Consider the following 288,358-nt stretch of genomic DNA (forward strand, 5'->3'; position numbering starts at 1 on the left):
AAGGAAGTTTGTGGCTCCCCTCAGATCCCAGAACTTTGCAGCTCCGAAATGTGAGAAAAAAGTGTTTCTTGGCCAAATTTTCAGGTTTGCAAAGGATTCTGGGATACAGAACCCAGTGGGAGCCCCAGAAGTCACTCCATGCTGGACTCCCCTCATATCTAATTTTCAAAAATGTACAGGCTTGGTAGGTTTTCCTAGGTGCCGGCTGAGCTACAGCCCAAAATCCACAGCTGGGCATTTTGCAAAAAACTTGTGAGTTTTCAATGGAAAAATGTGATGTGTCCATGTTGGATTTTGGGGCGTTTTCTGTTGCGGACACTAAGCCTATCCACACAAGTGAAGTACATTGGCAATAACACTTGCAGAAGAACATTTTTGCCTTACATTTCACTAATAAGGGATAACTGGACCTGGTATAAGGTAAGACGGTGTTTTAGGAAGAAGTCATTTTGAGAAATGCCCTGTAATTCCCATGCTAGTATTAGGACGCCCAAATTCAGAGATGTGCAAATAACCACTGCGTCTAATCTACTTATCTTGTCCCCATTTTGGAAATACATAGGTTTCCCTGATATCTATTTTTCACGCTTTGTAAGTTACCAAATGAATTGCTGTATACCCGGTATACAATGAAAACCCATTGCAAGGTGCAGCTCATTTATTGGCTCTGGGTACCTTAGGTTCTTGATGAACCTACAAAACCTCTATATACCTGTAACCAGAAGGGTCCAGCAGCTGTAACTGTATATTGCTTTTAAAAATCTACTTTAGTTGGAAAATGTTACAGAAGAAAATGTAGACAGAAATGGCTGTTTTCTCAGCTCAATTTTAATATTTTTTTACATTTCAACTATTACTTTCTGTAGGAAAATCTTGAAGGATCTACACAAATGACCCCTTGCTTGATTCAGAATTGTATCTACTTTTCAGAAATGTTTAGCTGTCCAGGATCCACCATTGGTTTCACAGTCATTTCTGTCACTAACTGGAAGGAGGCTGAAAGCACAAAAAATAGTGAAAATGGGATATGTCCAAGTAAAATGCCGAAACTGTGTTGAAAAATTTGTTTTTCTGATTCAAGTCTGACTGTTCTTGAAAGCTGGGAAGATGGTGATTTTACCACCACGAACCCTTTTTTTGATGCCATTTGCAAAGGGAAAAAAGATGCTTTCTTCTGCAGCACCGTTTTCGCATTTTTCAAAAAAACAAATTTAAGCTGTATTTTGGCTAATTTCTTGGTCTCCTTGAGGGGAACCCACAAACTCTGGGTACCTTTACAATCCCCAGAATGTTGGAAAAAAGGACCTACATTTGTTGTGGATAGCTTATGTGAACAAAAAGCTATTGGGGCCTAAGTGTGAACTACCCCAAATAGCCAAAAAAGAGCTCATCACAGGAACAGGGGCCCAGCAGCTAAGGGATTAAACCATAAAATTAACCTTGCCACCCAAAAGTCCATACCCACCCTAAACCCTAAAATTACCCTTAGCAGCCTAAACCCTAAAAAACACCTTGCCACTCAAAAACCCATACCCACCCTATACCCTAAAATTATCCTTGCCACTCAAAAACCCATACTCACCTTAAAATTACCCTTCCCACTCAAAAACCCACACCCAGCCTAAACCCTAAAATTACCCTTGCCACCTAAAAACATGTACCCACCCTAGACCCTAAAATGACCATTTCCACCCAAAAACCCATACCCACCCTAAACCCTAAATTTGTCCCCTTGCCATCTAAAAACCCACACCCACACTAAGCTATATAAATTCTGCTGCCACCCAAAAATCAATACCTATTCTAAAACCTAAAATTACCCTTGCCACCCAAAAACCCATACCAACCCTAAACCCTAAAAAAACACCATGCAAAAACCCATAACCACCCTAAAAATTACTTTCCCCATACATATATATATATATATACACACACACACACAGACCCCATTAATACTTACCTGTAAAATCTATACAACTAATATGCCTTTACCATTCATTCCTTTACAATGAAATTCATTGTAATGGCATGGTGGTAATGGCATGCTTGGTAATGTTGCATGCGTGGTAATGGCATGTGAGTTAAGTTTTCATTGTAAAGGCTGTTTCCCGTACACCACTAACCATAATTTCTATGACAAAATGAACCCCCTCATTTTGTTCCTTTCTAATTTAAATGGTTTAAGTTTTACCAGCTTGACTCCATCAAGATAGCTTCCGGGGTGACACTTTTCTTCTCATAAGTAAAGCTGTTAGCACTCAAGTTGTTCTTCAAAACACTCTGGGAGGCTGCAGTAGAACACAAGGAAAACAACTGACAACCTGGTCCTTTTGAAGTACATGTTTTACTGAGAATGTCAGACTTCATTTTCATATGGTTGAGAAAGATTGTGTGAATTTACAGAAAATGTGCTCTTGTTTTAGCTTGTGGAGCACCTCCCATCACCTCAATGAGAAAATCATGAGAAAACAGTTTTCTCTCAAACATGATTTATGAAATACTAGCAGGGTAAATCACCATAGAACACACCACAATTCCTAAAATTAGTTTGGTAGCATCAACAAACGATTTATATTGCAACTAAAATTTATTATCACCCTTTAAACGCTCTTCTTTTCTGACCCTCAAAACCTGCCATTCACTACATACATTTCAATGGGTGCTATCATGTATATTGGTACCAAGATGACTTCCAGCACTTTGTGGTTAAAGTGCTGACAGCCATTAAGATCTCACCATGAGATCTGTGCTCAGGCCCCACCCAGATACACAAATTTGGATTTGCTTTAATTTCTCCTAAACTACTGAACAGATTTACACCAAATAAAAAAAGCACAATCTAGCTTTCTGCCAAATTAGATGTAATTCTGCCCAGTGGTTTGGGCTGTAGTCATCTTCTAATCTCCTATAGGAATTAACATGTGAGACACTTTTTTTTACTCCCCCCTTTTCTTGGCCCCTGCTTGACAGATCACCCTGAAACCTTCCATGCGCAACAAGAATCACAGGCACACTTTCTGGAACATTTCGTGAAGATTGGTTAAACAACGCCAAAGATATAGGCAAGTCAGATAAAAAAATAAATATATATATATATATATATATATATATATATATATATATATATATATATATATATACACACACATATATATATATACATATATATATATTTCTGCACAGCCATGTTGCTCACAACGGGCCCGTTACCCTTGGGGGGTGGAGCGTTAACCGGCAGAGCTAACCAGTACATAATATCCCAATTTGACAGTGTTAGAAAAACTCTCACTGAGATGGAAAGGATAAAAGGTTTTACTTAAAAAATAACGTGTTTTCGCCGACTGCGCGGCCTTGATCACACGACCTGTGCACTTCATGCGTAGTATCCTACATACTTAGTAAACAAAAAAGGACAAAAAATACACCCTGTGCAAAATGCCGCCATATCAGAATGAAAAAAATACATAAACTAGAACATGTTAACCCACTAAACTCTCAAAACAATCCTCATCTCAAATGTTTTTTAATTCATTAAGGCATGTTATCAACAGACATAGGACCACTTTTGTACGCTGTCGCTCCACACTTGTAAATCTATAATTATCTCCCCAAATAAAACTGTAACCTTAATTCACTTACATTGCTAGGATGTGACTGTTCACGCAATAGTGAGAGTAAACATTACTTTGAAGAGTGTGCAACCTGCAAAGTTGCTCACCTCATTGTATTTCATCACTCATAATTCCATATTTACATTTATATATTTTTATGTTTTATCTTTTAATTTCTGGTTGTTACTAAAAATGTCATGGATCAATCAAGCCCAAGTGGGCTGGTCCTGTGCAATGTAATCTAGGTAAGTTTCTAAATTGAACAACAAACCTACTTGCATTTATGCATTTTATCTTCTAGGTTTTTAGTTGTTTCTAAAGATCTTGTTTCTCAATCAAGCCCAAGTGGGCCAGTCCGATACACTGTAATTCCTATAGATTACTATATTAGACAGTATGCACAAGTAGATCTCATGCCTTTCTCTAAATCCCTAAAATATAATACAGTTAATACCTTACTGGGTTACCATATACTGTAAAGATCTTATTGGTGACTCACCCATAAACCACAAAACAGGACACCAAATTGCTTATCTGATAACAAATATTAAATTATAACACAAGAAAAAAGGGATGGGAAGGGAAGAAGAAGTGCCCACAGAAACCCAGGACCATCTCCCTACCCCTTAAAACGAATGAAAGGAATAGAGAGAGAAAAAAAAGACAAGAGACTCATATTAGTCAAAGGCTATCCTCATGATTCTATTCAGCAAAGGATTTCCTGGGTAGGCATAATATTTCCTGAGTATGCAGATATACTCAATCTTATACTGGTCTTAATGTACATACCTTTATATATGTTCTAAATCAAATCTTCCCAGACTTCTATACAATATATTGTGGAATATGAGTCAGAAACTTTCACCAAAAGAGTCCTGAGCAGTCTAGCAAATTGACTAGTGTTTAAAAGGTTATCTGTTGTATCAGTGTAAACCTGATCAACATATCAAGGTACTCTGTTCCCAATACATTTCTGTTCCTATTGATGTAAATCGATACTCAGTTCCTCTCGGGCTTAAGGTCTCTAAGTCAACAATCAATTCAGACTCCCTTTGTCTCAACAATAAGATCCGATTTGCTCCTTTAGGATTGTACCCGATTTGTTCTACTGCAGAGAAGGATAATCTGTTATAATCACTACCATGTTTTTCTTTGAAATGCCTAGCCACAGGGTATTTGCTATCCCCATGATCTATGACTCTTAAATGTTCATGTATTCTCTTCCCCACGGTACAGATTGTGCTGCCCACATACGTCAAAAAACAAGGACATGTGAGAATATATATCACATATTGTGAACTACATGTAAGAAACTGTTGGATTTTCTGTTTCTTATCACCTACCACGCTGTACTCACTTGTCTTTGAACTGTTCTTACATGCTTTACACCTTCCACAAGAGAAGAAGCCCTTCAGTTCATGTTCTCCATTGCCTTTAGTCAATGTAATGTCATTATGAACCAAGAAGTCTCTAACTGTTCTGGCTTTTCTATATGTGATCTTAGGCCTCTCATCCACCTCATTTCCAATAATTGGATCACTTCTAAGAATTCCCCAGTGTTTCTTTAATGTCTACCTGATCTAATTCAAATTACCATTGAATGTCAAAATTACTCTTTTGGTAGTATTGGGGGCAAGTATTTTATTCTCATAGAGAACAGTCCCCCTGTTCATAAGGGTAACTATTTTTACTGCCTTATTCAGAACCCACATAGGGTAACCTTTTTTTTTAACCTTACAAGTTATGTTCTTTTGCTCCTCCTTAAAGGTTATCTCCATACTACAGTTCTCTTTTGCTCTAAGGAGTTCCTCAAATGGGATACTCCACTTCAAACTTTCTGGAGGCCACTACAAGCATGTAACATACTGTTACCAGCTGTGGGTTTTCTAAAGAGACGAGTATGGAGCATATCCGCTCTTACCTCAACCAGAACATTTAGATATTCAATCTGAGTTTTGCTCAACGAGTGTGTGAACACTAGGTTCCAAGTATTATCGTTCAAAAGGGCAACAAATTCACTTGCACTTTCTTCTGTGCCATTCCAAATAATGAACAAATCATTGATGTACCTGAGCCACAGGACTACCTGTTCTATAAATTTCACCATGGTCGTATTGGTAAACACCTGCTCCTCCCACCAGCCCAGGAAAAGATTTGAAAATCTGGGGGCAAAGCAGGTGCCCTTCGCTGTCCCTTATATATCGATACAGATCCCCATTAAAAAAGGAAGATGTTATTCTCCAAGCAATGCCTAATCATTTCAATAATCATATCAGTATGATCTAATAATCTAATCGGTCTTGTTTTCAGAAAATATTTACATGCTGCTATTCCTAGCTCGTGATCAATGATGGTATATAATGAGTTCACATCTAATGTCATGAGACAAAAATTAGATTCCCAAGGGATACCATTTATCTTTTGCAAAAAGTCTTTGGTATCTCCCACATGTAAGGGTAAGCTCTGTACATAGTCCCTTAGAATCTCATTGATGTATTTAGATAAATTCTCAGTGGTACTGTCTCTAGACTATGCTATAGGTGTTCCTGCTAGATTTACAGGGTCCTTATGTAATTTGGGAAGCAGGTAAAGAACCGGTATCTTAAGATATTTGTTCCTCAAGAAACAATACACGTCCCAAACAAGTATGCCTTTGTCTTTCCATATTGTTAGTTTGTCCCAGAGAGAGACAATACTCTCAACATATCTCAATTTATTTACTTTTTCATAAAACATATTATCATTCAGCTGTCTTAATGCTTCTTTGACATACATCTCCCTAATGAGGATTACAACGTTTCCCCCTTTAGTCGAAGGGCGAATGATGATCCCATCATCCTGAGCCAAAGAATCAATAGCCTTTAAGTGTTCCCTTGTCAAATTAGTTTGACATTGTTTGTAACATCTCTCTTTCAATTTTTTAAAATCCTATATATATATATATATATATATATATATATATATATATATATATATATATATATATAGGTAACTATAACTCGCGCCCCCGCAATGCACTGATTTTTCATGAATAATTTTACAACAAATGTTGCAGTGATATTATCAATGATGTTCTAAAAGATGTCATGATTGCTGTAATATCTGGGGTAATTAGCAGAGCATGATGAGGGCGCAAGTTGCAGTTACCTTAGGGCACAAGTTTTTATCATGCATATGCCTTTACCATTCATGCCTTCAGAACGGCATGCATGGTATAGTCATATGCGTGGTAAAGGTTTTATGGTAAGGGTCATGCGTGGTTATGACAGCATAGAAATGGCTGTTTACCCAGGATAAGTAGAATGACCAACATAGTTATGAGAAAAAGGTTAGAACAGGAGGTTTGAGGTTCTTTTCTTAAGTAAAGGGAAACTTGTTGAGCTCAGAGATGGGAATGTCATCATTTGTGTATTCCATGCGATAAACAGTGCACTCGCGACTAACCCAATGTGGTAGCTCAGTACACTAGCCCATTCACTTAAGGCCAGTAACCCAACTCCTAAGAACCAACCAAGCCTGTTATAATTAAGAGCAGGATAAAAGGAGTACAATTGAGCGGAGCAACATTACCACCATTTACTGTGCTAGAAGGCACAAAAATCTGCCACAAAGTGATATATAAACATTTTTTACTATCGATTTCTTGAAACATGGATAGGGTAGATTATTTTCAGATGATCACAATGGAGAGGAGATAACGTTACTGTAGACATTTAAAAAACCCAACTTGGCACAGCTTATAAATAAGTTTCTAATCTATGCCTCAGCCAGCAGCCAATGGGTGGCTTACGATTTATGATGTGTATGTCAACTTTTGTCCTAAGATTGCAAGGCAACTAGCTACATTTTGAATAGCTTCTATGTTACCGATTTCTTTTGTGGATATGACAAATATAGTAAAATATAGTCATTTTACTACTGCCTTTTACATGGAATATGCTCCCCTCGTAGCCCCACATCTCCTGGTAATGAACCATGAATCTCTAAACACAAGTTTGCTTCCACCCTTGTTGTAGGAAGCGGTTATCATCACACTCCTTAAACCAGACAAACCAGCTGATCGTTGCTATAACATAACATAAAAGTGGATACTAAAATCTATGCCAGGGTCAGTGGTCTTGCTACAGGAGACCCACCTGCTTGGCACTAAGTGCCCAATGCTGGCGCGAGGAGGATATGACAAGGTTTACCACTCGGGATTCTCAAGGGGCTCCAGGGTGGTGGCTATTCTACTCCACCGCTCGCTACCCATGGTGGTTACCGCCACGCGGTCCGACCAGCAGGGAAGATTCGTGGTGGTGACCGGATCACTTCACAGGTTGCCGTTTAACCTTGTGTGTGCCTATGCTCCCCCTACCGGGTTTGACAATCTCTTACTTACACTCTGCCAGGTGCTGGCGGGCCTTCTCCAGGGATCTACGCTAATAGGAGGAGATTTTAACTCCATCCTGGATCCCAGGCTCAACGTCTCAGGGAGTATATCCATCAGCCGTTTTGGTCGGGTGTCGAGCTTGAGTAGATGGGCTGAGAGTCTTGGCCTATGCAAGGTTTGGAGAGCCTGGCACCCCAGGATGCGACAATATACACAAACATCAGCCGCCCACCAGTCGCAGGCTAGAATTGACCTCATGTTTATGCCTGCACTAGATATCTCTAACGTCACCGGAGATGCTACCCCGTGGGTTTTTCAGACCACTCACCATTGCGGATCCGATTGGGTGGCGCAGACCCTACTCGGTGTCCGATGTGGCGCCTAAACGCGTGGTACCTACAGGATGCCAACTCCACCCTTGAGGCCAGAGACCATCTCACCCAATACTTTGAACAAAACCTAGGATCGGTGCGGTCTCCGGGCATAGTCTGGGCTGCATGTAAGGCTACTCTCAGGGGGTATGCCAAACATCTTCTTCGCATACGGGAACGGGCTCGCAACTCATGAGTGTCAGAGCTGGAGGCCAGGGCTTTGCGCCTTGAGGGCCATGGCGCGGTCGCCGCATCAGACTTCCATCTGAGACAACTCACCATGGTCAGAGAGGAGATTAGACATGTAGTGCTGGAATCCGCAAAACATGCTTGGAGAGCGTCGGCAGCCCGACTGTACGGCTGGGGATACAAGAACGGAAAACTCCTACACTGGCTGGCCACGTGACCACTAGCTGACAGAGTTATCTCTGAGATCACTGATGAGTCAGGAACACTTGCTAGGACACCCAGCGACATCGCACAGAGCTTTGCCTCCTACTATACACGGTTATATGCGGAGCGTCCTCGGCCACTAGCTGAAAGGGAGTCTCCTCTCCTAAACGACATTGTCCTTCCTAGGGTCTCGCAGGCGACCAGAGAAGGCCTGGACGAGGCCATAACCCTCGCAGAGATCACAGAGGTGATAGCCAACCTGTCTTCGGGTAAGACGCCTGGCCCAGACGGCTTCCCGGCAGAACTCTATGGCAGATGTGGTGATATCCTGGGCCCCCACCTGCTTAATATGTATGAAGAAGCAGAAAGAAAAGGCTGTTTCCCTTCTGGGATCGACCAAGCCACAATCGTGGTGATCCCCAAGACCCACCCTCCGTCGCGCAACTGCTCGGCGTATCGACCCATCTCTCTCCTAAACACCGAGATTAAGGTGCTATCGACTATTCTTGCCTCTAGGTTAAAGGAGGCACTCCCCTCGCTGGTACACCCTGACCAATGCGGATTTATGCCCTCGCGCAGCACCAGACATTGCATTAGGTGGCTGCACGTTGCCCTGGCACACAGAGGGGTTCTGACCAGGTCGCCTCTGGCTCTTCTCTTGCTTGACTTTGAGAAAGCCTTCGATACCGTGAACTGGTCCTAACTGGAGCAGATCCTGTTAAGTAACGGAATCGGGCCTAGATTCCGTGGCCTTGTGAGGCTACTCTATTCCAACCCGGCCGCTCGAATCCAAGTAAACGGCGTGGTCTCTGACCCGTTCCCCATCCGTCGGGGCACCCGTCATGGATGCCCACTGTCCCCGTTGCTTTTCGCACTCGCGATAGAACCTTTGGCGAAATTACTGTGAGAAGACACCCTGATTGTGGGCTGGTCATGGCCTGTGGGCCCAGAGGACTGTGTGGCACTATACGCGGACGACATTTCTCTAATCTGGTCATAAGTGGTCCACGAATTTTACAAATCCTAGATCATTTCTCATAGGCCTCGGGCCTGACCCAGAACCCTGGCAAATCCTTATTGGTTCCCCTGCATCCCTCCAGAGAATGTATTGATTGGCAACAAAACATCCCAACTCAACCCAACAGCTTTAAGTACCTAGGTGAGCACATAGCCCTGCTACCTGAACTGGCATGGGAACTAAATGTTGCTCCACTTACTAGGAAAACCAAGGATGACCTCCAAAAATGGAGGAACCTACCCCTCAATCTGCTTCGTAGAATAGCGCTTTGCAAAATGATGATTCTTCCCAGGCTCCTCTACCTACTGCAGAATTTCCCATACCCAGTTCTCCGGAAATGGTTCAGGGAGATGAACAAGGTGGCGCGTCAGTTTTTATGGCACGGCACTCGTCCCAGACTGGCCCTTATTACTTGCCAGAGATGTTTACGACGGGGGGTTGGGAATGTCCAATATCTACTTCTATCACCTCGCAATGCACCTGCTCGTGATTAATGACTGGCTGGGAGGAGGCTGGACAGAACCTGCATTCAGACTGGAGCTCCAAACAATGGGCTACCCCGGGGTCTTCAATGCACTATATTGTGGCCCGGTTCCCCAAGACTCCCCGGATGTGACTAAGGTGGTCCTGGTGGGTTGGCGCGCGACCCAGAATGTGTCGGGTTGGTGGGGCCGCCTCACCCTGCAGACCCCACTATGGCAGGGGAGACAGCTGGCAGAGGTCTCAGAACTGGAGGGATTCCAGAGATAGGATAGCATTGGGATCTCCACACTTGGCGACGTTTGGGGGAGTCACACATGCGATCCTTCGAAGAGCTCCAGATACTCTATTCACTAAATAGGACCCAATTTCATAAGTATCTACAGTTTTGTCACGCCCTGCTATTACATATCCGAACAGGAGAAAATATTCCAGAATACAGTCCCATGGAGGTGAAGGTACGGATGGGGAACCTGGGCAGAGGGGGAGTCTCTCAAATCTACCGATCTCGGAAGTGGGAGGAATGGGTGGGCCCTATGGAAGAAGAGGACTGGAGGGAGGCATTAATGGCGCCCCGGACCCTAACCATGGCATCCCGATTTCGACTGCTACAGACCTTCTACTTGCATACAGCATATCTTACCCCCAAAAGGCTCTTTAAGGCAGGCCTCCGGCCCACGGCTGACTGCCCCCAATGTTCATGCCCGGCGCTGATTTTTTCCACATGGTTTGGGCTTGCCCAGACATAACGACTTATTGGAGGGCGGTCATCGGGAGGTCTCGAAAGTCCTACATACTGAGGTGGAGGCAGCTCCTTTGCCACTCTTGCTGGGGACCATGGGGGAGGTGGGGCTGGGAAGAGCGAACCGTGTCTTCCTGGGAGTGGCCTGCCTGGTGGCCAAGATAGATATTATGGTGGATTGGAAAGCCGGAGTGGCACCGGCATTGGCTAAGTGGAGACGTGGTGTAGACTGGTGTGCACAGCGCAAAAAACTTGTATATGAAGCTAGGGGGTGCCCAAATAAATACAATAAAGTGTGGGGGAGATGAGAGGCTGCGTGGAGCACTTAGCTTCTCTGGGACGTCCAGGCTCGATGGGTGGTGTCGATGGGTGGTATCGCCTCCATTTGCGGCCTCAAGAGGGTTCGCCCCTCTACTCCTTACCTCCTTCTTCCTCTTTTATTGAGTTGTGTTCACGCTGCATATTATTAATTTCATGTATCCATTGTCTTTGGAGCCCATAGGGGCTAAGCTTGGACCGTCTCATGGTACCAACTGGTGCCATATTATTTGTTTTTTCTTTGTATTGTCATTCGTAAAATCAATAAAAGTTCTTTATAAAAACAAAATCTATGCCAAGGTGCTTGCCAATCGCCTACTACCCCTCCTACTCACAATAGTGCAGCCTGATCAATAGTTCTTTGTCCCAGGTAGGGCCACATTTCACATTATCATGCACTTCTAAGCTCTTAAATTTCAGTAACAGCAGCCCTTCTCAACGCAACTAAAGAGTTTGACTCCTTTGAATGGGCTTACCTCTTCCCTCTGCTAGCATGGAACAGCCTCAACACACACTTCATTAAACAAATACGACTTCTCTATACGTTACCCCGTGCCCGAGTGTGACTAAATGGACTCCCCTCTGACCCCTTCCCAGCGGGCTGAGGTACACGGCAGGGATGCCTGCTATCGCCGTTACTCTTTGCTATTGTGATGGAGCCCCTGGCTGCCAGACCGCATCAAGGTCTTTCAAACAGGGGTATAATGTTCACAACAAATGGCTTAGTGGTCTCAATGTATGCTGATGACGTCACCTTGTATGCATGCAACCCTCAGGAGAACCTGGTCCCACTAACACAGGAAGTGGTAACATTTCGAGGCTATTCAGGTATACAGGTCAACTGGTCAAAATCCATAATATTTCCTCTCACTGATAGCACACACCCATTTCCCACTGAATAGCCCATGAAATGGGCGAATGAACTGGTTAGATACCTAGGAATATGGCTGACTTGAGACCCAGAGCCAATATGGCAAGCAAATTATGGCTGTTCCATTTCTTGGTTAGAGGACAGAATACTGATATGGTCCAAAATGCCCCTTTCCTTGGCCGGTCGCATCGCAATCACAAAAACGATCATTCTCCCCAAGTTCCTTTACCTCTTCCTAAATATCACCCTCCCTCTCACAGCCCAACTCCTCAAGACACTCAAGTCTAATTTGGTGTCCTTGGTGTGGGCGGGGAGCAACCACAGATCTCTTGCAAACTTACCTTACCACTTGCGCAAGGTGGTTTGGGAGTCCCAGATATAGCAATTTACGTCTTCTGTGCTCAAGCCCAATTCTTACACTTCTGGCTCTACCCAACACCATTGCAGCCCCACATAGCTGTAGAGGCTGACTGCGCAGCATCCTGCCCTCTTTTGACAGCCCTATACTTGCCCTACAGAGCTCCATGTGCGGAAATCAACACAGTAAAGTGTGTGAGCTGGGTGTGGGAGGGGTTAAGAAGAAGGGTGGTTCTTTCATTGCTATATGCACCATCTATCCCTTTTGCCAACAAAGCTATGATGCCACCGCTCTTAGACAACGGTGCAAGTGCTCACACATGCAAATACAACCTTAATCTATTCTCGTATCTCTATCCTAATGGCCAATTCCTCCCACCGCTTGATGGCCCTCCGCACACACCACCTACTTTCCTAGACACATTGTTATATTACCAGATTCACACCACATGCTGTGCCTTAAATGACACCTTTCCATCCCCTCCACTGCCTCTCCCGACATTGGAGCACATACTTATCTCCCCATCGCCACACAAACTGATAACTCACCTCTACAACACCACAGAGAACTGGTCACCAGCTGCTTTGCCGTCCATGTTGGTATTGGGAGAATACTGATTAGTCCCTTACAGCCGCACAGTCATCTTTCTGCTACAGTCAACTAGAGCAACTATCCCCCAATTATAGACTCCCTTTTATCCAATTTAATTTCCTACACTGCCTCTACCGCACCCCTCTCCAGCTCTTCAAAATGGGTCTGGTTTCTGATCCCAGATGCTTGTCTTGTAATTCCACACCAGCTTCTTTTATTCACCGTCCCTTGCTTTGTCCAAGGGTGGCATCTTTTTGGACAGAAGTCTCCCAAACTATTCACACGATAACTGGTCATTCTCCCCCCTTCACCCCTCTGGTGGGCCTGCTGAGCTATATTAAAGATGTACTCAACACATATCATTGTCTTACTGCCATGCTTCTCTTCCTGACTAAACACAGAGTTGCCATACACTGGGGAAGGAAACCCGTTCCCTCCACCAGAACATGGTTGTGCGATGTGGCGTATTGTCAGGAACAATTGACCAACTTCTGGGAATTCATGCCTCAGTGCTCCTGCCCTAACAATAGTTGGGGACCCTTTATTACCTTTCTTCACATCAGAAATTCCGATTTACCTCCAGCAGCTGGCATTGCAGCGGAAGCCGGCCCAGAGTGAAGGGTCCTCTTGTTGTATAGCCATTTTAGTGCTGCTTCTAGGCACGTTATTTCAGCAACTAGGTCTGCCGCTTGTGCCTTTAAGCACAGTTACATTTATTCTGCTTCGTTTTATTATTTCAGCACCGGCCACATTCGTGGTGCTGTTTTATTTCCTTTATCTAGTTGTTCTTTCGCCTAGGAAAGCATTGCGTTTCTTAGCAAGACATTCTTCTCACTTTGTGCTTTCCTCAAAGCTGCAGAGAGATAGAGTTGCTGGAAAAGTGGTACACTGCATCTCCAGCATTCATGGAAACATAGACATCCTTATGTGAGGACATTTTTTGCCAGAACATTAGTTGTTTTATTATAAAAACACTTCTCTGTCCCATTCACGTTAGAGGGAGGTTCCAGCCAGATGACCAGAACCGCATGCTGATTGACTTTGCTACAACTGCTTGCCGAGACTACTGGTTCCCTGGCCTACATGGGGATGGAGTCTCTCTAGACAACAGAAATCCTTGCTCAGGTATGATGTCTTCACAGGGGAAAACATGAAGGGCGGATTAGGGCTTATCACGCTGCGCTCTAACATAGCTTAGATAGGAACCACAAATATTACGCATAGTGACAGTCTGGTGGGACTTTTCTTGTCACCATTTTGCTTCTAGTGTGTTTTATCATCCTAATTGTTGCAGTTCTTGCCATTTTATCTAAGACACAGTTGTTTCAATAAATCTTATTGAACCATTCTCTGCCTTTGTCTTTCCATATGTGAGACTAATGTAACAGAGAAAAAGATTGGATCTGATACACCACGATTTCCTTGAGAAGTCATTCTTATCATGAGCCCAGTTGCCACAATCATCCCTGTCCTCGGACAGAGATGAGGCGCTGCTAGTTGGCTGGAAAAGGATTAGGCCGACAGTTGTCACATGGTGTGGGACTGGACTCAGTTCCTCATAATTTAGGTGATGCAGCCGTCTAAATCCAGCAGCCTCATGAGGATAATGAGAGCCCTCGCAACACTCTATCTCCCCCATGTCTATGTTGTCCGGTGGCTCACCCTGCGACCTTGGTCAACCACCCGTCTTCATTTCAATGACCATTCAGTTACTCCAACATATCCTTTATGCAAGGGTTATTGTAAGTGTTTTTTTGTAATCCTAGCCCCATACAATGTCTGATGGTCTTGGACTAATCTCAGTGTCTATGCTAATCGAGTTCCACAGTGTGCTCTATAGAACTTACAAGCTCAATTAGTTAACTTTGTGGCGATTTGTTGTTGTTGTTGATGCATTACTTGTACTGACAAATGCTAATAAAAATGTTTTTTAAAAAGAAGACAGGCCAACAAACTTTTCGGCTTCCTGACTCCACAAAAGCTTTGTTACTCTTCAGCCGATTCTATTTATTACTGGTCTCTCTATCTCTCTGGATATTGTATTGTACTGTTTGATTGTATCATAAAAAGATTTTTTTTTTTTTTTTTTAAGTTACTCCAAAGAACATTTAAGTGGGAAGAAAATTTCCACTCACTTGCTACTATTTTGGAAGAGCATTGTAGTACCCTAGCGAAACCTTTGAGGATCAGATGCCTCTCGCAGATTCTGGACAGCTGTCCTTTGCAAACCCAGTAATCAGGCATTTCTGGAACATCGGACATGTGAAAATAACTGCAAGGTTTTAGATACTTGCTTCAAACCCCAAAAGATCAGATTTATGCAAATACATGGACTGATTTAATTTGTGTTTCCTATCCATATAATGTTAGGGGGTTTCGCGATTCATAGCCTCTGAAGACCTCCAAACTCACCAAAAAAGGAAGCCTAAAATTCTACTAGTATTACAAACAGACAAGGAGAATAGTCTTCAGAAGGACTTTTACTTCAAAAATTGAATAATTAATTCAAAGTAAAAACATGGCCTAATAAATTATATTCCACCTAAATCAAGGTTGTAAAAGTAAAGTACAAGATTGTGGCACAAACCAACATCTCATTAAGTTTGGAGCGGTGTCTTGTTGAAATGATTTTCATGATTTAAAATATCGCACTAATCTTATCTAGAAGTCTACAGAGCACACAATAAGTACCAGCAGACCGCAGAGGCAACCCCTTTTAAAATACATATTTTCCTAGTTGTGCTTAGTCCATTAGAGTTATGGTGTCACTGTGGTATGGTGCTACTGGCGGCTGCTTCTGTGAGGCACCCGTTTCACATGGTGCTTGGGTCTGGACTGATTTCCTGGGGTTTCCAGAGGCCTTCTTGTGGTCGTGCCGGAGGCTGCGGATGGTACTGTTTATAGCAGCAACACATGCTTTCCAGTCAAACCCAGATTCATGTAGATGAAATGAAGGGTAGTTCTCTTGTAGAAAATCTATAAATGGAAAAAGGTAAATGGATGACAAAGCAATATTGAACGCCTGCATAAAATTTACATTACACTGTGCTCTTGTGCTATGTATGGTTCTAACGCTAGACATTAGGAATTCATCATAATGTTTGTAAACACTGAAAGATACTCTGTCATCTTTCTAGCAGTTAGGTGTAGTAGGATGGCCTGGTTTGTAGTGGGTACCTATGGTACTTACACATTATACCAGGTCCAGTTATCCCTTATTAGTGAAATGTAGGCAGTGCCTAGAAGCCAGGCTCTCTAGAGGTAGCTGGAACTAAGCAGCCAAGACTTATCTAGGAGACATGCAAAGCTTATGCATTACCACTGCAGTCACACAGTACTCACACACATGAAAGAAAAAACTCAGTGTTACAAAAATAAACGTACTTTATTTTGGTGACACAAATGCCATAGAGACTATGATCCCTTAGGAGGTAAGTAATACACAAATTATATACACTAGTATACAAAAACTGGTGTAAAAACAGTGCAAATAGTAAAAATCACAAAAGTTAGACTATATACTAAGAAAGTGGAATGCCAATGTCCGTTTCCCACCTAGGCAAGTGTAGTGTGTAGAGGGTCTCTGGGAGTACTACAAAACACCAAAAAAGGAACTTTCCCAGAACACACAGAAACATGAGAAAGAAGATTATGCAAGAACCAGGAGAGACTGCAAGACACCAACAGTGGATTCCTGGACCTGAAGACCTGTGGAAGAAGGGGACCAAGTCCAGGAAGCACAAAAGAGTCCAGGGAGAACACGAGCCCCTGCTAACTCGGATGAAGGTGCAAAAGAAGAACCACTGGTGAAGAACAGTCAGTACTGCACCCAAGAAGATGGATGCATGTTCCTGGTTGGTGCAGATGCTGTCCCACACCGGATGGAGGATTGCAGTCTGATTTGCGTCGCTGGAGTCCGCCAACAAGCCTTAACACACGCAATGCTCGTGGTTAGCGGAAAAAGGCGCTGCCCGGGACAGGAGGGACCTGGTGGACTCTACCCAGGAGGAAGAGTCAGTGGGGGCTCTCAGCAAACTCAGAGAGCCCACTGAAGGCCAGGCAGCATGCACAGGAGTCCCAGAGCACGGGGACTAAGAAGGTGCAGAAGGAGACCCACACAGCATTACGACAAAGGCTCCCACGCTACTGGAGAACCACTCAGGAAGATGTGCATCGCAGGATAGAGCGCTGGGGGACAGAGCGGCACAGTGCATGAAGAACTTCGTAGAAGGATGCCAACAAGCCTTGGCAACTGCAAAAAACGTGGTGCATGGAGGTACTGTCTTGAGTGGGGAGGCAAGCTCTTATCTCCACCAAAGTTGGACAGTAGGACGTCAGGACCATCGGGACCACTTCAGTCCACCACTCGTAATGCAGGATCCATGCAACTCATCAGGTTAGGGGACCAACGCCGCTGGTCGTCGATGCAGTGAGGTGCCTGCTGAAGCAGGGGAGTGACTCCTTCACTCCAATGGAGATTCCGTCGCTCTTCTAGCGAAGGCTGAAGACAGGCTGTCCTCTGAGAATGCACGACCAGGAAACAGTTGCAGTTGCTGGCAGGAGCTGCAGATACAATGTTGCAGAAGTCATTTTAGTTTCTTTGTTGCAGTTCGTAGAGTTCCTGGAGGATCCAGATGCAGTTTCTTCGGTAAGAAGGTGAAGTGGAGGATGCAGATGATTCCTCCTGGAGTCTTGCAATCTGAATCTGAAGAACCACCCAAGAGAGAGACCCTAAATAGTCCTGAAAGGGGGACTGGTCAGCTAAACAGGTAGAGAAGGTTCTGACGTCACCTGCTAGCACTGGCCACTCAGATGCTCCCAAAGTTCCCTGCCAACTTGGAATCCAAGATGGCAAAACCCATGGATCCTCTGGAGGAGCTCTGAGCACCACTCCTGGGGTGGTGATGGACAGGGGAGTAGTCACTCCCCTTTCCTGTGTCCAGGTTCGCGCCAGCGCAGGGACTGGGGGGTCCCTGAACCGGTGTAGACTGGATTATGCAAGAAGGGCACCAAATGTGCCCTTCAAAGCATTTCCAGTGGCTTGGGGAGGCTACCCCTCCCAAGCCTCTAACACATATTTCCAAAGGGAGAGGGTGTAACACCCCTCTGCCAAAGGAAAGCCTTTGTTCTGCCTTCCTGGGCTCGAGCTTTTCAAGCAACAGGAGGGCAGAAACATGTATGAGAGGTGGCAGCAGCTGGGGCTGCCTGGAAAACCTCAGAAGGCTGGAATGGCAATACTGGGGGGTCCTCTAAGCAGCCCCCAGAGTGCATGGAATTATACAACCAATGCTTGCGAAAGCCTTGGGGTATGATTCCAACATGTTTGATACCAAACATGCCTATGCTCGGAGTTACCATTATGTAGCTGGACATAGGTAGTGACCTACGTCTAGTACACACGTAAAATGGCATCCCCGCACTCACGAAGTCTGGGAAAATGGCCCTGGAGATCATTGGGGTACCTCTGCTAGTGCAGGGGTACCCTCACACACAGGGACCTTGCACCCTGCCCGCAGGGCTGGAGAGCCTGCCATAGGGGTAACTTATAAGTGACCTTGTGCAGTGTAAATGGCAGTGAAAGGGTGCTTGCACCTTTTTTACGCAGGCTGCAATGGCAGTCCTGCAGAAGCCTTTGCATGGGCTCCTTATAGGGGGAAAAGGATATGCTGCAGCCCATAGAGATCCCCTGGAACCCCAATTCCTTGGGACCCTAAGTACTATATGCTAGGGCAGTGGTTCCCAATCTGTGCGCCGTGGCTCCCTGGTGCGCCGTCAAAACTAGCCAGGGGCGCCGCACACAGTTTGGGAACCACTCGGAGGTGCTTAGAATCGGTAGCTTTGTAAATAGAACACCCTGCATTAATTACTGTGACCAGCGGAGGGCACCAAAGTACCATTAATAATATCCCTATGACAAAAGAACAAAAATAGTTTCCAATAAATAATTTTCAGAAACCTGAACGAGAGAATAAAGAAGACAAACTGTAAATAGTGTATGAACAGGTGAATAGAGACAGACATGAGACTCCAGAGCACCCAGCCTCTGTGACAAATCTGAATGTGGGAACAATGAAACCAGAGTTCATTTCTCTGGCGCTGACAAAGCAAGACGGATACCAGAAAGACATAATGTATGAAGGTGTCTGAGAAGAAAAGAGAATATCCAAGAAAAACTGAAAAATAATAACTGACCCATTCTAGCACAGGAAGGAGATGTCAGAAGCAGCCGCCAGATGGGTTACATCCTTTCACCAGTTTTGTCAAAGGAGGAGATGTGGCCTAGCAGTTAGAGCTGTTGACTTTAGAACTGGGGAACCAGGCTGGAGTCCTGGCGTCAGCTACCATCCTTTGATTCTGTGCAAATTACTTAATGTCATCAGTGCCTATTTAAAAATAAAGCCTGACCCTATGTAGTGTCATCTGGTGCTCTTCTAAAGCTCTCTAATGCCCTCATCAGTTTCATCCCAATTATTTTCCAGGCTAAAAATGGTAGTACTCCAGAGACTGGGATTACGTTCCCCCACCCGCCAAAAAAAAGTAATATAATGGGGAGCCGTGGCCAACACGGCCAATAGGTCAAAGGAGCCGAGGATCGAAAAAGTTTGGGAACCACTGTGCTAGGGACTTATAAGGGGGCACCAGTATGCCAACTGTGGGTGAAATACTGGGTTACCAGTATGCAACAACCATAATTTAAGGGAGAGAGCATAACTACTGGGGTCCTGATTAGCAGGATCCCAGTAGACACAGTCAAACACACTGACAAACAGGCCAAAAGTGGGGGTAACCAAGCTAGAAAGAGGCTACTTTCCTATATTAGGAACTCCGAGTCAACTAGAGGACCAGACACTCTGCTTACCTAATGCTAACATAAGTGGCTGGATTCGGTGTATGCACAGCCATCCTACTGAATGTGCACTCTTTCGTACACGCATGTTATTTGCACTGATTCCTTTAGTAGCTTAGAATGAAAGAGAACTTCTGATCGAGTGGATTTTTGACAGTGTGATGTCGTAGGTTGGTTCCTACAATTCAACTTAGCAAATTTCCCGATAGTCTATGTTTTTTATATGTGAATTCACAACAGCCTGGTACTTGAAAATCAGTTCACTGGTGCTGATTCTCAGCGTGATTGCCTCTGCCCACCAGTGCTAAACTTGTAAAAAACAAAAAAATTAAAAAGTAGAAGTAAAAATATTTTAGGTACCCACCGCTGGTGATGCTAAATGTCTGTTTTGCAGAAAACAAAAGCTCCCTAGTCTTGATGTACCTTCACCCTACACTCTGTCTCTATCTCATTCTAATACGTTATTTTGATTTCCTATTTTCTCTGTTTGTCAAAAGTTTCCTGCGTTTCTCTTCCATTTTGTTTATTTGTTTTCTGCCTTTTTCCGTTTTACTCTGGCTACAGTCTGGTGTTGAAAAAATAAGTGTTGGTCCTCAAAATGAGTGCTGTGACCTCCATCTGCACAAATTAAGCACTTCTCCCAGCTGAACATTCCATGAGTATATTTGCATATGAAAGTTCAAATGTTGAAACAACTGTGACCGTGCCATGTAATTATTTTGGTGTAATTAAATACTTTGAGATTACTTTGATACTAATCTCAGGAGATGAATTTCTAAGTAATTAATTTACTGTTTTTAATTTTAAAATGTTTGTAATTTATTTTTCATGGTTACATGTGGTCTAAATGTTGCTTTGTTCTTGTAGATGGCCATGTTCTTCACCTTTTTTGTATTTGTTCTGTTTATCTTATTTTTTTAAATCTCTCTCTTTATATGTATATTGACAAACAAAGGTTACAGGGATGTTATAGTTAGGTTCGGATTTTACACACACAAAACCACAGAAATTCAGCAGCTATAGTCATACTTATCTCAAGGAACTATGACTCGTGCCCTAAGGTAACTGTAACCCGCTCCCCATGCAGTTTTCGCATTAGTAATTTTATTGCAAATGTTGCAGTGATATTATCAATGATGTCATGAGTGATATAATATGTGGGGTAATTAGCAGAGCATGGCAAGAGCTCAAATTATTGTTATCTTAGGGCGCAGGTTATTGTTTCTTGAAATGGGTATAACTTCTGAATTTCTATGGTTTTGTGTGTGTAAAGTCTGAACCAAACTATGATGTCCTTGTAACCTTTTGTGTTTTGTATTGAATTTCAAAGGTTTTGTTTTAAATTCTCTTTCCTATCACATCCCTGTAACCTTTGTTTTTTTCAGTGATTTCTTTTAGTTTTTTTTTTTTTTACGTAAAGTTATATTTAATTACCATACAATAATCCAACCACTGCCGTGCACGGCCTTGGACCATGCGTGGTGGGGATGGTCGCAGCCAACTACCTGCAAGCAAGCCAACCTCACACTGCACACAGCCTCTGCCTGTTCATGGTGGTGTGATTGTTGCGGACCCTGGGTGTGGGAGTGGCTGTATGGATTTGTGACTGGGTGTGGTAGTGGCTTTGTGGGTCTGTGAGTGGGTGTGTGAATAGATGTGTGAGTGGGTCCATTTTTTTATTTTTTATTGGGGTCTGGATCCCCAAATTCACATGAGAGCGGGGTCCGCGGTGAGTGCCACTGAGTATCTGCTGATCCTCTTTTACCCCCAAAAAATGTTTTGGAGCAATTTCTTGACCATAAGTGGTCCTCAGGAACCCCTCTATCAGTCCCATGGGGTCAGGATACCTCCATCCTGACCCCTTATATTAGATTTTATTTTGATTCCTCCCTGGGAACTGTATCCCGAATCAAAAAATGGTGGCTGCAACTTTCCTGTCAGGGTGCAGCCAGCCAATCAAGGCATTGCTACTGGCACATGGATCTGTGTCTTTAGATATACATAAATATTTTGTCTTTAATAACTCCAAAATTACTGAACTGATTCAGACCAAATAAAAAAAGATCTTTCTGGACCAGGATCTCACTTTCTGCCAAATTTGGTGTAATTCTGTCCAGTGGTTTGGGCTGTATTCGAGTCTAAAATCCCTATGGGAAATTGCATGGGGAAAATGCATTTTGGGACCCCCCTTTTCCTGGCCTTGTTTTGATGAATCACCCAAAAATCCTTTCAGACAGAAGCTAAAGTGAGCAGCAAACTAGTTTTAAAAATGTGAAAATTTGTCAAATTGCACCAAACGTATTAATTAGCAAAACAAGAAATGTTGTTACTATGAAAACTAGGTCCTAACTATAAAATCAAGTTATCTGCCTCAGCTCCTTCCTGGAAAGTTTCAAGGTCATTTGTCAAGTGGGGGGTGATAAAAAGGGACACAGCTACAACTAAAACAGCTGAAAAAAATTACACCAGATTTGGCAGAAAGCAAGATCTTGGTCTAGAAAGTGTGCTTTTTGTGGTATGGTGCAATTTCGTTCAGTAGTTTGAGAGATTAAAGTTAAAAAACATATATAGATTTTTCATGTCACACAGATCCATTGAGTCAACGGACTTAAGATAAGATCTGATTGGCTGACACCACATAAAAAAAGATGTGATGCCAGACATTTTAGGACTCAGTACCTTGTCCTAAAAAAAATAAAAAAAATAAATTAAAAAAAAATATAGAAGAACAGGGTAGGGATCCCCTGCCTCCCTAGGCCTGGTGTGTCAAAAAATAAACACTCCTGGGGTGGGCAGGGTCACGGGGAGTCAGGGTGGCACACCCTCTTTTATTGGGGAGGGTGTCAAAGCCTCTCCTCCCCAAGACTTCCTGTGGACCCCATCCCTTATAGTGATAATTCAAGGGAAGGGGTTGCAAAGCCTCCCTCCCAGAGCCTCCTTGAGGCCCCGGGGACCCCATCCTCGAGGACCTACAAGTAATGAAAGGGGAGGAACCGAGCCACCCGCCCCCCCCCACCTCGAACCATATTACAGACTCCATCCCTCGGGGCATGCTCATTTATGGTGTTCTGTGGACCTCATCCCCTAGACAGCCTGAAATGAATGTGCCTCTATGTGCGGGAGCAGAAAGCTGCTGCCGCTAGGTGGGAGCACAAACATTGGAAAACACAGAATTTCTCCCATGGGGTAGGAGGAATGCCAGCTCCTGCCACACCTGGGATGAGTGCAGGCGGGGGAGCCAGCAGGGTTGGGGTACTGGGGCTCCCCGCACAGCCCACACCCTTCAAAATGCTGTGTGGTGCCCCAGGTGGGCACCCCATTATCTAAAAAGATAAAGAAAAAAATATTGGCAGCTCCTGGGTTGCCCTGAGGGAGCTGGCAGAGCAGCAGCAGCCCTGGGGCTCCCTCCATGCCTCCACCCAACAAACATGAAATCCGTGGGAGTCCCTACCTACCTGTCACCAATAAAAAAAGTGAAAAATAAATGAGCAGCCAGAGCTGGTTATTTTTTATTGACTGCTCCACACCAGGCACACCAAAATAAAGTCCTTTGTGGGCTTATTTACATATATCCTAATTCTCGTTGAGTCCCCAATAAAGGCAAGGGCACCACTAGCATGCTTGTTTATTACGGGGGCATCAGAGTGCAGCAGCCCACTCAAATACTTTAAAAAAATAACCCTATGTTTCCTGGGGTCTATAGAATTTTACCCCAGGAAATTTATTGATAGTTTTAAACATTTCCCACAGGTGAGGCTTTTGCTCTTCAGCTTTGGACTGCAGAGACCCCTTGTGTTTGGGTTTATGGCTGCATTATGTGACCCGTGAAGTGTAAAAATAGACTGACATGTTACATTTTTTTTAAACTATAAATATTTTATTAAAAAGACAAAACCAACAGGCGTGCCTTTAGTATATTGATGGTAACTTACATGAACAAAAACCGCAGAAATTCACTTTAAAAAATAAAGATTAACGTGACATTATAGTTAAGTGGAATTGAAAAAAACGAAACCACTGAAATTCAACAGTTATGGTTATCTCAAGTAACACATGTCCTAAAGTAACTAAAACTCACTCCTTTGCCAAGCACTGTTAATTATCTCACATACTACATCACTCATGACTTGTTTTATGATATAATCGATAACACCACTGACATTGATAACACAATGTACGTGGAGTGAGTTAATTACATTAGGACATAAGTTACTTATTTAAGATAACTTTAACAGGTGAATTTCAGTGGTTTTGTTTAAATTTCACTTATAATATCCATTTAACCTTTGTTTTTTCAGTGAATGTATATAGATGTGTGTGTGCGCACATGCACACAAATGTAGGGGCATACACATAAATATATACATTAAGTTAATTGCACCCTTAACCATCTTTACTTCCCTTTTATCCCGATGATTTTGCTTATGATTATTTTTTACATTACAAAGCTTTTGGAACACAATTCTTGCAGTCCAATGTCTTTTTATCTGAAAAAAACACAACACTGTTGTGATTCCGCAAACCTCTTAAAAACCTACATTTTCACACATACATTTGAGTTATTAAATTTGATGACCTGCTCTATAGCGTGTTAAGGCTGTAGGAACAATGGGCCAGATGTACCAAAGGATTTTACCCATTCTGTGTCTATGGGAAAAAGCTTTCGTACATATGGCCCCAAGTGTCAAAACTTGCTGCAGGTGTGCAAGAATGCCATATTATTTTCAGAGCTTATTTCCAGAGTGGTACGTTAGTTGGTATTAGTCAAACTAACAACACACAGAAGTGAAACTCTCCGCTCTCTGAACGCTACAGGACTAAGTGTAATGATTTGAGTGCAGGCCTTCCAGCGTAGCATACATCAGGCGTGGAAGGAAATAAAGTGTTAACATTTGCTAGACTTCTGTGAGCTTCTGCAACAAAGGCATTGCTAGTGTTCTGGAGTGATCATACAAGGAGCTGTGCAGGAGTTCCCCATCCCTGTCCATTGGGAATGATTGGAGGATAAGCATTGAAGGGAACTACGGATTTGGGGGGTGAGGTCAGAAGGACTGATTGTTGAGGGGTATGCTGAAGAACTGCTATTCTATAGCAGACTCTGTCTTTCTGCGATATTTGTGGCACATCTATAGCTTGGCATAGAACTAGTTATGGAATTCTAATAACAATTTAGCCAGCATAGTAATCATGTGGTTGATAACATATGCAAATGTTAGGTACGAACTAGATTAAGCTAAGAGAGAAAGTAGGTTTGTGAGATGTAAAATGTTCGATGGGGTGGTAATATTCAACTTATTACATGTTATGAGTGCTGTGATTACCGTAATATTTAACATCATTCTGTCAGGTACAATTTATGTACAAATAGTGCATGATATTATTCTAAAATACCAATAACTACTATACTGTCTGCTTTTTCTAGGAGGTAGGGTGGGGATCAGTATCTATATACAAACTTCCCCTGAAGAAGAGAGTTACTCTGACAATGTTGTCTGGCATCCAACACGCCGAATGAACTTAAATCATAGTATTGAGAAGTGAGAGACAGTTGCATTTTCTCCAAAGAGGGAATTTATTTCTTAGATTATTCATCAGTCTGAGGGCTGAGTTCACAAGGTGAAGCCACATTCGGACTGGGACAGAAAACAGGCCCGGGCACCAAAAATAACGATGGCCCTTGTTCGTAAATTAGAGAGCTAAAAATGTGGCCAATGTTTGCAAACTAGGGCTTTTTTTTAACTTGTGTTTTGCAATGTATGGAAGAGTGCATGGATCTAAGCTTGCTGTAGGATTTTTTAAAATTATTATCAGGTTAATCAATAGTAAAAAATGGCCCAACAGACCATTAAACAGACCCACAAACAACCCAAAAACTGCCCACACACTGACCAGTCAATCAGGTACTGCCTGATTGCCCGAAAGAACAGTCTGACCCTGGATGAAGCTAACTTCTTCCGTGACGTCACATACTCTATCTACTCTCCATCAGCTTGAAAGCTCTTCCTTAAGTGATTGCGTGCCAATATCTTGCCTACTTTTGGTAAATTATGAATGCTTTTTTTTTTTTTTTTTAAACAGATGTCAAACTCATTTAAACTCCTCGAATCCTCCTGACTCAATGTTTGCAAAGTCTCTAACATCGCTTGACCTTCCGCCCCTAGTTTAAAATGGAGAAGGGCAACTTTCCTTTCAGTTCCCAAATAGGCACCACACATTCCGTTTTAGTAGCGCTTCACCAGGAACATTCAAGTAAAGGGTTGACACTGTTAAGTAATGCAATTCAGTCTCCAAAGTGTAAAGCTCAAAAGTAAGGCGCAGCACCCCAATCACCACCAATCTATCACACACAATTCCCTGACACATAAATAGAATATGTAAATGTGGCGTGAGTGTCTCAGGGTTGAAGAGCGTTCAGGTACTAACAGCATACAATGTTAAAAGAAATGTAAATAGATATCTAAACATATAATTCAAGTGCAAGTCAATATGATGTGACAAGACAGGAGGCGTTTTATCAGTATAGAAAAAACACGGTATGGAAAAAAGTGTGCCTGACAGTGATGTTTTTTGTGCACTAGATCACTCTGCACAAGCTTTGTTTTCAGGTATGTCCGTCACTGTTTGCACAACTCCTAATATTTAGGGCCAGATGTAAGAAAAAAGCAATTTGCGACTTGCAAATTGCGAGTCCCTGCGACTCTCAATTTGCAAGTCGCAAATTGCTATGCAGTACGGTGTCTCAGACACCGACTGCAACTCGCAATGGGGTCGCGATGACCCACCTCATGAATATTCATGAGATGGGTCGCAAATTGCGGCCCCATTGCGAGTATAGGCACTCGCTAACATGGAGGCCTGCTGACGTCAGCAGACCTCCATGTTAGCGACCTGCTTTTAAACAAAGCAGCTTTTAAATAAAGCAGTTTTTTTTTTTTTTAAGTGTAGCCCGTTTTCCCTAAGGGAAAACGAGCTGCACTTTAAAAAAAAAACGAAACCTTTAGTTTCGGGTTTTTTTCAGGGCAGGGAGTGGTCCCTTGGACCACTCCCTGCCCTGAAAAAATATTTTGGGCTCCAGTCACAAACTGGAAGGGGTCCCATGGGGACCCCTTCCAATTTGCGATTGGGTTACCATCCACTTGAAGTGGATGGTAACTGCGATGCCATTTGCGACCGCATATGCGGTCGCAAATGGTATTGCATCCCAATGCGACTCGCAAATAGGAAGGGAACACCCCTTCCTATTTGCAAGTCTGAAATGCATTTTGCGAGTCGGTAACGACTCGCAAAATGCATTTCTGCATTGGGATACGCGTTTTGCGACTCGCAAACGGCAAATTTTGCCGTTTGCGAGTCGCAAAACGTTTGCTACATCTGGCCCTTAGTCCTTGACAAGCACAATTCTAAGATATGCCTTTAATCAATCAATTCCCCAAGCCAGACAAAAGGAGGTACTAGTCTAAATCTTTAGTAGACACTGAAATCGACACTGTAGCATCAAACAATTAATGTATATGCCCTAACAGGAAAGTTGTTGGTTGAAAACTCAATATTTATTGCAATATCCAACATGCGATACTGAACTCCTAGGAATCTCCTATATTACGTGTCATTCACTTCCTGTCACAGTGACATAAGTTAAACACAATTTCTTACCTGACCTGGCTTTCCTTGTTCTAGCCAACACCTGTCTGATGTGGACTGTACAGCAACAGGCAAATAAGAGCTCAATTTTGAGTACACTGTAGTATATATAAAGTTTGAGAAGAACGGAGGATAAAGGACAAGCCTCCCCTGGGCGAAGTACTTATTGTACCCTAAGGTATTGAACTCATGACGAGATGTGTGAGAGAGATCAGAAGAGATAATAAAGAGTAGTAGTAAATTAATGTGGTGGGATCAGGAATAGAAGGCAAATGTAAACAAGCAAAAAGCAATGGTGCCTTCAAGGGATGCTGTTACTGAAGAGGTTGGATAAGTACTACACCCAAGAGTAAAATCTGTCGTGCTGTAAAGCTAGCGTGTGACCTGGCATCCTTGGCATGGTTTTCCCTTGACGTTTTGCCTTTAGACCTTCCGTTTCTGCCGACTTCTTTTTTGCTGGCCTTAGGACTCTGCACACCTTACCACTGTTAAACAGAGCTAAAGTGCTTGTGCTCTTTCTCTAAAACATGGTAACACTGGCATATGCCCAATTGACATATTTATTTTACTTGTAAGTCCCTAGTAAAGCGGCACTACATATGCCAAGGGTCCGTAAATTAAATGCTACTAGTGGGCCTGCAGCACTGGTTGTGCCACCCACTTAAGTAGCACTTTAAAAATGTAACAGACCTGCCACTGCAGAGCCTGTGTGTGCAGTTTAAGCTGCCATTACGACCAGGCAAAAAAACCTTTTGCCAGGCCCAAATCTTCCTTTTTAATACATATAAGTCATCCGTTGCATAGGCCCTGGACAACCCAGAGGGCAGGGTGCAATGTATCTAAAACACAGAACATGTACTTTCAAGTTTACATGTCCTGCTAGTGAAAAACTCTTAAATTTGTTTTTCACCACTGCGAGGTGCATCTCTCCCACGGGATAACATTGGAGTCCCCTTATTACATTTCATAAGTTTAATTTCCAAATGGGAAGATATTTATTCAGAGCATGTTGGGTGTTTCTGGGATAACAGCTTAAAATCCTAACATATGGTAGAATCAGACTTGAACTTTTAATTCTAAAAATTCAATTTTTAAATTTGCCATTTTCTTGCCTTAGCCGTTTAGTGCCTGCAGCCTGTCTCTGGTTCACATGACTTGGTGTAGCTGACAGTTGGGCTTTGTGTATTCCTCCTAGCCCGACACATACAATGGAGAGCTTAGGTGTGACTGGATGGGCCAACACTAGCAGAATGGGTGGGAGGAGATGGGCCCAGCCCCACTTACAATTGAATATGTGTCTTGTCTCCACACAAAGGGCTGCATACTCCCTGTAGCTATTCTAAAGGCAAGGCCAGGGAGGCAGGGCATGTGTTCACTTCAAGGGCATGCCCCTAGAAGATTCTCCCCACTTCAAAGACACAACTTTGTAGAAAAGAACGACCTCATACACCAACTCTCTAGTCCACTTCTCGATTTGTGGATATTCTGCCAGGAAGAAGGATGCTGTGCTGCTACAAGGACTGCCACTCTGCTGGACTGCTGCTCTAAATAAATTGTTGTCCTGCTGTGCTGACCTGCTGCCCTCTGGTTTTGGACCCTTGGTATGTCACCACACTCTTAAAAACAAGCTTTTGGGCTCTTCACAATGACAAACTGGCCCATTAACACACAGAGACTGTTGTTTGCACCAAAATTCAGCATGAGCAGCTGTCAACCCGTCTCTACACACAGCCAGCATCGATCGCCCATGGACGGACCACCAATGCAAACTCCAGCCTGCCTGTATGCAACACCTGGCATGCTTGCTGCGCCATGCCAACCACTGCCCTCAATGCTCTCCTTGCTTCCTGCGATCCTCTCCAACATGAACGGAAGTCTTGACCACAACACTTGAGAAGATAAAACTTCAGCGGACTGTATCTGACCTGTGTTCATTTGCAATCCGCCTGAACTTTTGTCTTTGACCTGGCCCAGCGTGACCAGAAGCCTCGGTTGGCACATTATGCTTTTAGGCAGTACTTTTCACATTATTCTTTAAAAATTAATTACTCCGGTTCTACTGATTTTTATTGTTTTGGTCTGGCTTTATTTATTACATTTTGCTTTATTTTTCTAACCTGGTGTGGTATAGTTTTGTGAGGTGTTTCACTGTTATACTGTTTGAAGTGTTGCACAAATAACTTTACACATTGCTTCTAGGTTGAACCAGACTGCATTGTACCAAGCTAACAGGAGTTTGAGCAGAAGTTAATTTACGGTTTGCTTGTGCCTTGCCCTGACAGGGATTGTGGCTGCTGCTTGATCAGGGCTCACACCCCAGTCAATCAGTAACCCAAATTCTAACAATGTGCAATAAATGTGGCAGGAAAGGGCACCATACTAAGGGGGTCATTCTGACCCGGGCGGGCGGCGGTTGCCGCCCGCCTGGCGGGAACCGCCAAATGGCCGCCCCGCGGTCAAATGACTGCGGGGGCCATTCTGACTTTCCCGCTGGGCCGGCGGGCGCCCGCCGGCCCAGCGGGAAAGGGCCTGCAACACAGAAGCCGGCTCCGAATGGAGCCGGCGGTGTTGCAGGTGTGCGACGGGTGCAGTAGCACCCGTCGCGATTTTCACTGTCTGCTATGCAGACAGTGAAAATCATGCTGGGGCCCCTGCTATGCCCATGCCAGTGGCATGGGCAGTGCAGGGGCCCCCAGGGGCCCCACGACACCCGTTCCCGCCATCCTGTTCCTGGCGGTAAAAACCGCCAGAAACAGGCTGGCGGGAAGGGGGTCGGAATCCCCATGGCCGCGCTGCTTGCATCGCCGCCATGGAGGTTCAGCCCAGCCAGGGGAAATCCGGCGGGAAACCGCCGGATCCCCTTTTCTGACCACGGCTTTACCGCCGCGGTCAGAATGGGCAATGAAGCACCGCCAGCCTCTTGGTGGTGCCTCCGTTGCCCGCAGCCCTGGCGGTCTTGGACCGCCAGGGTCGGAATGAGGGCCTAAGTGTTGTAGGAGTGTACAGGAGGAGAGGAAATGGTGAAATGTGTGAGATTTGGTAAGGAGCTTTTTTTTGCATTTAGGACAGAGTTAGAAAGGAAATCTAATAGATAAGGTGCTGCATGAAGACACAGTGAATATGAGATGATGTTTGACTCATCTTTCAAGGTTGAACATAATATCTTTGATGTTTTGTTTGATCGTAAGCACAAGTTGAGTATGATAGATATATTTCTAGGGGGTAGGAAGGCCAAGAGACTAAAATGAAAGTTCTTCATTGCTTCCATGCAGTTTTAAGGAAGATTTCTCCTAAGCAAATTATTTGTTGTGTAAAGGCAATTGAACTCTCGGATGTCCACACCAGAAGGAGTTGGGAGTATTTTTTGACCCAAATGCTGAACCACATTTGGTAAATTAGAGCAGTATGGACCTTGAAGCAACATTTAAAAACAAGTCTGAATGTCTAAAGTGGTACATATATAAAATATTAATCAAAGATGGCATTGGACCTGTTGTCTTGAGAGTGAGAACATTGCCAAGAGAGATGTATGAAGAAGTTAAGAAAGAAGTGAAATGATTGTGTGGTAAAGGTGTGACTGAGCCGGTGTGACTGAGCCTGTAGAGAATAGGGAGGGTTTCGAACTATTGTTGTAGTCAAAAAGGCAAGTGGTGGGATACACTTTTGTATTGACTTAAAAGTCCCTAACAGAATGGTGGTGGTTCTTAATTTTTTCACTCCCGTATATTCAGGAAATCGTGCTCATGATCTCAGGATCGAAGACTTTCAGTACGTTTAATCTTCTGTCAGCATAACACTAGATTCACTTGCATTGGAAGAGCTAAGTGCATTCAGAACACCAATCGGGGCATTTAAAGTTGTCAGGATGCTACTAGGTCTAGTATTGGTGACAACGAAGTTCTAAAGGGCAGTGGTTTTGATGATGAGTGATCTACCAGGGGTCAGGGTATTTTAGGACAAAGCTCTAATATATGGTGAGATGTGGGCAGAACACAGCAAGTGAGTTAATGCCATTATAGGACAGTTTAAGAAACATGGTTTCACTCTCAGAGCAATTAAAAGCTGGTTAGACAAAAAATAATTTGATTACTTTGGACACCGGATAACAGAAAACCAAAGGAAGATTAGTGCCCACTGTAGAAAGTCATCCAACACCTAACAACAGAGTTGCTGTCTCTTACGACAGTCAAATCATATTGGTTAGCCAAAGATGCACTTGAAGAGGAAGGGGATTTATTGTTCAGAGGAACCAGGTTAATACCTCCTGAAGCACTGAGATTGAGTCTCTCCAATTTGGCCCTTGAGAGACATTAAAGTGTGGCCAAATCCAAAGAAAGATTACACTTGGATTTTGGTGGCTGGGGTTGGATCTTGATATGAAAAGAATTATCAGGGAATGTGGCAGATATACTAGGACTGAAAACAATCTTAAGCCTTCAGTGCTTCCCATGCTAAATGCTGTTCCACCTGATCAACCCTGGAAAGAGATCGCATTGGACATTGTAGGGCTCTTATGAATGGGGAAGATCTATTTCCTATTTAGCAGTATGGATCAATCTATTTCCATGGTCACCTGAGGTCACATGGATGAGTGAGATTTCTTCACGCAGGGTCATAATATTTTTGGAGGATGTTTTTAGGCAAGAGGGTTTCCTGAAGAGTAATTGTAAGGGCAATGGACACACCTGTGCCCTAGAGAGGTAGAAACCTTCCTTGGAAAAAATGGCATTAAGCAGAAGAATTGTGCTTTGTTTCGCCCACAGTCTGAGAGGGTACTGGAAACATTTAATAGAACCCTTAAGGAAGGATTTCAGTTGGCTATAGCGAATAGTGTTGATTTGAAGGAGGAGGCAAAAGAAACAGTTCTAAACTGCAGAAGTCCCCTCATGCCACTACAGGAAGATAATTTGAGCTGTTCAAGGGAAGAAGACTGAATAACATACTCATGGCAGAATGGAGGCTGTGGAACAACGGTTGGGTGCATTTTTCAGTAGAAGGTGAGTTAAGAGAGAAAAAGAAAGAAAGGCAACAGAAGAGGAAGAGTCAGGAGACATGCTATGAGGCAGTGCAGTGTGAAGGTGCCCGATTGAGTGTACATGAAAGCACCAGTAAGGTGTGCTGCTTGGCCTAAGTTCAGCAAATCAATTACATTGGTCAAATTAACAATGGAGTTAAAACTAGTCACAGAACAATATGGAAGATGAGCCACATTTGTGTGTGTGAGGGATGGAATGAAGGGAGTGCAACACTGCTGTGCAAGTCTTGATGTTGGGTGTGGCAAGTAGATACCAGACATGGTTTTCTGTGGTTCAGAAAGAATGGCATCTTGAAAAAGATGTTAAAAGGAGACCGGGTTATCTGGAAGACTATGCTTCTTATTTACTTGCGTTTTTAAATTCTTCTGCTTTAACTTTATTGCTGTGCACATTCACCCATTTTGTATTTAGAGTTGCATTCTTTTGCATCTGCCTGCTTCCAATTCATATAAGAAGTAAGATACGTCACCTCTTGTTTGCAGTTTTTCTCTGTGATATTCTACCATTCTAACTCAGAATGTTTTCATTTGAATGTTTGTGGAATAGCCACACGGACAGCTATTGCTCTGATGGTGGTTTAGGTGTTTCAATAAAGCTCATCTCTCTCCACACCCTTGTGGACCTCTGGAGGCTTACTTACATCTTTACAGCACCAAAACCTGTACTGGTGGATTATTGCTGCACCATTTTTAACTGGCTCCTTGTAATAGGACCAATGGTTAGTAATTTGTACAAGGACATCATTCTTGATAATGGTACATTTCTAATAATCAAAACACTCATATTAATAGAAATCTGTTGTTCAAACTTGTCATATGTCACGTACCTCTGAGGGCATTGATCTTGTTGCAGTCCAGTGGTGCCATTCCTCGTTCTTTATTTCCATACACATTGCTTTTTACAAGCACATCTTCAGGGAAGAGAGCCCGGATGAGGAAACGGGCCGACAGCTCTGGCCGAGGTTTTCCTTTGGCCACATAAATGACTGAAAAGGGGAGCTGAACATTCCTCAGGGAACTTCCCAGAAACTCTAAAGAAAACAATAAACCGAAAAATATGTATGATTTATAGGCACAAGAAATACTTTTGAGACTCACCTATTCAACAATTTCAACATAGTAGTTAAAATGCAGTGGATCTGAAGTGGAAAATAGAAATGAATTCAAATAGTGAGTAAGGTGCATGTGAAATGGTTCATGCTCCTTGACTCACTTGGATGCACCAATGACATTATTGCTTTTTGTTTGCTTTCAGCAATTGAAGTTCTGATACAATGCTCATACTTCTGTTGAAGACTTGGAAATATAAATATTTCCTTACAGAGGTACTTATCCTAATGAAGTCAAACAAACCAGGATATTATCAATGCTAAAACAAGCATTGGCAAAGCCAAAAGGTCTGGCGTTGGCTGCCAACCTTTTGGCAATTCTTGTTTTGTCATGTGTTTTGCAAAATGTTATTATTCAGAAGCTTCTGGGTTTCATCAGCCTAAAAAAAAATGCTAAAGGAAAAATGTTTTCATATCAGAATAGCACAGTAGCATGGTACTTTCCGGCATTAAAGTGAACGACTTTGTGTGTGGTTGTGCTCCTTGTGAAAAGGGCAGCATGACATAACTCAAAATGAAGACAGCCTCTGAGAAATATGGCAAGAAAGAAGGAAGGCAGGAAAGAAGGAAACAAAGAAAGGAGGAAAGAACACAGGAAGAAGGCAGGAAGGAAGGCAGGAAAGCAGGTAACAAAGAAAGGAGGAAGGAACACAGGAAGAAGGCAAACAGGAAGGAAGGCAGGAAAGAAAGAAAGCAGGAAAGAAGAAACAAAGACAAGAAAGACATCAAGAAAGTGAGGAAAGAAAGAAGGAAAGAAACAAAGATTGAAAATACCTAAAGTAAGAAGGCATGAAGGTAAGAAACAGGCAAGAAACAAAAACAAAAAAGAAACAAAGAAAGCAAAAAGAATGAACAGAAGATGGATGGAAGACAAACAACGGAAGAAGGAAACAAGGGAAAAATAAATCAGGAAAAAATAAGGAAAAAGAAAGAAAGCCGGCAACAAGACAAGAAATAAAGTGAAAATGAAGAAAGAGACAGGGGTGCAAAGACAGAGCGCATTTGTGAGCTTGTGTGAACCGTTGTTTGCAATACTATTCTCTTTCAAAAGGCTTTGTTCTCCACAACATTTTCAGACTAGTGAAGTAGCAGCAGTCAGATAAATAAAGGCCACTTTGAAAGGAATTTACAACAGCATTAGCAGGAGTCAGTTACTGATAAAGCTTGAACGTGCCTAACTTTCACATAAAAAGTGTCCTGCTATCACATTAGGTGAAACACAAAGGCAACATTATAGTAAAAATAAAAATGCTGGCAGTGAAGGGAACGGTGTTGCATGCAGATGTACTTATTATGAAAGCAAAATGCAGTCAGTTATAGTGAACTTAGCCATTTGTTTAAGTAGGCCGACCCACTGCCCCATTCTGTATGTTGTATTGCGCGGAATCAAAATGGGAATGAGACAACAGGCCAAAGGAAGAAGGTGACTGAAAGTCCCTTTAAGTAAGTGCATTATAAATATAATTTTGGTAAAATCTTAAATTCTTGGATTATGTCAGATGTAAAAAAGTTATTTAGGAAGCACATGTTAAACTATAGGCTTATTCTGTAGTAAAAACTCTGCTCTCTCTCAAACACAGTCAGTTCTCAAGGGCACACCAAGACTGTCACTGTGGACACGAGGCAGAGGTAAACCATTGGTTAAGTATACTGACTCTTTTGGACATTAAGCACAGCAGACAAGGTACCCTTTTAAATTTGTTGGTGCATTTAAATGGCATATGGGGGAGGCATGAGGCAAAGTTAGGTCTTTTCTCTAAGGAAAGTTTGAGGAGGTAAATCTTAGAGACTGTATCATCATGTGCACAGTTACTGGGACGTAGCTGCTATAAATAACTTGTGCCTGTGGTGTTGGGCACTGGCACTCATTTTTAGGGGCTGCAACTTTCTTCATTATGAGACTCTGACCAAAGGCAAAGATAGGAAGGAAACAAAGGGACGACCCGGGAAGTGAAATATAGAGAAACAATGACAAAGAGAGAAACTAGGAATTAAAAAGAAACTGCAACAGTGAGAAGGAGAAACAGGAAGTGTAGGACTGTGGAAGGAAGATGCATGGGGTGGAATCAAGACTAGGCAGCCCTGGTATTGGGAAACCAAGGCGTGGAAAAGCCTTGGGCTCACATGCATATTTTTGGTTTTCACAAATTAAGCACTTACCAGCTAAACCTGGACCATAGTATGTTGTATTAGTTTTGTCAGTGACAAGAACGCACCAGTGAAATGCAGTGACTTCATCTGATGTCATGACGAAAAATAAATAAAAGGGGTATAGTCTGTTGTCACACATTGGCCCTCATTACGAGTCTGGCGGTCTAGACCTCCAGAGTTGCAGTGGCGGGCCCATCGCCGATGGGCCGGTGATGAAGACAGCCAGATTACGAGTGTGGGGGTTTGGCCTGTGTCAAACCGCCATTTATCAGTTCCCACTGCCAGTGGGGGCGGACCGCTGGGCCACAGATAAGCATGTCTGACCCCACGGTCCACCAAAGACCGCTGGAGGTATCACGAGTCCCCTTGCCACCAAGGATTTCTACAGGTGACAGAAATTTGCATTCCTGTCGCTGGTAGATAACTCCCCCCCTGCAATCCCAACACCACCCCAACCCACCCTTCTTTGATACCAGAATCCCCCTCCACACCCCCTTTCATGCCAGATCCCCGCCTTCCATACCAGCCCCGATCACTCCACCCCCTTCCATACCAGACCCTCTCCCCCGCATACACGCACACATACACACCCCGCATAAACTTATTAACAAACCCTGACATACACGCATTCATTCACATGCATCCATACATGCATTCACATTGACATTCCAGGACACACTCACTTCAACAATCATTCATACACCCATACACACATGCATGTACACAAGCTTGCACACAGGTTTACAAACACGCATACAGAGACCCATACACACACTCATACACACAGGCATACACACTTACATTCACACATGCAGACAACACCCACTCACACACAACACTCCCCACCCTCCCACCCTCTCCCCAGTCGAACGATTGACTTACCTTGTCCGGAGAAGAGATTGTCTGGCAGGGAACGGGCACTTCCACTGTCGGCAGCGCCCAGCCATCAGGACACTGCCAGGTCGTATTACAGGTCGTAATATGGCTGGTGGAGTCCTTTTGGTGGGGCAGGGCCGGTGAAAAAAACGCCCCTGCACCTCCAAATGCCAGCGTGACTACTGGTGGATGTCCACTCAAATTGTGGCGGAAATCCCTCAGTACTCGTAATAAGAACTGGCGGTCTTCCGCCCCCCCGCGGTCTATGTAAAAGACCGCCGAAGTTGTAATGAGGGCCAATGTGTTTGTGTATGTTCGCTCATTAGGTTTAGAGTTGAATTCAAAATGCACATAATTTTAAACATGTCTCAACATAAGATCAAGGCTAGCAATGCTAAAACAAAAAATAAATTATATTCTGAGTTCATCATTCCAGCTCAACATCTTGTAAACACGTGTTTAGTGCTTACCCCAAACTAACTTGAACTATTCATTATATACCTGATGGAAGAAACGGCTTTATCCTTATCTACTGTACTAGAATATCCTCCCCATCACTGATTAAAGTTGAGTTTTACTAAATTCTTTCAGCACTTGCAATGGCATATGCGTCATGATGTGTTTCATTTTTGCTTAAATTTACTTTTCAAAGGTGGCGACCCAAATGTAGGAGTGAGGTTGAAATGAACAAAGAAAAAGCAAGCCGAGTGTGACAGGGAGGGACAGGAAGGGGCAGGGTAGGCAACAGATCAGCTTTGGTGGAAGAATCAACACCAACATTGAAAGTTCAAGGGTGCGGGTGGATAGGAAGGGGGAAGTAGCACACAGGGAGGAAAGAGGAAGAAAACACAAGGAATGCTGAATTAAGCAGTAGAAGAATACAAGTCTTTCAATTGCATCCTGACCCAAAGACTGATGAGCATTGGTATTGTTCACAACAGATTCTCAACATAAAAAAGCAGTAGGCAAGACTTAAAAAGGGTTTCGTTTTTTCTGCAGCGCTCATTTTTTATTTGGCCTAGATTGACAACAGAGCTGTCTATAGACTTATTGTTGACATTTTTTAAAACATACAGAGTGGACTTTGGCTGTGCCCAGAGGAGTATTCCTCTCTCACCTCAGGAAATACATTAGTGTGTCATTTCACATCCTACAGAGTGCTCACACTGAAATACTTGCGGGACTATTTTATATCTCAAACGCACACTGAACCATGGCACATTAAAATATTTGCCTCATAGATGCATCATGTATAGAAAGCCATTTTTTGTTATTTTTTTGCAACACAGTAAAGTTTTTTAATAATATTTTAGGATTCAAAATTCTTTGCCAGTGCTTGTTTCTCATACGCTTTTGTCAGCACTAACTCTCCAGTACAGGCAGGACTGGTTACAGACTATAAAATAGTCCCTCGTGTGTTCCATAGGAGGCGGTAGGGCATACGAGTACAACCAAAAAAAAAGGTGACAAAAATACTACTGCTGTCCAACCTGAGATGTTATTGACAATGTCACAAGCCAAAGTATAAGAAGATTCGAAGTCAAAAGACGCCCATTGTTAAAGGAGGCTGACACAAAAGTAGGTTCAGAATACAATACGTCTACCATGAATGGTGCAAACTCTAAACACATCAGACCTACAAACATGAGTCATTGTCACAAATTGCTATACTGTGCCAATCTCTTGTCGTTATACTAGTAGAACCATTCAGTGAATGTGGCAACATAGATCTCAGAACCTCAGCTGACAACAAACATTCTAGAATGTCTTCTGTAGGCACCTGTTGAGAGATGTAGGACTGGAGAAAGATAATAAGTGGCCCTGCTATGTATGTACTGCCCAGCTGATGTTACTCTAGTTTTAGACATTTCTTTTTAAATTTTTAAAATTCAACTTTCCTCAACTATGCATTTTGATCTCCTGCATTGCAGTTTTGAAATCAAGTACATCCATCTTTTGAAAGAGGTCCAAAAAGAGCACAGTTTAGTGATGGACACATACTTGTAGGAGACACAGCAGCCAAAGCTAATCCTGTTTTTTTGTTGTCATAAATGCATGCAGTGTCAAGAAACACAAGCCTAAGACTACAGGATCGGTGTTTGACGTTCCAGGGCTGGGCTTTCCATAAGGCAAAGTAGGCTGCAGACTTAAGGCACCAACAAACGGTACACCAAATTACTGCAACAAGGCCGGAAACAAATTGTCTTTGGTGTATAAGGAGCTTTCGGGGTGGCAAAATGCTGGTTATTTGAAGTTGTTTATTGGAAAGGCACACACAACCACTCAGGTCACCTTAAATTGGAGATAGCAGAAATGTTGGGAAAGGGGAGCTAGGAAAGATAAACGGTGGGGACAAGATGTTGGGAATCAGGAAGGAGCTTTGTTTATGGAGTGGTCTTCAGCAGTAACACTGTAGATTCTCAGGAGTTGGGACAATTCCATGTTGGTTATTGGTCATAGAATTCTGATGATAAAGTACAAAGTCAGTACTGGATGAGGAGGAGGAAGGGACAGAAGGAGTTAGAATGGAGATGTGAGGGATGACAGTGAGATGAATTTGAGAATTGCAGCGTGAAATTAGGAATGAAGGCATACTATTGAAGAGATGTTCGGGCCAGCCAGGGAAAGCTCCTGTTTGGAAGAAGTCTCTCATCACAGTGTAGACAGTCACACCTGTCCTGCAGCCAAAAAGGACATTTCCCACAAGACAGAGGGGACATAGCACCAGAACGTGTGCTAAATATGGTCTGATAAAAATACAGGGCCCTACATACTGTTTACAAGAATATTGCCAGATTGGGGATAATAGTAAATATACAACCAATGGAAAAACAGTTTTGCAAATGACATTGAGGACATGATATTTGTGTGAGACAATATTTTTGTCAATGATACTCCGACATAACGCCAAAGAGGGACATGGAAGACTGGCTGCTGTTAGCTAACTAATTTCTCAAGTCACCTGTGCAACTTGTAAGACAAAGACATCCAGATTAGAGGAAGAACATTCAAAAGTATGCTAAAGGCTCCTTCCTGTCACCAACCTAACCTAGTGGGGCGTCGGCTGAAATGTGAGAATTAGATGACCTCACCCTGCGTTGCTGATCTCATACTTTTGGTGCAGGCCCTGTGCATACAGCCCGTAGAGGTCTGCCCTATTTTGTTCACAGACAAATCATTGTTATGCATGGCTTAATCATGGCACAGCACTGATGATCTTTGGTTTACATGTTTTAGTTCAGGGAGTTGACTGGGGTAGAGAACAATTATATCTTCAAATATAATTTAAGGATCAGTGAAAACCGTTACCAAATGTATATGTGGTCATCAATGAAATCACAGAAACATCCGAATATTCGGAACTTCTGAAATCTCATTACATGCAACATATGCCAATGTAGTTCTTTACATTCATGGAACAGAATATCAGGATAGGAGTTTCAGTTTAAAAGTTTGCTGAAGGTAGTTCTTGCAGATCTTTTTTGGGAGAGCCTGAGGATGGAATGGTTTCTTACCTGTAACTCTACTTCTTTGTCAGGGGACTCTCCATTGAAATCATAAGCACTGAATAGAAATGTCCACGTGCAGTGATACTGGAGCAGTTCTTTCAAAGTCACATCAACTCTGCCTTACTTTAGAAAGGCCAGGAAACATATGTGACAGACATATTACACTTCTGCAGCCTTGAAAACAGGCTATATTACCAATGTCTATTGAATTATTTTAAAAAATAGGAAAAAAGGGTCACACTCTTAAAAATCTCTTAAGCAGAAATGAAAGTGATTTTTAATCACTTCACAATTTTTCTTCATTAGTTTTGATCCTTCACAAACTGTTTTTACTTCTTTTTAAAGTAAGATAAGGGGTAATACAGAGAAATGTAGCCTGTATAGGCTGCAGCACTGAAACAATGTAAATAGGACACTGCGCCTTTAAGGGCCTTCTGACCTCTAGTGTCCCATCATTACCTGTAGGTGGCAGTTTACTCAGTTCTTTTTGATGAGCGAATCTCTTCCGTCGGATTTGCTTATGATTTCAATGGAGATTACCCTGAGATAGAACTAGGATTACAAGTAGGAAGCCCTTCTCTCACAGGAGATCTCAACTGATAATCAGAAGCATGGAATAGATTTTCAAAGCTTACTCCTCAAAGATTCTGCGAAGGAACAGATAAAAAAGTGGAAAAGTAAAATTAGGAAAACAAATTCTTTAGAGATACTTGTCCCACCTGGGCATCAGCCTTAGCGCCCGAATCAAGACAATAGTGTCTCGTAAAGGTGTGAACTGATGTCCCAAGATGCAGCTTTGCAAATCTCAGCAATTTGGATGTTCCTAAGCAAAGCAGCAGGTGTTGATTTGCACCTAGTGGAGTGGACCCAAGGTTTGCCAGATAGGGTTTTGTTTGCTTTTTGATAACAAAGGATTATGTAGGAGACAATCCATATCCAGTCTGTGGAGGACCATAGTTGACAACAAGCTGTTCTGATTTTCCTAAAGATTTTGAGGTATCTAGACAAAACCCTTCTAACATCAAGAGTGTGGAGAGATCTCTCTGCAAGAGAAGAGTTGTTTTGAAAAAAATGTAAATAAGGTAATAGTCTGATTGACATGGAAATCCAAGACTACCTAATGGAGGAATTTAGGATGGGTCCTCATCACTACCCTGTTGCTATGGAACATTGCGTAAGGTAGCTCTGCAAGCTGAAGTAATGGCTGCCAAAAAGGAGGCCTTCCAAGAAAGGTGCTGGAAATATGCCTTATGAATGGGTTCAAAGGGAGGCAAGAGATGACGATGCTTAACTCCCATGGAGGATATATCTTCTTAATGCCTTTCTAGAAAATGTTTGACAACAGTCATCATGAAAAAGGATGTTTGTGAGGGACATTTTCAAAAAGCTGTGATTGCCGCAAGATGTACTATAATTGAGGAGAAACTCAGTTTGCTTTAGAGTGATGAAGAAGATGAGGAAGAATAGCCTCTTCCTGACAAGTAAGAGGATTGACACCGTTCTGAGAACACCAGATGGGGAATCTCTTTCATTTGAAGAAATAGGAGTCCTAGCAGGTGGTCTCTTGGCTTCACTTAGCACATCCATACATTCCTGAGGAAGGTTTAGGTGGCCGTAATGTACAAGTTCAGGAGCCATGCATCAAAGTTCAGAGAGTGAAGGCTGGGATGTTGAATATGTCCTCCGAACTTCTGAAGAAGATCTTTCTGCACAGCAACATCTTGTATGGACACTGTGAGAGGTGAAGGAGATCCATCTTCCACCACTGTTGAGGCTACTCCAGAGCAATTAGTATCATTCTGGCTTTCGAGTGTGAGAGCTTGACGATCATGGTCAGGAGTAGGAGAATAAGAGGAAAGGTGTAAAGAAATTTGCCTGTCCAGTTGATCCATAGGACTTTCCCCTGTGTCAGTTGGTAGAACCTCGTGGCAAAGCCTGGGCATTTTATTTCTCTCATCTACGAAATGATCTATTTGGGGAAAACCACAATCTGAGAATGTGTCGTGAAGTACAGCGTTGTTTAAAACTCACTCTTGATTTTCTTCAATGACTCTACTGAGTGTTCCCTGAGCATTCTGGGTTACCGGAAGAAGAACATCTATAATGTTGAGATCCCTGGAGATGAGATGACTTCCAGATTGCTTGAGCTTCCAGAAACAGAGGTCTGGAGCTCATCCCTCCCGACTTGTTCAGATAATGCATGGTTGTTGTATTGTCCACCTGAACAAGGTAAGAGTCTTCTCCGACCAATAGGAGGAAACCTGCCCGAACAAGGTGAGCGTCTTTTCTGACCAATAGGAGGAAAGTCTTCAGGGCTGAATGCACTGCCATCAATTCCAGAAGGTTGATGTGGTAAGACTGTTCCTTCGGACAGTAGAACTTGAGTTATGCATTTTTAAAAGAATAAAGATAAAATAGAGCTTAGAGGCAATGCTTACTTGGGATACCTGGTTGTGCAGAACTGGGACAAAGTCAGGAGTTCAGGCAGAACGTGATGGGGCACAGGCTGGCAACAGGGACCCAGTAAGGCTCGCTGAACAAAATTACCTTAATCCTGGTTGCGTCAGTGAGGATGCAGGATGCAGAGGAGGCGATGCGCTTGTGTCGATCCCTGCAGCACAGGAGATGAGTCGATTTTCCCAACACAGCAGCAGAGGTACTCCGTTGCAGTGGATTTGAAGGGGATGTGTTGGAGTCGATCCCCACAGCAAAGGAGTTGTGTTGATTGTCTCTTCGCAGCAGCGGGGATGCAGTGACTCCTAGGTGCAACTGTTCCGAAGGCGATGTGCAGGTTCTGCCCTTGCAGCAGTGGTTATGCATCGGAGTTGATCCTCGCAGTAGAGGCGATGCGCCGGTTTCGATCCATGCAAAAGGAGCGATGCACTGATTCTGTCCCACACAACCAGTGGGATGCACTGGTTCTGGCTGGAGCAGCACTTTAGACCCACTTCCAAGGGCCCAAAACTGGACTGGCACTACTTGGCAGAGGAAGAATCACAGATGGCAGAGTAGAGGTGCTGCAGGAGGAAAGCCGGAAGCCTTTTGTGTCCCTGAGACTTCAGAAGAACAGGAGACAAGTCCTTCTCACTATCAAAAAAGGAGGGCAGCAGGCAGGAGTCCAGCAGAGTGGCCATCCTTTCAGCAGCACAACAGTCCTTCTTCCTGGCAGAGCATCCACAGGTCCAGAAGTGTACTGAGCCGGTAGGGTCAGAAGTCCAGTTCTTATACCCAGTGGTGCCTTTGAAGTGGGGGAGACTTTAAGAGATGACTTTGAAGTGCATGCAGTCCCTTTCCTTCCTGCCCTGGCTCCATACATACTACAAGGGGTATGCAGTCTTTTATGTGGGGACAGGACTCAGCCTATCAGCAAAATGCAGGTGGAAGTGTCAGCCTCTCCCTTCCATCCTGCCCAGGAAGGTCCATCATGCTGTGGATAGCACATTAGTCACACTTAAGCTCGCTTTGTGTGTGGCTATCTAGAAGGGATGCACAAGCCAGCTGTCATCCCACCCAAGAAGAGTATTGAAGACAGGCAGAAGGCACCAAATGGTTGGAGTAAAAAAATGCCTTTCTAAAACTGTAATTTTCAGACTTACAATTTAAAATCCGACTTCATCTTGAGTTGTATTTTTAAATGGTGATTCCAGAGACACGAAAAATCAGGGGTCCCCTCTCTTCCCAATTGGAAATTACACTTATAAAATGAAATAAGGTAATCCCAATGTTATCCTATGGGAGAAACAGGCCTTGCAGTAGTGAAAAACTAATTTAAGAGTTTTTTGCTACGAGGACATGTGAAACTTGAAAGTACATGTCCTACTTTTAAATACGGGTATTCTTCCCTTAGGCTGTCTATGGCCTACCTTAGGGGCGATATATATGTATCAAAAAGTAAGGTCTGGGCCTGGCAAGAGGGTTAACTTGCCAGTTTCAATCCTGTGATTCTCAGCCAAGAACAGCGCCAAGACCCAGGCCATGACAAGAGCCATGCACTGCTAGAGTGTAGAAATCGGCTGCAACACTGATAACTTGGTTTGACACCATCATGCCTTCATCAACAATCTCTTGGAAATCATAATGCTTATCTTTGGGAAGACTGTCCATGAATTGCAGAATGGAATCCCAAAGAGTCCTGTCATAGCATCTGAGGAGAGCATTCACACTAGCAGCTTTCATGGAAACTGCAGAGGTTTTGCAGACTTTTCTCGAGGTTCTGAAACAATGAGAGTCTGGAATTTGATCTGTGCAAAGAAAGGATGGATCTTTATCGGTAGTCTGTATTTCTGTTGCAAGCATGAGGAAGCAGTCTACACTGTAGCCAGAGTAAGAAAAAGTTCCATCGCTGGTTCTAAAAAGCCTGGAATCAAAGAGAGTTGTGATCTAGCTGCAAACCTTTGACGAAGAATCTCAAAAGATGTGGTAGTAGTCTGTAAATGAATATTCAATTTGTTAGCTCTCCTGATGAGTAATTTCTAGAAGGTGTTAACATCATCTATTGGTGATATTCTCGGTGGACGAGTGTAAGCAAACAGGTGTTTATGCAGATTTCCCCCCACTTTTTGCCCCAATTTGGAATATTAGCTACTGGATTTTCGACTCAGGGTGCACTGAAGCCATCTTTGAAGGGAAAATGGTGATAACACTTGCGAGCAGGCTACCTTTTCTTCCTGTAGCTAAACTGGAGACAGAGAGGGAAACTAAGTGCCAGAACCGGTTTTCCTGAAGGCATATAGGGGGTTATTCTAACTTTGGAGGAGTGTTAATCCGTCCCAAAAGTGACGGTAAAGTGACGGATATACCACCAGCCGTATTACGAGTTCCATAGGATATAATGGACTCGTAATACGGCTGGTGGTAAATCCGTCACTTTTCCGTCACTTTTGGGACGGATTAACACCTCCTCCAAAGTTAGAATAACCCCCATAGTCCTTAGTTAGCCACAGCTCTAGGATGGGCTACCAAGCTTCTGATGACCAAGAAAGTGCTGTGCCATCTTGAAAGGGGAAAGTATGCTGCACTCTGGGATAGTCAGATGCCACACATTACAGGAACTTCGTCATCCAAGAGGAGGGAACATACTAGAATATTGGCTATTGACAGCAGGGTTCTCTCGGGGCTCTTTCCTGGCATAATATGGCACCCCTGGCACCCTGCCCTCAGTACACTGTGGATTTTGGAGAGAGGACCACAGGAGGACCATTCTGTTGGTTTTGAAAGCACACAAAGACAGACTGGACCGTCAGAAGAACTGCATTTTCTGCACTTAAGGCAAATAAAGTTTGGATTGTGGCCTTGGCTCCTGGCTCAGGGAAATGTTGATTCCCAGCCCTAGATCAATGCAATGACTCCAAAGGTCAGTCACTGTTCCCTGGGAATAGCATCAGGCACATTGAAGCAAGAATAGCCCTAATTGCCAAGTTGGTAGCTACCACAAAAGGTTGGTGCTACCCATTGCCGGGGACTTCAAGAGACTTACTTGAGATAGCCGAAAGTTGCACCTGTGTCTGCTGGACCCGTGGGTGTTTTCTGATCTCGGATTCATCACCCAAGAAGGACACTAGCCAACAAAGATTTGTAGCCTGACCGGTGTGCCGCGAGAATCAAAGGTCTGCCACAGATGCCCTTCTACCATTGCAAAGAGGACTTTGAGGGACCCCAAGTTCAGTGGCCAAAATCGCCCCACCTTACCCGTAGACCGAAGTATCACTCGGAGCATACCCCCATCAACCGCACAGCATCAGGAGCATCTTTGAGCATCTTTTTCTCTTGCATCTCCATCATCAGGACCACTTCATTGCAATCTATGGCAGTCATTTTCTAAAGACTGGATCAGGAATGGAAAAGGATCTGGTGGCCAGGTAACTGTACAAAGTATCTTTACTGGCCTGCTAAACCTCTATGGTGTTGGAATTGGCCGCTCACCTTGGGTTGGAGAAACTCTTTGAAACTTTTCAAAAGTTTACAAACTTTTTCTTGACCAGTGCTTGTTTGCGGTTGATATAAAAAGTTATTTATTGTTCACAAAATTCATATCTCCGGAACCCCCAGTGTACTTGAAGAGCAAGAAGTCTCAAAATTAATAAAAGTATGCTCCCTTTTTATAAATTGGTGTTGTGTTTCTTTCTTGTTGTGTGACATTCCTACTTCAATGTTTGGTGCTTTATGATAAGTTTCTTTGCCAAGCCTTACTGCTCACAGCCACAGCTACCCATGGTTGTGTTTAAGGTTGAGTACACAAACCTGACTGGACCCAAGACGGTATTTGTGAGCGTACCACACGATTAGGCCTCACAACCATATCATAGTGTACACCCAAATCCTCACAAGGAGAATCCGTTAAGGGAGGTGATTACAATCCTGAAGATGATGGACCCTAAATGATGCAGACGTTGGGATCTTGATGTTGACCTAGACCTATAGGAGTGAGGTCTGGAGTGACGGAGCAAGATCTAGGTTGACTTGGTGTTTGTGTCACAGGTTCAGTATGCAGTAGAATTGGCAATAGAGGTACCCCTGAAATCACTGGTTCACGATGAGTAGGAGGAGAAGGATGGGGAAAGCACTGTGGAGGTGGAGTGGATTCTGTTGTAATTAGAGGTAGTTTGGTGAATCCAGAATGGTCACTGAAAAGGTGGGCGTTGATGGGGAGTAGGCCCAAGAGTACTCCCGATCAGACTCTGAAAGAAGTCTGCATGCTTACAGCTGTGAAAGCCACGTTGCTGTCTTGGTCAGAGTAGTTGCATGATGTCTCAACGTTGAGCCATGTCCTGAAGTCAATGATCTCGATGCTGCATAGTGTCTCGATGGTGCTATCCTCCTCTATGTCATAAGTGTTCTAAATTTTGAAGTAATTCAATACACTTTGGCGATATAACCTGTTTTAAGGCTGCAAAAATGTAACATGTCTGTGGCATATGTTTCCTGGCCTTTGCAACGTAAGAGGAAGTAGACTTGACTTTGAAAGAACTGCTCCGGGATACCTGCAAGTGGGCAGGATTATTCAGTGCTTATGATTATCAATGGAGATTCCCTGCGAACGAACTTTGTTTTCTGTGATAGTGGAGTCCTTTGCAATATTCAAATAGGCCTGTGGAAATGCTGTGCATGAGGGATGTTTGATAGGTGTTCCAAGGGCTGGAATCTAATTACTGTTTGGATTCATGTAGTATTTTTCTACACTTCTGTTCTCAAAATCTTAGGGTGGTTGCTAGCAAAACCCATTGTAACATTCAAGTCCTATTTAATTAGTTTATTCATATCAACAAAAGAAACTCTGTAAACCTGAGGACGTATACTGCTGTTGGGGGGTGTGTGAATGGAGCACTGTAACAGGATAGGACACCTCAATGAATAAAGAAGAGGAAACTGGAGTTGTGGCCATGAAGGTGTGTGCCTGCTCTATGACACCTGTATGTGACCACAGGATATACCACACAGATTAAAGGTGTGTTCCAGTTGAATCCGGTGCAAAGAGGCTGCTTGGACTGGCCAACCTGATTCAGTTTCAGGGGAAAACAGGCACACATGTTCCTGAATGCATATTCCATCATTTATGTTTTAAATATCAGATGCTCTAGGAGATGATATTAAAGGTGCATTTGTTAATTGAAAAGGAGATCGATGAAGGAAGGAGATCTCGGCTCAAACATACTAAAGCATAACCTGCCTACCTGAGGAGTTTCTGGAGACAGAGTTATTTTAGAGTGTAGTGGATGCTAGATATCGGCCAAAAAACTGTCAGATGTTATGTCTGCACTATTTATAGCGAATATCTGGCTATAAAGTCTGAATAGGGCAAATGGGATATGCACTTATTTTTGACCCCTAGAATCTGCTAAGTGTCAGACTGCCATGAGCATCTTTGCAAGAAACATCTTTGAGTTGCACTAATCTTATAACGCCTAAAGTGGCCACCTTTACTGTGCATAGGAAAGCAGCAACCACGTAATGTTACTATTACGATTTGGAATCAAGGATTTGGAATGATCTACTGGCCTTTTTCTATATTTTGTTAGACAAAACCGTTTTAACACTTTATTGTTCCTGCAGCATCGCTTTCTTAAGGTTAGAAGAATGATAATTAAAACATCTGCTACCTGTTGTCGCATCTAGAGGCAATACATTTACCATACAACTTATATCAAAGTGTTAAGCACAGTACACAAAGTGATGATGATGTTAATAAACTTAGGGCCTGAGTTAAAGTTTGGCAGATGGGGTTACTCTGTCACAAACGTGACGCATATCCCATCCACCGTATATGATTCCATTATATCCTATAGACACTGTAATACAGTGGACAAGATATCCGTCACGTTTGTGACAGAGTAACCTGTCCGCCAAACTCTAAATCAGGCCCTTAATTTGATTTGGAATGTTATCAGTTTTCCTTCAGGATAATTACAAAATAATGATTAAAATTATTACATTTGCTACTACTACATGATCAGCTACTAACATACCCATTGGTTCTGGAGACTGAGGTTTACTTGGTGATGGATTTGATAACCCTTCTTGTGCCACATTATTTAATGGTGGGTTGGGAAGTTTCACTTCTGCTGAACTTGTTGCTGTTTGGGAGACTGGGGAAACAACATCATCATCATCATCTTCACTGTTGTCCGAGTCAACACAAATTGAAGATTGAGGCTCATCCGCACTGCTTTTCACCCCTTCATTTGAGCCCTACCAATAAAAAACATAGTCAAGTATTTCTTTTGACAGCCACACAGAAGCACCATGGTATCCAGATTCCCTGGCCCAGTACGTGTTTGATAATGAAGTACCACATTCAGAATCCCTAAGCAACCTTAAAATCATATTAAATGTTTTAAAGATGTTATATTCAAAATTGAAATTACAGCTCTGATTGCCCCTCAACTTTATCATCTGTACATGGATATCTGCATGCAACTAACTTAAGCTTTCCTTTCTAGACCAGACAAAGATGAGTAGTCTTTTGGAGCAGCTCAGAAGATACCCAGTGAAAACATCAGAGACAGATGAGTTACTGGTGGCTGAGTGGGAACACTGGCTTTTGTGGTATGTACCAGTGCATTCCTTTTGAGTGTTCAACAGAATGCTATTTTAATAAAGGTATTACCAGCAGTGGCCACTGACACAGTTCTGGAGGTCTATGAGAATAAGTATCTTGAAAGGGATGCTAATATACAGTTTGGGGGCAAAATATTATCTGTTCATGACTAAAAGCTTATAACACATTTCCTTCTACGTTGTGGACGGAGCTCTGGAACGGTGTACCTTCCAATAGATGAGTACCAAACTTTAAAGATATGTTACAAAAGCTTTGCCCTTAGCAACTGCATTCATTTGACAATAAGGGCTGGACTTTTATCTAGTCCAGTGGTTCTTAACCTGAGACCTGCGGAAAACGAGGGGTCCACAACGCCTTCTCAGAGGATCTACGACTGTTTAGAATATTAAATATTTTAACAAATTAATAAAGAATGTAGCCATAAAAAAGCAACATATAAAAGTGAAAATCTTAAACCGCTATGTAAATGTGAAGGAATCTGAAATTGGAGACTACACCTTAATTGGTGTCCTTATCTTTACCTGAGGAAGCAGTTCAAGTACATTCAAAAGTATTTAGTATGGATTGGGGACTTCAAATAAAGCTCTGATATATGTTGACAAAAAGAGAGCATGCATTAAGAGCAAAAACAACAAAGCAATATGCTAGAGTCCAGCTTATGGCTTCGTTTTTCAGAAATAAAACCACATACTGAAAGCTCCAGCTTTCACATTAAATTTAATGAATACTGAAGGTCAACATTTCAAAGTCATAACTGGCTGCCCCCTACAGCGGTGGGCAACATTCTGTTGAAGAAACAGTGTTTTATTTAGTGAAGAACATTTACAATATCACATTAATTCTGCTATGCTGTTCATGTGATGTGAGTATACTGATCAGGGGAAATGCCTTATACATTCAATGACCACTGTCCTAAAAGAAATTGACACACAGAGTCTGGAAATAATTATCTAACTCAGACATCCTCTTCCATCCAAAGATTCCTTTTAGCCTTTGCTGTTCATAAGAGGCAAAAATACTTAAGATATATTGCTTACAGAGAATCTTGGTGTCTAATCTTAGGAAAGAGGTGATGTGTCTTCTTACAAAGGAAACTTTAAACAAATGATCTCAGGACAAAAGGCAGTTAACTTGCTAAGTCTCTGTGGTTACAACCGGGGGTTATGCTATTTAGGATAAAATACACCTTGGATTTAAACATTTCAAATTGTCTTGGTAGAACAAATAAACATAGAGAGAAAGAAGCCAAGATCCCAATGAACAGTTGAACAGTAGCTAAAAGAGATGTCCTTCATTTTCCTTTAAACAGTACATTTAAACAGGGTACTTGTGGGTGAGCTAACCTTCGGGATTTCATTTCGCACCTGCTGGATGTCAGGGATTACCTTTAAAAAACAGTATGTTTCTCCCTCTGCCATCAGGGGGAAAAAGCCCATTTTGACAAAATGCATAGGGGCATGAACATACCTTAAGCAGCTGCTCAAATGCGTTGAACTATACATCCAGGGCCTAGGGGGGTGACAGTGTCAAGGTTTCGTCCTCCACTTGGGTACCTTTTAGACAAACCTGGCTACATAAATTGAAAAGGACTTTGCTTCTCTCAAACCTCTTCAGATACAGACCAATGCTGAGTTTGGGCATCTTAGCCCGCCTGTCTTTCAATGCATTAACCTGCAACACACTGTTTGTTTCGACATATTACTTCATGTCAATATTATCACTGTACCACCATGTACTGTTATGGTTATTGTATACTTAACCTTATTAAACATTCAATAACACTTTTTTGTAGAATAGAACAGTGTGAACTGCTGAACAACTGTCACCAATTAACAAAGGACACTTGATGGTTGACATTCTATGATACATGTAGTGTTTTCCCCAGTCTAGGTACTCGTATATGAATACGGTACGCACGGAGGTTGACCTTGCACGTCTTCATTCTTCTGCATGCAAGTGAAAACTCAACATTCTATACATGAAATCTATTCACCACACCCTAGCACTTACGTCATAGTTATATGGAGCTCATCAGGAACCATCGCTAACTCAACAAGACACTAACATACAGAAGGAAGATTTACACTTGTATGTGTACCATAAACGTTCATCTTTTACCTATATGCAGAGGAGTGTGTGGTTAACTTTAACCCACTTGGACAAAATCTTAAGAGACTTTAGAAACATAGAATACCCTGTCCTAAATGGACTTCAAGTGAGCAAAGGGAGAGGGAACCTTGCAAGAATTTCAACTCTAATCTTGAGGTAAACACTGAGAGGATGTCAACTTTAGCGTTCCTCTGCCCTTGTCCTGGGATTCCTCACCGGGGTCAGTGGCCATGACAGGTTGGGGTAACTAGAGTCACCTGCAAATGGCGAGGGACAACAGTTAGACACACACTAACCTGTAGGGATAACCCCAGACCCAGACAACCATTCCCACTGTCTTGCTTCCAGGTGCTCACCTAATAGCCACACACAGTGCCTCTGGAGTTGACCCATCACATAAGGGATGCTGCTATTCCGCAGGATGTAGGCGTCATGCATTGAGCCAGGGAACTTGGCATTAACATGGGAGTTGTAATGGTCTGCCAAACATACCATCTGTACATTCATCGAATGATAACTCTTCCGCTTTCTGTACACCTGTTCACTCCTGCGGGGCGTACCAAAGCCACATGGGTCCCATCAATGGCACCTATGATGTTGGGGATATGTCCCAGGGCATAGAAATCACCTTTCACTGTAGGCAAATCCTCAACCTGAGGGAAAACGATGTAGCGCCGCATGTGTTTCAGCAGGGTAGACAACACTCTGGACAACACGTTGGAAAACATAGGCTGGGACATCCCTGATACAATGGCAATAGTTGTTTGAAATGACCCACTTGCAAGGAAATGGAGCACTGACAGCACCTGCACTTGAGGGGGGATTCCTGTGGGATGGCGGATAGCTGACATCAGGTCTGGCTCCAGCTGGGTACACAGTTCCTGGATTGTGGCACGGTCAAGCTTGTATGTGATGATCACATGTCTTTCCTCCATTGTCGACAGGTCCACCAGCGGTCGGTACACCGGAAGATGCCGCCATCTCCTTACATGTCCCAACGGACGGTGCCTATGAAGAACAACAGCGAGCACAGAGTCAACCAACTCAGAGGTACGTACCCACAGCTTACACAGAACACGAATCATAATCCAAAAAGTGGCCTGTATGTGTGTTGAATCTAGGCCTAGGTATGTGTGACACAGTTAAAAATGAAGCCATGTGGGCCCCTGAAATGGCGGCTGCCTGACCTGTAAAGTGGGACAATGGGATGTGAGGTAACTGCGCTGGTGTTGTACACCGTCGCAGTAGGCGGTCAAAGACCACGGCGCATTGCTGCATTGGTTAACATTGGACCCTATGGGTCCCAGGAGCCAATGACGATGTACGCCGGCGGTGATGGTACGCACCGCAGCGGACGTGACCGCCATTTTCTATCACTTCAATCACTCGATACCTGATCTTCGACAGGAGAGGACCTACACTGCAAGTGCTGCTGTGACCTCGGTCTGGAAGAGACAATGGCTCGAGTGTCTGGGGAAAGGGCCCCTGCCTTCACATCGGAGGAGTTGGAGAAACTTGTGGACGGGGTCCTCCCCCAGTACACGCTACTCTACAGTCCTCCAGACAAACAGGTAAGTACACTGGGAGCATGCTGTATGGGCTATGCCGGTGTGGAGTGGGGTGGATGTAAGAAGGGGGGGGGGAGATTGAGGTGTGCATGAAACGACGGTGAGTGCATGTGCCACATGGCAAAGGTAGGGATGGGGGCCAATGACTGTGACGGTGCAGTTGGTAATAAGTTTCTCTTCCCCCTGTACAATTCATGTAGGTCAGCGCCCACCAGACAAAAGATATTTGGCGTGCCATCGCCAAGGACGTCCGGACCCTGGGGGGGGGGGGGTCTACCACAGACGGAGCACCCACTTTTCCGGCAAAAGATGGGAGGAGATTCGCCGCTGGAGCAAGAAGACGGCGGAGGCTCAGCTGGGGATGGCCTCCCAACGTGGGAGGGGTGCCCGTCGCACCATGACCCCCCTTATGTTCAGGATCCTGGCGGTGGCGTACCCGGAGTTGGAAGGGCGCTTGAGGGCATCACAGCAGCCACAAGGGGGTGAGTACACTCATACTGCTGATTTTGCACGCAGTGGAGGGGTCTGGGTGGGGGAGGTGGGCTGTGGGTTTTCCTAGGCCAGGGCGAGTTTAGTAGGCAAGGTCCCTCCGTAAGGCAGGCCATGTGGCACCCCACCCCACCTCTGTAGAGTGCCAAGTACACCTAGTCATGCCCCTGTGTCATCCATGTGTGCAGATGTCGTGCATAGCCTAGTAGGCCATTTCCCAGGGATTGAACAGCGGAGCCCAAGAGCACCGCGTAGTGCAGGGGGCTTCTGTGTCTGTTGTGTCCGCCAACGGTAGCGGTAATGCATGCACTCAACATGTCTTTCTTCTGTCGTCCCCCCCTTTTTGTGGTCTCCCTGTTCTTGTGTGCATTAGCATCATCAGGCGGAGGAGCAGTGGCACCGGAGCACGAGGGGACTGCATCCCACATGGCCATGGAGGGCCACACTACAGACTCGGACTTCACCAGTGGGACGGAGGGCAACATCTGTGCCCACCCATCTACAGGTACAGCCGCCAACCCCCCTACCAGCACTGCCCTCCCAGCAGCCCCTCAGCCTTTGCCCCGTGCCCGCTCACCGGGGAGGGTGGGCATCACCTTCGCCCCAGGCACCTCAAGTCCTGCCCCAGTCACCCCTGCTGCCCTCAGTGAGGAGGCCATTGACCTCCTCAGGTCCCTCACTGTTGGGCAGTCTACCATTTTGAATGCCATCCAGGGTGTAGAAAGGCAGTTGCAACAAACAAATGCATTCCTGGAGGGCATTCATTCTGGCCAGGCGGCCCTTCAGCAAGCTTTTCAGACTCTGGCCTCAGCACTGATGGCAGCCATTGTCCCTGTCTCTAGCCTCCCCCTCCAACTTCCTCCACCCAGACCCAATCTCCTCTACCTCAGCCTATCCCAAGCACACCTTCAGACCAGCATGCACACACCTCAACACACAAGGGAAGCTCTGGCAAACATAAGCACCACACATCCCACAAGCACTCACGCAAGCATCACACACATGCAGACACACCAACATCCACTGCCTCCACTGTGTCCCCCTCCTCCTCGTCTCCCTCCTCCCTCCCAGTCTCGTCTCCACTCACACTTGCATGCACTACATCTACAGCCACTACTGCCATCACCAGCACACCCACCACCACACCCCGCTCACGTGCAGTCACCACCCCCACTACCATTCACATGTCCCCTGTGTCCTCTCCCAGTGTGTCTGTGACGCCACCTCCCAAGATACACAAACGCAGGCACACACCCACCCAACAGCCATCCATCTCACGACAGCCTCCAGCCCATGCACCTTCACCCAAAGTCAGCAAACGAACACCTCCTACAACCACAACCTCTTCCTCCACTCCCAAACCCCCTCCAGCTACCCGTCCCAGTGTCTCCCAAAAACTTTTCCTGTCCAACCTTGACCTCTTTCCCACACCTCCCCCACCCCATCCGTCTCCTAGGTCCCTAACTAGCACCTCAGCCACAACATCTCCGGGACCAGTGGTGCCTGTAGTCACCGGAATCTGGAGTGCACCGGCCACCATGGCAGCCAGGGTGGCACGGAGCTACAGCACGGACAGTCCCCCACCTGTCAAGCATCAAAAGTTGCCCAGTGCCCGGCGGGAGAGGGGGAAGACTCCAGCCACCAAAGCCGCTCCCAGGGGTCCCGGTGGAAGTGTGGAGTCAGCTGCGACACCTTCCAAGGTGGGGAAGGGCCACAAGAAACCAGGAAAGTCTGGAAAGAGCAGCACGGCGGAGGAGACCGCCATCATCCCCGCTGCCCAGGAGGCCACCGCCATCATCCCCGCTGCCCAGGAGGGCACCGCCATCATCCTCGCTGGGACAGAGAGGACCGCCAGCACAAGCCCCGCTGGGACAGAGAGGACCGCCAGCAGAAGCCCCGCTGGGACAGAGAGGACCGCCAGCAGCTGAGTCACTGCAAAGGAGCCCGCTGCCTCAAGCACAGCTGAACAGGGCATCGCCGCTCCAAGCACCGCTGAACAGGGCACCGCCGCTCCAAGCACCGCTGGCCCATGAGCGCCAAGGGCACTGACGCTACTGAGTCCGTCCCGAGCAGGATGAAGAACTCTGGGCACAGAGCCCCCTCCAGAACCAGTGGAGAAAGGCATCCACTACCTCTGTCCTTAGCAGGATGAAGCACTCTGGGCACCATGCCCCCTCCAGAACCAGTGGAGTGATACATCCATTTGAGAGACTGTGGCTTTGCACTCCCCAGGATGGAACAGTGGGCAACCCACCCACTGTAGAGACTTGAGAGACTGTGGCTTTGCACTCCCCAGGATTGAACAGTGGGCAATCCACCCACTGTAGAGAGTTGAGAGACTGTGGCTTTGCACTCCCCAGGATTGAACAGTGGGCAACCCACCCACTGTACAGACTTGAGAGACTGTGGCTTTGCACTCCCCAGGATGGAACAGTGGGCAACCCACCCACTGTAGAGACTTGAGAGACTGTGGCTTTGCAAACCCCAGGATGGAACAGTGGGCAACCCACCCACTGTAGAGACTTGAGAGACTGTGGCTTTGCACTCCCCAGGATGGAACAGTGGGCAACCCACCCACTGTAGAGACTTGAGAGACTGTGGCTTTGCACTCCCCAGGATGGAACAGTGGGCAACCCACCTACTGTAGAGAGTTGAGAGACTGCGGCTTTGCACTCCCCAGGATGGAACAGTGGGCAACCCACCCACTGTAGAGACTTGAGAGACTGTGGCTTTGCACTCCCCAGGATGGAACAGTGGGCAACCCACCCACTGTAGAGACTTGAGACTGTGGCTCTGCACTCCCCAGGACTGAACAGTGGGCAATCCACCCACTGTATAGACTTGAGAGACTGTGGCTTTGCACACCCAGGATTGAACAGTGGGCATGTGGCCCCCTCGTGGATTTGGCGTTGTGCACTCAACCGGCTGATGTGCCCCCCCTTTCCCTCCCCCAGTGGTGCCTGTTTTCTTGCTCTCTGATGCCCCTGCAGTGTTCTCTCTGTCATGGTTGGGGATCTTGTGTGGGCCTCGCCCATACCGTGTGGGCCCAGTGTTCCACGGATTTCATTGGAGCACTACCTGGACTACTAAGCTTGGTGTATATTTTGTTTATGGTGTATATATATATTTTTTTGACTACTTGATTTTAATATATTACAATGGTTACACTCATTTCCTTTTGTCTTTGCATTCTTCCGGGGGGGGGGGGGGTTTGGTGGTTGGGGGGTGTAACTATAATGTATAAATATGTATTGGTGTGTGCTGTAGTGGGTGAGGGTGGGGGTGTTGCATGTGTGTGTCCCTGTTTTTTCCCTCCCCCCACCCTATGTCATAGGTGCAGTACTCACCGTGGTCTTCGCCGCCGGCGTTCGTGCTCCTGGTAGAGGAGCAAGAAGATGAGGGCTGGCAGGATGTGCAGCTCTGGTTCCATGGCGTCCGTATTCCTCGTGGGGTGTGCAGAAGTGAGCGTTTTCCCTTCGAAGTCCTGTTTCTGCCGTGTTTTTATACGCTGTGAATCCGCCCCGGAAAAGGTGGCGGATTGGTAGGTTGTGATACTGTGGGCAGTACTTTGTCTTCCGTCTGTCTGTTGGCGGTGACCGCCAAGCTGTTTGTCTGTACCGCCGTGGCAGTCGGAGTGTTAAAGTGGCTGTCTTTGTTGGCGGTTTCCGCCACGGTCCTGATTCCAATTTTTTTACCGCCGGCCTGTTGGCGGTCTTACCGCCGCTTTAACACCGACCGCCAGGGTTGTAATGACCACCTGTATGTTGTAATTATATCAGCATGTTCTGGTGATATATAGCGAGGGTCTGACCTACTCGTTTGGAAACCCCCAGAGGAGGTGACAAAACATTGATGACACCCATTGGTATCTATTGGCCACAATAACCACCCTCCTGGACGTGTCAGTGAAGTGTTAAATGTACCATTCTGGACCCATTCATTAAGCTCACTAAAAGTTGCATTTGTGTACTTTTGCCAGTTATTAAATTTTGCAGGGGCAGGTATGCTGGGCATGTTTAAGTCTCTGATTGTAGCTAAGCCTAAACAACTGGTCTGTTGTACAGTTTCATTTAAAAAAATCGTTTGAACAGGGATGAGACATGCTCTAAACAATGTTTCTCTACCCTTAGTTTGCCAATTTTTTGTTCCTCAAACACTTTTCAAATCAACATTTTTTTTACCAATATTCATAACCTTCAATTGATAACCGGGAAACAAAGGAGTCCGAATATATAAATTTTGTGTTGGTCAAAAACATTTGTTTATCCCTAGTTGGAGTTATCTTAAAATAATATGACTCAGCATTTTTTTGATGATGCCAAGAAAAATATTTAAATTTCTCAAAATAGGTTTTTGAACTCCCTTGTGGGGGAGTTGGGCAATGTTCCCATTGCGTATTATCAAATATCGTTTTTGGACCGCTCGCTTTATGTATGAAGTGGTGCCCATAATAATTATAGCAAAACATGCCACCATAATTGGTAAACATCCTCATTTTCATAGACAGTATAATATTGCAATTCTGTCACCATTGAGTCAACTGTTTTCACATCCCAATCATCTGATACAATGCCTGGTATGACTATATCATTCATGGATAACTTTAGCACATACGGTATTCAAATTATTTCCGTGGGACCGTATATATATCAAACATTACTTTATCCCACACAATCCCATCTGGAATTGGCACTGCAGAAATGTTCATAAAGGACAAGTCTCTTCGAACCTTATGTGATGAAAAATGTGGTTTCAATACCTCCTCCACCTGTTCAACCGCTGATCTATCGGGAAGAAAATGCCCATGTATTAACAGAAAAGAGGTAATAACAAACCCAATCCAAAGAAAAAAGGACAGGACAGTCAATGCAAGCCACAGATAGTTCCATGGAAAAATAAAATATGTATCTTTAAGCCAATGCATCAGCTTACGTGGACCTGACAGGTCAGCAGTCGAAGAGGCAAACGAGTCCGATAGACCATCGTTGTTATCGGCAAAGTAACCAGAGGCAGTTCGTGCAAAAGGCGTTGCCGTTGTCAATGGAGGAGTCGGTGTTTCCCCTGGTGGTACACTATAAACAGCACCATCCGTCACGTTCGTAGTCATGGTGACTTGATCAAATGTTTCTAAGGTGCTTGTTGTTAGTGGAACTAATGCGAAATCATCATCCACCTTCCCCAAGCTCGAAGAGGCAACAGCGTTGGTGTAGACAACTTGAAGCGGAACTTCTTCTCCAGTAGTGAGAGGGATTCGGGAACTACTGGATGTTCCTCTTGGTCGGCTGTGTAGAATCGGCCACATGTTGTAACTTGACATTGTCAATAGAAACCAAGCGATTTTCTTTGGCACCTGGCAACGGGGGTAGAATAACAGTCCTGGTTCCGTGTACCCCCAACACAGGGACTGGTGCACGATAAGAAGGGCCACATTCTTTTTTTACTGCAACCTTTTCACGCACAAGATCCCCAACCCTGGGAATCCAGCCGGTAGGTGTTACTGGCACATCCTTAATTCCTGTGGAGGCAGCACTTTTAGAAGAGTTATCTTCACGGAACTGCTGTAATTACTGTAAAACAGTGACACAATCATTTAAGTCAAAAGGTGTTTCCGCCACCTCCAACCAGGACCATCAAGATCCGGAACAAACATTTGTGTTCAGAACAGGCACTCATATGAAGTACGACCCCCAGGGACCTTCTAGGCAGGTTATTTAGTGCTCTCTGAACTCCATACAGGTGGGTTAGCCAACTACGAATCGTACCCATGACTCTGGCTGTTAAGGATTGCTTTAAATCACGGTTTAATCGCTCCACAACAGAATTTTCCTCAGGATAAAATGGAGACGAGTACTGGAGCTGGACCACCAATGAAGCCATGGTGTCCCTGAATGCCCTTGAGGCAAAAGCAGGGCCCTGGTCCGAATGGAACGCCGCAACTGCATATGTACCGACAAAGACTCGCAAAAAATCTTTAATAACAGTCCGAGCGTCAGCCAAGCGTTGTGGCCACACCCACACAAATATGGAGTAAGAATAAACAGCGACTAGTATATATTTGTATGCACTATCCGGTATTAATGGACCACAATGTTCCAGGTACACACATTGTAATGGTCTGTTTGAGATTAAGAGGGGTGTCTGCGGCGGGCGCTTAGCTGTGGAAACTTTAATTTGTTGACAGATGTCACAACAAAGGACATACTGCTTAGACTCTTTATAGAGACCAGGCCACCAATAACGGGCCTGCAAGTGTGAAATTGTAGCAGCCACGCCAGCATGTGCAGATGCCACCCCCTCATGCGCTGCTTTAATCAATTGTGGTCTTACATCTTTATTGTGGATGTCGCTAATGTCCACACCTGGAATTTTAACTTCAGCGTTCAGCATACTGCCCATCAAGTATTGATATTTATTAGAAAATCCTTTAGGATAAGGCGTACCATCAAGCGTATCTTTTATGGCAGCCGTAATGTCTGTGTCTGGTTTGGAACTCGAACGAGTCACTGCAGCTACAGTGGCAACTGCCACTGCCGACTTTGCGGCTTCATCAGCCAAAGTGTATTCCAACGCGCTGGTGTCCAAGTGTATGCACAACATGGACTTTGGGTAGCGTCTCTTTCAGGTCTGCTACCTTCCCCCACAGTAGTCTGTGTTTTATGGTGTTGCGTTTCGAATCTCTGAACCCATTCAAGCGCCAGTAATGCAGGTATTCATTATAAGACTGGACGCAATAATAAGAATCACAAACAATTAGTGTGAACTGTGTCGGATCTGTATGTTCTAGTGCCATTAGTAGAGCTTTTAGCTCAGCCAATTGTGCTGTACAATCCCCTAAGGTCTGTGTATAGGTATGTTGGGGACAGAATTTCTCCCCCTCCATATAACTGCTCACAACCGCACATGCAGCAGAATATTGATGTTTTGTTCCAATCGCTGGTTGCGCAGAGCCATCGGTGTACATGACTACTTGATATCGCTCAATCGCAATGTGTCAGCAGAAACTGGATATTCAACTTCATATTGTAAAAATTCCTGAGTTTGTAACTTTGGGTCAAAAATTTAATCTACACCAGTGGCTGTTAAAGAAGTAGCCCATTGTATCCATTGTGGATGAAGTGCTTTTGTGTTCGGGACGCTAGCCTTAGTAACAGCCTCAAGGGCCGGAATAGGAGAAACGACAATAATGCGTTTTCCTTGGGCAAGAGGTCTCTCTTTAATAACAGCCATCTGTACAGCAGTGAGAATTTTCTCAGTGGGAGCAAAGCGTTGTTCAGCAGCGGAATACAAATGTGATTTGTATGCAATCAGGACTGTCTCACCTTCATTAAATGTGACATAAGTAAACCCAATGGCCCCAGCCATCACCCTGATGACCAAATGCGTCTTATTGTCCTGTGTGTGTAAATGTTTTGCTGCTAGCATATCTGCCTGTAACTCTCAAAGAGTATGTGTATGTTCAATAGTCCAGAATTTGCTCGAAAAGTCAGGACGTATCAATTCATATCAAGGAATGTATGTTCTGCCAAAATTTAGAAAGCCCAACAATGATTGGAGTTTTTTAATTGTATTTGGTGGTTGCAATTGTGCACATTTTTCAAAAAATTGTGGCGCTAGACTCTTCACTTCATTCAACAGCTCATATCCCAGGAACAGGACGCTGAGGAAGGCAATTTTTGATTTTTTGAAGTTAAATTTGTAGCCGATTTCGGCAAACCCTACAACAATGCGGGCTACCCGTCTTAAATGTTGCAGTAATTCGTCATCCGTGAGATATATATCATCCACATATGACAATGCTTCAGGGTCCAACTTGTGTAAAATAGCAGTCACATGAGCTGAAAACAGTCCTGGGCTGTTCTTATACCCCTGAGGCAAACAACAGAACTTTTCCTGGGAGCTTAGTGCGCTAAAGCTTGTTAAGTCTCTGCTTTCAGGCGCTATATTCTGGCAGAAGAATCCATTCGAGATATCCAAAGTTGTTTTATATTTTTTCTGCACACTGTTGCTCATTAGTGCAGTGCTATGCAACTTTTGTATAGCATGTACGTGTATGACCGTTTAAATGTCTGTAGTCTAAGACTATTCTATATGAATGGTCCGGTTTAGCTACAGGGAATAAGGGATTATTCATCGGCGAGACACAGGGTTCAATTACCCCCTGGTATTCTAATTGTGTAAGTATTTCTCTCACCGGTGCCCTTGCTTCATGTTTTATGGGATACTGCAGTTGTGGCTGCGGTTCACCTTTAATGGGAATTACATGGTATGGAGAATCCCTGTCCCACCCAACGTGATTTCTATACAACACAGGTGCTTGTGCGAGAGCCCATTCAATAGAATAGGACTCAGCGAGTTCCTAAGGAACAAGGGGCGAAAAGGAAAGTTTAATAACCTCCTCCCCAGCAGGGCAGGTGCGGACAAAATCAGGCGGCCAATCTTGTTCGGCCAGCAAAATGTCATATATCTCAACTACACGATCCCAGAAGATTGCGTGTATGGTGTGTTCAATGTCTCCTTCCAATTGCAGAGTTACTCTATACACCCTATCGGGTTTGGGGGCACGCATGTCTGCGGTTTCTACTTGTATGAAGTCATCAGTTGTTTTCATCTCCAGATGCTCTAGAAGATTCCGGCGAACTATTGTGACCTCTGCCACGCTGTCTAGCAATGCTAGAGCCCAGTTCTTGTTCTTCAAGAGAACCCTCTTCCTGAGTGGCATGTCTAACTGAGACTGCAGCCACTTTTTTCTTCTTAAACTGTTGTTTTTGTTGTACTGGTTTCTTTTCCTTCTTAACAGAAACTTCCGAAGAGCGTTGTGATTCCTGTCTCGGTTTCACGTACTCTGTTCTCCGCTCTGATCGCCCACCTCTCTCATTTCTCTTTTCTGATGAGTCCTGAAAGGAACGAGATTGGCGTGTATCAGTATATTGATATCTATCAGGCGTTTTGATATTCTCTCTATTTATAAGATTATACCTATTCTGTGGGGTCTCCGTGCGTGGAGATTCGCCCCTTTCTTTTTTTGTTGTTTGTTGTTTTTTCTCCCAGCGCTTCTTATTACCCTCAGGTTGTTGCTTAGTATTCTCTTTATTAATTTTACCCTGAAATTGAGGTTTTTGTGGTCTAGCCCCTAGGCTACCTCGACTGATACTGGAATATGTTTCCGCTATTACTTTAGGCAGTTCCCGCTTCTGATCTTGTTGCGGAACGTCACAAAGACGCATGCGCACTGCAAGTGCAACTGCTTCCCCTTTAAGATTACTTAGGATAATTGAAGAAACCGTGGCAAAGTTGCCCATCAGTTGCATTCCTAAATCTAAGGCCGGGGCAGCCCCGTATTCATCTTGAATTTGTTTAAGCACTTCCGGTAGGTTGGCTAGTGTCGGTGTACCGTGTGCCGTTGTATAGAGCACGGCAAATACCGTGCCCCATGTATTACAGTGTTCCACTGTAGGAACCATCCCAAAGGTTAAGCACATAGTTAATATTCTATGTTTATCCTGAGGTCCCGTATGGGGAAATACCGCCTCCAGCGTATTAATTTTTTGTGCCAGCCAAAATGGAGTCTCCTCTCGTTTTGCTGGGACCTTACCCATAATAGAGTGCACAGTCACCGGATTTATACCTGGTGTTACTGCATGTGGTTGTGCTGGAGCAGCACGCGCTGGGTTTGTATTTAGTGTCTGCATCACAAACTGTACTAATCGTCTATACATTGCTGCTAATTCAGTATATAAGCGTCGAACCTCAGCCACCGCCATGTTCGCAACCGCAGGATGAGGTGTATATGTGGCCAATAAAGGCCAGGTAGGACCTTCATTACTTAGTGGGCCTAACCTTACTGGTAATATTGTATGGGGTAGGGCGCCATCAAGCCAATTATTATGTTTTTGATAAGATAGAGGTATCTCTAAGTATGGGTACTCCCTGTACTGCCCAGGCGCGTTCGCAACTGGCTATGTATGAAATGTATTTGTGTTCCCATCAACTGCTGGAAATGTGACCCAAGAATAGAACAGTTCTGTTTGATATATGGTGCGTGAGCGTCCACCACTAATGTGACTGGACCTCCCTGTGCTGTAAGTCCATGTGCCGATTAATGTGGTGTAAGTGGTTGTCTCATATCAAGAGCTATTTGTACTGCCTGGGGATTAGCCATTATAAAAGCACTAAGGGTTCAGAGAAGGCACACCAAGACGGGGTCTCTTTTCCTTTTAAGGTTCAAGCTTGAACAACCACCCGCTGTAAAATAGGTTACCTATACGGCGGTGGTGGAAATCCTCAGTACCACGGACGTCTCCGTATACGGAACTGAGGAGTCATTATATTATATGAGACCGAGATATACCGGTGGACCCGAAAATTAGAGCCTGACCAAACGTTGGCAGCGCCATGTCGCGTAGGCTCTCATTATCCTAATTAGACTACTGGATTTTGAGTGGCAAGATCGTTCACAGTGTGGGGGGCTAAGTCTGACCCACAGTGAAGGACCCTTGTCACTCTAAATCCGGGTTTTGCTCCGGCTAACTGGCAGTGCCTCATCTCTCCCAAAGGGAAGAGACAATTGGGCAGCCGAGCGCATGACAGCTAAGCACTTCCCAGGGAAGTCATGGTCACTCAGGTCCCAACCGGTTCTCTCATTCACAGTACGGTCTCACATAGAAATGACAAAGGCAGTTTAAGTTTTAAAGATTGGTTTAATAAAACAACTGCCTTTCAGATAACAAAGCGTGAGCTGCAATAACCAGAACTACACAACACAGTAGGGTTAAAATAGTAACGATGAGAGTGAAGCACAAGAATAAAGCTATCATAGTGCCGCTAGGTTATGTTCTCTCTAAGTTTTATTTCGAGCACAGCATGTGAAGCTCTAAGCCTGCCTTTCAGGTTCCCCCGGGAGGACATCAACCCTCATACCTGAGCAAAGGCCTGTAATCTGCATTAGCATCTGCAACAGGGCAGTCAGCATCTAGTTGTAGGTTCCTGGCCAGAATCTCCCTCTGACGTGTACTAGGACTAGAAAGTGTTTTTATAACTACCATGCAGATGTTCTAAGAAAATGTCCCTACGTAAGGATGTGTATCTTCTACGAATACTGGAGACTAAACTTCTACCACGTTTACCAACAATGTACCAGACTGTAGCCTTGACTGAAGCACAGGGCGATCAAGAATGCATTATTTCAGAACACAGTGCTGAACTAAGCTAAACAGTGTGATAGAAGGAAATTAAAACAAGACCGTAAAACTGGTTATTTGTAAAATAACAGTGCGAAGCTGAATAAAATGTATCTAGGGTAAAGTGCACAGCGGCCTAGTATGTTAACCTAACGTGTATGAAGCTATATTAAAAATGGCTACATTACACATGTACTGGATGATCTACTCAGTGTATGACAGGGTTTTGTTATGAATCTTTTTATTGATTTTCATTTAGATAACATTCACATATTTTTTAAAGCAGAGCAGTGTGAGGTTTCAGTCCTGAGGTTGCATACAAATTGGCTCCATGGCCTTGTGCTATTAGAACCATTCAGGGTTAACAATAAATGTGAAGACAACTTGGGGGGGAGGTCAGGCCGATGGAGGGAGCAGAAGGGAAGAGCCCCTGCTATGTTAGTGTGTTCTACGGTGTCTGATAGTGAGAGACTGCTAGCCAGGTACGTTCCCCTGTCAAATATGTGTTCTGTTTGGAGAGATATTGATTGGTGCTGGATGATGGGTGGATTTATTGGAGATGTTCCACCCATAGGCTTTGCACCTGGTGAGCCTGGGGGATCTACCATCAGTTCTCGTCCCAGTCCCCAAACAGGGTTCAAGTTCTGTGAGAGGGAGTGGTAGAGCTCATTCTGTGCATTCAGTCTAAAAATTGCAAAGCTCTGAGACGTTGGGGCAAGAAGCATTGGAATTCTAATCTTGCCAAATAGTATAGGAGTTGTTGCCATGTTTATGTGAATTTCTTGTCTCAGTATGTTAAGGAGTGGGGGATCTTTTCAATAGCGAGAACTTGCCACATTTTATAGAACCAGACGGCTATCTGCAGTATCTCCTTCCTTTTCCAGTGGAGGGCTAGGTGTTGTTTTCCCCCCCACACTGTCATGAATGAGTGCCCTATCTGGGCTGGTTATTCTCTTTAGCACAGAAAGGAGTACCCCTAGGAGACTTGTGTCTGGTTGTGCAATAAATGCTTCCTTGCCCTGTCCTCATCTCCAGCAGGTGGCAGAGGTTGCAGGGAACATTTTGTGCAAATGGGTTGGTGTAAAGTACCTTTGGAACATGATTTTAGATTTTATAAACTGATTCTCTCTGAGGTATATTCTGCTATAGTCTGTTTCAATAATTAGTCCCTATCTCCACTTGGCGAACTGTTTCCCAGCATGTTTGATTGGGGTGTGAGGTTTCAAGTTTTGAAGCCTGTATGGCCTTGTAGGTCCAGAAAACTAGCCCTTTCATGTGCAAATATGTATGAACCAAGGTTTCAAAGAGTATCGGTTTACATGTGCAATCCTGAATGTTATTGAGGTGTAGGGCCCAGTGTCAGAGTTGGCAGTGCTGGAGTCTAAGATTTTCTGAGATATGGTACTCTTGTTTGCACTGTTCAAGCAACCTGATGGAACATGCGTCAAGGCTCAGAGTGGAAAGGACAAAGGCAATTGCCTGTTTGGGACTGGTTGAGCCTAGGGCCAGAAATGAAGCAACTACCTTACACCCTCGACATCCTCCAGCATCCAAATACAATATCAGCAAAGGCATTCAATTCATACACCACAAAGAAACCTCATATAGATTTCAATGTTTCAACAATGCCCACAAAACCCCACATATCGCACCTATACACATATCCACCACAACTACAACATTGACACCTTCATTCTCACACCAAACACAGCTCTATCCATTACCACATCCACACATCGTTCACACAACACAAAGCCACATTCTACATAACTTTCATCCATCCAGACATCAACTCCCAGTTCATACAAAACACCAGCACTATCCTCTATTTGCTCCTACCAGGCACCCCCTTTTATCATGACAGCACCCACCCCTAACCCATACTCCTACCACCCTAAACATATGCAAACAAAATAAACAACATGCCACTCTTAACCCCTTCGCTGCCAGGCCTTTTCCCCCTCCTGTGCCGAGCCTTTTTGTTGGCTATTTGGGGCAGTTCGCGCTTAGGCCCTCATAACTTTTTTGTTCACATAAGCTACCCACGCCAAATTTGCGTCCTTTTTTTCCCAACATCCTAGGGATTCTAGAGGTAGCCAGACTTTGTGGGTTCCCCTGAAGGAGACCAAGAAATTAGCCAAAATACAGTGATTTTTTTTTTTTTTAAATGAGAAAAAAGGGCTGCAGAAGGCAGCTTGTGGTTGTTTCCCTGAAAATGGCACCAACAAAGGATTTGCGGTGGCAAGATCACCATCTTCCCAGCTTTCAGGAACAGGCAGACTTGAATTGGAAAACCCAATTTTTCAATGCAATTTTGACATTTTACTGGGACATACCCCATTTTTACTATTTTTTGTGCTTTTCAGCCTCCTTCCAGTTAGTGACCAAAATGGGTGAGAAACCAATGCTGGATCCCAGAAAGCTAAACTTTTCTAAAAAGTAGACAAAATTCCGAATTCAGCAAGGGGTCATTTGTGTAGATCATACAAGTGTTTCCTACAGACAATAACAGCTGAAATAAAACAATATTGAAATTGAGGTGAAAAAAACAGCCATTTTTCTCCATGTTTTACTCTGTAACTTTTTCCTGCGATGTCAGATTTTTGAAAGCAATATACCGTTACGTCAGCTGGACACTTCTGGTTGCGGGGATATATAGGGCTTGTAGGTTCATCAAGAACTCTAGGTACCAAGAGCCAATAAATGAGCTGCACCTTGCAATGGGTTTTTATTCTATACCGGGTAAACAGCAATTCATTTGCTGAAATATAAAAAGTGAAAAATAGGTATCAAGAAAATCTTTGTATTTCCAAAATGGCCACAAGATAAGGTGTTGAGAAGCAGTGGTTATTTGCACATCTCTGAATTCCGGGGTGCCCATACTAGCATGTGAATTACAGGGCATTTCTCAAATAGATGTCTTTTTTACACACTGCCTTACATTTGGAAGGAACAAATGTAGAGAAAGACAAGGGGCAATAACACTTGTTTTGCTATTCTGTGTTCTCCCAAGTCTCCCGATAAAAATAGTACCTCACTTGTGTGGGTAGGCCTAGCGCCCACGAAAGGAAATGGCTCAAAACACAACATGGACACATCAAATTTTTTCACAGAAAACAGAGGTGTTTTTTACAAAGTGCCTACCTGTGGATTTTGGCCTCTAGCTCAGCCGGCACCTGGTAAAACCTAGCAAACCAGTTTTTTAAAACTAGACACCTAGGGGAATCCAAGATGGGGTGACTTGTGGGGATCTGACCAGGTTTTGTTACTCAGAATCCTTTGCAAACCTCAAAATTTGGCCAAAAAAACACTTTTTTGCAAAGTGCCTACCTGTGGATTTTGGCCTCTAGATCAGCCGGCCCCAAGGGGGGGCAGAAATGGCCTAAAATAAATTTGCCCCCCCAGCCCCCCTGGGGAGCGACGCTTGCCTACGGGGTCGCTCCCCCGGCGTGACATTGGCGCAATAAAAAAAGATCCCCGGTGCCTAGTTAAACTTAAAAAAAACCTCCCTGGTGTCTAGTGGTTTCTGTCCCCCTTGGAGGCAGATTGGCCTCATAAAAATAGGCCAAACTGCCCCCAAGGGGGGCAGAAATGGCCTAAATATAATTTGCCCCCTATGGGAGCGACCCTTGCCTAAGGGGTCGCTCCCCACCTCAAAAATATAAAAATAAAAAAAATACTCCCTGGTGCCTAGTGGTTTCTGCCCCTCCCCCCCCGAGGGCAGAAAAGGCCTTTAAAAAAAAAAATGCCCCTCTGGGAACAACCCTTGCCCAAGGGGTCGCTCCCTTATGACAATTTCATTTTTTAAAACCAACATCCCTGGTGTCTAGTGGGCATTTTGACAGCCAGATTGCTTTCAATCCGGCTGCCAAAACGCTGAGAGAGACTTCAAAGGGAAGGAAATAACTTTCCTTCCCTTTGAAGCCTCTCTCGGCCTCCCCCAGCTGAGCTTCCAGCGCGATGGGAGGAGGCCTTGTGACAATCTGTCACAGGAGGGGGTGGGGGGGCTCTGGGGTGGAAGGGGAAGGTCTTCCCCTTCCATTCCTGCCTTAGGGGGGTGGGGAGGAACCCCACAGCGCTCCCTCTGCACTCTGTGCCCAGGACGTAATGGTTACGTCCTGGGCACAGCAGCACTGTGCCTCAGGACCTAACCATTACGTCCTGGGCACAGAAGGGGCTAACAGCTTTGCATCCCTCTGTCTATTACACAACAAGGCTACTCTACAAAAAAGAACTAATCTCATCAGGTCACTCTCAGCCACCAAGCACACCACCAACACACACATACCCAAAAAAATGCCTCCTGAGCCTGCTGGACGAGGAACACAATATAGAAAAACAACACAATATAGAAAAACAACACTATTGTGACCCTCATATAGTTATCACAACTAATAACGCACCAGCTACAAGCTCAAAATATACTGCTCACCCTGACACCACCACAAAAACACATTTTCTAAATTGCCTGCTCATAAATGCTCGATCACTCTAAAAAAACAAGCACCACATCTATGACCTGCTCACTGACACACAACCTGACATAGTAAGCATAACAGAAACATGGTTGGGGGTTGACAGGGCCCCATTGTTGTATGAAGCAATTTCTCCAAGCTATCACACCATCACACAAAACTGTATAGGCAAAAGAGGAGGTGGACTAGCTATTATATTCAAACAAGCAACAAATCTCAGCAGAACAGAAAAAGTTTCCATACAAGGTTGTGAGGGCCTCATCACCAGATGCAACTAGACACCAAGCTCCTCCTGTAACGTTCTCTTCCTTTACAGACCTCAACATTCCCAGACACATTTCTAGATGCAGTTTCAAAACTTATAACGTTATACTCCAACCTCTGCATTCTTAGAGACCTCAACATTTGGTTTGACAAACCCAATATTCCACATCCAAAAACTATCACCATTATTCACACTATTCACATTGAACCTACATCAGATTGTACACAATCCCACACACATCGTTGGACACATCCTATATGTCATTTTTGCAAACCCAGAACTAGTTACTGTTCAAAGCATCACGCCAGTCACGTGGTCAGACCACCATTTGGTAACTTTCCAACATAAAACACCACAAAGCAACACACCTAAGACCACCTTACATACTTCCATCTATTGACCATGGAACAAACTCAATTTTGAAGCCTTAGAAAGACAACTAACAGCAAACACAGATTTAGACACAATAAACTCTGTTCCAAAATGTTATGAGTGGCTACAGGAAGCTTTCGATATCCTAACACCACTCAAAACAACTAAACAGGACAAAAGAAGACCAACACCTTGGAGAAATACAGAACTAAACAAGATAAAACAACAAATCAGAAGACTGCAACAAACCTGCTCAAAACAAACAACATTCAAGACAAACTTAACAGAATATACACATCATCAATCAAAAAACCTAAAAAAAAAAAAAGGTACTTACTCAGACAGAATTCAAAATGCTAAATCTGCCAATAAAGAATTATATAAAATTCTCAACAAATTTCGAAAAACCTAAATGCATTGACGCAACTCATCCCGCTACTCAAGAATTCACTGAAACTGGCAAATCATTACACAACCAAGGTAGACACACTGGACTTCTATTTAAAACAAAGGAAAACCACCTGCACCAATCCGTTTTCTAAAATCCCCTCCAAGAGTAAGCTAATCCAGCATCTGCACTCCTTCAAACTAATATCACAAAGTTAATTTATGGATTTGGTGAAAGCAAACAGGCCTTCCGGCAGCTCTTCCAGCCCTTGTCCAGCACACAACTTCAAGAACATTCTCTTATCTACTTCTGCTGCCACACCTTTAACTTTGGGAACCTTTCCTGAAGATCTTAAAAAGGCATACCTATGCCCGTTATTAAAGAAAACAAACCTGGACCCCAACAAGTACAGACTGATTACAAATTGACCTTTCCTGGGCAAACTGATAGAGCAGTATTCACCCACATGTGTCAATTCATTGAAGATAACTCCATACTTTCAGACTACCAAAACTGGATTCCACCTAGGAAGAGGCACTGAATCTGCACTCATCGCAATCAAGGATGATCTTAAAAACACAGTCAACTGCAATGGATTTGCTGCACTACTTCTCTTGGACCTCTCAGCTGCCTTTGACACTGTTGGCCTTGGCACCGTAATTCAAAGACTCCACAAAGGTGCCATAGAAGGAACTGCTCTCGAATGGATCACATCCCACCTTCAAAACAGAACAAATGTAATCTATTCAACCCTTCCTTGTCCAAACCCTACATCACAAAAGCAGGGATCCCTCAAGGATCAATCAACTCACCTATGCTTTTCAACATCTACATGATACAAATATGCAGATGACACACAAATACTCCTTAAAGTGGAATGCTCTAAGGACATTGCAAACTCACAAATCTTCAGTTGCCGCAGAATCGTTGATTTGTGGATGACTTGGAGCCATCTCAAACGGAATGTTTCCAAAACGGAAATAGTCACATTTGGCAACTGGAAAAATTATGACCCACTCTGCCACTGGCCTGATGATCTGGGATCACCTCAAGTATCTAAGGAAGTTAAAACCTTGGAATTACCATGGACTCCATGTTAACAATTAATGCCTAGGTGAATAAATTAGCACAATCAAGGTTCATCACCTTGAAAACTCTGCAACGCATCTTCCTCCACCTCGGATGTCCTCACAAGTTTCAGGCTACTATCTCCCTTGCACTATCTAAACTAGATTACGCCAATGGCCTGTACCATGGATCATCTCTATCTACTATGAAAAAACTACAATGCATTAAGAACTCGGCTGCCAGACTACTACTACATGTAAAGCCTCAAGCCCACATCTCCCCTGCCTTGAAGGGACTACATTGGTTATCGATTGCAAGACTATCCACCTTCAGGCTACTTTGTATCACCTACAAAGAAATACATGGAACAGGACCGCTTTTAATCAGGAATAAAATCATCAAATACATTCAACAAAGAAACCTCTGCTCAAGATTGGCACCCCGCCTTAAAACACCACCATACAAGAAAAAGACTATAGGTGGTACATCCCTATCTGTTCAAGCAGCAAAACTATGGAATTCATTACCCGCAAATATAAGATCCACGGATAACTATCTTGTCTTCAGAAGACTACTCAAGAGTTGGCTCTTTCCTTCATAACCACCATATCCAAACAGCAATGGACTGCATATATCTATGTTAGTAAACATGTATAATCTGAATATGTGTATATATATAGATATGTGTATTTATTTAAGAAATATGTAAAATTACTATTTCGTAATAATAAAATATGTACATACTCCTTAAGCCTGTTTAACAAATGTATATTTACTCACGGTTAAATGTATATATGTGTGTGTGTCTTTATATGTATGCATATATGTACATACAAGTATGTATACAATGTAGGAATATATGTCTATGTATAAAAATACATGTGTATACTATTCTATGTGTAACATGTTCATAGGTCATTGCATAGTTCCTAGATAAGTTGTTAGATTAGATACTTATTGCATCCCTATTTTCATTTTAACTATTACAGTGAGCAACTGTTTTCCTAACTATTTTATCAGCAAACATTTTTCTATGGAAAATTGAGAAAAGGCAAAATAATGCTAGAAAAGTATACAAATAAATTAACCTAAAATATTGCTAATCTTGAAACTCTGTTTATACGACACAAAATTAAATCTCAAAACGTGATATCCATTATGTTATTCCTTACACATATATTCCCTTACTATGTATTTACGTATATATTTATTACTTTAGTCCTACTGTACGAGAGGAAAAAAAAAAGTAAAAAAAAACATCTCTCTAGTAAGCTTTACTCTGTCTTCCTATCACCCTTTACCTCTATCAATCTATCCTCCATCCCCACTCTCTGACTCATCCTAAATTCATTCTACTACTATGATCTCCAAATAACCCTGCTTAAGCTCTTCCCTCCTCTACAGCATCTAGGATCACCTGAACCTCAGTTTATTACTATGATCTCCCAAACAACCCTACTATATTCTCCTACACTTATCTTACCTTTGACTCATCCAAAACCCATTCTACTACTATGATCTCTCTAACCCCTTTCTACAGACTCTTCTCTCCTCCATCTCTCCTTTACTCATCTCAAGCCTCATCCTATAACCCTTAACACTTCTGGTTTCTTCCCTTCTCTATCCCTCCATTATTCTATTCAAAGCTACTAACAAACTCAAATATCCTTCTAATCAAATTAACTCACACTAGTACTAATACAGTATTCATATTTTCCTATATTAATCCACCAGTAATCCTTTTGGGTTCCGGAGTAGCGTGCGACTTGCTGAAAAGCGCTTCGACACCACGTCAGGGGTAGTAAGCACTATATATTTATACAATTACAATGGTTCTGTCAGCAGGGCAAACAGGAAAGGGGAGAGTGGGCAACCCTGCCTCGTCCCCATAGCGAGCCGCAACAGGGAGGTACAGTGCTCATTAACTCGGATGACGGCTGTGGGAGTGGCGTATGCTTCATTATTTTGTTACTTGTTTTGGGACGAATCTGCATTTTTATAAAGATCATCTCCATCTGACTATCAAATATTTTTTCAGCATTAAGGGATGTCTGCAGGACCAGTATGTCCCTTTTGCGTATCTTCTCTACTAGGTGCATGAGGCATCTAATAATGTCAGCTCCTTGTCTATTGCAAAGGAAGCCCACTTGGTGTGAGTCGATTAGCCCTGGAAGTAGGTAAGCTAACCTCATTGCCAGGATTATTGTGTATAATTTGGTATGTGTGTTTAAGAGACCAACTGGGTGGTATCACATGCAAAGTGCTGAGTTTTTCCCCGGTTTTGGAATCAGTGTTATCACTGCCTCACACATGGTGGGCGGGAGGCTGCAGCAGTGTGGAAATGAATTGAACAATGGGGTCAAATGGGGCAATAGTAGTGGGAGGAAGGTTTTGTAGAAAGACAAGCTGAGGTCATCAGGGCATGGGGATTTTCAGTTTGGGAGTTGTTAAAGGGCTGTCTGACTTCCACCTCATCTATCTGGGCCTCACGGCCATTGTGGTGGCAACAGTCAACAGAGGGGCAGTCACAAGAATCCAGTTAGGCCTTTCTGTACTCCTGGCATTCCTGCCTTTGTTCATATAGAGACTGATAGAAGGTATGGAAGGCTGCTGTCTTTCCTCCCTCCTTCCTGTATTGGTGCTATCTGAGATGTGGATTAGCAGTATAAGCGACCTGTGCCTATGTAGTCAGATCTTGCGGGAAAGAAGGGGCTCTATTTTTTTGCCCCATCTTAAAGATTCTGGCCCATGGAGAAGAGTGCTCGTTCTGCATGACTGAACCTGTGCGTTTTTAGTTGACCCTGGAGCATAGCGAGTTTGCGTTGGTTAGCTTTCGCAGGGGACTTCTTATCCATGCGTTCTAGTGCCTTGATTTCTAATGTGAGTATGGTTTCAACCAGGCAAGCCTTTTTAGCCCTGTCTATCTCCAAGAAGTCAGTACTTCCCTTATAGTAGCTTTGAAGGCAACCCAGAGGGTGTGCAGTGACACCTCCAGTCTGCATTGTGTGGGAAGTAGTCTGTGATTGCTGTGCCTTATAGTTTACTCGTTAACCAGGCCTTGCAGAAGTCAGAGGTTGAGTCACCAGCGTGGTGGTCTCCGTTTGGAGGCAAAACCTCCCTCTAAGTGATGGTACATTTGCATTGTCTGATATGGAGATGTAGGAAATGGATACCGTCTCTAGGGCAGAAAGGAGCAATTGCGTCACCAGTAGGTAGTCTATAATTGAATAGGTGACAGGGAAGTGGGAGAAGAATAAGTAGTCTTTCGCATTTGGATGTAGGTGGTACCAGGCATCTATCAGCCCCAGTTCCAAGAGTTATTTTTTTAGCATGGCCATAGAACCCGTGCTCTGGTAGATATTAGGCAGAGTTAAGTCGCCTCCTGCTATGATATGCCCTGATGCAGTGTTAAGGCTGTGGGCCAGAAGTGTGTTTGGGGCATATATGTTTAGAAGTGTGATTTTGGTTCCGCCCGAGCGCAGGACAAACTGTATGCAACGGCCCTCCATGTCCCTAGTGATGGAGGAGTGTGTTTTGCAAATGATGGCGACTCCCACAGTTTTGGATTATGGTGAGGCCCAGGATTGGGGAGGGTATGCCGGGTGTAGCGTCTGCTTTTTGAATTTTTTAAAGGGGTGTGTTTCCCATAGAAAGAGGATGACTATATCTTGTTAAAGGATGTGGCGCCAGATCTAGCATCTCTTAACTGGTGAGTTTAAACCTCTAACATTGAGGGATAAGAGTTTTAGAGTAGGAGGGAATGTGACTGGTAGAGAGAGGCCCCCGAGTGTGTGGACTCATCTGTGGGTGCAGTTAAATTGGGTGGCATTGTGTTTTGCATTGCTGTGTGATGCCTTAAGAAAAAGATGGGCCCTTCGGTAGGAGGAGGAAGCAGGTGAAAGGGAATAAACAAGGGTTTTAAACAGTGAGGGGCCAACGAGGCCAGTTCAATAAGGGGGTCCCTTTACTGTGTGCGCATGATGGTGGGTTCTCACTCTAGGTGTGGTTCTTGATCATGTGGTACAGCGCATCAACTCTCCTTGCTAGGAGACAGGCCAAACAGTAGTTGTAGTTGAATGTAGCCAGTAAAGAGTGATGTAGCATCACCCCATGTCCCATTGGGCCTTGAACCTGGAAAAGTCTGACACTAGCCCTATTTCAGGAGGGTCATGGTTGCGGGTTTGGGCTAAATGCTATGGGAGCCCATCTGGTTGGACTCCCTTAGTCGTTGGGGACAGTTCCAGTTTCATTTTAAGGAGGTTGGAGATAATGTCTGCTTTAGCTTCCTCAGAGTTCTTGTCAGTATTTCATCGCTGTCTAGCGCTCCTTCACACTGCCTGGCATTCTAGTTGCAGACTTAGGGTCTGATTTAGATTTCAGCAGACAAGTTACTCTGTCACAATGGTGACGGATAGCCTGTCTGCCGAAATATAAGTCTCATTAAATCCTATGGAATGTATATTTCGGCTGACAGGCTATCTCTCATTGTTGTGACGGAGTAACACGTCCGCTAAAATCTAAACCAGGCCCTTAGACTTGGCTATGGCTGTTCATCCTGTGGACGCGCTTCCTCCCTTTCTGTGGGCAGTCCCAGAAGTGCTCTCACCTCTACCAAGGTCCTGATGACGCAGTGCTTCTTGCCCATTGGAACACTATGCTGAAGGGATAGCCTAATTGCTATTTGATCGGTTTGCTGGTGAGGTACTCTGGGACTGGACGAAAGTTCATGCAGTGTCACAGCATTGAGGTCGCTAAATCATGGAAGAGCTGAGAATGACCACGAAACTCCAGGTCTACCATGCCACTGGCCATAAACAGGATTTCCTCCTTCTGCTTGAAGGAGTGGATCCTTGTCAGGGGCTGGATCTTTTCTGATGGAGCTTGCTAAGACTATGGGGCTCTGTCCAGGCTAGGTGCAGGAAAATCCAGGTTCCCTCAGATTGCTTGGATAAGGTCCCTGGTGAAAGCCAAGGCATCCTTCCCTCCGCCCAGCTGGGATTCCCATGATTCATATCTTATGGAGTATGATGCAGTTTTCGAGATGTTCTGGTTTTGTCTGTAGATCCACTGCCTGTACCTGTTGCTTTTGGATCTGTAGCCACAGCAATTCCTGGTCTTCAGTTCTTGAATCTACTGTGTGTTCTAGGTCGTCAGCTTGTTGGTGCACTTCAGAGACCTCTTATTTCAGTTCCTGTATGCAGGATTTGAAATCAGAGCTTAGGAGACCAATGTCTGAGTGAATCTGCACCAGATAGTCCTGCGTGACAAGTGTTGTTGTGGGGACACGAAGTCTGTGAGAGAGTCTCCAGTTTTGTCTGTTCCTTCCTCCGTGCGGTTCCACATATGTACCACAGAACCGTCATTGTGGTGTTTGCCTTTGACCATTGTATTAGCGTTGCGCTATAGGCCTCAGCGGGGGGCTGTTGAAAGCGGGGGAGGGTTAGGTCAGGGCAGGAGACCCAGTGCATCCTTAAGTTTGCTCCCCTTGCTTGTCCCAGCCAGTGTAGGAGTTGCCAAAATATCACCACCTCTCTTCAGGGGGTTTCTTGTTATGCAGGGCCTACCACCAGGTGTGGGGGGAGGTGGAATGTCAGTCCCTCTTACTTTCACTGGGAGGGGGGTGGGGGGGGGGATTTCAGGTGTTGCCGTATTTATGGGAGCCTGGGCCTGCTGAATCTTCGCGACTATGCAGGGGAGTGGGTGAGAAACAGTCAAGAGGGTTTGACTGATGCTTGTGCAGCATTGTCACTGCTGTCCAGGGTCCAGCCCACGTCCCTACCTCTCACCTCGCGGTGGGGGAGGGGGCGTGTTGTGTCGCAGGACTTGCTCCTCCGCCTGTTGGAGGTCATTGGGGGTTCCCTGTTGTGCTCTCTCATGTTCTGCCTGATCAGGTCCTTCTCCACTTCCTGGCTGGGAGTGTGTTCTTTGGATGGGCGTGGGCTGCTCCTGTTGCCCTGTTCGAGCTCGTGCGGTTGAGGGCCATCTGCATGATTGGGCTCACCCGGGGTGTCTGACACGGTCTCTCTTGCCGCTGCCTTTGCCACTCAAACTGATCGCAGTGTTCTCCGTATGTTGGCTCACCAGACTGGTGTCGCTGTTTGGAGGCAGGCCTAGTCCAATCCCACAGCCCAGACCCACTGCGTTGTGCTGCTCCACTCAGGCTCGGGCTTTGGGGGGAAATCTTTGTTTTCAGCCCATCCCAGCGCCAGGCCAACCATGTTTTCAGATAGGTGGCTGGGGCACTGCTGTTTCTGTGTGCAAGCCTTTCTGAACCATATGCAGGCCTGACAATGCTGTTTGAGGACAGGCCCAGTCTCGTCCCGTGCTCTGGGCCAGCTGTGTCATTCTGCCCCGCTCAGTTTCTGGTGCCTGACGGCCCAAAGGGACGGGTTTTGTGGGTTCGCTCTGCTGGCTCACCTTCCTCCACCACATGACCATTGGTTTATGCTATTTGCAGATCTAAGATGTCAGACACAAAAGGTCTTCATCAGAGTGTGTGCCAAGAGTTTGGGCAGCAACTAGCCAGCAATCAGTCCAATGCTGCAGAAAGTATCTCTGCTGATCCTTGATCACCAGTACGTGCAATGAGCTCCAGCTTAGGGGTGTTGCTCACAGATTTTCTGCTGAGGTGGAGCAAAGTTCTAGAGATCCCCATCCAACTCCATGCTTAGCTTGGCCATGCCCCTGCATGACAGGGTTTTAATGAGGAACAAGCCACCCTCTCATTCCACAGTCATAAAACTTCATGTTAGAAAGAAGCACATTGTATGATAGCCTGGTAGACTGAAGCCTCATTTGGTGCAGAGAGCTTGAAGGGACACTGTTCAAGGGGTCTGTCACTGTATTGAGTCCTTAAAGTTTGTGTGGTGTGGTGCCATCCTCCTGTTGTTCCTCCTCCTTGTATCAGTGTGCCTTAGTGTAGATGGTGAACAAGGGGTATTGCCACCTGGAAAAGGTGATCCAAATGAGTTGGTCTTACTGCGCTTAAGGATAGTGTAGAAATGCAATGCAGGAGATAGTCCCGCCTCAAAGGAAACTGTCCTTTTGATTCCTTTTTGAGCTACTGTGTTGCCCTTTTCTTTTTTAACTCAAATGTTGCTCTAGGGTCTTTGCCACTCAGTTTCCAGTGTCTGGGTCAATGTAAATGTGTTTCTTGTGTGAATGTCAACTATTTCTAGCGTCATCAGCATGTTTAGGAATGAAAGATTAATTTTGAGGTCAACCAGAATCAACTCTGCTCCAGTTCAAGCCTTAATTCCTTCTAGGTTTGGTGTGCTTTTTGATCTGGATTTCAATGTTTGAGTCCAGTCTGTGTTTGATATCAATATGTCTTTTTGAGCTGATGTCCTCAATCATGACGCTTTCCTGCTCCCTCAGGTAAACAGTAGAAACACTGTTCTTGCTTTCTCCTGGTGCCTTTTGGGTGTGAGACCTCCACAAGTAATGCCTCCAAGGATGCTTGGACTGTCGGTTTCTTTGCTCCCTGTGTGGACAGGGGCTGAGTTGGAGTTGCTGTACCTCTATGCTCAGTTTTAGGAGTTGTATACATTTTACATCAGAGTCCTCTTTCTCCAACATGCATTAGTCTCATTCCTATAGGTCAATTACACACAACCCCCTTCCACAACCCAGCTTAGCATTGCTTTCAAATTCCTTGTAAGCTCCTGAAACCAAGTCACTCGGCTCACTCACCCCAATAGCAGCGTGGTGAGCACATCTATGATTATGATGTAGTCAAATTATCTTTTTAGACTTAACAAGCTGGCACACCAGACTGCCCTTTTCACCATGATCTACAGGAGGGCACTGAATACATAACTAAAACCAATTAAATAATATTATCTGTACATGAAATCGAGGGCTACATTTTAAAAGCATATTTTGATTCTCTCTCCTTCTTCAAGCCATTCTCATATGACCTGGCATACTAGTAAGTGACATGGCATGAAGGGTCAAGAGTGACAATTCGATTGGTGCTTTACATTCCCTTTCCTCGGTAACACCAGTGCTCTATTTTTTCTTTTTCGAGATGTGGTCTCATAGATAAAGACGGCCAAACGAAGCTGGAGGAAAACAACTTGCAATATTCAGACCAACCCTAGATGACCGAAGGGTCAACAGCATGTGGTCACCAACAATATATGCTACAAACAGGACTGCTAATCTTGTTAGACTCAATTTAACAGTGAGTACTTGGTCTTCTGTATTGCATTCTCCTGTCTGTACTCAATATATTAACAAGTATTGGCATAGAGAAGAGGTCTCGCCTCCGAGAGGTATTGGTTATGTCAATGTTTTTGGCCATGTTTACAGCAGAGTGGCTGTGAAAGTAAAAATAAAAAAACAAAAATAAAGCACTGTGATGTAAACAGCACTGGTGGGCAGCAACGCAGATTGATGGAGGTCCTCTGCGGGGACGCACAACGTGGAAAATGCAGGGTGTGGAAAAAGAGTGCCATGATGCAGTCATCGGTGACTACATCATATATTTTTTTTTATTTCAGGGTGGGAAGCAGCAAGGACAGCTGGGGGGGATAAACACAGACAAAGGGTGATGGTGGAAAAAAGAGCTATGATGAGGCCAGTGGTGTCTGGGTCATAGCCCTTTTTTTGTTGTGATGGGGAACAACATGGACAATGGGGGACAATATGCACAACAGAGAGAGGGCAGGTGAGGAGGGGAGTCCAACACAACATGGACAGTGAAGGAAGGGTAGGGGAGGACAACTCGGAAGACAGTGGGAAGGCATGTGGCACCAACATGGACAAAGGACTGGTTAACACAGTCAATGGAGAGAAGGCGGGTGTGGACAACATGGACAACAAAGTGATGGTGGTTGGGGTGTCAAGCAGAGGAACAACAAAGCGTTGGAGAGAGGGGCGGGACCAAGCACACAGACAATGGAGGGTGGGAGGGAGGTGCTGGGAGCAAGCATATGGACATCGTAGGTGCTGGGGCAAGCAGATGGACCACAGAGCGTAGGAGGAATATGAAGGGAGAGAAGTACCTGAGGCAGACAGCTGAAGAACAGGCACGCTCATAAAGTGCTTAAACATGAAGATAGTGCCTGAAAAAATTAGCAGTTGAAGGGAACAATTAAGGCATTCGTGCTCCTGAGAAGGGACAAAAACACAAAGAGGAAGGACGCTTATGGTAGCTGATCAATAAGAAGAAAGCCAATGAGTGACAATGAAGCCAACCAATGTAAGAAATGGGTGGTCTCTAAGCCCCCATTACAAAGCAAAATGTCTTAAAAGAGACAGCACATATGTTGTCTTATGAGAGACCTAAAAATAATGCAACATTATCAAATGGCAAGTTTTGGGCCATTTGTGCTTGCAAACGAATAACATTATCTAAAGAAACAATGAAAAACTATATGAAAATTGCAACAGCCAAAACTGAATGCTAAAATACAAAGTGAGGCCAGAATACAAATGAAATAAGGAGCTAAAAAAGTGGCTTGCCTCATTGTTTCACTTACCAAGTCACGTTTGGTTTCACAGCGTATGCTGCGTATCATGGCATTCACATTTGTAACACATGTTTTCCAGTCTCTTCCGTATTCGCCAAGGTCGTAGTTTGTAAATGTAGATGCAAGAAATTCTGCACACAAAACACAGTAGTTGAAGTAAACAATTCAAGGTACTTGTTCAAAAAGCCAAAATAATTCAAGGTTCTTGTTCAAAAACCCTGCCTTGAATAGGAACTTTGACTCTTAAAAATCGCGCCAACTGTGGAAGAAACTTGACATGCACATGCAAAAATCCTTCTCACAAACCCAACCCACACAAAGAACACAACTATCCTATGTACCAGTAGTAACTCTCTTGTTACATATCCCTTAGTGGACTATACTACAACATGTCCTGGCCACGCCTTTTCTTTCGGTACAGCACTTTCAACATACACATCAGCTTCTCTTACCTATGTCAACTACTAGAGCTACCTCTTCCTACACTCACTCTTCTCCTTTCTAAAGCTGTGTAATGACCAGCAAATGTTATTAGACTATTCAGATTTGTTTGTTCTATTAAACCATTTGTCTGCATGACTGTTTAAGAGACACATGTTTTATTGTATTGCAACGCCATATTCTGCTTATTGAAATCTTTGAAAAAAACACAACCCTAATAAAAATTCTTGAAAAAAACATTCACCCAATCATGCAGATACAAACTTCAAAAATGTAATTGAGGTTTCTATGATATTGTAACAAAGTATATCATTTTTATTTGGTTGCCTCAGATTATACACTCCACAGAGATTATAGAGGCGTTCTAACTTTTTGGAAGAAACAAACAGCTAACAAAAAAGCTGTCCACCTAACTACCATCTGCGGTACTGCTGTTCAAACTAGAGAGTTTAAAACCATCAAATGGGATATATCAATGTATAACTGTACTGGTATTATATAGCACAACCAAGTGGTAGAGACACTGAGCAATATAAATGCTGACAGATACAGGGTTATGTACCTCAGGTGGGATTTTATACAGTTTCAATTATACAACTACATTTCACATGTTTACAGCTGTATTACATTTCACGTATTTACATGCTTTAGCCACAAGAGTGACTGTCCATAATCACATAATTTTCATTAATGTCGAAGCTGGGATTACAGCCTAGGCCCCATGTTCTAAATTAGCCAATAGAACATACCTTCTCCCCAATACCTTTACCCGTAACCTTTTCCTGAACATCCTGCTTTAAGGAAAATATTTGAGCCACATTGGCCTCTTCAAGAGGACTGCAGCTGACATACTGTTAAGGCAAGCCAGAAATTAAACATTCCAGGAAAATCATCCAAGCCATAAGTTAAAAAAACTGGCAGAAATTGAAAAAAAAAAATCTGGCATCCTTTAATTTCGGACTGACTCTTTCCTGGTAAATTCTGAAAAGTATTCAAATATCCTCACTCTACAAGCACGTTCCAAATAAATAAGGTTTTATTGACAGCAGCATTAAAAAACTTGACCCCCCCCCCCCCTGCAAACTACATGGAGGGGTCTCTCTTCCTGACTCAGTAAGGAGCTCTCAGACTAGGGTGCTTGGCTAAGGGGACATCTAGAGCTTGGGGCTCCCCCGCACCGCAGGTGCTGCAGGGGGCCTATGTTTCACCACTGTTAAGTGCAACAATCGAAACAAAACCTAGCAAAACACGGCTGCTCATGTAAATTTCTGCAACCATTTAAGGTTTGCGGATGAAGGAACACTTAAGAACTTAAGGTCCGATTCACAAATCTTTTCCGACCACAGAAGAGCTTTTCTTAATGTACAAAAGCCCTTGTATGAATTGGAAAATTCTGTTGAACGTAAAAGCTTTTTTTGCAATCCTTTCTGAATTGTAAACAGGAAATGGTGTGAAAAGGTCCTCCCTCCTATTTTTGATTCAGAGAGGTATGTAGCAATGGTTTGTAACTGCAACTGCTATTGCAGTTGAGAGAGCGCAAGAGTGTGATTTACAATCACTCTTTCTGAGGGATCTTTTTAAGCTGACTGAGACCCCGAGGGAGTTCACAATATTAAACACTTCAAATTTTCATGACGCCTATTGGCCATGCAATGAGGACCAGGAATCGGTGGTTGAAATGAAATGGGTTTATTTCCAATCAATAACAATCTAATACACATGCATGTCATGAACATATTAAAAAGGATCACAGCTAGCAAGCTGAAATATCGCAGTGGATTCAGTCTCATTAAATTAAGATACAAAGTAATGACAATCACACCAATACAGAAACTGAGAATTAAAAATAGGTGTTCCATAAAGAAACCCCTGCTCTCCCTCCTAAACATGAAATGATTCTAAATTCATATAAACAGAGTTCTAAGTTAAAATGAAGATAGTTTGGATGAAATCTTAGGGCGCTATGGAAATGCGAGAAGGTGTCAGCAAAGTGTAGACTTCAGTAGGAGTCTCCCAGCAAAGGGAATAAGTGTTTAGCATAAAGCTTCACACTTGCAAGAATAAAGGAAGCAGAGAGGTCTATACCTCTCAAAGTCTAAATAAAATAAAATAAATCTGCCTTAATTTCTAACAGCGTGAGCATTAATTAAATCAAACAGAACCTTCAACATCAATCATATCTTTTACCTCCTCACCAAGACCCAATCAACTCCTTGTCAGTTGTGTGCAATAGCAACATCACCCGACTTTCTCATCCCACAGAACTCGGACAATTACTGCAACCTTGAACATCCCCCTTTCCCAATACACAATCAATAGGAAACTTCAGCTGCTCATCAGGTCTTCACATCTCTTGCTAAGATTCCTCTTCTCGGGCCTTACTATCAACAAAACTACTACATATAACAAAACTCATTTTCTCTAACTAATGAGACCTTGAAACACACCTGCAAAAAACATAACACCCTAACCAAGCAAAATACATTTTAAAATTAGGGCCTTTAGTCAGGCTAACTTTAACTGAACACTTAATTTGTATTTCGAGTACGTGATTATACATGCACACATATAACTTTTCAAAATAAACGCTAAAATGTGAATAAGGAATACATGTTTACTTCTGAAAATACAATGAAATATTTAAATATAAAACATGAATAATGAATACACGTAAACAATTAACGTGAACATTAGTGAACACATTTATAAAATGTCAGTGTTTCAGTGGTTACATTTCAATAATGCATTTGAGTGTTCACACTTTAATTTAACTAAGACACACAGTAAATATAATGTCAAATGTAAATTTATATTTGTGCAATAATAGTAAAAGCTAGAGTAAGTTGCACTGCTCCACACCAAAATGAGACAAGACACTATGCTTAAATTTTTTTCAAATCCTAATACTTGAGTTTAAGGGCAATGGCATCAATCCTAAAAGAGAGGTGATCAATTATAGATTTGTCTGTGATCTTTGTGAATTTGTTGGGCCTATGCTAGGTATATGTTAGCACTCTCAAAAGCACAGATGGTATTAGCACAGACCTTTATTTATTTTTTAAATGGGGCATTCAGAGATGCCACAGAGCTACCAACTTCGGTTTTAAATGTGATATGCTGTGCGTTTTGTCTACAGTAGGGAACGTTTTTCTTGGCAGTGGAGAAATGGTTCAAGAGATATATTAAATTAATGTAGAAGGTTAGTATAGGGTACCTGAAAGCATTTGTTTGATGATCTTTTAACATATTGCATTTGTAGCGTGGCAAAGTATTTTGAACTATTACCAAATCATCATCTTACCTGACCAATCATGGTTTTGAATTCCGTGAAGATTGTTGGTGCTGCTGCCAGTTGAGGACAGCACACCTCAGAAGCCCTGAGGTGTTGGTGGAGGAGTGGGCTGCATTCTATGTGCACTATATAGTGCATGTCAGGTACCGGCACAATGGGATGCGCCTAGGACATGCCGGGGCAAAGACCAGGCCAAGACCGGGCCCATCTTCATCCGGAAAAGGCTGGGTTGAACCCCCCACCCCATCTTTTTTCTGTGACTCCTAGGGACAACTCCTTCTTCTGGCAAGGGTAAGAGGAAAACTGTGGGTAGTTCTGCACCTGCAGTTATGGATACCACCGCTGACTCTTTTTTAGACCGTGCAGTAGGGGTGATTTAAAAAGAAATGGCCCTAACAGAGAGAAGATTATCTATTGAAGACAGTGCCTTGCTTGTTTGCACTCAGTACAATGGAGCATCAGGATCTTCTATCTCTGACAATATCGATGGTACTTGTTCACTTGCACAGTTGGAGAAAATCGACAGTGTTCATGTAGATTGTAATGACTCCTCTCTATCTAATGAATTGCCTGATAAAAAGAAAAAGGGTGGTGCTACTATGAGGAAAGAGGCTAGTTCCAAGCAGGATGCTGTGTCTGATGGGACTATCTCATATCACTTAAGTGAACTTTGTACTTGATTTGAGTCTATTTTAAGAGTGCAACTTAAGCCATTGTTAGATTGGTTAGACTCCATTGAATCTAGACTGGCAATATTGGCCAAGCATTAAGAAATGTTACTGAGCCCCTTGTAATTGCCTCTGGCACCAGGGCTTCTGGAAATTAACCTATAAATGTACCTACTGATCTTCAAGCAACAGTAAATGCTAATCTTAATTTATTAGCTCCTCCCTCTCACGTTAGTTTTTCTTGTCTTCCTCCCATTCAATCAGCCTTGTCCAACCGATTTGCTCTCACCACAAACATCACAAATGATCGGGTTGTTTCCCCTTAGACAGAGTCTCAAAGTAAGCATCACACTCAGAGGAAGGCCATACTGAATCTGCCTCCTTCAGCCTGTCCTTGTGTCTTAATTTTGACCAACATGCCTAGACTCAAACTGGTGCAAGAAGAATCAACTGATCAGTTGATTCACAAGGTACAGCATTGGTTAAGTAATTACATCCTTTATACACTTATGACAGCAAAGGGTTGACTGGATTGGATCATCTCCCAAAGAACTATCTGGTGATTGTATCATTGTGCACTTTAGAGATCCAAAAATTGTATGCAGTCTTTTAGCCCATCCTAACTTTTCCCTTTCTGGTGACTCGCAAATACTCCCTCTTCCATTGGGATACCTTTATAAACCCCCTTCTGTTATGTTGCCATACATTCCAGGACCATCTTCTGTCCATAACTGCAGCTTAAATATGGTACATTCCAGACCAAGATATGTTGGACTACATCTTAATAATAGATATGTGCCTTTGAGGACAGGGCCATCTTGGTTGTAAGCTTATGCATAGTTGGGTTGATTGAAATGCTTGTTCCATGGTGATTGCTTGTACAGAGGATTTTCTATAATAACTAGTGATGATGTTTCAGATAACTTACCTAAAAATAATTCCCTCTCGACTGCACGTGATTCATTCCCTGTTGTACAGGGGAATATCACAAATACCAAATCCAAGGGTCATTTTAATGATTTTAGCTTTTCGTATTGGAATATCGCCGGGATCCATAGTAAGCTGGTTCTGAAAGACTGGGTGGCTCTGATCAACCAGTTTGACTGTCATTATGCAAGAGTCCTGGGCCCTAACCCCAACTGTGTGCAATACTTGTTATTCCATACCTGCATCTACATCGCCTCGTCTTAAAAGGGGTTTTATCAATATGGATTACATTCGGGATCAAAGCTGAAGTAGTCCCTATGGATTGTAATTGCTCTGAGATTCAAGTGTCAGAATTGGTGGGATATCATTGTTTTAAGTTGTCTATTGTACATTTTTACAACAATGATTTTGCTAGCTCCAATAACAGGAACTTTTTATTATTATTTAGTATTGTTGATAAACCATTGTCCAAATTCAATTCTCAGAAGTCGGACTGTAATACTACAATTTGTGGCAATTTTAATGCGAAACTTGACTGTTTAACATTCTGACGGTTGTTTTTGTTTGTACCATTATAACAAGCGCTCTGTGATTGGTCTTCCTGATAGCAGTGGTGTAAATTTAGGTCGTTATACTCTGCCTGCGACCTTCGGGACCCACATCTCACAGAAGAGATTGTGAATGGACAATTTACTAAGTGTTCGTAACCTGTGGGTTCATACAATATATAGTTAAATGTGATGTTGCGCTCCAGTTTTAGTGACCATAATCCTTTGATAGTAAAGTTTACTCTCCCAATAGAAATAGTTAGGGGCCCAGCACAAGCAGAAGATCAACCAATGCCCAGACATGATGGACTCGGGCTTGTTTGGCATTTACACAACCCAATTACATTTTTGAACTGTTTAATTACATTAAACTTAAATTTCTTTTTAATATGTTTATCTGAGATTTTTGCGGGGAGATCTTATGTAATGAGCTCAAAGTCCTATGCAACTTAATACATGACTCACTGATTACACCAACTGCAAGATCGACTTTGCCACCCATTTGTTGGTTCGATAGTGCCTACTCTAATGTGAAAAGAACTTTGAGGAGAGCCTTGCTTACTACTTCCAGAAATTCCATTGTAGTAGTCCAAGTGAGGGCTATAAAGGGGACCTGGGGAAAAGGAAGCATGAAATCCAAAAGGATAACTGGGAGTGTCTGACTAACGCAGCCTCACTCAAGAATTCGTCTAAATTCTAGGAAAGTGGTCCGTGACCCCAGAAGTAAAAAAAATCGAAACTTCCCTAACAAGCAGTCATATTTCCGGAGAACAATGGGTAGCACATTTTAACAACATCTACTGTATAACCCCTATAGGTACTGATTCCGTTAATTTACCACACTTAAATAACTGTATAGACAAAATTCACTTTTCTGCGGATGACGTAACCATTGCACTTAACAACAGCTCACCTTGAAAGCTCTGGGGCCTTATGAAGTGCCCATTGCCATTTTTAACTTTAAAGTAGAACTCAGGGCTCCTCTACTCACCAAAGTGTTTATCAACCTTGATTTAAAAGACCTTGATTCCACATGGTCAAGTTCTATCATTGTCCCAATCTTTAAAAAAGTTAGTCGTATGGACCTCAAATGTTATAGACCCTTATCTTTAATCGATTCCACCATCAAAATAATGGGTAGAGTAATCTTTAATAGGCTGAGAGATTGGCGCAACGAAAATAATGTTTTAACTCCTTGTCAATATGGGTTAAGAGAAATACTCAGAACAATGGAACAGTGGAACAGTGTCTTAATCTTGAATTAATAATAGGTAACTATACTGGCTCCAAAAAGAATCCTTTGTACCTTTCCTTTATGGATTTATCCTCCGCTTTCAACAAGGTAAATCATAATAAAATATGAGGCATTCTATTGGAGCTGGGGATAGACAACACAATTTCCCTTATTTAGCCTATTTACATCAAAATCTGACTGCCATGGTCAGGTTTGGCTATATGGTGAGCTTTCCGACCCTTTTAGTTTGCATTATGGCATCAGGCAAGGCTGTGTTTTAGCCCCATTATTATTTAGTTTATACATTAACAAACTCAATTTTTTAAGCACTGCCCGTACTGTTGTACGCTGATGATGCCATATTTTTAGCCCGTATCCCCAACCATTTGAGGTGATTTGGCAAAGGCATTTTCAGAGTTTGTCAGACTTAGACCTCTCAACCAACTATAATAAGTCTCAAAACATGGCATGCCGGGCCAAACACTATTAGCTGTGTTGAAGTGCTAAAGAGAAAAGCTTTGAGAGTGTCCCTAGATTCTCTTATTTAGGTCTCGTTTTGGATTCCAATGGTTCCTGTGCAGAAAACCGAAGATATAGGAACACAAAATGTAAGCAGGCTTTTTGCTTCTTATTTAGTATCTGTAACGTAATGGGGGTAAACCATTTTCCTCACTTTTAGAAACATATACCAAGCAATATGTACCAGTTGACAGCTATGGTAGTGGAATATGGGGATTTGGTGAATGCCAAGCATTGCAGATAGTGGAGAACTGCTTCTGGAGGCGTTTCCTCTCACTCCCTGTCTCAACAGCCCACTATTTCTGTCATGAAGAATTGGCCCTGCCATATCTTGAGAATTCAATCAAGTTGGGGCCCCTTCTGTTGTGGATCTCAATATGGATTGATCCTAGGGAGTCTTTCAGGCACCATATAATTAATGACTGTGTTCGATGTAAACAGAGTTTGTGCATTCCCTGAATTAAATATGTTAAGAAGAATGTGGCTGCCTTGGCTAAAGCTTCCCTATTTGACAATCCCCTAACCATTTGTAAGTCTGACAAACATTCAGTGAAGTGTTTATGGAAAGTCATTCTGCTATTAGGGAAAGTTTGAAACTAAGCAAGCCATTTGTCAGGAATTTTATTCCTCTAAAAAATAATTCCGGCCCAGAATCGTATCTATTGTATGTGACCAACATTTCTAAAGAGTCTTTTTGTTAAAATTTGGAGCCAGCGCTATATATTTCATGCTATGTTTTCTGTGGGGATTTTATGGGAATCTTGATCGGAGGAAATGCATTTGTGATAATGGGTCCTTTCAAACTTTATTGCACTTTGTGGTATTTTGCAAATTATACAAACCTTTTAGAGTTCAATATTTATTACCTCTTTTTAAAGCTTACAATTTTGAACAATGTAGAGTTGCTCTTCGATTTCTACAATTGCTACCCAGCACTGAGGTATGTTTTAGAATGGGCAGTTTTCTTACAGCAGCTGTATGTTACTGTAGGAGTCTTAACTTTTACATTATGAAGCGTTTGTACTTCTAATGTTTACCGCTGATAAATATTTTGTTTGCTTTTTTTGTATACGTTTTCTATTCTATCTTTTATGATTGTCTCTGACATTCGACAAAAGAATTGAATTGAATTCTGTAATTTTGTTATAGTTGGCAAATAGAGTGGCTATTATGGCAATTCTGCAATTAACTATTCGTGCAATAAATTAATCTGAATCACTGGGTCAGAGCTCAAACACTCTAAAAATTGCTAACAGACCCACTGGTTGAGCAACTTTACAGAGCAACTCGACCAAAGATTGCAGATGTATATAAGCTCTGGGTGTACAGAACTGAAGCCGATCAAACCAGCTCGCTGTGCCACAGTGTAACCATTGAATCTAATAAATGTAAAATCTGCAATTAAATTAAAGCAATTACATTAATGCACGTGTGGTGGTGACAGATGTCTTTAGATGACCATCAATGAGCTGGAATACAAAGGCATTTTAATGTAACAAGAATGAGCTCTAGAATCACCCTCATACTCAGGTGTGGCAAATGGTAACTAGTATCTAGAAACAACTATAGTACAATGAATAAAAGAAAGAAAACACAAAGCAAATGGAAGAGTCTGCAAATACAAGTCATTCAGCCATCTACTATATGATGTCATTCCACTGGGCTTTCTGCAAAAGTCTCACTGAGAATATGCTAAAGAACCCTCAGAACCAAGATTTCTTTCATCACTGTCATGAAGGAGGCCAATGTTAGCTCTTGTTAGAGATAAACTGGAATGGGTTCTCATTATTTTACTTTTGAATTTCCTTTTTCTGAGCAGATGCTACTCCAGATAAAAAAATCCATATGTTGCATGCTTCAAATGGCCTTTGTCACGTATGCCACGGTTCTAAAAAAAACATTCTGTTTACATAATTTGGCATCAATGGTCACATTATTTGATGATAACAAAGGATGGCCTTTATGACTGTACCGCTGAAATGCACACCAACAAGTACAGGATTTGTGGGGTTAAATACATTTCCATTCCTTGAATTTTTAATCCTTCTTTGTCTTGAGTAAGAATGAATACTCCCGGTTAGTAAGCAAGGGGACAGCTGCTGTCAGCCAGTGACAGCAAGCCATAAAGGCACCTGCCTTTACTTGCTGAAGAGCGAGGCATCCTCTATAGTAGAAGATTCTTTGGGATCATGGGATTGAGTCTTTGTCAAAGAAGTAGGAATATAAGCAGCCCTTGATTTGGCAGAGGGCTGCAGACATCAGAACAGACTGACATGGAGCACTCCTGGTCGTGACCAGGATCAACCCTTTGGAAAGCTGGATGGGTATCCAGAGGCCTGGCAAGAATCAAACCTGAATGTGTTATATACAAAGTTAAAGGGAGCCTAGAGACTGGATTTTTCTAGCGTGGATAGAATTGTCCTTAGAGAAAGCATGTCTCCGTTCTGTCTAATGTACATCCTCTATGATTAGATTTGAAGGGGAGGACTGTCCAAACTGTGAAGAGGTGAAAAACGACTTATAAGCGAAGACATTTAAGTATCAATTTCACTGGTGTTTTTGGCACTGACCAGAGTTGGCTGTTTGGTGATAACTTTGACAGAGGAACGAGAAAGCCTGCCATCTTGTAGCCAAGCTAGCTGGTTGTCCAGGACCAGACTACTGTGCGCTCTGAAAATTCTCTTTTAATGCTTTTGATTGCCAGTAGTCAGTGATTGTGTTGTACGAGTTATCAGAGAACCACTACACCTTCTTATGTTTCCTGCAACTGGTGAATTTTTGAAGAGGAGCTATCCTGGTGTGAAGTCAGAACTACCCTGTGTGCAGGCTGTAGTATTAGGGATTAAGCAACAGCACTGTCTCTATCCGCTGGTACGGAAAGAAGTAGTTGTGCCCAGCTGCAATGTTCACTGATATAAGCAAGTCTGATGGATCTGAATAATCGAGTCAAAGCAGTCTGAGGACCTCATTACAGGGATTTGTCCAGACACTTATTGCCCCATCTCCATCTGTATCGACTGGGTCTAGTAAGACGTCATTCGGATCACAGGAAAAGTGATCTTTCAGACCACCTGGCTCTGACCATGAAAGAGCTAGCTAGACCTGCTTGGAACAGAACGGTCAGGTCTTTTGAGGTAGGAAGAGAATTATATAAGCCAGAATGAAGCCCTCCAAAAAGCAATGCATGGAAGTGATTACGTGATACTTCACCTAGAAACCAGCTTTTAGGTGAAAAACACTTTTTAGTGTTTTCAGTGTTGGGTTTCATACATTGGATTTGCACTTACTGCAAAAAGTTATCCGAGGATAGGTGGTGCACAATGAACAAATAAAGCCCATATGACCACCTTCCAAGCAAACTGTGAGGCAATGGTAAATCACACAGGTGACAAGTGGTTTGCTAGACAACCTAATTCTTACAGAAAACTTTACAAACTCCAAACAAACAGTGAAATTAAATAGTAATCTAGCAAGCAGATTGGGAGCCCCAATGAAAAAAAAGTCAATAGTAGAGCCAAAGCTTTTCAGAATGAAAAGCACTTTACAGCTTGTCAGGTCGAAAACTGGGAACTGCGTATGGAGAATAGGGGAACACAGCAATAAACACAGCCAAGTAACAGCAGCCTTTTATATCAAGATCAGTCAGAAGTATCAATGTCTTTTTTCATAAATGTTGTTTACCTCTCCTGGCAATATTTTCACTGTACTCCGACATGCAACGCTCTCCTTCTCTCTATATGATCAAACCATTCAACCCAGAGGTGAGGCAATGGTGAGAAAAGTAAAACTATGCGCAGCTTGTACTGCTCATGCAAGTCGTGCTGTTTTGGGAGACCACCTCCTTTCCAGGTGTAGTGCTGGACTTCATTGTGACAGCATAAGGCATTCAGGGTGATTTCGTTGTTTTTTTGTTCCACAGAACTCATTAGACTAACACAAACTTTTTTTTTAACATGGGTGGGACACTTTCCTTCAGCTGAGGACCATCCTTGCAATGTGATTTTACATGTGTTGCATCCTGTCAATGAGCGTCCTGTGTGGGTCTGTGTAGACCATAGTCCAAGTAATGCAGGTGAGCTGTGGCTTGAGATCTTATTAGCTCTACACAGTGCTTTGGTTGAAGAAGAGGCAGAACCCTGCAGAGGACCAGAAGTTGAAAGATGGTTTCCTGTACAATGTTCATTTGAGGAATGAATGATAGGTTTAAGTTATAAATCACTAATATTTCCTCATATTTCTAGCAAGGGTTGTGGCTGTTCTTGGTGCTAGAGGCCTTGGGAATAGTACTGTTTTTCACTCATGGGACAAGGTGAAAGCTTTCCTGATGCTCATCTGGTTCTTCGCTTCATTTTCCAAGTGCAGTCAGATCTGAATATCACCCACGCAGAGTGGAATTGTATACGGTGGTGTTCCAGTATCCCAGCAAGGGAGAAAAATAATAGGTAGAAAAGTAATTATAAGGATAACATGGTTATAAGGATAAAACCTGGGTCACCCTATAAATTATAAAGTGTTTTTCATGCCCCTCCCCCTTCAAATACTCTCAAACATTAATGCAAGAGGGTGATTGTGTCCTTTGCAACACCAAACAATGCAATTTAGCTTCGCTCTGTTCTCTCCAATCCCTTTCCAATGTCCCATTGGACATACTTCCAAAGATGGTGCACTTGATTTCAGCTCCAAACATTGCAGCTGGAAAAATAATCTTGGATGCAATTTTCAGGCCAATGCATTGTAGGGTTTGGGAATGTGATCATGAGCCATATAAACAGAAAGAAAAACTTTCAAGAAAAACAAACTGTAATATTCTCAATCCAAGGCAAGGTGGTAGGTGAATTTACAGAACGTAATCTACACCAACTCATGCTGCAAACAGGACTTTTTTAAAGGTGGTCTCAGTTGCATTTGGTTGTTAATGAAGCATCAGATCCAGTTGAAGCTGTATTTGTGATTTCAGTCCAATCTTTTAATCTTGGTTATGGTTCTGTGGTCTACTGTATCACATGCTGCAGATAAGGCATGAGGATAATGGAGCCTGATGGTCTTTGTCTTAAGATGGTAACAAGTTTCTCAGAAACATACACTAGAACAGGTTCCTTCTCTCAATTGTTTCCACACTGGTCCTGTAACGTCCCTATTTTGGATTTTACTTTGACTGTGGACACTAAAATTCAATCTGTAATTGACAGGTTTCTCCAGCAATGAAAATGACTACAGCCTATTTCAAATGTTCAGGTACTATCCTCATTACTATAGAGTATCCCATCACCTACATAACTGATCGAATATCATAAACCATGATCAATGATATTAGAAAGTGCATCCTAGAATCCAGAAGGCTGTACATTTATTATAATGCAATGTACAAATACAAATGTGGTACATCTATACTACATATTGCATAATATGGCTGGGAACAACTGTAAAACATTTGGGGGTGTTTTATGTGAGATTCTATTTAGCAACCGAACCACATATGCATGAGCATAGTCAATTATGTACTCATGCAATCACTTTTTATTTATTTTCATTCCACCAATAGGATCTTAGATGTCAAGTAAATCTCCAGCAATAATACGTGTGTATATATATATAAAGGGCCTTGGTTTGATATATATATATATATATATACACACATACACACAAACAAATTTTAATTAAATGCACACATTTTAACCAAGTTTACTAAATTTTGAACCAAATAAAAATGTCAGTGAGTGCAAGTATTTTGCTTTTAAATTGTTTAAAAATGATATTTATAAACTTAAATTTATTTAAACTAGCTTGTTTTATTTAACACATGTTTAATTGGATGTTAAAGTGCTGTACAATTTTACTCTACTATTTCCAGGTTATTAATACATATTTTAAATTACTTTTGCATTTATATTACACATTAGAATATTTCCTTTCCTATAGAATAAGTGCCAAAGCATTGCCTGATCTCTCAATTAATAGGTGAAAATGTATTAATGTTACATTTACACTTGTAAATTCTGTTGTAGGTGCCTCCATGGTGTTATAACATTAGCATTAGAGACATGTAAACCTGCACTTGGGAGTAAATCTCTGCTCGGAAATCAGGAATAGCGTAAAAGTAGGGGGTTACACCTAGCACAAGAATAAAAATACTTTTACTTTCATACAAAGATTTTGGTAACTGAAAGAAGCTGAAATTCCACTAAGAAAGTCCAGGGGAAATGAGGAATTACTGAGGGATCCAGACCTGGAATTACTGATTCCTCTGGTAAATGCTAAATTCCTAAAGGACCATCAGGTTCAAAATCATAATGGGCTGAATATTCCCTACCTCCGGAGTTACTGGTACCCTCAGTATCGGTAACTCTGGGAGCGGGGAAATATCGGTCTATTTTCCAGGCCACTCAAAACAAAAGCCTTGATGTCAAATAAAGCGAGAGCTGTACCCCTGGAATGGGAATAATATCTTGCTGCTCCACGGCTTCTTCTGGCATCTTTTCTTATGTGCTCTCGAGTTTTCTCTCCTAACATTCATCTAACTGCTAACTTCATTCCGCACACATTTGATCATGTAGAAACAATCATACCTCTTACAGCAGACACCTTGTTGGGATCAAGGGCTTTGCGTCCTCTAGTACAGGTGCCCATGGTGCTGCACAGTAATGTCTCCTTTGAGAAGAGCATTCGGACCAAATATCGTGCTGCATATTTGGGCTTTGTCTTCTGTCGTGCCTTCATCAAATAGTTTCCAAACACCTTGACATTTCTTTTAGGATCGCCAACAAATTCTTTTAAAGGGAAGAATGAGAAAAACAAATTCAAATCAGAGAGCAGACCACACACAGTTCTATCAGAATGGTATATATGTGGATTTAAGATTACTATTGTCACATTACATCGTTTAGATGTATACAAGCGTATTTTTATTATGCTTATATTTACAATGGCATGCAGCATAGTAGCTCTAATAATGTGGAAGCATTATTAAAAGCTTTTAAGCTATAAGCTTTTAAACAAAGTTTATAATATGCAGTCTTATAATATAGCTATCTGGACACAAACATTATCTCCAGAACAATTTGGGGGACTTCCTACTGATAAAACCACCATTCTCTAGCACTTGCCTCGTTGCTTAGTTTTTCACAGACATTGTTTCAACTGGAAAAACGAGTGAGGTCTTTCTCACATTGTTTTTATTTATGTGCAGATTTATATAGCGCAGAAAAGACAAAAATGTAGGACAGTTTGCTTTACATAGGACCAAAGTACAGAAAGCAACCACAATAATACAAAACACTGCATGAGCTGTCTGCTTGTGATGCTAGGAAAATATGAACTATAAACATAATAATTGAAAACAAAGTTCCAATATTTAATAGAGAGTATGAGACTAATATGAATTCATACCATACAAAACATCTGCTAAATATCAATCCAGAACAAGGTACTGTACAACTGTATTATCCATATCAGGTTCCCACACTGAATAAGACCAGTGGTACATCGATGTACCAGAGATCTGAGTGACACTGTGCCTAAAGACATTCCAGCTCACTTTTGAAGATTTTGAAAAAGGAGTTCAATACCTTAGCATCCTCTGAAAGAGGGATCGTTTTTCTGTTTGTTTCCTGAGGGATTGAGCTTCAAGTAGGAGGAATCTCATTTGTTTGAATACAACCTATGTACATCGAGGGGTACTCTAAAGTCCTAATATCGTCAGTGAGTTGGTGCTGTACAAATATTTGATTTCGATTTGACCTATATGTTTACAGTATGCAAGACTTAAAAACTGATTCACATCATACTGGAAGAAAGATTTGATCACAATCACTGATCTGAGGGCAGAGCGGTAGAACCAGGCCATTTTGCCACTGACATTTTCCTCGTAGGTTGTATGCTAGACTCCAACTCTTCTTTATCTTTATTTATTTTATCAGTGTCTTATACAGACTACAAAACAGCTTTTGGCTCTCAGAAAATGGGCCAGTCATCAGGCTTAGCACTACACATAACCCAGTGAGTGACTAACTTAATTCTGAGGATCTGGAAAGGAAATATGGGAAGGGAGATGTAATTAAAATTTGTGGACGAGATAGGGTGGCTTGTTGATTAACTCAAGAAGCTATAAGATACATGCAATTAAGATGTATACTGAAGAAGAATTAATGGAGAAATTCAAGGAAAGTATGTGGTTCTGAAACATCAACGTAAATTATTGTGCATACTAATAACAATGAAAAGATACGAAGGAAAATAGTCCAATTAACAACTATGGTCCTGAAAAGCATAACTTCTATGATAACGGAATAAAGCAAATAGCTCCGTCTTAGAGATTAATTCAACCAAAAATCTGATCATCGGTGCTCAGGAATTAAATTTGATTATCTGGAGCAAACTTATGGAGGAGAGAGTAAAAACTGAAAGCCTTGGTAGAATTGTACGAGAACTAAGATAAGGCAGAACAGTCAAATGGTCCTCAGCAGGAAGACAACCTGAGCCACAATGCATTGCTAATTTGTTTTAAGTCTCAAAATGAAATACTGGAATGGCGTACCACTAGTGAGGAGGTGGTGAAAACAATTACCTAAATGAAAAAGTTACTTAACTTCACTAACAATCTTTTCAGTAGATTTCTAGCTATCTGCATATTCCTAACCTTTTGAATATTACAGGCGTCAGACTGAATCCGGAATCTTCTTAATAGTTCTCCACACAGGTGAGGGTTGCTAACTTCACTTCGACGCTGGAAGGGATTCCATCATGACGATACTGGAGCCATAAACGTACCTACCAGCGCCACAACTTCAGGTCCATCCATTTTTTTCACAGGTATTCGAGGCGAAAGTGATGAGACAAGATCAGCTGTACAAGGTGCAGTATGAGCTCTAGAAATGGGACCTTATTAAGAAAGTTGACTTAGTAACAACCATGAAAATCCGGGGGGGGGGGGGGGGGGGGGAGAGTATCAAGGGGGTGGGGGGTAAGGGCGGTGAGGAATCTGTAGATAGAGCATCCACCAGACAGATCATTACCATAGGTAAATAATGCTTTTGTCTGATGAATACTTTTACCTGCAGTCTTCTCACCTTTTCAATAGTTTCCCCACGTAGTACCCAACCAGGAGGTAGGTTGAATCGTTGGTTAAACTTTAACATTTTGAAGCGTAGAGCATGTGGAGTGACCTTCCCTCTGCAGCTCTCAGTTCATCTAGCCAAATAGTAGTACTTTGCCAAGGTGCAGAGGGAATCCCAAAGTTACCGCATTGCAGATCTCTGCAATCTAAGAACCATCCTTTCGGGGATGAAAGATCGTGAAGGGGGACTTGTCACTCAGTGCCTGTAACTCACTGACAGGCCTCGCCAACGTAATAGCTACAAGAAAAATAGCCTTAACAGTTAGCAGTTGCAACTGGTAACTGCAACGGTTCCAGTGGAGAATAAATGTAAAAAGTAAGAACCAGATTATGATCTCACTGTGGCCTTATGAAAAGGCTAGGCAAGCAAAAGTTAGTGAGGCCTTTTACTGTCCCACCTGAGCAGCCTTGTTGGTCTAACAAAAGGGCGATACATGAAATGTCTGGTAAGTGGGCCTTTAGAGGATCTATAGAATTGCCTGTACAACATTATAAAAATACATTCCATATCCCAGAACAAACTGTTTTTGTGGAATGTCTGCAGGCACTTAAGATAACATTCAATACTACAAGAGGTACAGAAAAAGCATTCAGGTTACCCCACTCAATCTCCAAGCATGAAAGTAGAGCTTCTTGAAGTTGGGTGCAATAGCTGATTCTGCGTTGTGAGAGGAGGTATACCCTGTGAGAGAGACGGAGCGGGGCACAAGAAGAGCTGCATTAGGTTTACATCTTCTTGACCTGAATGGGACTATTAAGATGACTTGGCGCCTAGTCGAAGCAAATCTTCCTTACCCCATGAGAAATAAAGGGTTTGAGGGAAAACACATAGTGAAGAGGAAAGCTTCACTTCAAGTAAAGCACATCCCCAAGGCTCCCTGGAACGGATTACGGATGGCACAGAACACTGGGCAAAGAGCATTGTGAGTAGCTAAAAGGTCCACTTGAGGTTTGGCAATTCCAGACACTGCTGGTGGTGCCAGGAATGGCCTATCCTTGTTGCCTATCACACCCCATCACTGGCATGGGCAGTGCAGGGGCCCCCTGCCATGGCCCCATGGAGATTTTCACTGTCTGCATAGCAGACAGTGAAAAACGTGACGGATGCAACTGCACCTGTCGCACAGCCGCAACACTGCCGGCTCCATTTGGCGCCGACTCCCGTGTTGCGGCCGAGATCCCCGCTGGGCCGGGGGGTGGAAACCAGGTTTCCGCCCGCCGGCCCAGCAGTGATCTCCAAATAGACCCCGTGGGAGTGCGGCCGCCCGGCGGTTTCAACTTGGCGGTGGCAACTGAGGGCCATAATGTGCTGATCTGCCTGTGAAACAAAAATGCTTCCTGTATGACTGTAAAATCGGTGTTTTAGAATACATGTTCTGCAGATCAAAAGACAACATCCAACCTCCTCCGTCCAGAATAGACAACACCTGTGCTAGGGACTGAACTTTGAACTTGTCTTTTTACAGGAACCAGTTCATAACCCTGAGGTCTAGCACTGGATGAAGACCAACATCTTTCTTTGCTCTGACAAGAAGCCACAAGGGCTAGTTCTTGCAGTGGCTGGGGAGGATGAAGAGGAAGAGATGGGAGAATGAGGTCAGGGATGGCCTCTACCCTTACTTTCTTGGCAGCAAAAGAGTGGAACACCTTACTCCTTCATCTCAGATAGTCGCCATAACTGCCTCAGTTCAGGAAGAACCTCAAGACCTGGCTCTTCAACTGATCTCCGAGAACACATCCCTCAGTGCCTTGATCCCCTATGGGTGAGTAGTGCGCTTTAAAACATTTGATTGATTGATCCTACTTTCTTACTATTGGCAGTAGAATGGGTTAGCTTGCCGCTGTTGTTGGGAGCTTTGAGTTTGCTGCCTGGTTCTAAAGGAGAACTCTTTACAGAAGCCCCAAACCTCTGGCATTGCTGGTGATGCCACTGCCTCAGAGTCTGTGGGCCAGGCAATCTGGCGGTGGCCTTGCTTCCCTAAATCTTTCAAGACACAAATCTGCTTTTGCTCCTAAGAGGTGTGATCCCATCAAACGCGTAATCCATTAAGGTAAAAGGCACATCTTGTAAAAATCCTGAGTTTCTGAGCCATGCATGGGAGTGCAGGGATCTGGAAGTACCCATGGTCTTGACCACAGGATCTGCTATAGCCAAACCTGATTTAACTCCATGAAGTGGGGTTGAAGTTTGTCATGCAAGATTGGGATCACCAGTTGTGGCATGTACCACAGGGTGTAACTGCATTGTCCCATCAGGCAAGTCACATTAATTGATTTGAGGGACACAATGCCAGCTGACAAAGGACTATTTTCAGACCTGTCCCAGTTTCAAGGATTACCTTTACTGAGGGCATAGTGAGGAAGGCTACTGGCGATAATTTTGATGAGCATTAGGCCTGGATGACAAGGTTTTCTGGCAACGGATGACTGGAGAAAAATGCCCGGAGCTGGCCTATGTCTCCTGGTAATCACTTGATTGCAAAACAGGTGGGCTTCTCCCATACTGCAAGTAGGGGCTCCGTGAGAGCTTCATTAAAAGGTAGCAGACATTCCACTCTGGCAGCTGCTGAATACAACACTTTGGTGAGGAGGTTGCCTTGGTCTCTGCTTAAGGGTCGTTGTAGGTCAAGGGCCTCAACAGCCTTTATCATACCTGCATGGTTGGAGGAGACCCCTAGTGACAGAAGGCTGGGCAGGGAGTGGAGTTCCCACTCAGGCAAAGTATTGAGGCCACTTCAGTTCCTGAGTGTCAAGAAGTCTGGGTCAATGGTGCTAGACTGCCCATTGCCATCATTATCAGTGTCCTGACTTGGTTCTTCCAGTGGATCAGAATTTCCAAAGAAATAGCACCCTTCTTCCATGAGAACCTGTGCCTCTCTTCTGGATCTGTGTGGTAGAGCAGGCATTTCCATTAAAGGCAATCATCTAGGGCAGTGCCCTGTCCCTGTGAGGTCAATTGTGGTGCCTGTGGCGTTGAGTGTAGCGCTGGTAGCAGTGGCAAAGGCGGACCTGGCACTGAGGGTGACGCTGCTGGAATATGGAGAAGCATCTTTATTGGCCCTGGCACCGCACCGAAGTAGAAGCTGTCATAAGAGTTGGCACCAGGATTATGGGAGGTGAAGGAAAGAATGACACGATGGGAATGGAGCATATGCCATGGGCTTTGTGCCAAACACATACCCCATAGGACACATGAGGCCGAAGGAGCTGCAGAGGGAACCATAGCCCCGAGGAAGACATTGAACATGGTGCGTAAGAAGGAGGCAGGGTCCGTTCCCAGAGGCAGAAACGTTGGGGTAATGCTGAAAACAGTGGGGGTCTTGGTGACCGCCCCACAGATGTCAGTGTATCAGGGAAAGCGGTAGGGTTTGAAGTGGGTGCCAGATTCTTGGAAGTTGAACTACCTCTGTCTCTGAAGAAGAGTTCTGAGGAGTGAAAGGACAGGGGACATACCCTTTGAGGATCTACAGCATTCAGAATCATGCCACAGCTTCTTCTTGTGCTTGCACCTTAGATGACTTTGATGACTCCTGTGATTACTTTGGTGATTGCATCCTGGGCCTCGCCTTCCAGTTGTCTTGGCGATTGTCCAAAACCCGGGTCACAAAGAGCTCGGCTTACTGCTCCTTTATGGCCTTAACATTGTAATACGACTCCAGGCACCACGAGCAGATATCGTGTGGATCCATGATGGATATTTATTCATCACAGTACCTGCAGGGTTTGAAACCTGAATACTTAGATGGAGGTTCATATCTGTATGCACCTGTAAGAGAAATTGTTTTGAAAAATGACAAAACAGTGTGCGGAGGTTTCCTTAAGGAGAGTGAAGCTCTGCATTCACATTGATGGTACAGGAAAAAAGGAAATAATACCAGGGAGCATGTGGGGACGCTTTATGGTTCCAGTAACGTCACAATAGCATCAGGCATCGAACTGGAGCCAGCGCCTCATTACTGGTGTGGGCAGCTACTGAAAAGTTCCTGGATTCCATCTGACACCTGGGTTATTCAAAAGAGGAGAAGTCTGCAGACAACACTATCCATCAAAAAGTTTACAAAAATCATGGACCCGTTGGCTTGGAGGGGAGTGCCTGTACAACTTTTGCACTTGACTTATTGCAGCCTATATCTGTTTACAGTGAATTAATCAGTAGTTGGCTGGTAACAAACTCAATAGTAGAACCAGAAATAGCAATCATTCCAAAAACTGGCAAAGATGCCAGGCATTATGTCTCATATAAACCCATCGCACTAATAAATACAGACGAGGAAATCTTTAATACAATTCTGGCATCCATCTTATCACAACCAGAAAGCTCAATCTGCCCAAAGGTTTGTACAAATAGGCAAACAAATGATAATATCAGAAGGGTAGGGAGAAAGAAAAGTAGGAATCAAAACAACATCCAGCTATTTTGCTATCTGTTGATGCTGAGAAGCCTTTGACCAACTTATACTTTTGAGCAGCCCGGATAAGTACTTGAGAAACTTGGCTAAGTCACCAAATACAGAAAGGAAATGATGTGCAGATGTATACAACCTGTAGTTAGGAGTAGCATGAATGAGCTTTGCTTGAACACAGCATTGATCACTAGAAGAAGAAGACCCTGATATCTTCTCAGAAGAATCTCGAGCACCAGGAATTGTGGAAAAATGACACATTCAGGACATGCAGTTTAGAAGAAAGTAACAATAAAACACTGCTGACAAACAGGAGGCCTGCCTACAAGCTGAGCAGTGCAGTGTGTGCGGGGTTGGGGAATTATCAGGCCTGAAATTACTAGGAAGGAATTACTGATTCCAGCATGTAATTCTTTACCAGCACCATCCAGCTATGAGTTATACCAGCCGTAATTGGGAATAGGATGTGGAGCCGTTTTTTCCAGGTTAATATCCACAAGGTATTCCATTTCATGTGGAACAACAGCCTATTTTCCACTCCCGTATCCCACCTCCTTTGAGAAGGTGGTAAATCAGAGTGGGACAACCGCTGCAGGTTATGGGGAGGGGAGAAGGGAGTCCCGAGGGGAGAGAGGCTGCTGCAAGGCACGAGGGCACCTTTCCATGCTGCCCCCATGCCAGAGGAGATTGTGCATGCTGTAACAGTCCAACTGGCACTTGATTTTGATTGGCTGCCTTTTCCAACCTCGTGTTCCTGCACGTGGAACCTTTCATAATCAGGCAGAGTGGTATCCTACCTAGGGATCCTGCTCTGTCTAACTCAATCGGGCCCACACCAGCGGCCACACATCTGCAGCTCAAATCTAGGCCAGACTTATTTGCCAAATCTGACTACTTTAGACAGCTGACAGTTTTAAATATGGACATGAAAAATTGAGATATTAACCATTTCTCCGGTCCCTTTCCAAACCTTACTTGCTAAGGTCTCCTACCGACTATTAACTACGCAGATTTCAAAAGACGATCACATCCGGTCATCTCATGGTTTAGTGAGAGCAGAAGTTAGGAAAATAGATATGCTGTCAAGATAACTTTACATATTTTAAGTCCTACCAAAGTAGCTATTGCTAAGGACATGTTTGATAGGATGTGGTTTGCTAAATTTATATGTAAAGAACTGAAAGGCAAGGATGTATTTTCTGTTCTGTATGTCTGTACTTTGACGACATATATCTCTCCAACATACAGTTATTGTACTAATACAAAAGCTGTCTGCCCACATTTGAGAGAAAAAAAAATAAGATGTATGAAATATAGATGGACTCAGAAAGGAAACTAACCTCATGCATGGGTTAAACTGCTGGTGAACTTTGAACCAGTCGAAAATGGATTAGTTTGGGGAAGAACTAGCAAGGAGTCCATTGGAAAAGTATGTAGGCATGAATAGACCTATGTCAAATTCAAATGAATGCTCCTGAAAAAATGATCAGATGTGCTGGTTGAGATGTAGTGTGCAGAGCAAAGCAAAGTTAGAGGCACAGTAAAAAACGTAAAAATCTTCTGGAAGGGGGCTGGAGTTTCATTACTTACATTTTAGAAAATCCAATGCTTGAAGAACTGAGGGGCTTCCTGGGCTGCGACACCCACTGAAAAGATGGTATCACTTCATGATGATATAAGGACATTTATAATGTAAGGCAAACTTCATTAGATTACATGAAACAAGTCAAGGGCCTCCCTGAAAAGGACAAAGGGCCTGATACAGTTTGTCAGATGGTACTCCGTCAGGGTGGCAAGAACGTTATCTCAGCCATCTCCTCTGACAGACTACTGTTTGCCACATTTAGATGCCCGCTGGCCCAACGGCCATCTCTGTAAATTGAAAGGAACCACTATAACAGCAGTTCATTTCAATGTACAAAAGGTTTTGTGTATGTCTGCCTTCATCCAAAGCGGAAGTTTATTTTTGAAAAAAGAAAAAAAACACAAATGATCCTCTGGGAGAGTTCTCCTAGAGTGTGGGGGGGTCGTTATTTTTTTCTGTCTCAGGACAGGGAAAAAAGACATTACAGCATCCACTCTAAATAGGGTAAGTGATGTAATGCTCTTCCCCAGGCGGCCTCTACTCTGTCAGAGGGTGTTTTGATTCGACTGAGCCAATGGGAGTATTGAGGATTTGGTGGACACGATACCCATTGCTTTTTGAGATTAAGGGTCTGATTACGACCTTGGCGGATGGGATACTCAGTCACAATGTGATGGATGACCCGTCCGCCGTATTACAAGTTCCATTATATCCAAGGTTGTAATCAGGCCCTAAGTACCTAGTGCCCTAAACTGTAAATCAGGCCCTAAAGTTTCTTAACTTAGTCACATAAAAATGGAATAGCCAGATGGTTTTTGTAACACAATCTGTGAAAGCACCAACTATAGGGAGGAAAAGGGGGAAAAAATGTAGTTAGACAGTATTACCCGTGTTAGAAATGGAGTCTCTAGTTGTCAGTCAGTTTACACCCTGTCCAAGTAGGGCTCCCACTCTAGTCAGGGTAAGCGAGATACCCAGCTCAGATAACCCCTGCTCACCCTCTTGGTAGCTTGGCACAAGCAGTCAGGCTTATCTCAGAAACAGTGTGTAAAGCATTTGCACATAACACACAGTAATACAGTGAAAACACTACAAAGGGACACCAGTTTTAGAAAAACAGCCAGCATTTATCTGCGTAAAACCAGACTAAAATAAGGAAAATCCAACATACAGTAATAAAGATATAAATTTTGCAAGAATTACATAAAAATACAGTTCCTTGAAGTCGATAGCTCTGCCTGAGGCTATCACGGCATTGTGAATAACAAATCCATCAGTTCAGGCCGGCCGAGGCGTCGTGGGCTAGCTACGGTGTTAGGGAGACCCGCAAACAGTACCTTGGAAATGTAGGGAGTTGTGATCCTCGCAATGAGATCCAGAGTGCGGTGTGGCTGCAGCGGCAGGTGTTGGTTCCAGAGGTCGGTGCAGGGGTTGTCGGGCCCTTGAAGTCACATGTGCTGCAGACTGAACTCCGGACTGATGATGAAGTCAGGACCACTGGCTTTGATAGCATCGGGGCTGCGGTGCGAAGCGGGACCATGCAACATGCGGTGTATACAAGTCACGGTGAAGGCAACAGCTCTGTGGCGGTGTCTTGCGGCGTCGGTGAGACCAGGGTTGCAATGTGAAGCAGGGCAGTAAACATGTGGTGTCCCCAGGTCACGGTGCAGGCAGTGTCGTCGTTGTTGCTGGAGTCGATGGCGCTGGCATCGGTGACTGCGATGCGGGACGGCATGGTGCTTAGTCTACCTCACAAGCAATCTCCTCGGACCACTGTGCAGGCAGTGGCATTGGTGTCAATGTGTAGCGGCATTGTCAGGGATACCAAGGCTGCAGTGTGAGCAAGCCAATGCGGTGTGCCTGGCCCACAGGTCACAGTGCAAGCAGCGGCTTGGTGACGGCGTCAGGTGGCGTGGTCGGTGAGGCCAGGGTTGCGGTGTGAAATGGGCACAGCTCCGTGCGGCGTCAACACGTCACGTTGAAGGCAGCAGCATAGTTGACAGCGTTGTTGTGGCTTTTCTTCTGTTACAGCACAAACCAGACAGTTCCCAGTGCTCTAGGCAGATGAGCTTGAAGTCTTTGATATCCCTGAGACTTCCAACAGGAGACAAGCTCTACTTCAAGCCCTTGGAGAAACTTCACATGGAGGATACACAGCAAAGTCCAGTCTTTGTCCTGTTTAAGGTAGAAGCAACAACTGCAGGCCAACCCAGCAAAGCACACACAGCAAAGGGGCAGTACTCTTCCTCCAGCTCTTCAGCTCTTCTCCTTGGCCGAGGTTCCTCATTGGTCCACAACTTATACTCATTTCTGCCTCTGAAGTAGGCAAACTTCAAAGGAAAGTCTCTGCTGTTCACAAGATACTGCCTTGCCCAGGCCTGGCCCCATACGCACTCCAGGGGGTCAGAGACTGCATAGTGTGAGGACAGACACAGCCCTTTCAGGTGCAGGCTCCTCCCTCCTCACTCCAGCCTAGGAGACTCATCAGGATATGCAGGACACACTTCCCCTTCTTTGTGTTACTGTCTAGAGCAGGGTCTTCAAACGGGGGTGGCACCCCCCAGGGGGGCCTCAAGTGATCCCAGGGGAGGGGGGAGGAGGGCGCCAGGCTCTGGCCAAAAGAAGCATTTCACAGATAGCAGTGTTTTGTTTTAAGCAGAAACATGTTATTGCATTTTTTAAATGGCAACATTACTTAACTGCAATGTTTAAATAGATCTAGACATATTTAAACATTGTCATCTTTATAAAATATGTGAAAAATTCTGAAGGGGGGCCCAATGATTTTTAGTTTTCAACTGGGGGGGGGGGGGTGGCATTAAAAGATTTGGAGACTACTGGTCTAGACCAAATTCACAAACAGCACAACTGTCCGTCTGACCCAGACGTGGATTCCACAGGCAGGCAGAGGCACAGAATGGTTAAACAAGAAAATGCCCACTGTCTAAAAGTGACATTTTCAAACAGACAATCTAAAAACCAACTCTACCAAAATATTTATTTTTAAATTGTGAGTTCAGAAACCTCATACTCGAAATCTCTATCTGCTCCCAATGGGAAATTACACTTAAGAGGAGTTTAAATGCAATCCGATGTTAACCTATGGGAGGGATATGCCTTGCAATAGCGAAAACCAAATTTGGCAGTATTTCACTATCAGGACATGCAAAACACTTCAGTACATGTCCTACCTTTTAAATATATTGCACCCCGCTCATGGGCCTGCCGAGGGCCTACCATAGGGGTTACTCACGTGTGGTAAAAGGGAAGGTTTTGACCTGGCAAGTGGGTAGGTTGAATTGGCGGTGCAAACCTACACACACACAGACACTGCAGTGGCAGGTCCGAGACATGTTTAGAGGGCTACACTTGTGGGTGGCACAAATAGTGCTGCAGGCCCACTAGCAGCATTTGATTTACAGGCCCTGAACACACATAGTGCACTTTACTAGGGACTTACTAGTAAATCAAATATGGCAATCATGGATAAACCAATCACCAATACAATTTACACAGGGAGCACTTGCACTTTAGCACTGATATCTAGGGTAAAGTGCGCAGAGACAATAAACCAGCAAAAACAGATCTGAAAAAACAGGAGGAAGAAGACAAAAACTTTGGGGATAACCCAGCAAAAAGGGGCCATTTCCAACAACTCTTGTCAGTGGTACATGGAAGTAGATGCAGGATGGGGTGAGCCTGGCTTAATGGGGAGATGGTTTCCCTTACTATTATCAAAACACGGACTGTGGCTTTTTTAAATGTTCTGATTGTCTAACTACTTTGACACTGCCTGCAAAATTCAATAAAAAGATTGATGAGATATACATTCTATAACAATAATACTTAAATAGTAAAGCTTAAAACTACTATATTAAAAACAAAATACAACAATAAAAGTTATTACAAAAGTTACAACTATTATTATGAATTAAATCATGAAATGCCTGAAAGTGAATAACAAATAATTGGCCAATGCAAAAACTAGGTCATAAACATACCATAAGCACTTAAAGAAAAAGTTACTGTAATGCGGTTTCTGGTGAATACTCAACCTAACCCCATATTACTCACCTTGCGAATATTTCCTCAGGCATCAGACTGGATCCTGAAATGCAAAAGCATTACTCCAGTAGGATGTGTTGTGTGGCACAACATATTGAGAGCCGCATATAAGAGCCACCCAGGAGCTGAGGTCAGTTGCTTTTGAAGGCACAGAGCCCATCAGGAAATTGCTTTGACCAGTGTACAGATCTGTAGTTTGGGTCCTTTTTAGATGAAAGAGTCCACTACACAGAACTGAGAGGTTAGAGGGTCAGTGAGGAATCTGAGGTTAGAACATTCACTAGAAAGAGCATTACCAAAGGTAAGCAACTTGTTCTTCTGGTGGATACCTTCTAACTGCAGATTCCTCACCTTGCGAGTAGATACCAAAGCAATATCTTCCAAGGTTGTGGGTTTATAGAATGGCCCAGACCAAAAGGTCCTGCAGGACCGAACGGGTAAAATGCCCGTCCAGACAGACCTAACTATCAAGGCAATAGTACTTTGTGAGTCCACTGATGCCCCATTCGGTGGAATGGATTCTCTGCCATCTAAAACGGTCCCAAACTAGAGATTTACACACTAACCACAGAGTTGATTGTCCACCCAATGGTCTCTAGTACAATCAGTGTAGAAACTGAGGGCTCTCTCATAGTCCAAACAATTGAGTTTCTCTTCTTCTTACAAGAGCTGAGGTGGACCACAGACTTCTCGAAGGGTGATAGCATGCTTGACATGGAAGGGTGTCACCACTTTCAGCAGAAATGAAGCTCAAGATATCAACACCAGTTTGGTGAGAACAAATGTAGTGTGAGGCAGCTGGACCAAGAATGCCAGTAGCTCACTCATGCGACAAGCTGCCGTTACCACACCCAGAATGACAATTTTGGGGTTGGATGATATAGTGAATTAGAAAAGTGAGAACTAACTTCAAGACCCGCTGTGACATCACAAAGGGTCTTCACAAACCATAACTTCACCCTGTACAATTTTTTGTGTTGTTGGTACATCACAAAGGGCTTCACTCTAAACATGTGTTGTAAATGTTTAAGAAAACACCTTACAACAGGTGATTTAAATAAAAAAAAGTCTCATCAAGCAACCTTAAGAAGCCAAAAGTGCAGAAAATAGCCTTTGACAGTGCCTAATACAAGTCCTTGCTGGGCCAACAACAAAACAAACAATACCTCAGACAGCTTAGCTTGCAGTCGGTCAGTCTAATGGGTGCTACACCAAGTCAGAAACTTTTCAGCACATCTGTCGTACACTGATTTTGTAGACAGGGGCTTGGCTGTCAGATTAACATAACTGACTTTGGGAAGAAGATCAAATGAAATTAGCCGACGCTGCTCAGTCTTCATGCATTAAGGTACAGAATGCAGAGGCCCGGGCGCAGGACTCTTTCCTGTTGCTGTGACTGTAGGCTCTCCCCAAGTGGCAGCCTTAGTTGGAAAACAGATGTTCATGCCCAAAGGTTCTAGATGCTACAACCTCCTGGCCCAACCTGGAGCCAGTTGGATAACTTGGGCTGGACGGTCTTGGTCTTCTTCAGAACTCAAGCCAGGAGAGATGGAGGCAGAAAGGCATACAGGAGTCCCACGCTCCACTCTAGTCAGAATGTGTTTTAGATAGAGAGCCTTCTTGAACTCTACCACGCAAAAAAACTCACACTGCACGTTCTCTGTAATGGCAAAAAGACTGTGCCAGGATTTTCCTTATTGCTGGATAACACCCTGTGTCACCTCTGGGTTTAGTTGACATTTATGATCCGCTAGGAATGGATGGCTGTGGTCATCCACCCTGGTGTTTACAGATCCCAATCAGTGCATCACAATCCGGACAATTTCCTGGCGAGTCAGCCACATCCAAAGGCACAGAGCTTCCTTGCAAAATACCCAATAGCCCACTCAGCCCTGCTTCTTGCAGTACCACATAATGGTGGCACTGTCTGTACTTACCTGTACTAATCTTCCCTTGACAGGTGGTAGAAAGGCCTTCAATGCAAAGCAGATCACCCACAACACCAACAAACTCATGGGAAGTCATCTGATGTCATCTCTCCCGGAAGGCCTCCGCAGCCCAGTAGTGATGCACCAGTCACCAATGTCAATTCTGGATGGGGTAAAGCAAGAAGCCTACCAACTGACCCAATCACGGGTTGCATTGGGAACAGACTTGGGATCGGCTCTTCATGAGAGCAGGAGAGGGACAGAGGCCGAGTTGCACACTGAGGCCATTGCACCCTCTCCAGAGCTCGAAAGTGGGGACAAGGGTCTGATTACCTTTAGAACTTTTGTGCTTCTTCTTTGACTTAACCAAAGACATCGGAAATGACAATGATCTGCTGTGGGAACAACTTTGGAAGCGAGAACTGGATATTCCTTCTGACTTTGATTAGTTGTGATGTGGAATCTTCTGACATTTGGCAATGTAAAAGTTCGCCCTGCTTTCCCGTATGGACTTCAAGTTCATGTGGGCACTGTCATTGCAGGCCCTAATGTCGTATTCCGTACGCAGGCCCAGAGGCATTCCTCGTGGGGATATGTCAGACGTTTGTTTGTAATAGTCCCAACAATGTTTAAACCCTGTCGTTTTGGAAGGTGGCATATTTCCCTTCCAAACTAGTTAAAAAAAAAAAAAACCTTTGGTAAAAATGTAATCACAGGAGAAAATAGTAGAGCTAAAGGAGCAGACGTCAGCACACCAAGGTGGTGCTTACATGTGGCACCCGTAGTCACTTCAGGACCAGCACAACTTCAGTGTGAAGTCAAACAATGCCGCCTACCGGGGCACAGCAGTACCGCTTTTGAGTATCCAGCCTGATGGCTAGAGGAATATTCATATGTTTAGGAATCTGCGATTAGAAGCTTCCATCAGAAACTAAGGCTCTGATTTACATACTGGCAGAGAACAATGTCGCAAAGGTGACGGAATACTCTGTCTGCCAAACTCTTGGTCTGCCTTTTCATTTAAAGATGGACAGACTAAGTTTCCTGCTGGCAAAGCATCCACTGGCACCATCAATGGAAAACTTTATCTGATTGCCCAGCAGAGTGTAGACCAACTGAGGAAAAACATTACACTGCCCACCCCTGGCAATGATAGACGTGAGAACAACAATAACATTCCACCTTGGTAGAAAGCTCTAGGGGTGTGGAGGTCATTAGATTTTAGTTTTTCAGAAACAAACCCCCACGTTGGAAGTTTGTTTTTGAAAATCAAAAATATGTTAAAAGTTTGGTGAACTTTTTGTACATTGAAAGGAAGGTCCATGACAGCAGTTCCTTTGAATTTACAGAGATGACTGATAGACTGGCAGTCATCTTTAAACTTGGAAGATGGTAGTCCATCACGATGGTGGATGAAATGCCCTTTGCCACCCTGATATACAGCGTAACGTCCACCAAACTGTAAAGCAGGCCCTAAGTCGTTTGCAAACCTTAAGTATAGGCCTATGCCCGCCTTGAGCAACAGTTTAATACTAACCTTATGCCCAACCCAAAACCAAATGCTAAATCTAAAACTAACCCAGAACCTAAGATAAACCATAGCCCAAAACCTATCCCTAATGCTAACTGTAAGCCTATGCCTAACAAGAGACTTGAATTAGGTCTAATACTAAGCCTAACACAAACTGCAGGCCTAACATTAACTGCAGCCCTAATCTCTAAAAATAAGACTCATTCCAAGCCCACAGTCTAAGCTAAAGATTACCTTTGAATAAAATGGTGACAATTTTAGTGTAAAAAAGACTAAACATGTTCCTTTTCAAATTAAAGTACTACAACTTGAAAGTTTTGCAATTTATCTTAGGGTTTATGTATCATCTGTTATGTGCACACACCCCAAGATCATATCTGCATGTCACTCAACCACTTTGTGACCTTCAATATCAGATCAACTTTATTACAAACTTAAAGATGGACAATGTTGCAATAGACAGATAGTGCTGTGATTGAAAAGTTTGCATCTTTTGTGGAACATTGGACCAGGAAAGTCAGACTTGGCACACTCCTTTCTAAAGCTGCTAAAGAGGTCTAATTTTGAAAATAATGGATCACCAAGCCTGCTGGACATGTAACGGGAATCAGGCCCAAAAGGCATGGTGTTACAATTGATTTTACAAATAAGAGCTCTGAACTGTATAAAAAATGCCACATTTGCGGCATACTTGTGTTAACCAGGGCTTGACGCAGGCTTGTCTCTTCCAAGCTAGCATATGCTGAGCAGTGTTTTCTGTCAGCAGCAGAACAGCAATTCCAGCCTCTTTACGGTTGTCTGCTTCTTGCCATGCTGACGAACTCAGTGGCCTGGTGGCTTTGCAGTTAAATTAAGACAAAACAGATGTGGAGCAAATGTGTGAAACCCCTCAGTTAGATCTACAACACATTTTACTTCTTTCAATCGGACCCAATTCAAGATGGAGGTCAGGAGCATCTGTTCCCTGCTTTGCAACGCAAAGTCCTATTTGTCTGTTGGTTCATCATCACCTTCTGAGCTACCTTTTGTCTCTTTTTCTGCCTCGCCTTTTTAATACCTTTATTTCTATTATTCTTCGTAAGTACTCTTTGTGCATGCATTCCGTAAACCTTTTCCTTTAATCTTCTCATTGGCCCTGGTCCTGGATCTCAAAACGTCTTGGAAAATGATTCACTTGTTGCCTGCGCCTGGATGTTTTATTCTGTCTTAGGCTTTTTTCTCTCGTTCTGGAGACATCATTCTGCAGACACTTCTCACTCCATGATTTTTATCACAGTGTAGAACAAATCAGATTTTGAATGGTGCCATCCAGATTTCAGGCAGATCAGGCTGAAGATAAAAGAATGTCCAGGAAGTCCAGGCACTGACACACAATTTCATGCAGTTTAGCAAGAAAACCTACACCACCATCAATGTTGTTCCATAACACTGACTCTTGTCATCAAATATTACAGCTTAGCATACATGTATGCCTGACTCAGAATTAAATCTGATGGTCCTGGTGGAACTCAAGCGTAGCAGCAAGCCAGGACTTGCTCGGGCAAAAAATACAAGAACGACTACACCAGTAAAAATCTCCCTTGACGATTTCAAGACTGAGATTGTTCTCTTACACACAACTGACACAACCAGCCTCCCTACGTTGTGGCCAGTGTCCAGAGACATAGTAGTGATTTTGACTGTGACCCATGCATTACCTCTCATGGCAATCCTGTCATCAAGAGAGTCTTCAATCACCAAGTATCCTTTCCTTAATAATACTGCAGACCAGATGGTTCTGGCCCAAGCAGGAACATTATTATGATTTAAATGCTGTAATACCATCTAACCATTGCTCCAAGCAAAACTCAGAGGGGTAAGCATGAAAAATCATCTGGCTCCATCACACATAAACAGAGCACTGTAGACTTTGTACTGGCTCCTAATGGTGGACATGTCCAACTTCGGAATGTTGTGCATTGTTCAAAAGTCTCTATTTGAACGGGCCCCAGAAGACCTCTAGAAAATCCTCTCCTCATCCACCTACTAACAGATGTCTAAAAGAACTAGTGTTCATTGTACTTATTTGCCATCCATTTCAACAAATATAAGCGGTTCAGGGGGAAATCTTTCCACCTAGAAGGTTCCAACTCCTGGAAATACTTTATCTTCCACATCAGACGGTAAGAGGACATTCTGCGATTCCTCACAGAATGGAAAACTCACCTGTTTATGGGTACCTACAGACATGGGATACTTCAATGTTCACTTTAAAGGGTCATCATGGCATAGGAGTATAGCAGATGGGATAACCTGAACCTCCTCCCACGCACTCTATTCAGTGCCATCCTTTCCCACTATTCTCAGAAGCACCCAAACATAAGTGCAAAGTAATAAGGGAGAGATACAAAAACACTAACTACATAGGCAAATAAACATGGTCACATTAACCCAATAAATATAGCTAGGCATATAAACCCACTTAGCTATTTAATTGGATTATAACAGCATAAATGTTCAGGTGGATTTCTGAGTAGTAACAAAAAAGGGTAATACAAGGAACAGAGGTCAGTGCAAAAGTAAAACATACACAAATATAATTCAATTGAATTATGACTGTACTTAGGGCTAACAAGTACAATCAACTTTTTTTGAGGCAAAAAAATATGGATCATGGAATTTCAGTGGTGTAGAAAACAGAGATTCCTCAAGACCAACTACACAACGTAAATATCTCCCAATCTGCCCTGGCAGCCTTCTTCTACCACCTATTAAAAATGTTCACATAATAATTAAGGCACAATTAGAATGCGCAGACATACATATTTTCACAACAGACCTTGAGAAAAATATGTCTTCCAGTGAAAATATGCATACCACATTCTTGCTCCAACTCACCTAAGGAAGGATTGGCAGATTCAGAAGAGGAAGGGAGCTCCGGACTGATGGTCACACTTTCCGGGGGAGGAATAAAGTTAGTGATAACGGGTCCTTTATCTCTGAAGTTGGTTTCAGGAGTGGCCTGTTTCATTAAGAAAAAGATCAAGATACTTTACTGCAAAAAATACTCAACATGATCTAATATACAACATATTTAGGACAACCATTAAGATAGATTTTAGTACCTTTACGCAATCAACCGGAGCTCTCGAAGACACCACAGGTGTATCAACAACCAATGGTGAAATGCTAGTGGAGCTTTGGGACACTGTTTCCACAAGATTTGCTTGGATATTTGGGCCTGGTACCCTTTCATCCACTGAGAAGGGTGCATGTAGCGAGTGTGTGGAGACAATAGTGGGTAATGGTGGACTCTGTCTGTGGAGAGTTTGTTGAGGTTCCTGTTGAGGAGGCATTGGGTGAACAGGCTTCAATGTTGGGCTGGAAAGGAGATGATCCTTTTCCAGCCTAACCCTCACCATACGATTAGGCATTCCTTGTGGAGCTGAATAATCCTGCAAGTTGGACTGCCTATGAAAGGGCTTCTGCAATTTTAGTTTCACTTTGCCAGGAGGCAGATTGAAGGAACCTCTGTGGGAAAATCCAACTGGTCTCTGTAAAGGAGAGCACAAAAGGACAATTATAGTCAAAGTTGCAGTCATTTAATGTACCACCACAAAAGAAACAAACATTTTTGCAAGCCTGGAGTCAGGGTATGATTGTTTAGCAATTTAATTTGACAGTTACCACGGAAATATCAACAGAACATGTTGAACAATTATTCATTAGGGCTCATGACCTGACCATAAAATGACCTAAAGTTTCAGATGGAAAAAATTATCATAACCATGACTCTTAAAATGACAGTCTGTGGGTATCTCTACAGTGTATTAGCAGGGCCAGAAACAACTTATTGAGTGGGTTTCATAGAGGACTTTGCATGTGAGCAATGTCACCAGGAGTTGATCAGCATGAGCTTTTAGACTGATAGCAGAAGGGTTGTCAGAACTGCGGTGATAATGCAGGGAGAACCCATTCACTAAGCTATTGGAGATATCATAGACACAGCCCACTCTTACACCCTGTCTGTTTTCCATTTTCAACCTGTAGACAGATTCAATAGAAACCAAAAGTGAAAAGTGGAAGATAACAATATAAGGTTATCAGGCGCCTAAGCCTAAATAAAAGAGATTTAATATACATTACTGGTCAAACTCAGCATCAATGAGAAGAATTAGAGAGTAGTTTCAGCACAGTATGTGCCCAGTATCCCAAATGATGGCGCACACTCATGTCTCTGAGCGCACCATAACTGTAGATTGCGACCAGTGCTGCTTCAGCCCTACTCAGGCAAGCTCCGACACTGAAATAAGGTTGGACTCCAGTGCAGAGTGCAGCAGTGGATGACGCTTGACATTATCTATATTGTAGTTGATAGCCGCTTGGCTGCCACAAGAGGTTACAACAGTCATAAAAGTTGATCTGATGGACAAAGGTCATTGGTTCGAGGCTGATCAAGGTTGTGCACGCTGCATGTCTAATTTATGGCGAATCACACTAGTTAAGGAGATTTGTATGAGGGAAGAAACTTGGAAAATTGATTTCCTGATTCAGGTAGAAATACAAAGGCACTTTCAGTAAAAAGGAAGGGAAGTGTTTGATGACCTACTCTCTGTGTGTAAAATATCATTAGTGGCTTTGAGGCACAAAGGGCTTGAAGCTTGCTTATGCGACCCCATGACTGACAAAGAGATCTTCCATGCAGGATATTTCAGGTCAAAGAATGGCACTGGCATGAAACACGTGTGCATCTTCTAGTTGAGGTCCCAGGAGCTGGCAGGATATACCAGGGCCTCAAGATATCTTCATGGTCTTGTTGACCAAGGAGAATGATTCTGCAGGCTGACAATGGTAGGATCCTACTTTCGAAATGTTTGTCCTGCATGTATCCAGCAACTCCTGCCTCAGACAGCTGGTATGAAAACAACATTACATCACTGTCTGAGAATGTAAGCATGTTAATGTACTTCAGAAATGCCCATTAAAAACACCTTAGCCATTTGCTCTAACAGTGGGTTGTGCTGAAGGATTATCTATTAGCTAATAGGACCTCTAATGTCTCTGATGAATATTGCAAGTGTTGACAGGTCAAATCTTAGGGAACAATGAGCTCAAACTGAGCAATGGTAGGGAAGGGTGTAGCACTCTCCATTCTTTCATGGACTGGAACTTGCTAATCTGTGTGAGGTGGGCAAGATCACTCTGTCAGTGGAGTAGTACCAAGGCTAAGTCATATTGGAGCTATAAAGCTAACTACACGCATAGGTTCACCTTCGTCTTATTTCCAATATAATACTTATTTAGTGCACATACATCGAAGCACCTTGGAGCTAGGACTGAAGGATAACCTACTCCCTAAGACCTGGAACAATCTGCCATATGCCTGTGCATGTTTGAGCTGTGGTGTATTCACTTGGTCGTAACACTCTGGATAGGATTAGGGAATCCACTACGACTGACAGGAAAGCAGACCTGAGCTTGATTTTATAGTGTGCTCTGCAGATGAGAAAGAGAGTCTTCAGTAAAATCCTCTTTCCCAACAACATCCAGTTCAGTGCTTGCCTTGTCTGACAGACATGGTCAACCTTTCTCAAACCCAACACAACCCTCACTTCCACGTTCTAAAGGTGCTATAACGTGGTGTAGGAAGTTGGCTCTGTATGCACTATTTCAAAGTAAGAAATAGCATGTACAGAGTCCAAGGGTTCCCCTTAGAGGTAAGATAGTGGCAAAAAGAGATAATTCTAGTGCTCTATTTTGTGGTAGTGTGGTCGAGCAGTAGGCTTACCAGAGGGTAGTGTTAAGCATTTGTTGTACACACACAGGCAATAAATGAGGAACACACACTCAAAGACAATTCCAGGCCAATAGGTTTTTATATAGAAAAATATATTTTCTTAGTTTATTTTAAGAACCACAGGTTCAAGATTTACAATCAATACTTTAAATGACAGGTACTTCACTCAGGTATCATAGGAACTTTGAATCAGCAAAATAGCATGTACAGTTTTGGCAAAAATGGCAATAAGCTATTTTAAAACTAGACAGTGCAAATTTCAACAGTTCCTGGGGGAGGTAAGTATTTGTTAGTTTTGCAGGTAAGTAAACCACCTACAGGGTTCAAAGTTGGGTCCAAGGTAGCCCACTGTTGGGGGCTCAGGGCAACCCCAAAGTTACCACACCAGTAGCTCAGGGCCGGTCAGGTGCAGAGGTCAAAGTGGTGCCCAAAACGCATAGGCTTCAATGGAGAAGGGGGTGCCCCGGTTCCAGTCTGCCAGCAGGTAAGTACCAGCGACTTCGTAGGGCAGACCAGGGTTTTTTTTAGGGCACCGGGGCGGACAAAATTCAACACAAAAAGTACACCCTCAGCGGCACAGGGGTGGCCGGGTGCAGAGTGCAAACAGGCGTCGGGTTTGTAATAGGTTTCAATGGGAGACCTAGGGGTCCCTTCAGCGAAGCAGGCAGGCAAGGGGGGGGGCCTCCTCGGGGTAGCCACCACCTGGGCAAGGGAGAGGGCCACCTGGGGGTCGCTCCTGCACTGGAGGTCAGATCCTTCAGGTCCTGGGGGCTGCGGGTGCAGTGTCTTTACCAGGCGTCGGGTTCTTGGAAGCAGGCAGCCGCGGTCAGAGGGAGCCTCTGGATTCCCACTGCAGGCGTAGCTGGGGGGGGCTCGGGGGGGTCAACTCTGGCTACTCACAGGGTCGCAGTTGCCGGGGAGTCCTCCCTGTAGTGTTGTTTCTCCGCAGGTTGAGCCGGGGGCGTCGGGTGCAGAGTGGAAAGTCTCACGCTTCCGGCGGGAAACGTGGAGTCCTTTTAAAGTTGTTTCTTTGTTGCAAGTTTTGGTTTCTTTGGAACAGGGTCGCTGTCCTCAGGAGTTCTTGGTCATTTTAGATGCAGGGTAGTCCTCTGAGGCTGCAGAGCTCGCTGGACCCTGGGGAGCGCGTCGCTGTTGCAGTTTCTCTTGAAGTGGGGAGACAGGCCGGTAGGGCTGGGGCCAAAGCAGTTGGTGTCTCAGTCTTCTCTGCAGGGCTTCAGGTCAGCAGTCTTTCTTCGTCTTAGGTTGCAGGAATCTGTTTTCCTAGGTTCTGGGGGCCCCTAAATACTAAATTTAGGGGTGTGTTTAGGTCTGGGGGGTTAGTAGCCAATGGCTACTAGCCCTGAGGGTGGCTACACCCTCTTTGTGCCTCCTCCCTGAGGGGATGGGGGCACATCCCTAATCCTATTCTAAAAGTCAGAGTCACCTCAGCTCAGGACACCTTAGGGGTTGTCCTGACTGGCCAGTCATGACTCCTTGTTTTTCTCATTATCTCCTCCGGCTTTGCCACCAAAAGTGGGGCCATGGCCGGGGGGGCAGGCATCTCCACTAGCTGGAATGCCCTGTGGCGCTGTAACAAAGGGGGTGAGCCTTTGAGGCTCACCGCCAGGTGTTACAGTTCCTGCAGGGGGAGGTGAGAAGCACCTCCACCCAGTACAGGCTTTGTTACTAGCCACAGAGTGACAAAGGCACTCTCCCCATGTGGCTAGCAACATGTCTGGTGTGTGGCAGGCTGGCAAAACTAGTCAGCCTACACTGGAAGTCGGGTATGTTTTCAGGGGGCATCTCTAAGATGCCCTCTGGGGTGTATTTCACAATAAAATGTGCACTGGCATCAGTGTGCATTTATTGTGCTGAGAAGTTTGATACCAAACTTCCCAGTTTTCAGTGTAGCCATTATGGTGCTGTGGAGTTCGTGTAGGACAGACTCGGAGACCATATACTCTTATGGCTACCCTGCACTTACAATGTCTAAGGTTTTGCTTAGACACTGTAGGGGCATAGTGCTCATGCACCTATGCCCTCACCTATGGTATAGTGCACCCTGCCTTAAGGCTGTAAGGCCTGCTAGAGGGGTGACTTATCTATGCCATGGGCAGTGTGAGGTTGGCATGGCACCCTGAGGGGAGTGCCATGTCGACTTAGTCATTTTCTCCCCACCAGCACACACAAGCTGGCAAGCAGTGTGTCTGTGCTGAGTGAGGGGTCCCCAGGGTGGCATACGACATGCTGCCGCCCTTAGAGACCTTCCCTGGCATCAGGGCCTTTGGTACCAGTTACAAGGGACTTACCTGGAAGCCAGGGTGTGCCAATTGTGAAAACAAAGGTACAGTTTTAGGGAAAGAACACTGGTGCTGGGGCCTGGTTAGCAGGCCTCAGCACACTTTCAAATCATAACTTGGCATCAGCAAAGGCAAAAAGTCAGGGGGTAACCATGCCAAGGAGGCATTTCCTTACACAACACCCCCCCCCCCCCAAACGAAAGAGGATGAGACTAACCTTTCCCAAGAGAGTCTTCATTTTCTAAGTGGAAGAACCTGGAAAGGCCATCTGCATTGGCATGGGCAGTCCCAGGTCTGCGTTCCACTATAAAGTCCATTCCCTGTAGGGAGATGGACCACCTCAACAGTTTTGGATTTTCATCTTTCATTTGCATTAGCCATCTGAGAGGTCTGTGGTCAGTTTGAACTACAAAGTGAATACCAAAGAGGTATGGTCTCAGCTTCTTCAGGGACCAAACCACAGCAAAGGCCTCCCTCTCAATGGCACTCCAACGCTGCTCCCTGGGGAGTAACCTCCTGCTAATGAAAGCAACAGGCTAGTCAAGGCCATCATCATTTGTTTGGGACAAAACTGCCCCTATCCCATGTTCAGAGGCATCAGTCTGCACAATGAACTGCTTGGAGTAATCTGGAGCTTTTAGAACTGGTGCTGTGCACATAGCTTGTTTCAGGGCGTCAAAGGCCTTTTGGCATTCTACAGTCCAATTTATCTTCTTGGGCATTTTCTTGGAGGTAAGTTCTGTGAGGGGTGTCACTATTGATCCATATCCCTTCACAAACCTCCTGTAGTACCCAGTGAAGCCAAGGAATGCCCTGACTTGAGTCTGGGTTTTTGGAGCTACCCAGTCCAGAATAGTCTGGATCTTGGGTTGGAGTGGCTGAACTTGGCCTCCACCTACAAGGTGTCCCAAGTAAACCAGTTCCCTGCCCTATCTGACATTTGGATGCCTTGATAGAGAGGCCTGCTGCCTGCAGGGCCTTCAAAACCTTCTTCAGGTGGACCAGGTGATCCTGCCAGCTGGAGCTAAAGACAGCAATGTCGTCAAGATAAGCTGCACTAAAGGACTCCAGGCCAGCAAGGACTTGATTCACCAACCTTTGGAAGGTGGCAGGGGCATTCTTTAAACCAAAGGGCATAACAGTAAACTGATAGTGCCCATCAGGTGTGGAGAATGCTGTCTTTTCTTTTGCGTCTGGTGCCATTTTGATTTGCCAGTACCCTGCTGTCAAGTCAAAGGTACTTAAGTATCTGGCAGCACTTAGTCGGTCAATTAATTCATCTGCCCTTGGAATGGGATGGGCATCTGTCTTGGTGACAGAATTAAGTCCTCTGTAGTCCACAAAAAACCTCATCTCTCTCTTTCCATCTTTGGTGTGAGGTTTGGGGACTAAGAGCACTGGGCTAGCCCAGGGGCTGTCAGAGTGCTCAATGACTCCCAATTCCAGCATCTTGTGGACTTCCACCTTGATCCTTTCCTTAACTTGGTCAGGCTGTCTGAAAAATTTGTTTTTGACAGGCATGCTGTCTCCTGTGTCCACATCATGGGTACACAGGTGTGTCTGACCAGGGGTTAGGGAAAAGAGCTCAGCAAACTGTTGCAAGACTTTCTTACAGTCAGATTGCTGTTGGCCAGAGAGGGTGTCTGAATAGATCACTCCATCCACTGAGCCATCTTTAGGGTCTGTGGAGAGGAGATCAGGGAGAGGTTCACTCTCAGCTTCCTGGTCCTCATCTGTTACCATCAACAGATTCACATCTGCCCTGTCATGAAAGAGTTTGAGGCGGTTCACATGGATCACCCTTTTGGGGGTCCTGCTAGTGCCTAGGTCTACCAGGTAGGTGACCTGACTCCTTCTCTCTAGTACTGGGTAAGGGCCACTCCATCTGTCCTGAAGTGCCCTGGGAGCCACAGGCTTCATAACCCAGACTTTCTGCCCTGGCTGAAACTCAACCATAGCAGCCTTTTGGTCATACCACATCTTCTGGAGTTGTTGGCTGGCCTCAAGGTTTTTGCTTGCCTTTTCCATGTACTCTGCCATCCTGGAACGTAGGCCTAGTACATAGTCCTCTATATCTTGTTTAGGCTCATGAAGAGGTCTCTCCCAGCCTTCTTTTACAAGAGCTAGTGGTCCCCTGACAGGATGGCCAAACAGAAGTTCAAAGGGGGAAAACCCTACTCCCTTCTGAGGCACCTCTCTGTAGGCGAAAAGCAGATATGGCAAGAGGACATCCCATCTCCTTTTGAGCTTTTCAGGGAGCCCCATGATCATGCCTTTCAATGTCATTTTAAATCTTTCTACAAGACCATTGGTTTGTGGATGGTATGGTGTGGTGAATTTGAAAGTCACCCCACACTCATTCCACATATGCTTCAGGTATGCTGACATGAAGTTGGTACCCCTGTCAGACACCACCTCCTTAGGAAATCCCACTCTGGTAAAGATACCAATGAGTGCTTTAGCTACTGCAGGGTCAGTAGTGGACCTAAGGGGAATTGCTTCAGGGTACCTAGTGGCATGATCCACTACCACTAGGATATACTGGTTCCCTGAGGCTGTGGGAGGTTCAAGTGGACCCACTATGTCCACACCCACTCTTTCAAAGGGGACCCCCACCACTGGAAGTGGAATGAGGGGGGCCTTTGGGTGTCCACCGGTCTTACCACTGGCTTGACAGGTGGCACAGGAGCCACAAAACTGATTTACCTTCTGGGACATGTTGGGCCAATAGAAATGGTTAACTAACATTTCCCAAGTCTTGGTTTGTCCCAAATGCCCAGCAAGTGGAATATAATGAGCTAAGGTTAGAATGAACTCCCTAAACTCCTGAGGCACTACCACTCTCCTAGTGGCACCAGGTTTGGGATCTCTTGCCTCAGTGTAGAAGAGTCCATCTTCCCAATAGACTCTATGGGGGTCATTTTGACCCTGGCGGTCCGAGACCGCCAGGGCTAAAAGGACGGAAGCACCGCCAACAGGCTGGCGGTGCTTCCAGCCCTATTACGACCGCGGCGGTTTCCCGCTGTTTTAGCCCCGGCAGTGATAATCCGCCAGGGCAGCGCTGCAAGCAGCGCTGCCCTGGGGATTATGACACCCCTACCGCCAGCCTGTTTCTGGCGGTTTGCACCGCCAGGAAGAGGCTGGCGGTAGGGGGTGTCCTGGGGCCCCCTAACAGGGCCCCGGCCAGCTTTTCACTGTCTGCATAGCAGACAGTGAAAAGCGCGACGGGTGCAACTGCACCCATCGCACGGCCGCAACACCGCAGGCTCCATTAGGAGCCGGCTCCTATGTTGCGGCCTCATCCCCGCTGGGCCGGTGGGCGCAAACTTGGTTTGCGCCCGCCGGCCCAGCGGGGATGTCGTAATGGGGGCCGCGTGAGTGCGGCCGCATTGGCGGCCGCACAGCGGTTACAGCCCGCCAAGGTCGTAATTACCCCCTATGTGTTCCAGTGATTTTTCCTTTGGTCTCTTCAGCAGCTTGCTGCCTAAGGCCTTCAAGAGAGGGACATGTTTCTTGCCCCTTACACAACTGTTCCCTTGTGGGTCCCCAGGGCCTAAGAGTTCAACCTGGTAAGGTTCCAACTCCATGGGCTCAGTTCCCTCAGAGGGCAGAACTTCTTCCTGGGAAGAGAGGTTCTCTTTCTCTTGTTGTGTTGAAGCTGGTTCCCCAGTTTTCTTTCCTTTTCTCTTGGAGGGTTGGGCCCTTTTTCCAGGCTCCAACACCACTTTTTCACCCTGAGCCTTGCACTGTGCCCTTGTCTTGACACACACCAGTTCAGGGATACCCAGCATGGCTGCATGGGTTTTGAGTTCTACGACTCCAGGTCATTTCCAAGCAAACAGTCTACAGGGACATTTGAGGAGACCACCACCTGTTTCAGGCCATTGACCCCTCCCCACTCTAAAGTTACCATAGCCATGGGATGTACTTTAGTCTGATTGTCAGCGTTGGTGACTGGATAAGTTTGTCCAGACAGGTATTGACCTTGGGAAACCAGTGTCTCTGTCACCATGGTGACACTGGCACCTGTATCCCTCAGGCCTTCTACACTAGTCCCATTAATTAAGAGTTGCTTCCTGTATTTTTGCATATTAGGGGGCCAGGCAGCCAGTGTGGCTAAGTCCACCCCACCCTCAGAGACTAATGTAGCTTCAGTGTGAACCCTGATTTGCTCTGGGCACACTGTTGATCCCACCTGGAGACTGGCTATTCCAGTGCTAACTGGAGTAGAGTTTGAAGTGGAACCTTTCTTGGGACAGGCCTTGTCTCCAGTTTGGTGTCCCTGCTGATTACAGCTACAACACCAGGCCTTCTTGGGATCAAAGTTTTTACCCTTGTACCCAAAATTGGATTGTGAAGAGGCTTTGGACCCTCCCTCCTGAGCAGGTTTTTGGGGCCCTGTAGAAGACTCTTTACTTTTTCCCTTGGATGTCTCAACACTCTTCCCCTGGGGAGTCTTTGTGCCCCCTTTCTTTTGGTCACCCCCTGTGGAAGTCTTGGTCACCCTAGTCTTGACCCAATGGTCCGCCTTCTTTCCCAATTTTTGGGGAGAAATTGGTCCTAGGTCTACCAGATGCTGATGCAGTTTATCATTGAAACAATTACTTAACAGGTGTTCTTTCACAAATAAATTGTACAGCCCATCATAATCATTTACACCACTGCCATGAATCCAACCATCCAGTGTTTTGACTGAGAAGTTAACAAAATCAACCCAGGTCTGGCTCGAGGATTTTTGAGCCCCCCTGAACCTAATCCTGTACTCCTCAGTTGAGAATCCAAAGCCCTCAATCAGGGTAGCCTTCATGAGGTCATAGGATTCTGCATCGTTTCCAGAGAGTGTGAGGAGTTTATCCCTACACTTTCCAGTGAACATTTCCCACAGGAGAGCACCCCAGTGAGACTTGTTTACTTTTCTGGTTGCACAAGCCCTCTCAAAAGCTGTGAACCATTTGGTGATATCATCACCATCTTCATATTTAGTTACAATCCCTTTAGGGATTTTTAGCATGTCAGGAGAATCTCTGACCCTATTTATGTTGCTGCCACCATTGATGGGACCTACGCCCATCTCTTGGCTTTCCCTTTCTATGGCTAGGATCTGTCTTTCAAAAGCCAATCTTTTGGCCAACCTGGCTAGCAGGAGGTCATCTTCATTGAGGCTTTCCTCAATGCTTCCAGAGTTGCTGGACTCTCCTGTGAGAGAAGCAGCTTCTCTGACTATCACATTTGGAGTCAGGGTTGGAGAAACCCTGGTCTCCCTATCTAGGACTGGAGGTGGGAGTTCCTCCAACTCACTAGTGACCCCCTCTGTGAGGGCATCATCAGAGGGGTTGTTTTTAGCAAACTCTGCCATAAGCTCCTGGAGCTGTACTTTGGTAGGGTTTGAACCCGTTTTTATCTTTTTGATTTTACAGAGAGACCTTAACTCTGACATCCTAAGATGCAGGTAAGGGGTGAGGTTGAGTTCCATCACTATCTCTTCTGCAGCAGACATTATGTTTCTAAAAGTTGGAATACTTTATAAGAATCTAAAACTATCTCTAGAACTTAATTCAAACTTTTACAAAACTTTTAAACTCTAAAAGAAATGCTAACAGGGACTAACACAAGGCCCTAGCATGACTTTTAAAAATTTAGAAAAATAGCCCAAATTTCAAAAATCTGTTTCTAATGACAATTTTTGGAATTTAGTCGTGTGATCAGGTATTGACTGAGTAGTCCAGCAAATGCAAAGTCTTGTACCCCACCGCTGATCCACCAATGTAGGAAGTTGGCTCTGTATGCACTATTTCAAAGTAAGAAATAGCATGTACAGAGTCCAAGGGTTCCCCTTAGAGGTAAGATAGTGGAAAAAAGAGATAATTCTAATGCTCTATTTTGTGGTAGTGTGGTCGAGCAGTAGGCTTATCAGAGGGTAGTGTTAAGGATTTGTTGTACACACACAGGCAATAAATGAGGGACACACACTCAAAGACAATTCCAGGCCCATAGGTTTGTATATAGAAAAATATATTTTCTTAGTTTATTTTAAGAACCACAGGTTCAAGATTTACAATCAATACTTTAAATGACAGGTACTTCACTCAGGTATCATAGGAACTTTGAATCAGCAAAATAGCATGTACAGTTTTGGCAAAAATGGCAATAAGCTATTTTAAAACTAGACAGTGCAAATTTCAACAGTTCCTGGGGGAGGTAAGTATTTGTTAGTTTTGCAGGTAAGTAAACCACCTACAGGGTTCAAAGTTGGGTCCAAGGTAGCCCACCGTTGGGGGTTCAGGGCAACCCCAAAGTTACCACACCAGCAGTTCAGGGCTGGTCAGGTGCAGAGGTCAAAGTGGTGCCCAAAACGCATAGGCTTCAAAGGAGAAGGGGGTGCCCCGGTTCCAGTCTGCCAGCAGGTAAGTACCCGCGACTTCAGAGGGCAGATCAGGGGGGTTTTGTAGGGCACCGGGGGGGACACAAGTCAGCACAAAAAGTACACCCTCAGCGGCACGGGGCGGCCGGGTGTAGCGTGCAAACAGGCGTAGGGTTTGTAATAGGTTTCAATGGGAGACCTAGGGGTCTCTTCAGCGAAACAGGCAGGCAAGGGGGGGGGGGGGCTCCTCGGGGTAGCCACCACCTGGGCAAGGGAGAGGGCCACCTGGGGGTTGCTCCTGCACTGGAGGTCAGATCCTTCAGGTCCTGGGGGCTGCGGGTGCAGTGTCTTTACCAGGCGTCGGGTTCTTGGAAGCAGGCAGTCGCAGTCAGGGGGAACCTCTGTATTCCCTCTGCAGGCGTCGCTGGTGGGGCTCAGGGGGGTCAACTCTGGCTACTCACAGGGTCGCAGTCGCCGGGGAGTCCTCCCTGTAGTGTTGTTTCTCCGCAGGTCAAGCCGGGGGCGTCGGGTGCAGAGTGGAAAGTCTCACGCTTCCGGCGGGAAACGTGGAGTCCTTTTAAAGTTTTTTCTTTGGAACAGGGCCGCTGTCCCCGGGAGTTCTTGGTCCTTTTAGATGCAGGGTAGGCCTCTGAGGCTGCAGAGGTCGCTGGACCCTGGGGAGCGCGTCGCTGTTGCAGTTTCTCTTGAAGTGGGAGACAGGCCGGTAGGGCTGGGGCCAAAGCAGTTGGTGTGTCCGTCTTCTCTGCAGGGCTTCAGGTCAGCAGTCCTTCTTCGTCTTAGGTTGCAGGAATCTGTTTTCCTAGGTTCCGGGGGCCCCTAAACACTCAATTTAGGGGGGTGTTTAGGTCTGGGGGGGTTAGTAGCCAATGGCTAATAGCCCTGAGGGTGGCTACACCCTCTTTGTGCCTCCTACCTGAGGGGAGGGGGGCACATCCCTAATCCTATTGGGGGAATCCTCCATCTGCAAGATGGAGGATTTCTAAAAGTCAGAGTCACCTCAGCTCAGGACACCTTAGGGGTTGTCCTGACTGGCCAGTGTCTCCTCCTTGTTTTTCTCATTATCTTCTCCAGCCTTGCCACCAAAAGTGGGGCCATGGCCGGAGGGGGCGGGCATCTCCACTAGCTGGAATGCCCTGTGGCGCTGTAACAAAGGGGGTGAGCCTTTGAGGCTCACCGCCAGGTGTTACAGTTCCTGCAGGGGGAGGTGAGAAGCACCTCCACCCAGTACAGGCTTTGTTACTAGCCACAGAGTGACAAAGGCACTCTCCCCATGTGGCCAGCAACATGTCTGGTGTGTGGCAGGCTGGCAAAACTAGTCAGCCTACACTGGAAGTCGGGTATGTTTTCAGGGGGCATCTCTAAGATGCCCTCTGGGGTGTATTTCACAATAAAATGTACACTGGCATCAGTGTGCATTTATTGTGCTGAGAAGTTTGATACCAAACTTCCCAGTTTTCAGTGTAGGCATTATGGTGCTGTGGAGTTTGTGTAGGACAGACTCCCAGACCATATACTCTTATGGCTACCCTGCACTTGGTTTTGCTTAGACACTGTAGGGGCATAGTGCTCATGCACCTATGCCCTCACCTATGGTATAGTGCATCCTGCCTTAGGGCTGTAAGGCCTGCTAGAGGGGTGACTTATCTATGCCATGGGCAGTGTGAGGTTGGCATGGCACCCTGAGGGTCATTTTCTCCCCACCAGCACACACAAGCTGGCAAGCAGTGTGTCTGTGCTGAGTGAGGGGTCCCCAGGGTGGCATAAGACATGCTGCAGCCCTTAGAGACCTTCCCTGCCATCAGGGCCCTTGGTACCAGTTACAAGGGACTTACCTGGATGCCAGAGTGTGCCAATTGTGAAAACAAAGGTACAGTTTTAGGGAAAGAACACTGGTGCTGGGGCCTGGTTAGCAGGCCTCAGCGCACTTTCAAATCATAACTTGGCATCAGCAAAGGCAAAAAGTCAGGGGGTAATCATGCAAAGGAGGCATTTCCTTACACGTATCAGTCGGACATTCTGGGAAACCCAGGTAAGTGGCCTTGGGCTATTCTAGATGAGAGATGACACATGGTCAGACCACCTGTCCAAACTTTTCCCTCAAAAGAAAGAGCACATTTTCTGATATCCTGGAGTACTCTTGGAAACTGAGGGGTCTAGGTAAAGAGTGCAGAAGCCTCATGCCTATTCCATGAGTAGGCCATTCCCTTTATTTGGCACCATGTGTGCTTACAGAAGTATCAGCGTGATAAGTAGCACATAGGAGTAGATAGAAGAAGGGATGTAGGAAGGAGAAAGTAGGAGTATAAAGTTGGTAGGAACCTTGTGGGCTTCCTGTTGGACCTTGCTTTTTGACAGGGTCACCCCCAAACGTTTTGCCTCCTTCCTCCTATTTATTCTGACCTGTTGTTGTTGGCTTTTGACCTCTGGGCACTTTACCACTGCTAACCAGTGCTAAAGTGCATATGCTCTCTGTGTAAATTGTACTATTGATTGGTTTATCCATGATTGGCTATTTAATTTACTTGTAAGTCCCTAGTAGAGTGCACTATATGTGCCTAGGGCCTGTAGATTAAATGCTACTAGTGGGCCTGCAGCACTGGTTGTGCCACCCACTTCAGTAGCCCCATAACCTTGTCTCAGGCCTGCCATTGCAAGGCCTGTGTGTGCAGTCTCACTGCCACTTCGACTTGGCATTTAAAAGTACTTGCCAAGCCTAGAACTCCCCTTTTTCTACATATAAGTCACCCCTAATGTGTGCCCTAGGTAACCCCTAGAGCAGGGTGCTGTGTGGGTAAAAGGCAGGACATGTACCTGTGTAGTTTATATGTCCTGGTAGTGTAAAACTCCTAAATTAGTTTTTACACTACTGTGAGGCCTGCTCCCTTCATAGGCTAACATTGGGGCTGCCCTCATACATAGTTGAAGTGGCAGCTGTTGATCTGAAAGGAGCAGGAAGGTCATATTTAGTATGGCCAGAATGGTAATGCAAAATCCTGCTGACTGGTGAAGTCGGATTTAATATTACTATTCTAGAAATACCACTTTTAGAAAATGAGCATTTCTTTGCACTTAAATCTTTACGTGCCTTACAATCCATGTCTGGCTAGGTTTAATTGACAGCTCCTTGTGCATTCACTCAGACACATCCCAAACACAGGGTACTCAGCCTCACTTGCATACATCTGCATTTTGAATGGGTCTTACTGGGCTGGGAGGGTGGAGGGCCTGCCCTCACACAAAGGACTGCCACACCCTCTACTGGTACCCTGGCAGACAGGATTGAACTGAAAGGGGCCCTGGGGCATTTCTTAGCCACTCTTTGAAGTCACCCCCACTTCAAAGGCACAATTTAGTATAAAACAGGGCCTCTGCCCTACCTCATCAGACACTTGCTGGAGAAGAAACCTGAACCAGAAACTACATCCTGCCAAGAAGAACTACCTGGCTGCTCAAAGGACTCACCTGTCTGCTTTCTACAAAGGACTGCTGCCTTGCTGTTGGCCTGCTGCCTTGCTGAACTCTTGCCTTGCTGAACTCTTGTCTGGCTGTAGAAGAGCTCTCCAAGGGCTTGGATAGAGCTTGCCTCCTGTTCCCTGAAGTCTCAGGACCAAAAAGACTTCTCTTTTTCATTTGGACTCTTCGTGCGCCGAAGATTTTGACGCACAGCTTGCTCCGCGGCGAGAAAATCGCCGCACACCGACGCAACGCCTTTGGGGCGACTGGAACTTCGACGCACAGCCTCGCAAGGACAACGTCGCCCGACTTCCAGAGGGGAAATCGACGCGACGCCTGCCGTGAGAACGAAACTTCGACGCACAGCCTCGCGGAACGACGCGCAGCCGCAAAACAAGCTGAAGAATCCACGCACAGACCCCGGGACATCTGGTAATCCCGCGACCCACAGAAAGAGACGGTCCGCGTGCCGGAAAACGACGCATGACTTCCCCGTGTGAAAAATAACGACGCAAGTCCGTGTGTGCAGAGGAGAAATCGACGTACACACCATTTTTGCATGTAACTCTTTATCTGCGGCCCTTTGCGGAGATTTTCCACTCTAAACCAGGTACTTTGTGCTTGAAAGAGACTTTGTTTGCTTTTTAAATACTTGAGACACTTTATATCACTTTTTAGTGATATCTTTACAAATTCATATTGCATCTTTGATCGTTTTGACCTGCAAATACCAAGATAAATATTATATATTTTTCTAAACACTGTGTGGTGTATTTCTGTGGTGCTATATTATGGTATTGTATGATTTATTGCACAAATGCTTTACACATTGCCTTCTAAGTTAAGCCTGACTGCTCGTGCCAAGCTACCAGAGGGTGGGCACAGGCTCATTTTGGATTGTGTGTGACTTACCCTCACTAGAGTGAGGGTTCTTGCTTGGACAGAGAGTAACCTGACTGCCAACCAAAAACCCCATTTCTAACATTGGTGATCAGCGGTGAGGATAGGACTTGTGTTTGTGCAGTGACATACAGTAGCTAAGTATTTCACTACCTACCCACAGTTGAAGGTCAACTTGATTTTTCATCTTTTTGCTTTTGGTTCTCTGATGTCCTCCTGGATATATTATTGATATTTTGGACTTTGGATTTTGCCTGTGATACCTTATCAGATTGAGAACGGGTATCTACCGTGTGTCATTCTTTGTGCCTACTGAATCCCTCACTAAGGCTGACCTAAGGAGGCTTTGCAGAAAATGGGGACTTCCTATGTCAAGGAGATCTACTAAGATGGAACTGCTAGATACCTACATAACCTGGGGGGAAGAAAGATGGGCAGAGGAAGAGGCAGCAAAAAAACAAATGACTAAGTACTCCTCAGATGAGGAGGAGGACTGCTCAGATGAGAAGGAAGACTACTCAGATGAGGAAAGAGAACCAGTGAGAGATGAATGGCTCCTAGCTCAAGAGCGGCAGGTGGAAGAGCTAGATGAGTTTCTTGAAAGAGCTGAGGCAGCAAGCGCCTTAGCCGTGGAAAAAGAAAGGATTGCAGATCAAGAGCTGAGCTGTGAAGAGCTGAAACTGGAGGCCGGAAGGGCTGAGACCATTTCAGATGGTGGCAGCAAAAATCTTGCATCCAGTACTGCTGAAGAAGGGCACAAGCCCAGAGATGTGGTACCCAACTTGAAGAAGGGAGTTGACACACCCCAGGCGGTTCAAGGGTATGAGGTAGTTCCCGTTATGCACAGGGTCCCTGAGAAGGATTGGGAACTGGCACAGGGAGTCATATTCCTACTGGGTGAGGGACACTTTACTGGCTCTAGAAGAGAGTGACAGGGAAAAAGGTTCCCCCCTGGTGGACGTCCTGGATATTGAGTGTGGCGACATCCCAGAAGAGTATGGGTTGAGTGTTAGGGACAGTCAGATACTGTCTCACCAGTCTCAGGAGGGTGATGTAGAGTGCTTTTTCAAGGCTGAGTCACTGGATGGTTGGGTGAAGGGTACTGTGGTTAATACACGTGAAGGGCAGAGTGATGTAATTGCTGGAGAGCATATGTCTGGTCCTTATTTTCCAGAGCTACGCCAACACCAGGTGGAGTGTGAGTTCTCTGACCCCAGGGAGCTTACAATGGAGGCAGACTTCTGGGTGAATACCAGAGAGTCTGAAGAGGCATTTGGGGGTGCTCCTGAAGGGAGTGGTCTAGGTGTTTCCCAACCAAGTGAGGTGGGAGAGGATTGTAGTGTCCCAAGGGCTTGGATAGAGCTTGCCTCCTGTTCCCTGAAGTCTCAGGACCAAAAATACTTCTCTTTTTCATTTGGACTCTTCGTGCGCCGAAGATTTTGACGCACAGCTTGCTCCGCGGTGAGAAAATCGCTGCACACCGACGCGACGCCTTTGGGGCGACTGGAACTTCGACACACGGCCTCGCAAGGACAACGTCGCCCGACTTCCAGAGGGGAAATCGACGCGACGCCTGCCGTGAGAACGAAACTTCGACGCACAGCCTCGCGGAACGACGCGCAGCCGCAAAACAAGCTGAAGAATCCACGCACAGACCCCGGGACATCTGGTAATCCCGCGACCCACAGAAAGAGACGGTCCGCGTGCCGGAAAACGACGCATTACTTCCCCGCGTGAAAAATAACTACGCAAGTCCGTGTGTGCAGAGGAGAAATCGACGTACACACCATTTTTGCATGTAACTCTTTATCTGCGGCCCTTTGCGGAGATTTTCCACTCTAAACCAGGTACTTTGTGCTTGAAAGAGACTTTGTTTGCTTTTTAAATACTTGAGACACTTTATATCACTTTTTAGTGATATCTTTACAAATTCATATTGCATCTTTGATCGTTTTGACCTGCAAATACCAAGATAAATATTATATATTTTTCTAAACACTGTGTGGTGTATTTCTGTGGTGCTATATTATGGTATTGTATGATTTATTGCACAAATGCTTTACACATTGCCTTCTAAGTTAAGCCTGACTGCTCGTGCCAAGCTACCAGAGGGTGGGCACAGGCTAATTTTGGATTGTGTGTGACTTACCCTCACTAGAGTGAGGGTTCTTGCTTGGACAGAGAGTAACCTGACTGCCAACCAAAAACCCCATTTCTAACATTGGTGATCAGCGGTGAGGATAGGACTTGTGTTTGTGCAGTGACATACAGTAGCTAAGTATTTCACTACCTACCCACAGTTGAAGGTCAACTTGATTTTTCATCTTTTTGCTTTTGGTTCTCTGATGTCCTCCTGGATATATTATTGATATTTTGGACTTTGGATTTTGCCTGTGATACCTTATCAGATTGAGAACGGGTATCTACCGTGTGTCATTCTTTGTGCCTACTGAATCCCTCACTAAGGCTGACCTAAGGAGGCTTTGCAGAAAATGGGGACTTCCTATGTCAAGGAGATCTACTAAGATGGAACTGCTAGATACCTACATAACCTGGGGGGAAGAAAGATGGGCAGAGGAAGAGGCAGCAAAAAAACAAATGACTAAGTACTCCTCAGATGAGGAGGAGGACTGCTCAGATGAGAAGGAAGACTACTCAGATGAGGAAAGAGAACCAGTGAGAGATGAATGGCTCCTAGCTCAAGAGCGGCAGGTGGAAGAGCTAGATGAGTTTCTTGAAAGAGCTGAGGCAGCAAGCGCCTTAGCCCTGGAAAAAGAAAGGATTGCAGCTCAAGAGCTGAGCTGTGAAGAGCTGAAACTGGAGGCCGGAAGGGCTGAGACCATTTCAGATGGTGGCAGCAAAAATCTTGCATCCAGTACTGCTGAAGAAGGGCACAAGCCCAGAGATGTGGTACCCAACTTGAAGAAGGGAGTTGACACACCCCAGGCGGTTCAAGGGTATGAGGTAGTTCCCGTTATGCACAGGGTCCCTGAGAAGGATTGGGAACTGGCACAGGGAGTCATATTCCTACTGGGTGAGGGACACTTTACTGGCTCTAGAAGAGAGTGACAGGGAAAAAGGTTCCCCCCTGGTGGACGTCCTGGATATAGAGTGTGGCGACATCCCAGAAGAGTATGGGTTGAGTGTTAGGGACAGTCAGATACTGTCTCACCAGTCTCAGGAGGGTGATGTAGAGTGCTTTTTCAAGGCTGAGTCACTGGATGGTTGGGTGAAGGGTACTGAGGTTAATACACGTGAAGGGCAGAGTGATGTAATTGCTGGAGAGCATATGTCTGGTCCTTATTTTCCAGAGCTACGCCAAAACACCAGGTGGAGTGTGAGTTCTCTGACCCCAGGGAGCTTACAATGGAGGCAGACTTCTGGGTGAATACCAGAGAGTCTGAAGAGGCATTTGGGGGTGCTCCTGAAGGGAGTGGTCTAGGTGTTTCCCAACCAAGTGAGGTGGGAGAGGATTGTAGTGTCCCAAGGGCTTGGATAGAGCTTGCCTCCTGTTCCCTGAAGTCTCAGGACCAAAAATACTTCTCTTTTTCATTTGGACTCTTCGTGCGCCGAAGATTTTGACGCACAGCTTGCTCCGCGGCGAGAAAATCGCTGCACACCGACGCTGATCGACGCAACACCTTTGGGGCGACCGGAACTTCAACGCACGGCCTCGCAAGGACAACGCACCCGACTTCCAGAGGGGAAATCGACGCAACGCCTGCCGTGAGAATGAAACTTCGACGCACAGCCTCGCGGAACGACGCGCAGCCGGAAAACAAGCCGAACAATCCACGCACAGACCCCGGGACATCTGGTAATCCCGCGACCCACAGAAAGAGGCGGTCCGCACGCCGGAAAACGACGCACGACTTCCCCGCTTGAAAAATAACAACGCAAGTCCGTGTGTGCAGAGGAGAAATCGACGCACACACCATTTTTCCACGTATCTCTTCTTCTGCGGCCCTTTGCGGAGATTTTCCACTCCAAACCAGATACTTTGTGCTTGAATGAGACTTTGTTTGATTTTTAAAGACTTAAGACACTTTATATCACTTTTTAGTGATATCTTTACAAATTCATATTGCATCTTTGATCGTTTTGACCTGCAAATACCCAGATAAATATTATATATTTTTCTAAACACTGTGTGGTGTATTTTTGTGGTGCTACATTATGGTATTGTATGATTTATTGCACAAATGCTTTACACATTGCCTCCTAAGTTAAGCCTGACTGCTCGTGCCAAGCTACCAGAGGGAGGGCACAGGCTAATTTTGGATTGTGTGTGACTTACCCTGACTAGAGTGAGGGTTCTTGCTTGGACAGAGGGTAACCTGACTGCCAACCAAAAACCCCATTTCTAACACTTCCCATTTCACATCCTGACCGCCATAAGGCAGAATTAAACCAACCCTGAACGAAGGTCAAGGACCATATCATGAACACAGATTTGTGTCAGTGACATTTGAAATTGTTAGTGATAAAATCAGTGGGTGGTACTGTTGGGACAAAATGTTATGCACAGTAATACCACTGTCCACAACGGTCAACAACACGGTGGCAATGTGAAGCATGTGGCAGTTAACTTATAGCTGACAAACAGAAATACCACTGATCACTTTTAAGACTGCCAAATTCAAATACCGCTAACAAAAATCTGTTTGCAGAACAGCAAAAAAATTGTTGATAAATCTGGATGCCACTGACAAACATCTGTTTATGTGACACAGCCCCATGAACCTAAGATAAAAATAGTGTGTTGGTTACTTACAGGTTTGAAAAGTAGTGGCTTCATCCGGACATGATGCATTTCTGAGACTTTTCGCTGGAGCGCATCAAACTTCTTATCAAGTTTCTGTATCGCATCATACATTGCCTGCCATGTTGAATGTACATGTTAATATACATTTACAAGTTTCAAATTATATATACAAAGAACTACCCTGAATTCTGAAAACGGCAGAAAGTAAAGACTGTTTTATAAAAGCACCTTTCAGTCCAAGTACAGAAAACAAGCTGGAAAGATTAACTCTCTGGGGCTTAAAACCACTGCCAAATTATTGCTTTAGGATATTACTCCTACCAAATGTTTGTCAATGAACACTGATCAAGCTTCAAAATAGACATCTCATTAATAAACTTTGTCAAAAAAGGCTAAGTCATTCAAAGTATGGGTGCTCCTTGTGAAGCTGATTATTAGTCCATTTGTTTAGCCAAAACAAAGCAAGAGTGGGTAAACTGCAATAACAGTAATGTAGCCCAAAAAGATTTTACCACTTGATATTCTAATTTGCTATTAAAACACGAAATGGTAGTAACCAGATGCGCTCCGTCCTTCTACAAAAAATGATATTTGTTAATAACTTCTAATCAGTTAATCTTTTGATGTTTGGGGACTGTCTCCCCAAGAGTTTAGGAAAACAGATATTGAAGCATTGTTTATGTATTTATGAGAATGAAGGAAAAGAGGGGGTAGTGAATAATTAGAGGACATAGCAGATAGATGGGAAAAATTAAACACCTATCTGTCGTGACAACTGAACATCCCTTCATTCACTGGATACAGCTGTGACATTACCACTATGAATGCCCTGTCTAAGAGGGCTACCTTCTGGTTTCAGCAAGTGAAAGGGTGCAGAGCAAATGGATTTGTTGAAGCCCTTCATCTCTCCCCCCGCCTTTACCGAAGAGAACAAAACAGAAGATTCGCGTCTGGTGAGGATGTCTGCTTGCTTTTTAATATTTTAAAGGCAGGAGGATACCTGCAGAAAGGCAGATATTTTTTTTATTTTTTAAGTGAATGTAGGGTAATGAGTAGTTGAAAAAATGCCAATATGCCTGACAATCCTAAGTCCCGATGGAAGTGCAGGAGAGAAAGGAACCAGATGTATTGTACCTCTGTTAACGGAAGCTAAATAATGTGGAAGAGGATATGACGGTACTAGTTAAATTTTATATATCACAAAGCCCTCTGGCAAAATCTCTTTCTAGATATTTGCACTGCAGCTGTCCTGGGACTGTTCAGAGAGTTGAAGGAAAGCACAGATAGCATACAACACAACATAATAGTGCTTTAACCATCAACAAGTATGTATTTTCTTCTTGGATGTCCTTTGTTGTCCGAGGCAGCTTGCCAATCACTCTTGATATCTATGATATATAAGAACCATACACTTTGGAGTTGAAAATTTGTAAGAAGAAGATTTAGAAGTAAAACTTAGGGGAACTTAATTTTATCATTAAGTCCACTGAATTGGTGAAAGTTTTAAGTGGGTGAAAGATAAAATAATAAAGTTGTGGGTTTTAAGCTTTGTGAGTCTCCCACCTAGATCAAGGTTTTATTTTCAATTTTAGCATGTTTTTCTGTCCGTCTTCAGCTATGATGGTTGCAAGTGCTTGCTTCTGTTCCCCAAGTTACTATGTTGGATTGTTGCTGGCTTCTTTGTAAATTCTCTCCCCTTGTTTTATCTTCTCTTAGGATTGGCTTGCCTATAGAGTTATGAGGTTCATAGATAACTGCATACTTAGCTGTTTTTTCTGATTGGTTGTCCGTCATGCAATATCTGAATCATTTCAGTTTTGCCTCTCAGTCCCGGATTTTTCTTTTACAAGTTATCTGTGGACATGTCCTTTTTAGGTCTAGCGCACAAGTGCTTTGACCTGTTGTAAGTATTGTGGGGTTTTAACCACGCCCACCACTTTCACTCATTTGTGGGCTTGCTTTTCAAAACTCCTTTCTTATCATTGGTAAATGCTTTACGTTTGTCCCTCCTTGGGGCGGTTTTGTTACCGCCTTGCAAAGACTGACCCTGTTACATGGATAATTGCATGACTGTAGAGATGTTTGACTGTGAGCGAACTTCTTTTTGTGTCTCTCCTTCACGTTCGTGCTCATGGCAGCCATGGTGCTTTGAACTGTTGTAGTATGAAATTGTTAACATATTGATTTAGACCGACATAAGCAAGACAGCCATAAACACTGCTCAAGAGAAAGCTCTTTCAAATTATGGCCCTCATTACAACTTTGTACAAGTTGTATCCGCCGTGCGGCTGCCATTAAGACATCCCCGCTGGGCCGGCGGGCGGAAACCAAGATGTCGCCGCAACACGGAAGCCGGCTCCAAATGGAGCCGGCAGTGTTGCGGCGGTGCGACGGGTGCAGTTGCATCCGTCGCGCTTTTCACTGTCTGCTATGCAGACAGTGAAAAGCTCCATGGGGCCGTGGCAGGGGGCCCCGCGACTCCCCTTTCCGCCAGCCTTTTCATGGCGGTTCCTACCGCCATGAAAAGGCTGGTGGGAGGGGGACTCGTAATCCCCTGGGCAGCCATGCAAGCAGCCTTGCCCTGGGGGATTACAACCGCTGGGACCAATGTGGCGGGAAACTGCCGGTCCCATGCGGTGCGACTTGTACCGCCAGCCAGTTGGCGGTACAAACTCCAGAACAGCCCTGGCAGTCTTTGACCGCCAGGGTTGTAATGAGGCCCTATATTCCTTGAACAGGGATGTTACTTACTTTACTGCCCACAGCAACAGTCTTGGGTAAATAAGTGGCAAAATGTCCAAATACCATTACTACCCATCATCCCCATTTTGCATTACTGATAATTAGTGTTTTAGTGATGTATTGTGACAATAATGCATTGTTTGTGTTCCTGCATGGTACCTCTTATTACAGCACCGGGAAGACAGAGAGAGGAAGGGAAGTGCAAGGCCATAGATAAATACACTGAAGAAGCAGTAAGAATTTTTCGATTTGGAGTACTGAAGAAGCAGTTAGTGTATGTAACCATTTGAAGTTTCTGCATTGCTAAACATTGGTTGGTGTTTGGTTATCGTTTTTCAGTCAGTGTGAATTATAGTGAAAAGAGCTGTATTTTGTGCAGTTCCATGAATAGAAAGGGATTTAGTATATCTGTGGTTTGTTAGTGAAGCAATGCAGAACCTGAAAAAAGTCTGCAGGTGGCTATTTTCATGCATGCTGTGATAGAAATGGGGGATTATATTTGTTCAGTAATTTCAATGTGTGAACATGTTTGCAGGATTTTTGTTCTATGCGAGTAGAAGAGAAACCTGAGAGATACTGCCTACGGACTAATTTGTGCTGTGTTTACAAAATGTGAGAAATATTAAATAAAGACGTGATCCTAGGAGGTTTGGCTTTAGTGTCCACTATCATTACCTCTAGGTCCGATTTGTAATTGGAAAGTAACTTTATCATTTTATGATAATACTGAGCAATCAGTTAGTGGTTCTATGTGCTCTCGCCACCTGATGTAGAGTTCTAGATGAATGTTGTCTGCACATTCAATCAAAACAGAGGTTGCTTGCCCAACACAGTGCACTGAGTGCAGACACACACACTTTGAAGAAAAATACACTGTTTAAATCAATAATGGCAGAACAACAGACCTGGTTTGGGCCTTACAGAAAAAGTGGACTCAGTTTAGAACTTCTCATGTCAACATAAGTTGCTTGAGGATCTGGAGCAGAATCATTTAGTCAGTTAGGTCAAAGAGAATTAACAGGTCAAGCAAGCCCCCTCCTCTACTTCCACCAAATCAGTGGTGGGAAGAAGCTGAATTGGCAATTGTAGCTGAGACTGTTCAATATTAAAAGAATATTGGCGCTGTTGGGCAACGGCTTCCACAGAATTGTGCATAGATTTGGCAGGCTGGATTTTGGGCCGAAACCTATGTTTAGGGGGTGTACTCTGGGTTTATGAGTGCTGGAATAATGCAGCTAGAGCACGGAGTGGGCATTTGGCAGGCTCAGGATGGAGTTTCCATGAAAATGAAGGGCCACTTTTTCGGTAGGCTTGGAAAATCAGATGCCTGGAAGGCATGGATTTTGCATGAGTTTGATAAGTGGAGAGTGATAATGGTCAGTTATCAAGGATGTCTTGTTGGTAGGCTTTTGAAACATTCATTGGGGATCAGGGATAAGAAGAAACGGAGAAAGGTGGTGCATGGTCAGTAGAGGAAGGGACTCTCTCTGTATCTGTGACATTGCATGTATTGACGAAGACGTTTGTGATGGTGATCGTGTTGCAGAAGGGATGAAGAAGCAATGGAGCTTCCTATTGAAAAATGTGTATGTTTTTTGCCTGAGCTAAACTTTGGCTGTATGGTTTCATAAGATATAAAAGACGTTGTTTTAATTTGTGAGAAGCATGTTTAATATCTCTATCCGTTGCGTCGATGCGTTTTGAGTTCATCGATATCAGATAGGGTTGGAGACCACTTTCTGTGCTTAATTGTGGTCTCTTTTATGCTAGTACCTAGCGCTGTGGATACATTTTGGTTGTAGGCCACAAATTTGCTCCTGGGCAGAGCTGAGAATCTGGGATTGGCTAGACCTCAATTATGTATGAAAGGACTCGTAGTAAATAATTATTTTGTACTTAAAGTAATTTTGATGTGTGTGGTCTTAGCAACAAAAGTGTTTACGCCTGGATGTTGAAGGAGAACCTAAAAACATCTGCCTACCTGACAATAGTTGAGGACCTCTGCCAGAGTTCTCTGCTGGTCACCACTGTAGGAGGCTTCAGACACAACACTTGCCTATCACAAAGAGAAAGTCAAATAAAAATGAAAAATAGATGTACACCAAAAAATATGTCATCATTCTTACACAAGACTGACACAAAAATATACTTATATATTTAAAGTGCTTATTTGTTACGAAGAACAGCAGGTTCACCTAGAGCTTTATTACACACAATTGCATTTGGGCCACTAACCACATTATCCAACAATTCAGCACAATTTGTAAAATTAGAAAAAAAAATTCTTGCTCAAAAGGAACAAAAGTTATAAAAGTTGCTGAACACGGTGACGTCAGATATTTAATTGGTCACCTTTCAAATGTTGATTGTTGAAATAAGGCGTTAAAAGGGCCGTCGATTTACTATGAATATCTTAAAACATTGTCTTATAATGTCAAAATGGTGACATAGGAACACTTCAACCTGTACTGCAAACTGCTCCATCCTTTACCTCTTCTTGCACCATTTGTTCACACCAGCTGCATAATTTAGTTCGCGTTGTTGCATAGTTCTATAGATTACTCACAGTGTCGTAGTCCGGTTCATATTCGTAAACAACAGTTCCAGCCTCTTCATATTCCGACTCCCTGGTCCCCACCTGAAAGTCAGAACATAGCAGATTATGCATTTTATGTTGACTCAACGTAGGGAAGACAAAAGTCTAATGTGGTAAGCACCCGAGAGTTTTTGTGCTGATGCCAAATGGTCTACTCATCTACAAAGTATAAAAACACATATTTTATATATTTAATTGTAATACATTCATAAACCATAGACTGTATTCACGCGGAATTAAGCACTACACATATGTACAAAATACAAAACAGATACAGTGGTCTGAAAGCAAAGACAGACAACTGGCCCTCTTGTGCCTGAAATATTGGCAACAATATATTATTTCTAGCAAAGAAAACGGAATTCCCATGTCCTCTTACTTTTTAGTCAAACGATGACATCATATATAAGGGGACACAGAATGTGAATGACTATTTGGATTTATAGGGACCACAAATCACATGGGCCTCTACATACCACAGTGGCAAGGAGGTGCAACTAGATATCATGCAAGAAGAGGGTTGAGAGTACTTTCAACATTATATATATATTTGTTCATGTGAAGGCTGTGAGGCGCTGGAAGAGGCTCACGAAAAGCCGGTGCTTAATTTGTAGAAATGTGTGCAGGAGCCAGACTTTGTTCTTTGTATCCTGCTGCTGGCACTGCTGAATTCCAAGGTTTCCACGTCATAACACTGTTTTTCCATCTCACTTCCTGTATCTTTAATCACACTCTTGCAGGTTTGTTTCTTTATCACTCAGTTCTCCCTTTATTGCTGTTTTCCTTTCTTTGTCTTCATTCTTCTTGCTCCCTTTTTGCCTGTCTCTTTTTTGCTTGGGGTCAAGTCTGGTGATGCAAATCATGTCCCACTCCACAAAACAATTGATGGGGCCCACCACCTGCAGCCACCGCCACAAATGAAGCATTAAAGAAATGCGACAAAAACAAAGGATTTGGGGGTAATACTGTGCCCTGTTAGACTGGACCCAATGGGTTGATAAACCCCTAAAAACAACCCTAGTGCCAAAGTGTCATCAACCACTGTAACAATAAATATTACAAATCCTCCACCAATCTGTAAAATGTTTGTTACAGTGGTCCGTGAAACAAATGAAGCGTTGGATCCAGTGTTCTCCACTATTTGCATAGAATCTTTGGAGACTGCCGATAGAAATAGACAGCATGACTCTAGGTTCGAAGAGGCAAACCCTGTTGGTGGATTCATAAAACATATTGAAATGGCATTAAACTTTGAATGAAAGAGAAACTGGAGAACTATTCGAATGTAATTCGACCCTATATACTGTGCCCATGGTATTTTCACATTGGAATGGTGAAACTGAAATTTGTAGCGCACTCCCCAAGTTGGCTTGGTCAACGTCATCCGACACTAGAGGCAAAAGAAGGTAAAACCTTTGCCAGTGAAGACATAGTGGGGGTGTGGTAACTGAAGCAGGGGGAAGATGTGCCACAAGGGTCCCTTGGTCCACGAGAGCCTTGTGTCATGGGATTGATGCGTAACGCAGGAGGGTGACGGGGAACTTCTAGGAGCTGAAGACCTGGAAGGGCTACAACCAAGAGGAAGCAGTTTATCCACTGACCCTTGTAGCAGTCAGACCGGTTTCCCACTTCTGCACAGGGCCACTGAACTGGGTCATCGTTTTTTTTTTTGTTTTTTTTTCAAATTGCTCAAATTGGCAATTTTGCACACTACAGTGTTAAAAGAAGCACGTGCTCAATAACAGATACCAACAATTTCAGTCACGTTTCCAGACACCTGCACTGGTTACCTTCAGAAGCTTTTTAAAATCTGCTGTATCGTCTACAAAGCAATTTTCCTACATCAACCCTTCTTTCTAAGACAAGTTTTTAAGTGAAGAAGGCCCTGACTATAAAAGAAGTGAAACCAAATTGATGCTGAACATACAAAATGTAAACAACAGCTCTTAAGCAATGGAACAGGGCAAGCCCCATCAAGCTGGGACGTTGGGCCTGATGTTCAAAAGGATTTTGCGACTGCAAATTCTGCTATTCGTAAATCCAAAGTTGCAATGTACAAAAAATGCACTTTGCAAATTCACAGTACCATGAATCAATGGTCTGCCGCCACCGCTGCAGTTGCAAACCATTGATCGGGGACTAGCCTGTCAAAGAATGCGGGGTGAATTCATAAAGTGGAACCTGTTCATGATGGACAGCTCCCAATTACTGTTGCAGGCTCAAGGGCGTAGAAAATGATCCAAGGGATCAATTAATGATTCTCCGATATTCCTCCGATTTCCTCCATTTACTCACAGGGGTGCAGTAGGGTTCAAATGAGACAAAGCTGCCTCATTAGCGTTAATGAGAACGGATTCTGCGAATCCTACAGAATGGGCATTTTGCGGGCAACAGTGTTGTACGTCTTTTGCGGGGCAAAATGAAGGTTGGGGAAACCCTGAAAAAAACCGATTGTTTTGCAGTTCCACCTCTGTAGATCATGCTCTCGCCCCCAAAATATTAGATTCTTCCAATCTCGGAGAAGAGCAGAGCATGCTACACTTGGCTTCTTCAGGCACAGGGTTTACTATTACTAATGTCAATGATTATCTGTTTACTGACCTAAAAAGGATGAAAGGCTGAGCAGGCCTTGCTGCGATTTGTACTCGTGGCCTGCAGATCATAGGTTATATTAACTATGAGTGTTACTGCATTGTGATGTAGTGTTCTTTAAAGAGGTAAGGCTTCAAATCTTTCCTAAATTGGAGCAGCGTTTGGGTGGTTCTGAAGTACACAGGATGCTATTCCAAAAACAGGGTACAAAGATGGAAAAGGCCTACTTCCACGGTCATTTAGAGGGTGCCAAGGGTCGCAACGACCCCTGGCGTGCTAGCACTGCCTCGACCCCTGGCCTCAGAGGGGGCAACATCAGAGCCAGGGACACCATACCAGCTCCACTCTTTGTTTTCTGTCAATTTTCTATTACACTTTAAGTGAATAATATTGTATTATTCACCATTAGTGTAATAAATAATTGATTACAATTTGCTGGAATATGACCCTCACTGGCAGCTGAGGTAAGTTAAAAAAAAAAATTGAAATGTATGTTGTGAGGGGAGAGTGTGTTTAAGTAAGAGTGCGTGTGTATGTGTAAAAGTGCAAAAATGTGTATGTGAGCAACGGTGAAATGGCGTGTGATGTCACCTCCGCTACGCCAGGCAGCTAGCTGTGTTTGGTGAATTGATGTTCATGCTTACTTCCGTGTTTTTTTATACGTGTGAATCTCAATTCTCTTTGAGAGGAGGGCAGCTGAAGATGGCGAGCTTGTCTTCAAAATAAGCGGGTTTTCTGGTTGTGATGGTCTACAGTATAGCACGTTTGTACTTTATTTGTTTTTCCGATTATGTTTTTTAAATATCCCTCTTTCCTCTTCTAAAATGTTGGCAAGTATGTACGTCGATTCACAGACGAAGTAACAGCGCCATCAAGTGGGTACAAGGTGAACCGTTGTATTTAACATACAGTGTACTGAAATGTAATGTTTCATGCTTAATGGATCACAAGCCATACAATAATCTGTGGATGAAAACCATTAATTAACCTCAGAACACCATTTTGATCCACTATGAAAACAGGCGTCACTAGTTATTAGGAGACGTCATGTAAAAGCTTTAGTTTCATTACATTTTAGAATGTAAAATGGCATCTGTAAAATACCAAATTACATTATATTGTAATCATCACTTCCTGTTTTTGTTATAATTTGCAATAGTTAAATACTTTTAATACGGTTTTGGCAACCGAACTAAATACATGCAGAAAAGACGCATTTAGTAAGAAAAAGAGTTTTCTCAGCTTCAGGGTCGTGTTCGTGCACGTTTATGAAAGTGAGAGGAAACAAAAGACTATTTTCTTTAAGCCCAACTCATTCTTAGTAAACAGATCGAAATTTCAGCCCAATATGCTTTGAGAACTGCTTTTTCCAGGTCTCCATGTAAATGTATTGGTTTTCTTGCTCTCAACCTCGTGTGCTCCTCCCCCAACCATCTCCATTTTTAGGTTGATCAGGCAAGCATTCTGACCTGTTCTAAGTCTTGTGGGCTTTTAAGCAAGCAAGCCCATCACTTTCACTGGCTCGTGGGCTTGCCTCCCAAAAATCCTTTGTCATCATTTGTAAATACTTCATGCTTGTCCCTCCTTGGGGCGGTTTTGTTACCGCCTCACAGACTGCCCCTTACATGGATAATTACAAGATTGCCCAGACGTTTGACTGCAAGCGAACTTCTCTTGGTGTCTCTTCTTCATACTCATGCCGGCCACGGCCCTTTGAATCGGCCCACCTATGTCAACTGTTTTACTTTTCATTTTCAATTTAAGTGGCAAGAAAAGTCCAATTAGGAATTTACAATGCACACTGTACCTAGTATACGATGAACATAACGAATTTGGTAACAGGGTGGGAAAAGAATTGTGCACCTCCTGGCACTGAGTGTTCCTAGAGTGGCGGGACAAAAGCTATAATTTTTTTAGTCAGGAAATACTCCACACACTTTAAACACCTATTTGGCATTCTGCTTAATATGGGATACGGTTCGGAACAAAAATGAGCTGGTACGTTGTGGTGGATTATCAGTTGTGTGGAAACGGACCTTATTTAAATCGTTTTTATGTTGGCGGTAACGGAATTTGTCGGGGGTATTAGATGAGACGATCTAAAGATTTGTGTCAATGATATTTACATTTTCAAAGGTAAAAGCTGTCGGTTGATTTTGATGTGAAAAGTATTTACCAAAATGTGAATAATGAAACACATTAACTGGCGCAATGCCTCGTCAGGGGTAGTAGGCGCTATATAAATACAATTACAATATGGAGCTTAGTGCTAAAGCGAGGCACTGTGCAATTTACTTCACTAATTAATATACCCGCCTCCTCAGCACATGCAAGAAGATCGAAACAGGTCTATAAGAATTGTGACTTTACTTTCATTGCGCATTAATTACAAACCAACAGATGGCCACTGAGGCAGACCTACACACCCAGCTTCCTCCAGCTGCTGAATGATCCCTTCCGGTTCCGGCTGTTCCCACCAGCCTTGAGGGCTGCAGTGGGATGCCAATCCGTCTATTGTCGAAATAAATGAAGGTTGAAATACACCTGTGCGTATCTTGGCTGGTGTAGCCATAACCCAAGTTTCATTAAACATTACATTTTGTATCACTAAGTCTTTGGCGGACGACAAACAGCTTGTAGACTACACTTATTTTATTTTTTCAGTTTTATATAGCGTGAACGTGGCCCAAGGGCATAAGAAGCTTTATATGTGCACAATATTACATTACAGAAGGCCAGATTCCTTTTTTTTTTAGCATAGGAAGATTGAGTGATCCATCCAGAATCACAGTCAATTCCAGATTCAAGCCCGGTTCACCAGTCACAGTGTCAGCAGCTCTGCCCATGTGGTCACATCTTCTTGAGTTGTATTGGGGTAAGTTAATGCATCTTCATTTTCTCTTGCCAACGAAGATGTAATAAATCTAGCTTTTTAAAGTTAATGAAATGAGAAGCATATCTGTTACAGGTGTATTCTCTAACTGGCTAGTGGTCATGATCCCTGCGTCTAATACTTGGACAGGTTTGTTGTGGAAAAGAGAGTGACTTTATCTGCCTTTGGTGCACCAATGCTAAATCACCTGGAGTGACGTTTGAGTCGGGATCACAGCATCTCCTGTCTATGAATTATTTCATCCAGTCATTTGCATTGTTACCAATTGTACCTTGGTGATGATTTGCTGGTGGAGAGTTCTTCACTTGGGGTAGCAGAGTTTGGTGGGACTGGCCAAACATCAGATCCTATTTACTTTTGCCTGAGGAATATTGTTGGGTGCCACAATAGAACCTCAGCACATGGCACAACACTTGATTTACAGAGTTTTTCCACCAGTTTGGCTGGTTGAAATGCCAACTTTATGGTGACAGTGAAGTGCTCAACCATGTCATTAACTTGGGGATGCAGTGAATTGAATTTACGGTGACCCACGCCTAGGCATTGCATCAATCTTCTGGCCCATTTACTTTAAAATGAACAGCATTCCCCAGATTATAAAAACAACCTTAAGTATTGCAAGCAGTGTAGCTGCTGAAGTGAATAAAATCTGTCTTATAATTGTAAATCTTGAAGATAGATCTATTTGAAAGAGAGGCTACTGTCAAAGTCGAATGGAGCAATAAACTCAATAGCTACTGTTGACTATACAATTTCAGGTAGTTCTGACATTAACTGTTTTATCACACAGGGCACTATTTCCAGTGCTTTGACAGAGGTGACATGATGGATGAGGGTTGACTGCTACATCATCCAATTCAGAAGCCGCACTTCCTCTCACTGAAATTCTTGGTGACCACAATGCATCTGTCGCGTTCATCCGTGAGTGCAACAACCGTTTTGCTCCGGCACAGAGGTATAAATGTGTGAGAGCCGCTTACCACCAATCCTCTCTGAGTGACTGGCAATTTGCTTTGTACTGGTTTACAAGACAACTGGGCATCTTCTTTTCACCCCTGGTGAGTAATAGCAATCATCCAAGACATGTCTGTTTTGTGAAATGATCTTTTGAATGGATGTATTCTTCTGCTAGTGATGGTTGATTTTGAGCTATTGGGAGCAAATTTCTGGATATACATAAGCAGGATTATGTACTGTTGAAGTCATGATATAGCGGGTCTGGTTCTAACTTTGGGTAGCCTTTGTAAAGGCCCAATTTAGAAAGATGGTGGCTCCTTTTAAACAAGTCATTGTGTTATTAAGGTGGGACCTAAGATGACCCCCCCCCCCCCCCCCCCACAAAGACTATGCTGGGCAAAGTCATGTTAAAAAAAATGGATTTTTTTTTTGCTGTCACCCCTTTGGGTCCGCTGCAATCGGATGAGATTGGATGGGCATGGATGCTGACCCTATAATGTCTTGATACAGTAAACTTTTAATATCATCCTCCACTTTTTTTTAAGGTGCACCAGTGCATGGTGATGTATTAGAGCTACATGGCCTTATTTATCTGAAGTGCAATTTGTGTGTGTTTATCCTGCTAACAGTTTTGAAGTGCTGTTGGAATTGTGGTACAATGGATGTTCTGAATTCATGTTGTATGTCATTGTGACTAAACTCATAAGTTGGTGCTATTAGGTAGCTGAAAAAGGCATAGGGCAGGCACCTTCCCTTCTCAAGACATAAATGTCCTCTTGTAGGGATATTGTACTATATGTTAATGTCTCCTGAAAATTTTCTCAATTAGTTACTGGTTTACTTACACCCCACCGGAACACACAAACGTGCGAAGCTGAGAAGGCTTTTAAGGTCGAGCGCAAAAGCGCTTTGATCCGTTGTAAGTAATGTGGGCTTTTAACGATGCCCACCTCATGCCCATCACTTTCACTCGTTCCTCGGCTTGCCTTTAAAAAATCACTTGATGTCATTGGTAATTGCTTTTCGTTTGTCCCCCCCTGAGGCTCTTTTTGGCATGCCTTGCAGACTGCACATGGATTATTGCCTGTTTGCTGATATAATTCAGCATGGGCAAACTATTTTATTTGTTTCTCCTCTTTGTGCTGCATGGTGGCTATGGCACTCACAGTGCAACCAGGCACAACAGCATGAACTCAATCGGTGGTATTGGAGCACTGGTCACAATGCTCACAGTTACCTAATCAGAGTAATTTCTTGTGACTCTCCCCTTGAAACACTTGAAATTTGTAACTGCTTTACATAAAACAGAAATCCTCAAAGCGAAAGCGAATCTCCTGGCACAGCGGGAGAGCCAATATTATAATATTCACTTCACTTGGGAAAACTTGAACCATAATGCTTTGCAGGCATTCTTTTTCACAACATTTTTGCCCATAACTCAGCCTGTGGTGGTCCTAGGACAATGGGACCACCACCAAAACATTCAGCACAACACCCTCTTGCTGTCTAGGTCACTTCTTGGTGCCCACACTATGTTAGTGGGGACCCCAAAATAATAACCCCTCTCACCCTTGAGTGTCTTTTTAAGCATTCTCATGGCCGGAACCTTTGTTTTTCAGCTGAGAATAGTTCACTATGCTTTCTAGGGCTGACATATATGGTTATGTATTTCCAGTTTTATCTTTGTATTATTTACTGCCATTTTTCGGCCTTTAGGGATTAACTATATAGTTACATGACCATGTTTCTTAGAAATGCTATTTTCATTGTGATGTCCTCTAGGGGCTGTTCTAAGCATTACACTCATATCAACATATTAAAATATTTATAGCACGGAAACTTGGCCCATAATGCTTTGCAGGGCATTACTTTTACAAAACATTTTTGATCATAACCGCCTGTGGTGGTCCTAAAACAATGGGACTGCCTTCAAAACAATGACCACAATGTGCTCTTTCTGTCTACATCATCTCTAGGATTACAGCAGGCCTGTTAGCCTTAAATATGTTCTCTAAGGGCTACGTATATGGATGGTTACACTGCATTACTTTCTCCTGTATTTATTAATGGGGTTATGCTCTCTAGGGGCTAACAATATGGCTACATGACCAGGTTTCTTACAAATGATGTTTTTGTTATGGTGCCCTCTAGGAGCTGTTTTGAGCATTACAGTCTAATGCCAAAAGTTTAATTCTGATGAAGGTTTAAATGATAATTGTATATGTTTTAATAATCTCTTCTTATTACAGTTATGACCATAATTCAGTCCAGCTTAACATCTTTATTATACTATGATTGTTTGAACACTCTTGATATGTTTGTGTGACCCTTCTAGTTTATTTCTCCTTGTCTTGTGTCTTTTTTTGGGGAATTGTGTTAGCCAGTCAGCAACTCTGATGGTGCGGTGGTCAAAGTGGTATTCTACTGGAATTAGCATGGCAGATTTAAATTAGGATTCTAAATGGCAACATTTTCATGTTTTGCTGCAGATAGATAGAGGAAGAAGAGGAACGGAAGTGCTTTAGTCATATGCAGGGCCACTGGAATTATATGGCAAGCAAAGACAAGATTATGAGGCAGGGATGACCAATTTATGTGGCAAGAAAAGTCCAGTTATGAATTTACATTGCCAATAGCTCTAACTCAAGCAAATGCAAGACCTACTGCATTGCAAATGCTTGTTTTAATGTTATTTTTAACCTTCTCAAGCTGCTCTGTTGCTACCCACACCCCCCTGTTCGCGATGTACTGGAAGCAATGGGGGTGCTTTCATCCAGGCACCAATCTTACATAAGTACACAGAAGCTAATTAGGGACACATTTTAGGAAACTTGAATGAAATTCATAGTCCTTACAAGGACAATCTGCAAATCTTAAACTCAAACCTAGATGGGACGTTCTTCTACAGCGAGCATCAATGTTCAGGAGTCTGTACATTCTTAACAACTAGTATAACTTGACATATTCAGCTATCAGCACTGACCTAGGCATTTTATCACTGCAGATAAAGAGCTAAATGAACATATATATATTAGCTAGGAATATAGACTATACAAGTGGTATTGTGGCAAAATCTGCTCAGACACATTTTCTTTTAAAGCAGGCACGGAGCATGAGGCTGAATTTTGTTTTGGGTAAATCAATGTTAAATTCTAAATATGACAACAGAACACAAAAGGATTGAAAGCACAGCTTTGCCTCCTCCTCCCCATGGCCAACAGTGCATTTATATTCACTGGGTGTGCCATTGTTACTCCAGGCAAGGTGGATTTAGCAATGCTGCTGAAACTTCATGTTGTCACCTTTTGGAATAGAAAATTGTATCAGGAGTGGCTCCCCCATGAGAGCGGAGGAGCGTCACCCCTCTGACAAAATGCCCCAGAGCAGCTGAAAAATTAAAATGGGAATAAAGTTTGTTTATTACCATTTTATTTATTAGCAACCCGTCCTGAACTGAGTGTCAGGACTGGGTGGAGCAATTGCTGCAGGAGGGAGTGGCAGGAGGGAGCTCTGCACTTATGTTTGAAGTGCACATGTCTATTTGGCCGGCCAGCAAGATATGCGCATTTTAAAATTCTCTAAGCTAGCTGTTTTAAGACAGCTGGCTTAGAGAAAGTACAGGCCTCCAGTGCTTTAAAGAATGCTGAGAAAGGCCACTCCCTCCAATTGTGACATTCCTCTTATGGAACAGGGAAAGATTGATTTAAATGGATTAGTAAATAGAAGATGTGTGATGTCCTGTTGATTTGATGAACTGGACAGAAATAAAGAAGAGGTTTGAAAGCATTTCTAGGAGTCCATTGTAGTCTGAAATGTTTGGGATGCGTCAGACTGGAAGGAAAGGGAGGGAAGGAAGGCTTTTTAAATAATATAGACATGTGTACAGGCATACATACACACACACACCTAGATATATGGATACATACATTTACTTATTTTACATAAGTATATCTTTGTACAAGGCATGAACCCATATACAGATATACACACTACATGTAGGCAATAATATTTACATTGAAAAACATGTATGTTGCACATAAATATAAAGACTTGTAATTTTTCTTAAATTTCCGTATATAAGTATAATCTTATAAATGCAAGTATAGATCCATATACTTACACACATGTATACAGACGACCTCATCAACTTACTCAGGCATACATATTTTGGCCATGTTTGAATATTCATTTAATGAGTTTTTTTAATAGGCTGAAACAAATGTTGCCAGGGAGTAGAGGGCTGAGCACCAGACAGGAACCACTGCCCTGAAAACCAAAAGATTTTCATTTAAAGCGCCCCCACCCCCCCTTAATTAATATGAATACATATTCACGCTCTGGTCATAGGTCTCTTGTATATTGAAATCTCAACCAAATATAGTTTCCGCACTTTCATCAGTATAGTATACAAACAATATGAAACTCTAAGACTATTTTGCAAGTTGATATTTTTATTCAGACCTACAGCTCTCACACTTGGCCTGAACGTCGTCTATGATTTTTTCGCTGCCTGTTTAGTGTCTGTGCTACTGCTGTATGCGGAGCTTACTCTTACTCTATAAACAGAAATTACTTAATTGACTTGTTTATTTTGACTGTAACACTCCTTAGTGGACCAGTTTTATTTACTTGACGTTTTGCAGCATATAAAATGTAGGGATCATAAACACCCTGCAAGATTATTCAAAGTAATACTTTTGAATCGTTTTCTAACTGGAAGCTCCTGTTAAGGTTTCTAATTTTGCTCTAATAGAACAGCAGCTATATTAATGAGCAGAGGTACATTTCCTACAATCCCTGGGAAGAAAACAATAACCAACAACATAAAAGCAAATTTGACCAGTCTCAAATAGTCTGCCCCTGACTCTATGCCAACGCAAAACATAAGTTATTTTTTCTTGCTGTTACATGGAAGGGTGCTTTTCTTTTCTCATTATTTTTGCACTGCTTACATTATTATTTAGTGTCTACAGTCAATTCAATTTAATCGGGTGGTTGTTCTTGTTCCATGAGCACCTGCATATATGTTTTTGCTACAACTCATTTCTCAATGTGCTGCCTTTGGTATTGTGCATTGGACACACTTCTGATGGAAGGTTGCCTTTCTGCATATTTAAGGCCCACCTGTAGACAGCTTTTAGCTGCACTCTGTGTGGTGCTTCCCCCACCACTACCTCATCTGTTGTTTATCTCACCCATCCCTTCCCTGCTTTTTTTAAAGTATTTTTTTTTCAACCCCATTACTCTCCTGCACCACCCCGCTCCAGAAGGAATTTTTTCCCCACCATTCTCAGTCACATTCTTATATGTTTTTCCCGTTTCAAAAGGGACCGGTAGCTGTAATTTGCTACAGGGCCAGTCCTTCTCTTTGATGCTCTTTGCATAATTCTTTCATTGACTGTTCCAGGATTGGTGTCTGCCATCTTGGAAAGATAAATTAAAAGTTAAAATAAAACAGAAAGAAATTGCCACTGCATCATGACACTTGCATGTGAATGAGTGGTAACAAATAGGCACATATATGTGAGGCTATCTTTTGTTTTTGTTTCAGCTAATTCTGTTCCGCATCACCAGACAAGCATTTTTTTCCTTCATTTTCTCGATGTCAGAACGCATCAACAAAAGCACTGGCAAATCTAAAATAGTTGGGTATTGTCACTGAAAGGAAAGACCTATTGACTTAGCTGTTGCTTGTTTAGGTCCAGGTTTTGACAGTGCCGCTGTCAAACAGGCCTACTGTTAACAACATACACAGAGTATATGATGTAGCACTAACTTTTTCGACCAGCCTTTTTCAGACATTTGCTTGAGACTTTGTAAACCACCTTTTGGAGCAACACAATGTAGTATTCATCTCTCAACCAATGCTATTTGCTGTTTGGGTGCATACCCAAGTCTCCACTCGAGTGTTTGCACTGAAATATCCATAGCTATCTCTGCCTCCTCCTGATGACAGGTTATCACACACCACAGGCTCAACATTGTCTCACTATGCCAATGACACACAGCTCATTCTCTCCTTCACTGACAAACCATCAACAGCCAAAGAGAACTTTAAGACGGAATGAAGGCAGTCGCCGACTGGATGAGAGACAGCACCCTCAAGCTCAACTTGGACAAGGTGGAGATCTTCATCGTGGGCCCCATACTGTATGGAATGACTCCTGGTGGCCTAGCGCCCTCTGAACTGCTCCCTCTCCTACCAACCACGCATGCAACCTCGGCATCATCCTCAACTCATCACTCTCCATGACCTGCCAAGTCAACGCCGTCTCATCCGCATGCTTCCATACTCTTCACATACTCAGGAAGATCTTCAAGTGAATACCCATCGACGCAAGAGGAACAGTCACTCACACACTTGTCAGCAGTAAACTCGACTACGGCAACATACTCTATGGCAGAATCAACAAGAAACTCCAAAATAGACTTCAGAGAATACAGAACGCCGTGGCCAGACTAATTCTGGACATCCCCCACCAAAGTCACAACTCCGCCCACCTGAAAGACGTACACTGGCTCCCGGTCAACAAAAGCATCACTTTCAAGCTTCTGACATATGCATACAGTATAAGGCCCTTCACTACATCAGACCTGCCTAACTCAACCACCGCCTCTCCTTCTACACACCCTCCAGGCAACTCTGCTCTGCTCAACTGGCCCTCGCCACCATCCCCAGGATCAGGAAGAACACGGGAGGAGGAAGATCCTTCTCTTACCTGGCCACTCCACCTCAGGCAGTCCCCCTCGCTGCCTCAGTTCAAGAACGACCTCAAGAACTGGCTCCACTGACCTGCAACCCCCGGCTAGCGCCTTGAGACCCCCAGAGTGATAAGTCACGGTTTATAAATGCTGATTGATTGATTGCTCCTGCTGGTTCCTTTCCATGTGTTTCGCTTGAATGTGCTAACACTTACAGCATTAGGATATTACACCTAGGCCTGGGTGAAATTTTAATCATGCAGTGTAATTTTGGTAATTCCACGTAACAAAATGTTAGCAAAATTACTAAGATTAAGCCATTAAGACACATTGCTTACTTTCTGGGAGAAAGTTTAACGTAAGATATACTGTTCAGGTAGTTTTAGAAAGCAAACAGCATTTCAGGTGGGTTTTTTACCCAAGCAAACGGTTGGGGATTTTTTTTACCATAAAACTACAAATCTAAACTGGAGTGGCAGTGTTTTGAACGCAAACGATTGGAAACTAACCTGAAATTACATGGCGGTCGGTTCTTTTTTTTAGTGCAAGATCCATTTTGTGTAGCAATAATGCAGTAATTTCTCGTAAATACGCTACAGCGAATTACACGAGTTTCACACTCACTAAATTAAATCTAGGTACATTGGCTATGCCAATGCTTGTTCTTTTTTAGGGGGTAATAATTTTGTTCCCGTTACAAAGTAGTGCAGAGCGTAGTCTAGCCTCGGTTCTTGCATTCTCAAGGAGACTGGGTGCATGGCCTAAGGCATGGTGGTCACTGCAGTGTGTAGTAGCCTTGGTCTTGTGATCTATATGCTGAGGATTTACACAGATGGATTCACTGGAAGTGCATGTGTGGCCTCATGTTTCATTGCCTGGATGCTAACCCGTTGGTGAGTCAGCTCACGTGATAGACACCCCCTTACTTATTTCCTGGTCACGTGGTTAGTCCAAAGGTTGTTTCCTGTCTATTTGGATCAGTGTTCAAGATGTTGGACTTGCGAAAGACTAGCAGGTTCCTGGCCAGCTAGGAGAAGTTCTGGCTGTATCCGGCAAAGGATGTGGACTTTTGGTGCTCATTGCTCCGGGAGGTTTTGTCCTTTCTGGATCACAGAGTGGAGCAATTTCGATGCACGTGACTGCTGTCCTAGCGAAGGTGGCTCCAGGGGTTAGTTTTCACCTGTAGCCCAAAATATCTGCCTATTAACAGGTTAAGTCATATAATTTGCACTTCAGTGTGATGTTATTAAAGTTTTTTAGCGTGCATGCTGACTTGTTAAGAAATTATTATCTGGCCATGCAGGTTTGAAAAGGCTGACACAGAAAGTGGGCATACATGCTGCCTTTTAGTGCTTGTGAGTTCCTCAAGTTATTTGTATGTGTGTGTTGCTTTGAAAAATGTGTGACGGTCACACAATCATTTTAAATTACCTGATAAACAACTTCTGCTTCAGAAATGGAAAACATTTTCTGCTTTAATTCCTTGTAACAAGTGTATAAAAAAAAATCAGGTTTTGTTGATCAAGAGAGAATGCAACGAAATCCAAACAGGTTTGGGGTGTCTCAGTAACAGACCAGGACAATCTATCTTGCCAAGAAGGCACACATTTCAGCAGCCAATATTCGAAGTACTGCATGCTGAGTTAGGATATACTTCTCAATAATCGAACAGAACGTGAAACTGATTCGCACTCAGTCATACAAACTGTTAGGTATTCTCTCCACATTCTCATTTGCAATATTTTCCTGTGCTAATACGTTAGTAATTATTGGCATAATTTGCCAATCTTCACGCTCTTGGTTAGCACAAAATAAAGATTTTTAACTATCTGATTGTGGCATTCACTTGGACTATATAAGGATAGGTTTTATGCATTACCGCTTCACTATACTTTTGCAATACATATTTGCTTCTCAGTATTTAAGTAGGGTAGTCTATGGATACAAACAGCCCTGCAAGACTCCTGGCAGGCTATGTAGCTATCTCTAAGCTTATCCCTAAACCGCTGTTTGTCAAACAGTTGTTGCTGAGGTCCCTGTGTATTTACTCAGTTGTGCTGGCCTATAGTTGTATCCACATGGTTATATGACCCACAGAGAATCCTGTCAGTGTTGGCTAAGGAAATTATCCTCGGCATGTGAACCAGGGACATGCCAGAAGGACCCCACAGCAATTCTATGAGGATAAAAGTGCCTTCATTGTAAGAAGAATTCCATACAAGCTCATGCTTCAGTGGTAACATTGGAAGAAAGCCTTCAGCGAATCAAAGCCTTCACTTCAATATAGTGTTTGTGTTTGGTATCTTAATATGTCAGCATGGAGTGGCTTTGTGCTACAGATGGTTATGTGTATTGGTAGCTAGAAGGCATACGATACTGCCTTTATATTTACTCCATGGTCAATTATAGATAAATGTTAAGGTACAGTGTTCGTATCTGTATCCTTGAAAATAGTAGCTAATTTACTGATTATGGGGAGAATAGTCTTTTCATCCTATCTAGGCATGCTTTCTACTATATTTTCAAAATACTTGTCCACCACGCTCCTATCACTTTATAGGTATTTCTTGTTGTCCACTATACTTTCCAATAGCCAATATTAGTCTAAGGTTATATATTTCAGTGTTGAAGTTACAAATTCCTTTTCCTAGTATCTTCTTTTGACAATACAACACCTTCTGTACACTATACAAATCTGACTTGAATCGTGAGCTTTAATAAAGCTTGCCACATAACTGGCCTCCAGTTTGCAGCCAATTACCAGTATTGTTTTCTGCCTTTCTACAAGGTACATTAGTCCAGAATCATTTACTCTGTATCTAGCGAATGACCTCCCTGGAGAAATCCCCTCTTTCAGAGGCTGTTTCACTTATTGTAACAAGTTGGAAGGAAATTGTATGTTCTGCATCAAGGGCAGAATTTTTCTGTTGGGATATGGGGTCTCACAGAGGATACTCGCCTCCAGGATCCTGTCTCTCCTTACCTTTACTTTAGGCAACTGGCTTACTTATGTTGCTTCATCACACTCTGCCTCCTGATGATCACAGGCAGCAGCAGACATCTGTGGTCTCCCTGATGCAGCGTGTCAACACTTGAAAGAGGCTTTCCTTCTCCCAACCAGTGGGCAAGATCAGGCCCTGCTCCAAAAGAAACTATGGGCCAGATGTGTCAAGCTTTTTTGCATTCGCAAACGGTGCGAATTCCCAAAATTGGCCATTTGCAAATGCAAAAATGGTCCCTGCGATGTATGAAAGGCTTTCGCAGTGGGAAAATATGGAATTGCAAAAATTGTGAATTTTTGCGAATATGACGTGGTTTTGCGTGTCGCAATCAGTGTATCGCAAATAGCGACATGAAATACAGAATCGCTATTTGCAAAACGCAAACTGTGACACTGTTTAGCAAATCGCAGATAGTGATTCGGTATTTCATGTCGCGATTTGCGATCCACTGATTGCAACACGCAAAACCATGTCGCAATGGGATGCATCAAAAAGTCGCAAATTGTGAAAATATGCAGAATGGCCTTTTGCACATATAATTTACCAAGAATTGAAATCAGGTGGTAACAAGGTGCAACCTATATAAAGAGGTCCAGAATGCCTCCGCCGCTGTTCCACAATGGCTGCACTCTACGTGATAGTGAGGAGGATGAGGATCTTGGCAGGTTTGAGGAGAGGGAGGAAGAGACAGGAGCGCATTTTCAGAGTGCGCATAATCCTTTTTGACCAGAGGAGGAAATCTATGAGAAGTACAGGTTAAGCGCAGCCATGATACTTGACCTGATAGCTGATCTACAACCCATACTGCAGCGCACCACACACAAGACCGATAGCATACCAACCTATTTGCAGGTATTATGTCCCATCGATGGGGCACATGTAGGAATCTGTCCACCATCGGCCACCGAATATGTTTATCGGAACCGTAAAAAACATAATTCCATGAACATACAGGTGATTAGCAATGCCTCTAACATCATCACCGATCTTGTAGCCAAATACCTAGGTAGCACACATGACTCCTACATCTTTCACCACAGCGGGATTCATACAAGACTGCTAGCTGGGGAGTTTGGCGAAGGATACCTACTGGGTAAAGTAATAGATGACTATTTTGCATTGAAGTAATAGTGACGTCAGATTCCAACAGTACTCATTTTACCCTCTGTTTATTCGAGGAGACAGTACCTACGCAGTGCGCACTTACATACTGACGCCCTACCTGAACCCTGCAGCACCTGCAGAGAGGAGGTACAATGCTGCACACAGGGCAACCCGCAGTGTGGTGGAGCGGGCGTTTGGTCTCCTGAAGAGCCGCTTCAGGTGCATCCATAAGAGTGGAGGGGCACTACAGTACAGCCCAGAGACGACATGTAAAATAGTGGCCGCATGTGCAATGTTGCACAACATAGCAACAAGAAGGGACATACCGGTTGAACCAATGGAGCCGGACTCTAATGAAGATGGTGATCCCTTACCACCCATCACCCAGTAGACAGGGCCAGTGCAGCAGAGGGCAGGCAAAGACGTTCTGACATCACACACAACCATTTCTAATGTAATAATGACAACACTACTGCAATTTTATGTCTTTCTGAAGTTAGCAACTTTATTATCTTGACTTCAGGTAACGTATGTGTCAATAGGACATAGCCATGAAGCCTAGGCTACCATGTGCAAATAACAGTGTCACACTATTAGCATCATAGCATAACTGTACATGTTACGGAAGTCCCCTGTAGGCCTTAACATTACTTCCTATGTCCATGCACTCCACTTGAGTGCTCAGTGGCCTCACTGGCACCTCTTGTAGCGGGTTCTCTGGCAGTACTGTGTCTGGTACTGCGATGCCTAGGGTCCATCACAGGGGCTGTAAGACTGCTGAGGCTATAGAACTCCTCACTATCTCCACCACCCAGTTTGCTATCTGTAGCACTGCGTGCTGTCTGCATTGCATCCAGGACATTGGTTATTTGCACCAAGCCCTGTGCAACGGCCCGACTGCAGTGTGCCATCTCCACCTGTATGCCCATGGCAAGTCGTGACATCATGGCAGTTGAGCTAGCAAGCCGACTGACCGTTCTTCAGAACCCATCAAACCTTCTCATGAATTGGTGATGGCGCCTACGGTGGCTGACACGCTCCTGCTGAATCTCAGTGCAGAGGTCCCTAATGGCATTAGTCAAGTCCTTTGTGTTCTCGGCTGCTGTTTGCTGTCCCTCGTGCAGTGACTCCAAATGCTTGTTCATTGTGCCCATGTTCTGATTCAATGACGCCAACTGCCTGTGCATTGACTTCATGTGTTTGCATTGCAGGTACTACACTTTCAGCATGGAAGCTTCAAGTCTGCCAAAGATTGATGGGCCCTCTCTTTCCTCTGTGCACTGTCTGCCTGCATCGTGACGCCTCCTGAGGGGAGTTGACTGACGTTGGGGCAGGGACTGCCGTGTTCCTGTGGATCTATCCTCTGGGGGTGGTGTGGGTAGTTCATCCGGCATCTCCAGGTTGTACTCTGGGAGAGGTAACAACCTTGCCCTGCGTCTGGTTGGTGCAATACTGAGAGACTCACTTGTGTTGGAGTCGGACTGTGGCTGTGTTTCAACATCCCCCACATTTCCACTTTCTGCTGCAGCAGGGCCCGGGACATCTGCAACGACAATGTGCAGCATGTTATTAATGTATATCTCACAATAAGTAGCACAATAGTAAACTTTCTACTCTGACATCGTATCACTGTGGCATGTGTGTGTTGTTTCTCTATGTGGCTTAACATCAAGTTGTTTTGAATGTGGTTTATTGACCTTCGGATTGTGGCCTATCACTCCCATAAGGCATTGTTGTGTTGTATGTAAGATGTAGCATGGACTACTTATCATGCTGCATCAGGCTAATAGCTATTTCTACGGGGCATTTGTACATGCACATATGGGGATACACATCATTACTGCCCTCACCTTTGCTGGTGCTGGGTGTCCCTGAGGTGTCAATGTCAGTGACACCACTGGCGGCTTCCGGAAGCAGTGTGGACTCCACCATGGCTTTCATTGGTGTGGACGGTGTCTGGATGGGTGGTCCTTCTCCGGTGCTCCTTGCCTCCTTCAGCCTGGTGGCTGCCCTTTAGTATGGGAACGCAGGTCATACCATCTCTTGCGAATTTCCTCCACAGAGCGCTGCGCAACACCCACTGCACAGATTTTTGTCTGGATTTCCTACCAGTTTCCTTTTCTCACTTTCAGGGACCTGTAGTGAGTTCTTCCCAAAGAGTTTGTTATGGTTCCCGACAACCTCCTCAGTGAGCACCTCCAATTCCTGCTCACTTAATTTGAGCTTGCGCTTCCTGTCTCCCTTGTCCTTCACCTTCCCATCAGTGGCCATGTTGCAATTTGGCCCTGGCTGGATCACAAGGCTGGCTCCCTGGTGCTTGGTTGTGTCTCCCCGCCTGCTCTTTTGGTTGTGGCTCCTGGAAACAGCATGGGCTGACACTCCCTGGTTGTGATGTCATCAGGGTGTTCCGGTTTTCTGTTTTCGCAATTTGTGATTTTCAGATACCGAATCGCAAATGATTTGCGATTCAGTATTTGCTAATCGCAAATTGTGTTTGCGAATTTTAAGAAACTGCAAATACCGACTCACAATTTTGATACATCCCATTTTGCATTTCTAAAATAGCGATTTCTTAAAATTCGCTATTTGAGAAATGCAAACCAGGAGCTTGATACATCTGGCCCTATATCTCTGGGAGAGAGGGCTAGGCAGAGGAGAACAGTTTTAAATCTAAAGTTCTCAATTTCTCAAGTTTCCTCTTCCAGTGCAAACATATTTAAAAGGGAAGAGTTTCATTGAACCCTCCAGCACCCTGCAGTCATATTTTGTTAGTGGGATTGTCACCTCTGTGCTTCCATTTTTCCTGTTTTTCTTGTGCATTAGAGGCAGCTGAGATTCTGCCTTCATCTGGATCTTGTTCCTCTCAACACTGCAAAGCTGTGTCCTTATATTCACTTGGTTCTACTCTGCTTAGGCTGTTGAGCACCAGGTTTTTGCTGCTTCTGCCTTCAGTTCTGTCCATCTTGCCAGGCCAGGAGGTTTTTAGCCCTGATGGCCTTTTCCTCCCAGTGACCCCTTCATACAAATATGTGTATCTTCACGCTTATTGGATTGCTTGGATCAACAAAGTGTCTACAGAAAGGGGTTCCCATTAACTTTGGTTGACTAAATCAAGAATAGTAGAGTCTGTTGCTTCCAGCACTGGACCTAAGAGCACACTCTGAACACAGTGTGGTTTGGTCGGGAGTAATCAGATTGAGGTCAGTTTGGTATAGAGTTTAGTTCATTTTGCTTTTAAATGTATGATAGCTGTGAATCACGTTCTTCAGCTGTAACTGAGTATCCATTTGTCAGACCAAGTTCATGGGGCCACATGCCCTGCGCTGGCTACATGGTCTCAACAGTGGGTGTAGAGGTTGTTTGCCTCCAATGCCCAAGGGTCTTTCCTAATAGGTCTCTGCAAAGTGAATGAAGTACAATCCCTTGTGCGCTTGATCCTCAATAGCAGTGATGACTGGATTCTCAGGGAGGTGGTCTTGGGAGCATTAGTTGAATGCTCTACAATCAACTTAATAGATGTGGCAACAGAAGGAGGCAGCGTTCCCCAGGTGTTATCTTTGGCAGCTTTCACAACAGAATAAGACAGCACTACCCAGCTTTCATTCATTACGAAATTAAGAATATAAAAAGATTTTAACTGCTCAATTTATGCTATTTCTGTTGATGGACTTTATGTTCTCCATTCCTGTGATTTGTCCCTCTATAAATCACACAGCAGCAAAATAACTGAAAGTCCACTCCAGTGCATACATACAAACATGAGAAAGACACAATTTAGTGTCCTAGGCGCTGGTGGGCAGGACTGCACCTCTATCTGCTACCTCTACCTGGTTCCCCAATGTCGTCTAAGAGGTTCCATTTGTGATTAGGGCAACAACGTCATAATGATTTATGTGCATTTCTATCCTTTATGGTATTTGTGTTCAGTCTCTTACAGTTCAGTAGTTTTACTTCCCATTTGTTCAAGTAGCCACTCGGCTTCACAGCAGCACACCCTCTCCTTCCTGCATCTTGGTTGAGGCACACTTACTGGAAGATCCATCTGGGGTCACTTTTCTGGCCCGCTTCTACACTTTTCTGTAGGTCACTGGAGGAGGTCAAGCAGACTAGAAAGGCAATCCCCGTGTGGGACTTGATCTTGGTGCAGAATAGGTGGGCCCTGTGAGGCATGTTCTCCAGGATCAATGCGGCCATGCAGAGGTTGACTTTCTTCCTGCTTTGAGGCAACGTACTGACTGATCATCTTCTGGCGGTCTGCTATTCATGCACAGATCACTCTCTTTTTGAATAATACAGCTATACATAGGCAGATCTTCTGGACAATAGAGCCACACACATAACCACCTGCCTCTAGACAATACAGCCATGCACTGGCTGTTTTTCTTCTTCTGAGCAATAGGGCCATACTTAAGCTGATTCAGGCCCAGATCACAACAAGGCTTTGGCGATCTGTGGGCGAATCATAACCGTTTCCACCAGTAATTGCTTCCTGAAATACTGTGGCTCTGCAGGCATCAGGGTAGACAAACCGGTCTCTGCTGTCCTCTTCTGGAAGTCCCAGTCTCATGTATGGCAGTAATATTGTGGGGAAAAACACCCACGCCTCCTTCTTGAGCAAAAGGCCAGGCCCGGGAATACACAATAAATACAACAGGTCCCCATTAATCAAGCTCTCTCACACACAATGCATGTACCACAAGCTACATTAAATACATGCTCAAAACACACTTGGGATCTTAGTGCCAGAATTTGGGTTGTGCATTCGAGTATAACTTTACACGGGTCGTCCATTAGGCTCTCATTGTAGTGACAGAGATAAAAAGGTCTTGACAACGATGGATTAACAAAACACAGCACGCTGCCACCACCATGCTATGTGCCAAAGCCATGACAAGGACTGTAGTCTACCATCTGTCAATGAGAGCACACTGGTGAGCCCCTTCAGACCACATGGCAGTTCCAGGACCATAATAACACCAAGGAACAGGCCTAGATCTCATTACACAGGCTAGATTAGCGTGACGCTAGGGTCAAAACAAAATTCCAGGATGTCAGATAATTGCAGTCAGGTACTCAGGGCCGGGAACAGGGCTATACACCATCTGGGGGCATTCCCATCAGAACAACCTTGAACTTTCTCTACACTTGGTTGATCTTTATAAGTGAATTCTGATGTCTGTTTACATTTAAAGAATGGAAATGTGACACATTATTTTTTCTGTGAAATGTTTGGACTTTATTACTTGCACTTATCAGGATTGGTTTTCCATTAGATACCTGGGTGTGCTGGTAAATGTATTTTATTTATAGAAGTGATTTGTTGTCTTTCAGGTGTGCAGTCCAGTTTAATGTTGCAAAAGCTCCGTGCAGGGGCAGGCTATGTCACTATATCCAATAATTCAGAACCACAGATAACAGAATGAACAGATGGCAGCCACCATTGAAGTTGAATTCTCAAACCCTACAACATGTGGTGGGTTAGACACACCTATAAAATAGTAAGATTTCTTGGATTTGTTGCTATATTTGTCATGAGGTGAAAGTAGTCGTGAGCCCTTTTCTTCTGCCTTAAAGCTTGTGAGGAAAGGTTAGCCTATTCCGGACACCACACTGTCTGTCCCCAGTGTAATACAGATTACTAAGAGGATACTGTTATAATGATGACAAAGATATCCTTCAAGTGGTATCCTTTATTCATGTCTCCACTGCTCCAACTTCACACCACCAGCCTCCTCATAGCTCCGTTCCACCGCAACATTCCAAGTCTAGCTCCTGAGCAGCTTTTGGAATGTACATACACATTAAGGGCAGAGGGGAGTAGGAACATACTACTTTTTATACATTACAACGGATACCCTCTGGAAATCAATGCAAGACAGCATGAGGTTGACAAGCTTAAAAGAACAAGAGCCTCAGAGATCCGGTTCCCAATTGTAGGACAGTTCTTCCAAGGCTGAAGTTTGAGTTTTAGGTAAAACGAGGACTGAAGCAAAACCGGAGCTAGCAGGACTGCAGAGCTGACGTACACAAGACCGCGGAGCTGGTGTTTTCAGAACTGGAGCAGAGCTGGATCTTTCAGGACTGGAACAGAACTGAAGCTGACAGGATTGGAGTAGAGCTGCGAAGACTAGAGCTGAGCTGAAGGTGGAGGGACTGGAGCAGAGCTGATGCAGGCAGGACTTGGGATAAGTGGAAGTTGGCAGGACTGGAGCAGAGCAAGAGTGAAATATCCAACAGCATGAGAAGGCTAGTGGAGCTGTGACACCCTGGCACACTGATTAGAGAGAGGTCGTTTACATACTTGTAGAACAGTACCTATATGACAGACAGGGGCTGCTCCTGAACAAGAGCTACATAGCAGAAGGAGTTGGTCTCAGAAATTGATACACTGAAATGTTGTTCACTTTTGGTGGCCATCTAGGAATCAAGTCGGTTTTTGTGGCCATCTTAAAATGGAGTATCAAAAAAGCAATGCTGAAATGACACCCAACTTGCAGATTTAACTGTTGCTAGCCCATAACCATCAGTTGTTAAAGGATACACAGCAACTTCTACATCCTCTGATGAAAGGCTCTAATAATAGTAACTCTAACCAGTCACTGTTGAAGATCTGTGATAATAAAAGACTACAGGGATTTGCAACTGTGCAGTCTTGCCTAATGTGACTAGTTTATCCATCAGGATATAGAAAGGGTTTCGTCCATCTAATACTAAGGTGATTACTGTACCATATGTGCAATGTGCCGAATGTGATTATTGGCATAAAAGCTGGCATGCAAATTCTTTATGCAATTTAGCCAACAATTTGTTCTTGAATCTTCTGAGATCGCATTCTATTCCAACGGTTATGAACATCTGGGGGCTCTAAGGGAGATCCTAAGCCCCTCAATGTTTGATTTTGTTTCCTAAATACATTTTATTGGGTTATTTCATGAACAACCAACATCAACATGCCGACATATCATACATACTTTGTGATTTTCTTTCCAATAAGTGTCAAAGACAGAGCATCAGCATTTGTAACTAAACTCGGAAATTTCCACCCCTCAATGCCCGCCCTCCTCTCTGTTGGATGTGTCCTGACCTACTATGGACCCTGTAAATGTCTGGAAAGGCAGCGCCTTCGCACAAGTGACCCATATAACAATGGTTTGAGTCTCATTGTTGTAAACATCCCTACTGCATGTCCCTTGGAGAAGGCTATATCTCAGAATTGGAATATTTGCTAGGAGTACCAGTGATCTCATCAGGTGTTGAGGGCTCAGGGTTTTTCAGGGAGTGTACTAATGTGTTCCAGGTCCTAGCCATGTCTAGTGATCCTTGCTCATGTCTGGCATCTGGGAGCAATACCATGCCCTTGTATTCCGCCCATCTTTCTAGTTCCTTTTCCCACCCTGCCACCCGGGGTCCCCTATGGGCCTTCCAATGCCTGGTGATTTCTCACTTTGCCAGGATGAAGGCTAAATCCTGAAACTTACTTGTACTTTTAGTTTTGGTTGCATACGGGAACCAATGCAATGGGCAGTGCCCAGGGGTGCACGGGTCCTACCTCTCGGTGACCTCAGCTAGTACTCCAGTAATCTCCTCCCAGTAGACCTGAAGCCCTGGGCAGTTCCAGAACATGTGCATGAACTCAGCCCCCAACATCTCACATCTCAGGCAGTGAGTCCCTTCCATTGCAAAATGTCTTTTTATCCTACCAGGAGTGAGGCATGTCCTATGCAGCACATAAAGTTTAATAAGTTTAAATATGAAATTCATCAATACCTTAGGTAGCATGTCTAAAATGTGTACCAAGTCCCCCTTCTGGTATGGGCATCCCCAGGTCTTCTTCCCATCAGGCTCTACGGGTGTTCAGCGGCAGCCATCTCCCACCTGTCTCTGTTATGTGGCTAGTGCCACTAATCTGCGACCTAGGTCCCATATAACAGTCGTAAGGAGTGTGTCTAATTCACAGAATGTGTCTCGAGGGCTCCAAATCAGCAGTGTTAGAAAAAAATATAGTAGGCAGGGAAGGACTACCATTTTCGTTAAGGGAATGCAACCCGCCACCGATAGGGGAAGTGTTTTCCAAAACTCCATGCTTGACTTGAGAGCTCGAATTGCCTTCCCTATGTTCCCTTCCAGTAAGTCACTGGGGTAATGATAAGTCTGGACTCTGAGGTATTGCAGGCCGCAGGGTTCCAACTGTGATGCCATTAGTCCCTCTGGAGGGACTCGGGCCGCCATCGTGGGGAACAATCAGGACTTCTGCCAGTTGACTTTTATTCCAGACGGTGACCCAAATCGCTCCAGGAGACATCTACCTCTGTCCATATCCCCTGATGTGTTATGTAAGAAAATTAAGAGGTCATCAGCACACAGCGCAATGTGGTGGGTTTGAGCTCTCACCGTTATGCCCTGATATTCGTTCCCAACCCTAGTGCAGCAAGCTAAAGATTACATCGCCAGATCACAGAGCAGAGACAACAAGAGGCAGCCCTTTCTGGTCCCCTGGCCCACACCATAACTCTCTCGAAATGATGCAGCCTGTATGAACTCTGGCTGTGGGATCTATATATAGAAGTATGGTCCAGGCCACAAGTCCATGGCCCAGGCCAAAGTGTTCCATGACACTGTTGAGGAAAGACCATTCCAAGCTATGAAAGGCCTTCTCAATATCGACTCCGAAAATCACTGCTTCTGCTTGGTCGTAGATATCAGCCTCTGACAGTGTGAGGAGTCTGATGTTACGAGCCATACATCGGCCAAGGATAAATCCCGCCTGGTCTGAGGGTATAAGCGTTGGCATGCGGGGGAGAAGTCGAATGGCCAGTATCCTAGATAGAATTTTGTAACCGGTATATAACATTAATAATGGTCGGTTGCCTTTCTGTCTAGGGCTGACTTCCCTGATTTCAGTAGCCGTACGATCAAGGCCTCCCGTGCGGTGGAAGGCAAGTAGCCCGTCTCCTTAGCAGTCTTGTAGAGGTCCATCAATTTGGGGGCCATGATCTCTGTATATGCAGAGTAGCACTCAACCGGGAATCCATTGGTTCTCGTTTTTTTTTTCCTGGCCATAGCCTTATGGCTGGCCGGATTTCTGGAAGGGCGATTTTTCCTCAGCTGTAATTGTCGGGACACTCAGTAGTGTTAAAAAGGCTGCAATATCTTCAGCAAGGGCCTGAATACGATCTTGGCGGAGGGCATTACTCCATCACAAATTTGACAGATATCCCGTCCACAGTCTTACAAGTTCCATTATATCCTATGGAACCTGTAAAATGGCAGGCACCATATCCGTCCAATTTGTGACAGAGTATCCTATCCGCCAAAGTCGTAATTTGGCCCTACGTCTGTTAGTTGTGTGTCTGTAAAAGTCAGAATAGTACCTATAGAACTTTTGGTTGATGTCAGCCTGCCGATACACTTTGGGTCCAAGGCTGTATCTAGATCCACTGTAACCAAACCCCGTTTCGCCGGGTTAGCAAGCCATGCCAGTAGGAAGCCAGAAGCCAGTGTGGTCCCTTTCCGCATGTGCTCGTGCCATTTATTTTTTCCGTCAAAACATCTTTACTGTTCTGCAACCTTCACTTTGGGCACTGATAAATCAGATTGTAACTCAGGATGACCTGGCCTGCGTTGTTCAATAGATCGTAGAGTTTTCTCAGAGGACAGGACCTTGTCAACAAATTCCACCAGACTCCTGTCGACTCAGCTATGCAAAAACCCTGATCACAGTTTTAAAAACATTCGATTCCACCTGAGGGGACGACGCTGAACCAGCGTTGTCCTCAAAGTATTGAAGGATAGCAGTTTCCACTGACCCCAGGAAGACTGGTTCTCCTAGTGACTCCGGTTTTAATCACCACAATGGGATGCAGGGTCATGCTTTCTCCCATTCTAGCTGCAGTAATAATGGGTTATGGTCAGAGATAGTCCTGGAGAGATACTCTGTGTTTCGTACAGAAATGTGGACGTCTGTGTGCACAGGAAGGTGTCCAGGTGCATATGTACATCGTGTAGGGAGGAGGAAAATGAATAATCCCGTCCCCCCTAATGGAGTAATCGCCATATGTCTACAAGTCCCCATTTCACCTGCCAGACAGATATTGTGTGCCCTATCTTGTTGGGCGGGGAATCTCGCAGTGGGGGGTGGGAGCAGTTAGGTATGGGGTCCTCTTCACCATTGTAATCTCGCCCCAGGATGATGGAGCCCACTAAATAGAGAGTCAGTACCCTTGAGGGCCCAGTAAAGAATGTGGGCTGGTCTACATTTGGCCCATAGATACGTCTAATGGCTATATCACAGCCGTCCAGTGACCACTATAAATGTACCCTCAGAATCTATCAGACAATTTAGTGCACTCATAATGTCACATCATGTTACACACTCTTGAAGACAGGTTGTTAGTAGACTGTAGTGCTCCAACCATCACATACACTGGTTTAGCAGAATAAACAGGAATGTTTACTCCAGTGACCTCCAGCCAACAGCTGCAGCTTTCATCACTGTCCTTCACCTGCATTGTAGAATTCTCATTAGGTGTTCCAAGAATCATCCAGAATACTGGTGGAAAGACTAGCCCATGGATATGCAGTGACAACTTCATACATCCTGCTGCTTTTATAAGTTATATCACATATTTCTATAAAAAATAACATATTGGGAAATAAGCAGCACCTTGTGACAAATATAGCATTGTGCTATGATATAAATACTGTGAGATACAAAATTATACAACTCATTTCACTATATAGAACATCAAATAACACAAAATAGCAGTGTAGTGTATTAGAAACTTTTCATCACACCAGACATTGTATTAACAAATTATTCAATCCCCCCTCCATCTACTTGTTACTTTACATATACCTCCAAAACTCCACCACCTTCCATTTTCTACGATAACCACTTTATTGTGAACAAGGATACCATAAAGGGTCCTAAGTATTTGTTTCCATTTCTTACCATTCCTCTTTTTTGGTGATTACTCAATCAGCAACTTTAGACTGGATCTCTTTAACCCCCTTTATAGCACTGCATATTCTTAGGGGGATTGTTCAGTTCTCCTGCAGATTCCTTGATAGTACCTCTATCATCCCAAACATGTTTCTTTTTATTCAGAAACATAAGGAATCTCTTAGTGCTTGCCTTACTTCCTTTCATTGAAACAAATGATGAGATCCATGTCAATGAGTGATGAGTCACTGGGTAGTCCCACATCATTCTTTATAGTTCTCCTTTCCAAGAAAGCCTTCTAGCTTTGGAAAACTGAATGTTCTCTGCTATTAATCAATCATGTATTAGCCTGGTTTGGGCTAAGAATTCCTCAATTTTTCTTGAAACACACTGTACTCTGTTTTCAAACAAATTTGTCTTGGATATTACTCCCTCCAAAACCACATCCTATAAAAGTGAGATTATAGTGTGTGTTATCTTCATGCCCAACAGCCCTTATCATAACCCACTTGGTATGTTATTCTACCAAGATTAAAATAAATCTATTTTCTCTGCCTATAATATTTAACAGTCCTATGAAATTAATCACCAATTTCTCCCATTGCCTTCATAGAATCTCTACAGAATCCAAAGGTGGTGCACAAGCTTAACAATTTTTCATCTCCTCCTCTACATAGGTTATCTATGTTAGCCCACCAGAAGGACTCCCTTAATCTTCTTTTGGTCTATTCCATAGTGGATGTTTTTCGTGGACCAATCGAATATTCACTTATATAATCCAACAGGAGGAATGATTTGATTGTGCCTTAAACGTTTTCTAATCAACAAACTTAGGGCCTCATTACGAGTTTGACGGTCGGACTGCCAGCTCGCCATGTTGGCAGTCCTAAAAAGACCACTACGCCAGCGATCCGCAGACTGCCATATCTTAGTCACTGTCTCCCCTTTAATTTCCAGTCATGTCACAGGCCAAAAACCCAAGTTTTTTAGAGAATGAGTTGATAGTCCTGGTGGATGAAATCATCAGAATAGAGCCACAATTGTTTGGAGCCCAAGTCCAGCACACCCATCTCAGTAGGAAAATGGAAATGTGGGACAGGATAGTTGACAGAGCGAATGCTGTAGGCACCACCCTGTGCACAAAGGAAGTCGTCAGGAAGAGGTGGAATTGATTTGTCTCCTGCATCCATACAGGTAAACACCCATCAAAAGAAGGAGATTTGGAGAGCCACCGCCCTGAAAGTGCGGACCCTAGGGGTCCGTAGCTGGAGATGCTCCCACTTTTACAAGAGATGGGGGGGACCTGAGATGCAGGGCCCGAAAGATTGCGGCAGTCCAGCTGGGGCTGCACTCCCAACGTGAGCGGGGTACCCGTCATACCATGACCCCTCTAATGGCCTGCATTTTGGTGGTGGCATACCAGGACCTTGATGGGTGTTTGAAGGGAGCACAGTAACCATAAGGGGGTGAGTACAGGGCACATTCCTGCCTGTCACATAGCCAAGATGTGTTAGGATCTGACATCTCCGATTGGAGATGGGCCAGGTGTGACACACTAGATGAGTAACTGTTTGTGCAGATATGGTAAGCGTTGTATACTGATGTGTCTTGCCTATTAGCCCAGAGACCTAGGCCATAACGGAGTACAATCCACAAAAAAATTTGCTCTCCAGGGACAACACATGGCTGTGTACATTGATCAATCAAGTAATTGTTGTTGTAGTGGGTGCAAATTCTATGCAACAGACCACTACTCCTCAGCGTTACGGGCCAAAGAAAAAGAAGTGACGGATCACTGTCCTCAGCCATATGTTTGGTCAAATGAGTAAATTGCCATCCGCTCCTCAGAAGCCACTTGTCTTCAGTGTGCCATGAGTGCTAGTGCCTCACTGTTTGTCATATAAAGGTGGCTATCATAATTATGGCAGAGCATACATTGTTCTTTGGGTGCAGCTACAGATCAAAACTTTCACTTGGTAAGTAAGGAATGTCCATTGACATGATTTAAGTGCCATCACTGTTGCCAACATTCCTTATCCAGACATGTTAGCATGTGTCCCTTTCACTTTTGATAAACTATGTACACTGCTGTTTCATGCATGGTCTGTCTGTGTTCATGGGATGAATTTCTGTGTACCTCATATATATGTGCATGCCAACCTGTTTTTGCAAATGGAAATATGCAATGGGGCTACATTTTATGTGGTGTCACCATTGACTGCTGACTTACACATACCCTCACCCGTCATTGCATGTCATTTGGCATGTACAATTGCAGTAGCAATGAGGGACATGACAGGTAAGACTAGAGTTTTTACAAGCAATGTGCATTTCCATGCCATTGATGTGGCATCATGTGGAAGAGTGCACTGCACATGTGTAATGGGGAAGGTTCATTACCTGATAGTTGGCATGCATCATGGAGCGACTTGCAGTTATGTTAGAATAACATGTGGTTAGATACAACCACTCATCCACAGACATCTGGGTTTGCAGGACCATAACGGAGACAGTGATGTAGCTTCGCATTGGTCAACATGTTGGGGGGCCTTCTATGAGTACTTGCCAATCTCTGGGTCTCTCCAACATACAAAGGGCCAATGGCTTCTACTAATGCAATTAGAGTATGCCATTGTAAGGGGTGCCATACAGTAGTGATGACTTCCCTGGGGCTGGCTGATTCACTGTGTTGTGGATTTTAGATACATATCTCCGTGACAATTTCCACATTTTGTCTACAGTGTATATTTCCAAAGCAAATGTGTAGTATATCTGAACAACGTTAGTACTACCTCCATTAGGACAAATTACACATGGTGAAGTGTGCATTGTTTCCAGTGTGACATGAGAATTTCCATGTCACCTTCTTCGGGCGACTGCACTCCTGTCAGTGACATGGCAGAATTTGGGAGCATTATTTCTTATTCTTTTGTTATTGTGTATGTGACAAATAGGTGTCTGCATGACCTTGTGTGGGATCTGTGGGAATGTACTTGGCATTGACCTACTATTGTATGACAACAGGCAACTGATGTATGCTCCATGAGGCAAAGCATTGAAGGTGTTGTGGTCTCCTACTTGTTCGATGGTTACGGTGATTGCGCAACTTCACCTATGCAACCGGAGTTGTCTGAGATCCTGATTTTCCTGTGGGCAACTATTGACATTTCATGTGATATGCTTGCATATCGTATGGTACATGAAGGAGGCACTTTGATGTAGTTTGCTGCTGGGGCCAACTTGACGTCATGGAGTATCTCTGTGGGGCAGACTGACACTGTGCATGCCATCTAGGGGAAGACAAGACAACTTCAGCAGACTGATGCTTAAGGCATTCATAATGACATGTCTGGCCTACAGAGATCATTTTACGCTCTGGCCTCTTCACTGACGGCAGCCATCCACCCTTGCAATCCTCCCCTCAACACCTCCCTCTTCCCAATCCAAATTCCCTATTCCCCTACCTGTCCCAAGCACACAGACACACCTCACGCACCCACCTGTAAAAAAAAAAAAAACTTTGTACTTGTATAGCGCTCTTTTATCCTGAGGGCATCTTGGCGCTTTTACACATACCGCTGTGGAACCCTTCCTCGCTTTCCCTGTGAAGTGCCCACTCGTGGGCTCCCCTAAGGTGAAGCCAGGCATCCCTAGTGCTGTTGGGGCCGTTGTGGAGATTAAGCAAGCTATTGCCCAGAGTTACAGAGTGGGACCCCATGATTAGATTGGCATCGACGTGAGAGTTATCAGGTCTGAGAAAATTGAGCCCAAGACCTGCCGAGGCGGGAATTGAACCCTGGTCCCAGGCCACACCTCTGCATCAGGGTCTGCCGCTCTAACCATTGAGCCACACTTCTCCACCTCAACACACACAAGCAGCACACATTGACACAAAGACCCAAGACACACCGGCATGAAAGCAGTCAACATCCACCCACATACACCACATCAGCCAGCACTTCAACAGACACCCCCACAACCCGCACCGACCCCCACACCACATCCTGCTTACCCACAGACACCATCACAACACCCAGTGTCACATCCACCACACCCACCATATACCCAGGCAACAGCTCACAGACCCGCACACCCATACACCAGCACAACACCCACAGACACATCCACCACATTAACCACACCCGCAGACATCACCCCAACACACAAAGGCAAATCCCCCATACCCACAGACACCACCCCAACACACACAGACATATCCACCATACGCAATTACATCAACCCAACAGACATACACACACATCTACCACTCCCACATCACCCAGCACCTCCACCTCCCAGCCCCCTAAGACATGCAAACTCCCATAGGCAACAGACACCACCCAAACACAAGCATATCGCACACATGCACACACCCAAGACATCTACAACTACAACACATCCACTACTCCCTCAACCTCCAAATCACCAACCCCTTCTGATGACCCTACCCGTTTTCCCAAAGAGAGTTTCCTTTTTGACCTTGCCCTTTCCTGTTACCTCCAAACCCCCTCCCAAACCCAAGAGGCCCCTACCCACATCCCAATGAATCTCTTCCACATCCAAGTCCTCTCCTGTCACACCTGCCCCCCGCAAGCACCCTTACCACCCCCAAAGAAGCCCACCCCTCCAAAGAGAAGGCACCTCCTCCCAAACCCACCCATCCCAAATCCCTTAGGTGCCTGCCTGCCTACTTGATGCCGCTTCCTGTGGAGGTTTCCTGGCAGTGACTGAAGTCAAGGTTGGGCACCGTAATGTCCATGAACTCATGTGGACTGGCCAATGGCCTTTGCTCTTAAGCATTAGAAACTAATAACCACAAGTTGTTGTTTTGTTGGGTACACATTTGTCCTGTAATTACTTTTCTACCTTTATCTTTTTCCTACGTAACGTGTTGTATGCCTACAGTTGTGTGCGTTTCACCCCGATTGCTGATCCATTTGCTGCTGTTTGCAATATCTGACTTTGTTGGCAGTGATGTTGTCACCTAAACCTAGGGTAGATGTACACTGTATGGATATTTGTTTGTTAATCTAATTGGTATGTCACTGCATAGTGTTAGGTTTGCTATGGTGAGTATTTCATCTTGTGTTGGCTATGGTGAGTATTTCATCTTGTGTTGGCCAATGTCAGCATGTATGGTGTTAAGCTTGTCCCCCTGAAATGGATTGTACATTCATCTCAAGTGTGGAAGCTAGAGTTTTGTTGTCCACACATGGAGGGTGTTCAATTGAGCCACGTTCCTTTGCATTTGACTGACCATGTGTCCAATTTGATGTGCTTTCCTTGCAGCTATTTCATCTAGATGTATGGCCATGCTGTTGTATGTGCTTTCTTGACTTGCACTTACACATTATGCAGCTAGGCATGTCACTAGGCTTAAATTTTGTTTGTGTGTGAAGTACATGAAGGACCAGTTCCTGTGCAAATGCTGTTTTATGGATCATGTGCAAAGTGTTATGTGTCCCAGGGCAGCATTCCTTCATGACTGTTCCTCATGCCCCTGTAAAGAAATGGCGTGGAGTAATGAGAATAACAAGGAGGAGTCACTGGCCAGTCAGGACAGCCCCTAAGGTGTCCTGAGCTGAAGTGACTCTAACTTTTAGAAATCCTCCATCTTGCAGATGGAGGATTCCCCCAATAGGGATAGGATTGAGACCCCCTCCCCTTGGGAGGCGGCACAAAGAGGGTGTACCCACCCTCAGGGCTAGTAGCCATTGGCTACAAACCCCCCAGACCTAAACACGCCCTTAAATTTAGTATTTAAGGGCTCCCCTGAACCTAAGAATTTAGATTCCTGCAACTTACCGAAGAAGAAGACTGCTGAGCTGAAAACCCCTGCAGAAGAAGAAAGAAGACACCAACTGCTTTGGCCCCAGTCCTACCGGCCTGTCTCCTGCCTTCTAAAGAAACCTGCTCCAGCGACGCTTTCTCAAGGACCAGCGACCTCTGAATCCTCAGAGGACTGCCCTGCTTCAAGAGGAACAAGAAACTCCAGAGGACAGCGGACCTGCTCCAAAAAGACTGCAACTTTGTTTCAGAGGAGCAGATTTAAAGACCCCTGCAATCCCCGCAAGAAGCGTGAGACTTGCAACACTGCACCCGGCGACCCCGACTCGACTGGTGGAGAACCAACACCTCAGGGAGGACCCTCCGGCCACTCCGAGACTGTGAGTAACCAAAGTTGTCCCCCCTGAGCCCCCACAGCGATGCCTGCAGAGGGAATCCCCAGGCTCCCCCTGACCGCGACTGCCTGACTCTAAAATCCCGACGGCTGGAAAAGACCCTGCACCCGCAGCCCCCAGCACCTGAAGGATCGGAACTTCAGTGCAGGAGTGACCCCCAGGAGGCCCTCTCCCTTGCCCAGGTGGTGGCTACCCCGAGGAGCCCCCCCCTTACCTGCCTGCATCGCTGAAGAGACCCCTTGGTCTCCCATTGATTTACATTGGAAACCCGACGCTTGTTTCTACACTGCACCCGGCTGCCCCAGTGCCGCTGAGGGTGTACTTTTTGTGTGAACTTGTGTCCTCCCCGGTGCCCTACAAAACCCCCCTGGTCTGCCCTCCGAAGACACGGGTACTTACCTGCTGGCAGACTGGAACCGGGGCACCCCCTTCTCTCCATTGAAGCCTATGCTTTTTGGGCACCACTTTGAACTCTGCACCTGACCGGCCCTGAGCTGCTGGTGTGGTAACTTTGGGGTAGCTCTGAACCCCCAACAGTGGGCTACCTTGGATCCCAATCTTAACCCCGTAGGTGGTTTACTTACCTGCAAAACCCAACAATACTTTACCTCCCCCAGGAACTGTGAAAATTGCACTGTGTCCACTTTTAAAACAGCTAAATGTGTTTTATGTAAAAAGTATATATGCTACTGTAATTATTCAAAGTTCCTAAAGTACTTACCTGCAATACCTTTCAAATGAGATATTACATGTAGAATTTGAACCTGTGGTTCTTAAAATAAACTAAGAAAAGATATTTTTCTATAACAAAAACCTATTGGCCTGGAATTGTTTCTGAGTGTGTGTTCCTCATTTATTGCCTGTGTGTATGTACAACAAATGCTTAACACTACTCCTTTGATAAGCCTACTGCTCGACCACACTACCACAAAATAGAGCATTAGTATTATCTCTTTTTGCCACTATCTTACCTCTAAGGGGAACCCTTGGACTCTGTGCATACTATTCCTTACTTTGAAATAGTGCATACAGAGCCAACTTCCTACATTGGTGGCAGCGGTGGGATACAAGACTTTGCATTTGCTGGACTACTCAGCCAATACCTGATCACACGACAAATTCCAAAAATTGTCATTAGAAATTGATTTTTGCAATTTGAACTATTTTTCTAAATTCTTAAAAGTCCTGCTAGGGCCTTGTGTTAGTCCCTGTTTAGCATTTCCTTTTAGAGTTTAAAAGTTTTGTGAAAGTTTGAATTAGATTCTAGAACTAGTTTTTAGATTCTTAAAAAGTATTCCAACTTTTAGAAGCATAATGTCTAGTACAGATGTGAATGTGGTGGAACTCGACACCACACCTTACCTCCATCTTAAGATGAGGGAGCTAAGGTCACTCTGTAAAATAAAGAAAATAACAATGGGCCCCCGACCTTCCAAACTACAGCTCCAGGAGCTGTTGGCAGAGTTTGAAAAGGCCAACCCCTCTGAGGATGGCAACACAGAGGATGAAGATAGTGACTTGGAGGAAAATTCCCCCCTACCAGTCCTAACTAGGGAGAACAGGGCCTCTCAAGCCCTGTCTCCAAACATAATAGTCAGAGATGCTGGTTCCCTCACAGGAGGGACCAACCTCTCTGAAATCACTGAGGATAACTCCAGTGAAGAGGACATCCAGCTAGCCAGGATGGCCAAAAGATTGGCTTTGGAAAGACAGATCCTAGCCATAGAAAGGGAAAGACAAGAGATGGGCCTAGGACCCATCAATGGTGGCAGCAACATAACTAGGGTCAGAGATTCTCCTGACATGTTAAAAATCCCTAAAGGGATTGTGACTAAATATGAAGATGGTGATGACATCACCAAATGGTTCACAGCTTTTGAGAGGGCTTGTGTAACCAGAAAAGTGAACAAATCTCACTGGGGTGTTCTCCTTTGGGAAATGTTCACTGGAAAGTGTAGGGATAGACTCCTCACACTCTCTGGAAAAGATGCAGAATCTTATGACCTCATGAAGGGAACCCTGATTGAGGGCTTTGGATTCTCCACTGAGGAGTACAGGATTAGGTTCAGGGGGGCTCAAAAATCCTCGAGCCAGACCTGGGTTGATTTTGTTGACTACTCAGTGAAAACACTGGATGGATGGGTAACTGGAAATGAAGTACATGACTATGTTGGGCTTTATAATTTGTTTATGAAAGAACACATTTTAAGTAACTGCTTCAATGAAAAGTTGCATCAGTATCTGGTAGACCTAGGTCCAATTTCTCCCCAAGAATTGGGAAAGAAGGCAGACCACTGGGTCAAGACTAGGGTAACCAAAACTTCCACTGGGGGTGACCAAAAGAAAGGGGTTACAAAGCCTCCCCAGGAGAAAGTGGGTGACAGTAGAAACAAAGAAAAAGAGTCCTCTATAGGCCCCCAAAAACCAGACCAGGTGGGTGGGCCCGAGACACAACCCAAAACAAAGGTGGGTACCAGGGTAACAACTGGGATGCCACTAAGGCATGGTGCCATAACTGTAGACAGACAGGGCACCACACCAAGGACACTTCTTGTCCCAAAAACAAACCCCCTAACAAAATCCCAGGGGTAACCAGTGTAGCCATTGGGGATGACTCCTCAGATGAGGAGGTCTTCATAGCCTTCAACTGGAAAAAGGGCCCAACAGGTGAGTTGGAGATTCCAGAGGGAAGTAGACACTTCCACCACCTACTGGTGAATGGAATCCCAGCCACTGCCCTGAGAGACACTTGTGCCAGTCACACTATTGTGCATGACAGGCTGGTGTTCTCCAACCAGTACATCCCAGGTGAGATGGCCAGAGTAAGAGTTAGCCCAGACAGGGTCACTGATAGGCCTGTGGCTTTTGTGCCCATAGAAGTGGGTGGGACTTTTAGCTGGAGAAGGGTGGTAGTCAGTACAGACCTCCCCCTTGATTGTCTCCTTGGAAATGACTACCCAGAGGTTAGTCAGAGCCCAAGAGAGGAACTGGTCCAGTGCCAGTCCTCTCCCAAGGATTCTGGAGATGCTGCCTCTGCAGTAACTGCAAGCAGGCCCCAGAAGAAAAAGAAAAGAAAACAGTGTAGGAAGGGTGGACAACCTTTAGCCAAGGTTCCAGCAAGCCAAGGAGATTCTGCTCCAGTAGGGGAGAACTCCAAAAGTGGCACTGGTAAAGTCCAACCTAACCCACAAGAAGTCCTAGTCAGTGGCTAGTCAGGCAACTGTTAAACCTGAGTGGGTGGCTCCTCAGCTAACAGAAGAAAGAGTGGAAGAAGGGTGTTTACTACAAGATGTGGTAACCCCCCACTCTAATACAGCAGACAGGCACCCTGAACCCAAAGAAGCCTGTAACTTAGCCCCTTCCCTTGTAGGTGAAGAGCTAAAGGTGTGGTTCTGGGCACTGACAGCTGTCAGTGGCTTCTGCTGGGTGTTAGCCTTTATGGCTGCACTATCCTTGGCATGGTGGTCTGACCCCATACCAAATAGCAAGTTAGGACCCCTGACCCTGTTGGTCATGGTGGGGTTACTCCAGCTCTGGGTAACCTCTTTGGGTAAGCTAGGGGTGACCCTGGCTAAGATAAGATTAGCAGAGGTGGATACCTCTAACCCCAAAATAGAGAGAATGGGTGGAGACATTAAAGACACAGACAAGAGGCAATTCAGACTAGGTCCTATCACTGTGGAAGTGGGTCAGTTCCCCAGAGGGAATGACCTGAACAGGAGGATGTAAGGCAGAGTAGGCCCTGCAACAAACCAGCCTATTTCCTCTACTCTTCCTCGCCTGACAGACTAGGAAGACTCTCCCAGCTTTGGCTGAGTCTCCTGGCCTGTGGGGGGCTTGTGTAAAGAAATGGCTCCCTGTTGCAGTTACCCCCCACCTTTTGCCTGATACTGATGCTGACTTGACTGAGAAGTGTGCTGGGACCCTGCTAACCAGGCCCCGTGTTCTTTCACCTAAAATGTACCATTGTCTCCACAATTGGCACAACCCTGGCACCCAGGTAAGTCCCTTGTAACTGGTACCCCTGGTACCAAGGGCCCTGATGCCAGGGAATGTCTCTAAGGGCTGCAGCATGACTTATGCCACCCTAGGGACCCCTCACTCAGCACAGACACACTGCTTGCCAGCTTGTGTGTGCTGGTGGGGAGAAAATGACTAAGTCGACATGGCACTCCCCTCAGGGTGCCATGCCAACCTCACACTGCCTGTGGCATAGGTCAGTCACCCCTCTAGCAGGCCTTACAGCCCTAAGGCAGGGTGCACTATACCACAGGAGAGGGCATATGTGCATGAGCACTATGCCCCTACAGTGTCTAAGCAAAACCTTAGACATTGTAAGTGCAGGGTAGCCATAAGAATATATGGTCTGGGAGTCTGTCAAAAACGAACTCCACAGCACCATAATGGCTACACTGAAAACTGGGAAGTTTGGTATCAAACTTCTCAGCACAATAAATGCACACTGATGCCAGTGTACATTTGATTGTAAACTACACCCCAGAGGGCACCTTAGAGGTGCCCCCTGAAACCTTAACCAACTACCTGTGTAGGCTGACTGGTTCTAGCAGCCTGCCACACTCGAGACATGTTGCTGGCCCCATGGGGAGAGTGCCTTTGTCACTCTGAGGCCAGTAACAAAGCCTGCACTGGGTGGAGATGCTAACACCTCCCCCAGGCAGGAGCTGTAACACCTGGCGGTGAGCTTCAAAGGCTCACCCCCTTTGTCCCAGCACCGCAGGGCACTCCAGCTAGTGGAGTTGCCCACCCCCTCCGGCCACGGCCCCACCTTTGGCGGCAAGGCCGGAGGAAATAATGAGAATAACAAGGAGTAGTCACTGGCCAGTCAGGACAGCCCCTAAGGTGTCCTGAGCTGAAGTGACTCTAACTTTTAGAAATCCTCCATCTTGCAGATGGAGGATTCCCCCAATAGGGATAGGATTGTGACCCCCTCCCCTTGGGAGGAGGCACAAAGAGGGTGTACCCACCCTCAGGGCTAGTAGCCATTGGCTACTAACCCCCCAGACCTAAACACGCCCTTAAATTTAGTACTTAAGGGCTCCCCTGAACCTAAGAATTTAGATTCCTGCAACTTACCGAAGAAGAAGACTGCTGAGCTGAAAACCCCTGCAGAAGAAGAAAGAAGACACCAACTGCTTTGGCCCCAGTCCTACCGGCCTGTCTCCTGCCTTCTAAAGAAACCTGCTCCAGCGACGCTTTCTCAAGGACCAGCGACCTCTGAATCCTCAGAGGACTGCCCTGCTTCAAGAGGAACAAGAAACTCCAGAGGACAGCGGACCTGCTCCAAAAAGACTGCAACTTTGTTTCAGAGGAGCCGATTTAAAGACCCCTGCAATCCCCGCAAGAAGCGTGAGACTTGCAACACTGCACCCGGCGACCCCGACTCGACTGGTGGAGAACCAACACCTCAGGGAGGACCCTCCGGCGACTCCGAGACTGTGAGTAACCAAAGTTGTCCCCCCTGACCCCCCACAGCGACGACTGCAGAGGGAATCCCCAGGCTCCCCCTGACCGCGACTGCCTGACTCTAAAATCCCGACGGCTGGAAAAGACCCTGCACCCGCAGCCCCCAGCACCTGAAGGATCGGAACTTCAGTGCAGGAGTGACCCCCAGGAGGCCCTCTCCCTTGCCCAGGTGGTGGCTACCCCGAGGAGCCCCCCCCTTGCCTGCATCGCTGAAGAGACCCCTTGGTCTCCCATTGATTTACATTGGAAACCCGACGCTTGTTTCTACACTGCACCCGGCCGCCCCAGTGCCGCTGAAGGTGTACTTTTTGTGTGAACTTGTGTCCTCCCCGGTGCCCTACAAAACCCCCCTGGTCTGCCCTCCGAAGACGCGGGTACTTACCTGCTGGCAGACTGGAACCGGGGCACCCCCTTCTCTCCATTGAAGCCTATGCGTTTTGGGCACCACTTTGAACTCTGCACCTGACCGGCCCTGAGCTGCTGGTGTGGTAACTTTGGGGTAGCTCTGAACCCCCAACGGTGGGCTACCTTGGACCCCAATCTTAACCCCGTAGGTGGTTTACTTACCTGCAAAACCTAACAATACTTTACCTCCCCCAGGAACTGTGAAAATTGCATTGTGTCCACTTTTAAAACAGCTAAATGTGTTTTATGTAAAAAGTATATATGCTACTGTAATTATTCAAAGTTCCTAAAGTACTTACCTGCAATACCTTTCAAATTAGATATTACATGTAGAATTTGAACCTGTGGTTCTTAAAATAAACTAAGAAAATATATTTTTCTATAACAAAAACCTATTGGCCTGGAATTGTTTCCGAGTGTGTGTTCCTCATTTATTGCCTGTGTGTATGTACAACAAATGCTTAACACTACTCCTTTGATAAGCCTACTGCTCGACCACACTACCACAAAATAGAGCATTAGTATTATCTCTTTTTGCCACTATCTTACCTCTAAGGGGAACCCTTGGACTCTGTGCATACTATTCCTTACTTTGAAATAGTGCATACAGAGCCAACTTCCTACAGCCCCCATCCCTATTGTGCAGGTATGGTTTGCATTATGAGCTTTGTCTATTGTTTCTCTCAAAATATTGAGCATCCCACTGACCTTCCATTGTGTTGCAATGTTGGTGACGTGTGGGTCCATTTCAGGGCTGTTTCATGTGAGGGGTATTTGTGTTCCACGACACATCCATACATGTATTCAATCTGACGACAGTCCATGGCATGTGTGCAATGTGAGGGTGTAATTTGAATAATGTGTGATGTTGCTGTTGTGTGGCACAATGTTCTGTACACTTCACTATCCCTGTGCCTAAGATGAGCAGATGTGTTATTGTGGAGTGTGGCTGTGCAGTGTCAGTGACCTGCCCAAAGGGGGAGTTTAATGGCTGTGAATGTGTCAACCTTTGTGAATGACTCCAACCTGGGATACAATGACATGTGTACGTGGTTCCAGTAGAGTCAGGCCCATATCATGTGCCTGACAGCATGACAGGATCTGTTGTTTAGCCTCATGATACAGTTAAGTGTGTGTTCTTATAGTCGATGGTGTCCACGTCAGCGTGGATGTTGGGCTCCATCCATGTGCAGCAGCAGGACGTATGTGATGGGCTCCATGGCGACACAAGATGGGTCGCACTGCCTGTAGGTGAGTTCATTCCTTTATACTCTCCGCTTCCGCCTGCTGGGACATGGTGATTGGACCGCCATGGTCACGTTGGCAGTGTGCAACATCATAATGTGTCTGGCAGAAACACTGGCTCCGTCAGCAAGTATGGGATGCCTCGCTAATGAGGTGGTCGGCGCTGCCTGGCGGTGCCAGTGGAACTGCAGCGGTCTTTCCTCTGCGGGCCCGCCAGAATCGGAATACGGTGGTCTGACTGCCAAGCCGATGGCGGTTGGACTGTCACTGCTGCCATGGTGGTGTATAGACCGTCAAACTCGTAATGAGGCCCTTAGTTCGTCTTTTATATTATGATTTTTTTTTACTTCACCTTTTAACTGGTTTAGCTCTGTCCATCCCTTAACAACTTTTTCTTTTACCTTGTTCTGAGCTTGGTCCTTATTTAATTCCTCGTCCCATTCTCCTTCAATGTTGTAAACTCTCCTCCCTCTCCATTATTTTCTTCTTCACTTTCAATAAATAACCCCAAAAGTCCGCTAAAACTGCTTTTTTACACACTTCACTTATGCCATTTCAAAATTGTACTCCATCACTGATAATAACCATCTAGAGATCCTCTATGCTGTGTTTCTTTCAGATTCCCTTTCACATTAATGACATCCACATGTGATTTGTGGTCAGTTCTGGTGATAAAAGGTATCATCCAGTATGATAAGCTCCTAAAGGAGCTACAAATGATGTCTAATGTTTGGATTCATCATGCAAGCTCATTTGAGGTTGGTGGTCTACCCAGATGTTCTTAGTGAGCTCTCGAATATCTAACATATAACCAAATGTAATCCCATCCTGGTCGCCAAATTATGTATTGTTAAAACCATCACATACATTTATCAACCAAGAGTCTTTATTTCAGCGACCTCCAGCCAACTGCTACAGCATCCTTGCCCATCAGCAGTCTTGTAGAGTTCTCATTAAGGGCTCCAAGAGTCAGCCAGAATTTTGATGGAAAGACTCTACGAGCATCCAGAGACAACTCTCCACTTCTCCCCCTTTTTATAAGTAATAACAATGACCTCTAGAATGAGTAAGTAAAGTAGAAAAATGGATGTGACTAGGTGAGCTTAGGTGGTTCTAATAACCGTTCATGTTTCAGCATATTAATGGAATTAGTCTTTCCTTGAACACATTAGTAACACCAAGTTGGATTCAGAACATAATACTTCAATGTCTAATGCTTTTATATTGATACACTGGATACCATATGTCATATTGGCTTCAGTTTCGATTTTTACTAATAGAAAATGTGTGCTCCCCCTGCTTCACTTGTCTGCATGACACTTCAATCATATATGCTGTATGTACATGAACACAGACATACTACAGATTCATTTTTAATATTCAACACATTACATAAGTTTCAAATTTACACATTTTCAAGTTATTATGCACATACCGAGTTTCCTCCATGCATAGTTCTTCTCCTTTTATGCAAAAAGCCATATTCCACTTCCGGTCCACGACTCTCACTGTGCATGCTTGCAGAACGGCTCATCTGAGATATCTGTGGCTCTCCGAGCCGTGATACACCATCCCCTCCTAAAACACAAAAAGAATGAAAGGTATAAAAACACACACTGTAAATGTGCTGAACGTTTCACGAGTAAAATAAAAACACCAGCACTGTGGTTATCTGCTGTCAGATTACATCCAAGATTTTACAAGGCAAAATAGCTTCTGCAAATATATCCCTGTTGTAATTACGCCAAGTAAAACACTTGCCCTACAATGCCAGCTGAAAATCACAAACAAAAACAGAAAACTTTTTATGTAACCCAAATCAGAATTACTGATCTTTTTATTTGGAAAAATGTTAATCTGCACAGGGGCCACTCCCTGCAATGGTGGAGGAGTGTCGCCCCCCTGGCCAAGCGCCAGGAAATAAAAAATAAAAAAATAGTTGCATACTTGCCAAACACAAATGCGCACTTAGGTTTCTCCAGCTCTGCTGTGTTGAACAGCCAGGCTGGAAAAACTACACAGACCCTAGAGTTGTGCCTGAGCAGCAGTCCAAGCCACTCAGACCAATCCTTATGCTGCCTTTAATGCTAGGTTTAGCATGAAAGCAGCGCCAGGACTCCTGGGAGCCTGTGCTGGTGTCCCAGTGAAGAGCGGCGAGTGAGGCAGCAGGAACAGCAGGAAAGGTAAGGCTGCTGAATCTGCACCATGCACCAATGCACTGATTGCACTCATCTATATCTGAGTATCTAGGGTACAGATGATTACCAAGTCCGAACTTCAGAAGTGACTACTATATGCTTACTCGGTTATCAGCAAATGCCTCTGAATTACTGGAAACCTTGTCTTAGCCTGTCCCAGCACAGAGCCTGTCCCTCGCTGCTTGATACCTTGCTGTACCATGATAGACAACGATATGCTCTTATAAATACAAGATGTTTGTCAGCACATGCAATGACCTATTAGAAAGCAGATCCTTATACCTGCAAGTAGTAAATCACAAACATTTCACAAAAAAAACTATTGCAACACTTTTCCGTTCTCAAAATTTAAATAGACATCTAATACTGACTTATAAAGACCACCCAAGCATGGAGAAAGTTCAAGGGATGCTCACTTACAACTAAAGAGTTGATTCAGGGACACCGAAATTCTACAGCAATCTGAGCTAAACCCTAAGCAAAACTTACCACAGCTGTATTAACCCTGATCTAAACATTTTGTCTGAGCGCCAGGAGTGGCTCGCAGGGCTTTGAAGGGGCGGGCGGCACGTGGGGAGTTTGGGTGGCGGGTAATTAATTTAATAAAATGAAAAATACACTTACCTTCACCCGCTGCCACCATCATCACCACATCGCTCTTCTTCTGCAGGCTGCAGCCACAGGCTCCCAGCCTGCTCTGCGGCCAATCCTGACTCTGTTCAGAGCAGTGTTAGGATTGGCTGGGCACTCCCACGCAGACAGAGCCTGTGCCTGCTCTCTCCAGACCAGCAACACAGTGCCAGGCTGGACAGAGCACAGTGCGCAGGTGTGTTTGGTTGGCCCGAGGCGGCCGGCCAAACATACATGTGCACTTTGGGGAGTGCTCTGTGCACTCCCCTCCATGGCTGTCATCACCAATGCCCCACCCTTTTACTGCCAAATGATAATAAATGTAGTTTATTATCGTTTTGTAGTAAAAGGTTTGCTGCTGCTGGCAGGGGGGGCGACGCTCCTCCCCCATAGCGGAGGAGTAGCCACTGTAGAGCGCACCATAAAGTGCGAGAACAGTGATTCCATTGTTCTTCCTTTTGTCTGCCAGAGGTAAGGGCGATCCTTTTCTAAGCCCACTCTGTTAATTCAAGAAATATGATAGAAATAGACGTGCTTCTGTGAAAGAGTTCCTGGGAGGAAAAGGCCATCTGAGCAAAAACCTCCAGGCAAGATGTAGAACTGCAGGCAGCGGAAACAAGGCATTAAGAGCCCTTGGCTAGAGCTGGGAATTTCGCCCACCTCTGTTTAAACACGTGAAATATTTTTGCTCATACTAGATAAAAAAAGATAGTAATTTTTGGATGACAGAGAGAAACAATATAATCCCACCCCTAGTGATCACAGCCAAACCACTTTATTTTCCCACGGCTATGACACAGGGCAAACGGAACAAGGCAATGATGGCTGGTCACCCGAAAGACAGTTTTCAGAGCAGTCCAAGGAAAGCTACCTGTAGCTACAAATTGTGTTCAGTGGCTGCTGTTTGAGGCCTAAAGTAAATTTTAAAAATTCTGATTTGTCTTTTGAAGCTGCGCCCTTGAAACAACTGTTTTCTTGCTTAAATGTTCAGTGTCGGGTGGTTCAAGTACTACACACAGTTTGTAATTTGAAAGTGTTCATAAGGTTAGAAGACATCATTGCAATAAAAAGAGGAAAACGTTTTTTTAAACTATGAATGACCCTGTAGAATGGCCGTTCTCTTAAAATCAGGAAAGAAAAATATCTCTTGGTTTTGATAAAAGAACTGAAGTTGGTTCTTTTCAGGAAAAAGAATAATACACTGTTGGGAGTGCTCCTTCCTGGTCCTTACTGTGGACATAACAGAAAAAGCGATGAAATTTAAGAAATCTGATCTTTTGTTTAAATTCGGTGCAGGTTTCAAAATCCAGCATGGGGTATACTAGGTGCATTTTAAATCTTTGAAATAAATAAGTACATAATGGAGAAAAAGACCTTGGCACAAAAGATCCAGACTAAATATGACACAAAGCTCTAGAAAGAAGGAAATTACTATGGCAAACTAGATCGTTAAATTAGGGGAGGGAGGGAGTCTCAGTTTGATGGAAGATATGGCAGAGCTCCATCAAAGGCAAACATATCTAGCATCACCTCACAGAAAGAAAATGTGTGACACATGATCAGCAACACCAAACATTGCAGTTAAGAAATGAAATCAATTAAAACATTTAATGACTGAAACGACTTAACTGTGAGGTAAATATGGTGCAAGGATCAGTATTAAATATGACCCTCACCATTACTATTCAGAGGCAACTTACAGAAAAATGAAAGACACCAACGAGCTGGGAGTTATTTCTTATAGACCATCATTTTGGGTGTGGGGGGAGGAGCAGAACATTTGTGTTTAGCAAAGAAATACTGACCTGCCCCCACAATTTAAAAGTAAATAGTTCTGGGAGAACCCCCTACCTTCGCAATCACAGATTCACTCTCATTTATCAAATGTTCTTATTTAAAAAGTAGCTGATGAATGAAAATGCCCAGATAATCAGAACTGGTTCTAGACTTCTGTGCTGGTGCTTCAAACGTTTCTAAGCTTCTAGGAGGGGTTTCAGAAATTGGGTTGTTTGATGAATAAGGATGACCCCTGTTCAAGCAACAGCCACAATCCCTGTCAGGGTGAACCACAAAAGTCACTAAATTAACTTGTGCTTAACCCATTGGTAACTTGACACAAAAGCAGTCAGGCTTAACTTAGAGGCCGTGTGTAAAGTATTGATACAGTACACAAACAGCAATAAAGTGAAAACACAACTCAAGTAAAATCAATCCAATACCAATTTAGAAAAATAGAGTAAATTTGAATAATGTATTTGACACCATAACAACAAAAATCCAATCTGCAGAACCGGCGATATGAATTTTCAAGTTTAAGGTAAACACTAGTGCCTAATAGATCAAAGCGCCAACCGCAGACATAGTCGAACAAGACTGGGTCATAGTTGAAAAGTATGGCCGACTGCAATGGAGTGCAGGCCAAATACAAAGAGAAGATTTGGCCCGGTCGGCTCTTCCCTTGGAATTTAGAAGAAAAGTGTTCTGAGAAGGTAAAGTTCCATGGGGCAAGGCTGCAGGTGGGGTCCGAGGAGGGTGTGTCATTATCAAGGACCTGCGGGAATCACTAAAGAACACAGGGGTGGTAGCCTACTAGAGACAGCAGACTACCATGTCTGTGTTTGCTTTTAAATAAATCAATGTTGTTTTTTTTTTTTTTTTTAATGCAGCCAGTTTTCCTTAAAGGAAAACAGGATGCGTTTCGAAAACAAAAATGAAAAGTTTTCTTTTCACTTTTTAAGAGTAGGCTCTTAAAAAAAAGTTTGCACCCACATTCACAAAGGGGAAGGGGTACATTGGGGACCCTTCCCATCTGCACCTGGGAATGTTTTGTGACTGCATTTCAGCTGCAAAACATTCTTACATCTCTCTGCGAGTCGCGTTTAGGAAGGGGCGCCCTTAATACACCCCTTCACACCCCTTCCTAATACTAAATCGCACACCCATTTTGCAATTCGGTAATTGGTTACTGAATAGCAAAACAGGGTTTGTACATGTAAAAAGGCTTTTTAATTTACAAATCGCCCGATTCTGTGAATCGGGCCGTTTGCAAGCAGAAAAAAAGCTATGTACATCTGGCCCCAAGTCCCTTTTTTGGAAGTTGAGATCTCAAGCGGGATGAAGCTGGAGGGTGTAGCCAACGAGAGTTCCAGGAGGCCGGATACCCCTTTGCCAAGCAACTGCTAAACAGGATTTTCAGCTGTGGAAAAGAGTGCAGTGGGAGCTGCTCTGAAGTCAGGCTGACCTGCCATGCACCATAAGCGGGCAGATGAGCAGGTTGGCCCCAGCCTTCTCTCGGTTCTCAGAGTAGCTGTTAGCCAAAAACCTTGGATTTTAGTTATCAGGGCATCTTTAGCACCACCATCAAGAGTCCAGGACTGGAGGGGCACAATTTGGGTGGGGGGGGAGGGGCAGGACTCACTCAACCTGGGTCGAAGTGCAGGTGCGAGCTGGTCGAAGCCTTTTCTGTCACTGAGGCTCTGATCAGGGGGCCAGCCAACTAGCTATTGAAATTCACTTTGGTTGTCCGGGGTACAACAGCAGAAACAGGGCTCAAACAGCAGGACATGCATCTGAGGGTTCAAGTCAGGCTGCGGGCAGCAAAGTAGTCCTTCCGGGTGCAGCAAAGCAGTCTTGTGGAGTACACAGCAGCCGGCAGTCTTCTGAGAGTCCTTCCTCAGTTCCAGAAAGTGAACTGAAGAGTGGGTCTGAGAGTCCATTTTTTATACCTGATGCCTCATTCAAAGTAGAAGTTTCTACAGAATCCCTTTTGACGTGCTTAAAGTTTCCTGACTCCCCTGTCCTGGCTCCAAGCTGGCTGCATGAGCAATGCAGGGGTGACAAATCCTTTGTGTGAAGGCAAGCACAGCCATTTCAGTTGCAGTTGGGGCTGTTCCCAGCTCTGCCCCACCCACTTTGTGCCAGTTGATGGTCCATCCAGGCACACCTAATCCCTCTATTGTGTGGCTGTCTGGAAAGAATAAACAAAGTCCAACTGCAATTACACCCATTCAAGTAACCCAGAAACAGGCTGCAGGCACCTAAGTGTTATGGCAGGAAAATGTCAAGTTTCTAAAAGTGGCATTTTAAAAACTTCAACTTAAAGTTTACTTAAACCTTAAAATTACAATTTCTCAGACAAACATGAAATGTTTACTTGTTCCCAATAAAAGGATAGCACTTATTAAATGTAATAAGGCAACACAAATGTACTCTTATAGCAGAGGTAGGCCTCACAGCAGTGCAAAATGAATTTAGGAGTTTTTCAGGACCATGATATATAAAACTTAAAAGTACATGTCCAGCCTTTTAATTACAATGCACGTTACCCTATGGGCTACCTACCTTAGGGGTGACATAGCAATAAAAAGGGAGTTTAAAGCTTGGCAAGGGGTTGTATTGCAGGTTGAATTAGCAGTTAAAAACTGCATTTAGGCCGCAATAGCAGGCATGGGACATGCTTAAGAGGCTACTTAAGTGGATGGCTCAATAAGTGGGGCAGGCCCTCTAGTAGCATTTAATTTACAGGCCCTGGGTATATGTCATACCACTCTACAAGGGACTTATAAGTCAATTTAATATGACAATCAGGTGTAAATCAATTTTACAATGTTTAAAGGCCAAGGTACAAGCATTTTTGCACTGGTTAGCAGACCTAACAAAATGAATCTCAGCAAAAAGTAAAGGGTGAAAAACAAAACTCCTGGGGGAAGACCACCATAAGGCTGATAGGTCTAATGGGTGGTTTATTGGGCAACAACCCACAACCAAAGGTTCAGCTACCACTGTTCATCCTCTTTTCGTTTTGGACAAATGCAGCAGTCTTGGTTCCCTGGATCTCCCATGCTTTTCTCCTCAGAAAATCAGGTCCACAACAGGCAGGCTGGCCAGTGAAACTCCATATCCTCCTATCATTGTGGTACAGCACGTGGCCAGCTTCCCAGGCCCTCAGAAAAGTGTTTTGGGTCCAGAGGTTCAAGATGAAGCAGGATTCAGCGCTCCTAGTTATTCTAGGGAGTCTGTCTCCCTCCTTCTCAAGCAGCTCTCGTAATTGAAAGTTGCTGAGCAGCAATTTTCATAGTGGGGCCTCAGCTGCTACTGGTGAGCTTCTCTAAACAGAATCAGACTAGAGGTTCTACCTAGGAGTTACCACACTGGACACATTTCCTGCAATAGGTAACACTTTATAGCAAAAGTTATCCCAAAGTTTATTGTGATATAGAAATCAAAATGGCAATTCTAAGTTTCACTTAAATTCTCCTCCCTTTTTGTCAAATGACAATTTTACTCCTTATAGCTTCTCCCAGTTAGATTTTGGACTTAGAGCTGCATCCGCCCTCATTGAGCCCCCCCTTCCTTCAAAGGAAGCCACAGCGGACTCTGCCTACCAACAAAACTAGTCAACTTAAACAAATGAAATAGGACAACTTTATAAACGCTATCCTTGCAACATATAAAATAAAATCCCAGCACAATTGTTTTTATTGGCACTCTGAATAACGTTTGTGAAGCTAGTGAAAATAGCGATCATACAAAAAATTCCACTTTTTAAAAGCTGCCGCTAAAAGCGCCCACATTGCCTCAAGCTCTTGCTGGCTTTTTAGTTGCAAGTAAAACAAACATTCACCTTACAGGATTTACAACTGACGTAAAATTGTAAATTATTTTGATGTTTAAAATGGCCTTTTTGCACTACAAACACACAGGAATAGCCTGTAGTGGGAGATGTTGGTTCTCACCTCGGGTTTCCATTTTTCCTCACCAAAAGTGTTTGCTGCAGACTCACATTTGGAATTTGACTTTAACCTCTTTTGTTCAAAGGACAAAATGTTCAGATCCTTCACGCTACCTTTCCAAAGTGAAGGTTGTGAATGTCTCATCCTCCCACTAAAGAAAGGAAATCCCTCTGGGTTTGAAGCGCTTCCCACTGAGGTGTAATTTTTTTTCGGTTTGGTTTGAGTGATAGTCAGTGCACATGGCACACTGGCATTATCAAACTGAAAGTGCATGTCACTAAAGTGGTGAGAAGGGGCCCAAAATTAAACGTGTGTCACATTCCACACCTAGGGGATCTCAGACCTGCCAACTCGCACAGTGCCAAAGTGCGACACACGGTATCAGCTCCCATCACACGGTCACCCGATGAGGAGCTGATATCACAAGGTGGCAGGGAAAACGAGCTGTAAACCACTGTAAACAGTGGTTTTCAGGGGCTTTCAACCTCCATCGTTCATCTAAGGGTGTGAAAACACCCAAGGACATTGGCAAAAGCTTCATCAAGCTTTTGTTTCTTTTTCAAAGGAGGGGGTTGGGGCCGAGTTGGGGGCAAAAGTGCCTCTTAGGTGCGTCTCAGTACTAGGTCCTGCCCCCTTCAAGGCCCGCCCCCTCCTCACAAGGTGTGATTTTTGTCAAAGTTGGCAGATCCGGTACCACAGACTTTGTGTTCCATGGGAGGAAGCTTAGGGGAGGAGTTTACCCTCAACCTACCTACCCAGATGGGGCAAAAAGCAACACTAGACACCAGGGATTCCCTTTTTTAGAAATAATGCATAGGATAGGGTCTGGCTCATATTAGGTTTGGACCATGCTCTTTCACCCCTGGGGCGCACACAGTGGGTCTTGTCCCTCTGGAAGGCAGACTGGGTAGTCTCTCCTGGATCAGGCCGCAGCCCAGCCCTGGTGCCCAATCAGCCTTTCTGTCCCCCCTCCCCCCCCAACCCATGAAGTCAGGTTTGAGGATTATCCCAAATCATCCTTCCCCTTCAGAAAACACATAAGACAGCAAGGGTCGTATTATATAAAGTGCCTTAGGGGCTCAAGGGCATTTGAGCCCGCTTTTTGCATCACCCAGGCACTTTGGAATTATAGAGGAGACACTGATGATTCTGCAGGACTGTCCACAATTTGAATCATGCTGGTGCACCTCTTGAGGTGCGTGATCATAAGGGATTGTGTTTCCAAACAAATGAGGGACCACTTCACCTCTGCACTGGCAACTAGGCAACCCTGAAAACCCTGATGAAATGATGGACTGACATGCGACCGGAGTAATTACCAGTGGTTGAGATTAATTCAAGCATTCCACCCATCACTTTTGTATTTACATGTTGATATAGGGTCAGAACATGGACCCATATTTATCAAATTCCCAGTCTCATTGGGTGTTCTGTAATAAGTATGCTTGCAACAAGAAAACCTGTTTTTGCAACAAGGCAAACGCTTCTTGTTGAGATGAAAACCCATTGATCATTAGGGCTGTACAAGATCTTTCCAAAGAGAATATTCTTTTGAATACATGGTAGAAGAAAATTGTAAAATCTCATTAAAATTTTAAGGGAATACATGGAGGGACCTAGGTGCAGCCATAGGTTTAAAAACAAAGAGAAACTGGTGGATATCTAGGTTGTGGACAAAGTAATCAGTTTTGACCATAGCTGTATTATTGAACAACCTTCATTTAAAAATGTATACTACATCCTTGACCATCAGGGCCAATGATAGCAAGACTTCATCACCAACAGATCCTAGAGCATGGGTACTCACAAACTTTTTCTCAGGGGCCAAAATTGCAGTATGGTTTGCGGCCGAGGGCCGCACTGAAGTGACAGCGGGGGGGGGGAGGGGGCTTAGAGGGGGCGGGGCTTAGAGGGGGAACAACCACCCCGCCCCCTTTTTCAAAACATTGTAACACACACAGCGCCATCTGCACACAGCGCCATCTGCTCTCACCCCTACCCCAGTAACACACACTGCGCCATCTGCACACAGCGCCATCTGCTCTCACCCCTACCCCAGTAACACACACAGCGCACACACACAGCGCCATCTGCTCTCACCCCTACCCCAGTAACACACACACAGCGCCATCTGCACACAGCGCCATCTTTCGTGCAAAGTTTTAACAACTGTAGTTGTATTTTGTATCTTCGTCTAAAATGAAAATAAAATAATAAAAGAAAGTTTCTTTAGAAGAAAGTTGTGGAACTGCTAATTGTTCTTGACCATAATCAAAGTGTCTTAATTTTTTTTAGATTAGAATTAGATGAAGCCATATTGACTAATGACACTTAATATCCATTGGTTTTACTGTAGCATCGTCCTTGATAAACCTCTGGCATGAAGAGAAGAATCAGCAAGTAGAAACATTTATGATACCTGTCTGCAGTCAAAGCCGTTCTATTTCTTTCAGTAGAGGGGTGGGACTGACATTTCTACACCTTGGAGAAAAGGCTATGGCCCAGACTTACTAAGCTTTGCATTGAAGTAAGTAAATTGATGCAAAGTGATGCGTTGATGCCTACTTTCAGAGGCAAACGCCAAGCTATGCTAGAAAGGTGGCACTTTCTCGGTGTATAAAAAAATCTTTGTGCTGTGTGAACTGCTTTGGCAATTCAGAGCAAACACCCATCAATAGGTTTTGATGCAACGCCCAATCTAATAAGAGTTTGAGACTGGGCTCTGTATTAAAAAAATACACCTCCTTAAAGCAGCTGTTAACAATGTGAAACGTTTTTATTTTCAAAGAAAAACTGAATCATTGCATTTGTGCTGAAATGCACAGCACGCATCACACGTTTCGGGTACTTATGAAATGTGTCTAGGCATAGGAAATGGTACAGGAAGGGCATGCTTCTAGTACAAATCGTATGCTAGTCTGTGCCCACTCACCTCTGTACCATTGTGTTATGCTGTGTGTTGCTCAAGGCAGCTTAAACAGAGCACCAGAGCAGCGTAGGAAAGAGCAACAGGCCAATCTTAGTAGATGAGGCCTAGAGGTGTGTTTCCCATTGTACAATGCAGCGCACCACCGTAGATTTGGTTAGCGAACTGCGCTACATAACAAATGTGTAAATCTTCCCCCATGTGTTTCATAGATGATGAGAATATGACCGCATTGATCTGATGCCCACTCAAACCATTTTGATCTTTTGCAGCCTTAAGCTCAACTCAATAGTTGTTTTTATAGGTCCCAACAAATTGGTCCGGTTGAAAAGCTTTTAAGGGCCAAAGTTCCTCTAGTCACGGCTCGCGGGCCGCCAAGGTAGGTCCGTGGGGCCGCTGGCGGCCCGCGGGCCGTACTTTGAGTAACGTCGTCCTAGAGGTATGGAATTTGATGGATGTCACTTTATATTAATGAACTGAAACCATTTAAAATTTGGAGCGTTATGGGTAAAATTGGTGTTCTGATTCTAGTTCTAAATAATCTGAAGGGTAAACAAAAGGGTATGCCCTCCTCAAATGTAGGAAGCTCTACCACAGTAAATAAATGTACCTCAATGAAAACTGGAGATGTAATCAGATGACAGGAAAGAGTAGAGGCAGGATTTCATTGCTTCCTCCTATCTCTTATTCTGAACTGGTGAGGATCGATGGTAGCAAGACATTCTCTCAACCTGAAGGACACTTTCAAACAAGGTATATAAACTCACACCAAGAGCATAAAGACACGTCAACATACATGTGAAAACCCAGACAGAGATGGCATCAGATGCAGGAAGAGGTGGAATTATCAGACCATATTTAATTGTCATGAAACTTTCCCAGGCCTGGGGATTGCATTCCGCATTCTTCATCGCAAGTGGATCCCATCTTGATACATATGTTTTGGGCTCACAGGGCAATCTGCCTAAACTAACGGAGGTTTGGGTTAAATGACCACTGCCACTATATATCCAGAGAGAAGGACTGTTACAAATTTAAATACATCTCCCTCTTGCAAATCCTCACACATCACCTTTCGCACACCTACATTTCTACACACAGATTTAATGGCTCCTTTCTGCAGCTCGTGAACAAGTACACAGAATAGTAGCCTATCCTTGAAAAGGAAGGCATGAAACCTTCATCTAATGATATGGAGTCCTAATTACCATATTGGTGAGAATAAAGCCATAAAAACATTTATTGCCACCCTACACCAGGGAATCTGTGAGCCAATTAATAGCATCCCAAATATTCTCCCATGTTTAAAATATGAATTTGTTTATATGAGAATCTGACAAATTCTAAAATGATTTGCAGTTAGCCGTTAAGCTTGTCAAAACTGAAATGAGTGTTCCCACTTACCAACTACTAGGCATCATGCTTGCCTAATGACAAATTAATATTTTCAGGTTAGCAGGTGCTACTTGACGTTAAGTCTGTCGACATCCAAATGTGTTTTTACTGCTATCGGTTGCTACAAGTGATCAAGTCTGTCATTTTCCAAATTCATCATTTCTAGTTGCCAGTTGCTACTGGACATTAAATCTGTCAAAATCTGAACTTGTTTTCCCGGTTTACAATCTACTACTAGATATAAAAGTTTGTGAAATAATCCCCCGCTAATCCATTTGTTATTTAATGTCACCAGGTATACAGTGTCTTAAACAACAAAGTTGTACATGACACCTTGAAACTAGTTATTCACCCATGATAATTACACTAGTGCAAAGAAACCTGCCACATTAGCCAACATACCAAGACATCTAGAAAACCCCCTGCAAACCCATCTTATTTTGGGTAGTACATTGTAATCAGAACGAACTCAGTTTATTATTTTAACACACTGGTACTGATGTATAGTAACCCTACTCACTAAAAGCTACTGACCATTGAACACTTCTTTACAACCATTGTGTTAGGTAATACAAATTCCTAAGCATCGAAGTTTTATATGTATTCATGTTTTTTATGTCAAGTACAAACGCAGAAACGTTGTGTTTCATTCACTGTTTTTAGTACTCTTGTGCTAATTAAAATCTATAAAGATACCATGCCCAATTTACACCCGATTTTAATTTATAAAAAGGTTTCATGGCTATTAACTGAGATGGATGAGCATGCTATAGCGTTAACATAACACAGCCAAAGGTGCAGGATTAATGATTGGTAGGCACCTCTATTTCATTTGGGGATACTTGATTCATCGTAATTTTAGTTATATTAAATTTGACAGGATTGTCTATAGAGTTGTCATCTGCCATCCAATTCAGAATACAATTTATGAGTCGCAATAAATTGATTTGATTGATATCACCGAAGTGGCAGATTCACTAATTTGACAGGCATTGTCATAGTAAAACTGTTTGACAATTTTGAGTAAATTGGCACGATTGAGAACTTAAAGCACTTGCATAGGCTTCTGTTTATTGTGCGTCAGTGAAGTGTTAAATCAATACATTTCTACTGTGTCCTAAGGTGGCTTCGTGGTCAGGAGGTGGCCTAGTACATTCTGGTTAGCACAGTTTGTCTTCTTAAAAACCGGCCCAGCAGCAGGACCTCCTCCTCTGGATTGATGATTCGTTCTAGGCTTTTGGAGAATTGCAAGTCAAAGTCCTGTTTTTGGCGAGCCGGTACTTATGACAAACTGGGGCACTACAGGAAAGTAAGGTCTAATTTGAAGGTACACCACCTTCAAAATCCCTAATGTTAGTCAACCAGAATAGAGACAGATTCACAGAACGTCCTAAACTGAAGGGATGGGGGAACTGCAGATAAACAACTGGCTGTGTATGAAGATGTTAAGGACAGACATCGCAAAGGTGGGGGGTTGATTTGCTGCTGGGTATATCTGGAAGCAATGCTGTCCAAACAGCCAAACTGGTTGAAGACTGCAAACCAGACACGGATAATACTCCTACATAATCTCTGGGGTGCAGAATTTATCAACACTTCAAGGACAGGAGAGCCAAATGCTTTCTACCCCATTGCATAGAACTATCTTTTAATGCTTCATTCATAAAGTGTATAATCAATATGCATATCATATGTAAACAAATTTGCATGACAAGCAACCATGAGAAATTAAGAGAACTGAAATTTGTGGTACTTTGACAGCTTTTCTAGGAAGTGTGGTTTGGGGTGGGGTGAACAGCCCTTTCGGGAAAAATAAGAGTTTTTTTTGGCTTTGCAAGAGTTAACAGCTGCCATCAGCCGACAGTCTTCACACAACGTAAGTGCACACATCTTAGGCAGGGTTTTAGCAAACATACCTGAATTCAAATACAGACTAAATGATCAAAGCCTTTCAGTCAGAAATGTAAAGCCCAACAATATAAAAAATGGCCAAATTGATTTTACTCTTTATAACTTTCAGAAAAAGAAATACAACGTAAAGTTGCCTTTTCCCTGATTTGATAAGTCGGCCAACATAAATTTGCTGGCTTCCTCATTTCACACGGAGCAATCAATCTGACTATTGTTTTTCACTTTTTAACTATCACTACGTACGAGGCCTTTTAAAGGCTCCTGCTTTTCCTACTCATTAAGAAACACTTACTGCATCAAAGACTACAACAATCAAAATTAAAAGGCCTGGCAAAAAGCTTTTTGGAAATATGAATGAAAATTGAAAAAAATCCCTCATGATAACAACCCTGATCAAATAGGGGGTAACGAATGGTGCCAAAGGAAGACTCGTTTAAATTACAGTAAATAATTATTACCGTAAGCAGGTTGAGTTGTGTAGTGGTGCTCACGGTTCGCTTGAGCATTTTGTCCCACCATAGGACGTGCATCCTGTAATTCTACAGGAGTACTCTCAATAAGAACAGCATCATCATCGTCATCCTCACTTTTTACAGCAACATAACCTGGAAAGAAAAATACATATAAACATGTCAGGTTATGTAATGTGGAAGGCATTATTCTGGACTTTGTCAAACACTTATCTTACTTTATTAGTGATGACATGAGGCTATATAATATTCTGTCAACCATGTGTTAATATAAAGGCCCCACAGATTTTTTTTTAATTTAACAAGCAGGACAGGCATTCTTTAGGTCTGGCTTCAGGCCCCGTTAGCGGTCTTCAGACCCTTTCTTACCAATTCTTAAAAACAATGCATGCTGTACTATTTAACATCTAAAACATACACACAGGCATCAAACATTCAATTATTTATGAATGTCATGCATTCTGTACAGAAAGCAAGTATTTTTTGGCATTATTGGTCCTTGCAGCAGGCTGGAAATGCTCAGGGGCTGTTTGTATCCAAGATTTAAGGTTTCTTCTGGGCAAACATTGGTTATTTCTGTTTCTACTCTGAGATTTTATGTGTTCTTCACCTGCCTCCAGACATATTGTTGGTAGACTGATTGTATGAGTCTGCCTATGGCTAGTTTTCATTGGCACAGATTCATGCGAAGAGTGAGGATCATGAGCAAGAGTGACTTTGATCACAGTAAACAAACATGGAGCAATTTATGTCTCAAGTCAGCATAATGAGTGCTTTTGTTAGTGCAGATTCAAGCCGAATCAAACCACAAATTAAGAAGAAACCAATCTAATCACAAAATGATGGATCTAGAGGGAACATGCCCACAAAAAAGATTACAATTATCTGGAAATGCTCAGGTAATGTCCACTGCTTAAAGTCTTCTCTGAGCATCCACTGGTGATTAGTGCTTCTACTCCAAGTACATATTTTTCTTCACCTGCTACCAGGCGCTTAGTTTTTGGCTAAATTATCTGCTTACGGAGTGTTTCCATTGCCTGGGATTCATGCGAAGAGAAACGAAAATGAAAATAGATAGGCACTGATCACAGTGAACACTGTGTGATTGGTGTCTCGAGCTGTAAGAATCTTCATAATGGGTGCTTTCATCGCCACTTTTTCATGCTAGAACTTAATAAACAGGAGACAGGCTCTAATCACAAAATGATAATTCAAGATTGAGCGTGCCAGCAAGAAAGGTTGAAATTAAGAGGAAATGCTCAAGGATCACTCATGTCTAATGCTTAACGTCTTCTCTGAGCATGCACTGGTGATTTATGATTCTTCTCTGAGCATGTAACAACAGGATTTTTCTGCTACTCACCCTAAGATTGTGTGGTCTGCTTCTATTCTATACCAGGACTAGTGGCTCAGAGTATGCTTTCTTTTTCTTTACTACTCAAAACAGCAGCCAATGAAAAGAAAAGTAAAACATAACACTACATTTCCCATCAGTCAAAATACCACTACCCCCACCACAGTCCACCAACCATACCCTTATATGACCCATAAAACAGTAAGGTACCATCTTGACTGGCTCTTTCTTTGCTGCTCCGCAGTGAAGATAAGTAACTCGCTGTTACTTTGAAAGTTGATCCTGTTTGATGTGTTTTTTTTTTTGTTTTTATTAGTTTCATTAGTGCATTGATCAGAGTTTTCTCTATTATTAAATCACTGTTGCTTCCTCACCAATTTATTTGCATGCATCAAAGAGCTGTTTCCACTGCAGTTGTGTCAATTGCAAGTGTTCTCTTGTTGAATTTACTTGTATCCTTTGCACAGCAAAGTATTTTTTTTTTAAGGAATGGAGCGTCACAGTGGTACTATGGAATTATGCAATTCTGCAGCATTTTTCCTATAATTATTGATTTGCCATACAACCCATCATTGGCTAAATAAGTTGGAGATTTATTAAAACATTTTGTTTCTAGCTCAAATGGATAAAAAACTACTAAGTTGGGACCTGAGTATGAGGCTTATGGGCCCGGAGATGATTAGGATGGATTTGATTACAAATTTCCCAGGTTTCACATTTTCATCATAGGCTGATGATTAGAATCTATGGCTGAGCATGCATCAAAGAGCTGTTTCCACTGCAGTTGTGTCAATTGCAAGTGTTTTCTTGTTGAATTTACTTGTATCCTTTGCATGGCAAAGTATTTTATTTTTTAAGGAATGGAGCGTCACAGTGGTACTTTGGAATTCTGCAATTCTGCAGCATTTTTCCAATAATTATTGATTTGCCATCCAACCCATCATTGGCTAACTAAGTTGGAGATTTAATAAAACATTTTGTTTCTAGCTCAAAAGGATCAAAAGCTACTAAAACAAAAGCTGGGACATTGGTTGCCACGCAGTGGAAGGCCCTTTGCAAAAGTTGACTGGTCCTCTTTCTTTAACTTATTGCTCTATTTGGGTGTTAACATGGTACTAACAAGGTGAAATGTTTGCAAATGCAGTGTTAACACAGTACAAATGACAAAATAATAAAGCAAAACTATCACAAAATGTGCCACATTACGCCGCATATTTTGTCTTCCAGTGAGGGGCCCAGCTCATAGTCAGACAATAGATACAAACAAAAGAAAGCCTTGTCGGTACCAACCACAGTTTTATAGAAAAACCTATATTTCTTTAAGGATCCCAAAGAGCATTAAGTAAATAATTATTCAAAGCAAGCAAACAATAAAAAAGAAAAGAAAAGACATAACCCAGAAGAAAGTTGCTGCACAAAGCTTGTATTAGTTACAAGGTACATGGAACTATCAATGTACAGGTCAATGATGGTTGCTCCAATATGTGAAAAGATGTGACATGAGTGCTCGTGAAAAGTGCTGCCCAAGCCCTGAGGTTTACTGGGTTACCCAATTAGTTTGCTATAGCCAGACAATAAGCAGAAAAATACATGTGGCACGCTTCACCTTAGGTACTCTGTTAAATGCAAGTACAGACTGAGGCCCTCATTACGACTTCAGTGGTCTTTTTCAAAGACCGGCGAAGATGCTGCAGCCAACACACCGCCAGTACTGGCGGTCTGCTGACCGCTATATTATGAGTTGTGGTTGGACTTCTGTCCATTTATGGGTGGAAGTCCGAGTTGAAGAGGCGGTTGCATCACCAGCACCACCACGCCAGAAAGACTCCCCCCACCATATTATGAGCCGTAATGCGGCTTGGCAGATTCTTGCTGGCGTTGTGGTGCTGGTGGTGCAAAACCGCCAGGACCCATCCCCTCCCGGACGACCAGCTCGCCGGAAAAAGTAAGTTGATCGTCCGAAAGGAGTGGGGGCGGGGGGGTGTTGGGTGCATGTGTGTGGTGTGTGCGTATATGTGTGCGAATGGGGGTGTCCGAGTGCATGCTTGTGAGCAAGCGAGTGGGGGGTGTCTGGGTGTATGCGTGCGGTTGGGGGGGTGTCTGCACGTATGCGCAGGGGAAGGGGGTGTGTTGGGGTGCGAGTGAGTAGGTGTGTGTATTGGGATGCATGTGTGCAAGTCTGTGAGTGAGTGGGGGTGTCTGTGTGCAAGTGTGAGGATGAGGGGGCGTTGTGCAAGTGTGAGGATGAGGGTGTGTGTGCAAATGTGTGTATGCGGAGAAGGAGTGTGTGAATGTATGCATGTGTGGAGGGGTGGGGGTGTGAATGATTGCGATGGGGTGCATATGTGTGAATGCAAGTGGGGGTGTGTGTATGTCAGTGTGAGAGCAGGTGGGGGTGTTTGTATGGATAATTGCAGTTGGGTGGGGGGTGCATGGAGGTGTGTGGATGGGTGGGAGGGTGCAAGGAGGTGTGGGGACATGCCTGTGCCGGTGTCAGCAATGGGGATTCCTGTTGCTGGGTGCGTGACCACCAGGGTTTTTTTTTATTTTATTTATTTATTTATTTATACAAATTTACAATAAAACAGCAACAATAGCCCGGGAGCTGGGGATACAACAAGAGGAATCCATCAGTGTGCACATAATATCACTAAGGGAAGCCAAGATAAGACCCTTTAAAACGAAGGTCGCAGAATGTCCAGTTCCACCAATCCGAGCAGCCTCCCTTATATCTAACAAAAGCAACAACTTGAAGCACACCCCTAGGAATAATCTGAATGAATACGGGAGCTCTCCAGGCACAACTCAATAACAAACACAGCAACATACAAACGAAGGCGGCAGAGCAGACTCAAATAGCAGGATCATCCACCAAACACCACATAGTACACAGCAGGGAACAACATCCAATGCAAGCGACCATGGGTGCGTCCATGCACATATATCCAAAGGCTTCCCAAGTCAGCCTTGAGACCCCAAAAAGGTGCAAAAGGGTGCCCAAATGTCTCTAGGGTGAGAGCACGCAGGAGCCAGTTCCCAAAAGATTGACAGCTGCTCCTGGCAAAACGCAGCATCACGTAGCCAATTAGACCTCTGCGGAGCCCGCCCCCGCCCCGAGCACATCGCCACTCTTCTCTTTGCCAACAAGAGCAACATGCCTACCAGACGCCGCCACTCCAACGGGACCCCATCCAGCAACCATAGCAGCGCCAACACTGGGGAAAAGGCAGATCCTAGCCTGTCATACTAGCTATCACATGCATCACCTCTCCCCAAAAGGAGCGCACCTCTCCACAGTTCCACGTCAGATGTAGAAAATCTGCATCAGGGGCACGGCATCGCTCGCAATATGCATCATCACGGAGCCCCATATCACGCAGGCCGCGAGGGGTATAATATAAACGGTGTAAAAATTTTCAATGTATGAGTCGCAGCCTATAATTAGGCGACAGGATTCTCATGTGTGCGCAGCAGCTTCTCCACATAGCCTCAGTAATAGCCTCCCCAACATCCCTCTCTCATTTAACCTTATCAGCCTCCACCACCGCCTTTCGCTGCTCCTGCAAGCAGCCATACAATTTTGTGATAAGCCTGCGTGGCGAATGCGCATGCCACAAAACTTCAAGCGCAGGACAGGTCTTAGGCATCAACGGAAGACCAGTAAATCGTGCACGGAGCATCGCATATACGCGTAGTAAATATAGCCTGTGCAGCCCAGTATCAGCTCTGGCCCGCAGCGCCTCCTCCAGCGAAATCAAACGCTCATTCACAAACCAGTCCCCCAACAAGGACAACTCCGAGTCAACGAGAAACTCTCGCAATCGTGCGTCGCAAGACATCCTCTCATCAGCAACGTCCAACACCGGTATCGCAGGAGCAAGGGGTTCACTCGTCCCCGATCGGCGCACCAAAGCAGCCCAAGCCCCAGAAGTACACGCAACTGTATTCACCACCCTGGAACGAGTCCGGGACACACATCCAAGAATCCTCTTGATCCAAAAGTAAGCAAAATGAGCCTGCGCACAATAATAATAAAGGTCCATATGTACGAAAGCTTTTTCCCCATAGACACAGAATGGGTAAAATCCTTTGGTACATCTGGCCCAAAGCTCCAAATCCAGGGCGGCAAGGCCCCCCATCTCAAACGGCAGCGTCAGCTTCTCCCAGGAAATCCTGGGCTGCCCGCCCACCCACACCAGCCGAACCAAAGCCAATCTAAGCCTCCGCAAGAAACTCACAGTTAGCACCAAAGGGAGGTTAACAAAGAGGTACAGAAACTTTGGCAACACAACCATCTTGACAAGGCTGATGCGCCCAAGAAGCGAAAGCGGCAACGAACGCCACACTTCCAATCTGTCTTCCAACCAAGCCACTATTTTGCCATAATTGGCCAGCCAAAGGGTCTCCGCATTACAACTCAACCAAACTCCCAGATAACGAACCGGACCATCCGCCCATTCAATGGGATAACGCGCCCGAAAACATGCAGTGCAGCACGTGAGGGGGAGCACAACCGATTTAGACCAGTTCATCGTTATGCCCGAAAAGACACCAAAACGGACAACCTCAGTGAGCAAGACATTCAGGTCCCCGCCCGGCTCTCGCACGTACAGCGCAATATCATCCGCGTACATTGAAATTAAAATCGGACGTTGCCTGAACTGCAGCCCCCTATGATTATGATGCTGCCGCAAATAGGCCACCAGAGGCTCCATCGCAATAGCAAAAAGCAGGGGGGATAAGGAACACCCTTGGCGAGTCCCCCGGGCCTCCGCAAAGGGGGCCGAGATGCAACCGTTCAGCCGCAGCCTCGAAACCGGATCTGTGTACAACAAACGAATCAGCTTTATAAAGAGGGCACTCATACCCACCCTGCCCAGCAGTGTAAATAGATATGGCCATGCCAAAGAATCAAACGCATTTGTGGCGTCGAGAAACACCGCCGCAGCCTCATCCTCCGCCGCAAGGCCACCCAGAACCGCAAAAAACGTACGCAAATTATGCACCGTCGACCGCTCCGGCAGGAATCCAGACTGATCCGGGAGCACCAGGCGCGACATCAGCGGCTGCAGACGTAGCGCCAACAGCTTAGCCAGAATTTTATTATTCACATTAATCATGGAGAGTGGGCGGTACGACTCACAACTACAGGGATCTTTTCCCGGCTTAAGTATCGTAACGATCAATGCCTCCCGCAGGGAAGCAGGAAGAGACCCAGTCTCCAGCACCTCGGCCTAAACCTCCCGCAGATAAGGGGCCAAAATCTCAGAATACTCCTTATAAAAGGCAGTGGTTAAGCCATCCAATCCAGGGGAGTTATCACCAGGCAATCCACTGATTACGGCCTTGATCTCATCCACCGAAAAAGGTTCATCAAAGTAAGCTCTATGTGCATCTTCGAACCAAAGCAAGCTAATCTCTGAAAAATAAGCGTGTGTACCGCGTCAAGATGCAACTCAGTGGGGGCCGAGTATAAATCCTCAAAATAGCTCGTAAAAACCTTCATGACACCCTCCGTGCCAACCACCCGCTCACCCCCCTGTCCGTCTATTTCAGTGACGTAGTCACTCGTCCAAGGTTTGCGCAGCATGTTCGCCAGTGTTCGACCCGTCCTGTCTCCCTCCCGGTAATGCCAGGCTCTAGCATATCTCCCTAAAAAACAAACTTCCCGCTGGGAGGCCTCCCCATATCATGAGACCGAATCGCGCAAGGCTGCCAACGTCTCACCAGCCCAATCCGCCACCAATTTCATCTCCAGCTCCGCTATCTGCAACTCCAGCCCGGCTAACTCACGACGCAGAGAGCGGAGCACACCATGCTTCTTGGAAAGACACTCTCCCCAAATAACCACTATAAAGGCCTCCCACAACGTTCCAGCCGAGCTAACCGAACCAGAGGTCTCGGCGAAATAATGTAGAATGGCCGCACGAATCTCCTCGCGAAACACCTCCTCCTGAAGAGCTCCCCGTGGTAAGCGCCAGGCAAAAACAGTACTTGGGATTCCAGGGATCGACAGCTGCAGCTTAACCGGGGAATGATCCGAAAGGGTCCGGGCCAGATGCTCCACCGACTGCATCCACATCTCCACATCTCTAGTTCCCAGCCAACGGTCCAAGCGGGACCAGCTATTATGCACATAGTTGACACGTGCCCTCTCTCCGATCACCATGCTTAGCCCTCCATAAATCAATTAAACCGCCATCACTCATCAAAGTTATCAAGGTAGCAGCAGCAGCAGAGTACCGGGGCCTAGCCACACTCTCTCGGTCCCTCTCCGGATCCAGAACCACATTGAAGTTCCCCCCCCCCCCCAAATCACAGCCCCGCCCCCCATTGATTCAACCAGGCGCCACACCTCACCGAAAAAACCAGGGTCATCAACATTAGGGCCGTAAACCGACACCAGCCGACAGGGCCTGTCCAGAAGTGTCCCACTCAACAAAACATAGCGTCCATTCGGGTCCACTATTGCACGGTGCGTATGCCATTGCAACCCCTTACGCAGCAAAATCGCCACCCCTCTACCGTAGCGCGAGTGCACCGCTCCATGGCATTCACCAATCCACCCAGCCTTCAGACGATTCAACGTGGAGGCCTCCAGATGAGTCTCTTGAAGCATACACACATCTATATGATGGCGCTGAATGTAAGCAGACATGAGACGCACCTTACGCTGATCATTCAAGCCACGCACATTCCAAGTAAGGCAATTAACCACCATCATTATCCCCAGTCACTTCGCAGCAGCACTTCCATTCGTCCCGCCACAGAGCCACCCGCCGCCGCCTAACAGACTCAATCAGCACAGATAGATAATAGTAGCAAAGCCAAACATCAAAGAAACAACGAACCAGAACACAGACCCACCCCCACCCACGCAGACCCCCCAAACGGGCCAGAGCAGAGACTCCCCCCCCATCTCCCAACCAAAGGGGTCAGGAACCCACAACATAGCATAGCAAAGGGACTCATCCATGGGACGCAAGTCTAACCGTCCAGCACATCCGCAACGCAGATAGGCAGGAAGGGACAAAGGGCTAAAGTAAAAGAGAAACCGACACAGCAGCTCCTAAAGAGACAAAGCATCGCAGCAGTGCGCTCTACGAAAATAAGGGCCCAATAGTGGCCCGGTTCCAAAAATAGTCAATCAGTGTCACTAAGGTTCGCCCGTTCCGGGCCAGGATCTCCAGACTCCCCAGCCGCAGACCTCCGTGGAAGCGTCTTGACAAATTTGGCCGCCTGCTTTGGATCCGTAAAGAAGTGTAATGTGCCACCATGCTGTATCCGAAGCTTCGCTGGATAAATGAGGGAAAAACGAGCTGCAGTCAAACTTAAAGAGCGCTTGATCAGCAGGAATGCCTTGCGCGCCGCTTGGAGTATAGTCTGGAAAAAAATGCAGCTCTGTGTTTTTGTAACTTACCGGACGCCGTTCTCTAGCCAACCGCAGCACGGTGTCAAGGTCACGATAATTCAAGAGACGGAAAATAACAGGTCGCAGCGGAGTCCCAGGAGGTGGCCTAGGGTCCAACGACCGGTGAGCTCACTCGACCACCAGCATGCAAGACAGCTCACCAGGAAACAAGTCGGTAAGCATTTTCTCCATGAAGTCTTCCATCCTGCCCATGTCCGTGGACTTGGGAAGACTAAGCATCCTGACGTTATTGCACCGGGACCTCGCCTCCAAATCTTCATTTTTATTCCTGATGACCTCCAGGACCCGCTCCATCTGCAACAGGCGTTCTCTCTCACCCTGCCGCTGATCTTCCATCTCCGATGTGCGTGACTCAAGGTGTTCAAAGCGGGCATCATGTTCATCTACCCGGGCCCTGATGCGGTCCATCTGTTCCGTCAGATGATCCAGCTTGGCATCAATGCCCGCCAAGCTGCACTTAAGGTCCAAAAACATGGATTTAACAGAAGTCTCCGAGGGCCCATCATCCATCTGCACCACTCCAGCCTGCGGAGCAGGGGGGCCCCCCTCCGCTTGCCACCATCAAAGGACAGCTTGGCCTGCCACTGTTTCACCTTGCCCATAGCTGCTCCACTACGAGCCCAACTGGAACCATGCCTTCAAACACCAAGGAGCAGACAGGACACTCAAAAAGTATGGGGCCCAGGAGTCGTTCCACAGAGGAGCTCCCAGAGCCAGGCAAGTCCCCTCAGCCAATGACCGCACTCACCATAAGGTAAGTACCAACGATCCTCCAGGCCAGTCCGTCCCCTCCCAGATGGCATAAGGTGCCAACCAGGAGCACCCCCAGGCCGCCGCCATCACCAGGGCGCCCCCCATCGCCACCAACAGACCAACCAGCAGCGGCGGTGGTCCACAAAAAGGGGCCTAGTCCACCAAAAGGGCCTGGAAATGCGCCAAAAAAGACTTCCGATGCCTCCCCCCGGCCCGATCCGGCCGGCGATCACTGCCACCAGGCCCTCCCAGCAGGGGGCCAACGTCAGAAGGCCCAGAGCGAGCCCGCACGTCCGAGGAGGACCAAGGGCCGCGCTGCCCAGGAGGCCTCCGCCGGCCGCCACCAGGCTCGCGCAACTCCGCCGCAGCACCCTGAGGGCGGAACGGGCCCCGCCGCCTCAGGCCTCGCCACCGGCAGCAAAGCCACACCAGGCCGCAGGCCGCCGGAGGCTCTGAAATCTCGGGGGCCGCGGCCCGATGAGACCACCGAAGGCCCCCCCCAGCAGCACGCGCCCCGCACCAGCGGGGACAGAGAGATCCTCCCGGGCGCGAGCATCAGCTCGAGACAGCCCGCGCAGGCCGGGCGCGCCTCTCCCTGCAGGCCCGACACCGGCCGAGCCCACCTCCGTGTCCCGGCCCAGAGACTTGCCGGCAGCCAGGGCCCCGGAACAAACAAGGGCACCAGCCCAATCCAAAGATCTCCCGGCCGGGGGGAGCGCTACCAATGCCGCTCCGTCAGGAAAAATGCCAGAAAGAGCTCTAAGTCCGGCAGAGCCTCACTCAGTGAAGGCCATCTTGCTGGCCGGCTAGCTCCGCCCCGACCACCAAGGTTTTCGTGGCAGGGTGGCCACCACGGAAAGCCTGGCGGTCTGCAGTCTTGCAATTCGGCCAGCAGGCAGAGGCCTGCTTCCGGGCTGGAGGAGCTCATCGCCAGCCACGTTGGTGCGACTGCAGCGGCGTGCCAGGCGGCATTGTGGCGGTTTGACTCCTGCCAAACCCCACAACTTGTAATGCAGCGGTCTTTACCTCCGGGTCCGTGGCGGTAAGACCGCCACAGCGAGGCTGGTGGTCAGTATCCGTTTTAAAAATAAACCTTGTTTTCTTTCAGAGGCACAAGCCCAATAAGTGACTGACTGTACATAACCCACCTGACCATCGAGAACCACAAGCCCAAAATGTCACGGACTGGGCCTCAATCGGACTTGTTTTTTTAGAGGCTCATGCCTGACGTGGCGCCCTCAGCTTAGCCTTAACAGCCTTCCAGAGTCAGCTGTCCAACATAGCAGACTACTTCCAAAGCCCTACTGGCCTTTCAGAGACACAAGCCTAATACGTATCTGGTCCAGCTCTGACTGCTGTTTAAAGGTAAATAATTGGCATTTGATGCATTCCACTCTCTCTCTAACTGACTTTCAGTTGCACAAATTTCACATTTAACCGACTTTCCATGGGTCCTGTGTGGCTTAACGGTACTTGATATCACAGGCTCTGGCCAGCTGCCCTGACATTTCAGAGGCACAAGCCTAATGTGCCTAACCACTGGAGTCTTATGTGCCTTTATGAGGCATCACCATGGAGTGTGATGAATACCTACCAACCCTATTAGTCTTTGCAGAGGCATATGCTTTACAAGCACTCAGTCATTTAGTTATTTAAGAGACACGTCTGACAAGTGGGAGACTCTTCCCTACCCTAAACTCTTGCCTAGGACTCTTCCCCAGTTCTACAAAGGCCTTTGTGTACCGGGAACTTGCTCCGTTTTCATGCAGTACAATCCATCTTGGTTTTGGGGAGCACTGCGAGGGACTGTGGGTGCAAGTAAGCATCGAAATTTCCACACAGTATCTATGAATTTGTCATTTGCATAAGTTTTCTGATAAAAATGAATTCACTAAAACAGATTGGCGAGCTATCCTATTAAGTTTTGGATCTTGAAATATCTGTAGATTTCTGTTGAGTAGACAGCCCTTGCTTACAGTCAGATATTTTTAGTAGATCTATCATCCTCTGTTTTTTGAGAGCGAGGGTGAATGCCCCTGGTCCAACCTGAAGGTGAGAAGTTCAAATTCAAGTTAAGCTTTATCAGCCCTCATTAGTACACTCTTCTGAGATTAATCAAATGATAGTAGTTCTGCTGCAAAAACTACACACCCCATAAAGTTTCTAAAAAGTTGTTTTGCTCGGAATAGAGAAAAGAAGTTATAATTAGGGCCCCTAGTTTTGTGATATGTATTTTTTAGATCTGTCCATCAGTATTTACTCTTACTTACATAATGCTCTTTTATCTGTATTTATCCATATTTTATGCTGCTGGAAAGTAAAGCACCAATTAGTTTATTTCCACATGTATAACTGATAAAGGGCATGTACGCTTGGTTGGCTTTTGGTTTTAACATAATAAAATGCCATGTGTAGTGTTGTGTAAGTTATTAATGATGGAATCTTTGTTGCTCCTTATGGACTTTGTAGAACAGTGACGTAAGTGTTAAAGCGTGGTGAAATGAACGCAGGTTTAGAATGTTGAGTTTGCGGTTACAGACAGATGGATAAAGACGTCTAATACCCAGCTCCGTGTGGTGTAGTCTTTGGCAGGTACCCCAGGCTGGGGGAGACGCTACAACTGGCGATGATATAGGGGATAAGTAACTCGAAGATCGACAGTGCTCTCCCAGAGAGCTTGCCGTGGTCCAAGCAAACTGCTGTTGTGTGCCACATCCGCCTCAGTCGAAGTGTGGAATCAACGTCTGGAGTATGTGTAATAAAAGCGCAACTCCAGCCAGTGTGAAGCACTTGAAGATAACGAAAGCTTCACTGAGAAGCCTACAAATCGTTGGCCAAGAACCTGTTTGCAAGGCCTTGAAGAGATATACTGCGCTACTATGCAACAAAGCTATACAGTACAGGAAGCGATAATGCTGAAGGCGGATACAACCAGGTTTTGAAAGTGCAGTAACTAGCGACAGCAAATTGCAAAATAACAATGAGATCAGAAGCACTGCACGGCAGAGATCAACCAGCTGTCAAAAGCACAAAGGGATGCCTGAAAACATCAGCTAAAGGAAAAGTTCATCTGCTTACCAGAACCGATTAAAGAGAGTCATTGTACCACACCACTGGGGAAGTGCCCTATTGAGAAGTGCCCAGGGTTGTGCTTACGAAGCTGTCCACACCCAAAGCGGCACACCACCAAAGCTGCTGAGTGGGACTCAATACAGCCCCACAGGTTGTGAAACTCTGAAATGCAGAGAGCGGCAATCGGAATAGTAAAAGACTGTTTTTCCAATGAAGGCCAAGAAAGATGCCATGTTTACCGCAGTTACCAAAGATGACCCAGAGACCAGCATGTCGCAAGGCCTCAGAGATGGTTTCATAAACAAGTTCACCAAGACCACCAAGCAGCGTCAGACAGAGCAATATCTTCCATATCAGTGAGTGCCACAAACAGGTAGAATGCCACCGCTTTTCTGAAACCGCCACCACCAGTCGATGCCGTCAAAAAGCAGACTATTGACAGTACATGGACTACTTGGTTAGAGACATTTGATTATTTTATTGATGCACTGGATGAAACAGATAGCAAGCATATTATCAAATATGTTAAGAATCTTGCTGGTGAGGGTGTAGAAGAAGTCTCAAAGAAAATGCAGCAAGCTGAAGAAGTTACATACTGTCAAATTAAAGAAACCTTGACTCTCAATTTCAATTCAAGGCCGAATGTAAATTACGAAAGATACATTTTGAGTTAGAACGACAGAGAGCTGGTGAAACCATAGACTAATTTGTTGAGATAATGGATATGCTCAAACACTAAGTTCATTTAATTTAGTGATGGAGGAGCAAAACGTCTCAGAGTTATTAATGGATGCCTGTCAGATTCATTCAGACGAAAGAAACTCTTAGCCTGGAGCAAGTTCTAATGGCTGCCAGAGCTGAAGAGTGTGCCCATCAACAAGCTTATGACATGGAGGCCAGATGCGCCTAAAGTGAGTCAGTCATGAACATAAAAAGCGAGCAGAAGCACAAGGCTGAAGGACACAAAGTGATGTCTTCACAGAAAAGAAGTTGGGTTTCAGGTGTGGATTGTTGTTTCCACACAAAGGTAAATGGACAGATATGCAAAGGCTGTGAGATGGGGAACCATTCTGTAACAGTTGCAAGGTGAAGGAAAAAGTAGAGGTGTCATGGCGAGTAGACAAAATGGTCGCCCGAACGTTCCAGAAGCGACGTTCAGCGCATACCCACAAGGCCAAGCAACAACACCAGCTGAGACAAATCGGCATCAAATGAAGTCGATCGTCATTTAAATCACCGTCAAAAAGTCCATCAGTATCAATATCAAGTGAAAGTGAAGAAGATGGTAGCACAATGCGGATATTTACCTCAGAAAAATGTGCACACGTTGGACTGGCCGCAAGTGAAGAAAAATACCAGTCAAAGAAAAGTCGACATGAAAAAGCACCAAAGCCATTCAAACACTGTCTGAAGATAACACTGAAGGTAAACAGTTGTTCAACACTTTTCATTATCAACAGTGATACGTTGATAAATATTATGCCTGTGGAAAAATATAATGAACTATCTCCATTACCACGACTGACGCCATTGAAAACTAAAGTGTATACATGGGCTGCATCAACACCATTGAAAAATCAAGGTTTATTCGTAGCAACAATGAAATACAAGAAGACAAAAGTGCAAGCACCCATTCATGTGCTTCAAAGTACAGCATCAAGTGCCTGTCTATTCAGTTTCAGCACAGCTGCTGATACAGGACTGATCTCAGTGAACTACAACATGAATGCTCATCGTGAAATAGCAAGTCAGTTCCCTTCGTTGTTTTATGGGTTAGGAAAATTTAAGACTATGCAAGTACAATTGCATATTAAAGAGGACGTCTGTCCTGTTGCTCAAAGACTTAAAGAAATTGCATTTCATTTACAATAAGCTGTTGAAAAGGAATTTTAATTATTACTTAAACATGATGTCTTTGAGTGTCCTACTGGTCCAACGCCATGGGTTTCCCCCATTGTGGTAGTACCCAAAAAAGGACGGTAAAGGAGCTGTATGCATCTGTGTGTACATACGTCAAGGGAGCAAGGCAATTGAAAGAGTATGACATCCAGATCCGCACATTGCTGACATGATAACACAAGTGAATGGTGCAAAGGTCTTCTCTTGCCTTGAGTTAGATAAAGGATATCATCAGTTGGAACTTGTGGAGAACTGCAGGTTCCAACCTATGGGGATCATAATACGTCAGACAGGATATCCATCCCATTTGTGACAGAGTATTCCCTCCACCAACATCTAAATCAGGCCCTTAGTCTTTTATATCAAAATAGGCCAGCATGTGTAGAAAATGTTGCTATGTACCTGCAGTGTGTCATCGGCTGCAGAGCTTTTTTAAGATGTCATTTGACGTATCATACAGCCCATCATGAATGCTTTCAACTATAGTGATGACCTATTAGTGTTCAGAGCTACACGAAGGAGCATGATAAAGTTCTCAAGCAAGTATGTTGTTTACTTGTTGATGCAGGTTTAACTTTGAATGCTGAGAAAGCTAAATTTCCTTAGCCATATCTTTTCTGATGGGAGTATGACACCCCATCCAGCTAAAGTACAAGCGTTGTCAACTGCCAGTCCTCCACAAGGTGTTTCCAGGTTAAGTTAACTGTTGGCATGGTGAGTTACTGTTCCAGATACATACAAGACTTTACCACCATGAATGCCCCCTTGATAGACTTGACGAAAAAATAATGTTTCATTTCATTGGTCATGTGAATGCGAGCAAAGCTCTAAGAGAATGAAACAAGCTATTGAGAAAGCTACTTGTAGGAAGTTGGCTCTGTATGTACTATTTCAAAGTAAGAAATAGCATGCACAGAGTCCAAGGGTTCCCCTTAGAGATAAGATAGTGGCAAAAAGAGATAATTCTAATGCTCTATTTTGTGGTAGTGTGGTCGAGCAGTAGGCTTATCAGAGGGTAGCGTTAAGCATTTGTTGTACACACACAGGCAATAAATGAGGAACACACACTCAACGACAATTCCAGGCCAATAGGTTTTTATATAGAAAAATATATTTTCTTAGTTTATTTTAAGAACCACAGGGTTTAAGATTTATAAACAATACTTTAAATGAAAGGTATTTCACTCAGGTATCTTAGGAACTTTGAATCATCACAATAGCATGTACAGTTTTGGCAAAAATGGCAATAAGCTATTTTAAAAATGGACACTGTGCAAAAATCAACAGTTCCTGGGGGAGGTAAGTATTTGTTAGGTTCACAGGTAAGTAAAGCACTTACAGGGTTCAAAGTTGGGTCCAAGGTAGCCCACCGTTGGGGGTTCAGGGCAACCCCAAAGTTACCACACCAGCAGCTCAGGGCCGGTCAGGTGCAGAGGTCAAAGTGGTTCCCAAAACACATAGGCTTCAATGGAAACAGGGGTGCCCTGGTTCCAGTCTGCCAGCAGGTAAGTACCCGTGACTTCGGAGGGCAGACCTGGGGGGTTTTGTAGGGCACTGGGGGACACACAAGTAGGCACAGAAAGTACACCCTCAGCGGCACAGGGGCGGCCGGGTACAGAGTGAAAACAGGCGTTGGGTTAGCAATAGGTTTCAATGGGAGACCCAGGGGTCTCTTCAGCAATGCAGACAGGCAAGGGGGGGGGGGAGCTCCTCGGGGTAGCCACCACCTGGGCTAGGAAGAGGGCCACATGGGGGTCGCTCCTGCACTGGAGTTTGGTTCCTTCAGGTCCTAGGGGCTGCGGGTGCAGTGTCTTTACCAGGCGTCGGGTTCCTTGAAGCAGGCAGTCGCGGTCAGGGGGAGCCTCTGGATTCGCTCTGCAGGCGTCGCTGTGGGGGTTCAGGGGGGGTCAACTCTGGCTACTCACGGGGTCGCAGTCGCCGGGGAGTCCTCCCTGTAGTGTTTGTTTTCCGCAGGTCGAGCCGGGGGCATCGGGTGCAGAGTGGAAAGTCTCACGCTTCCGGGGGGAAACATGTGGTCTTTAAAAGTTGCTTCTTTGTTGCAAAGTTGCAGTCTTTGTGGAACAGGGCCGCTGTCCTCTGGAGTTTCTTGGTCCTTTTAGATGCAGGGTAGTCCTCTGAGGCTTCAGAGGTCGCTGGACCCTGGGGGACGCGCCGCTGTTGCAGTTTTTCTTGAAGTGGGGAGACAGGCCGGTAGGGCTGGGGCCAAAGCAGTTGGTGTCTCCATCTTCTCTGCAGGGCTTCAGGTCAGCAGTCCTTCTTCGTCTTCAGGTTGCAGGAATCTGTCTTCCTAGGTTCTGGGGGCCCCTAAATACTCAATTTAGGGGTGTGTTTAGGTCTGGGAGGATAGTAGCCAATGGCTACTAGCCCTGAGGGTGGCTCCACCCTCTTTGTGCCTCCTCCCTGTGGGGAGGGGGGCACATCCCTAATCCTATTGGGGGAATCCTCTATCTGCAAGATGGAGGATTTCTAAAAGTCAGAGTCACCTCAGCTCAGGACACCTTAGGGGTTGTCCTGACTGGCCAGTGACTCCTCCTTGTTTTTCTCATTATCTCCTGCAGCCTTGCTGCCAAAAGTGGGGGCAGTGGCCGGAGGGGCGTGCATCTCCACTAGCTGGGATGCCCTGTGGCGCTGTAACAAAGGGGGTGAGCCTTTGAGGCTCACCGCCAGGTGTTACAGTTCCTGCAGGGGGAGGTGTGAAGCACCTCCACCCAGTACAGGCTTTGTTCCTGGCCACAGAGTGACAAAGACACTCTCCCCATGTGGCCAGCAACATGTCTGGTGTGTGGCAGGCTGGCAAAAACTAGTCAGCCCACACTGGAAGTCCGGTATGTTTCAGGGGGCATCTCTAAGATGCCCTCTGGGTGTATTTTTAAAATAAAGTGCACACTGGCATCAGTGTGCATTTATTGTGCTGAAAAGTTTGATACCAAACTTCACAGTTTTCAGTGTAGCCATTATGGTGCTGTGGAGTTCGTGTTTGACAGACTCCCAAACCATATACTCTTATGGCTACACTGCACTTACAATGTCTAAGGTTTTGCTTAGACACTGTAGGGGCATAGTGCTCATGCCCCTATGCCCTCACCTGTGGTATAGTGCACCCTGCCTTAGGGCTGTAATGCCTGCTAGAGGGGTGACTTACCTATGCCACAGGCAGTGTGAGGTTGGCATGGCACCCTGAGGGGAGTGCCATGTCGACTTAGTCATTTTCTCCCCACCAGCACACACAAGCTAGCAAGCAGTGTGTCTGTGCTGAGTGAGGAGTCCCTAGGGTGGCATAAGACATGTTGCAGCACTTAGAGACCTTCCCTGGCATCAGGGCCCTTGGTACCAGGGGTACCAGTTACAAGGGACTTACCTGGATGCCAGGGTGTGCCAATTGTAGAGACAAAGGTACAGTTTAGGGAAAGAACACTGGTGCTGGGGCCTGGTTAGCAGGCCTCAGCACACTTTCAAATCATAATTTGGCATCAGCAAAGGCAAAAAGTCAGGGGGTAACCATGCCAAGGAGGCATTTCCTTACACTACTGAAATGGCATACTTTAATCCAAAGCTTCTTAGTGAAGTGGTTGTTGAAGTTAGCCCAGTCAGGTTAGGGGCAATCCTTGCAAAGCACAGCGGATGCCCAAATGCTCAAAGACGTATTTTGGCATATGCAAACAAAGGTTTGACCCAAACTGAACATGCTTATTCACAACCTGAAAAAGAAAGTTTAGAAGTGGTGTGAGCTTGTTAACATTTCCACATGTTTGTATACGAAAAGCCTTTTACGCTTGTGATAGATCATCAAGAATTGTTGATCATTTTTGGCAATCCAAAGGCCAAAACGCCTTCTTGCATTGAACGTTGGGGTCTACGATTACAAGAATACAACTACACAAGCGTGCACCATCCAGGAAAAATAAAAACCCTACTGTCTACTTCTCCAGAGTGCCTATACGGTGTCATAGTACCGCTTCTAAGAAGGCTGAAGCCTACATATATTTCACTGCAAAATCAAACAGACCAGCTGCCACTTCGTTGGAGCAAATTTTCACTGCCACGAGTCAAGACAGTTATATGTTAAAACTGAAAGACATTATTACACATCAGTCTTAGAACCAGCACACTCGATCTCTTACCAGTGACAATGAATACCAGAAATTTAAAAATGCCAAAGATGAACTGTCTGTGACTCAGGAAGGATTTATCCAGAGGGGTTTGAAATTTGTTATTCAGGAGTGGCTCCGACAAAGATAACTGAAGTGACCCATGAAGGACATCGTGGAATCGTTGCCACAAAACAAGCTCTCCGAGACCACGTCTGGTTTCCTCATCTCGAAGAGAGAGTTGAAAGAGAGTTGAAGGCCTGTCATCTATGCAGCTGCCTGCCATCGAAAACCACTCCACACGTAAAGATGTCAGAGTTGCCCAAGCATGTATGGAAAAAAATTGCTGTTGACATTTCGGTTCTCTTGACAGTGGAGATCACCTGATGGTGATTGTTGATGAATACTCCCGTTCTCCATTGATAGAAGATCGCTCATCTATCGCTAAAGAGCGAGTCATCAAGAGATAGGACAGCATCTTTGCGACATGGGGTATTCCTGTGATCTTAAAATTTGACAATAGTCCACCTTTCAACAGATAAGAATTCAGAAACGTTCTCAGTCATCTTAACGTGAAGCATTAGAAGAGCACACCTCTTTGGCCACAGGCCAACGGCATTGTCAAACGTGTCATGAGTACTTTGAAGAACGCTGTTCAGTGTGCTGTGCTGGAAAAGCTTGACCTTAAACTGTCTTAAATTTGACTTTGTGGGCTTACCGTTTGACTCCCTGCTGGACCACAGGTAAAAGCCCTGCAACTTTGATGATGTTCGGGAGAGCCATGGCGACAAAGCTACCTCAATGGAACATCAGAAGACCAAGTACTGAGATACAAATCCATACAAGGCCTTGGATCGTAAAAGGAAAATGAAGGCCTATGCAGACAAGCAACAACATGCAAAAGACATTTTTTCACTGAAGAGACTGAGTGCGTGTCCGTCAGTTAAGAAAATGTAAAGCTGATGTTGCATTTGATGCTCAGCCATTCCATGTCATAACCAACAAAGGACAAGTGACTGCTCAACATCCTGAGAAGTCCACTAAGCGAGATTCCTCGTATTTCCGACATGTAGCTCACCACTCATCAGATACTGATGTCAACATAGAGACTGGTCCTGAAAGGACTATTGAAAAACCCCTAACTGCTCTTACTCCTGCATCGCTAATGCAGATCATGGACACTTCTCTTGCCAGTTCCCTGTTTCCTGAGGCACGGTTAGGACGAGTAATCAAAGTACCATGAAGGCTTATAGAAGAACTATGATTATATATATTTTTGTAAACAATTTGTAATTTTTCATCTAACAGAGGGCAAGATGTTGTGTCGTGTGAGTTATAAATGACGAAACCCTTTTGGCTCCTGATAGACTCCGTAGAACTGTGACCTCTTAGGGCATGGTGTATTAAAGACAAGCTTAGAATGTTGAATTTGCGGTTACACACAGACAAATCAAGACGTGTACTACTCAGCTTTGTGTGTGGTGTAGTCACTGGTGGGTACCCAAGCTGAGGAAGACACTACACCATGTACAGTGCATCACTCAATCAATACACTAACATGAACATGTTACCACTGTCATATAAACAAATACATCTGCACTTGTTTTCATTATCAAACCGTATCCTTTTTTTTAATCTCCCCTTCTCTGTCTGCATGGTTATTTGCCGGACAGTTTTAACTGACAGCACTCGGAATCACTTAAAATAAGACATTTTCGATTATTCCCATATTTAAAAATAAATACAGAGAAACAGTTCTGATTACATTTATCTGTGTAAAGCCATAGCAATAGAAAACAGGTCGCTAGAAATAATAATTATCACCCTTCCTTTGCACAAGGGTTAAATCTTGATAGACTCTAAACAATTATCTTTGTTCCTCTCATTGGGCCTCAACTGTCCCTCTTTGTGAGTTGATACTAAGACATGGCTCTGCCTATGTCATGGTTTCAAATAAAAAACAACAACTTTGTTTTAACTGTATTTCATTGCAGCTAATTTTCTGAGGATCACTGCATCAGGGTCTGAAAACTAACGTCATTGGTGTTCACTTTACAGGCGAAGGATTAGGGAGAAGTGAAAACTCTTTAGGATACAGCACAATGAGGTAGCTGGACTAGATTACAATTTGATTGATAGTGTAATACGCCTCTTAGCAAGCACCAAACCCATCTCACAGTAGCTACTGATACTGTGACCACTTTTATATTTTTTTGAAAAGTCACTGTAGGAGCTGTTTTGTCATGTTTGTAAAAATAATAAAGATTTTGATAGTAAAAACGAAATTAATAAATAAAAAATGATAGTAAGCTCAGACATACGCTAATGGTATAAACAGAGGGCACCAGGTATCTAGTGTGAAAGCGTAGCTATAGTTCACAAAAGTATATGCAACAATGTTCTTGGGACCCAGCACAAAAGCAACCCATGCCTCCTTATTTGTATTTCTTTATAGAAGAAACTGAAACAAAACAATTCATGACATTACTTGTATTGCTCAACGCCAGCCAGGGATGGTTATGGGTGAGCCCAGGAAAAAAAAAAAAATCGGAACGAGGACCCTACGAGACTCTGTTTCTGTGTTCCAAAGGCTAAGAAAAAACCTGCCTGCCTGTAACAAGCCAGAGCCGCAACACAGCAATAGCAGAGGTCTCCTTTTTGACAGCAGGATGAGGCGACATGGTCGATACTATTGATTAACAATGGTGTTGAGCGGACAAGATACTATTTTATTACATTCAAATAACTTAGGGCCAGATGTAGCAAGGCATTAGCGCCTCGCAAACGGCGAAAAACGCCGTTTGCGAGGCGCTAATGCCTGTGCGCGATGCAGAAACACATTTTGCGAGTCGGAACCGACTCGCAAAATGTGTTTCCGACTTGCAAATAGGAAGGGGTGTTCCCTTCCTATTTGCAACTCGCACCGCGATGTAAGTTGATTTGTGACCGCAAAAGCGGTCACAAATCAACTCGCAGTTACCATCCACTTGAAGTGGATGGTAACTCATTCGCAAACGGGAAGGGGTTCCCATGGGACCCCTTCCCCTTTGTGAATGATCACAAAAATAATTTTTCAGAGCAGGCAGTGGTCCAATGGACCACTACCTGCCCTGAAAAATACCGAAACAAAAGGTTTCGGTTTATTTTTCAAAGTGCAGCTCGTTTTCCTTTAAGGAAAACGGGTTGCACTTTGAAAAAAAAAACCTGCTTTATTGAAAAGCAGTCGCAAACATGGAGGTCTGCTGACGACAGCAGGCCTCCATGTTTGCGAGTGCCCATAGACGGTATGGGGCCGCAATTTGCGACCCACCTCATTAATATTAATGAGGTGGGTCATTGCGACCCCATACCGACTCGCAGAAGGTGTCTGAGACACCTTTCTGCATGTGGTTTTGCGAGTTGCAATTTGCGAGTCTCTATGACTCGCAAATTGCAACTCGCAAAACCATACTTACCTACATCTGGCCCCAAGTGTTCTCCTTTGTATTCTCAAGTAGTAATAGCAAACGGTCAATATTTTATTTACTTTTAAAGTGACTCATAAGGGTTTTATTGCTTAGAGCAAAGATAATGTTACAATAAAAAAATATTTTAAAAAACACATCTTGCTGTATCTTGATTTTGGTTCGTCTTTGATAATGAAGGTTGTTTACGAATCTGACAAGCACAAAACCCTGTATCACACTGCCCAAGCCTTTTATGCGAGTTTCTTACAGACACTACTTTAGCTACAGCCGTTTTAGAGTCGACCACCTCTTTCATCCCACTGAAAGTACTGGTTAACAGATATAACTTATGCATACATGTTTTGATATGGCGGATTCCTACAATGCCAGCGCTGAAAACCTTCACTTGGGCATGGATGTGGCTTGTGTGTGCAGCAGTGCCCATCTCTGTACCTCTATTTGGATGAGATTCAGAACAAAGGACTCCCTGACAAATCTTTTTCCTCAAGGTAGACATCAAGCTGTAGAAATAAATAATGGATGAAACGATACGAGTACCATCACTACACTACGTGAAGATGAATAAGAAAAGACGAGGCCTAAATTGATGTAACCATACACAAAATCGTGATTCAGAACCCAAGCCTTTGAGAAGAAAAAAAAACACTCCAACACTATGGTGGTAAATAAAGATGGTAGTCTTTTACAGCACAAGCAGAAATAATGTAGCCGCCTTCTATATCCACCACCTCAGCAGGTAGCACCTTTAATGTTCATTGTGTGTGTATTTTCCAATACATCTTAAACACTAAATTAGACCAGTAATTGAACACTGCAGATATTTAAACAAAGATCCCTCATGTCAAATTAAGCAAAGCAAAAAGGCTGATGTTTAGTTGTCAACAAAAGCATACTCATCCAACATGGCAGTATAAACAGGATGAATAAACAGGTTGAGAAACTGAGGTAAACACATACGAGACAAATCCGTTCAGACAACTAAGGTAATGATAACAGCTGGTCTAATTACAAGTCTGCCAACTAATAGTTATTGTGAGGTTTACCAACCAGGGAATGTATCATGCAGGGTGAAGTCAGAGGAGATAAAGGTCCAACATAAAGTACACACTGGTAAGAAACCAGGGAATGTACCATACATTTTAAATCCAGAAGCAATGGAGGACTAACCTCCAGTGTGTAAGGTTAAGGAAGTAAGGATAAAATGTGTGTGTGAGACCTATACCAAAGTAACAGAGGCCCATTTTGACTGGAATAATCAACCAAGGTATACAAGTCCACAGCATGGGTCTAAGAGTCCAATAGGATACTAAAAGCACAGCCCAGAAAGTCTTTCTGAGTGATCAAAGTAAATAGGCTACGATTCTATCCAGAGGTGCGGAAGTGAACCACCGAAGTTGGTCTAAACTAAGGGACCAATTTAGTTTCCCTTAGTTGGTGATCCTGTGGGAGGGATGTAGTTAGTTTTGAGACAGGAGGTGTGGCATGACAGAGAAGTGGCATGACAGAAGATCAGTAAAGTACCTAAAGAACGAGAGTAGAGAAGAAAGTTTGAACCTAAGCCACACGTGGGCCAAACAAGGGCATCAATGGAAAACACCCATTAATGCCTGAGCTGAAAGCCTCAGTGAAAAGTAATCAGGGTAAGGAATGGCAGGAGCAGCCTTCAAAAGATGGCACAGTCAAGAAGGGGAGAGCCTATAAGGAAGAGGGCAGGTGGGATGGCAGGCTTCTTTGGAGAAAATATCAGGCACATCTTAGGGCAACTTCATGAGTTTGTATCTTACTAACTCACTATTCATCAGATGGTGATCATCGGGGTCTCAACATCATCTATAAACTCACCTCACCCCCTCTTCAAAGGTTAAAGGCCTAAGTGCCCTTAACTATGTTGAGGTTTCACAGTTCAGTGGGGTTCTTCGTTTTCCATTTATGGTTTTTGTAAGGAATGTTGTATTCTTGCTACATCTAAATTGATGTGATCCATTGAAAAAGAACTGCCAAGTACATATGCCTTCATGCATCAGTGATCCTGGAAAAGGTAAGAGGGCTAATAAAATGAGATTCCTGAGCTCACGCAGGTACTGAGCCGTTGGGCGTGTCTTCCAGCAACTAAGTGGCAGTTTTACCATATAAGGATGATTTTTGTTTGTCAATTAAAACTTGCCTCCAGAAAGTTGGTCCTTCAACAGCATTTGATTATTGTTTGTATGTTTGATTGTTCAGTTGCAATTGGGTGACTAACCTAGTTCAACTGCCATCTTTTGCTGGGGTGAGGATGAATGTGCTATGGAAACGAATATGCCTGGCCACTGCCTTTCCTAGAAGTATGGAAGTTGTGGCACTCCAGTTTCCCATGCTATCTCAAGTACTTTCTTAATAGACAATATGAACCTTTCAACGGCCTATCTTACTTTGAGGGGCATTGTTTGTAATGCTAATTGTACAGAGCAACACCCATGCGCAGGTAGGGAAAAATCACAGAACCAGACTGGCTGAGCGCCCTCAGCACGGATCAACCTAGCCCCAAAGACAACCTCGACAAGGATATAAACATCTGGATCAAGAACTGCTTTGGCTCCTTTGCACCCATTAAACCCTACAAGCAAAGTAGATCTCACAAGCAGAAGACCCCTGGGTCACCAAACAACACTGTAAACAGCTAGAAAGGAAATCGAGAACCAGTCACAACTCCACTGACCAAACTACCTACAAGGCTGCACTCAGACACTATCACCAGCAAATAACAGACACCAAGAAGAAAGCACTATTAAACCACATCAAAGGCAGCTCCAACAGCTGCAAGGTAATCTTGATTGTTAAAGATTTCACCTGCCCTCAGCCACTCTCATCAACATCGCTGCCTCCCAGCAACTATGCGACAAACTAGCCAATTTCTTCCACAGCAAAATCACAAACATCTACAGCAATTTTGGACACCAACCCAACCCCAGAGAACTTGTTGCTAACCTACCCACCAATAACCAAGACGGCAACCTAACCAAATGGACAACCCTTACCAGAACGCACCCATGCGGCCACCACATCTACAACTTGGGAACATCATCAATCAGCACCACCCTGACCCACATCATTAACGCCTCCATCACGTCTGCCACTTTACCAGATGAATGAAACCTTGCATAAATCAATGCCCTTCTCAGAAAGCCCACAGCCGACCCGAATCAATTGAACAACGTCCGACCCATCTCCTTGCTTCAATGTCCAGCCAAAGTGGTTGAGAAGGCCATCAACGAGCAACTCACAACCCATCTCGAACTTCACCATCTTCTAGACCAGTGGTTCCCAACCTTTGGACTTCTGTGGACCCCTACTTTATCATTACTGCAACCCGGGGACCCTCACTGACTCATTATTGGAATCCTGGGACCCCTACTGAGTCATTACTGGAAACAGGGCACCCAGGCCAAAACACTGTTGATGATTTGAATCGCAAAACAATACACAGAAAAACATAGAAGCAATCATTCCATCAAGCACGTACACAAACTGTTGGACCTGGCTTTTTGACAGGGTCATCCCCAAACTTTTTGCCTCCTTCCTCCTATTTTTTCTGACCTGTTGTTGTTGGCTTTTGAACTCTGGGCACTTTACCACTGCTAACCAGTGCTAAAGTGCATATGCTCTCTGTGTAAATTGTACTGTTGATTGGTTTATCCATGATTGGCTATTTTATTTATTTGTAAGACCCTAGTAGAGTGCACTATGTGTGCCTAGGGCCTGTAGATTAAATGCTACTAGTGGGCCTGCAGCACTGGTTGTGCCACCCACTTAAGTAGCCCCTTAACCTTGTCTCAGGCCTGCCATTCCACGGCCTGTGTGTGCAGTTTCACTGCCACTTCGACTTGGCATTTAAAAGTACTTGCCAAGCCTAAAACTCCCCTTTTTCTACATATAAGTCACCCCTAATGTGTGCCCTAGGTAACCCCTAGAGCAGGGTGCTGTGTGGGTAAAAGGCAGGACATGTACCTGTGTAGATTATATGTCCTGGTAGTGTAAAACTCCTAAATTTGTTTTTACACTACTGTGAGACCTGCTCCCTTCATATGCTAACATTGGGGCTGCCCTCATACATTGTTGAAGTGGCAGCTGCTGATCTGAAAGGAGCAGGAAGGTCATATTTAGTATGGCCAGCATGGTAATACAAAATCCTGCTGACTGGTGAAGTTAGGTTTAATATTACTATTTTAGAAATGCCACTTTTAGAAAGTGAGCATTTCTCTGCACTTAAATCTTTCTGTGCCTTTCAATCCACGTCTGGCTAGGTTTAGTTGACAGCTCCTTGTGCATTCACTCAGACACACCCAAACACAGGGTACTCAGCCTCACTTGCATACATCTGCATTTTGAATGGGTCTTCCTGGGCTGGGAGGGTGGAGGACCTGCCCTCACACAAAGGACTGCCACACCCCCTACTGGGACCCTGGCAGACAGGATTGAACTGAAAGGGGACCTGGTGCATTTCTTAGCCACTCTTTGAAGTCACCCCCACTTCAAAGGCACAATTTAGTATAAAACAGGGCCTCTGCCCTACCTCATCAGACACTTGCTGGAGAAGAAACCTGAACCAGAAACTACATCCTGCCAAGAAGAACTGCCTGGCTGCTCAAAGGACTCACCTGTCTGCTTTCTACAAAGGACTGCTGCCTTGCTGTTGGCCTGCTGCCTTGCTGAACTCTTGTCTGGCTGTAAAAGTGCTCTCCAAGGGCTTGGATAGAGCTTGCCTCCTGTTCCCTGAAGTCTCAGGACCAAAAAGACTTCTCTTTTTCATTTAGACTCTTCGTGCGCCAAAAAGTTCGACGCACAGCTTGCTCCGCGGTGAGAAAAATCGCTGCACGCCGACGCTGCTCGACGCGACGCCTACAGGGAGACCGGAACTTCGATGCACGGCCTCACATGGACAACGCCGCCTGACTTCCAGAGGGGAAATCGACGCGACGCCTGCCGTGAGAAAGAAAATTCCACGCACAGCCTCCCGGAACGACGCGCAGACGAAAAACAAGCCGAAGAATCCACGCACAGACCCTGGGACATCTGGTAATCCTGCGACCCATAGAAGGAGACGGTCCGCGTGCCGGAAAACGATGCACATCTTCCCCGAGTGAAAAATAATGACGCAAGTCCGTGTGTGAAGGGGCGCAACCGACGCACACACCATTTTTCCTCCCGTAGAACGACGCACGTCTCCCCGCGTGAAAAATAACGACGCAAGTCCGTGTGTGAAGGGGTGCAACCGACGCACACACCATTTTTCCGCGCAACTCCTCTTCTTCCCACTGCGAAGATTTTCCGCTCCAAACCAGGTACTTTGTGCTTGTAAGAGACTTTGATACATTTTTAAAGACACTTCATATCACTTTTTAGTGATATCTTTACAAATTCATATTGCATCTTTGATCGTTTTGACCTGCAAATACCCAGATAAATATTATATATTTTTCTAAACACTGTGTGGTGTATTTTTGTGGTGCTATATTATGTTATTGTATGATTTATTGCACAAACACTTTACACATTGCCTTCTAAGTTAAGCCTGACTGCTCGTGCCAAGCTACCAGAGGGTGGGCACAGGATAATTTGGATTGTGGGTGACTTACCCTGACTAGAGTGAGGGTTCTTGCTTGGACAGAGGGTAACCTGACTGCCAACCAAAAACCCCATTTCTAACACAAACGATAAGACATTTTATTTAACTTGCAAACAAATAAATAAAAAAATAAACATATTCATTTTAATAGGAAGGTTGGAGCTTTTCTAAATTCAATTGAAGCCACACATTGTCCATATCACATTCTGTTTGATGCACCTTCACTGCTCCCACAAATGAATCAGAGGATGCTAATTTAATTTTTAGCCTAAAATTTCAAATTCCTTGACATTTACAGTACATTTGAAAATTTACAATTGTACATTTAGCCACTTTATATATACACTTTATTAACTGGTTAATATTAATTTTCTAAGCAGTCACAGACCCCCTGAGGAGGCTTTGTGGATCCCAAAGGGGTTCCCATACCACAGTTTTGGAACCACTGTTCTAAACAACACTCAGCCCGGATTCAGAAAGAACCAGAGCACAGAAACAGCACTCAACAAAGTCACCAATGACATTTGAGTCATCCTAGACTGAGGACAACTAGTGCCCCTCATCCTGATGGACCCCCCTTCAGCCTTTGACACTCTCTCCTGTAAAACACTCATCAGAAAACTCCACGAGATTGGCATACAAGGATCCGCTCTATCAAATAGATCTGTTCCTTCCTCATGGAAAGAACCCAAAGGGTCAGGATGCCACCATTCACATCATAGACCAAGAAACTGATATGCAGAGTCCCATAGAGATCGTCCCTCAGCCACAACCTTTTCAAAGTATAAATGACGCTGCCCACCATCATCATGCAATCACAAGGCATCACCGTCATCCCCTATGCCTATGACACCCAGCTCATCCTCTCTCTGACTGACAAAACAACCACTGCCAGAACCAACTTCATGACCATGGTAGCAGACTGGATGTAAACCAACTGTCTGCAGCTCAACTCTGACATGAAGGAAGTACTGTTCTTCTGCAACAAAACCTCCTCAGGGAACTCCACCCAGTGGCCGTCGGAGCTAGGACCAACATTCACACTGACAGGCCAGGCAAGAAGTCTAGGATCATTCTAGACGACAAGCTTACCATGACCCCTCTAGTGAACGCAGTATGCACCTTGTACTTCCACATTCTACGCATGCTGCAAAAAATCTTCAAATAGTTACATCAGAACACCAAACGGACCATCATGCAAGCACTCGTCACCAGCAGGATGGACTACGGCAACACTCTCTATGCCAACTCCTACACTGACTCCAGACCATCCAGAACACTGATGCAAGACTCAGTCTACCTCCCACGCCACACCCACATCGGAGCCAGGAAGCTTTACCGGCTCCCCATTCATAAGCGCAGCCAATGCAAACTTCTTACACACACATAAAAATCCCTACATAACACAGGTGCAGAATACCTGAGCAGCCACAAACACTTTCATCAACCCACCATACACCTATGTTCTGCCTCACATTCACTGGCACACACTCTCCCATCCGCAAAAGCAAAACCGGAGGCCGCTCGTTCTCCTATATCACACCCAAGACATGGAATGACCTCCCTCTACACATTAGAGCCTCCCCCTCACTTCTTGAGTTATGCAAGAAGCTGAAGACTAGGCTCTTCATATAAGCACCTTAAGGACCACAAAACGACACAACTGCCCAAGAGTCTGGATACCCTCTAGGGAGATTAGTGCGCTATACAAATCAATATAACATAACATAACAACAAGCTATTTGCATGGCTGAAAGTACCTGTCGATCACCATGTGAGATTCTGCTCCTTATGTCATCACTCAAGTTTATGCAGTAGATTCTGCTGTGCAGAAGACTGTCCCAACCTATCCAATGCAAATCCCTGTGCAAGCACTCAAGTACTACACAAGTAAGTAAAGAAATGCCACAGGTTTTCAGCCTCCGTGACGTAAATACAACAATCTAGTATTAGGGATTGTGGCCAAGGAGGGCAACAAAGCGGTCACTCACTGGAGGAGCTCTGCTGCCAGATTCCGCAATCCAGCACTTATCCTAAGCCATGGCCGCCATCCACCCTTCTTTTGAGTGGGAGACAGCCCTATACAAATGGAGGTGCCGGAGGGTGCCGAAAGAAAGCCCTGTGCACCTACCGGGGAGCTCATCTCGTGACCTGATTGGGCCTACCTTGTGGAGCAGCAGCTGGGCCTCGAGTCTCTTGTGCATGCAGCAACTGGTGCCGGAATTAGATCAGTGCCTAAGGCAGCTGGGGCTGGGTGCCTGTCCGGCTCCCTGCAGCGACTGATGTGGCAGACCTCCTGCGACCCACACTGACATGGCAGCTGCCCTCCTGGTAGCCGGTGAGTTGGGCCACTGAGGGGCAGAGTGTCCCGCTGCCTAAGGCCTGGAGACTGCGGCTAGTCCGCACTTGGGCCTACCCTCGCCCTGCAGCTAAGACAGTCGTGACCCGAGGACCAGTCGCAAGGAAGTTCGCCACCAAAGGTTGAATCCAGCAGTTGGACTCCCACTCCTCTCCTCTGCTCTCCCAGTGGAACTGCCGGGGCTTCACAGAAGTGCCTGCCACCACTCCCCCAAACAAAAGACAAAGATTCCAGCACAGTGGAGGCAAGATATCACAGACTGTGGGGCTGAAAGCCTTACAAAGGCCAAAATTATGAGTGGAAACAGGAGGCGACAGAGGGCTCATTCCTTACTCTTGCTATCCTTGCTGGGGATCTGGTGTGGGCCAGATTGGCCCAGATATTTTGGGCACGAATGTTTTGGGTAGCTGAGGACAGAGCATGATCCATTTCCCCTAACCCGATGAGGGTAAGGCCCCTGCGCGTTGCCCTTGATTTTCACTCCTTGTCCTACACTGTGGATTGCACCTGAACCCCTCCATCCACTGGTGGCCCAATGGTCTGAACTGCAGCTGTAAATACCTATATGAGTCTTGCGGCCCCCCACGATTGCCTTCCACTGCCATTGTCTACATCCACTGAGGTACCGGACTGCTCGTGCTGCGTGCTGAGTTTCAGTTATAGAGCCCCTGTAAGTGAGTCTGTCATCATGCACAGAGGTCTGCCACCACGGAATACGGCGGAGATGGACACGCAGAATACGGTTTGTCTTTGGTGGTGCAACTTGAGCCTATACTACCACCGAGTGCATGTGTCTGCTAACAAGATTGGGACCTTTCCTTCCCTGCTGTTTTCCTCCCCCTCTTTTATCCCCTCCTCCCCCTCTTTCACTCTCCCTTCCTCACTACTGACGTCACCAGCCAGACAGCAGAGATGGGGCGACTTCACTCCAGTTTCCAGCAGAGACCGACATGCACCCAGGGACAACTGGCATTTCCTACAAGAGACACTGACTGTGACACCCCCACTGGGAACCGCCATAGTGGAGAAAAAACTAGATGTGGGCCTAGCAGCAATTGAAAGGTCTTAGGTATCCCCTGAAAGCAAAACTGACACAGTAGCAACAGACCTTACTCTATTAAGAGATGATCACCGTAAACTTAACAGTTTCAGCAGAACAGAGCAGGAGGTGATTCCCGCTAGGTCACTGGTAGCCCGCCTGCTCCACTACAGAGATCAAGCCCTCATTCTACTAGAAGCAGGTCACCCTGGTGATAGATAACTCAATAGTGGTGATCTTTTCAGACTACAAGCTGATTGTTCAATGACAAAGGCACACGTTCCTAGCTGTCAAATAGTAACTGTGAGAACTAAGGCCTAAATATTCACTCCTGTTTCCAGCCCACCTCTGGGTTCAAGCAGATGGACAGGCTAATTTTTTAACCGACCCCCAGACGCAAAGGAATAGGTGGAGCGCCAAGGAGGTGAAGAACCCTCTCCCCCCATGCAAAGACACTCCAACTGTGCACAGCCCCTGGGCAAAGGCAAACAGTGACGCAGAGGGTGCCAACTGCAGGGCTCCCCCAAGTTGCCCTGCTCCCCTGACTTGGAACAACTGATACAGGAACGAAAAAGTGTGCTACTGGTGGCTGTGGCCTTCCGTGAGCCCACTCTTACTTAAGACACTGAGGAGGGAGACACCAAATTCACCATCGATGAGGGCTCTACATCTTCCATTCTCCTTCCTCTGGGTCCTGCTACTCCACCCATTGTAACCCCACAAAATGCGGATGTTATATGATTATTTTCCTGCTCTTCCTCTATATGGAAAACCTGTATGTCCTGCAATGTCGTTGCACTCAGGCACACACCTCCTCCTCCCTCCTTTTTCTTTGTACTCACCTCCTCCCTCTCCAGCACACAACAGATCTAACCCCTCACAGAGGGGACTAAAACAGTTCTTTAGATTGAGGCTCTCCTTGTGGTGCTCACAACATATATCCAGGGGGTCACAGCTTTGTTTTAGGAGTCAAGGCAATGAGTAAATGCACCATTCATTTTAGAGACACTACACGATCCCCAGCTCTGATGAGCACACCTCATACAGCAGACACATACCGGAGTGGTGGACGATAAGCGAGGCTAGTCTAATTCCTACACTCTATAGGATCACCACACTTGTGCATCACACAGCATGTCACTTGCCCTCCAATTGGCGGCTGCCCAATGGCTTGCATGGTTTGTATGTTTGGGCAGTATGCTGTTGCATCTCTGCTCCTTTTGGTATTATGTTTTTTCAATAGTTAGGTTATGCTTGTTTCTGACTGATGCCTGCACCTTTTCCTTGCGGTTACTCGCCCCCACCCTCCCTGAACGGATGAGAACTACTGGCCACTGTCCCTCCCCTCCTCCCTCTCCTTCCCACCAGTAGATATGACATCCAATGCTAACATAATGACATGGAATGTCCACTGCATACACACCCCCTCCGGCAGATATGCAGTCTACTCATACCTGCGGTGCAGGAAAATATGGATAGTCTTCCTCCAAGAATCCCACCTCACACAAACGGAAGTCCTACACCTGCAAAAAAAGGAGGAGAGGGCAAACCTACTCCACTTATGCTTGGTGGGTGGAGGGGGGAGCTACTATGAATTCATTCAGGGGTACCACTTGTGGTTGATGCTATTGTTGTAGACCCTGGGGATGGAATATATTTGTTGAAGGCAAGCCAGAGGGTCGGCAGCTGCTGCTCAACACAATCTAGATTTATGTGCCCAATAGTGACCAAGAATGCTTCCTACATGGTTCATCAGGAGTGTCAGCGCACTGGAGTGAGCTTCCATGGGAAATAGGGGCCAACTTCAACAGTGCCCTCAATGTGGGTCTCAACAGATCATTCCCTCTCCTCCCCTGTACTCCTGCCACCTCCAGTGCTCAGTCCTTGACAGACTGACTACAGCAGTGGAATTTGATGGATGTCTGGCATCACCACAACATACATACTAGAGTCTACTCATTTTACTCACATACACATGACCTACACATATGTATAGATCGCCTTGTCACCAAGGCAGACATATTACCTCACATCATATACGTGGATTATCAAGGCAGGACACACTCGGACCACAACCCACAACAGCTGTGCATTCAATGGGATCAAAAGGCTTCTTCCATACCAACATGGCAACTCCAGGCAGACACTCTAGATGACTCACCCCTTCGAGCCTCCCTGGACAACTGTATTACCGAATATCTTGCTATTAAGGCGGACACTGCCACATCTGAGCTGATTGAGTGGGATGCTTTTGAAGTGACGATCACAGGGCTACTGCTCGATTCAAAGATCAAGCAACACTACTCGCCAAGCGCCAGATTACCGCAAATGGAAATCTCCCAATCCCCCCACCCTGGCTGGCTGGGCACTCTTCATGAGCTCGTGGGCGCAAGCTGAGAACAAGGCACTACACAAAGAAGATACTAATGGACTGTGCAAATATCCCAATAGCAGCTGCGTAGGACGCCCGTCTGACAGAACTCCAGGCCTACGTGCTAGATGGAGATCACCCTCCAACTCCTGAGCCCGGGGCACCCACTTGTCTTCATGTATGGTATTCCAGAACCCATGGCATGGGAGGCACCATATGGGCATGCTCCCATATGCTCTCACACAGGTTTTGGCACTGCACAACTATCCCGGAACTATGTAGGCAGGTGCAGGTTTGTTCTAACAAACGTTGCTGTAAAGGTTTTATCTCTTAACTTGTGTCCACAGATCTGCATTTCTTGCGTTCACACTAGATATCCAGTACTACTGAAGTATTAGTCTACAGCTCCTGTGATATAATAGGGAACTAAACTGATATTGATCAGTGCTTATCCCAGTCTGACTGACGTTAGCAATATATTCTACCTCTGATTTAAGCAAAATGCTGTACAATTTATTGCATACACTGATTACATCATAATGTAGTTGAAGGTGTGGGAGAAATTGATTCAGCTTTCCCTTTGAGTCATAATCATTATTCTGAAGAGAACTCAATGCCTACGAGTAAAACAACAACAAACCTTATGAAGAGAGCAAAACTCCGGAACCACAGACTCAAAACAAATTCTGGTGTTGGTCTTGAAACGTGACCCTGGGGAATGGGGTAAATTCCTGGGTCCATTATTCCGATACTGTTATAAAAACAGGTTGAATACGGAGCTCCTGGAGAGGGAGTATTGTGATACGTCTGTATAAAAAAAAAACAACAACAACAAAAAAAGGAGAACTCCTCCTCTGTACAAACCCCAGTAATTATAGACAAATTGACCTCCTTGACACAAAAAGAAATATATTTTTGAGAATAATATGAGAACATCTGTAGGACTGGGCGTATGCGAACAAAATCTTCCCTTGCAAACAAACAATCTGGTTTTAGACCTGAACGCTCAGTGTTTGGCATGCATGTCAATCTGATATCTTACCCGCTAGCATTTGAGGACAGGGAAGAGGGAGACTAAAAAAAGGATAAGTGGTGACAATTTAGCCCCTGTACTTGCATTGAATTTATGTGAAAATTAAGCGGAAGAAAGCAAAATAATCTCTTGGTGGAATAAGTGAAAACTTTGAGTCTCCCCAAGGTGTATATTAATAAAATAGTAAGAGCAAACTGGAGTTGATGGCAATCTTCAGGGTGCTGAAGTTTTTCCATCACCATTTCTTTCAGAGATATGTGCTGATAAAAGACAGACAACACTGTAGCAGTCTCTTACATTAACCATCAGGGAATCATGCGTTCAAAATCCCTCAATGCAGCAGCAACGCAATTGAGCTACTGGGCAGATATCAACCTATTGCGTTTGGCGGCAGTTCACTTCAAAAGCACAGACAAAGCGATGTCAGACTGCCTCAACAGGAAGTTTCCAAATTTGCAGGAAGTGACGCTATCCAGGTCAATGTTTAGAGAAATATGCAGATGGTTCAGGAAACCCTTTCTGGATCTCTTTGCAACCAAGGACAATGCTCATCTTCAGAGATTCTGCTCCAGGTTGCCAGGACAGGGAGCTTGGGGAGTGGACGCATTGGTGACGGAGTGGCTGAGACGCCTCCTCTATGCATTCCCTTCTTTTCCATTGATCCAGAAGGTTATCTCTAAGTTTCAGCAGAAGGGAGGGGGCCTGATATTTGTAGTCCCATACTGACCATGGAGGTCATGGTTTTACTCAGAGCACTCAAAGTATTTTGATACATGGTGTTCTGCTCACAATCTTTTGCCACCTACGTGTAGTTTGTCTGATGTTTTGCACTTTCATCTGGATGGGTTTCACTTTTATCTCTCTTTTTCCACTCTGAAAGCTCAATGGTTTGCGATCAAGTTTTTTAGGGACAGTTCAGAATCTTCTGTGGTGTTGCAATCAATAGTGTCTAGGCTGTTCACGAGTTTTTCAGTGGTAAGGCCAATGAAAAATGCCCTTTCTCAAGCTTGGGATCTTTGTACTGTTTTGCAATTCCATCCCTTTAACTCTCAATATGGTAGACAAAGTTTTGTTCCTATAAGGTTATTTTCCTAGTTGCTATCACATCAGCAACAAGACTTTGGGAGCTGTGAGCCTTAAAATGCTGTCCTCCTTTAGTTTTAAGGCCTGACACTACCTTTGTCCAATAAGTTAAGTCTATTTTTCATAAATCAAAGGAATAATTCTTCCTTCTTTCTTACCCTCTCCCTTCTCTTTGGAAGACATTTGTGAAATACAAAAGAGTTCTTTTATTTATGTTACCAGGTCCCAGCAGTTCATTAAAACTAACTCCTGGTTTGTGCCATTTGGGCAGTATAGAAAAGGTGACTTCTGTGACTCTGAGTAGATGGATTAAGTCGAAAATGTTGATGGCTTAATAGGTTTTAGAAGCTCTTCCAGTTCAGGAAAGGTCCACAAGAGTAAAGGCCAAAGTCCAGGGAGTATCAATCCAGGAAATCTGTTGGGGTGTTACTTGGTCCTCGGAGCATACTTTTATCAATGTATCGCCTTAATAATGTTTCTAGTTTGCATTTGAGTTTGGGTACAGGTGTTTTGAATTCTGTATTATAATCACTATGTTCTCATTCTGTTTCTGGTATTTCCATGCATTAAACCGAGGAGTTGCCCTAAAACCATGACTCGTTTCTTTCAGTGTACCTAAGGACATTCTGCTTTGCTATACCTCACGTTGTAATGACTGGGACGAGGAACGTAGAGGTAATGATGATTACGTTAAGTAACCATTCTTAAATAGAGTCTCGAAGAATTGTGATAAACCCTGTGGAATTACCTAAAAGCACAATTTCAAATATTTGTGAATGTGAATGTTTAAACAAAAAAGGTGCATGAATGATAGCATGATGAACAACCCGGTAAATATTCCGCAGGACTAAGCTGAATTGGGATGTACACAAAAAATATGTATATCCATTTCCTGTGGTCATTACTTTCAAGACCAACGCCGTCGCGATGTACTTTTTTTTCGTCTGGCCAGTATCGGAGCAGACACCTCCATCCTATCGGCAGGATGAGAGCCGGCACACAACGAGCCTATTTCCGCACTGAAACGCCTCCTTACCAAAAGGAGCAGCATAGTACTATTTACAAAAACTCACAATAGAAAACGGAAAATGTACATCGTTTTCATTTTTGTCTGCGTTAAGGAAAACGCGGCCGTCAGTGAACACTAGGGGGTGTCACAGTAGCCTGCTTGGTGCGCGAATGCCATGAATAAAACGCAGCTGCCGCCGCGAAACTCTGCAAGAAAAGAGGCACGTAAAACAGAGCGCGTTGTAGCCAGATATCACAGCACTACAAGCAGTATCCCGTATTTCATACACCGGGAACTTCGACGTTTAATTAGAAACTGTGCGATGACTGAATACAAACATGGTGATCACGTTTTGACAATAATTTTTCCCTATTGAGACCAGCCTATTCTCAAAAATACAATCTTAACGATACAAATTCATAATTAACTTTTGAGGACGAAATGCACAATTACAATCGTTGCAAAATACATCAACCACGCTTTCGCATATGTTTTATTCACTGGCTGTTTAAAGAGGGATCTCTTATGTTTCCAAACTAAATGGGCTGTTCTGTGGGGAAAAAAATGCAATAACGCGTGATACAAAACGCCTCCGTGCCGTGGCCACACCACGTAGAATGGTGACCTTTTTCTATTTCTATGTTTACATCGACCAGTCAATGGAAAAGAAACCGATCGTCCTAGAAATGACGCCACAAGGATGGTCGGCAACGCTATACGCTCGAGCACCCGTACATAAAAGGGTGGCCACCAATCAAGCTACGTGTCAAGGGCGGTTGTAGGCATGCGCGGTGCCTGTTCTCTGCAAACACCGTTTTCAAGACACCGCCATAGTTAAACGATGGCAGAACGTTTCTCCCGCGCATAGAGCAAGCGCTAGGCTAATATTAGCACATACAAAGTAAAGTGACCCTTACCTCCAGCGGACATCCTCAGCTACTGCAACCTTGCGCGTGGGTGGCTTTATTACTATATCCCAAATGCCAGACCAGTTTTCTGCGACGCTGGATACAGAAGCAGACGCTGAGCCTGCTGCACCAAAACTGTTTTAAATCCCCGCGAGTGCGGCTGCGCACGCAGGGGCCTGCCAGCACCCCCGCTGCGGACAAACGAGTCCGCCTTAACGCCATGCAATCACCTCCTCCAACGGGTGGAGTTTGTGGCCGCGTTATTGTCGCTATTAATTCACCAGCTGCAGGACTGAGTTTGTGTTAGGGGCAGGGACAGGTACCTTCTAAGAGGCATTTCGTATGTTGCCAAAGTTTTACGCTGGTTTTTGCTTAACTCCTTCGCTACAGTCCTCGCCCCCCCACCCCCTGATGCCAGGCATTTTTTTTGGCTATTTGGGGCAGTTCGCGCTTAGGCCCTCATTGCTTTTTGTCCACATATGCTACCCACGACAAATTTGCATCCTTTTTTTCCCAACTTCCTAGGTATTCTAGAGGTACCCAGAGTTTGTGGGTTCCCCTGAAGGAGACCAAGAAATTAGACAAAATAAAGCAACGTTTTTGGTTTTTTTATTCAAAAAATGGGAAAAAAGGCTGAAGAAGAAAGCTTGTGTTTTTCCCCCTGAAAATGGCATCAACAAAGCATTTGCGGTGCTAAAGTCACCATCTTCCCAGCTTTCAGTGACACAGGAAGGTAGAATTGAATCAGAAAACCTCATTTTTCAACACAATTTTGGCATTTTACTGGGACATACCCCATTTTTACCATTTTTTTTGCTTTTAGCCTCTTTCCAGTTAGTGACAGAAATGGGTGTGAAACCAATGCTGGCTCACGGACAGCTACATTTCTAAAAAGTAGACAACATTCTTAATTGAGCAAGGGGTCATTTGTGTAGATCCTACAAGGTTTTCCTGCAAAAAATAACAGCTGAAATAAAATAAAAAAAATTGAAATTGAGGTAAAAAATAAAGACATTTTTCTGTACGTTTTACTCTAACGTTTTCCTGCGCTGTCAGATTTTCCAAAGCAATATACCGTTCTGTCTGCTGGACTCTTCTGGTTGCAAGGATATATAGGGCTTGTAGGTTCATCAAGAACCCTAGGTACCCAGAGCCAATGAAGGAGCTACACCTTGCAATGGGTTTTTATTGTGTACCAGGTATACAGCAATTTATTTGGTGAAATATAAAGAATGAAAAGTAGGTATCAAGGAAACATTTGTATTTCCAAAATGGGCACAAGATATGGAGTGTGTTTGCACATCTCTGAATTTGTGAGTACCCATCCTCACATGTGAATTAGAGGGCATTTCTCAAAATAACTTATTTTTTACACAGTCTTACTTTTGGAAGGCACAAATGCAGAGAAAGACAATTGGCAATAACACTTGTGCTATTCTGTGTTCCCCCTAGTTGCCCGATACAAATAGTACCTCACTTGTGTGGGTAGGCCTAATGCCGGCGACAGAAAACGCCCCAAAACGCAACATGGACTCCTAAATCTTTCCACTGAAATCTGACTTTATTTTTTTTGGCCCTAGCTCAGCCAGCGCCTAGGGAAACATACCAAACCTTTATATTTTGAAAACTATAGACATCTAGGGGAATCCAAGATGGGATGACTTTTATGGCTCTTACCATATTTTTCTACCCAGAATCCCTTGCCTCACATCTACTGAAAACATTTTTTTGCAATGTGGTTAGCTGTGGATTTTGGGCCCTAGCTCAGCCTGCACCTAGGGAAACCTAGCAAACCTGTACATGTTTTAAAACTAGACACCTAGGGGAATCCAGGATGAGGTGGCTTGTCTGGGTTTTACCCAATCTTTCTTCCCAGAATCCCTTGCAAACCTCTAAAGTTGTCTAAAAAAGCAAATTTTCCTCACATTTCTGTGATGCAAAGCTCTGGAATCTGAGGGGATCCACAAACTTCCTTCCACTCAGCATTCCCCCATGACTCTTGATAAAAATGATACCTGGGTAGGCCGAGTGCCCGCGACAGGAAACATCTCAAAACGCAACATGGACACATCATATTTTTCCACTGAAAACTGACTGTTTTTTTGCAATGTGCTTAGCTGTGGATTTTGGGCTTTAGCTCAGTCTGTACCTAGGGAAACCTAGCAGACCTGTACATTTTTTAATCCTACCTAGGAGAACGGCGATTCTCATAGTGTAATGATCAGATAATCTAGATTTCATTAAAGTCACGGAGGCTAACATTATGCATTAATCTTTTATTTGCCACACCTGCAGCACCTTTAAAGAACTTTCAAACAAAAAAAATTCCTAACTAGAAACAGAACTTCTTTGATGCATAAATAGTCCACTCCCAGAACTCTAATCCTCTTTTAAATGCAGAAAACACAAACACTTCAAGAAAAAACCTGAATCTTCTAATCCTTGTTGAACGATTCCTCAAAGCTCAAACTCCTCTTCATCCAGATGCGTTACGCTTCTAAAACAGTAAACAACAAATTAATTCACCTATAAGCTTACAATAACTTATCCTTCTTTTTTTTAGCATACAACTATACATTGTCTTAATAACCTAAATAACCATATAAGTACTAATCAACCATAAATGTAACAATCCTATAACTAAATTATCATCAATACATGTATTTAATTAAAAAATGGGAAGTGGAGGGAGGGATAATGTTAGCCTCTGTGTCTATAATGAAATCTAGATTCTCTTATCATTACACTATGAGAATCGCCATTTCATTACAAGACCGGAGGCTACCATTTTGCATGTTCAAAGCCTTCCAAAACCGCATTCGCCATGTGCTGTATTGGTCTAAAGTAATGTTTTACAAAAGTTCCTGCATTCGACCAGTCAGCCGCTCTTAAAATCTCTTCCAATCTTCCACCCGATAAATACGCTTTATTTGCCATTGCACCCCTTACTGAATGTGACTTGGAAATATTAATATCAATACCAGCTTATAACATAGCCCATTTAATCCATCTTGCTATAGTAGCAGTAGACACAGCTTATATGGCTTTACATAGGAAATCAATAACAGAGACTCCCCGTCTCTCCTAAATGCCCTCATTCTGTTCTTATATTCATACAAACGGTCTATCATACACAATTTCTTACAATTCTCAAACTTAGGACAAAAAATTGATTCAGTCATTGTCTGAGTTCTCTTCCTTATCTCGAAATAAACACCATCAGGTGCATTACCTTTATTCCTTACCTCCAAAGCTTTCACATCCAAAACTCTTCTACAAAAAATTAAACAGAGTAAAGTAGCTAATTTGATGGAAAGCCTTTTCAACTCTTAAGTACCTATTACCAGGTCATGACTGAAATAAGGATAAAAGTAAATTCACATCCCATAAAAATTCATAACTAGCTTTAGGAGGTCTTCGTAATCTCATGCTCTTCAACACCCTGCAGACAATAATATTCTTCCCTATACTCTTTCCATCCAACAAAACGTGACCTGCCGAAATTGCAGATCTGTAGCAATTTGATGTTCTATAACTTAAACCTTTCTCAAACTGTTCACCCAAAAAGTTTACCACATCAACTATAGGTGCCTCCACGGGACCCAAATACCTCTCCAAGCACCAACTAGACCAAACTCTCCAAACTCCCCTATATCTTTTGGTTGTTCCAGGTGCCCAAGACTCTTGTAATAATTCTGCAGCCCTATTTGAAAGGTCTTTGAAATATTCAGATCTCCTGATATTCTCCAAAAAGAAGGTTGAGTACCCTGTCTGAAACTAAAAGATGTTCTTCCCCCTCGCAATTCACTAAAAGTCCTTCTACTGCCGGAATCAAAAAACGGACTTCGCAAGCCTATTCCATCACTGACGGAAACCATACCTGAGACACCCAAAATGGTGTCAGCAAAACCAGCCAACACTTCTCTGTCCTCACTTTCAACACAACTCTCTGTATCATTGGAAAAGCATACACTTTCATTTCACTCCAATTCTGTAGGAATGCATCCACTGCCCAGGCTCCTGGATCTGGAATCGAACTGACATACGTCTCTAACTGAAAAGTCAATCTGCTTGTGAACAAATCCACCTCCAGCAGCCCCCAAATTTGATTTATCTGTTTGAAATACAGAGGATTTAATTTCCAGTCACTGAAATCATTCAAGTTTCTTGAATGCCAATCTGCCTTTGAATTCATGTGACCTGGAAAAAACTCTGCCCTTATTACAATCTTTTGCTCCATGCAAAAATACCAAAACTCCTTAGCTAAATCTGATAGGCCACGGGATCTGCTCCCCCCTAAATGATTGATATAGGCTACTGCTGATAAATTGTTTATCTCAATCAACACATTCTAACCTTTCAAAAGCTCCCTGAAACTTTTCAAAGCATCCAAACCTGCCTTCAGTTCCAAACAATTGAAATGCATCTTTTTCTCCTCTTGTGACCAAACTCCTCCTGTCCAACTTTCTCCCAAACAAGCTCCCCAGCCTGATAAACTGGCATCTGTCTCCAAAACAAAACTTGGAGCACAACCAAAAATCGCTCGACCATTCCAAGCCTCCCATGTTTCTCAACCACCACCACAACTCTTCCTGTGTTTCTTGATTTAATGTCACCTTGAAGCCCCAAAACTCCAATCTCTGTGCTGGAATCAGAACAGACTTCTGAAGGGTTTATAATGAAACCCAAACTTTGCAACAAATCCTTCACTATCCTCAACTCTATCTTCAGTTGCTCGATCGCTTGACACATGACCAAAATGTCATCTAAATAAATTATTGACCTGATTCCTCTTTCTCTTAAAAAGGCCATCACTACTCTCATCACCTTGGTGAAACACCATGTCACAGAAGATAAACCAAAAGGAAGACATAGGAACTGATAAAGATTCCTCCTCCGACGGAACTGCAGAAACCTCTGACTTTTCTCTCCCATTGGAATAGTGAAATAAAGCGTCTTTTAAATCCAACTTTACTAACCAATCATTCTTTTGTAACAAATCACTTAAACAATGTATTCCTTCCATTTTGAAATGTCTGTGAATCAACAATTTGTTCAGCTCTCTCAGATTTATAATTGGCCTCCACCCTTTGTCCTTTTTTTGTACCATAAAAATAGAACTTACGTAACCTCTAATTACTTTCTCTACCAGCTTTATGGCACCTTTCTGTAACAAAGCCTCTATCTCTGCATCAATTATAGACTTCTGATCCTCTGGCACAAAAATCTCTCTCTGTTCTTTCTCCTGCCAAGGATATTCTACAAAATCTATTTATAAACCCTGGACAGTTTTCAAAACCCATGGATCCTTCGTAATCTTGTCCCAGGTCTTTACAATTTTATTTAACCGTCCTCCAACCTTTACTTGGGAAAAAACTGTTAAAATCGCTAATACTCGCCTTAAGATCCTTGGAAATTTTGTCCTCTCCTTGTACCTCTTGTTCTTCCACCACAACCACCTCTGCCTCTGGATGGAAAAAAACCTGACGAGGCCTGAAATTCTCTTCTATAACCTATATATTGGTTGTAATATTGGGACCTTTGCATCCTCCTGCCAGTAAAAGGCCCCCCTCTACTGGCCCTTCCAAAAACACATTTATTGAAAACTTTCCTCATGTTATTCTGTGCTTTACCCAATGCGGTGAAAGTAGAGACATACTTCCCCAACCTCTTCACTAACCCTTCTCCAAATAACAAACCTTTGGGTTATTCACTATATTCACTGCCAGCCATATCACCCAATTTGGGACTGATCTTCAGCAGAACAGCTTTCTTTCTTTCAGTTAATATTCCAGCATTTGCGTTGCCCAACAAAATAATTGCTCTCTGACACCATCCTCGCAGTAGCTCCAAATCTACTTCAGAATCATTGATGTACGCATCCTCTGCCACATCCAAAATACTTGCCAACGGGCCCAAAATATCCAAAACTTTGTCCTGACACTGTTTTAAGGAACGTTCTAACCCTTTTCGAGGATCTCTGCCCATACGAAAAAGAAAGCTAATAATATCCGGGTCTAAATTAGGTGTTACCCACACCTTTTCTTCAAAAACTGGTCTTGAACATTCCGCCCTCAAAACTCTCCTTCTTTCTCTAAAAGTCTCCTCAACCATTTTTTAATAAGTTTAGCAACATGTTCCTTTGGCCACCAATCACTACTATGAGGATGTCTAAGGCCAAAAGGAGAGAACATTTCCTCTCCCAAAGGGTTTCTAATAATGTCTTTAGAGACAGAACTTTCAAAATCCTCATTCTCCACATTGAAATCATCATCCTGTGTTATATCCAACACATACTCATAAAATCATCATCCTGTGTTATATCCAACACATACTCATCCAACTCATTATCCAAATCTGAAAAAGAAAACCCCCCTGCATTATTTTTGTCATTTTTATTCATGTCACTAAGAACAGTCTCGATGTGTGCCGCGTAGGACTCCTTGCGTGCCGCTAAGGACACCTTTCTTCAAAAAAGTTGTAAAACCATGTTTAACTTTTTTCTGAGTATCACTTTTCTCAATGTTTGGTTTTCTTTAATCTTTTGCCATTTTCCTGTCTCACCTCATCATCTTCAGTTAAAGAAAAATATTCTTCACAAGATTCCAACTCTTTTCTCTTTTTCTCCTTGAGCAAACCATCCAAAGTATCCTTTACTTGCACTCTCATTTCATGTTGGATAATATTCCTGATCAGGTTCTCATTAAGCTCCCCACTAGAAATCTCCTTACTGCAACCCTTTTCTGGATCCATAACCAAAAACACTCCAAAATTCCAAGATTATCCTAAATACTCCTAAGAAAACTTTAAAAATACCACAACCTTCTTATAGCCACCTAATATATAAATATATCCACTATACTCCGATTCCCTCGGACAATAAACTGTCAATCTCCAATGTCTAAACAAAACAGAAAAAAAATCAGTTTCTACTACATACATTTAATACAAAACAACCTAATATAAACCAATCCAATATGGCTGCCGAGATATCACGATACCTCGGCAGCCCAAAAAAAAGTCTCCATGTCGTTAGATAACCTATAACAAAGTAGAGACCAATCATTGTTAATCAAAGCAAAACAACATAGAAATGCATATCCTGGAGCGCGAGGGAGAACTCGAGCGCTACTCGTCGAAACCATTAATTTTAACTACACCTACGTGCTGATCGCGCGCTGAGCTGCTAAACATGCCGAATCCTAATAAACATGACCTAGTACAACAAGACGATCGTACGATCGTCTTTCCCAAACAAAAAATACACTTAAAAAACGCTTCTTTACTACAATCCAATGCTAAATAAATAATATGAACATGTAAAAGCTAACAATTCACTATACAAAAACTTCCTTAAATTAGAAGGAAAGATAAAAGAAATATACCAAATTCTTAAATATAAAACTAGAAATATTCAAACTCTTATAATTTCAAAATAAGAGAGTATATAAAATAGTACTTATCTCAACATGAGCAGCATTTAAAAGAGGATTAGAGTTCTAGGAGTGGACTATTTCTGCATCAAGGAGTTCTGATTCTAGTTTGGATTTTTTTTGTTTGGACGTTCTTTAAAGGTGCAGCAGGAGTGGCAAATAAAAGATTAATGCATAATGGTAGCCTCCGGTCTTGTAATGAAATCCAGGATGGGGTGACTAGTGTGGCTATTACCACATTTTCTTGCCCTGAATCCCTTGCAAACCTCAAAATGTGCCTGAAAAACACATTTTCTCCACATTTCTGTGATGGAAAGTTCTGGAATCTGGGAGGAGTCACAAATGTCCTACCACTCAGCCTTCACCTCGGTATCCCGATAAAAATGATATCTCACTTGTGTGGGTGGGCCAAGTGTCTGTGACAGGGAAGGGACAAAAAGTGTAGAGATTGAGGCGGCACTAAAACGAGTTCATAAGCACAGTTTTTTAAATAAGTTTTTAGGCTGACTTTTCTTTGAGCACCCACACATGTGAAGTATCATTTTTATCGAGTGGCCGATGAGTACGCTGTGCGGTAGGAAATTTGTGGTTTGTTTCTGGAAAAATGTGGCACAGAAATTCAAGGAAAATGTGTGACTTTAGTCACATTTTGAGGTTTGCAGGTCATTGTGGGTAAGGAAACTTGTTGGGATCCACTAGAGGCACACCACCCTGTACCCCCCTGGGTAGATTTGCCCAAGACAAGAAGCAAGCACGTTACCAAGTTTCTTACTTCTGTGATGTCCCAAACATTCAAATGCCCTTAGTTTTTGTTAAAAAGACCCTTCACCCACCATCCTAGTTGGTGGCATGCTTCATCATTGGGGTCCCACCGAGACACCTAGCGTGTCAGGGATGTGCTGCTTTGACATATGATTACAGCGGAGCAGGATTTGTCGTGAGTTGAATTCTCAACTGAGAGAAGTGCAATAAAACATCTTGTGGCTACCCACCATTATTTTCACACGTACATACTGGTTGGATTTGGCACCAGGGTGAGTGATAGTTCAATATATACAAATTTATTAACATAAGATTTCACAAAAATGAAATGCACTGTTAATAATTGAAAGGTCAAAAAACTGAACCAAGGACTCGCAACTCGTGAGCTGTAATGTGGGGTCAAGGCTACACTTTACAGTCCATTGACACACTTTACAGTCCATTGACACACCTTTCATTTGTGACACACACAAGACCCTTCACGCCGCCAGCCGCTCACATCAACAGACATCGCCATTCAAGGGCCCATCACTTTCATACGCCCACGTGCCTGACACAGCAATTACAGCGGCTGAAGGAGTGTGTAGACTGGGATTTGGCTAGCGGTGTGTGTAGTGTTGTTTAGATGGTGTCAGCATGTAGACATCTCTCCTGTCTGCAAATTTCACAGCTAGAAAGTATTCTCTATGCCAAGCACTGCACTGTCCCCTCAATTTTTTTTTTTTTTTACAAACAAGCTCTCTTGGGTAACCTGTATGGTTAGAGCAGATTGTGTCACAATCAACAGTGTCTACTTTGACCAATTCCCTGAACAGTTGCACACCAGTGTAGAAGTTATCTACATATAAATGGTGACCTTTGTTAAAATGTCCTCTACCAAGTTCCCACACAATCTCCTCACTAACTCCAAAAGTGGACGTACAGCCAGGGTGGCCTATACTAGAATCCCTACCAGTGTACACTCGGAAAGTATTGACATATCCAGTCCTACTCTCAGACAGCATATACATCTTAATTCCATAACGTACCGTCTTGCTAGGAATGTACTGCCTAAAAACCAAATGGCCCTTGAACAGGACCAAAGACTTGAAGACAGCTATTTCTTTTCCTGGAACATAGATCTCTGAAAGCCGATCAACAAAGTGATCAAAGAGGGTCACAGTCAGGGTGATCTTGTGGCAGTGCTAAAGCATCAACAAAATGCGACATCCGAAGCAGACGCAAATGCCAATCATGACTCATGGTTGCAGGAAATATCGCCGTTGCCATTAAGGGACTAGTAGACCAATATGAAGACAGCAACGGGTTCCTTATCAAGCCCATCAAAAAAGTTAAACCCAAGAACTTCTGCAACTGATCCACATTTGTGGAAGTCCACTGGGTAGCTCTAGAGTGTGGCTTAAGTCTTGCACTGTTGTTCCTCAAATACTGTTCAGCATACAGATTAGTCTGCCCAACAGTCCCATCCAAAAAATACATCATCCAAAAACTGAAAGAAATGTATAGGCAGAAAGTTTTCAGTATTCACTCTACACCCGTGACGCAAGTTAAGGCAGGCAAAGTCGGCTGCACCATGTTTGGGGCAAACCAGGCTTCAGCTCTCCCAGTGGGAAGCCTATCAGCCCCAGGCTGCAATACAGATGTCTCTGGCTGCACTATCGGCACATCAGTGTCCTCCTTTAAAAGAAGCACTTCTATCACACTGAGAGTAACCTCATCATCAGATGATTCCTCTTGGACAGAAAATTCAGTGCTAGAATCTTGCACTTCCTCCTCTGCCTCAGATGCAGAGTCAGTCTCATAATGATGGGTAGAAGAAGATTAAAAAAGCATACCAACAACCTACTGAGCGGTCATCTTGGGGCTAGCCTTAATTCTTATTAATAAAAGTAACTTGACAAATACGTCAACAACAACTAACTCTGTGTAAAATAAGTATTAAACAAAGTGTGGCTTTATCACAAAGGCCTATATACTCAAAAACAATACCACTCACTTGCCAAAAGAAGCTAGACTCACCAGCACCTACTCTGCACAGGCACAGCAAGCACCAATAATATCTTACTGGAAAGGAAAAACACAATTTACACAAAGGACAACACAATACACATTGAGCACAAACCCAAAGATAATTTCACACACAGAAACTAAATATGCTGCTATTACAGCATTTACAAAAAAACGCATTCATGCAGGGCAAGGATACTCATTTGAAGTAAACAGTACAATTTTTTTTTTATTACTAAACACATACAACTGCAGATCAACCAGTGCTGAAACTGCAAGCAGGAGTTGAAGCAAAGGAAAACAGGGTTTGCACTAGAACAAAGGAGAAATAAAACATTAGGTCACAAATGATGACTAGAAATAAAACAGTTAACATTAAGGAGTCTGCCCATCACCATTCAAATGCCAGCCACACACATCGTCAGCCAAACCTCAGTCCACGCTCAGTGTCAGTCCATACACACCTGCCAGCCAAGCGGTAGCCCACACACGCCGCCCATCATCCGAACTCCAGATAGCACACACACTAGTAGTTTTCTGCCCCCCTAAATGGCCAGTCTGCCCCCAAGCGGGGCAGAAACTGTAAAAATACATGCCCCAACAAAAGGGGAGCAACTCTTGCCAAAGGGGCTGCTCCCTGCTATATAAATAAAACAGTCTGGGGGCATATGGGCCTAAAACTATGGCCAATCTGCCCCCGGGGCAGAAAACGGCCAACATAATTCCCCAATAAAGGGGAATGACCCTTGCCTAAGGGACCACTTCCTGACATGCAACAATAAAATCCCTGGTGTCTAGTGACTTTCTGCCCTCCATGTGGGCAGATGGGTCTACAAATATGGCTGGTTTGGCCACGGGGGAGTGGGAGCTAGAAAGCAGCCAAAACATTTCCCCAATAAAGGAGAGAAGCCCTTGCCCAAGGGTCCACTCCCCAACATATAAGAATGAAATCGCTGGTGTCTAGTGGCCTCAAATCTTAAATGAAAACAAAAATAAAAAACATTGTTACGCAGTGGGAAATGTACACTATAATACATTATGCAACCTCTCTTAGCTAATGCACTGTAGAGGGGTGTGTGTGTAACCAGAAAGCCACAGTATTAAATCTTGGTTGGTGCGGTGGAGAGTAGTGACATGTAGGATTTAGAACTACAAGGTCACAGCTGTGACAGACAGCACTGTCTATATGTAAGTCATTATTTTAAGCTTGCATTACACAAAGTATGACTATAAAATAGACTGTTACAAAATTCGCAAAAAGGTTTAAGTTAAAATGGTGCTTCTCAAATATCGTTTTTTGTAATACACAGGCTGTACGTAATGAATTTATTTTACATTACTGTCCCTTACGATATGCATGCAATTACAATTAAAAGCATGCACTTCTCAGCTCAGTTGTTAACTCTTTGCACTACCACTCAAACAGAATGCATCTTTCTAATCACAAAGCTTTGATCAATTAAGGCCAGTACCGACTCCAAGTATTCTTTACATTTGGACAATACCTTTTATATTTGCAGATTAACTCGTAGTACACATTTGCATTTCTTTTAGGCAATCAGGCACCCTGGCGGAAAAGGTTGTTTAGCTGTCTGCCCAGCTTCAGTTTCACAGCACAGGAGACTCACTGAATGACTCTTCAGCTGAAACATCAATTAATCATCCTGGGACATTTGTTTTTTTATAAAACGTAGGGGAACAGTTTTTCATAAATCAAAAAAGTATAGGCATGTAGTGCCCATCTGATCCCGCCCACTTTAACCTCTGTGTAGCAGTGAAATAAATATAATTCCGTCAACACCTTTTTAGCTCACCTTCCACTTGTTGCTAAAACAGCTGTGTAGTGATTGTGCAAAACCCAGAAACTCTGCTACTTAAATGCAAGGCTTTAAGTGAGTTGAGTCTATCTCGGTCTCAGACCAGGCAGTAAATAAAAACAGACACTGAAATAGGTCCCTATACCAGGCCCTATACTGATGTCCTTAACTCTACAACAAAAAACACAGATCGGGTGAACAATGACTGCAAAAACTGTTAAGGTTACCTATTTAATTGTTGTAATTCCTGTTTCATTTGACATGTTTTACTTAATTTTTCTCCTGTCTGCAAATTTCACAGCTAGAAATTATTCTCTATGCAAAGCACTGCACTGTCCCCTCAAGTTATTATTATTTTTTTTTTTACAAACAAGCTCTCTTGGGTAACCTGTATGGTTAGAGCAGATTGTGCCACAAGCAACAGTGTCTACTTTGACCAATTCCCTGAACAGTTGCACACCAGTGTAGAAGTTATCTACATATAAATGGTGACCTTTGTTAAAATGTCCTCTACCAAGTTCCCACACAATCTCCTCACTAACTCCAAAAGTGGACGTACAGCCAGGGTGGCCTATACTAGAATCCCTACCAGTGTACACTCGGAAAGTATAGACATATCCAGTCCTACTCTCAGACAGCATATACATCTTAATTCCATAACGTACCGTCTTGCTAGGAATGTACTGCCTAAAAACCAAATGGCCCTTGAACAGGGCCAAAGACTTGAAGACAGCTATTTCTTTTCCTGGAACATAGATCTCTGAAAGCCGATCAACAAAGTGATCAAAGAGGGTCACAATCAGGGTGATCTTGTGGCAGTGCTAAAGCATCAACAAAATACGACATCCGAAGCAGACGCAAATGCCAATCATGACTCATGGTTGCAGGAAATATTGCCGTTGCCATCAAAGGACTAGTAGACCAATATGAAGACAGCAACGGGTTCCTTATCAAGCCCATCAAAAAAGTTAAACCCAAGAACTTCTGCAACTGATCCACATTTGTGGAAGTCCACTGGGTAGCTCTAGAGTGTGGCTTAAGTCTTGCACTGTTGTTCCTCAAATACTGTTCAGCATACAGATTAGTCTGCCCAACAGTCCCATCCAAAAAATACATTGTCCATAAACTGAAAGAAATTTATAGGCAGAAAGTTTTCAGTATTCACTCTACACCCGTGACGCAAGTAAAGGCAGGCAAAGTCGGCTGCACCATGTTTGGGGCAAACCAGGCTTCAGCTCTTCCAGTGGGAAGCCTATCAGCCCCAGGCTGCAATACAGATGTCTCTGGCTGCACTATTGGCACATCAGTGTCCTCCTTTAAAAGAAGCACTTCTATCACACTGAGAGTAACCTCATCATCAGATGATTCCTCTTGGACAGAAAATTCAGTGCTAGAATCTGGCACTTCCTCCTCTGCCTCAGATGCAGAGTCAGTCTCATAATGATGGGTAGAAGAAGATTGAAAAAGCATACCAACAACCTACTGAGCGGTCATCTTGGGGCTAGCCTTAATTCTTATTAATAAAAGTAACTTGACAAATACATCAACAACAACTAACTGTGTAAAATAAGTATTAAACAAAGTGTGGCTTTATCACAAAGGCCTATATACTCAAAAACAATACCACTCACTTGCCAAAAGAAGCTAGACTCACCAGCACCTACTCTGCATAGACACAGCAAGCACCAATAATATCTTACTGGAAAGGAAAAACACAATTTACACAAAGGACAACACAATACACATTGAGCACAAACCCAAAGATAATTTCACACACAGAAACTAAATATGCTGCTATTACAGCATTTACAAAATAACGCATTCATGCAGGGCAAGGATACTCATTTGAAGTAAACAGTACAAAAACATTTTTATTACCAAACACATACAACTGCAGATCAACCAGTGCTGAAACTGCAAGCAGGAGTTGAAGCAAAGGAAAACAGGGTTTGCACTAGAACAAAGGAGAAATAAAACATTAGGTCACAAATGATGACTAGAAATAAAACAGTTAACATTAAGGAGTCTGCACATCACCATTCAAATGCCAGCCACACACATCGTCAGCCAAACCTCAGTCCACGCTCAGTGTCAGTCCATACACACCTGCCAGCCAAGCGGTAGCCCACACACGCCGCCCATCATCCGAACTCCAGATAGCACACACACTAGTAGTTTTCTGCCCCCCTAAATGGCCAGTCTGCCCCCAAGCGGGGCAGAAACTGTAAAAATACATGCCCAAACAAAAGGGGAGCAAGCCTTGCCAAAGGGGCTGCTCCCTGCTATATAAATAAAACAGTCTGGGGGCATATGGGCCTAAAACTATGGCCAATCTGCCCCCGGGGCAGAAAACGGCCAACATAATTCCCCAATAAAGGGGAACGACCCTTGCCTAAGGGACCACTTCCTGACATGCAACAGTCAAATCCCTGGTGTCTAGTGACTTTCTGCCCTCCATGTGGGCAGATGGGTCTACAAATATGGCTGGTCTGGCCACAGGGGAGTGGGAGCTAGAAAGCAGCCAAAACATTTCCCCAATAAAGGAGAGAAGCCCTTGCCCAAGGGTCCACTCCCCAACATAAAGAATGAAATCTCTGGTGTCTAGTGGCCTCAAATCTTAAAAACATTGTTACGCAGTGGGAAATGTACACTATAATACATTATGCAACCTCTCTTAGCTAATGCACTGTAGAGGTGTGTGTGTGTAACCAGAAAGCCACAGTATTAAATCTTGGTTGGTGCGGTGGAGAGTAGTGACATGTAGGATTTAGAACTACAAGGTCACAGCTGTGACAGACAGCACTGTCTATATGTAAGTCATTATTTTAAGCTTGCATTACACAAAGCATGACTATAAAATAGACTGTTACAAAATGCGCAAAAAGGTTTAAATTAAAATGGTGCTTCTCAAATATCGTTTTTTGTAATACACAGGCTGTACGTAATTAATTTTTTTTTTACATTACTGTCCCTTACTATATGCATGCAATTACAATTAAAAGCATGCACTTCTCAGCTCAGTTGTTAACTCTTTGCACTACCACTCAAACAGAGTGCATCTTTCTAATCACAAAGCTTTGATCAATTAAGGCCAGTATCGACTCCAAGTATTCTTTACATTTGGACAATACCTTTTATATTTGCAGATTAACTCGTAGTACACATTTGCATTTCTTTTAGGCAATCAGGCACCCTGGCGGAAAAGGTTGTTTAGCTGTCTGCCCAGCTTCAGTTTCACAGCACAGGAGACTCACTGAATGACTCTTCAGCTGAAACATCAATTAATCATCCTGGGACATTTGTCTTTTTATAAAACATAGGGGAACAGTTTTTCATAAATCAAAAAAGTATAGGCATGTAGTGCTCATCTGATCCCGCCCACTTTGACCTCTGTGTAGCAGTGAAATAAATATAATTCCGTCAACACCTTTTTAGCTCACCTTCTACTTGTTGCTAAAACAGCTGTGTAGTGATTGTGCAAAACCCAGAAACTCTGCTACTTAAATGCAAGGCTTTAAGTGAGTTGAGTCTATCTCGGTCTCAGACCAGGCAGTAAATAAAAACAGACACTGAAATAGGTCCCTATACCAGGCCCTATACTGATGTCCTTAACTCTACAACAAAAAACACAGATCGGGTGAACAATGACTGCAAAAACTGTTAAGGTTACCTATTTAATTGTTGTAATTCCTGTTTCATTTGACATGTTTTACTTAATTTTGCATTCCCTGATCGTGTTTGCAGTTTCTGCAATATTAAGTTTTTGTAGTTTCTTTCGTGCAGCATATACATTTTGTATAGTGATCATCTTTAGGAGTCTGTGTGAGTTCAAGTTGTGGGTGGTTGTTTATAACAGGTCACAACTGAGAGCTCTGAATTTGGGATGTTTCTCACACTGCCTGTCAGTGGGTTATAAATGGGTTCAGACTATGGGCCTCATTAGGACTTCGGCAGTCCTTTTCTTTTCTAGGATCGGCGAAGCCACTGTAGGCAAAAGACCGGCAGACCTGGAGGTCTTTTGCCCGCTGTATTAGGAGTATTCTGCGGACCCAGCGTAACACTTACCACAACATTGACGCCGGCTCACTGCCCATGCCTAGTGGAAGGCCCCCCCGGCTCCACCATTCCACCAGCCTTTCCATGGTGGTGTTTCCCGCCATGGAAAGGCCGGCAGACGGGGACTCGTAATCCCCATGGCAGCGCTGCTTGCAGTGCTGCCCTGTCGGATTACAACTGGCGGGACAGGCTGGCTGCAGCCCGACGGTGTCGGTGGTTTGACCGTGGCGGCTCTGCCGCAATCATAATGGGGCGGTCGGACTGCCCTGTCTGTGGAGGTCCGACCGCCATCGCTAATGTGGCGGTCTTGAGGACGCCACACTCCTAATGAGGGCCAAAATGTTCATTCAATCCTTGCCCTCTCTGCAGATTACATAAAGTAGTGGTCATGTGTGCCAATTTGGAACTGTGAGTCTACGTGTAAGCTGGTGAAATCTTAACAGTGCAAAAGTTAATGAAAATGCAGTGCTTATAGGTGGGTGGGTGCATTGTGTGTGCAGGGGGACGTGAAGGAGATTCAAGGAGTGTCATGCAGGGGATAGTGAAAGCGGGTGACGAAGAGGAAAGAGATGAGGTGTAAGATGTGCAAATGGAGGATTTCAGAAAGATGTGGGGTAAAAAGGTTCATAAGTGTGTAACAGACAGGCTACAGTGGAAAGTGGTGTGACTGGAAGAACACAGTTCTTGAAACACTCCGAAGACTACAGGCGCTTCCACATATCTACGAAAGTTTAATTCACTCATGTTTTCAAAACAGTTTTTTTCAATTCTAATTATTCACAAAAAAATCATTGTTACTCTTACTGATAACCAGCATTGGCAAAGGCAATAGTTTTAGCCTAATCTAGATTATGTCTGTTACTGTGATATGTCTGATGAAAGCTCACACAGAGGCCAATATACTGGTCGGTTGGTACTACGGGAAACACCAGATTTTTATTTACATTTTAAGCCACTGCCTTAGGCTATGCCCCTGGTAAAGGATTCCAAGTTACACACCTGGGACCATACCCTTTTTACAGACCCCCCCTCAACCTTTTTCATCCTAATTAAATCCCTGCTTAAATGGGTTACGTTTTTAGGAAACCCGCTGGAATTCAAAACATCTACATATGGCCTCACACTATCCTTATTTTGTGACTGAATTAAGGTCAAACAGTTCTCCACAACACTGAGTTGTTAAGCATGATATGGATGTGATTCAGTATCGAGTTCTAGGATTTAGAGACCTTTTTGAGCTGATATCCACCACCTGCACTTCTGTTGAAAGCATGCACAAATTTAAATGCATTGCTGTTGAGAAATGCACATACACCAATATATCCTTTTTTAGTTTTTGCAGCTTTATATAGCACGATCTCGGTCCAAGGGCTTTACACAATTTTAGATTCACCACTCAGAGATATCCAGTGATTTGTCAATGGTCACGGGATGCTGAGCTGGTTCCCCAGTTCCAATGTTTGTAGCTCTGCCCATAACCTCACATCCTGTCCTCTGACTCAGAGCTCTCACTGCTGATATCTGCAGTCCATATAGTTACATTTGATTTTATGGTAATTTTAAAAACATGAGAGGATTCCAAAATTCAACGTTTTTTAAAGTCCTTACAATGTGCGTTTCTCACTAACACTTCGCGTTATGGGAAAAACATTCTCCCTTCGCCAGGGTTTCACACAAGCCTTTCACTAAACTGAGAAGTTAGCATTACCTTCAATATAGAGGCAACATTCACATAATCATTATTCAGCATCACATCATCAATTTGATAAATCTAATTAATTCATTTACTGATTAGTCAGTCTCTTTTCTTTGTATTAACCATTCTAACCAAGTTTGCCATTAACCTCTTTGTGTTTTTTCATTTTCAAATCTAAGTAGGCTTCATTTAAAACAATTATTTTTCAGATCCTTACATACATTTTAAATGATGGCCATTTTAACATTACAATATTACTGTTACTAATAAAATATTTATAGGTCTATACCCTTATTGATACCACTACCCTGCAAGCATCCAAAGGCAATAACATATTTTTCTTCTGGAAGGGACCTAGAAAATAGGCAAATATAACAACATTTTGAGTTTGTTTTAGAAAAATATGGAAAACGTGCTCCAGATATAAGGTGTCTGATTTTTTTCTCCTAAAAATGGCATTAACAAGCGGTTTGATGTACTAAGTCACCATCTTCCCAGCTTTCAGGAACATGCAGAGCTGAATCAAAAAATCTAATTTCATACCAACGATCTGGCATTTTTCTAAAAGTAGCCCATTTGTAGGGCCAAGCCTTCTCCTCTTTACTCCCCCATTGCTTCTTGCTGCTTGGCCATGTTAAGGTCTTGGACTTTGCATAGTGGCTGTATTTTAGAGAGTTACTGAGGATTTAAAGACAGAGATGGCCCTTGAGTGATCTTTGGCACATTTGAATCAAGGATTAAGAAGAGGGACATTCAGAGCAAGAGGGCAGGGGGGAGAAGCAGGACAAGGAGAAAAGATAGCATGAAACAAGGGATACGTGTTTACCTCTTGATTCAACTCTTATTCAGTGAAGGTAACCAGCATAGTATGTGTAAACAACACTTTAAGGCAGCAAACGTCTCTGATGCCGCAAATATTCAGTTTAGTCCTGCTCAGAGGTCGAAATGACGTGTGATGCAAGCTAAATCCAGCAACCAGGGTGAGTCGTAATGCACAGTTAAGGATGGAGGCCAAGGCCAAGGCCAAAGAGTTGCTCGATGCTGACACGACTAGTAGTCAGAGTGGGAGTGAGAAGGTGTCTGAATTGGAGAAGTATAGTATGGCTCCAGACCCTATGATGAACAGTTTGAGACACACTCCTCTGGGGCTGGTGCAAATGAACAATAACATCAAGCTAGTAACCGATAATAGCTGGGAGTCTGCCCCAGATCAAGTAAAGCCCAAAGAATATTTGCTGTTTTCCAAATTGATTAAATCTACTCTGGGGACGGCTATTGCTTCAAGTGAGCCAGTGATCTTGCCAGTAACTTTGACAGTTCCTTCGAGGGTACAGGTGGACACACAGGCAAGCCCCCAAGTAGCAAAAGGGGAAGAGGAGCAGTCTCTCTTCTCCCAGCAGAAGTCCCAGCAGGAGTCCTCACCAACGATTTCTGCATTGATCACGGAATCCAGCAACACTCAGACGCAGTCCTCTTTGGAATATGTAGCTAGCCTAAGGATTCAAGATTTGCAACAGGAACAGGAGGGAAATGACAGGCGTCAGGATCAGATCATTAAAAGCATGTTAGACATTATTTTGCTTGAGATAAGAGAATTAAAGGCGTCTCAAGCGCATGAGATTGCTGTTCTTCATGAAAGGCTATCAAACATCAAAGAGAATATGATTCTGTTTTCTGTGAGATTGAAGGGGGCTGAAACTAGAATCAACGATTTAGAGGACAAGGTGATATCCATGCAGAGTGAAGTGCGCCAGCCTCCTGGATAATAAGTTTAATGACCTGGAGGACTACTATATGCGCCAAGGGCAGTTTCTCTTTTAAGACTGAGGGTCTGCGCCCTCTGAAAGTCCTACACATTCATATAAAAAATATTAAATAGATTGATTTGTTTAGAGATACGATTGTGTCTTTAAAGAAATTTATGCATTTAAGTCTGGGCTGTCTGTCACAGGCTACCTGCCCCGCCTCGCTTTGAAGCACGAGACAGAAATCAGGCAGTAAATCAGCTTTCTACACTGTGACTCATGACGCAGGGCTGACTGCTCTAAAGCCCTTCATTTCCATTGTGGTCTATGGCAGTATCCACTATTGGCCAGTGACGCTTTTATCATCATGATTTTGGGCGTCAGAGTCTTCATCCCTGCGTGAGGGGAGCCATCTGTCATTAACAGGCATAGATCCCACCTTTTCCCCATTAGAGAATCGTCACGCCGTAGGAGTGGATGCAAGCACCTGTGATTCAATTCCTTGTCTTCGGTAATGGTAAGTCCTAAAATGCTAATGTTGTGTTATGTTTTTTTTTGGACTTAGAACCCTTGTCACGCTAACCTCCCCCATGGTGCACCCAAGGCTCTGGCTGCAGATCGCTGGCTCCTTCAGAAGTGGAGCTGCTGTATTTATTCCTTGTGAAACTGTTCCAAATGACGAGCAGAGTTCTTGTCACACTAACCTCCCCCATGTGGCATCCAAGGCCCTGGCTGCAGATCGCTGGCTCCTTTAGAAGTGGAGCTGCTGTATTTATTCCTTGTGAAACTGTTCCAAACGACGAGCAAAATGGAGCCAAATATCCGAGTCAAGCGCAAGGGAAGAAATACGCCCTTACAGTAAAGGCAGTTATGTGCTATATGACTTTAAAACTCGCACTATCTTCATGCACTTAACATTAATGCCACAAACATGGATTGATATGCAAACAGTAAATAATAAAATGTGTGAAATGTGTGTCAGCCATTTAGTTCCTCTTATTTCACATGTTTTACTTAATGTTGCATTCCTCAAGACAGTTAGCTGTTTCATCATGTTGTGTTTCTGTGCATTGTATTACTCTTGCATAGTGCATACTTTGACTCGTGCCAGGTGTTTATGAGGGGGCTTTGATTGAGAACGCTGGTGCGGCGGCTAAAGGCAAAGCAAGGTGCCTGACAGTGGGTAGGTCTCTCTGCAGAGCCCACAGAACAATGGTCATGTATTCCAGTTGCAAATGCCATTCAGTGTAAATGTGTGTGAAGGGGTGTGTAGAGGTCAAATTATTTAGAAGGAAAAAGCAAAATTAAATAAAGTGCTTAAATGTGAATGAGTGCAATGTATGTTTGGGGTGGTAAAATGAGGAAGATGCAAGAACGTGTATTCAGAGGAGAGGGAAAAGAGGGTGCTAAAGAGAAAAGAGAGAATGTTGAAAATGAGCAGATGGATGAGATGTAAAGAGAATAAAGGGCATACATATCTAATGTAAAGCACACATAACTGAAGGCCATACTCCTTCTATAGGTCTCAATAATATTTAATTCACAGTCTCGGAATTTCAGAATTGAAACATTTCCAATGTTAATTTTTTATAACTAATCATTGGTTGTTACTCATTTATCTTAAACAGCTAACAACCATTAACAAAGCTAATAGTACTGACAGGTTTTAGGTGTATGTCAGTTGTTGTGTTATATTTCTGGATGCAATAACATTTCGGAGAGAAACCAAAATACAAGCCGGGTGGCACACTATGGGAATCACAGAAATTTATTTTACACGTTCCCTTTTAGAGAGCCCCCACTTTTTTCATCCCACTTAAAGATCTGTCTGTACATATTTCTGTATGTTTAATTGCAGCCAGTAGCCGTGGGTGCTTCCTGATGCCTGGTTAGAGCATTTTGTTTTCAAAGTTGATGCTGCATGCAGTGCAAGACACTGAGCAAGCACACACTTTCAAGGGCCTGAAGTTGTCGCGCTGTACAATTTGCACTTTAAGGTAACTGTTGAACGTATTAATGCAGTAAGATATGGGTCAGTTTTTAATGTGTTTAATATTTCAAAACTATACGTTCCCTCTGCTTTATAAACCTTGCTTTCCCACTAAATTCATTTGCTTTCAAATGCACCATTTGTTAATCTTTTTTCATTATTTTCTTGGGAGGAGGACTCACCTTGGACCTCACGTTTGTCCACTATGCTTGCTGGCTTCACTCGCTACATTAAAGTCATACCCAACTTTTTCGCCCCACCACTTTCAAATGTCACCAGCCGCCACTGATAGGTGCTTAAATCTCTGTATCAGAGGGGTGTGAAGGACAGCAAGTATCCCAGTGGGTGGACTTGGTGTTTAAAAAAGTAATGCCTGAACTTGTGGTGGATTTGACTACTCACGGGTACAGCTCGTCGTTCCTCCAGCACTAATTACCCCAGCACTATATTGGTGAATTTTGCTGAATATCGTGTCAAGGAGAGCATTTTGCCTAAGGCCATAGAGAGAAGAGTTATTAATCGTGGAAACACCCCAGTTCCATATTTTTTCAGGCATGTTCAGCATCTGCGGTTTGGTAACAGAGAGAGTTTGTTAGGATGATCAATTCTTTCAGACCCTAGGGGGCTCAGGCATCCATTGTACAACAGTCCAAGCTTAAGGTGTTAGTGAAAGAATATTTCCATCTTTTCTCGAGTACAAAGGAGGCAAGCTTCTCCAGAGAATTTTGAACTAGATGTTGAACTTTGGTCTGGGGTCTTTCCTACTGGGCCTTGTGAATTCTTGTGGGTGTTGTACTATGTAAATTATTGTGTGCTTTTTCAGGAGCAGAGGCTGGGGGATTCCCTTGGGGTATGAGTGCAGCAGGGTGCAGAACCGTGGTGCCTTTTTTGGAGGGTTTGGAGTGGGGTAGCGTGGGCAAGTCCTCCTCCAGGTAAGGGAGTGCACAGGGGAACAGGGTTCATTCTGGGAGGGTGGCATGGGGGGGAAATTTGAACTTGATCAAAGTAGTTGATATAAAAAGAGCGTTACAATTCTGAAAGTGGTCTCAGCAATGCATACTGTAAGGTTGGTTTCCTGCCATGTTAATGGTATTCAGAACAAGCTTAAATATGCAGATGGTTGATGTCTTTTCCTCCAGAGGGAATTTTTCTTCAGGAGACACATTTAAAAATCAATGCTTCAAAGATTTTTGTTCCCAAGAAGTATTATCAGGTGTATTTCACTTCAGGGGCCATGGCGGTAGGGGGTGTAGCTATCTGTTTAGGAAATGGCATCGACTGGGAGGTAAGGGAAGTAATTAGGGCCACTCGAGGCAGATGGTTGTGGCTAAAAGTTTTGGTCCATGGTGTCCCCTTTAATTTGATGAACTACTATGGTCCAATTAGTGACGAGATAGACTTTTTATTACACATTCATAATATAGCTATAGGGCAGAGGTCCCAATGATCCTTGGGAGATTTAAATTTTATCCAGCATCTATCCTTGGATATATGAAATAGTGCTAACAAAACTGCTAAAGCCCCAGATTAAGTAATTACCGTCATGAAAAAGGATTTCAATTTAATAGATCCCTGACATTCTGATCATCCTGGCACAGCACAATGTACATATTTTTCACATCGCTTTAAACTGCTTGGCGCATAGATTTCTTTTTTTGGGGGTTGGTTTCCCAGTCGCTTAAAAGTTTTGGGTCAGGACCTTGGGTGAATGCTTTTTCTGATCATCCGGAGATTTCAATCACAGTAGAACTGAGATTTTCCTAGCCTTGGTGTCTGAAAGGCTAGATTTTATTAAAGACACGGAGGCAAGTATTATGCAGTTTTTTCTTGCTTTAATTTTAACAGCAGCCAAGAAGAAAACTACATTTCCCAACAAGATAAAAAACTACAAAGTGACATCACAAAGGTACCATCCAATAGGACGTCGAATACAACTACTAGTATCTTGACTGCGAACAACAAGTCCTCTTTTCTTGATGTGAGAACTAAAGAGGAGAAGTAACCAACAAAATGATATAAAAAACAGATATCAGTGTAAAAATTTCAATAAAGCAATCCTGAAGATGGTGAGTGTAGAGAGGAGCCCAGGAAGGATAACCATTGACGACAAAATCTTGTGTTGGTGGGAGCACATCATGTAGATTATGAAGAGCAAACACTGGAAGAGGGAGTTGGAACTGAAATAAAGGAACAGGGAGGGTTAATCGAGTGGCGGGATAATACTCGCCTCCGTGTCTTTAATAAAATCTAGCCTTTCAGACACCAAGGCTAGGAAAACCTCAATTTTATTACAAGACCGGAGGCTCATATTATGCATGTTTAAAGCATAGCAATAACAGAGTCTGAAACATGAGAAATTGGTTTACAGTAAAAAGTTCTAAAGGTACTTTCATTAGACCAGTCTGCAGACTTGAGAATATCTTATAAAGAGGATCCTGCCCAAAAAGCCCAAGAAGCCATTGCCCCTCTGGCAGAATGGGCTCCAAAAGAATTCACATCGATCCCAGCTAGAGACATGATCCATTAAATCCAACGAGCTAGGGTAGGTGAAGAAACAGGTTTATGGGGTTTTTGGAAGTAAATATGTAATTGAGAGGCAGAGGATGATCTCAAATCTGCAGTACGAGTCACATAATTTTTTAGACAATTTCCAACACACAATTTGGGTTGAGAGGGAAAGAATGGATAATTGACAGATGCTAAATTAGTTTTAGTACGTCTTCTAACTTGAAAAGAAACACCAAGAGGAGAGAAGAAAAAGGAGGAAACATCTTAGGCTTTAACATCCGAAACACGTTTAAGTGAAACTAGACACAAAAGCATAGTCAATTTCGCGGAAACTGCTTAAGAGAGAGGAAATCATTATCCGGCCAAACTGTAAAAAAATTAAACACTAGATTAACATCCCACATAACATTATATTTAGGAGATGGAGAGAAACACATCTTACTCCCTTTAAAAGTTGACAGGTGAGAGGATGTTCGCCAATCGGTCTGCCATTGACCCTATGATGCTCAGCAAAGATAGCAGATCTGTAAGTGTTGATAGTGCGATAGGCCTTACCCTGGGAGGCCAAGGAAGCAAGGAAATTCACAACCAACACTACATCAGCTGAAAAGGGATCTGAATTCCGGTCCATAAACCAGCTGCACCAAATGGCCCATGCGGATTTGTAAGCTTTGGAGGTACCAGGGGCCCTGGCCTGTTGGATGAGTTTGAGAGCATCCTCCGAAATTCCTGGGGTTCTCCAGGACGACCCGAAATCTTCCAAGCAATGAGTAACAAGGAATTGTTGAGAACCAAGTGATGTTGTCGACCTTGGGGATCTAAAAGGAGGTTGGGGAAGTGAGACGGGCCAGTCGGTTGTTAATTCCAATAAAGTTGGATACCAAGGCTGAGCCTGCCAAAATGGGGTTATGAGAACTAGAGTGGATTGATGTCTGCATGCCTGTGCAAGGACTCGAGGAATGAGAAGGAAGGGAGGAAAAGCGTAAAGAAGAGATGACGGCCAAATCTGAAGGAAAGCATGCGTGGCAAGAGCCTGCGGATCCGGCCTCCAACTGAAAAAGGAAGGAAGGTGAGAATTGAGGCGAGAAGCAAAAAGATCAATGGACATGCCGCCAAAGATGGAATTAAGGTGATTGAACACTGAAGGGGGAAACTGCCAGTCGCTGGAGTTGTGAAGATGTCTGGCACATCAGTCCGCAACTGTATTCAGATTGCCCGGCAGGTAAACCGCTCTGACTGAGAATTGTTGAGGGAGACAATATTCCCAAAGATGTTTTGCCAGGGTAGACAGAATCTTGCACCTGGTGCCCCCTAGATGGTTGATATATCTGATGGCGGTTAGGTTGTCCATTCTGAGAAGAATGGTGCAACTTACCTTGTCCTTTGTAAAGGAGCGGATGGCAAAGGAACCTGCAAGCATCTCTAAACTGTTTATGTGCAAGAAGGACTCCTTCAGAGACCATGCACCCCCAGTTGAGAACTGACCACATCTTGCGCCCCAACCGGTCTGACTTGCATTGGATTCTAATACAAGATCTGGGGCGGCAGAGAAGATAGTTCTTCCATTCCAGGCGTCTAGGTGAGTCAGCCACCATAGAAGCTCTTCCTTGGACTCGGAATCTAGAACCACTGGATCGGAATAGGCAAGACCCTTGTGAAGATGGCGGATCTTCAGTCGTTGAAGGGCGCGCTAGTGTAGAGGACCTGGGAAAATGGCTTGGATAGAGGAAGCGAGGAGTCCTACTAGATGAGCCAGAGTTCTGAGGGAGATGTGAGGAAGGGAGAGGGATTGACGAATTTCTTTTTTGATTAAGGAGACTTTGGGCCTGATTACAACTTTGGAGGAAGGTGTTAATCCATCCCAAAAGTGACGGATATACCACCAGCCATATAACGAGTCCATTATATCCTATGGAACTCATAATACGGCTGGTGGTATATCCGTCACATTTGGGACGGATTAACACCTCCTCCAAAGTTGTAATCAGGCCCTTTGTGCTGGGGAAATTGGAGAATTGAAAGAGTAGTGTCTATGAGAAAACCGAGAAATTCCAATTTTTGAGTTGGAACTATGGCTGACTTTTGAAAATTGATGAGGAAACCCAATTTGAGAAGAAGATCTTGACAAAACTGTAGGTGAACGAGGAGGAGGCGTTTGTCTTGTGCCATCAAGAGAAAATCGTCCAGATAAAGAATCAGACGAACACCGTGTGAGCGGAGAAAGGCCGCAACGGGTTTGAGAATCTTGGTGAAACACCAAGGGGCGGAAGAGAGCCCGAAGGGAAGAACTTTGAATTGGTAGAAAGAGGTTTGCCATTGAAATTGAAGAAATTTTCTGTGTGAGGGATGAATAGGAACCGTGAGGTAAGCATCTTGAAGGTCCAGTCTGACCAACCAGTTGTTTTGAAGCAAAATATCCCTGAGGTGGGGGATAGTCTCCATCTTGAAGTGCCGGTAGACCACAAAATTGTTGAAATTTTTGAGGTTCAGAACTAGTCGAAACTTCAGATTTTTCTTTTGGACCAGGAAAATGGTACTGAGAAAACCAGAAGAGTCGAACAGAACTGGTTCTATGGCTTGTTTGGCGAGGAGAGACTGGACTTCGTTGTGGTGAAGTTGATTTTGTTCTTGAGAAAAAACAAGGGCAAGTGGAAACAGGGACTGACTTGGGGGTTTATAAATCTCGAAAAGGTAACCTTGAATGCATTTAATTATCCAGAGATCTGATGTGAGAAAAAGCAATGAATCTAGAAATAGAGCTAGTCTGCCTCCCACTGGAGGAAGGCCAGAATTGGAAACACTTACCGGAAATTTGTTCTCCTTTGTTGACATAGCCCCTGTGTCGATAGCCTCTTGACCGACGGGGGTAGAATCGTGGCTTGTATCCTGAGTAGGTGTCAAGCTGGGTCTGCTGGTTGTAGGAGTCTCGATTGGTATATTGACCTCTGAGGGAACGGTCGGCAAAGCGACTCCTGCCTTTGCCGGCCCTGGCAAAAACCTGAGATGAAAATATATTTTTAATAGAAAGATGAACTTTGTCCAGGGTGGCGAAAGTGGAGACGTACTTGCCCAGCTCCTTGATAAAGGAGTCTCCAAATAATAGGCCTTTAGCCGAAGGGCCCTCATCCTTAGAGGCCAAAGATGCCAGTTTAGGATCGATCTTCAGCAGGAGACTTTTCCTTCTTTCAATGGACAATTGGGTGTTGGCATTGCCCAGCATACAAATAGAACGTTGCGCCCAGTTAGAGAGAACCACAGGGTCCATTGGAGAGTTTTCCATTTTGACTTCCTCCGCCAAATCAAAAATCCTGGTGAGAGGACCCACCAAATCCAGAAGCTTATCCTGGCAACCTGACCAGGCTCTATCGACACTCTTCTTAGGGTCTTTCCCAAATTTAGTAAAAAACATGAGCATATTAGGGTCAATCACCGGGTTAGCAGTGACATTGTCAGGTAAAGAGGGACGGGGACATTCGGATTTGAGTTTATTCCGGGTAACTTTGTCTAGAGAATGGCGTAAGAAAAAGGAGACATAGGGGGTTATTCTAACTTTGGAGGAGTGTTAATCCGTCCCAAAAGTGACGGTAAAGTGACGGATATACCACCAGCCGTATTACGAGTTCCATAGGATATAATGGACTCGTAATACGGCTGGTGGTAAATCCGTCACTTTTCCGTCACTTTTGGGACGGATTAACACCTCCTCCAAAGTTAGAATAACCCCCATAATCTGCCACATGGTCAGCAGGATACCATTCCTTGGAGTTTGGATGAACCATTAGGGAAGGATCGAACATGGGTTCACCAGAATGGTCCACCAAAATCTGAGACACAGGGTGAGCATCACCACGGTCACTAGGAGACATTTTGCGCCTTTTCTCCAGAGGCCCATAAAGATATGGATCAGAAGATCTGTCCATATCATCCGTGTGACTAAGAGAGTCATCATCATCATAAGTGTCTCTTAAATGGGTAATGTGGAGCGGGGAAAAAGGGGTTCCCGATTTAGATACCTCTCGGGTGGAAGGACCAGTAGAAACGCCTTTTGAAGGCCCAGGAAGGGTGGCCGCACGTTTCTTGCCTTTCGTAGAAGGCATATCAGAAGCAGACATAGGCCCTCATTCTGACCTTGGCGGTCGGCGGAGAGGCGGCGGTCGGACCGCGAACAGACCGGCGGTATTAAAAATGGCATTCTGACCCTGGCGGGAACCGCCAACACAGCCCGCCAACTTAACACTCCGACCGCCACAGCGGTACAAACAAACAGCGCGGCGGTTCCCGCCAACAGCCCGGCGGCAGACAAAGTACCGCCCACCCTATTACGACCCACCAATCTGCCACCTTTTCCGGGGCGGGAGCACCGCCGATAAGAACACGGCGGAAACAGACTACGAACGGGAAAACGCTCACCTCTACGCACTCCACGCGAGATTCCGGCAGTATGGAGCCAGAGTTACAGGTCATCCCCGCACTCCTATTCCTCCTCATATACCAGGAGCACGCCCGGCGGCGCGGAAGACATCGGTGAGTACTGCACCTACGACACAGGGGAGGGAAAAGATTACCGGCACACACCCACCCACCCACACCCACTACAACACACACATCAATGCATTCCCACAGATCACTGTCACAACCCACAAACCACCCCCCTCCGAAATAATGCAAAGACCAAAAGAAGAGATCATAAACGGGCAGATATATTGAAATATGGACACCAGTAATCCAAATAAATAAATAAACTATGTACAAAATATATACAGCTACTAAATGTAGTCCAACCACTGTCCGTGGATCACAGGGGTCCTGTGCAAAGGGGCAAGGCCCAGTCCCACGACAAGAACTCCACGGAGAGAACACTGCAGGGGCATCAGAAAGAAAATAGGACAGGCACCTCAGGGGGAAGGGAAGGGGGGGCACCTCAGCCACTTGAGTACACGACGCCAGATCCACGAGGGGACTCCATGACCACTGGCCCATCCTGGGGAGAGCAAAGCCACAGTCCAAACAGTCCATACAGTGGGTGGCCTGCCCACTGGGCCATCCTGGGGAGTGCAAAGCCACAGTCCATACAGTCCATACAGTGGGTGGCCTGCCCACTGGGCCATCCTGGGGAGAGCAAAGCCACAGTCCATACAGTCCATACAGTGGGTGGCCTGCCCACTGGGCCATCCTGGGGAGAGCAAAGCCACAGTCCATACAGTCCATACAGTGGGTGGCCTGCCCACTGGGCCATCCTGGGGAGAGCAAAGCCACAGTCCATACAGTCCATACAGTGGGTGGCCTGCCCACTGGGCCATCCTGGGGAGTGCAAAGCCACAGTCCATACAGTGGGTGGCCTGCCCACTGGGCCATCCTGGGGAGTGCAAAGCCACAGTCCATACAGTCCATACAGTGGGTGGCCTGCCCACTGGGCCATCCTGGGGAGAGCAAAGCCACAGTCCATACAGTCCATACAGTGGGTGGCCTGCCCACTGGGCCATCCTGGGGAGAGCAAAGCCACAGTCCATACAGTCCATACAGTGGGTGGCCTGCCCACTGGGCCATCCTGGGGAGAGCAAAGCCACAGTCCATACAGTCCATACAGTGGGTGGCCTGCCCACTGGGCCATCCTGGGGAGAGCAAAGCCACAGTCCATACAGTCCATACAGTGGGTGGCCTGCCCACTGGGCCATCCTGGGGAGAGCAAAGCCACAGTCCATACAGTCCATACAGTGGGTGGCCTGCCCACTGGGCCATCCTGGGGAGTGCAAAGCCACAGTCCATACAGTCCATACAGTGGGTGGCCTGCCCACTGGGCCATCCTGGGGAGAGCAAAGCCACAGTCCATACAGTCCATACAGTGGGTGGCCTGCCCACTGGGCCATCCTGGGGAGAGCAAAGCCACAGTCCATACAGTCCATAACAGACCCCACTGCCACTGGAGGAGGCAAGTTGGCCAGAGGACATCCTGCAGCCCTGCCCGAGATAGATCCTGCCCTGCCACGTCTGCCAAAGGGCCAGCGGTTCTTGCCCTGAAGGGCCCAGTTTAGCGGTTCTTGAGACGGCGGGGCCCAGTTCAGCGGTTCTGGAGACGGCGGGGCCCAGTTCAGCGGTTCTTGAGACGGCGGGGCCCAGTTCAGCGGTTCTTGCTTGAAGGGCCCAGTTCAGCGGTTCTTGCCTTGAAGGGCCCAGTTCAGCGGTTCTTGAGACGGCGGGGCCCAGTTCAGCGGTTCTTGCCTTGAAGGGCCCAGTTCAGCGGTTCTTGAGACGGCGGGGCCCAGTTCAGCGGTTCTTGCCTTGAAGGGCCCAGTTCAGCGGTTCTTGCCTTGAAGGGCCCAGTTCAGCGGTTCTGGAGACGGCGGGGCCCAGTTCAGCGGTTCTTGCCTTGAAGGGCCCAGTTCAGCGGTTCTTGAGACGGCGGGGCCCAGTTCAGCGGTTCTTGAGACGGCGGGGCCCAGTTCAGCGGTTCTTGCCTTGAAGGGCCCAGTTCAGCGGTTCTTGCCTTGAAGGGCCCAGTTCAGCGGTTCTTGAGACGGCGGGGCCCAGTTCAGCGGTTCTTGAGACGGCGGGGCCCAGTTCAGCGGTTCTTGCCTTGAAGGGCCCAGTTCAGCGGTTCTTGCCTTGAAGGGCCCAGTTCAGCGGTTCTTGAGACGGCGGGGCCCAGTTCAGCGGTTCTTGAGACGGCGGGGCCCAGTTCAGCGGTTCTTGCCTTGAAGGGCCCAGTTCAGCGGTTCTTGCCTTGAAGGGCCCAGTTCAGCGGTTCTTGAGACGGCGGGGCCCAGTTCAGCGGTTCTTGAGACGGCGGGGCCCAGTTCAGCGGTTCTTGCCTTGAAGGGCCCAGTTCAGCGGTTCTTGCCTTGAAGGGCCCAGTTCAGCGGTTCTTGAGACGGCGGGGCCCAGTTCAGCGGTTCTTGCCTTGAAGGGCCCAGTTCAGCGGTTCTTGAGACGGCGGGGCCCAGTTCAGCGGTTCTTGCCTTGAAGGGCCCAGTTCAGCGGTTCTTGCCTTGAAGGGCCCAGTTCAGCGGTTCTGGAGACGGCGGGGCCCAGTTCAGCGGTTCTTGCCTTGAAGGGCCCAGTTCAGCGGTTCTTGCCTTGAAGGGCCCAGTTCAGCGGTTCTTGAGACGGCGGGGCCCAGTTCAGCGGTTCTTGAGACGGCGGGGCCCAGTTCAGCGGTTCTTGCCTTGAAGGGCCCAGTTCAGCGGTTCTTGCCTTGAAGGGCCCAGTTCAGCGGTTCTTGAGACGGCGGGGCCCAGTTCAGCGGTTCTGGAGACGGCGGGGCCCAGTTCAGCGGTTCTTGCCTTGAAGGGCCCAGTTCAGCGGTTCTTGCCTTGAAGGGCCCAGTTCAGCGGTTCTTGAGACGGCGGACGGTCTATGGCCAACTGCTAAATGCCTGGTGGTGCCCTCCTGGGCAGCGGGGATGGTGCTCCTTCACTGCCCACCTGGGCTGTGGGTGGTGGGGCCCTCCTGGCCAGCTGGGCTGGGTCCTCCCTGGGCAGCGGCTATGGGGCTGGTGGGCTCTCCCGGGGCAGCTGTGCCGGTTCCTCCCGGGGCAGCGGCTATGGGGGTTGTGGGCTCCTCCTGGGCAGCAGGCCTGCTGCCTGACCTCTCCAACTTGCTGCCCTTGCCCTCCTTAGTCGTCGGCCTGTGGCCCTTTCCTCCCTTTGGAGCTGTGGCAGGTGACTGTCTCTGGGTGGTGTCCGGGGGGGATGTAGAAGGCGGGCTCCTGCAGCGCCCCTTCCGCCTTCTGCTCCTCTTCCCAGGGGGTGGGCTGGCTGTCCCCTTGCTGCTGGGCGAAGATCCAGACATGCGGGCTGGCGGGCTCCAATACCCCTGCACCCTTGTCAAGGGGGCTGCAGGGCTGGTGGTGGCTGAGGTGCTCTTCTTACCCCGACGAGAAGGAGGGGGGGGCTCAGGGTCAGGAAAGAAGTTAGTAGTGGCGAGGAAGAGCTTCTTGGGACAATGGAGAGTGGTAGGTACAGTGGGAATGGGAGTGGAGGGAGAGGATGTGGTTGTAGGTGAGTCACGTTTGCTGTCTTTGGGTGCAGGTGCAGGAGGGATAGGCTGTCGTGAGGTGGATGGCTGTTGGGTGGGTGGGTGGCTGCGTTTGTGTGGTGTGGAAGAGGGGGTGACAGACACAGTGGGAGAGGACACAGGGGACGTGTAAATGGCAGTGGGGATGGTGACTGCACGTGTGCGGACTGGAGTGGAGGGTGTGCTGGTGATGGAAACACTGGCTGATGGTGAGGTGAATGGAGGTGTGAGTGTAGACGTCACAGGGAGGGAGGAGGGAGACGAGGAGGTGGGGGTCACAGAGGTGGTAGTGACTGTTGGCATGTCTGCATCGGAATGTTGCGTGTGTGAATGTCTGGGTGATCTGTGGTGCTTATGTTTGGATGAGCTTCTCTTGGGTGTTGAGGTGTGTGCAGGCTGGTCTGATGGTGTGGGTGGGACAGGCAGAGGAACAGGAGACTGGGAGGAGGGAGTTAGTAGAGGCAGGCAGGAGACAGGGACAATGGCTGCCGTCAGTGCTGAGGCCAGAGCCTGGAACGATCGCTGATGGGCAGCCTGACCCGAATGAATGCCCTCCAGGTACGCATTGCTGCGATGAACCTCCCTCTCCACCCCCTGGATGGCATTCAAAAGGGTAGTCTGCCCAACAATGAGCGTTCGGAGGAGGTCAATGACCTCCTCACTGAGGGCAGCGGGGGTAACAGGGGCAGGGCCTGAGGTGCCTGGGGCGAAGGAGATGCCCGGCTTCCTGGCAGAGCGGGCACGGGGCGAACGCGGAGGGGCTGCTGGGAGGGCGGAGATGGTGCGCTGGGTGGCGGCTGTACCTGTAATGGCGGGGGGCACGGATGGTGCCACCCCTGCAAGGGAGCCCCCTTCCGAGGACGTGTCCGTGTCGCTGCAGGCTCCAGTCGTCCCCGTCGTGGAGCTCCCCTCGCCCTCCGTCTCACTGGTCCAGTCTGACTCTGTGGCATGGCCCTCCTGGGCCATGTGAGATGCAGCTCCCTCCTGCCCCGATGCCACTTCTCCTCCGCCTGATGATGCTGATGCACACAAGCACAGAAAGACAAACAAAAAGGGTGGGGGAGAGAGAAATAAAGGGATATTGAGTACATGGATCTCCGGTACAGTTAGCGGACATGACAGACACAGATGCCCCCTGCACTAAGTTGCGCACTTGGGGTCCGCTACGCATTCCGTGGAACATGCCCTACACGCCTAGAGTTGTCAACTGCACCCATGGATGACACGGCCCAGGGATGGCTGTACTGACACACTACTGAGGGTGGTGGCTGGGGACACAGGGGCTTACGGGGGTGCCCAGCCTACAGATATCGCCCTGGCCTAGGGGGACCCACAGCCCTCCTCCCCCACCCAGACACCTCCACTGCACCACAACAGAGTAGATGATGCTTGTACTTACCCCCTTGTGTCTGCTGTGCTGCCCTCACGCGCCCATCCAAATCAGGGTAGGCCACCGCCAGGATCCGGAACATCAGGGGGCTCAGTTGACGGCAGGCACCCCGCCTACGTTGGGAGGCCATCCCCAGCAGAGACTCGGCGGTCTTCTTGGTCCCGCGGCGGATGTCCTCCCACCTCTTGCGGCAGTGGGTGCCCCGTCGATGGTGGACCCCCAGGCCCCGGACTTCCTTGGCGATGGCACGCCAAATCCCGATCTTCTCATGGGCGCGGACCTATGTGACACGTACAGGGAGGGAGAAATACCACGTTCAAGTTACTCAGCATTTTCCTTTCCAGTGGCCCAACGCCCCCCATCCCCGCCAGGCCCCCCGCCAGGCCCCCCGCCATGCCCAACATGCCCCCCATCCCCGCCAGGCCCCCCGCCAGGCCCCCCGCCATGCCCAACATGCACCCATCCCCGCCAGGCCCCCCGCCAGGCCCCCCGCCATGCCCAACATGCACCCCATCCCCGCCAGGCCCCCCGCCAGCCCCAACATGCACCCCATCCCCGCCAGGCCCCCCGCCAGGCCCCCCGCCATGCCCAACATGCCCCCCATCCCCGCCAGGCCCCCCGCCAGGCCCCCCGCCATGCCCAACATGCACCCCATCCCCGCCAGGCCCCCCGCCAGGCCCCCCGCCATGCCCAACATGCACCCCATCCCCGCCAGGCCCCCCGCCAGCCCCAACATGCACCCCATCCCCGCGAGGCCCCCCGCCAGGCCCCCCGCCATGCCCAACATGCCCCCCATCCCCGCCAGGCCCCCCGCCAGGCCCCCCGCCATGCCCAACATGCACCCCATCCCCGCCAGGCCCCCCGCCAGCCCCAACATGCCCCCCATCCCCGCCAGGCCCCCCGCCAGGCCCCCCGCCATGCCCAACATGCCCCCCATCCCCGCCAGGCCCCCCGCCAGGCCCCCCGCCAGCCCCAACATGCCCCCCATCCCCGCCAGGCCCCCCGCCAGGCCCCCCGCCATGCCCAACATGCACCCCATCCCCACCAGGCCCCCGCCAGCCCCAACATGCCCCCCATCCCCGCCAGGCCCCCAAGCCAGCCAGTGGCCCCAAATCCAGATAGAATTAAACTCACTTGTTGGTCTGGAGGACCGTAGAGTAGCGCATACTGGGGGAGGACCCCATCCACAAGTTTCTCCAACTCCTCTCCAGTGAAGGCAGGGGCCCTTTCCCCAGTCGCAGCAGCCATTGTCCCTTCCAGACCGAGGTCACAGCAACACTTGCAGTATAGGTCCTCTCCTGTGAAAGTTCAAGTCGCAAGTGGATAAGTAGATAGAAAATGGCGGTCACGTCCGCGGCGGTGCGTACCGCGGCGGTGCGTCCCGCCACCGCCGGCGCCCTTCGCCATTGGCTCCTGAAACCCATAGGCTTCAATGTTAACCAATGCGGCTTCGCGCCGCGGTCTTGGCCCGCCGCCCGCCGCGGTGTGCCACGCCAGCGCATTGACCTCACATCCCATTGTCACACTTCACAGGTCAGGCAGCCGCCATTTCCAGGGCCCACATGGCTCAATTTCAACTGCGTCACACAGGCCTAGGCCTTGCATAGCCACTCATACACGCCATTCACTGCATAGAGAATCGTATACTGTGCTAGCTGTGAGTACGTACCTGTGGGTTGCCTGACTGTGTGCTCCATGTTGTCCTTCCTAGGCACCGTCCGCTGGGTTGGGCGAGGAGACGGATGAATCCTCCCGTGTACCGACCGCTGGTGGACCTGTCGACAATGGAAGAACGCCACATTATCCTGACCTACCGTCTTAACCGTGCCACTATCCATGAACTGTGTGCCCGGCTGGAGCCCGACCTGATGTCCCCCATCCGCCAACCCACAGGGATTCCCCCTCTGGTGCAGGTCATGTCAGTACTCCATTTCTTGGCAAGTGGGTAATTTCAGACAACCGTGGGAATTGCTTCTGGGATGTCTCAGCCCATGTTTTCAAAGGTGTTATCCAGAGTGTTGTCTGCCCTGATGAAATCCGTGAGGAACTACATCATTTTCCCTGAGGTGGGCGAACTGGCTACAGTGAAGGGTGATTTCTACGCCCTTGGACATATTCCCAACGTAATTGGTGCCATTGATGGGACCCATGTGGCTTTGGTTCCCCCAAGAGACAGGGAGCAGGTGTACAGGAACAGAAAAAGTTACCATTCAATGAACATCCAGGTGGTGTGTTTGGCTGACCAGTACATCTCGCATGTAAATGCCAAATTCCCAGGGTCAGTGCATGACGCCTACATCCTCAGGAATAGCAGCATCCCTTACGTGATGGAACAGCTACAGAGACACCGTGTATGGCTAGTGGGGGACTCTGGGTACCCCAACCTGTCGTGGCTACTGACCCCAGTAAGGAATCCCCGGACCAGGGCAGAGGAACGGTACAATGAGGCCCATGGGCGTACTAGGAGGGTGATCGAACGCACCTTTGGCCTCCTAAAGGCCAGGTTTCGCTGCCTGCATATGACCGGTGGATCCCTAATGTACTCACCTAAGAAGGTGTGTCACATCATCGTGGCCTGCTGCATGCTTCACAACCTGGCTTTGCGCCGCCAGGTGCCTTTCCTGCAGGAGGATGGTCGAGACGGTGGTGTTGTGGCAGCGGTGGAACCTGAGGAGAGTGACGAGGAGGAAGACGACGGGGCTGAAACAGACAACAGGGACAGAATCATTGAACAGTACTTCCAATAGGACACAGGTAACATTTCAAAGATAATTTAGTAAAAGTTAACTACTCTGCAGCATCTCTGCTGCCTGTCTATTTGCCCCAGTGTATGATGACTGAGTTTTGGCTTTTCCTTCCCTATTTCAGATCTGGGGTCCCCACTACGAGTCCTGTGCTTCGTTTCCCTATGGACTACAGCTTTGTGGCAGCTGTTTGTTGACTTCACCATGTACAAGGACATATTTGCACTGTCATGTCAATTACAATCTATTGAAATCACAGCCAGACTCCTGATATTTTGGTGCAAAATAGGTGTTTATTGAAGTGCTCAAAATGGGATGGGTGGTTTCAAGTGGGTGGGGGCTATGGTGAAGGAATGTCCATGGCAGAGTCCAGAGTAACAGTCACACAGGTGCATTGTCCAGAGGCCTGTGGAGAGATGGAGCATGGGCAGTTCGAGGATGGACAGGGTGACAATGTGGGACAGTGGGATGACATCAGGTGGTATCCATTGCTGGCGGGGGTCTTGACATCCTACTCTGTCTTGCGAGATCTCAGGGCCCTCTTGCGGGGTGGTTCTTCTCCTGCAGGAGGTGGGGGTCTGGTGGGCTGCTGCTGTGCGGGGGCCTCCTGTCCACTAGCGCCGGCGGAGGTGGATGGCTGTTCTTGGTCCCGGCTAGTGGCAGGGGCCCTTGGGTGTTGTTCAGTGTCCGCCCTGCTGTTTACGAGGTCCTGCAGCAGCCCTACCATGGTAACCAGGGTGGTGTTGATGGCTCGGATGTCCTCCCTGTACCCCCGATAGTGTTCCTCCTGCAGCACCTGGATCTCCTGGAACCGGGCCAGTACCGTCGCCATCGTCTCCTGGGAGCGGTTGTATGCTCCCATGATGGTGGTGAGGACCTCGTGGAGAGTGGGTTCCCTGGGCCTCTCCTCCCCCCCCTGTCGCACAGCTGCCCGCCGAGTTGCCCTGTTTCCCTGGGCCTCTGCCCTCTGGCCGGTGTGCCCACTACCACTGCCCCCAGGTCCCTGTTGTTGTTGGGGTGGTGGGTTATCCTGGGTGCCCTGTAGTGGTAGACACACCGCAGATTGACGCGCCCTGGAGACAGAGGCATGGGCCCGCTGGGTGGGAGCTGTGCTGGTGTTCCCAGAGGGGTTAGGGTCTATAGTGGCCTGTGCCTGTGTGAGGGGAACCGACTGTCCAGAGGTCCCCGATGGTCCGGGCTGGTCATCGGTGTCCAGATCGACAGAGCTGCTGTCATCGCTGACGGCCTCTTGGGTGGGGGGTGTGGATAATTCTGGCCCCTCCGCCGCGGTGTGTTGACGGTCGGGTCCTGCAGGGGTATAGAGGTATGGTTATAGTTTCAATGTGTCGCATATGGGTGTATCTGTGGGTTCCCGTGTCCCCAAGTGCTGGCATTCGTGTGTGGGGGCTTTGGTGAGGGTGGCTTGTGGGGGGGATGTGTATATGCATTGGGCATGCTTTGGTGATGGGTGTCCATGCTTAGTGGACGCATGCAGGCCTAGGTTTTGGGATGTGTGGGTTGTGATGGTGAGACATTGGCGGGGAATAGGTGTGCTGGGGGTGGGGGTGAGGATGGTGGTGGGGGTGAGGGTGGGGGTGAGGATGGGGGTGGGGGTGAGGGTGGGGTTCGAGGATGGGGGTGAGGGTTGGGGTCTGATTTGGCATGCAGGTGGGGGGGAAGCAGTATTGAAGCTTCAACTTACCAGTATCCATTCCTCCGCCGACTCCTGCGAGGCCGTCAGGATGCAGGATGTTCAAGACTTCCTCCTCCCATGATGTGAATTGTGGGGGTTGAGGTGGGGGTCCTCCGCCAGTCTTCTGCACGGCGATGTTGTGCCTGGATACCATGGAACGCACCTTCCCCCGTAGGTCGTTCCATCGCTTCCTGATGTCTTCCCGATTTCTGGGGTGCTGTCCCACTGCGTTCACCCTGTCGACAATCCTCTGCCATAGCTCCGTCCTCCGGGCAATGCTGGTGTATTGGACCTGTGTGCCGAACAGCTGGGGCTCTACACGAACGATTTCCTCCACCATAACCCTGAGTTCTTCGTCTGTGAAGCGGGGTTGTCTTTGGGGTGCCATGGGGTGGTGTGTATGATGTGTGGGGTGGAGTATGTGTATTTAAGTGAGTTGAGTGTGGTGGTGTGTGTTGTTTTGTGTGTGGATAGTGTGTGGGTGATGGTGTTGAGTGGCTGTGGCTGTTATGTTTTGGATGCTGGTGTCTCGCTCTTGCCTTCTTTACGATTTTGTAAGCGTAGGGGTTTGTGGGTGATGTGGGTGGGTGTTTTATATTGTATTGTGTGTGTGGGAGTGGTGTGTGTATGTGTATCAGGTGTGTGGGATTCAAATCGTCCAATGTGGGTGAGTTTTGTTCGTTGGTGTGTATTCTGACCGCGCCGGTGTGTCCCGCCAATGGAATACCGCGTTTGAATGACCGCCGCGTGGATTCGTGGGTCGTAATGGGATGGGCGTATTTCTGTTGGCGTGGCGGTGGAGGTTTGGTCACCTCCACCTTTCCGCCGACCGCTGGTCTGGCGGTCTGTTGTGGCGGTCGGATTTTCGGAGGTTTGCCTTCTGCGGGTCAGAATGACCGTGGCGGGTTTCCGCGACCGCGGCGGGATTATGGAGGATTTCTGACCGGCGGTAGGCGCCTTTTACCGCCGAGGTCAGAATGACCACCATAATCTTAGAAAAAGTGGCTTCTAAATTCTTTGTTATGTCCAACATAAAAATAGAAACTTCCTGGTGAACAGAATCTTTATTAAAGGACTTTAAAGTTTCCTGAAAAAATTGGGAGTCTTCATCTTCAGACATAATGAAGAAAGCAATTTAAATATATATGCTGAAAAACAAAGTTTAACTGAAAAAACTACAAAAAACCTGGAGTATTTAGCTTAATTTGGTAAATAAGGGGTTAAACACTGAGGCTGTGAAGGAAGGGCGTAGCCATAGGGGTGGGCGTGAGGAGAAATTCAAGGAGAGCTATTAAAAGAAAGAGCAGCCCCTCCCAAGGGAGCTGAGCCCAGGGAAGAGGCTTTGCGTGTGAAAACACGCTGTAAAAACAAACAAACGCGTCGTTAAATTAGAAAGAGAAAGACGCGAGCCTGAGGAAATGAAACCGGCTGTCAAAATGGTGAGGAATTGAAGCGCCGGTTGCGCGCATGCACGCGCCCGTCTACAACAGTGAGAAACAACCGTTAGTAGACGCGCAGGGAAAGATAAAGAGTAAGGCAATAAACAGTGCGCGAGGCAAAGCCAACCAATTGAAAACAAGCATATAGCAGTACAGGCGTATATAAAACTGTGTAACTAATACAAAAATGCACATGTAAATAATTTGTAAAGGTGAAAGAAATGGTAGTACTTATCTTGACTGCGAGCAGCAAGAAAAGAGGACTTGTTGTTCGCAGTCAAGATACTCGTAGTTGTATTTGACGTCCTATTGGATGGTACCTTTGTGATGTCACTTTGTAGTTTTTTATCTTGTTGGGAAATGTAGTTTTCTTTTTGGCTGCTGTTAAAATTAAAGCAAGAAAAGACTGCATAATATGAGCCTCCGGTTTTGTAATAAAATTGGCTATCCCGGTTAGAGAAGGGCCCAGGTGACAGCTTGTAAGGGCTTTATTAACTAATCAGGAATGGCTTGAAGACCTGCATGCAGTCATATCAGTGTTTTTTTTAATCAATAGGAATCTGGCATCTCTTTTTGCTGTATGGGACGCTTGTAAAGCTACAGCACTTGGGCGCAATTTTTGCATATAAAATACGTGCCACAAATACAGGAATTACAATTAGTGGTGAACGATGCTATGAGGGCGATTATGAGATCAGCAGGAAGTGGGCCGTCAGAGAAGGGTTTAGAAAGGGTTAAACACAATTTGAGAGACTTCTTTATACTAAAAGAAATCAGTAATGCTAAAACTTATCAGCAACAACAACAGGGACCTGGGGGCAGTGGTAGTGGGCACACGGTCCAGGGGACGGAGGCACAGGAACACAGGGGAACTGGGAGGGCTGCTGTGCGACAGGGGGCGGACAGGCCAAGGGAACCCACTCTCCACGAGGCCCTCACCTCCATCATGGGAGCATACCACCACTCCCAGGAGACGATGGCCACGGTCCTGGACAAGTTGCAGGAGACCCTGCGCCTGCAGGACGAACTCTATTTGGGGTTCAGGGAGGAGTTCAGGACCATCAGCTCCGCCCTGGCCACCATCGTAGGGGTGCTGAAGGACATACAGCAGACCTTGAGGGACACCGTGGCACCTGACACTAGCCAGGACGATGGAATGCCCACCACCTCCGCCGGCGCTAGTGGACAGGACGCCCCACAACAGGACCAACACACCAGCACCCCACCCCCTGCAGACGGACAACCACCACGCAAGCGGTCCCTGAGATCCAGGAACAGGACAGAGCAAGATGGCAAGACCCCTGCCAGGAAATGACACCACCCTGATTGTCACCCCAACGTCCCACTTTGTTACCCTGTCCATACTTGAACTGCACCGGCTCCACTTCCTATGCCCAGATGGGCAGTGCACCTGTGAGACTAATAGACTGGACTCTGCCATGGACATTCCTCCACCATCACCCATCCTCATTTTACAAACCCCTCACATTTCAGAGCACTTCAATAAACACCCTTGAAACACAAAACAATCTGGAGTCAGTCTGTGATTTACTAAATATGTATTATCAATGACAGTGTCATAATGGCTTTACCATTGTAAGGCTAACATACCTATGTCACACATCACAAGCACTTGAAGGATGCAAGCAGTTGACACGTAGGTAACCACACCTGTGAAACCGTAATGGAAGGGTACAACTCAGTTTCCAAATAGTGATTTAAAACGAGAAACAGGATAGAGGTAGACGTGTGAAAGTTAATGTAATGGTAAAAATGAAAATGTTCTCACCTGTGTCTCACTGGAAATATTGCTGTATGACTGTCTCCCTGTTGTCGTTGTCTTCTTCCTCAGCATCATCCTCATCACTGTCCACAGGCTCCACAGACTCCACAGCTGCAACAACACCGTCATCTGGATCATCCTCCTGCAGAAAAGGCACCTGGCGTCGCAATGCCAAATTATGGAGCATGGAGCAGGCGATGATGATCTCGCACACCTTCTTCGGTGAGTAGAATAGGGATCCACCTGTCATATGGAGGCACCTGAACCTGGCCTTCAGGAGGCCGAAGGTGCGTTCTATCACCCTCCTAGTCCGCCCATGGGCCTCATTGTACCGTTCCTCTGCCCTGGTCCTGGGATTCCTCACTGGGGTCAGTAGCCATGACAGGTTGGGGTAACCAGAGTCCCCTAATAGCCATACACAGTGCCTCTGGAGTTGACCCATCATATCAGGGATGCTGCTATTCCGCAGGATGTAGGCGTCATGCACTGAGCCAGGGAACATAGCATTTACCTGCGAGATGTACTGGTCTGCCAAACATACCATCTGGACATTCATTGAATGATAACTCTTCCTGTTCCCGTACACCTGTTCACTCCTGTGGGGGGGGGACCAGAGCTACATGGGTCCCATCAATGGCACCGATGACGTTGGGGATATGTCCAAGGGCATAGAAGTCACCTTTCACTGTAGGCAAATCCTCCACCTGAGGGAACATGATGTATCTCCTTACGTGTTTCAGCATGGCAGACAACACTCTGGACAACACGTTTGAGCACATAGGCTGGGACATCCCTGATGCCATGGCCACTGTTGTCTGAAAAGACCCACTTGCAAGGAAATGGAGCACTGACAGCACCTGCACGTCAGGGGGGATTCCAGTCGGATGGCGGATTGGTGACATCAGGTCTGGCTCCAACTGGGTACATAGTTCCTGGATTGTGGCACGGTCAAACCGGTAGGTGACGATGACATGTCTCTCTTCCATTGTCAACAGGTCCACCAGCGGTCGGTACACCGGAGGATCCCGCCATCTTCTAATATGTCCCAGCTGACGGTGCGTACGAAGGACAACAGCGAAGAACCAGTCAGTATTCCTCCAGGTATGTACCCACAGTCACACACAAGACTACACCACTCACAAAACCCTTCCTGTATGTGTGTAGAGTGTAGGCCTAGCTAGGTGTGACGCAGTAGTATTTAAAGCCATGTGGGCCCCTGAAATGGCGGCTGCCTGACCTCTAAACTGGGACAATTGGATTGTGGGGTAACAGCGCTGGCGTTGCACACCGTCGCGGTAGGCGGTCGTAGACCGCGGCGCAATGCTGCATTGGTTAACATTGGACCCTATGGGTCCCAGGAGCCAATGAACATGTGCGCCGGCGGTGATGATGCGCACCGCCGCGGACGTCACCGCCGCGGACGTCACCGCCATTTTCTATCTGTGCAATCACTAGATACCTGACCTTCGACAGGAGAGGACCTACACTGCAAGTGCTGCTGTGACCTCGGTCTGGAAGCGACGATGGCTGCTGCGTCTGGGGAAAGGGCCCCTGCCTTCACTGCACAGGAGTTGGAGAAACTGGTAGACGGGGTCCTCCCCCAGTACACGCTACTCTACGGTCCTCCAGACCAACAGGTTAGTACACAGGGAGCACGTTGTATGGGCTAGGCCTGGGTGGAGAGGGCTGGTTGGAAGAGGGAAGTGGGCAGAGTTCAGGGAACATTAATGCATGTGCCAAATGGCAAGGGTAGGGAGGGGGGACACTTACATCTACGGTGCAGTTGGTAATGGCTTCTCTTCTTCCCTTGTGCATGTCATGTAGGTCAGCGCCCACCAGAAGAGGGACATTTGGCGTGCCATCGCCAAGGAGGTCCGGACCCTGGGGGCCCACCAGAGACGGGGCACCCACTGCCGTAAGAGATGGGAGGACATTCGCCGCTGCAGCAAGAAGATGGCGGAGGCTCAGCTGGGGATGGACTCCCAACGTGGGAGGGGTGCCCGTCGCACCATGACCCCCCTGATGTTCCGGATCCTGGCGGTGGCCTACCCGGAGTTGGGCATCACAGCAGACACAAGGGGGTGAGTACAACCTCATTGTGCTGACTTTGCGCGTAGTGGAGGTGTCTGGGTGGGGGAGTTGGGCTGTGGGTGTCCCTAGGCCAGGGCGAGTTAGGTAGGCAAGGCTCCTCCATAATGTAGGCCATGTGGCACTCTACCCCACCTCAGCAGAGTGCCAAGTCGAGGTACAGTTGTCCCTGTGGCATCCATGTGCGCAGATGTCCACCATTGCCATGTAGGCCATATCCCAGAAATTGCATGTGCAGAGGGCAGGAGCACGGCGTAATGCAGGGGGCTGCTGCGTCTGTCTTGTCCGCCAACGGTAGCGGTAATCCATGCACTAAAACTCTCTTCCTTCTGTCTCCCCCCCTTTTTCTGCTCTCCCTGTCCTTTTGTACATCAGCATCAACAGGCGGAGGTACAGTGGCACCGGAGCATGAGGGAGCTGCATCCCACATGGCCATGGAGGGCCACACCACAGACTCTGAATGCACCAGTGGGACGGAGGGCGAGGGGAGCTTCACGTCGGCCACCGGATCACCAAGCAGTGACACGGACTCGTCCGCCGATGGGGGCTCCCTTGTGGTGGCGGCACCATCTGTGCCCCCCACCTCTGCAGGTACAGCCGCCACCTCCCCTACCAGCACCGCCCTCCCAGCAGCCCCTCAGCGTTCGCCCCGTGCCCGCTCACCCAGGAGGGTGGGCATCACCTTCGCCCCAGGCACCTCATGCCCTGCCCCAGTCACCCCTGCTGCCCTCAGTGAGGAGGCCATTGACCTCCTCAGGTCACTCACTGTTGTGCATTCTACCATTGTGAATGCCATCCAGGCTGTAGAACGAGAGTTGCAACACGGTAATGCATTCCTGGAGGGCCTTCATTCTGGTCAGGCTGTCCTTCAGCGAACCCTGCAATCTCTGGCCTCAGCACTGATGGCAGCCATTGTCCCTGTCTCTAGCCTCCCCCCTCCAACTTCCTCCACCCAGACCCAATCTCCTGTACCCCAGCCCATCCCAAGCACACCTACAGACCACCATGCACACAAGTCAACACACCCAAGTAGTTCAGGCAAACATAGGCACCACACACACCACAGGCACTCACGCAAGCCTCACGCACGTACAGACACAGCAACATCCACTGCCTCCACTGTGTCCCCCTCCTCCTCTTCTCCCTCCTCCCTCCCAGTCTCGTCTACACACACACCTGCATGCACCACATCTACAGGCACCAGGAATCGCATAAGGACACCCAGTACCACAAGCCGCTCACCTGCACTCACCACCTCCACTGCCATTTACACGTCCCCTCTGTCCTCTCCCAGTGTGTCTGTGACGCCCCCTGCCAAAGTACCCAAACGCCGGCAATCACTCACCCAACATCCATCCACCTCACGACAGCCTCCAGTACCTGCACCTGCACCCAAAGCACCTAAAGTGACAACTCCGACAACCACCTCCTCTTCCTCCACTCCCAGACCCCCTCCAACTACCCATCCCAGTGTTCGTCAGAAACTGTCCCTCTGTAAAGTTGGCCTTTTTTTCCCCCACCCCACCCCCTCCAATTCATCAGTCCTGTCGTAGCGCCTCAGCCAAAAAGCCTCCAATATCAGTGGTTCCTGTTCAAGGTTTGTGGAGTGCACCGGCCACCAGGGCAGGCAGTAGGACCCGGAGCCAAGGCACTGGCAGCCCACCCCCCGTAAAGGCTCTGAAATTGGAGAGTGGACGACGGGACCGTGTGAAGACTCCTGGTGGGAAAACAACTGACATGGGTTCCAAGGGGATTGGAGAGTCAGCTGTGACTCCACCAAAGTTGTGGAAGGGCCAGAGGAAGTCTGCCCAGCCTGTTGTGAGTGTCACGGCGGAGAAGTGCGCCATCATTTCCGGCGATCGACACACAACCGCCAGCACCGTCGTCACTGGTCAGGAGACCACCGCCAGAGTCACAGCCCAGGAGGGCCCATGTATCGTCACTGGTCAGGAGACCACCGCCAGAGTCACAGCCCAGGAGGGCCCAAGTATTGTCACAAGTATCGTCACTGGTCAGGAGACCACCGCCAGAGTCAGTGCCCAGGAGGGCCCAAGTATCGTCACTGGTCAGGAGACCACCGCCAGAGTCACAGCCCAGGAGGGCCCAAGTATCGTCACTGGTCAGGAGACCACCGCCAGAGTCAGTGCCCAGGAGGGCCCAAGTATCGTCACTGGTCAGGAGACCACCGCCGGAGTCACAGCCCAGGAGGGCCCAAGTATCGTCACTGGTCAGGAGACCACCGCCAGAGTCACAGCCCAGGAGGGCCCAAGTATCGTCACTGGTCAGGAGACCACCGCCAGAGTCACAGCCCAGGAGGGCCCAAGTATCGTCACTGGTCAGGAGACCACCGCTGCCACAGCCCCGCTGGGCAATGATGGAACGTCATGCCACACAGCAATGCCCAGTGTAGAGTACGTCATGCCACACACCAATGTCCGTAGCAGAACCGCCATGGCAAAGCACCGCTGAACAGGGCAAAGACCGCCATGGCAAAGCACTGCTGAACAGGGCAAAGACCGCCATGGCTAAGCACCGCTGAACAGGGCAAAGACCGCCATGGCAAAGCACCGTTGAACAGGGCGAAGACCGCCATGGCAAAGCACCACTGAACAGGGCAAAGACCGGGTAGGAATGAATGGGCCGCCACATCAGGCATCCTTATCCCATGTGCAGCTGGGACAGTGACAGGTCAGGGACTTTCATGGGGAGACTCATCCAGTCTGGGCACCAGTCCCCCCCAGTACCACTTGAGACCTGCATCTACTTGAGAGACTGTGGCTTTGCACTCCCCAGGATGTAACAGTGGGCAACCCACCCACTGTAGAGACTTGAGAGACTGTGGCTTTGCACTCCCCAGGATGGAACAGTGGGCACCTCACCCACTGTAGAGACTGAGAGACTGTGGCTTTGCACTCCCTAGGATGTAACAGTGGGCAACCCACCCACTGTAGAGACTTGAGAGACTGTGGCTTTGCACTCCCCAGGATGGAACAGCAGGCACCCCACCCACTGTAGAGACTTGAGAGACTGTGGCTTTGCACTTCCCAGGATGGAACAGTGGGCAACCAACCCACTGTAGAGACTTGAGAGACTGTGGCTTTGCACTCCCCAGGATACATCAATGGGCATGGAGCCCCGTCGTGGATCTAGCTTTGCAGTCATCCGGCTGAGGTGCCCCCCCTTCCCTTCCCCCTGAGGTGCCTGTAGTATTTCTATCTGATGCCCCGGCAGTGTTCTCTCCGATTGTGGTCAGGTATCCTTTGTGGGCCTCGCCCATGCTTTTTTGGACTGTTGGTGCACGGACATTGTTGTGTACATATCTGCGCTACTTCTCGTATTGTATATGATTCTGATAGATTTTCAAATATATATCTGTATATTTTTGTATGACATGTATATTGCCACATTACAATGTTTGGCCGAATTTCGCATTGTCTTTTCATTCTTCCGGGGGGATTGTGGGTTGTTACTGTGATTTTTGTGTATGCATTGGTGTGTATGTTGTAATATGCGAGGGTGGGGGTGGGAGTGTTTGGTGGGTGTCCCCCTAACTTTTGCCTCCCCCCTCCCCTATGTCGTAGGTGCAGTACTCACCGTTGTCTTCGGCGCCTACGTAGCTGTTGGTCGTAGAGGAGCAGGAACACAAGGGCAGGTAGTATTTGGAGTTCCGGCTCCATGGAGTCCTTGTTCCTCGTGGGATGTGTTCAGGTGAGCGCTTTCCCATAGCAAAAGCTGTTTCTGCTGTGTTTTTATCCACGGAGTATCCGCCCCGGAAAAGGTGGCGGATTGGCGGGTTGTAATACTGTGGGCGGTACATTGTCTCCCGCCTGTCTGTTGGCGGTGACCGCCGCGCTGCTTGTTTGCACCGCCGTGGCGGGCGGTGTGTTAAAGTGGCTGTCTTTGTTGGCGGTTTCCGCCAGGGTCATAATTCCCTTTTTTGGTCCGCCGGGCTGTTTGCTGTGTTTCCGCAGCTTTAACTCGGTCCGCCAGGGTTGTAATGACCACCTTAATCTTTTCAATTTTTCACTTAGTAACCTTTGCTCTGCCTGAAATGTGTCCACTACAACACAAAGAAACGGGGTTTCTGGGCGTGAAACTGAAACCAGATTTTTTTCCTTTTGACAACAAATCCTAGGGATTGCAAGAGATATATTGCGAAATTTGTGTGGTATGAAAGAATTTCTTAGTCCTGTCCGTCAATGAAATCTTGGCCCTCATTATGACATTTGCGGTAACGGATCCGCCACGCCAGCGGTGGCGGATGGGCTGCCGCCATGCCGGTGGTGCGGACCGCCATATTACGACCATGGCGGTCAACCCACCAAAACCAAGCCAATTTGCTGACAGTACCGCCAGTCCGGCCAGACCGCCGCCAATGGCGGTTGCCATCCGCAGGCTGGCGTAGCCACTGTACCACCCACCCTAATGCGACACTGCAGACCGCCATGATTTCTGGGGTGGGATGCCTGCCACCCAAAGCCTGGTGGAAACAGCAAGTACAAAAGGACCCACTCACCTCCAGGGACGCAGACGACTCAGCTGAAGCCATGGAACGCCACCTTGAAATCATCCCAGCGTTCTTACTCACCTTTCTCCTCTATGACCTCCGACGCCATTGGTAAGTGCACCTGCAGAGCACACAGCTGGGGCTCTACACGAACGATTTCCTCCACCATAACCCTGAGTTCTTCGTCTGTGAAGCGGGGTTGTCTTTGGGGTGCCATGGGGTGGTGTGTATGATGTGTGGGGTGGAGTATGTGTATTTAAGTGAGTTGAGTGTGGTGGTGTGTGTTGTTTTGTGTGTGGATAGTGTGTGGGTGATGGTGTTGAGTGGCTGTGGCTGTTATGTTTTGGATGCTGGTGTCTCGCTCTTGCCTTCTTTACGATTTTGTAAGCGTAGGGGTTTGTGGGTGATGTGGGTGGGTGTTTTATATTGTATTGTGTGTGTGGGAGTGGTGTGTGTATGTGTATCAGGTGTGTGGGATTCAAATCGTCCAATGTGGGTGAGTTTTGTTCGTTGGTGTGTATTCTGACCGCGCCGGTGTGTCCCGCCAATGGAATACCGCGTTTGAATGACCGCCGCGTGGATTCGTGGGTCGTAATGGGATGGGCGTATTTCTGTTGGCGTGGCGGTGGAGGTTTGGTCACCTCCACCTTTCCGCCGACCGCTGGTCTGGCGGTCTGTTGTGGCGGTCGGATTTTCGGAGGTTTGCCTTCTGCGGGTCAGAATGACCGTGGCGGGTTTCCGCGACCGCGGCGGGATTATGGAGGATTTCTGACCGGCGGTAGGCGCCTTTTACCGCCGAGGTCAGAATGACCACCATAATCTTAGAAAAAGTGGCTTCTAAATTCTTTGTTATGTCCAACATAAAAATAGAAACTTCCTGGTGAACAGAATCTTTATTAAAGGACTTTAAAGTTTCCTGAAAAAATTGGGAGTCTTCATCTTCAGACATAATGAAGAAAGCAATTTAAATATATATGCTGAAAAACAAAGTTTAACTGAAAAAACTACAAAAAACCTGGAGTATTTAGCTTAATTTGGTAAATAAGGGGTTAAACACTGAGGCTGTGAAGGAAGGGCGTAGCCATAGGGGTGGGCGTGAGGAGAAATTCAAGGAGAGCTATTAAAAGAAAGAGCAGCCCCTCCCAAGGGAGCTGAGCCCAGGGAAGAGGCTTTGCGTGTGAAAACACGCTGTAAAAACAAACAAACGCGTCGTTAAATTAGAAAGAGAAAGACGCGAGCCTGAGGAAATGAAACCGGCTGTCAAAATGGTGAGGAATTGAAGCGCCGGTTGCGCGCATGCACGCGCCCGTCTACAACAGTGAGAAACAACCGTTAGTAGACGCGCAGGGAAAGATAAAGAGTAAGGCAATAAACAGTGCGCGAGGCAAAGCCAACCAATTGAAAACAAGCATATAGCAGTACAGGCGTATATAAAACTGTGTAACTAATACAAAAATGCACATGTAAATAATTTGTAAAGGTGAAAGAAATGGTAGTACTTATCTTGACTGCGAGCAGCAAGAAAAGAGGACTTGTTGTTCGCAGTCAAGATACTCGTAGTTGTATTTGACGTCCTATTGGATGGTACCTTTGTGATGTCACTTTGTAGTTTTTTATCTTGTTGGGAAATGTAGTTTTCTTTTTGGCTGCTGTTAAAATTAAAGCAAGAAAAGACTGCATAATATGAGCCTCCGGTTTTGTAATAAAATTGGCTATCCCGGTTAGAGAAGGGCCCAGGTGACAGCTTGTAAGGGCTTTATTAACTAATCAGGAATGGCTTGAAGACCTGCATGCAGTCATATCAGTGTTTTTTTTAATCAATAGGAATCTGGCATCTCTTTTTGCTGTATGGGACGCTTGTAAAGCTACAGCACTTGGGCGCAATTTTTGCATATAAAATACGTGCCACAAATACAGGAATTACAATTAGTGGTGAACGATGCTATGAGGGCGATTATGAGATCAGCAGGAAGTGGGCCGTCAGAGAAGGGTTTAGAAAGGGTTAAACACAATTTGAGAGACTTCTTTATACTAAAAGAAATCAGTAATGCTAAAACTTATCAGCAACAACAACAGGGACCTGGGGGCAGTGGTAGTGGGCACACGGTCCAGGGGACGGAGGCACAGGAACACAGGGGAACTGGGAGGGCTGCTGTGCGACAGGGGGCGGACAGGCCAAGGGAACCCACTCTCCACGAGGCCCTCACCTCCATCATGGGAGCATACCACCACTCCCAGGAGACGATGGCCACGGTCCTGGACAAGTTGCAGGAGACCCTGCGCCTGCAGGACGAACTCTATTTGGGGTTCAGGGAGGAGTTCAGGACCATCAGCTCCGCCCTGGCCACCATCGTAGGGGTGCTGAAGGACATACAGCAGACCTTGAGGGACACCGTGGCACCTGACACTAGCCAGGACGATGGAATGCCCACCACCTCCGCCGGCGCTAGTGGACAGGACGCCCCACAACAGGACCAACACACCAGCACCCCACCCCCTGCAGACGGACAACCACCACGCAAGCGGTCCCTGAGATCCAGGAACAGGACAGAGCAAGATGGCAAGACCCCTGCCAGGAAATGACACCACCCTGATTGTCACCCCAACGTCCCACTTTGTTACCCTGTCCATACTTGAACTGCACCGGCTCCACTTCCTATGCCCAGATGGGCAGTGCACCTGTGAGACTAATAGACTGGACTCTGCCATGGACATTCCTCCACCATCACCCATCCTCATTTTACAAACCCCTCACATTTCAGAGCACTTCAATAAACACCCTTGAAACACAAAACAATCTGGAGTCAGTCTGTGATTTACTAAATATGTATTATCAATGACAGTGTCATAATGGCTTTACCATTGTAAGGCTAACATACCTATGTCACACATCACAAGCACTTGAAGGATGCAAGCAGTTGACACGTAGGTAACCACACCTGTGAAACCGTAATGGAAGGGTACAACTCAGTTTCCAAATAGTGATTTAAAACGAGAAACAGGATAGAGGTAGACGTGTGAAAGTTAATGTAATGGTAAAAATGAAAATGTTCTCACCTGTGTCTCACTGGAAATATTGCTGTATGACTGTCTCCCTGTTGTCGTTGTCTTCTTCCTCAGCATCATCCTCATCACTGTCCACAGGCTCCACAGACTCCACAGCTGCAACAACACCGTCATCTGGATCATCCTCCTGCAGAAAAGGCACCTGGCGTCGCAATGCCAAATTATGGAGCATGGAGCAGGCGATGATGATCTCGCACACCTTCTTCGGTGAGTAGAATAGGGATCCACCTGTCATATGGAGGCACCTGAACCTGGCCTTCAGGAGGCCGAAGGTGCGTTCTATCACCCTCCTAGTCCGCCCATGGGCCTCATTGTACCGTTCCTCTGCCCTGGTCCTGGGATTCCTCACTGGGGTCAGTAGCCATGACAGGTTGGGGTAACCAGAGTCCCCTAATAGCCATACACAGTGCCTCTGGAGTTGACCCATCATATCAGGGATGCTGCTATTCCGCAGGATGTAGGCGTCATGCACTGAGCCAGGGAACATAGCATTTACCTGCGAGATGTACTGGTCTGCCAAACATACCATCTGGACATTCATTGAATGATAACTCTTCCTGTTCCCGTACACCTGTTCACTCCTGTGGGGGGGGGACCAGAGCTACATGGGTCCCATCAATGGCACCGATGACGTTGGGGATATGTCCAAGGGCATAGAAGTCACCTTTCACTGTAGGCAAATCCTCCACCTGAGGGAACATGATGTATCTCCTTACGTGTTTCAGCATGGCAGACAACACTCTGGACAACACGTTTGAGCACATAGGCTGGGACATCCCTGATGCCATGGCCACTGTTGTCTGAAAAGACCCACTTGCAAGGAAATGGAGCACTGACAGCACCTGCACGTCAGGGGGGATTCCAGTCGGATGGCGGATTGGTGACATCAGGTCTGGCTCCAACTGGGTACATAGTTCCTGGATTGTGGCACGGTCAAACCGGTAGGTGACGATGACATGTCTCTCTTCCATTGTCAACAGGTCCACCAGCGGTCGGTACACCGGAGGATCCCGCCATCTTCTAATATGTCCCAGCTGACGGTGCGTACGAAGGACAACAGCGAAGAACCAGTCAGTATTCCTCCAGGTATGTACCCACAGTCACACACAAGACTACACCACTCACAAAACCCTTCCTGTATGTGTGTAGAGTGTAGGCCTAGCTAGGTGTGACGCAGTAGTATTTAAAGCCATGTGGGCCCCTGAAATGGCGGCTGCCTGACCTCTAAACTGGGACAATTGGATTGTGGGGTAACAGCGCTGGCGTTGCACACCGTCGCGGTAGGCGGTCGTAGACCGCGGCGCAATGCTGCATTGGTTAACATTGGACCCTATGGGTCCCAGGAGCCAATGAACATGTGCGCCGGCGGTGATGATGCGCACCGCCGCGGACGTCACCGCCATTTTCTATCTGTGCAATCACTAGATACCTGACCTTCGACAGGAGAGGACCTACACTGCAAGTGCTGCTGTGACCTCGGTCTGGAAGCGACGATGGCTGCTGCGTCTGGGGAAAGGGCCCCTGCCTTCACTGCACAGGAGTTGGAGAAACTGGTAGACGGGGTCCTCCCCCAGTACACGCTACTCTACGGTCCTCCAGACCAACAGGTTAGTACACAGGGAGCACGTTGTATGGGCTAGGCCTGGGTGGAGAGGGCTGGTTGGAAGAGGGAAGTGGGCAGAGTTCAGGGAACATTAATGCATGTGCCAAATGGCAAGGGTAGGGAGGGGGGACACTTACATCTACGGTGCAGTTGGTAATGGCTTCTCTTCTTCCCTTGTGCATGTCATGTAGGTCAGCGCCCACCAGAAGAGGGACATTTGGCGTGCCATCGCCAAGGAGGTCCGGACCCTGGGGGCCCACCAGAGACGGGGCACCCACTGCCGTAAGAGATGGGAGGACATTCGCCGCTGCAGCAAGAAGATGGCGGAGGCTCAGCTGGGGATGGACTCCCAACGTGGGAGGGGTGCCCGTCGCACCATGACCCCCCTGATGTTCCGGATCCTGGCGGTGGCCTACCCGGAGTTGGGCATCACAGCAGACACAAGGGGGTGAGTACAACCTCATTGTGCTGACTTTGCGCGTAGTGGAGGTGTCTGGGTGGGGGAGTTGGGCTGTGGGTGTCCCTAGGCCAGGGCGAGTTAGGTAGGCAAGGCTCCTCCATAATGTAGGCCATGTGGCACTCTACCCCACCTCAGCAGAGTGCCAAGTCGAGGTACAGTTGTCCCTGTGGCATCCATGTGCGCAGATGTCCACCATTGCCATGTAGGCCATATCCCAGAAATTGCATGTGCAGAGGGCAGGAGCACGGCGTAATGCAGGGGGCTGCTGCGTCTGTCTTGTCCGCCAACGGTAGCGGTAATCCATGCACTAAAACTCTCTTCCTTCTGTCTCCCCCCCTTTTTCTGCTCTCCCTGTCCTTTTGTACATCAGCATCAACAGGCGGAGGTACAGTGGCACTGGAGCATGAGGGAGCTGCATCCCACATGGCCATGGAGGGCCACACCACAGACTCTGAATGCACCAGTGGGACGGAGGGCGAGGGGAGCTTCACGTCGGCCACCGGATCACCAAGCAGTGACACGGACTCGTCCGCCGATGGGGGCTCCCTTGTGGTGGCGGCACCATCTGTGCCCCCCACCTCTGCAGGTACAGCCGCCACCTCCCCTACCAGCACCGCCCTCCCAGCAGCCCCTCAGCGTTCGCCCCGTGCCCGCTCACCCAGGAGGGTGGGCATCACCTTCGCCCCAGGCACCTCATGCCCTGCCCCAGTCACCCCTGCTGCCCTCAGTGAGGAGGCCATTGACCTCCTCAGGTCACTCACTGTTGTGCATTCTACCATTGTGAATGCCATCCAGGCTGTAGAACGAGAGTTGCAACACGGTAATGCATTCCTGGAGGGCCTTCATTCTGGTCAGGCTGTCCTTCAGCGAACCCTGCAATCTCTGGCCTCAGCACTGATGGCAGCCATTGTCCCTGTCTCTAGCCTCCCCCCTCCAACTTCCTCCACCCAGACCCAATCTCCTGTACCCCAGCCCATCCCAAGCACACCTACAGACCACCATGCACACAAGTCAACACACCCAAGTAGTTCAGGCAAACATAGGCACCACACACACCACAGGCACTCACGCAAGCCTCACGCACGTACAGACACAGCAACATCCACTGCCTCTACTGTGTCCCCCTCCTCCTCTTCTCCCTCCTCCCTCCCAGTCTCGTCTACACACACACCTGCATGCACCACATCTACAGGCACCAGGAATCGCACAAGGACACCCAGTACCACAAGCCGCTCACCTGCACTCACCACCTCCACTGCCATTTACACGTCCCCTCTGTCCTCTCCCAGTGTGTCTGTGACGCCCCCTGCCAAAGTACCCAAACGCCGGCAATCACTCACCCAACATCCATCCACCTCACGACAGCCTCCAGTACCTGCACCTGCACCCAAAG

The 288,358-nt window shown here is 45.3% G+C and overlaps 1 protein-coding gene across 2 annotated transcripts; it reads right to left on the reverse strand.

Annotated features, from left to right (window-relative positions):
* Positions 1 to 15,587: 15,587 nt before the first annotated feature.
* On the reverse strand, positions 15,588 to 234,309 carry BEND2 (BEN domain containing 2). Of its 2 annotated transcripts, XM_069204527.1 has the most exons (13): positions 234,175 to 234,309; positions 196,661 to 196,807; positions 182,846 to 182,988; positions 139,873 to 139,944; positions 139,288 to 139,362; positions 134,574 to 134,678; positions 114,093 to 114,521; positions 113,866 to 113,989; positions 94,931 to 95,131; positions 80,745 to 80,866; positions 48,756 to 48,978; positions 33,476 to 33,679; positions 15,588 to 16,101 (listed from the first exon to the last, which is right to left on the reverse strand). In XM_069204527.1, the coding sequence occupies exons 1-13, from the start codon at positions 234,185 to 234,187 to the stop codon at positions 15,869 to 15,871; spliced, it is 2,091 nt and encodes a 696-aa protein (XP_069060628.1). In that variant the 5' UTR covers positions 234,188 to 234,309; the 3' UTR covers positions 15,588 to 15,868. The 2 variants fall into 2 exon arrangements, with proteins under 2 accessions (XP_069060628.1, XP_069060629.1); XM_069204528.1 differs by lacking the exon at positions 134,574 to 134,678.
* Positions 234,310 to 288,358: the final 54,049 nt, after the last annotated feature.

This window comes from Pleurodeles waltl, chromosome 8, assembly GCF_031143425.1.
Source record: "Pleurodeles waltl isolate 20211129_DDA chromosome 8, aPleWal1.hap1.20221129, whole genome shotgun sequence".
Classification (NCBI taxonomy): domain Eukaryota; kingdom Metazoa; phylum Chordata; class Amphibia; order Caudata; family Salamandridae; genus Pleurodeles; species Pleurodeles waltl.

Excerpts from the sequence above, each read along its gene's own strand:
- BEND2 (XM_069204527.1), bottom strand. Across the intron at positions 139,363-139,872 it reads ATGAACCGGACTACGACACT|GCAAGTGTTGTGTCTGAAGC; the intron begins GTGAGTAATCTA and ends TCTTTGTGATAG. Across the intron at positions 113,990-114,092 it reads CTCCGGTTGATTGCGTAAAG|GCCACTCCTGAAACCAACTT; the intron begins GTACTAAAATCT and ends TTAATGAAACAG.